The sequence below is a fragment of the Chiroxiphia lanceolata genome, chromosome 2, assembly GCF_009829145.1.
Source record: "Chiroxiphia lanceolata isolate bChiLan1 chromosome 2, bChiLan1.pri, whole genome shotgun sequence".
NCBI lineage: Eukaryota > Metazoa > Chordata > Aves > Passeriformes > Pipridae > Chiroxiphia > Chiroxiphia lanceolata.
In genome coordinates, this window is record NC_045638.1 from 61,421,783 (window position 1) to 61,710,140 (window position 288,358).

Consider the following 288,358-nt stretch of genomic DNA (forward strand, 5'->3'; position numbering starts at 1 on the left):
TTGTGGTTCTAATGTTCTAAAACTGGGACATCTATGGCTTTTCAGGATTTTCTCATTGCTTTTTCTAATTCCTAATAGCCCACAAGAACAGGTACACCACTACATGTTAATGTAGCTAACTTTTGTAGGAGTAACTTTTTCTTGAGCTACTAGGAGCTATGTCATAGAGGTTTCACAGTTGGTGTGCAGATTTTATTGAAAACATTCAGTGCTTCTGCATTACTTTAACACCTCCTCACTCCCCATTAACACTAGATATTATAAGCTCCTGTAGGTTTTTCTAAGTAAACAATCTACAAGAAAATTGAAATAGAGTAATATTTTAGAAATTTATTATAGATACTTTACAGTGGGCTCAGTACAAACATTCAATTTTAAAGACTTTTTCTTTCCTCCCCACTCTTAATAATCTGGTCCCAAACACCACCTCAAAATGACATTTCTAGCTTAGGAAAGCCAAGAGCCACATATTGCTGGAGGCTGAGAAAGTGTCATTGTACGCTTGACCTATTTTATTCCTTTCTATTGGCATCTGTTGTTGGCCATTGTTGGAGACGAACTGATGGGTATTTGGTTTAACCCAGTTTATTGTTATTGTGGTCTCGATTTCTCCAATAATTAATATATATTCTTCAGGGGTACCAGCACATTAGCTTTCTTCAACTTTGTTGCATAAGTTTTTAAACCCTTACCATTCAGGTTAAGCACAGCAGCTATATCACTGTAGTAAATGGTTGCATGTTGCATATTTTCCCTTTTTCTGTTGCTACGAATGCAGTTTTCATTAAATACAGAAATACTCTGCTTATATTTTCTGTTTGGAAAATCAATCTAATCTCAAATATACTCAAATTCCCTTCATGTTTCTGCCACAGAGACTAGCAGTCACTTGTTCCATATGTATATTTCCAGTGAACAACAAAGCTGCTTTGGGGAAAAAAAGAACAACATGAACAGTAGAAGGAAATGGTAAGCGATATTAATTTATATTAGTGGAGAGTATCATTAGCCATCATTGTTAGAGTGTAACCTAAATGAAACACATGCTATAGAGTTAAAAATATTTGTAATTATTATACTGTTTTTACCATCCATCAAAGTTTATGATTTTCTCCAGTCTAAATTACTTGATGATGGGTGCTAATATGAGTGCAGTGAGACCCAAGATACCAAGGCTTGAGAGCACTTCTATATGTCACCTATTGGGAAGGTTTTCATGAAATTCAAATAACCAAATGACAGACTCTGATAAGATTCAGATGAAGAAAGGTTTTGGGTTTTGGGGTTTTTTTTCAGTAGCAGTAGACCCACATGGTCCAGTTCACTGTTCTTGTGCTATAGCAATCTGAAAACTGGAACAAATTTAGAATAAATTAAATGGATTTATAATTGAATAAAAAAATAATTTATCTTCTACTTTCTATGTCACTTGATTAGAGATATCCAAGACATCAAGATACAAACACTCTCAGAAGGAAAAACCACCAAATCAAAAGAGTACACTTTAAAGAAAATGTAGCATAGTCACTATCTCATGGGTCCTTTGCAATCCATGCTACTGGTTTACAATGACACCTTTAGTACTCAGACACACTGATGCAAGAGTGTAACATTGCCATGGATCTGTAGCTACCCAGGTGTAGGCACTCACACAAGGAGAAATCTTAAGACAGCAGTAGAAGCCAGTCATGAAGTGAAATTATTGTCAATAATTTTGACTGTTCCTCTTATAGAAAGGAATATGTTCTTTCTACATTTTCTCAAAATGTTTTTCAGAATGCTGCTTAAGATTCAAAACATTTCCAGTTTCTACACTTTGCACTCAAAAGTCAGATTGAAGAATGCACCTGAATGTTCAAACCTGCCTCTCATGCACACTAAAAGCAGTAGCAGAGTGATTTTTTTCATGGTGTAAGGATGTGATTTATGCCTCTTCTCTTCTTTGCACCAGCACCCATGCTGTGCTGTGCTTTGCTTTCATGCAAACTGTAATCTATGCAAAATTCTCTTTTCCCATATTGGTAACTGATCTACCTGTTTACTTCCAGCTTAGGTGGAAGTTAAATAAACAATAGGAAAACTCCTTGAAAGCAAAAGATCGCACATAGATTTATTTTCCTTCCTAGTAGCCTCATACAGAGTTAAAAGTGTGGTAGCCTGGCAGGAGGACAAGAATTTTTACCCATGCTTAAAGTAATTAGAGCAGGTCAGACATAAACATGAGGTGGCTGTCCTGCAAAATGTTATGCACATTGATAATTACAGAATTGTATATGAATATGTGTCTGAGTTTGATACAAACAAACAAGCACCTTCACTGAAGCCAGTGGGGATCTACTTGTGTGATTAAGTTTCAGCTCTGCAGGTCCAGGGAGAAAGAATTAAGCTGTATCTTTTAGTGATGGGAACTATGAGACAGCTCTGTAATTTTAAAATAACCTTCAAAAGAAAAGTAGGATGTATCACTAGCCAACAGTGAATTTCTTTTTTACTTTCTTTTAAACTCTTTTCTTCTACTTTTTCCCTCATCTCCAAGGCAGCGGGAAAAATCCTTATTTGGTGCACCACAAAAAAGAATGTTTAGTATCTTGAAATAGATGTCCTTTCTTGCTTCTGTACCCACTCAAAAATGGGTAAGCTTGGAAGGGTCATCGTCAGTGGATCATCTGGTCCAATCTCCCTGCTCAAGAAGGGTCGCTCTAGAGCACATTATACAGGATTGTGTCCAGACAGTTCTTAAATATCTCCAGTGAGGTAGACTCCACAACTTTTCTGGGCAATCTATTCCAGTGCATGGTCACCCACATGCCAAAGAAGTTCTTCCTCATGTTTATGTGGAACTTCCTGTGAAAGAGTTTCTGCCTGTTACCTCTTAACCTGTTGGTTAGCACCACCAAGAAGAGCCTGGATCCGTCCTCTTGACACCGTCCTTTCACATACTTAAAAGCATTGATGAGGTCCCATCTCAGTCTTTTCAAGGCTGAACAGGCTCAGCTCCCTCAGGTTATTCACAAGAGAGTTGTTCCTGTCCCCTAATCATCTTCATTGCCCTCCGCTGGACCCAATCCAGGAGCTCCATGTCTCTCTGGCACTGAGGAACCCAGAACTGGACACAGCATTCCAGATGCAGCCTCACTAGAACTGAGTAGAAGGCAGAACAATCTCCCTCAACCTGCTGACAATGCTCTTCCTAAAAGAAGAATTTCCTATTCACATCTAGGAAAATAAATAAATACTTTTTTTAAAAAAATAACTCAAAATACAACATAAAAAAATCAAAATATTCTGGTTATGCTGCAAAAGGGAACTTGACTCCCTCAGGGCAGTGTGTGGTGCTCCCAAAGGTATGATTTTTTTTACTAAGCAATATTTATGTTAAAAACTAAAATAAATCAAAACATTTAAAAATTAACCCTCCTCAGACTTAAGCATTCTGAATGCAAGATTCGAGTCAGTCTTTACATCTGTCTTTTTTTTTGCCTTGCTTGCAGAGTAGCTCAATCTCTACAAGAGAGCTAGAAACTACTTACATGTGCAAAAGTACCCTACACATTGCGAAACATTTCAACACTCTGTGATAAAAAAACTTAAATAACCCTGTCTCATTTTTAAGACAAGTTTTTTGGTGAAAAATACTGCTCTCCTCTGTAAGTGCCAGGGTGATTTTGCTTTCCTTTTGGTTCTCAGTATTTGCTTCCCTCTCTAAAAATATGGTGATGTTAAATTTGCTTTGTGATCAGCTATAAAAGTATGTTATTACTGAATAGAAAGAACGATTCCTGAAATTAGAATTTTAAACTGTGATAATGTTTACTTTAAATTAGAGTCATTCACTCATGCAAAAAAAAAATAGAATCCCAGTTTTATGTCAAATTCTGACATTAGCATTTAATAAAATAATCATTTGCCATAAACAGCTGTAAAACTACATTAGAGGAACGTGGTAATAATTATAAAGTATAATTCTTTGTACTAATCGAAAGATTGGTTTACTATTTGCATAATGTGTATCTCATCATTTAGGGGCCTTGTCCCTGAACATGTAACGCGAGAGTGTGTTTTATATTTAATAATCAGAATTGCAATGAAATCCAACAATTTATCTGGTGTTTCAAATACGAACTCAAGTTGCTTAATGGTCAAATGCAACATTTTAAATTTTGTCTATTCAAATACCACTTGCTGAAAGAGTTAAACTCATATATAACTGGAATTAAAGCTAGAGAGATATTGCTCACAGGCAAAAGAGAAGGCAAAAAAAGAAAGAAAATAACTGAAGGAAACAGAGCACCTATATTGCAAATGCTTAAATGAGAAATCCAAATAAACATACAAAGCATCTGGGTTTAGATCATTTTCAGAGACAATTCTAGGACTTCAATAGTTTTAGGTGTTCACTTTGTTATTCTCTTACTCTTGAAGAGTGTTAACACTTTTTGCACAAAAGGGTTCTTGAGACACCAGGTTTTTTCCTTTACCAGTAAGGATTTGAAAAAAGTAATAATACTAAAATTTGCAGTGTTTTTATAGAGCTGAAGTCACCAACAAGCCTAACTGAAAACAAAGAAACAAAGTACCTCTGAAAACGTAGTCTTACAATCCACAGTTGGAAGCAAATTCTAAGGTATCCAAGTTTCTTAGACATTTCTGAAAGGTTTAGCTCACAATTTGAACACTCGTAATACAATATAAAAGGAAGAGGGTGGTTTTGTTGTTGGTTTGTTGTTTGGTTTTGGTTTTGTGTTTTTGCTCTTTTTGTTTTATAAATCTCCACTTATCAGCTATATTGAAAGCTTTAGAAACAAGGGAGTAAACAAGTAAAGTGCCTGAAGGCAGACTTCAAAGTAGTTCCATTAACTTAATTGGGATATGGCGAAGTTTAGAACTTCCTAAAGTCAAACTATTTCATTAGTATGATACCATGGGTTTATGAACCTAAATTTAGACTTGTACTTATCAAAATCTTGTCTCAGACACTAAGTTTGCATTTTAAGGTATTTCTGTAAGTTGAGAAAACAAAAAATTAAGATGACTAGCCAACATAAGTTTTTCTCATCAAGCATCTAGGTTAAGCAATTTTTTAAGGGTTTACCACAGGAAAAATATTTTCTTTTTTCCTTTAAAAATGGTCAAATATGAAAATTTAGCAAACTGAAGAGTTACCAACAGTCATAGACCCTTTTGTCTTTACATCTTCATGAAACACATTTTACTTAACTTGAAAGGACAATTAGGATGCAGTGATGTTGCAAGCTTGAGATGCAGTCTAATTTCTACCATATGGTGTTTTTGTTTTTATCACCATCTTTGTAACAAAGAGCAGAACTTATTAACTTGTTTGGTTTCATGGTAATTTTGCCTTTTTTTTTTTTTTTTTCTTAAAAGATCTAGGTTAAATCCAATAAATTTCATCCTCCCCCCCCCCTTTTTTTTAGTAGCTTTCACATTTTCAACATTGCGTAAAATACCCATTTGTAATTATGTGTAACCTTTGTAAAGCCTCTGGGTAAAGTCTACTCATTAATCTTTAACCTGACAAGCCTTGGGGATGGTGGAATTGGCACAGATATGTATTAAAGGCTCAGAAACCATAGACTAGAGGTGAAAAAGGCATAATTAAGAGGGAGTATGAAAGGAAATGGAACAAAGCTAAAGGGATAAGATAATATTATGGTGCATGTCAGACAATAAGAAGGACCAGGGAATGCAAATTCCTATATACACAAATAAAAAAATAAAGGAGGCAGCGCATTTTTCAAAACACAACCAATTTAATAGTCTTTCTTAGTGAAGCACAGATAACATTCACTAAATTAGATCTCAAACATTGTAATAATCATACAGCATAAAGACGTGGTTAGTTTTTAATGCACCCCTATTTATCTTTTGTTTGTCTGTTTTAAGACAAGCTGCCTCACAGTAACTGTAAAAGGCACAAGTTAGTATATCTCAGCATCTCTCAGCAGCAAACATCTCCTGGACAAGTGTCAACCTGTAACTAAGGAAAAAATCCTGCCCCTAGCTGTGAGGAACCCCTGGCTGCTACACAGATGCTCTGTGCTGATCCCATCAGGAGTCAGGGCCAGGATTCAAAACACTAGCTCTGATAAGGCTTTATGGCTTCTGCAATACCTCTGTAAGGAGTACTTTGAGGCTATGAAAACTACTCTCCTTGCTGTTCCTAAAGGACAAGATCCTGTCATCTCTCTGATTGTCTGCTGAAATAGGTCTCTAATTTTAAGTTCATTAATTATTCCACTGACCACAGTTAGTCTCTCCATTTGATTAGACACTTGCCTTAGCACCTTTCTCAGTCTGATCTCCTCTGACCAGTCTCTAAAGTAGTGGCATTAAGTGGTAATTTTACCCCAGTTCTCTGCAAAAATCCTCCTCATTCAGTTGTAATATTTAGACTTCGCTCCAGGGGCTGGGTTTCCTTTAAAGAAAATTTCATTTTATGCTTCTGTAATCCTTCAGTGTATTACTGAATAAAAAGAGACTGTCATGCATTCATAAGCTGATAACATTGATGCCTATGGATTTTTTTTGATTTTTAGTGATGATTACTTTACCAACAGGTAAAGTTGTTTTTATTTAGAGGTTACATGAGAACCTCAGTTTTCATCAGAAATAAAATTTAATTTTTAAAAGAACTATTTCTGACCTTCCTGTTTTCATGGAAGTGTGACAACTGTTCAGAAGATGCAGCATGGTGTTCTGTTCCTCTGTCCCTGGGTGGGGAAGAAAAAGTCACTATGATGGTTGTGTAGTGATAGGACAAGAGGGAATGGCTTTAAACTGACAGAGGGTTCAGATTGGACGTTTGGAATAAATTATTTACTGTGAGGGTGGTAAGACACTGGAACAGATTGCCCTGAGAAGTTGTGGATGCCCCACCCCTGAAGTGTTAAGGTCAGGATAAATGGGGCTTTGAGCAACCTGGTCTAGTGCAAAATGTCCCTGCCAATGGCAGGTGGTTGGAACTAGATGATCTCTAAGGTCTATTATAACCCAAACCATTCTATGGTTCTATGATTCAATGATCTCTAGCATACTGGAGTTGCAGTTTTTACAGTTCTTGCTTGAGCAAGGTTATATGTTCAGTGAAGTAGCAGCCTATGAGAAACTAATCCTACATCTGAATATGTATTTAAGTGACTTATGAACATTTCGATGTTAACGTATTACAGGAATTTTATTTTAAATTCCCAGTGAAGATAAAATACTTGAGGGGAATGTGTCCCTGCTGTACCTCTCAATGTGTTTATCTAGCAAATCATGTGAGTAGGGAAAAGTAGAAAAATGTTTAAAAAATTGCTGAGGAAAATAATTGTAATGGTGAGAAGAATAGATCTTAATTTGTCTTTCTCAAGGGCAAATACTAGACTTGCAAACATAATTAAAGCTCCTTTTAAAAATTGCTTCTGAAACATGAACAAACTGACAGAAGTAGACTTTACCAGTTTTGGAAGGGGTGGCAGGATACACAATGTGGAAGTTGTCAACTTCGCACATAGACTACATAGAAAATGTAATAAATCAGACACTCCAGTCTGGCAATGTTAGCAAAAAATTAAGGTTTAATATTTTGAATTCATTTCTTTCTGCTTTACTGCTCTCGAGAGGCATAACTGACTATAGTAAGTTAGCTAAGGGCCAAATACTACCTTTTTGTTAATGGTTGAAATAGTCTCTCTGTTTCTTAAATAAAGGTATAGGCTTTTTTAAGGCCAAGTCTTAATATTTTGAAAATCCAGCTCTGAAATGTTGATTAGTGAGGCACTCTTATTATGACAAAGTGATGTGAAAAAATAGAATTATAGGGAAAAAATGAGATTCTGTACAGTTTTTAAATTTCATTAAGGATGTAAACTTCATATACTGAGAAATATCCAATTCCCTTGGTTTTGAATGAACTCCAAAGTTTGTTGAACGTAGTTAGCTTTAAACAACACAGAGAACCATACCACAGCTTTTTAAAAGTTCGGTGTAAACAGGAATAACACTTCTCCTTTCTTCCCTTAACCCAGCACTTTTCATTCCTTAATGAGATAGAGAACATGTGTAGGTCCTACTTGTAGGATTTGCTTATCTTTCCCAGTCCTTCAGGGCTCCCAAGAGGAACTAAATCAAACCTAATCAAACAAATTCTTACTAAATTTAACAAATAACTAGGAAGCCAGAATAATGAATACAACCAATATGTGAACTCAGGGTATAACTGTAAGACAATTATGGGAAAGAAAAGTAGGTCAGAAAAAATAAGGTGGAAAATGCTGTGTTTTTAATACTGTATTTATTAGCTGTCTGGGTCAGCTACTTTATCTCTTTTTAATCATCTGTGTAAATAAGACTAGCAATGTCATATACTTTCATTCCTGCATTACACTGACAATTTTCATTGCTTAATGAGATCGAATGTTTCTGGTTTCCACATACGTATACTCATTCTCCTCAACCCTTCAGGGCATCCTCCTAACGATGAAAAAAATCGTCAAAGAATAATAAACCGTTTGTAGTGAATTCAGTAAATAAGTAGGATACACATGCAGCACTTTAAATTTTCAGTTATAACTAAATTACACTCAAAACACACAGCATAAATTTTTACTTGACATGCGGTATGTCACAAATCAGTGCACTGGTCATTTCTCCTGGAGTTTGCAGTATTGGCTATTGTTGGACACAGAATATTGGATTTAATAAAGGTTGCTTTATTAACACAGTGATAAATACTGTGTTACTTTAAACATGAGCGGTCTTTTTGTCAATATAAAGAATTGGTTATATTGATAAATGATTATATTGATAAAAGCTTATAGTGAAGACTTTTTAAATGGACAATATGAAGCAAAATACAACAGTACTCGCCTGTGGCTTTTTTCTGGTTTTGTGCAAACCAGTTTACACTTAATTTCCTTATAATTTATTTTCTTGCCCCCCTTAAAATAGTGGTCCCATAGACAGAGCAGCTCCACTGAATCCCAGTCAAAAGAAATAGCAAAAACATAAAATGTCATCATAAAACAAGAATCTTCTCAAGACTCTCTGGTAACATTCCCAGCACAAACTTAATGTCAAGGCAGTGCTTTATTTGTTTGGGCTGGAAGATAAACAGGAGGGTAAATATTAAGACTCAGAAGTAGACTAAAATAACACAGAAACCAGTCAAAAATCCAGGAGCAGCAAGATTACACCATTCAGAGTTCAATATCCCCATGTAGACAGGCATAATCCTTAGGAGAAAAGAGGTTTGAGCAAATTTTCAAAGAACCCAATGTCCGCAATACATGAATATCAGCGTTATGGGGATGCTGATATTATCATGTGAATGTTGATTACCGGGGGTGAAGGGAGTCTATCAGAGTAAACCAAATATCTTACGAATCACCAAAAATGTGAATAATAGAGTCACTGTTTAATTTCTAAACAGTAATTCCCGAAAACTCTCTGTAACATTGTTAAATACATTTTGGACACCTTTGCCAGGAACAACCACTTCCTGCCTTTGTGTTACCCATTGTAACCTCCATACTGGTACATTTTTAGGTGTCTTAAATACTGTCATCAAAGAGTGGCTGGGTAATTTGATATCTGTCTAGAACATCAATGTCTTTTGTCTGTCCTTAATCTACATTTTTAATTTTTCTTTTCAATAATTTCAATAATACCTAAAAAGGGAATGATTTGTCTCTGATGATCCGAATTAAGTTAATGCATATTTCATTATCACATTTTATATGTACCTTTTAAAGTGGTTTTACCCACTCACATGTTTAATGACTGTGACTCCTAGATCTTGACCTAACTTCTTACTCTGGGTTTGCCTCCCTATGCTTGGTTTAGCAAGGTGATGCAGAATTTTGACATCTCCTTGTTAGATTGCTGCCAGTTTCAACTTTACATGGCCACGTGTGATCTACTGTCCTTCCCCGTCACTACTTTCACCCCTCCTCTTTTTCTTCTGTCACTGTCACTTCCATCATCACACTCCTGATCACTAAGCTCCATAAATAACCCATTTATTCCCTTTAAGACTTCTCTGTGGATTTGTACAGGTCCACTACTTCCAAGTCCTCTGTTTTCTTCGTTCACAGCATTTTCACAATGTGGATTCAGCTATTTCTACTTTAGGAATTGAAGAAGGACTAGGAATTAGCCTGACCTAGTCACCTTATTGACTGAGAGAAAAAGACATATGCAGAAATTGATTCACTTCTATCTGAAACATCTATTTTAAATTTAGATGAACTAATCCCAAGTAGCACCTCTTCCTCTGCATATACTTACAGGTACTGTTCAGAGTTAGAAATCACAAATGTCTAGATTTAGAGCTTAGAATTGTTGAAATTATTGCTTGTTAAATTGCTGGTCAGTTTTATCCACTGCTATACAAAGTCAGAGATAGCCTTGCTACAAGTTATGGTAAATATATTTGTGCTGGGTCAACAATACAATTACTGTCGCATTTCAGCACAAAAGTCCCCTTTCTGTAACCATGGGATGATTTTTTTTGCTGTTAGATTTCTTTCTACAATGCATCCTCTGATTTTGACTCCTTGACCATAGATGAGCCAGAATTATGTGTTGCCATGACTGGGGTGACAACATGACTTCAGATAGGTGGAAGACAGAACCACTCAATAATATCTTTCATCCCCTGGGCTTATGATGGACCTTTGACGTCTGGGCAGCCATGATTTGTCAGATCAGACTCTATATAGTTAACATCAGGCAAATTGTTTTGCTATTTAGCACTGATAAATTAGAACAAGTTATAATGCATACTAATATTAATATAATCTATTAAAATTATAGACAGTTCTGGTCAGCTGGATGACCAGGGATGTGGACTGAAAACTGGCTGAACTACCTGGTTCAAAGATCACTGGCACAAAGTCCAGCTGCCAGTTGCCAGCATTGCGTCCCAGAGCTCAATAGCGATTCTGATACTATTTAACATCTTTATTAATGACCTGGATGATGAGATCAAGTATACTTCCAGCAAGTTTGCAGAGGACACAAAACTGGGAAGAGTGGTTGATGGACAAGATGCTTGTACTGCTATTCAGAGGAAGCTACACAGGCTGAAGAAATGGGCAACTGGGAGCCTTACAACTGGGAGTTCTGCAAAAGAGAAGAGGGAAGTCCAGCACCAGGGCAGACAAAACCTGCACCAATATATGCTGTGGGCCCACAGACTGGAGAGCAGTTTTACAGAATAGAGCCTGGGGGTCCTGGTGAAAAACAGGCTGCCCATCAGCCAACAACACCAAAGGGCCAGCATGGAAAGAGCTGCGTTACAAGTACTACCAGCAGACCAAGGGTGATGAGTCTTCCCCTCCACTCAGTGCTGGTGACATACATGTGGAGTGAGTGGTCCAGTTTGGGACTACCCAGTACAAGAGAGATAAGGACATACTGTGGACAATCTAGGGAAGGGCTAGTGAGGTGATTAAGCGGCTGGAGCATCTGCCTGATAAGGAGAGGCTGAAAGTGCTGAGATTGTGCAGCCTGGAGATGAGAAGGCTAAGAGGGATATTGTCAATATGTATAAATACATATTGCAAGGGAATGAAGAAGGTATAGCCATGATTTTCTCAGAAGTACACAGTGACAAGGTAAGAGGCAATTACCATAAATCAAAGCACATCAAATTCCTTCTGGACACAAAGAAAACACTTGTTTTTACTGTGCCAGTGCTCAAGCACTGGCCCATGTTGCCCAGAGAGCTTGTATAGTCTCCATCTTTAGAAATATTGAAAACCCTTTTAGTCATGGTCCTGCGCAACCTGGTCTTTGAATATGCTGGGGGTTAAATTAGATGATCTGCAGCCATCTGTGTCAACCTCAACCATTTTGTCATTCTGCAAAATTGCAACAGGATTTATTAAGTGTAATAAGTATAATGCCTCAGTTGCCATGGAGGAATAGGCCATAAAGTTATCATGTGTTAGTGCTATTTGGAGCTTTAATTTTTGTTGCAATTCAGATAATCACAAGCAGTTCCTGAAGTAGTGGTGTTAGAGCAAGTGTCACAAACAACAGGATGGTTTGTGCAACACTACTTAGAATGCTTTCAGTATTTTAGTTCTTTGATACTTTCGATATTAACATTGTTATTGATGCACATACTCCTTTGAATTGGGGCTCATATCTTGTCTACTGTCACAAGACAAGTGGACATATATAATTTATAGTTTTTATTAATGATGTGGAAATAGATCTCTGAGTTGTGCATGTCTTATTCAGAACATGTTATTGTGGAGAGGTATAGGCCATAGTCTGAACAAAACTCTGTCAACTTAGTTTCTAGTGAAGCAGAATTGCACTTTTTACTGAGTTTGCTTATTATTTATAAGATTAGAATACAAAAGTTGGCATCATAGCATATGCAAGTGCATGGCTGATACTGTTAACAAACACAGCCTAGAAAAGAGAAACCAGAGAGACCTCATAGTGGTCTACAGCTTCCTGTTGAGGATGGAAGCGAGGAAGGAAGAAGCGGCACTGATCTCTTCTTTCGGGTGACCAGTGATAGGACCAGAGGAAATGATGTGAAGCTATGTCAGAGGAAGTTTAGATTAGATATTAGGAAATCAGATTCTTCATCCAGAAGGTGGTTGGACGTTGGAACAGGCTTCAAGGGAAGTGGTCTGTCAGAGTTCAAGAAATATTTGCACAATTCTCTCAGGCACACAGTATGTTTTTTGCAGTTGTCCTGTACCAGGGCCAGGAGTTGGACTCAATGGTTCTTATAGGTTCCTTCCAACTCAGGACATTCTACAATTCTGTGATTCTCAACTATGGCACAGGAGTTTTTTACTGGCATGCTGATTGGTATTTAAATGCCTAGGAACATATCTAAGAATTGGTTCTTGATCATAATCTTGAATTTATTATCCTCCAGCCTATTTTACTTTTAATACAGATATTGCTACAACAATGAAGAAAGAATTGCCCCTTCTGGGCCCTTTCTGGACTAATACACATAGTCTGTTGCAAAATCATTTACATTGCTCATGACAGGCTTGATGTTTATGATTAATCATGACCAGAAAAAATATATGCTTAAGTCCAAGGTCACTTTGAAATCGGATCTATACATATTGCTAGTCTGTGATTTAATGCCTCTGGCCCTATGACCCTCACCTTCCCTCTATATGCTCTCCAACTACTTGCATTGTTTTGCAAATTAAATCCTGACTCCTTAACTGACTCTTTCCCTGTCCTTGGACAATGTCAATTTTTGGTGCTACTGAGTACCACTATTCTGCAAATGAAAAGAAATGAAAATATCAGATGTATATAGCCTACAATGTGCAGCTGAACAGTTCAGATTCTGTCTGAGAGAGGGTTCATGAGCTTTGTCTTTCCTTATGCTCTTTGGGAGTAGTTCATAAATCTTTATTCATGTCTGAAGTGGTTTTACCTATGCAAGAATCGGGTTGTAGCACACAAAGTTATAAGTGATTTAAGAGGATTTGTTGCTAGCCAACAGTTTTATGTTATTTAAATGTGAAATGCAATTAAACTAAAGATGTACCTTTGAATCGTCAGTCCTCATTTTTTCTGATGGTGGGTGATGAGACCAAATGGGATTTCACCTTCTCATCCATCAAATTGACCTCTTTGCTAATTAATGAGAGTGTGAGAATCTATAGAGCTTGTGACTCATAAGGATGTTTCATTTATTGGTGTATATGAAAGCCTTCACAGTACTAAAGCATCGTTCCAGATGAACTTATGTGAATGTTTGGCAGAAAAATTCCTCCTAAATAAACAGGTCACAACAGTAGTATTAAATCACATCTCTCTTTAACACTCCTCTACAGTCTTATACATCATTTTTTTTTCAAAACTTTATGTTGTTGGACCTGGTTGAGCACAGTACAGAGGTCAGATTCATCCTATGTACCTCACATATACCTCACAATTAAGTCAGAAGAGTGTTATCTTATGCTCTATCTTTGGCAACAGGCAGAGGCAGGTACTTCTAGAAGACAACCCAGACCTCAGGTGTACTCAATCACACTCTGGCATAGCCTGTTCTCTTTGTATAATAGAAATCAGGGCTAGGGTGATGATGAAGTGCCTTCTTCAACTTTACATGGATGCCACAAGAGCTTCACAGCTAATAAGCCAGTGGAGCTCATCTGTAGATCCTTTTAAAACCTCAGATTTTGTGTAGTTACACATGTTGAGAACAGATGTGCATTGTCCATCACTTAACAATGTTACTTGCAAGGGGGAGCATGACATGCTGTCCTAATGGAAGTAATGCATCGAAATGTAACAATGTGACAGTAGCTAGCCATGAATGAATGGCTCCTACAGCTGTTTATACCTTCTAACGGTTTTTCCCAATTTCTAGTGCAAAACTGCTTCATCTCAGGAAGTCAATATATATATAAGAAAAAGAAAATACATGGTTCAAATCCTCACTCTTTCCTCTTGTTGATTTGCCTTCTCCATATCTTCTACAGCTAGCTCTATTCTACATTAGCTATATTCACCATCTGTAATCTAGACAGGCAGAATTCTGGCTATCACAGGACTTTCCACTTGGCAAATTTTATTCACTGTTTTCTGTTCTGAAAGGGTTTGGGGTTTTGTTTTATAGTTTGCTTTGATTTTGCTTATTTGTTTTAAACATTGAATCAAATATGTAAGTTGCATTGGTTGGGACATATTTATTTATTTATTTATTTATTTATTTAATTTATTATTTATTAACTGAGAACTGTCTTTACTCCAAAATGCAGGAGGTCTGGGTAGGTATTCAGCAGTGCCCTCATATTTCTACCATCAGTTCTGCTTTCTTTTCCTTTTTAAAAATGACTACAGACTTTGAGTTATGATTTTAAAAATCACTTGATGGGAGAAAATATAAGTGCTCTAGTAGGCAAGAGCAGAGGGAGTTATATATTTTTTTGCTACTATATACTGCAAAAGTTATCAGAGGTCAATATTCATCATACATGTAGGAACAAAGTTTGGATGTGTTTACACTCTTGGGTTCAGGTAAGTGCAAGAACCTTTGTTCATGCTCTGAGTTGCAAAACAAAAAACCCGTGAACTCTGGTCTTCTGGCTGAATTGGTAAATCTTGCCTCTCCAAAGGACTAATTATAACAAGACTATATGGCTTCCGAAGTGGGGCTGAAGTAAGGAAAGTGACACATGGTCATGAGCATCTGACTAAGTCCTTAGGTACCATTGGTTATTGTCATATGCTGAGTTTTTGATACTATACATTACTTCTGTGCATTTGATATGATAGCACAATTTGTTAAATAGATGCAGAGGAGATAAAGAAAGAAAGACAGAAAGAAAGAAAGAAAGAAAAGAAAGAAAAAGAAGGAAAGAAAGAAAGAATTGAAAAGAATATTCACTGATATTTTTGTGAGTTAAAAATAACTCCATGAAAATCTGTCACCTAAACTACTAGAAACCTTTTAGCACGCATCTCTGAAACAGCTGCTGCTGGTTTAAGTAGTAGTCTGGTATTTCATAGAAATTTTTAAGAACAACTACTTTATTTCATTTTCAACTCTTTTAGCAAAAATTACAAATATAGTAAAACAAGATGGTAGTTCCCAAAGAGCCTTTTAACATTGCTAACTTTCTCTGTTTACTATGCAGGCAACCTGCACACTTATACTAAGTTAAATGTCTGTTCTGAAGGTCTAAACTGAGTGATTTGAAAGTCCTCCATTGCCATTGGAAATATGTTTTTCATTAAAATTTGCATCCAAAATAAAAATACCTAAAATCTAAGTTGATTCTAAGTATCCCCATGCTTTATTTTCAGTGCCTTCTTAATCATGCTGACGATACATTACTAAGGCTTATAACTAAATAGCATGAAACAAAACATGGTAAAATGTTGAAAACTCTAAGAAGACAGGTGAAAACCCACTGCAGTATTTCCTTACAAATTCTGTATTGCTTGATTAAAAAAAGGAATAATTTATCATTAGAACTATTTAAATAACAAAATTCTCCCTTTTATGTTCAGCTAAGTTACTAAACTGGAAGGTGCTGTTGGAGACTTAATTGAGTAGCTTATAAAAACTTACACTAAAAGGAAAAGAAAATCACATGTAATTATTCCTAAATATTCCTATTAATTACAATACCCCCATGAGTTTTAAATTCAGAACTGTAAGATTTTTATTGCTTTGCAGTGGTCATGAAGGATTTGAATTTTTTTTAAATTTCCATCTCACAAACCTTTTATAAAGAAGGAAGGAATTCCATAGTACATAAGACTGGAATATGTAGGCCAGTCAAATACAAGCATCTGCCTCAGACAATAATCTTCAGCAATATTTCAGGGGACTTCTAGTCATATCGTATGCTCCCATTTGGCATGAACAACTGAAAACCAGTGACAGGTCATGGCTAAATAACTTGTGTACATGCTTGTCAATATGGTTCATTTCAGAAAATTAATGACATAAGATTGATGCTAAGCGAGAGTCATTAAATCATATAGTCCCAACTGAGACTTCAGTTTTCAACTGTTGATGTGTTTTCACTAAGAACACAAATTTTTCAAAATATCCTTGATGCTGGATGATGAAATAAGTATGTGAGAATGTACCGGCCAAGTTTTTTAAGTTAGTTCTTCGTCCATATATTTTCCATATTAAACAATCTGATTTCAAGGTTGCTGCTAATCCACCAATTTACAACTAATTATCATGTCAAGAAAGTCAACATAAAAATATGTCTGAGGAAGACAGATTATGAAGAAAGACTAAAAAATAACAGAGTGGATACCACTGGCCAGAAACTCATTACTAGAGGATGCAATATCTCTCTACAAGCAACTGAATAGTGTAAACATCTAGGAGGCATAGAATTTGCTTTGAGAGGTACAAGGCACCATAACTGGAAACAACTCCACACCTGGAGTATTGTGTTCAGCTCTGGGCCCCTCAGTTCAGGAAGGATATTGAGGTGCTGGAGCGGGTCCAGAGAAGAGCAACGAGGCTGGTGAACGGACTTGAGCACAGGTCCTATGAGGAGAGGCTGAGGGAGCTGGGGCTGTTTAGTCTGGAGAAGAGAAGGCTTAGAGGCGACCTCATCACTCTCTTCAACTACGTGAAGGGTGGGGATTGGTCTCTTCTCCCAGGCAACCAACAATAGGACAAGGGGACATGGGCTCAAGCTCGGCCAGGGGAGGTTTAGATTAGATGTTAGGAAGAAATTCTTTACAGAGAGGGTTATCAGGCATTGGAACGGCCTATCCAGAGAGGTGGTGGATTCACCATCCCTGGAGGTTTTTAAAAAGAGATTGGACGTGGTCCTTAGTGCCATGATATAGTAATTGGAGTTGGATCAGGGGTTGGACTTGATGATCTTGGAGGTCTTTTCCAACCCAATCTATTCTATGATTCTATGATTCTATGATTCTATGATTCTATGATTCTATGATTCTATGATTCTATGATTCTGTGATTCTAACTGAATGAAAATGAACTAAGAAAAATGCAGAATTTACACCAATAAAACTTCCTGTGAGGTCTATTAGTCCATAGTAATCTCCCTGCGGAAGTATTGGAAGCCCAAAATATGAATAATTTAATACTATACTGGATGAAGCACTTGATAATATACTGTAGGAAACTATCATGTACTGACTTATTAGAGCTTATAGATGGATAAACTACATGCCTAAATTGCATGGAGTTCTCATGGGTTTAAAGGTCAGGTTGCTCTGTGTATAACAGGACTATGGTCTAGAAGACCACACCAACCTTTCACCCTGAAACAAGACTCTCTAGGTCTCAGCATGCATACACCTACTCTTTTCCTTTTCAGTATAGTCCACAGAAGAAGTACTTTATCCTTTTGGGATAAAATTGTTGCTTTATTTTGTTTTATCTTGATGCTTACAATGTTAGATTGTTGAAATTTATTGTGGCGTCAGACTATTCATGTTGTTGACGTGTTATGTCATCAGTTATCTCAACAGTTCTACATCAGCTACAAGCAACTGATTCCCAAGAGTTCAGTAAAATCCGGGAAAAAACAGTATTTAAAAGACTTTTTTTAAAAGCTTCGATAAAGTTCCAAGCTATGCCCTATATTTGCCAAGGTAAAATTAACTGTATTTTTGATATTACCAACTCTATGGTTGTATTGTGAAAATTTCAATTTTGCATGTTTCTATAATGTGAGATTTATTTTTATCATTGTACAAAAAAGACGTAGAATAAGTGTGTTTTCCATTCATGTTTTCTATAGGCAGTACATATTTATAAAGTAATTTGAATAGCTAATGTCTAATAGCAATAATGCATTTGGACATGGTCTAACTTAAACTATAAGAACACTTTTAAAATTCACGCCTAGTCAGGTTTATAGTAGAGCTAAAATCCAATGTATTCAACTTTGAAATACAGAGTTCCAATAAAACCATATTGGAGTGTGAGAGAGTAATAGGATTTTTTGGCCTACCACAGGGTTCTGCATTTTCTAGAGTAACACAACCACTGAGGTTCACATCAAGGATGTGTTCAGTGCCTTCTGCTCCAGCAGTCCCAGGTTGAAAAGATATGATTTTGTGTAGGCTTAGGGAACTGTGACTTCTGTGATGGGGAGGTCAGGCCTTGAAGAGAGCAAACAAAACAAACAAGCTGAAGAACTACAAAAGCATATTTGCAATTCTAGTTTTGAAAGACTTTTGGGAAACAGTTTAATCACAATAAGAATCATGTCTTCCCCATTGTAAAAGAAATAGCTAAATATGGATTGCAGAGGGTACATCTAAAACCCCAGATGCAATTTACTTTTTTAGTGTAGTATTTTCTGTGAGAAGATTGACCTACATCCTCTTCAGTTATCATGGAAAATTCTATCATTTTTGTGTGGGCTGTTTTGTCTGGATGTACTTTGCAAATGGAAGTAACAGATTACAGGAAAAAAGGACAAAGTATTGTTTTCTAGCCTATGGCAAGAAATCTTCAGTTTCTTAGTCATAGACTTGCTCGGGGATATTCAATAGGTCTGCTTGCTATGTTTGCTCTATTTTCCCCATCTGTTAAATAAAGTTTATAATTCATGGAGTTGTGTTGTGGTTTAACCCCAGCGTGCAGCTCAGCCCCACACAGCCACTTGCTCAGTCCCCACCAATGGGATGGGGGAGAGAATCAGAAAGGCAAAAGCATGAAAACTTGTGTGTTGAGATAAAGGCACTTTAATAGGTAAAGCATAGATGCACTCAGAAACAAAGTAAGGAATTCATTCACCACTTTGCATTGGCAGGTAGGTGTTTGTCTGTCTCTAGGAAAGCAGGGCTCCACCTCATGTAACAGTGACTTGAGAAGAGAAATGTAATCACTCCAAATGTTCTCTCCCTTCCTCTTTCTTCCCTGCAGCTCTTATTGCTGAGCATGATGTCATATTGTGTGGAATACACCTATATGGTGCTAATGTTTTCATCCCCTCTCAAATTCTTGTGCACCCCCAGCCTCCTTGCTGTCAGGGAAGGTTGAGAAACTAAAGGTCCCCGATGCGTTGTAAGTACTGTTCAACAATAATTAAAACATCCCTAGGTTAACAACACTCGTGTTGAATTTTCAACTCAAATTCAAAAAATAACATGTTATAGGCTTGTATGAAGAAAATTAACTCTATATATTAATACATTATTGTGTTAAATACAGTAAGAGTTGTGAGGTACACTGACATTACAGTAAGAGTAGGAATAGCAAAGAGAGAAAGCAAATAGCTTTCTCATAGCCTACGAGAATTACAGGAGCTAATCCTTCCAGAAAATATTTTATAAAAATCATGATTCATTTTCTTAACCTTCTTCTTGTCCTACAAATTGGTAATAGTTTTGATTAGATTTTATTACTACTTTCAGTTGAGTTTGCAGCATGTTCAGAATATTCAGTAAACCATGAAAAAATTTCTCCAAGCAGGGTGATTTATTTGTTTTATCAGAGCTTGGCAAAACCTGTAAATTTCAATATACAGTACCTTTCACCAAGTACTTACAAATTTGGGAGCTCTATGATTTTTTCACCCATGTAGTTTAATTTTCCATTTTACAGGAAAACAGAGAACAAAGTTGAATGAGATGAACAAAACTGAAACTGCTTATGTTTTAAAACACTTTCTCTTTCTTACAGAAACATTACTTGGATTTATTTTCGTGGTAGATTGAAAAAGTTTTAGAAACTGAGATAGGCATTTCTTTGCCCTAGTTTCTTAAGTGTTCTCTAATGGATACAGATCTACTTGTAAAACTCCTTCCTCATATAGAAAGAAAAGTCTATTTCTACAAGAAAGAGTTTGCAGGGTCAAGGCTTATAGTTGTAATAGAATATTGAGGCAGAACTAAATAACAAAGAATAAAGTGAAAAACACCAGTAAATTAAAATAAAGCTGGAATACACTCAATTAGCTAAATTACTATTGATATCTGTCATTATAAAGTACCCAGGGCTGTATAATTTTCTTCTAATCCCCTAAATGCACAACTAAGCAAGTGAGAGAACATATATTCCTACAACCCCCAGTGGAGACATTGAGATTATGCATGCTCTCACTAATTTAAAGAGGGACTTTCACACTGGGATACATTTTAAAAAGAGAACATTTAAATAAAAAGCAATTTAGTCTGCCTGTAATTGTGTTCCCCTTGCTGTTATTGCTAATTATTGAAGATATTTGTGCTTGAATGTGTGAACTTCTCCTTTCCTTTTTAAAAAAAATTTTAGCAACTCCTTCTCTCCTTTCACTCAATTCTGCTGAAATCACAGGGTCAGAGTCTTTCTTTCATGTTTTGTTTTATCAGTGTCAGCGTGGTGGGGTGACCCTTTCTGGACATCAGTTGTCCACCTAATCCACTCTATCATTCCCCTCCTCAGCTGTACAGGGAAGAGACAATATAATGAAAGTGTAGTGGGTTGAGATAAGGACAAGGAGACATCATTCACCTGTTATCATCATGGACAAAACAGACTTGACTTGGGGAAAATTAATTTAATTTATTATCAATCAAATCAGAGTAGGGTAATGAAAAATAAAACCAAATATTAAAACAGCTTTTCCCACTCCTCCCTTTTTCCCGGGTACAGGTTCACTTCAAATTGCCTACTTCCTCCCCACAGTGGTGTGGGGAGATGGGGAATGGCCACTGTGTTCATCACAAGTTGTCTCTGCTGGTCCTTCCTCCTCAAAGAGGGGATTCCCCACACTCTTTCTCTGCTTCAGTGTGGATTCCCTCCCATGGCAGATGATCCTCCATGAACTTCTCCAGTGTGAGTCCTTCCCATGGGGTGCTGTCCTTCAGGAACAGGCTGTTCCAGCGTGGATTCCTCACGGGGTCATAAATCCTGCCAGCAAACCTGCTCCATCATGGGCTCCTCTCTCCATGGGGCCACAGATCCTGTCAGGAGCCTGCTCCAGCACAGATTTCCCACGAGGTCACAGCCTCCTTCAGGCATCAACCTGCTCTAGAGTGGGGTCCTTCATGGACTGCATGTGGAACTCTGCTCCACTGTGGGCTTCGAGGGGCTGCAGAGGGACAGCCTATACTTCACTATGGTCTGCACTGTGGGCTCAGTGCAGGCCTCTGAAGCATCTCCTTCCCCTCCCTCCTCACTGACTTTGGGGTCTGCAGGGCTGTTTCTTTCACATATTGTCTCTTCTCTCTCTGGTTGCTCTTACACATTTCCCGCCCCCCCCTCCTTCTTAAGTCTGCTATTCCAGAGGTGCTAACGCTGTTTCTGATGTCCTTGGCCTTGGTCAGGGGCAAGTCTGTCTTGGAGACAGCTGGCATTGGCTCTGTCAGACATGGGGGAAGCTTCTGGTAACTTCTTACAGAATCCATGCCTCTAGTGCCCTCGCTACCAAAACTTGCCACACAAACACAGTACAGTCAGCCCAGAGGCAGCGTCAGCACACTCTTGGAGGGAGTCACACAAATGCTTGACTAAAATCTGAAACCAGTCTAGAGCTAGCCGTATTCAAACTGGAAATAAGATAAAAGTTTGAAAAATGAGGATGATGTGCTCCCAGAAGAAATTCCTCTGAGAATTAATGGATCCTTTCTCTCTCTTTCCTGCCACATAAATGCTGGATACATTTTGGATCTTGATCTATTAACTCAAGCTACATATCAGCCACATACGTACTATTGGACTCAACAGAGAGGTGAAGGGATTATTTTTAATGTATAGGTAACTAATTATCTATTGGTCATTTCTGGCATTAGAATAGGCTAGTATAAACTTTAACCTTACTGTAGCGGAATTGAAAAGTGATGAGAAGTGTATTAAAAATTATTATACTTGGAAACATTCATCCTTACTTCATTTTATAATTTGTGTCTAATAAAAAATACCATCCCTTTTTTCCCTATGGACCAGAATAGCAGAAAGAAAGACTTTGTCATGAATGTAGCCCTGTGATCAGAAGGTAATTTTGTTAACATTCTCACCCAGATCATAGACAAGTTTTTTAGTCATTTTATATAAGGTGAGGGTATGAATTTTGAACATGGTGGACAACTGGTGACTTCCCAGCAGTTCAAGCAAAATTTCCATTCTAGGGATTCATTACATAACTATAAACAAAGAGGTCTTGTCTCAAAGCTTCTGAGCGAATCAAAGTCCTAGCTGTGGGAGAGTGTGGGGTCCTCCGAGTTATTAGGTCAAAATTACCAGGCTATCCCTGTCCCCTGACACATACGGGCCTAGTGATAGAAGACCTTGTAATTCTTTGATGGTGAATTACTCACAGAGTTCCCTTACTACTATTCTGAAATGTGGTACAGATGTTATATTTTTCCAGCCATGTGCAGGTTTTCAAATATGGTTAATAGGATCAGAGAGCCTGGCCATCATCCAAATTAATATATCTGAAGGCTGAATTTCAGAAAGCATATCTGTAATAAAATATCCCAAATATTTCCTAACTGAGTTACCAGATTTAGCAATATGCTAGTGTGCTTTTAAAAACACACTCTGATTTCCTGGCAATTATGTTACCCTCTAATAAATTTCATTGTTCATAACGATATATTATACATACATGCTACACATCTCAATGCTTTCTCAACATATTTTTGCTAATAAAAATAATTTAGTGAATCACCCCATTTAAGTAAAGATATCTCATCTGGCTTTAGTTTTCTACTACATTAGCCTAGATGTGGCCCTGAGATTATTTCTTAATACTGCAACTATTTTATACTTCTTGTTACATGGCTTAATAATTACACGAACAAGGTAAACAAACAAGAATTAGGGAATGTGAATTAAAAAAATTGGGTTTAGTACAAATCAAGAATAAACTATATAATTCCTTGCTATGTTAGGATGTTCAGACTAGATATGTTAGATACAGATACATTTAGATCACAATTTTCTGACACTGAGGATAACTGGCAAGGGACAGCTGGTATTTGCACTAAACTCTTGTAGCCTCCAAGACAGAGTAACTGCATACAAACTATCTATTAGGAATGGTCCTACCTTGTGCTTAACTCCAAAATTATGCCTAGGAAATATTTGAAAGAGCTCTAATTGGTATGAGCCAAAATTCTGCTAGCAACTGTTATAACAGCTTAGCAGATGATCTAGTTCGAGTTTGGGAATATTTCCTGGCTCTGTTTAATTTCATACTACTGACACAGCCTACAGACGCTAAAAACATAAATAGTTAAAAAAATGATTCAACAAGTAGTAAAAATTCAAAGGTATATATAAAGGAGTACATGTTATCTATAAACTCAAGAAGGAATTCTCTTTAAGTCACAAAGAGCTGAAGAATAGAAGAGTATTACTAAATGCTTACTTTAGTCTTGCATTTGTCCCTGGGAATCTTTTCTTGCATATTGTCAAGACCAGAATATTAGGGTACCCTAGGAAAAATAAATCTCTGGAGTTCTGTTCAACAAGTGTAGAGGCAGATGCAAACAGTGGCTGGACTGAAGGTGGTTTCATGAGAGGGGAATTTCTCGATATCAGGGCATATGTTAGGTAAGAGGACAGCACAGAGTTTAACTTTGAAAAAAACAATCTATACTAGACTCTTGGGAAATTCTGCTTGTTGCTGATTTATTGCATGCAACACATAAGATTGTGGAGCCAGGCAGATGTTACCACAAAATGCTGGGAAAATGAATTGTACCTATGTCACAGAAACAGAGCAGGAGACAAGATGTAGTAGGTGGTGTATGAGAGGGAATTAAAGGTTCATGGCAAATCTATGCCTGGAGCTCTAGGAAAGCAATTATAGAGGTGAGCTGATCACTTCCTATTACAGATGAACTACTATACCACATAACCTTGCCACTCTAATACTTTAAGAAGCAGTTGTATGGAAAATACGAGATAACAATATCTGGTGACTAAAGATATATAAAATATGTCTTGTTTTTCAAAATACTGACATTTAACACTGTCGGTCCTTTGAAAATGTAACAACTTTGGAAAGTGCTCACTTGGAAAGTCCCTCTGACTGTATACTCACATGTACGTGTATGTGTGTATATATATATATATATATATATGTATACATGCATGTATATAGATAACGTATCTGTCTCTCTATATATAAAATGTGCAGCCAAAAGCAAAATACTCAATTGATGCAATGTAATATTATGTGATGAAAAAATGGAATATTGTACATTCCTCAGAATTGCAAAGACAGGTCCAGATAGCATTGTTAAACAAAACAGTTAACATCCATACCTTATAGGTAAATGTCACATTTTTTCATGCTAGATATGTATTTTCTTTCAGATAGAGTACTGTTTATTTTCTTACTGTTGTTGTCTTCTCTTCTATGTTTAGCCATTTAGTTTTCCGATGAAAGTATCCTTGTTTTGCAGCCACAACCACATCTGTATTTTTCTGTCAAAAGAAAGTCCACGTAACAAAAACATCTTAGTGAGCAATTGAAACTGCATGAGTCCATGCCACAGGTCTTATTCCCCTTTGCCATTGCTGTACACTCTCAAACTCAGTACAGCTCCACTAACCTAAAATCTGTGCAGTGGTGAGCAGAACTATTCTCTCAAAAAAACCCCCGTGTCACTTTATGATTATTGTAATTTCAAAGGTATCTTTATTAGCTTCCTTGGTAAACAGACAATGTATTCACTGCTGATACAACAGAGAAGAGCAGTAGCACTCAGCAGAAGCAGACTTGGCAAGTGTATATGTTTTGCAAGTTCCACATTTATCTCTTGTGTTATATCCCACATATCCCATTACATCCTATAGGCTCTATACCTCACCGAATTTAAATTTGCTGTTGTATCTCCCTTTTCAACAATGACTGTAAATCATGGCTGTGCTTACCTTTACTTTTTAAACTGACAGGTATGAACAGATAGCTGTTTTGTATGAACAGAACTTTTTAAATGGACAGGTATGAGCAACAGTTGTTGCTCAGGGTGTGGTGGGTGTGACAGGTGTGACTAAACAACCAGAGGAAAAAAAAGCCATTGCTTTTAGACTGACCAATATTAGTCTTCATCCCAATTGCATAATTTTGGATGTTGCAAGACTGTATCTGTAGCCATTTGCTAGAGGGAACACTACACATTTAATAAGTCTGAGACAGCACCATTACAATCAACGGAAATTTGAGATCTGCTGAACACTTGAAACTGTAATTTCCAAATATCTTTCTTTTCTTTAATTGAGATTTGTTCTGCTGACAGACGAATGCACCCTCAGCTGAATTTGAATAGGGCTACTGCAATAATCAGTGATTCTATTTGAATGAAAAAACATGCAGCCTGGCTCTCTGCATGGTTATATCTAAGAATGTTTCTCAGACAGACCTGACTCCTATTTTTCCTAATTAAAAGTGGTAATAACTGTTTTATTGGATCTAAATTACACTTTTATATGACAAACTTAATTTAAAGTGTGACCTATCAACTTAATGACATTTTGAGACTGGGCACAACCATACATAAATTAGGAGAATGTGAGATGCTTTGCAATAAAGAGGTAAAGTGAAGAGGGAAAAAAGTCCCAAAATACAAATGGAGGATAAAAGCACATCAGAACATTGTAGCTAATGAGGTTTGCAGTTTGCAATGGAATCAGAACTAATTCTGCAGAATATTGATTACCAAGCTAATGGCTAAAATAAAAAAATATGGAACTTTGATGTTTCTGATAGGTCTGATTTGATTTCTGTAATATAAATGCTGAAAGTTTTAGAATTGAAACTTCAAATTAAGAATTAAAAGCTTCCCTAAGCTTTTTGATTTCTATCAAGAAAGGTATCTCCATTTTTCACATGCTTTTCATCCTTTTATGCAAGTATAGGAAAGTAGGTAAATACTTGTATATTAAAACTAATTTATACGTGGCTCCCCAATAAACTAACATATTCAAAATTCACCAAATGATTTTACATTTATCTCTCCAGGAAAAGAAGGATCATTTCTTCTTATACATAATAAGACAGTCCCAATATTAGGATGTTTGTACACACCAGTAAATCAGGAAATAGGGAAATTTTACCATAAGAAGAGTATCAATATGAAGTGGGATTTATATTGCTGTTCATAATACAAACAGGAATCTCAGCTACACAGTTGAGGAAAGATTGAAAACAAAATGAAATGTAACAGAGTTTTTTTGTTTATTTTTCCTGGAAAGCTTTGAAGACAAGAAAGTGGAAACTAAATATGCACCTTTTTCTTTATATCTTTCTTGTTGATCTTTGCATGTGTAGATAAAAGGAGACAGAAGGAAAAGAATGAGGTAGTGTGGACGATGTCACACTTTCTTTGGTACACTTTGAGAAGGACAAAACTGGCTTTTGGTAGAAGCAGATATTTATACACACTCTCCCCATATATAGTCTTTGGCAATAGCTGCAATATTTTGGAAACACAGCTTTTATCTTTTTGTGTCTGGAACCAGTTAAAAAGTAGTTACAGATCACTATGGTGACAGACTGAAATAACAGGTCTTTACAGAGAAGTTATTTTATTTCAGTTCACTTAGTTAAATAAGAGGAATCCCTTGCAGACTATTTATAACCTACAGGTTTGCAGTAAGAGTCCAGTGGATTAACCTTTTTTAGTTTATTGTTATGTCCAATTTATAAGCACCTTTTGCTACTCAGACTGCTCTGTTGGAAGGAGGCATCTTACTCCATTCCAGACTTATCAAGGAGGCAAATCATATTTCTCTAAGCATGTATATGCGTATATAGTCCTATTAATTATATGTATGAGTTTGTTTGTATTCTAGCAAGTAATTTTGACCTTTTATTTTTTTTTTTGGTAAGTTCAAAATCCAGACCAATTTCTACAAAATTTGTGACTGGAATTACCATACAAATATGTGTGTGTGTGTGCATATATATGTGTATTTCCTAGGTGTTCAATGGTGCTGATAGGTGCATAGTAGGATTGATTAGATCAATTAATACTAGTTTCCAATAGAAACCGTATTTCCTGTTTACCTTCATTAGGTTTGCCTTGTAGAACCTTACAGTAGTAATTAAATGTCATGTGCTCTTTGTTCCTTCCTTCACCATAGCAGCAATATGAAAATTTCTATCATGATGTAATATAGTAATATAGCTCTGAAGATCCAAGCAAAGTTTTGCTACCATGGCCAGTTGGTTAATGGAAATTTCTTCACACTTGTCCACTTTTAAGTATGACCTTACCATTACCATTCTTCTACAGACTGGGATGGATGCTCTGGTGTTTCTTCTCAGCTGGTTCTAGTTTAAGAGTGCTGAGCCAAGAACAGAAAACATACTGATATTACTCAAGGGACTTTGTATTTGGAAAAACCTTGGTTAAATTTTTTGTGATTCAGGAATTAAAGTCTTGGCATCTCCCCCCCTCCAAAAAAAAAAAAAGACAAAATGTTTATTTTCATTTCTTCATCAAGAAGTTGCTTCAACACATTTGTTGAGAGGTTTTTCTTACTTTCTTACACTTTGTTCATTTTTCCCACAAATCCAAGCTGGCTTGATATCACTCATTCTTTTGTAAATGTAGACCTCAAGGAAAAAAAATGACAGAGAAAAAAACCAAAAACAGGGAAAAAAGCCCTCAACAGCTTAGCAAACTGAGGATTCAGAAGCTTGGTAGTTCATACCTGTCTTGGTAAACAAAAGTACCTCACATTAGTCATGTTGTGTGGCAGTCTTTCATAGAATCATAGAATAATTGAGATTGGAAAAGACCTCTGAAGTTCATCTGGTACAACCCTTCTGCCCTAGCTGGGATACCAAGGTGCTTAGGGCCATGTCCAAATAGCTTTTGAATCTCCAAGTAGGAAGACTCCACAACTCGCTGGGCAACCTGTGCCTCTGCTCAGTCACACCTGGAAGAAAAAATGTTTCCTGATGTTCAGACAGAGCCTTCTGTGTTTCAGTTTGTGCCTGTTGACTCTGATTCTGTCACTGAACACCACTGAAAAGAACCTGGATCCTTCTTTTGTCCCTTCAGGTACTTATGAACAATGAAAAGATCCCTCTGAGCCTTCTCCTATTTAAACTGAACAGTTTCAACTCTCTTAGCCTTTCCTCATAGAAGAGATGCTGCTCTAGTCCCTTCATCAACCTCATGGTCTTTGCACTGAACTGTCTCCAAAAATGCCCATTTCCCTTTTGTATTGAGGAGTCCAAAACTGAACACAGTGCTCCAGGTGTGGTCTTATCAGGGCTGAGGAGAGGGGAAGGATTACCCTCTTCCACCTGCCAGTGCTGCTTTGCCTAGTGCAGCCCAGAATACCAAATGCAGTCAGAATGCCACAACATACTCATTATCCTCCAGTAGTTCTAACATCTGCTTTCCTTATGGTTTTCTTCTTATTCTTGATATCTGATTTCTACCCAAAAAAACTCAGAAAGCTGTTGGACCAGCAGTTACTTCAGTAACCAAAAAAACCTGAGTTAACTGAATTTATTGATTATTAAGGAACAGTATTCACACTGAGATGGGGACATAATTCTGTGAAAGTAGTCATTCTTTCCTACATTTGGGCATGAATAGTGCTGCTGTGAGTGAGAAGTATGGAAAATAGAGGGGTTTAGTTATTTTTTGAGGGTTTTATTGAGTCTTTTACAAGAGAGAAAGTCACTGGGGTCATGAAGGTGAAAGCAACTCATTGTAAAGAGACAGGTAAATAATTCCAATGACATGTTACAAAAGATCCTAGTACCTGTCTAAAATAGACTTATGTAAGGCATTGACAACTGTTCACAAGATCTTGCTTAGGGCAGTATGCATATATAATGCATGGTTGTCACTCATAAAGGGGTCACAACCTTTCCTTGTAGTATTATTTCAGGACTTGGGAGAAGTCACACCTTAGGAGTCATACCTGAAAGATCATCTGGAAAGCGGCCTGTTCCTGTTCTTTTTGCAGGATTTCAGAGAGCTGAATTTTGAAAACATCCATTTTGTCCTGTACGGAAAAAGTAGTATGATAATCATAGTATTACAGCATCATTTAGTTTGGAAAGGACCAACAGAGTTTTTCTACACTCACCCTTGATTCAAAGCAGCCTCAAAGATTCAAAGCAACTAGACTTGGTTGTTCAGGGCCCTTTCTGGTTGAGTTTTTTTTGTGTCCGAGGAAAGTGTTCCTACAACCAGCCTTTCCAGGCAGCTTGTTCCAGTGTTTGATCGCCCTCATAGTGATGTTTATTTCCTACTCATATCCACTCCTTGAGTTTCAAATGATCAAAATGAATAAACTAGTGTGTGTATTTGTATGGTGCATGTGTGTGTACACAAAGGAGTAGTAAACTATAACCAGTGTTTAATTCTTGTTCTATCTACTCTCAGACAACAGCAAAATGATAGTCACTGAAGCAAAACTGGAATGTTTCATACTTACCTTGCATAAGGTAATTGCTTTTATAAAATGACAGATGAAATTTCATAAAAAACTGTTTATACATTAAGATTGGAGATCAATATTCAGGTGATACATTTGACCTTTATTCTGAGTGAGTGCAATTTAAGAGTTTCTTTCACAAACTTGAAAATTACTTTCCTCTGAAGTTTCATTCATTTAAAATTGGTGGAAATGAGGTGAAACTTTGCACAGATCAAAATCAGTGTGACTGTTCATGTTGTCTTCTTTGGTAGTGTCCTTCTTTGTAAATAGATGACAAATACAGATTGACTGCCGCTAAAGATTAAACAACTATATGATGATATTAAAAACGTTTTCAAATATTATCCTCAGACAAGTAAATACCCACTGAAAGATGAATATGGCTTCTAAAGTGCTCTTCAGCCCTGTAAGGTTAAAAAACAAACAAACAAACAACCCCAAACCCCCCCAACCTATATATGATTGTAAGTTATGGCAACATGAGAGAGGAAAAATCTTGTAATTTCACAGTGGCATTTGAAGTACTCTGTGATAAGCATACAGCAAAGTTAAGACTTGCTTCATGTATTGCAGGTTAAACCATTTGATTACTTTATTGTAATAGAGTCAATATAACTGTACATAAGTTCCTGTGTTTGTTGTTTTACCTCAGAAGTCTCTTCCAATACAAAACATTCTAAGATTCTGTGAAACCCCAACCTACCTACATCAATTTATGTAAACCAATATTCTTAAAAATAAGCTTTCACAAGTCCTAAGAAGCCTTTTGCAACATGATGAAATTACCTTGTGTGTATAGTGTCTAAAAAACTTGCTTACAACCTCCACTGAGTCTCTACCTCAGTTAGAAATGCCTGCCAGTCCCTTTTGAGATTCATGAGAGTTTATTAAAGCCTGCTACAAGTTACTTCTAGGCAAATGTCAGTAATGTATAACTATGTTAGGATAACTTATAGCTAGCTTGAAGAAATTTATGGCTTCTGTGTGAGGGGGTGATGTAGAATCTTATTATGTAAATTCGTTAAACCATATTTCACTTGAAAGTTTTTCCTCTTACCATGGCCAGCTGACTGAGCTAGAGACATGGCACACCCCCTCCTTAAACACTTGAACGTGACAATCATATCGAACATTCATAGTTGTTTTAGTGTGCTCTTTAATTTCCACAAAGAAGTGAAGTATTAAATACAAGAATTGCAATGAGTGGAGAAAGAAAACATTTTCATGTGCAAGGCACAGAAAGGAGACCTTTAGCATATCTCATTTTCTTGGTTCTTTTTTACTTTTTTTTTTATTTCACTTGATTATGCTTGCCATAACTCATCTGTAATATTTAATTGATTCCCCCAGTTGACTCTTACTGCTGTGGGCATTCTAATGAATTAAGGATCTCCACTGAACTGTGGCCTTCTTTTTTCCCTCCTCCACCTTTCATCCATTAAGCCTCTTGAGCGTGACTGTATGCCTACTTGGGTTTGCATTTGGATGTGCTTGTTTGTCCTTTGAACTTAAATCAGATTCTTTCATTTCCTTTATCTTAACGTTGTTTATCTCCACCTGAATTTCCCCAAGATCCGGTATTCTGTGGGGCTGGCTCTAGCTTCCAGCTAACTAAAAACCTGCTTGTGTGGCATCCAACAGCATAAACAGTATTTCAGCAGTGTTTATCAGGCAATCTTTTGATATTATTGCATCAATATATCTATAATGATTCAGTGTCATAACCAATGTTATCATCAGGAAGCAAGCATCTAAATAATCCTCTAAGATCCCATAAAGCCTTTCAGTGTATTTAATTCTTCCTATATCTCTAAAATTCAACCTGATTGCTAAACTTCACAGGTTTTCTTTCTTGCTTGCAGACTGCTGTTTCTCTTTCTCATCCCATATATTTGAGAAACCAGCTTTTGATTTAATCTGTGTGTACTCCAGACCTGCAAATTTCCAAATGTTAATGCTGTTACTGCTGGATTATTGTTCTCCTTGACATCTGACATGCTGAATATTTAAACTTGAGGAGTTAAATTCCCAGACATGCCTAGCCTCTGGCCCCCACTTTTGAAAATTACTATGAACCAGAATATGTTTCTTTAATATGGTTGTCGTTTTATAGTCAAGGAAAAGAAACATTCTTTGAGGATTAAGTAATTTGATGTTCTGCTCTAATACCCTTTGTCTACCATAAATTTTCTCTGACAATAAACTTAGTATTTTTGCTTTTACTAAGGCAATAGATGTTATAATTTTTAAGTATATGTACCATGTAAAGTTTGCTTTACTTTTTACAAAAGGAACACACAGCACATACCAGAAAGCATGTTACACTCTTCAGAAGAAAAAAAAGGTTCATGCTGTTTCCTTTCTCCTTTAACACCTAGAGTCATAGGAGAGGCTCAGCTGCTGGAAATGCAAGGGCTTCCTAAAGGTCCTGATCTGGCAACATTTTTTGTGTCAAGTATTATTCTATATTTCAATCTTGCACACCTGTATTCAGGAAGTTTCCAGGATGAAAGTATCTGAGGGGACTTAGCTAGTTAACTTGGACTGGAACTTACATTAGATCAAAGTGACCACCACTACATATATATTAATTTTCTCTTCCTTAGCATCCCTAGGAGAAACCTAAAAAGTATTGTAATACCAACCTGCTGGCTCAGGGTGTTTTTTCTCTTCTAGCGATGATATTAAAATCCTTTCCCCAGGGATTTTTACAACTGTAAGCAAGAAGAAAATTTATCTAATGCTTTTTTCTTCCATTGCTTTAGAATTGTTGAACTGGTAAGCAATGATTCTTTTTTTCTTTTCCTCTGTGTTATTTTTCCCTCTGTTCTTTCTTCTGATAATGTTACAGAAAACTCATGGGAGACAAGAAAAGACCTAAAAGACTTAAATTATTTGACTGGAAAATGTGCTGCCTTTTTATCACTTCAGCATCTCAAGGAAAACACATTTATTTTACTTTTATGGAAGATAGCACAACACTTACTGTATTGGGATACTTTTCAGTTAAGCAAATGTCATTAATTGAAAGAAAATCAAATTTATTTCGCAAGACTAGATAAATTGCTCATTTAGAATTTAGGCATTTATACAGTAGTTGTTTTCTTTCAAATATACCCAACTGCAGAATCCAAGCTCTCTGCACATATTTAGACAACTGAGAACAGATTTTGGCTGTGCGTGGCTTCAGTGGTACCACATATGGTATTTGTGCTTGTGGACAATTTCAGACCTTCTTTATTTCTAGAGACTGGGGTTAACGAAAGAGACATCATGACAACTGTATATTTCCTGAGATTCTTCCTACATGAAAGCACTGTGTCACTGTTTGGTATGAACTAGTTTTTAGGGTATTTTGGTGCAAACTCAGTCCTGATATAACCCAATATCTAGCCTTATGTTTTTTTAATTTTTGAATACTTACTTTGTCCTTCAAATGGCTTCAGAAGCACTAGAACAAAGCAGTCACTCATACATATAGCACATGCATGGAGCATTCTATGCCATTGACAAAAAATTAATCAATCATCTGGCCAAAAAGATCTGTTAAGACAATAGAGTCACCCCAGAGTGTTTTGCTCTACATTAGCAAATTAAGCTTCCCCATTCCTCACCGTCTTTGGGAAAACAGAAAACTCAGGAAATCTTAGACCTAAATCAGAAAATAGGAAGCTATGAAAAGCCTGCTTAAACCAAGCATAGCAATTATGGCAAATTAAAAAATTATAGATTTATTGCATCACGTATCAGACTTAATGTGCACATCCAACAGGACTAAGACATGAGTTTTACCACATATGTGATGCGCCATTCGTCAATGCAGTCATTCCAGGGAAAAAACCCAAACCATCACAGTAACAGAATGGTAATACAATAACACAGAGGCGAGAGAATTGTAATTTTACCAGTCATCAACAATCTTCCAGTTACAGAAGTAAAAACATCAACAGGTTTTGTGTTAAATTTAGGGTTCTCTTGAATAACGAATACAGTTGGCCATATTTTACCTTAGCTTGACAGAAACCTCAAACCTGCCTTTGTAAAGCTGCTAGAGTGTGAGATCTGAAAATGGGCAAGTAATACAATATGTTTTCAGTGTTCAGGATTAAATACCAAAAAGTAAAAAAATTGCTTCAATTATGAAAAAAAATATAATTTAACTTAAATAATTTTTTTAGGTTTTTTTCATAGTATGAGTAAGTGTGCTGGTTTAAAGGTAAACTGGCAGGGGAAATGAATTCAACTCAAAGGAGAGATTGTAAGTCAGAATAACAATTTAATGAAATAATATAATAAATACGATTATACAGACAAACAATTGGTTTTAACCCACAAAATCCAAATGTATAACCCAGCACCTTGGGGCATGAATAGAGTAGTGTTCGTTGGGCCCCTTGAGTCCAAAGGAAAAGGAGAGGGAAAAACCTGTTGGTGAGAGTGCTGTTGCAGTCTGGTCAAGAGTGGTGGTTGCAGTCTGGTTGAGAGTGGTGGTTGCAGTCTGGTTGAAAAGTGGTGGTTGCAGTCTGGTTGAGAGTGTTGTTGCAGTCTGGTTGAGAGTGGTGGTTGCAGTCTGGTTGAAAAGTGGTGGTTGCAGTCCAGTCGACAGTGATGGTTGCAGTCTGGTTGAGAGTGGTGGTCTGCAGTCTTCCTCTGGATCCCACGAGTGGTTAAAAAAGTCCCAAGACTCCAAGACTATATATATCCTCCAGTTCAGGCAGGAATATCCAGTACTTCCCTCAGGGCGGAGAGTTCCCCAATGGGTGTAAGGACAGGGAGCATCCTCCTATCTCACAGGCCTCGTAACACCTAGTTTATAGCCTGAGGAGTCAGACTGCTCTGGGTAGATGGTGTAAATGATCTATTGATAACAGTTTCTGGGAAATGGCATGGAAGGTTATAGAATATACAGTTTTGGGTTACACCCATCCAGTGATGAACTGGTCCCAGCTGTTCTAACTAGGACAGTAAGACATGTTTAAGTCATGTTCATTTACACAGAAATTCATATATAAGCATAAGGGGAAAAAGGCAATGGGATTGAAGAGATTGAATGGCTATTCAGGAAATGAAATATAGGGTTTTAATCCAAAATAGGTGCTTGGCCTGTTGGTCTCACAAGACAGAAGAGTGAGACTATGTGCATGACTTCTCTTCTTCTCTGTCTTCTTCTCCATCTTCATCTTTGCCTCTGCCTCTGTGCTTTTGCCTTCAACCTTCCCTCCCCTCCCCTCCCCTCCCCTCCCCTCCCCTCCCCTCCCCTCCCCTCCCCTCCCCTCCCCTCCCCTCCCCTCCCCTCCCCTCCCTTCCCTTCCGTTTCTTTTTTGCTGAAAACCTCAGAAAGCATTACAATTCACTACCCAATAGATATGTTTTTTATTGTAATATGGGAACATGCCACAGATTTGTCAGACTGCAGACAGTTGGCTCTCTCCATTTACATAAATACATTGGTTAGTTTACAAATCTGGTTAGCTTACAAATCTAACTAGCTATTGGGATTTTCTCTGTGAGGAATTGATGCTGCTATAAAAGAGGAGCCTCAGCCGTAAATATGTAAGATTAGAAATAACATTGCTGTAGCTTACAGAAATCAACAGACTTGGAGTTTTTTCTATAAGACAAGGAATACAGAAAATCCAGGATACTTATACAGAAAGAAAATCCTGTTTTTATATTAAAAAAATTAAATTCTTAACTGTTTAATTAACAACCTATCAAAATATATACCTGAGATTGAACTGAGTATAAGATACCACTTATGTTCTATAAAAATATTTTACTACTAGGAAAATGATTTTTAAAAGAGTAGTCTAAATCAGAACCAAATTACGTGCTAAAGACTTCCAATTCACATTTTCTGATACTAATTTACCAACAGTCCTGGCTTACTGGGGAGGTCCCAGATGGTTGGAAGTTAGTGAATGTCGTGCCCATCCACAAAAAGGATGGAAAGGAGGACCGGGAAACTACAGGCCCTTCAGCCTGACCTCAGTGCCTGGCAAGGTTATGGAGCAGATCATCCTAAATGCAATCACAACACCTACAGGATGGACAAGGGATCAGACCCAGCCAACATGGGTTTAGGAAGGGCAGGTCCTGTCTGACCAACCTGATCTCCTTTTATGATCAGGTGACCTGCCTGGTGGATGAGGGAAAGGCTGTGGATGTGGTCTATCTGGACTTCAGCAAAGCCTTTGACACCATCTCCCACAGCATACTCCTGGAAAAGCAGGCAGCCCATGGCTTGGACAGGGGCACTCTGTGCTGGGTTAGGAACTGGCTGGAGGGCTGGGCCTGGAGAGTGGTGGTGAACGGTGCTGCATCCAGTTGGCAGCCAGTCACTAGTGGTGTCCCCCAGGGATCAGTGTTGGACCCAGTTCTATTTAATATCTTTACTGATGACCTAGATAGGGGAATTGAGTGTACCATTAGCAAATTTTCAGATGACACCAAGCTGGGGGGGAGTGTTGATCTGCTGGAGGGTAGGAGGGCTCTGCAGAGGGACCTGGAGAAGCTGGAGAGATGGTCTGATTCCAACGGGATGAGGTTCAACAAGGCCAAATGCCGAGTCCTCCACTTTGGCCACAACAACCCCCTGCAGCCCTACAGGCTGGGCACAGAGTGGCTGGAGAGCAGCCAGGCAGAAAGGGACCTGGGAGTTTGGATTGACAGGAAGCTGAACATGAGCCAGCAGTGTGCCCAGGTGGCCAACAAGGCCAGTGGCATCCTGGCCTGGATCAGGAATGGTGTGACCAGCAGGACCAGGGAAGTGATTCTTCCCCTATTCTGAGTGCTGGTGAGGCCACACCTCGAGTTCTGGGCCCTTCAGTTCAGGTGGGATATTGAAGTGCTAGAGCAGGTCCAGAGAAGAGCAACAAGGCTGGTGAAGGGACTGGAGCACAAGTCCTATGAGGAGAGGCTGAGGGAGCTGGGGTTGTTCAGCCTGGAGAAGAGGAGACTCAGGGGAGACCTCATCACTCTCTACAACTCCCTGAAAGGAGGTTGGAGTCAGGTGGGCATCAGTCTCTTCTCCCAGGCAACCAGCAGTAGGACAAGAGGGCATGGTCTTCAGATGTGCCAGGGGAGGTTTAGGTTGAATATTAAGAAAAAAATTTTTACTGAGAGAGTAATCAGACATTGGAATGGGCTGCCCAGGGAGGTGGTGGATTCGCTGTCTGTGGAGGTTTTTAAGATGAGACAGGATGTGGAACTTAGTGCCATGGTTTAGTAACCACAGCCGTGTTGAATCAAGGGTTGGACTTGATGATCTCGGAGGTCTTTTCCAAGCTGGTTAATTCTATGGTTCCATGATTCTAATAGCTGAGAAGGACAAAATGTACCCACCTAATATCCATCAAAAATACAGTGGGTTTTATTTAGAATCATAGAATCAAAAAATATTCTCAATTAGAAGGGGTGTACAAGGATCATGAAAGTCCAGCTCCTGGTGCTGTGAAGAATTGCTCTAAGAATGATGATGTATGTGAAAGTACTGTCCAAACACTTCTTGAAATATTGCATGTTGGTACCATGACCGCTTCCTTGGGGAGACCTTCCCAGTGCCCAACAACCCTGTGGGTGAAGAACCCTTTCCTAAATCTCCCCTTACACAGTTTCAGGCCATTCCCTCTGGTCACCAGAGAGAAGAGATCAGTTCCTACCGCTGCACTTCCCCTTGTGAGGAAACTGCAGACAGCAACGGTGTATCATCTCTGTCTATGCTAAACAAGTCAAGTGACCTCAGCCACTCCTCATGGTTTCCTAATCCCATCACCATAGATGACTGGGATTAGAAAAGTGTGAAGGTAGCAATGCCAGAACCCTGCCATGATCACCATGGCATGACTTTTCCAGCCCCAGTGTCCCTGGAACTGTAGGTTCTCTGAACCCTAACCCCAGTCACAATGGCAGCTTGTCAATGAGGATGAGGCCCCATAACTATGGGTGACCCAAATTATAAAAGTGTGGAGGCAGCAAAGGTAGCACTCTGATGTGATACCCCTGGCATAGCTTTTCTGGCCCCTTATCCTTGCAGCTTTAGGTTCTGTGGCTCTCTGAACCCTAACCCAACCATAAAGTGAAACTCGTCACTGTGTCAGAGGATCCCATCACTGTGGGTGGCCCAAAGTAAAAAGGTGTGGAGGCAGCAATGTTGGGGCCCTACCACGATCCCTATGGCTTGCCTTTTCCAGCCAGAGTGTCCCTGGAACTATAGGCTCTGTGGTTCTCTGGACCTTAGCCCTACCCGTAACCCCAATGGCAGCTTGGCGCTGCTCTGCTGGCCCAGAGTAAAAAAGTGTGGAATCAAAAATACTGACACTCTGCCATGAGAGCCTTGCAATGCCTTTTTGAGACCTGATGCCTCAGGAGCTGTAGGTTCAGTTGCTCTCTGAATACTAACCCTAAACCTAAATGTAATGGCAGCTTGGCACTACAACTGAGGTTCCCATCATTATGGGTGGCCAAGATTAGAAAGATGTAGGAGGAGCAATGTTAGGGCTTTGCCATAATCCTCTCGGCATTCCTTTTTGAGCCCCAGTGTCCCTGAAACTGTAAGTTCTGTGGCTCTCTGAACCCTAACCCTAACCTTTAAGCAAACTTGGTGCTGTGGTTGAATCCCTCATCACCATGGGTGGTCCAGATTTGAAAAGTATGGAGGCAGCAATGTTGAAGTCCTGCTATGATCCCCTTGACGTGTGTTTTCAGCCCTAGTGTCCCTGGAGCTCTAGGCTCTTTTACTTTCTCAACTCTAACCTTAACCCTAATCTTGTTGCTGCATCTGAGGTTCCCATGGGTTGCCCAGATTAGAAAGATGTAGCGGTAGCAATGTTGGGGCCCTGCCATGGTCTCCTTGGCATGCCTTTTCAAGTCCCAGTATTCCTGGAGCTGTAGGCTCTGTGACTCTCTTAATCTTTAAGCAACCTTAGTGCTGCAGCTGAGGTATCCATCACCATGGATGGCCAAAATTAGAAAGGTGTGGAGGCAGCAGTGTTGTGGCCCTTCTTGATCCCCCTCTTCCAGACTCAGTGCTCCTGGAGGTCTAGGCTCTGTGGCTCTCTGAACTCTAACTGTAATCCTAATGGCATCTTGGTGCTGAGGCTTAGGTCCCAATCACCACAGGTAACCCAGATTAGAAAGATGTAGGGGCAGCAATGTTGGGACTCTGCTGTGATCCCCTTGGCATGCATTTTCCAGTCCCAGTGTCCCTGGAGGTCTCTGAAACCCAACCCGAACAATAACCCTTAAGCAACCTTAGTGCTGTGGCTGAGGTGCCTATTGTGGAGGACTAGGCATATAAGCACATTTTGTTTTAAACATTGACTGTTGCAACCAGAAAGATGTAATTGAAGAGTGGGTCCTGTGGAAGTGTGGTCACACTGTGCTGAGCCAGCTTCCTGCTTCGCCTTGGGACTTGTGCCTCAGTCGCCACACCTCCTTGACTTACTTCCTGTAGGACTCAAAGGGCTGGCTGTATAAGTGGGAATGAAGTGACATGAAAAATCTAGTTTACATAAGAGGCGTGTACCAGTTAAACTATAAAAGCAAGTGGATCCATGACACTCGTTGTTTTTTCTTCTCTTTATCTTTCTCTTTCTTTGTCTCACTTTCCAAGCTCCTGACCATCCATACAGCAGGACCAACATGGGATCTAAGGATTAGTGGTATTCTTTGTTCCTTCCTCTCTTTTTCTGCCTTTATTGTCTCCTCCATTGCTTCATTTGGTCTGAGTGTGGCTGTCATATTCTACCCCATATTCTCTACTGAAGTTTGTTTTGGGAGTGGGGAGCTTATGGAAGTGTGTTGTGGCTTGTTAGTCAGTACCTTTGAAAATTAGTGTGTTGTGGCTTTGAGAAATTTGCACCTTTGAGAAATTTGTTGTGGGAGTTCAGAGCTTATTGAAGTGTACTGGAAAAATTAAGGGCTCGTTACCCAACACCTTTTTGAGTCTAAATAGTGGGCTGGTTGCTGCAGTTAAGGCGACTATACAATAAAACATAAGAGTTCTCTGACGCGTGGTCTGGTGTCTTTGTTCAGCCTGATGAGAATTTACGTTCCTTACCGATGGGTTGTGACACCCATCACCATGGGTGGTCCAGACTACAAAGGTGTGGAGGCAGCAATGTTGGGCCCTTGCTGTGATCCCTTGTCATGCCTTTTCCAGACCCAGTGTCTGTGTGGTTGTCAGTAGAATTCTTAAGGTACGGTGAAATACTGTCTCTGGAGTGTGCTTGCTGACATGGCAGATGGTCTTTATTACTCCTATATATCTCTTCTGTTAACGACACTGTAATTCTTTAATATCTCCCTATCCTTTAATATCTTCCCTTCCAATTAAACGTTGGTGACACAGTTTTTTATTCTCTAAAGCAGCATAAATTAGCATCAACCATGGACACAATAGAGACTAATTGCAATCTGATGATTGACTTGGAGATACATACTGAAGTTTTAAGATTGGAGAGCTCCTGTGAATGTTATTCTGATATGAAGAACTTTTTGAGTCAAAAAGTTTAGTATATTTTAAAACTTTCCATATAGGCAACTAAAAGAAATACTGTAACATTATTTTAACATATATTTACTACTAAAATTTTAAGCAAATTCATATGTTGGTGGACATGCTGTAGAAGCTTATTATAAACAGTCATGTATGTAAAAACTCTCTTCATATGCTACAGAAGCTAGAATACACTTCATGAACATCCAAGTAGGGCCTGACCCATAGTATATTTCAGTTATTGCAGAAATCTTTAGCCTTCAGGGAGTTTAGGTCATAGTTGTGATGATCATTTTAAGTCACTACACAGAGTCCCATAGTTTCACATCCAAGCATTTCTCATCAGTACAGGCAACATTTCATAGACTCATATAATGGTTTGGGTTAGAAGGAATCTTTACAAGTAGTAAAACAGGGACTTTCAAGCAGGAAGTAGAGACACCTTCAACTTGATTAGGTTGCTCAGAGTCCTGTCCAACTTGACCTTGAAAGTTTCCAGGGATGGGGCATGTAGGACATCTCTGGGCAACCTGGTCAAGTGTTTCCCCACCCTCATTGTAAATATTTCTTCCACGTATCTAGTCTGAATCTACTGTCTTTTTGTTTAAAATTACAACTCCTTGTCCTAACACTGCAGGACATGCTTTGCAGAGGATGAGTTAGAGAGGGCACTGTGATTTGAATTAAATTAACTTAATTAACTCGAATGGTAATGAACTGTAGCCATTTTATTATATTGATAGCTCTTTAGCTGTATTTAAATGTCATATTTTCACAAAGTTCAATCATGTCTTTCTGCTTTCCAGAAAAAAACCCACAGAATTTAAGACTGTTATCCTCCTTTCCTCAAATGAGAAAACTGCAAAGAAGTGAACATTTTTATTGTTGCCTGATGTGGAGTGCTTCTGTTCTTGGCAGCCTTTGAAGTGAGTGTTTAAAATCAGAGTACACTTTCAAAAGACTTAAGCCAAAAAATACTGGATGCAAAGCCAAATCTAGGACTCAATTGCACTATTGTCTCTCTTGTGCCTCATCCATCAGATGATACTATTAGTGCTACCTGAGCATGATGGTGTCTCTGTCTCACAGCATTACTGACATTATAGATCACTGAGAGATGCTGGATACTTGCCCTGTAGTTTGCCCTGCTTTGTGCTTTCGCCTAAGCTTTCAAGTTACCCATTACTGAGGACAGGATACTTGTCTAGAAGGAATTTTTATCTTACTGAGGACATTATATTCTCAGCTGTGCTGCTCAGAGTAAACTGATGTGTAGGAGATGAATTTCTTCACTTTTTACATATTTGCTTAGTCTTTGACCACAAATTTCTTGTGAAAATTAATATTCCTTCCGGACTATCTGGAAAACACACAAATGAATTACAAATACAAAAATAGATGCATAATTCTGTAACTGATAGAATTCAATTAAATAGTTTTGAGCTCTACCAAATAATCAAGCAAGGACAGTTCCCTGCTTTTAAATAAGTTAACATCTGATGTTCTAAATAAGAATGTGCCCTGGATTCATACACTGAAGGGATGATAGCATAACTCTAGCTATAAACCACATAATGTATTTCTGGAAAATAAGGAAAAACAAGGAAAATAACCAACCTGCTAATATATGCAGTATCCTTTAGATGAATCTCTAAACTACTGAGAAAGAAAACAACATCTTTTTTTGCTAACAGAAAAAAAATACTGATTTCAAAGCCTTACATCAGTTTCTATGTATGCTTGTGTATCCATTGTTTATATTCATAAAGGAAAGGTTAGTATTCATGACTTTCCTTTATACTATTCAAGTTTTCTTAGTTCAGTTGCAAGTGACACTTTAAAATAGGTGCATTTTGCTTATAGTTGCTGACAATTTTACTTTTCTTAATTTTTGAGTAAAATACTCATAGTCCTATTCTTCTCAGCAAAGCAGAAAGAATGATCAGTTTCTTTTGATTTTCTGATTTTCTATTGAAATATTAAATATTAAAATTCACCACAGTTAGAATTTGTATGGTAAAAAAATTGCTTTGTCTGGATGGTATATGAGCTAGCTGTGGATTTCACTTATTATAAGTAGCATTTGTAACAAATGACAGGTCTAAGTCTTGGATTTCAAAGTATTTATGCAAAGTGTCAATCATTTACTGTTTAACAGCTGAAATACATAGACGTATAGGCACACCTCTAAGGGATGCCCCAGACCTTTCATAAAACAATTTCTTCTTTCCCTGTCTCATATGGTGGGTCTTAATGATTGGAACTCAAAAAGAGATAAAACCCAACATATTTGAAAGGAAGATCTGAACAGCTATCCTGGTTTTGTTACTACTACTCACCACCTCCTAAATTTAGAGTGCAATTTGACTATTTTCTCCTCTGTCCTTTTTAAATGAATAGAATTTCCTTGATTTTTCTGCAGAGAGTCACCTTAGCCTTTTAAGTTCAAAATAAAGAACATCATTAAAGAACTAACAGAAGCAGCAGCATAAGGAGGGTCATGGCAAGTTACTAATTTAGTAGCACATTACAGAAAATAAACAATGAATAGGAAGGATGAAACAAATTTTACAGGTAGTATTTAAGATAGTATTTAGGAAGTAACTTTTTTTTTTTTTAGCAATATCCATGACTGGTTCAAATAGTCAAATTCTGTTTAAGTGTTGTTTTTTTCTGATGGCACGTCTATTTGAAGTGTGAAATGCATAACAAAGGAACCCTTTTAAAGAATTTTGGAATCATAGAATTGTTTATGTTGGAAAAGACCTCTAAGATCATTGAGTCCAACTATTAATCGAAGGCAGGTCTTTGATATGTTTCATTGCAGAAACTAATAGTTTCCTGAATATCTCTGTCTTTGAAAGAGATTCTTCTGGAAAAAAATATTTCCTCAAGTATTTCATTTGCAAGTAGCACAAAAGGCAAAGAAACATGCTTATTTTCAATTTATCACTCCTTTCAACTGGTATTTATAGTTCATCTTGTGATTAGTGAACCTTCTGAACAGCAAGGTTTGCAAAAGTCTGCTTTTAGTAAAATAATAATTCAGAAGTCTTCACATTACATAAGTTTGTGATGAATTTATACCTCTTTGTACGATATTTTCCCAACAGACCTGCAACTGCTTGACATGAATATATTTTGTTCATCTTTAGCAGGTGAGGTTGACGAGCGAAAACCTGATATAGTAACTGTGGATAGCAGTTTTCTGGAGTGTTTAGAGTTTACCATACTTTGTTTCCACTGAAAACACTTGAACTTACATAACCATGACTTTACTGGAACTGGTATTTTAATATCTAGAAAATACTGGATCAATGAAGACTCTGATCACTTAAGGTTGTGATGCACTTTATAGAAGTTTCCATTGTAGTTTCAGTTGACACGGGAAGGAACAAAAATAGTATTTCAAGGTTACATAGAGGCTCCAGAAGTTTCAAAACAAAAAATATTTCTCCATTAGTTCTGCATGTCTTTAAGTACTTGTATTAAACTCTGCATGATTCACATTTTATGACATTTCTCCATCATGCCTTTATGCCTTTACCCTTGTGAAAGTCTTATTTCTGGCCAAGAATTTAAAATTAACTTTCATATCAAGTGTCCTGAACAGTAGCCAGGATTTAATACTACAAACTGACATTATTGCATACCATTATGTACTATTTTGAACCTACTCGGAGAAAGGCAAATCTCTTCCTCCTTTATGTTTACACTCTTCATTTAGTGCCTTTAAGGAAATTCAGGTCTTCCTAGAATCATTCTAGTACGCTGCTCTTGTTGAACAATGATGTTCACAAGGAATACTATTATGTGAGTATTTCTGCCGAAGTCTGAGACAGCTTCTTGCTGTAAAGTTGCATAGAAAAGGGAAGGTGGAATTTGGCCTACAGACTTTAGCAATTACCAAGCACCCTAACTTAGAAAGCAGATAACTCAATTATGTAAATCAACAAGAGATTGACCCTGCTGTGAATTTTTAATAATACACTAATTGGCTGATAGATAAATCAAATTAGACTTCAGTGGCAAAGCTTCATCTCAGCATGTAGAGAGTTATATCCCTAAATCTGTTGCTAATAGAAGAAATGCATATAATTCTTGAGGCAGTATGAGAACAATTTAGGTTGGATTTTTTCATCTATAAAAAGAGATAATATCGAGATTTAGTCTGTCTTGGCTCTTAAATATTGATCTTCAGAGTGAATCTCAGCTACATTTAAGAATTTTCTATGGTATTCTCCTACAGGGTATACATTGGTTGTGAGATATAGTAAAGACGCTTTTCACGAGATAGTTGTCCAGTGGAAGAAAAATCTGTCTTCACAGAGAAATTCTGTGAAACCATTGGAGAAAATTCTGCCTGAGAATAAGTAACTATTTTAAAATTCCATAAAAATTTCGCTGAAAGTTTCAAAAATTACCTTTTACATTCTCTTTTTACAATTTGTCTTTGGTTAAAACAGACATGTAAAATACTTCTGCTACTGCTATGTCACAATAATGAGATATGCTATTTGTCTAATCATTTTTTTGTAGCTACTACTGATAGAAGCATCGTCTAGAGATCAAAGTGTCTTTTGTTGTGTTCTGAAAAAAACTTCAAACTGCTGCTTGAAACTTTTCAAAAATATCTTTTTGAAGATATTGGCTTTCATATACAGTCTCAAAAGTATCTGGCTCTTTATATGAGACCCTGAAATTTTTAATGTCATAGATATTCCGATTTTCAGCCTGCTAGTTGCTAGTATCAGCAGCTGGCAATTTATGATTGAAATAATATATTATGAAAAAAATACTCTTAAAATCATGAATCAGATGCAAGAATATCTTCAGATATGTTTGTTATCAAAAAGTGTTTAAAGAATAATTTTGGAAATCAATTGTCCTGAAGACCTGCAGGACTTTTTTTTGGGTTTTCAATGTCTTCTCAAATACAAAAATTAGAAATTACTTTTCTTATTATCTTAAAGCTGAAATTTTATGTTACTCCAGGAGGTGGACTTTTAAAAAACTAAAAAAATTGAAATATCATGAGAATAGTACTAAGAATATTAGTGGTAGCTACACTGAAGCTGGGAAAAGTAAGTTACTCAAAGTAAGATTTGATTCGTCTGCTATGTCTATTTAGCACAACTCTACCAGTTAAACATGAAGTACTGTTGAATTCAATGATACTACCTATTAAAAGACAACTCCAAGAGGACATAATGATTAGAGTTTGATATCAAGACACTTGTAAAACTTCAAGTATACAACTGGATAGATACCTCTCTGATTCACTGTATGGAGATATTTATAAGTTTAACAGACTTATCACTCTCTTTTTAAATTTGGACAAAAATTTAAATGATTTCATAAATTTCTCTATTTTTGTTCTGGTTTTGTTTGTTCTTACAAAAAAATATGGTAAGCCCTATTATGATCAATGCCAATTCACCTGTACACTCAATGCTTAAAAGAAACATGTAATTACTATGTGGCAGAAGCATCAGTTGTAAATGTTGAGAAAACCCCATCCCTAGAAGGATTCAAGGTCAGATTGGATGGGACTCTGAGCGGCATGATTGGTAGTGGGTTTCTGTGGCTGGGTTTTGGCAGCAGGGAAGGGGGGCTACAGGGGTGGCTTCTATTAGAAGCTGCCAGAAGCTTCCCTTGTCCTGTGGAGCCAATGCCAGCCGGCTCTAGGATGGGCTTCCTGCCTCTGGCCGAGGACAAGCCTCTGTGATAACATATTTAAGAACAGGCTGTGACGCAGAAAGAATTCTGGCCAGGTAAGAGTGGAGTGAGAACATGAAAATAACAATGTAGACACCCAGGCCAGTGCAGAAGGAGGGGCAGGAGGTGCTCCAGGTGCCGGAGCTGTGGCCCCTGCAGCCCGTGGTGCAGACCATGGTGGAGCAGCTGTGCCCCTGCAGCCCATGGGGGACCATCAAGGTGCAGAGACCCACCTGCAGCCCATGGAGGAGCCCATGCTGGAGCAGGTGGATATTTCAAGGAAGCTGTGAGCCCGTGGGAGGCCCGAGATAGATTAGGGTCCTGCTGGAGACCTGCAGCCTGTGGAGAGGGAAGTCCACACTGGAGCAGGCTTTTCCCAGGTAGGACTTGTGGCCCCTGGGAGGGACCCACACTGGTACAGCTCATCCATGAAGGACTGCACCCCATGGAGAAGTGACCCAGTGGACAGCAGTTTCATGAAGAACTGTTGCCCGAGGGATGGACTTACACTGGAGTGGTCCATCAAGGACTGTCTCCCGTGGGAAGGACCCCACAGGAGCAGGTGAAGGACTCCTCTCCCTAAGCAGCAGCAGAAACAACAACTGACCATAACCCCCATTCCCTGTACCCCTGCACCATTAGAGGAGAGGAGGGAGAACATGGAAGGAAGGAGGGATGGGGGGAGGTGTTTTTAAGATTGTTTTATTTCTCACTCTTTGGCTCTTATCCTGTTAGTAATAAATTTAATATCCCCACTTTGAGTCTGTTTTGCCCATGAAGATAGTCAGTCACTGACCTCTCTCTCAGCTGTTATCTCAACTCATGAATCCTTAGCTGGTTTTTTTTTCCTCTTCTCTGTCCAGTTGCAGAGGGAGAGTGAGAGAGTGGCTTTAGTGGGTATCTGGCATCCAGACAGGGTCAACCCACTACCATGATCTAGTGGGTGACATCTCTCCATGGCAGTGGGGTTAGCACTAGGTGATCTGTCCCCTTTCAGCGAAACCTTTCCTATGATTTCCTTATAGAAAAATTTAAATTACATCTTTCTTTCTTTCTACAGGATTAAAACATTTTGTTTACAACTATTATCCTTAAGTAGTTTTATGATTTAAACAATTAATTAGTTAATTTTATCCCTGTCACACAATCTGATTATGTATGATATAGTGGCTGCAATATTTATCTGTATAGAAATGTAAACATTAACATCTATTCCAAAATTAAATCCACTTGATAATTCCTCTGTTTTCACTGAGCAATCGTGCTCTTAGTCAGAGCCCATGCAAAATAATCAACATGGACTTCTGGTAGTTTCTGCCACCTTTAATAAGAGAAATGGAGCAAGATTCTTTTCTCAGAAACATCAGCAGTAAGGACTTGGCGTCCCTTTCACTCCTCTTTCTTGCACTTGTTGTATGATCTGGCACTTTAGGTAATCTTCAAGTAACGTATGAGTGGTGACTTACAAATTAAACAATTATTTTAACTTGTAAAGTCCTTTGACAAGTATTAAGATGGCACTTATGAATCAGCTGGCAACAATGTCTTACATATGTTTTAAGTGCACAAAATAATAGACCTGAATTATGCTTGACTCCATTGGTTTCTAATGCTTTGGTACAAAATAATCTTTCTCACTTCAGGATCTGAGTGGTAGCTGACAGCATTAGTGAAAGGCTCTCTTAAAGCAACTGTGGATGGGCTCCAGCATGGCACTGTTTTATCCCGTTTCTCTTCTAATTCATACAGTTTGGCATTCTTAGATGATGCTTTTCAGTATAGCTCTGTCTCCATTTCATGTCCACAGAGCACCTCCATCAGTTACATCTAACCAACTACTTTGTTCAATCCTCATTTGAATTTCTTTTTCTTTTCCTTTACATTTTGAAATATTTCATTTAAAAAACCCTAATTAGTTTGGGACCCAGGTTCTTCAGGGGTTTTTTGTTTGTTCGTTTTGCCTTTTGTTATTGCTGTTTTCATTCAAGACTTTTGAAAGATTTTTTTCTTGCAGTAGAACTGAAATATCCTGTGGTTCAGGTTTGTATTGGAAGAAGAATGGCAGCATGCAATGTTCTACATCACTATTCGTTTTGTTTACAGTTTTTGGCATCTTTTCTCCTCAGTTAAACTCCCTCGTAAGCATGTAACTTTACAGCATGACTTTATTGCTGTAAAATACACATTGTTTGCTCCACTGTATTTTTCCCCTCTTGTTTACATAACAATGGTTCATATATTTTTTTATTTATTTAAATAGAAGTTGGATCATTGCTGCTCAAAATCTTACAACAAATTATATTCTTGTTAATAATCATTAGGAAAACTGCTGTGTTTCTCCCATACCTTATTTAATCAGCGACAAGATTATTGCCTGTTGTTCTTCTCTTTGAAATGAATATGTTGAAAGCATTCTCATGAAAGCATGAGCTAGTCGCTGAGGAAAACTTCTCAGATCTCCAAAGGGCCTGCCCTTCAGGACGCTATAAAATTAAAAAACATTTCACTAGACTTCCTCTTGAGATAGGTTTAGTCCTGGGTTCACATTCACAAATTCTTAGGAACTCTGCTAGTACACCTAAATCATGGTGTTCTTTACCAAACTGATCTGACTTTGAAGATGGTCCTATTTTCAGCAGAAGTCTGATGCTTCTGCAGATGCTCTTTGGAGCTACCTTCCAACTCTAAATCATTCTGTGATTCTATGACTGGTGCTCAAACATGTAGGTAACTAGGGTAATGCACAAGGATAACATTTTCAGTATTTCTTCTCTTACATGTGCCTTGGCAGTTTACTCTTGCTGTAAATGAGAATTGGAATTTTCATTATATTAGTTGCATTCGAAGACTGACCTCTAAGATGGAAAGAAGAGGCTTTTAACAAGAAAACAACAGAAATCTCACCAGAAATTACAAGCTGACAACTCAATAATAAAATAAAAAAACTTGATGACCTACTTTTTGCAATTCAAGGTAACGTTTTGCATTCCTTTCAGTCTGAGAGAACACCATCTGATCTCATACATACTCTTGGATTTGTATCTCTTCCTAGCTTATAGGAGTCAGACCAGGGGATCTGTTAAGTTGCAACAAGTTTGAAGTTTCCCTATATGCAATAAGTTGTATTTTGTGATGCTGTACTGACTCCACCAGCTTTTTGTTTCTTTTGGTTTGTTTTTACTGGGGAACACTTGTTTTCTAGTATGCATACTATGTACCAAAAAAAAGGAGGCCAAAGCTGGTAGGGAATATCTGTCCCCTCATAAATCAGAGGAGTAAACCCGAAGATATAAATATATATACGTGTGCATGCACACAGACATACATAAATATATAGACATACCAGCATATATTTATCTAAATACAGGCCACATATATGGCTTGACCTTAAAGGAAACAAACAAATAGTCATCTTAATTATGCTCTTAGCTATGGATTCTTGTCTTATCAGAGTAATGAAATAGAGTAATATATCATAATCTAATAAAATTCTGTGAAACAAGCATAGACTACAGATATTTGAAGTAATTCTGAAAATTCCCTTTATATTATATGCAGTTTCATATATCTGAGCTTGGCATAGTTCTGTAAAATTTTGCAATTCTTAGGTTTTAAAAGTATAACATTCCTGTTGTACAGTAACGAGACCCATGATTTCAGATTGCATTTTTCTGATCCACATCCACATTCATGATGAGTCATGAGGAACGACAAAGAACGTACTCTTCAGTATTCTCTCTGTAACTTGCAGACAGAAAACATGTCTCAAAAAAAATGAACAACAAAATAACCTGAAGCCTCGAAATTACAGAGATACTTAAAAATAGGCACATGAGAATAAAGAGACAGGACTTGGAAAATACTCCTGCATTTGTGTTAGAACATTTGTATTTTTCAGACAGTGCTGACTCACCAAACAACTCATCTGACAAAAAAATAATTTTATATTCTAACCATTACACAACCAAATTATTTCTGGACAGATATATATCAGATAGCCATAATCAGCCCTCACCATTGCCTTCAACAGCATCACCAGCAAGAATGCAGAATGTTCATGGTAGTTATAGCACTTGAAGATACATTGGATGATTCTGAATTAATTAGTCCTGCTTTGCAGTACAGCTGTTGGATGTGCATGGGCAAGATGAGCATTACCAGTCTGTGTATTATTACTGTTCACAAGTATTAATTTTTCAACTTTGCCATATACATACATTATGTGTAATGGTTCTGAAACTCCCTTTTGCAGATCTTAATGATATCGTGCCTCGTGTAAACTGAAATGAAAGAGGAAAGAAAAAGGCAAAACCAATCAGATAAGCTTCTTTCCTGTTCTTCTAAATTCCTCATTTAAATCTCCTTTTTTTTACTGATGCTTACAAAATACCAGCTGCAGAACTGAAATTCCATGCTGCCAAACACAGACCCTGTATTCCTTCAATCTCTCTCTCTATCTCTATACATGATACAGATTATCTGATTGCAGACCATATAAAATTAAAATGACCATTCAATTCTATGCTTAAACCCTATCTGCTTTTAGAGTCTTGATAAACAAGTGAGGATTACGGCAAAAGAAATAGCTACTAATAAAATATATTACATAATGTCAAATTAGCTTTGTGAAGTGCAGAAGAAATTTACAGATATATAAGAATGTGATTTCTTTAACATCATCATATAAAGCAAGGACAGCTAATCTAATACATGTAAATATGCCTTCTCATTTCTTCTCCATGCTCATGAAGGTAAAACCATAGATCCCATCATGGAGTGTATCTTCTCTCCTTAGCTTGGAGATGCCTGCTTCTGATAGCAGAGACTCTTGTTTGTCCTGGCAAGGTATGGAAGGTTCCTTCCTTAAGTTCCTCTCTTAGCTTCTGATGGCCCTCTTCAGTTTTGTCTTCCAGGCTTCTGACGTGTTTGTCCAGCTTGTTTCCACAGATGAGACATGGGCTCATAATGGGGCGGTGACAGTGTCTTCATAAATCCTGAGTTTACTTACCAACGTGCTCACCTTGTCCTCTCCCTCCCTCCATTGCAATGTTGCTAAGTAGTGGCTTTTGGTCAAAATTCTTATTAAACAGCCATTTATTATCTGAACCATTTTCTTGAATGGATTTTTTCATTCACGATACTAGGGATCAGCATGGAAAGCATTGTCTCAGTGAAAAAATTTTGGTCCTATGTTGTTCGTATTACTGAGTTTACTTGCCTCTAGTATAATATGGAAAATGTATCAGATACCAATTTACAAACATGAGAGAAAGCATGAACTTTTGAAACATTTATTTGTGGAGCCAGGCATCTCTGGATTTTGAAGTTTCTGCCAAGGAAACAGAGACCACACAATCGTAAAATCATAGAATATGCTGAGTTGGAAGGATCCCATCAGGATCATCAAGTCCAGCTCTTGGCCCTACATAGGACACCCCAAGAATTCCACCACGTGCCTGAGAGTATTGTCCAAATGCCTCTTGAACTCAGACAGGTTTGGTGTTGTAACCACTTCCCCGGGGAGCCTGCTCCAGTACTTAACCATGCTCTGGGTGAAAAACCTTTTCCTGATATCCAACCTAAACCTCTCCTTGCTCAGCTTCATTCTGTTTCCTTGAATCCTGTCACTGGTCACAAGAGTGAAGAGTTCTGTACCTGCCCCTCCACTTCCTCTAACAAGGAAGTTGTAGACTTCAACGAGGTCTCCCCTTAGTCTCCTCTTCTCCAGGCTGAACAAAACAAATGACGTCAGCAGCTCCTCATACGGCTTCCACTCCAGACTCTTTACCATCCTTGTGTTCCTCCTTTGGATGCTCTCTAATAGTTTAATGTAGTTTTTTATACTGCGGTGCCCAAAACTGCACACAATATTCAAGGTGAGGCCACACCAGTGCAGAGCAGAGCGGGATAATCCCCTCCCTCAACTGGTTGACGATGCTTTGCCTGATGACTCCCCAGGACACCACTGGCCCTCCTGGCTGCCAGGGCACCGCTGACTCATATTCAGCTTGCCATCGACCAGGGCCCCTAAGTCCCTTTCCATGGCACTGCTTACCAGCATCTCATTCCCCAGTCTGTACATACATCCCAGGTTGCCCCATCCCAGGTGCACTTTCTCTTATTAAACTTCATATGGTTGGTGATTTCCCACCTCTTTAATTTGTCAGGGTCTCTCTGCAGGGCCTCTCTGCCCCTGAGGGAGTCAACAGCTCCTCCCAATTCAGTGTGATAAGCAATATTACTTAGTATTCCTTTGAGTCCTGCATCCAGGTTGTTAATTAAGATGTTAAAGAGAACTGGGCTGAGGATGGAGCCCTTGGGAACCCCACTAGTGACTGGATACCAGCCTGATGTTACTCCATTCACAAAAACTCTTTGTGCCCAACCTGTGAGCCAGTTGCTCACCTGTCGCATAACATGGTTATTCAGCTGTATGTTTCCCACACTTAGTGACTGAATATTTATAACTACTGCATAATATACATTATACTTATCAGATGCACATGTTTGTACGTCTATCTGTACTGCCATGACACTGCTAGTCAAGCTAGGCAAGCTAGTCATTTAAATCTCTTCAGAAAGGTAGCGTAAAAATGACTAACCAAAGAGAATAACTAACTATAAGAGGTATATTTGTATTCTTCACTATAATTTCTTTCCAATGCTTTTCTACCTTCTTTTCCAAATGACTTTTTCATATTTTGTTGATCTTTATGGCATGCAGAATATTTTTAAATTGTTTTTAGAAGGCCTTCAGATTTCTTGGCTCCTTTTTCAGTGAATATTTCTCCTTTGTGTTTGCTAAAAACTCCAAATAATTACAAGTTGAAGAGACCAGCATCTGGGCTGCTTAAAATATTTTTACTGGGTCCTTAGATATGACATCTGCCTATGCCTCTTTATTTCAGCATAATCTCCATACACCATCAGCTTTCACTGCTACATACCATAGGGCTTTATTCAACTTATAACTCAGTTCTTGCATTTTCACTTGATAACACTTCTTTTTCTATGCTACCTTTTTCCTCTACAGAAAATTCCAGTTCACAAACCTAGGGCCTGCTTCTTTGTCTTTTGCTCAAATGTCTACTTCTTATTACAAACATAATTGAGAATTCCAATAGAAGACCCTGATTAAGAGACAGGGGAAAAAAAAAAGGAAAAAGAAAAAGGACTTCTGTTGTGCTGAATAGGACTGCACTGAACATGCTAATGATAAAACATATGACCTCCTTGTCCATACTCTCTCAGATAACTCAATGGTGCAATCTCCATAAAAGCAAGATATATTTCTGCAGTAATTTTTGTATAGACTGTGGCTATTAGTAACTGATCCACATGTGGAGAAATTATTAGAAACCTAGTTAACTCAAAGAGGTGTTCTGTATTTTGAAGTGCTTGTAAGATTAAATTAGAGAAACTTTTGGCTATTCCTCCAGCTTGCCTATTTCAAAATGAATAACTTTTTTGGTTATAAAGTAAATGCTGTATTTTTAATTTTTTTTTTGTGTAGTAGTTCAGACAGTTGAATATCAACTTTCTTTTAAAAATATTTATCTCAAGGACTTTTATAGATTCTCAACCTGAATTACTGTACCAGCACAAAGATTTGTCTCAGAAGAAATGACTTGCACTTAGACATTTAAAACGTGTTGCTTTATGGAAAGACTTCACAGAATTTACTCTATATTTCCTCTGAAACTTTCTAGTCACTATTTGTATGCATGTTTGGCATGAGAATTACTCTTCTGGCCTGTGCACGTTTACTGGGAGACAGGAATGGTGAATGTAGAGTACAAAGCTGGACATGCACAGGCTGTAGACTGCAGGCTTGATCTTAGCCAGGGAACACTGAACAAGGATACCAATGGTCATGGCAGCAGCAGGCAAATTACATATAAACCCTCCAGGTTATGGACAGTGAATCTAAAGTAGCACATGGCAAGGGCCAGCTACAAATCCTGCTGTTCAGGACTTGGAACACTGAGTGTGGCATCTGGGCCCTGCAACTGCCAGTTCTACTCTTAGATAGCCTCAAAGGTTGACTTATCTGCAGAAATAGTCAGAGGAAAATTAAGGCCAAAGGATCTGTGTACAGCCCACTCCTTGCCAGCTACATGAGGAGGGAGTGCCAAATACATTTTTGTATTGCCTTAGTGACAATCATATTGATGAAGTCCAAAGATTTAAAAACACATTAGTGTCAGATAAAACCTGGGTTGTATGTATTGGTTTTGTTAAGATAGTATTAGGGATTACATTCTCCAAACACTGTATATTTGAAATGATTTTCAAGGCTACCTTTTCTATCTACCCTCGGTCAACTTTGTGATCAATCATTTCACTGCTTAGAATTGATGTCAAGCAAATCAGGAGAGATACATGTCAAAAGATCAATATAGGACTGAAGATAGAGTCAAAGCAGTTGTGAATATAAGAAGGGAATTCACATAAATTCTCATCCTAGCTCCATATCCTTTTCAAAAGTATATAAATCGTGCTGACATGAAAGATTTAAAAAAAAATACAAACCAGAAAAAATATCCCCACCACAAACCAAACCCAAACCCAAACTACTCCTTTTGCCTAAAACACCCAAGTAAATAACTAAAAGATGGATTCCAGAAACATGTTCCTTGAATTGTGTCATATCACATAGAAACATAGAAACTTCTCTCTACCCAAGTGTTAGTTCATACAACAGAGAGCACATCTGATTCTTTTATATTAGACTGCATGAACAGGATGGCTGACTTTCATCTTTTTGCAGTGTTAGCAATTTGGGGCATTTTCTAGAACACAACTGCAGTGGAAGATGGTAAAAAATCTTGTATTCTCAACTAAAACTTATAGTACTGCTGCCTTTGTACATGCTAATAGAGTAAAAATACATGAGGAAAATAGATCCTTCTGTGGAATGATGGAATGGAGAATCCCAAGCCTACCTCAGACAAAGTCAGACATGGTCACTTGTAATGAGGAAATTAGTCAACAATCAAAGAGTGGATTAGGATTCAAAGTATTTGCATAAATTCTTCTATTTGACCCAGAGAAAAGCTGTTAATATTTTTCTGCCTCTTTCTGAACACACAGTTAGAATTTCCTCCTTCTTGTCATTACACAATAAAAATTATCTTAAGATAAATTATTTCCTTAACATGGACAGGTGTATTGTCCAGAAAATAAAGCCTTGACTTTATTCGTTCTTCTAGCTGTCACTGATATTTAGAGAGATAACTCAGAAATTTATCTGGATCGACACTTCAGATTTTAGTTGAATAAAGTGGCAGTGATCTTAACTCAGGCTTAAGATTTAGGCTAGTCATCTAATCATTGCAGAGATGTGCTGCTCTATTAGAAACCAAAATCTTTTATACAGATGCCCCAGAACAGAATAAAACATTTTGTCACCAGAACAAAATAAAACATTTTGTCAGGGGACTTTTACACTGAATATAAAAGCCTACACTATTGACTTAGTCTATAGGTCTCCCTTTCAGAGAGTCACAAGATTTGAGATTCATTTTGATCATACAATCTCACAATGTACAAGAGCGGTCTGGGGAGTACTGCAATACTTAAAATTTCCAGCTAAAAGTAGTAACAGTGGAAGAAGGCCTTTGCCCAAAAGCGTATCTGAATTCAGACTCCTTTGCTGAGTTTTGCATCTCATATCCTCAGTAGTATTCATTCAATCAATATGAAATATCTGAGCTTTTTTAAGGAAATCATTCATAAAACAGGGCTATTGCCTCTAGCTGTGCATCAGTCTCTCTATATAGTATGTAGTTACCAAGCAGTTTGACCTAAAAATTTCAGTTTGCCAACTGTTGATGAACTATCTAACTTAACATTAAATATTATGTAAAGCTAGTCAACAAAATTATTAGAAATTCTGATGAAAAATGGGCCCTTTTTAAAACATTTCCCTGAATATTTCTGCCAGTTGAAAAAGAATCTAGTCCTCAGCACTTCCTCTCACTATTCTCTTTTTTTTCTCTGATACATTTTATCAATGACCAGCACAACACAAAGGGCTATGGAAGAAGAAGAACATGAAGTATTAATATTTTGTGTTTCATTTAAAAATGCAAAAATTAAACCCAAAAATATTTCTAAATGCTAGTGAACAAAGTTAGAAATTGCTCTGGCAAAGCATATGGCAAATGAGGATGGAAATTCAGTCTAAATAGGGCTTCTGTGCTATTCTGGTAAAAGATCACAACTCATGGCAGAGAAAGACATAAATTTCCTACCAGGGAGACCTCTGGCTCCTGAAGATGTCACTAAAACCCTTCTAGACCCTATGTAAAATCCATGTTACTAATTGGGGTTTACTTTGTCTCACTAACACCTGCCCAAGTTACAAGTTACTGTACTGTCAGATAATAGATTTTGTTCTTGTGATATTCTAAAAATTCTGAAGATCTGAGTAAAATTAGTAGATCTATTATCCAAGTAATTTCCTGCTCAGTATAAACAGCAGTGCTGGTTCCCAGTGATTTTCAGATCACGTCTCTGGGCTTAAAAATCTTTCTGCTTACACCGTTTGGACACCACCACACAATTAATTCAGTATCAACTGCAGCCAAAGGTTTTACCATCTCCTGAAGTATTAAGCGTCAGATGCTACTGCACACAGGAAGCATATAGAATCTGCTTTTCTATTGACCTGAGATACCAGTGTCTGAACTCCTAGCTGCAAAGCTATGGCATCACTGCTCAGCCCTAAATTATGGGTTTGCTAGAAAGTGCTTAAGATTATCATTATAAAACTGCATTTTGTCATGCATCAGCACTGTGAGTCACTTATACTTTGAATCTGACTATGCTTTAAAAGTGATGATGAAGGAAGGAGATACAGTTAGTGGCAGAGGAAATAGAAACACAAGGAAAACCCAAAAAAGCTCAGTATTTTCCAAAGGGACTTTATAGTGAGGAGTAGTCACTTGTTATTAAAAGGAACCCATTTTTGTTATGGAACAATTTTTCCTTAGGTAATGGTGACATCTAGAATGATGATTAGCCCCTTTGAATCCCCTTTCTAAATCCTCACATTCCTGTAATGCCTAGTTTTCACAGATTCCTTTGACAGACCATATCTAAGATGAGGCTTTTGCTATCTTCCTGCACAGCCAAAATATCTCATGTCTCAGCTACTGCAATACCCTTTTTTCTCTGACTTCGACAAATGCAATCTTACTCAGCTGCTGCAAAGATCATTTTCCTGGCGTGTCATTTCGACCATTTCACCTGTCCCTGCACCTTCCTTCACTAGCTACTGCTTTTCTGCCACTTCAAACACAAGCTGCTTGGCTTCACCTTCAAAGTCCTTTCATGATCCTTCCCCACCTCACAAATGATCTTTACATTCAGTAAAGAGTAGTTGACACTTGTTATCGATTGGCAGTCGAAACCAGTCTCTAACAGATTTTTAATTGAGTACCCTCCTGATTTCTCCTACTCTCTTTGAGATTCCCCACATTTCCTCATTTCTCTCTTTTTCAATTCTGTCATTAAAATTTGCCTTAACATCATGTCCAGAGAGAGCTAAGGACAGAGAAGTGTCAGAAGTACAGTCTTTTACTCCCCAGTATCACATTGTTACTGCCTTACTTCTGTCTGTCTCTCTGAAAGCAAGTTCTTTGCAAAAGGGATTTTGTGAGGTTTATGTGTTTTTCATACATTGGCATCCTAGTCAACTACTAAAGTACACAAAATGAGAGAATTTCTTCAAAGCTTTGCTACATTTTTTGCATTTAGAGTGATTTGAGCAATGCTTCTACATTTTCTGGTCTTTCTGATCCTTGAATATTGCTATTTTTAGCTTTGGTTTTCATCTTCCAGACTAAATATCCAACAGATTCATTTGGACCACCCTAAGACTTCAGTTTCATCTCAGTATAACAATGACTGTCAGAGCTGAGCCTATCATCAACATTTACAAGAAAGTCTTGGTACTTCTTAAATGTAGAAGCTTAGGGGTAATGATGGCACCTGAAATAGAGATTTCCTCAGAAGTGATACCATATTCAGTGTAAGTGGCCAGCTCCTTCTGTCTTGCATCATTGCTCAGATAAAAATGAAGTAGTTCAGGCAGTTTATGAGAAGGATGTACTGCCTATAAAATTTATTTCTCTCTTCACATGGTGAGAAAACACTCCAGGGTATACCAGAGAACAAACATAAGGTACATAGCACATTGGATGCAGGCCATTAAATTAGTGCTTTCTAAGCTATCTAATCGGATGCTGCAAGTAGAATTGACTGTTACAAGTATTAGGAATGAACATGTGTTTCACCTTCTTTCTCCTTTGCTCTAACTTGCATTTTTTAATCATAATTTTTAAGCAATTTCTAAGAACAGGTGCTGCCACATTGAAGGGCTGTTTTCTATGAGTATGTGAAGAGCATATGATGATGAACAAAAAAACCCCAAAGTGCTTTGGTTAACGGTCATCCAGAATGTTCAGATCCATAATATTTTAATCATTTTCTTTTAAGGACCATGCTGAGGAAAATCAAATCTTACTTTAGATAATACAAAATAGAAGATTGAAAAGACCACCAAGAACCAAAAAAACCCTCCAAAATTAAACAACACACCTAAACCATCAAAATATCCATTTTTCATGTAGTGGTCTGAAGCCTCTATGTAGACACACATGTACCAACAGCAATTTAATCTTATATCTGATTCGAACTCACATAATAGTTTTAAGTGAATCATTGATAGTGGTATATGAACACTGGTGTGTATTTGTGAGTATTTATATGCACAGACTTCTATCAGTGGTTTGACTATTTTTCTCCACAGAGCTGCTGAGCTAGGAAGGTGAATGTTGACCTTTCAACACACATAAGTGACAATTTTGGGTTGGATATGAGGTTCATTACGATGAGTGGTAGTTTTTCAAATTGCATTAACAGTTTTTGATGCCTCATGAAGCACGTCTTGGTGTTCTGGGCTTCTGATCTTTTGGATAAATGACCACATTTCATATACCTTCAGTGAAAAACAGTAAGACTCAAAAAGGGTGTTGTGTATGCATATTTATATCTATATAAAGTCAGGGTATAGCCTACGAAGAGACTAGCTTCAGAAACTAGGAACCCCTTCTGACACCTTTGATATGTGTAATCTCAGTTCAGTAGTGTCTGGACCATTCATCTGGAGTATATCGATGAAGAAGGAAAAGCAAGCATTACTTATTGCAAACTTTTTAAAGATCAGCTTCATATCACAGTATTCTGACTGTGGGAAGATTCCAAAAATATAAATTTTTATTGAAAAAAATGTTTACTTTGTACTTGAAAGCTCTACTCCTTTCTCTGTACTACATAAAAAAACAATCTTTTTTTTTTTTTTTTTTAAGCAAGTAATTTTTGTTAGCATTTTAGAGTCAAGACAACTGTGAAAAAGTGAGTTTGATTATTTTTGTTCGTGCATCTGTTGTATTCAGTCAACACCATGTCCGGAATCTTTTCTCCTGTTGATGCAGTGCATTCAGAGTACAGACCAACTTTCCCATCTTGAGTAAATTATGGCTGGAAGACATCTTAAGTATAAATTTCTTGAGGCACTTCAAGAGAAGAAAGATGACATTTTCAAGTGAATATATCAGTATTACCTAGAGAAAATTTACAAGGGAAAAAACCCCTAAAAGTCAGAACGGGATGTTCAGTTTCTAGAACTATGCTTAAAACTCATTCAGCTCCAGTTGCAGAAGAACAGTAAAATTATATTTAAACACATAAAATTATAAGTAAATATAAGAGGTAAGATGTAGAATTCCCATCTAAGATTAGGAGTTGAGTACTGAAGTATCATTGAATTGCAGGGAAAATCAAAGACACCTGGAAAGTTCTAAGAAGTGTATGAATTCATTATATATGGAATAAATCATACTTTTTTGTAAATATAAAAAATATCTCATGAGATAGAAACAGAAGGACAAGTAGAAAGATGATGATTTTTTGTCATCCCAGTGAGATAATGTTCTCTAACACATATAGATTATCCTTCAGTTGTACCTATTATCCACTTCTTGTTTGAAGTTATCACAGACACTAGCAAAATAAAGAATGTATCAGTAAGTGAGTGAAATTCACATTATGTATCTAAAGCCTAAGTAAAAGCCTGAGTGAAAAAGGTCATCTTTCTGCTGGATATGCAACTGGAGTTTTGATGAGGTGAAATCCAGTCTGTGTTGCAGCTCAGCCTTCATCTTCTCTATAGTCTAAACTACATACATCGCACAATAGTGCGTGTCGATGTTGGCAGAATTAGTAATGATCGGAGAAGACCACACTGATTTTTGTACTTATATGACTTGCAGAATGTTACTGCACTTTGTTTAATTTGTTACTCACTGATCAAATACAAAGAATTCTGGTTTTACTATGGCATTTGTGTTTTAGTGCATATGTAAGATACTTGTGAAAGAGGTTAGCAAATTTTCACTTGAACTACTCATTTTTTGTTCTTGCTGACTGGCTTCCTGCACTAAACATTTCTGTGTTTGATCCTTGTTGAAGGATCAATCCTTGAGATTGAAACTTCAACATAGAGGCATTGATTCAGACCAAGATGTAGGCAGCTCCATGCACATTTATGCCACAAACATACAAGAATTGGTAGAATTTCAGTTTAAAACATTTAGCGTTAGTCGACTTTTCTGCTCTTAGCTGTAGTAATTATCTGCACATACTTTGACAGAAATTTTTTTCACATTTAGAATATACATAGTTTTCCTGATTTTTTTTTAGGAGAGAAAATTATCTTCATATGGTAATCCAATCATTATATTAGAGATGGGAATGTGAAAATCAAGGAGGATGTTTTGACATTCAGAGAAAGCACTTTGATCTTTTGACCACTTAATTAAGCATAATCAGGTTTTTAAATTTTATTTTGCTTCCCGTGCAATTTGTGAATTTGACTTTACAGCTGGCCAAGGTGGATAGCCTGACACAGCTTGACAATCTGTGTCAGAACAGTAAGCATATATCTGAGTCATTGCATGGCACAAAAATGTGGACTGCTGCAGAGACAGCAACAGTATTTATAAAAATATTACCATAAATGTCCCCTCAAAGACAATATGTACAGGTCACAGGTAATAACTGATACGGAATAACTAAAACCTCATATTGAAGTTTGTACCAGGATCAAAAGTATTATACTTTTTTTTTTCTTAGCAAAACATAGACACAGGTCATGAGAAATATCCTGACTATTCTCTGCTGCACTCATTCCTCTGACATACCAAAGCATATTTTTGGGACTGTCTGATTGGATGCTAAATGTACTGACAAATGTTGACATACTCCTACTCAAGGTGATTTTTCTTCTTTTTCTGTAAACTGCTATATAGAAAGAAAACAATCATTCTGCAGTTATGGTCAGATTGAAAACCATCAATATCTGCAGCACAGAAACCAGACTTTATCAAATGGAGGTATTTAATTTTGAGATTGGTTTTATGTAAGTAAAGACACTGCACACACAAATGTACTGTATAGAAATGGTGTGGTTTTTCTTGGACCAATAGGAAACCCAGAGAACACAATAGTTTTTTGAGGACACAGTTACAAAAAAGGCTGGTTGAAGTGTCTATATGGAAATTCTGGAAATTTTGTTTTTTTCAATCCTTTCTGATTTCCATATATGACTGGAAAAAAAAAAATCTAAAATGAAAACCATTTGACTTGGGAAAATGCCACTGTAGTGTTTTACATGAGCTATAACAGAGGTGTCTCAGTTTCCTTCCCCTTCTCTGTGGAAGACTTCATGGTTGTCAGAAGTCTGACATGGTTCACCATAGCTTTTGTGACTTTGTGATTATTTATATTGACATAAAATGGTAGGAATCAAAACAAGCACTACTTGCACGTAATCTTAGAATGGGCACATCCAAAATTTGTCAAAAAATACCTGCTGGCATTTCTGAATTAGTAAAGCCTTTTGCTGCTTAAAAAGTGTATTTTTTAATTTATTTTCATGGGATCAGCATGCTCAACTAGCTCTAGCTCAATTTTCCTGTAGTCATGCTTATAGACAGTTTAACACTCTGTTTTTAAGGTGTTTAAAAATGTTTTCTTAATGAAAAAGGAAACTAAATTATGTTTAAAGGGAAAAGCATGAACAAAAACATGATCCTGAGTCCAAGATATACCAAGGGATTAGTTCACTATATATTTATATTGCTTTTTTTTTATAGGGAAGAAAAGAATGGGAAGGACGGAATTTGTTTTGAGCACATTGTAGTAATTCTCTCCTCTTTACTAACTAGAGTTCCAATTTAATAGGCAAACACTAGTTTAACATCACCCACTTTCTAAAAATCTGTTAGTTGGTGTTAATTATGCCTTCTATTAGTTATGACCTGAGTCATGAAACAGCTGTTCCACTATTTCATCCACAAACTGGCATGCTCATAATTACTTATGTTGCCTGTTTAGTGTTTTACAATGTCATAACAGTAACTTTGCTCAGTCAATGAAGATGACGAAAAGCCTCGTCTCTTCAAACCATTTTTCAAAAATTTATGTAAGTCAGGCTGTTGTTGTTGTAAGGAAGAAGCTATCTGACCAATGAACACTACTCTTTGTATATTCTTTGAGTGAATTCTTTTGTTTAATATATAATTTACACTTTATAAATAGAAAAGTTTTGAGTATATTCTGATGAATTCTGGAGTATCAAAGCTAATGTGATGAAAAATGCTATCTTATATCCTTTTTGCACTCACTAACTTGAGAAGGAATTGACTTAATTTAAGATGCACACAGAAAACATGGCTGAGTCCTTAGAAGTAATTTGCTAAGATAAAATAAGTTTCAAGTGAAGCACTGGGGAAAAGAACTAACTGCAGAGAAGCCCTACATTTGAAGCTGCTTAGAATGAATACAAGTTACATTGTGTTTCCCAGGCTTGATTATCTAGAGGCAAATATCCCTACTTTAGCATTCTTCCCAAATTCATCTCCAGGGTTAACCATCCATGTTTAATCATTGCTTATAACGAGATTTGTAAACTTCCAAAAATCTCTCTAGAACTCTGTGATTAGCTTTTTTTAACCTGTGCTTCAGGAAATTTCCTTATGCAGAGAACAAGCTTATTGCCAAGATGGTGGAGTGAAAGCAGTGCAAAAGAAACAAAAAGAAGCTATTCAGTTTTCTTCAGTATTTGAATATTTCTGAATACACTGATTTCTGCTGTGCAGGTAGTCAAAGTACACATCCATCTGAGCATTTCTTTCTTTTTCCCTTTGAGTTTTAAAACTGTAGAAAAAATACTTCTGAGTTTTAAATTCATCTGGACCTTGTCAATTTGAAGACCGAGGGTATGTGGAAGGAGCATGTCTGTTCTTTTAAGGGTATCTAGACAAAGAAACCATAAAAAAGGACAGATACAAACCTGATTGACACATGGTAAGGGAGGTTGTGATAAGAACAAACCTGGTCATTCACATGAATTGGTGTGAATGTCTGGAGTTGAGGATGTTTATTTTTCAGGAGGATAGGGAAAGGAAAGGGAGGAAAACAAACAGACATAGGCATAAAACCTGACCAACTAACATTAACAGACAATGGTCAGAACCTATTGTCTCACTGGTGAGTCAAGGTAACTGATGGGCTATAGAGTCCGGGCAAACTGGGACTTGCACAACTGATATGGGTGCAAACCGGAGTGTGTCGGAATCTGTTGGTGGGACAAGTGCTGAGGCTATGTGCAAAGGAGGGAGGGGCCAGGAGGAACACATAGAGGTAGACTAAAAGCAGTCTAAAAGGGGCCAGTTGTGTAAAACAGGGTCAGTCAGTACTCTTGTCTAGCTGTGCCCAGCACCTGATGAATCCAGTTGTCCTGTCTTCTTATGCCTTCTTATTGGACATTTTCTCAATTCTCTCTCTACATAATCTCACTCTCTATGCCATGTATATGCCTGTTGCAAGGATTGCAACTGCCAGCTACTGGTAGAGCCTCATGCATGCGAGTGAAATTTTGTGCTTGCTACTGTAGTCAGACATGGAGGTGTCAGTGAGTGTCTGTATCTTCCCAGAACTGCAAGTGTGCATGCAAGGGGTGTATGCCTGTGTGTGTGCACCTCTGGGATATGGGGTAAACTCCCCTAATTGATGGAACCTGCAAACAGGAAAGTGGCAGCCTGGGCGGGAGAATGTACTGACTGAGGCAGCTGGAGGAGGCAGACACTTTCAGCTTCCACTCAACACTAAGCTGCACATGCATATATATGTATAAAATATTATAGGCACACATGCAGTCTCATGATGTATAAGTAGTTGATTGTTTGAAAGTATGGAGGCACACAAATAATTCTGTGCTTGCTTTCTTAAGAACAGAAATATCACTGTTGATTTGAATGCATTGCCCTGTTCAAGACCCTGAAAACATGCTGTAGCTCAAATGCGACTTACTTAAAGGAAATACTGAGAGAAAGTTAATGAAATTTTGAATCAAATGGGAAACAATTAATTTTATACCCTTTATTAATCATCTGTTGTGAACCAAGAGTGATATAATGCATAACTTTCAAAAGGATGATCATAGAAACAAATTTATAAATTCTTTTGATAAATCAAAATGGGCAATGTAGTAAACACACACACCCATTCTTCTCATTATTCAGAAGTCTGTTCTGACAAAGAAATTAGCTGTATTTTGTCACCTCATTTGTCACACTGAGGGAATAAAAAAAAAAATTGCAATACCTTTCCTTGCCCTAAGCCTATTTCAACTAACTTGAAATTGTCATTAGAATTCTACTTTGGTGTCACTCGCTTTAGCGATCTGTTTCTTATTTGCAGTTTCTAAACTTAATTACTACAGCTATATCTAAGATACAGAATCCTGCCAGAACAAAACTCTTCCCTCGTGCATTTGTTGGGTAGCATCACACTCCCTGTAAACTGGCAGTAAAATGCCAGTTGATAGCAGCTTTTGATGTGTGTTTTCTCAAGTAAAATTATTTCCTTTTCTCGACCTAAAGTTTTAGAATATAAAGGACTCTGTTTTAAGCTGTTTGAGTAGAGTCCTTTGTCAAAATAGTTGCAAAACTCTATTACCAATGTCTCATGCTTTAGCCTGAGTTGTTAGATCTGATGCCAGTTGGATAATGTGACAAGACAGGCAAGGCTACCTTTTCTTTTACTTAGTAAAAGACTTTGGTTTTCCCCTAACTTCCCATGACAATTGTCACTGTGAGCTGCAGCCATGTTCTCCCACTTACATCCTCATCAATGACAAAAAGAATATCCTTGACTTTAAGGAGATCTTACATTCTCCTGCTGAGGCACCCTATTATCCCTCTTCTTGACAAAGTCCTGGGCAAGGCAGTCAGCCCTCCTGTCACAGGAAATGCTGCTCACGTCTAGCTGTGGGCACGGCACTGGAAGCTACATATCACAGCCAAATTTCAAAGTAAGTTGGTGCCTGTTTTGCAGTAGGGATATGCAACCAGAATGCATTCTAGGGGATGTATAGGAGGTGAGGGCTATATTTAATCCTTTCAGGTTGGTATTTATTCTAAGGAAAGTCAAAGAAACCCTCTGCAGGCAGCCGCATTGTCCCAGCAATGCAGGCTCCCCTGTGCTCCAGCAGGTTGTGAAGCCAGCATCAGATACAGTTAAATAACTTATTGTTAGGTTCTTTTTGTTTGTTTGCTCATTTGTTTGTCTGTTTTTCTTGATTTGGGCTGGTTTGATTTCCCGTTTACCCCCCTTAATTAATACACCTGTGTCAGCAGTTGGAGTATCAAGAAAAAGAGGTGTCACTGCACAGTCTGAGCGAAGTGCATGTAAATTGCAGCAGCTCTGTCTTTCTGCATCTTGTGATGCTCCTCAGAGCTCTGGTCTATTTCTCTGCGATCTTCTTGCAAGGTATTTTACCTGTTCCTGCTCCTAATCCATCATCCTTCACACATAGCCTGTGTCTGATTCATTTAAAATGTCACTGGGTAGCACTGTGGCTTGTATAACAATGCAGCTGATGGGAAGTTTATTCCCAGAGCCTTTTCTTCTAGAGTTATGGGCACTTTGCATCTAAATGGTAGTGGTTGACTCCCACCCCTCCATGGTTCTTCCTCCTCTACTTTCCTCCTCATGCCCTGTGGCTCTGGAAGCAACAGATGATGGAGGGCACATGGGAGGGAAGGACCTACATGAGTGACTGCTGCCACCATAGGAGCAGGTGCTTCTCCTTCAGCTAGTCTGCTCCCAGACCTAGGGAGAGACAGGTTCTGACACTGTGAAAGAGGATGGCTGGCCCATTCGGGTAGAGCAAGGAGGAACAAGGAGATGTGGATATAGGGTCACAGGTCTATCAGTTGCAACATGTAGGGAATGACATCAAGGGTGTGAGGCGAGGAGCTGTCACAAATCTGGTTGCTGCCCTGAATGCTGTTTTTGCATCCAAGATGATGGATGCAAATAGATGGATTGTTAAGGGTCAGGCTATGAAAATACTTATAAAAATACAATTGCTGGGGCTGCTTTAATGCAATTCATCCCTCGAAGAACAGCTATCAAGTGCTTTCTGCTTGCAATCTAGCTGCTTCTGCTTCTTAAAGTAATCCAACTCGTTTGATCATTTACTGTTGCCTTTTTGGTCTGTTCTTGTTATCTCCACTGATTATTCTCATTTCTCTACTTCTATAAAGCTTTCCCCAGTCCTAAATTGGATCTTAAGCATATGTTTCTTCTAATTCATCATGTTACTTTTTCTTCTAATCACATCTTTCTATTGCATCTTTCATTTCCTTCTATCTCTCTCATCCTTTTACCTTCCCTTTCTTTTCTTCTGCTACTACTTTCATTTCTCTCACCTGCTTGCTTCTCTCCTGCACAGAAACCTTCCTCTACTTTTCCTGCTGTCATTGAAATTTATTTGTCTTGATGTGGTTGTGCTCTTTCCCAAACTTTTCTCACCTTTCCATTACTATATTTCAGAACTAAATAATCACTGCAATTTCTTCCTGTTCCTTTGCACCTCAGGAATGTCTGCACGCCCTCAAAATCTCATAGCTTGGTGTCTTCTCTTCTTTTTGCAACCCCTCCTTTGCGCAGATCCTGCTCTTCCCCTTTTGTGCTTCTCCTGGGTTGTCCTGTACGTCTTTATTTTCAAACTGTAGTAGCTGAAAACTTGTATGTTCCCCCCCCATATAATTAACTATGTCATATTTTCTGCTTGCCATGCAATTGCAGTTAGAATCAGTATACAGAGCAGAATTACTTAGAATTAGCCCTTTTACAAGCTTCTAACAAAAGTGTCATGTTCTCTGCATTGGATTTATAGAGCCCTGAATCAAATGAGTGCAGGCTTCCTTTTGTTTACAGTTTTTTATCTTCCCAGCAACTAAGATTACGTAAAGCAAGACTGCATCAACTTTGATAATTATATACAGAGGGATATTGATGGGCAAAAATAATGTTTTTCTTATGTTGTTAGAGGTAGACATTTCCCACAGAGTAGAAGGCCCATCTGTTTATCCAGAGCTTTATTTCACTAAGGATTTAGACAGAATAATTTGGGTCTTTTTTAAAAACTTTTTCAGCTGGACCTGCCTTTCTAAAATATTGAGGCATTCTACTACTATAAAATTCTGTAAATTATATGCTCCTGTAAGCAAGGTGGGTTTTTTTAAAGAAGTTGAGGATGAGAAAAGGTATAAAAAGTTATTTTGATATTGTATTTTATTCCTTATGTATTATATAAAACAAAATAAAATTTAAATTATGTGTGTAAACCCTTTAATGTTAATAAAATGATTTGTTAAAACACAGGCACTGCAACATGAGCTTCTCACTATTTTTATGTTTTGTGATATCATGTACCATAGATTTTTGTATGATTTTTGTGTATTTCTAAATATATTGGTGCACACACATACACATGGGTTAGATTTCATTATATGGATGTATGTAAGCATATTTACATGTATGTCTTCTTATACTTTTGGGTCAAATTTCTCTCATGGAGAGGACAAAAAGTCAGTCCTGTGCTCCTTATTTCTCTTCTTTGATACTGGTAGAATTTTGCCTTTCATTTGTTACTATCAAATAATGATATCCATTGATCATCCTAAATGTGAACTCCAAGTTCCATTTCTATGTTTGGGTACTGAAAAAATAACATTTTCTAGAATAAACAGCTTTTCATTTATGGTTACCTCTTTTAATATTTTAAATTGCTAAAGATGAAATATTAATATTTTCAGTTATTCTGTTTTGTTTGTTGGTTTTGGGTTTTTTTTTTTTCAGGTGGCATACATACCTATATGGTCTCATCTAATTCCTGCCCTATATTTTGCAATCTCTGTAACAGTAATAACTCCTGTAACCACGAGTAAGTTGATTTAAGATTCACCATCCCTAGAGTAATTCAAGAAGTTTTTAATAGTGTCTCTGCCAAAGCTCATAAGGTGGACAGTATTTAACTGTTATTTCTGGGGTATTAGTCAAATTCTCATAACAAGGGTTTAGAAAAAAAATAAATTAACTACAAGTTTCACAGAAGTCTTGGAGAAAAAGAAATGGCTTTACAAACTAAAGCTATTCAGTTTTCCATAGTGCAGTTTACAACTGTAGTTTTATCACCTTGTGTATTGGAAATAAATTACTGATAACAGATTTTTCCTCGTTCTATGAGAAAGACATATTGGTATCAAACAAGGGAGTTAACCAAAAGCAGAGTAGAACTAAGGGACTTTTTTTAAAAAACAGAAAACTATGTTATTTATTCATTGGACAAATTCAGCTACGTGTAGGATAACTTTTCTGTCAACTGTTGTTTAAATCAAAAATAATATGTCACCTCTGAAGGTTTGTCTCTTTCTTTTGATTGACTGAAGAGACAGTAAGGCTCCTAAGTGTCCTAAGTTAGGTAAAATAAATCACAAAGTGTGACTATGCACTTAAAGAATAAGATATTCTTCAGTGTTGTGTTCAAGATAAAATTTAGAACCTTACATGCATCATCTACTGGACGTAAAACAGAATAATTTATGGTCTGGATTTTAGAGGTCTCATTGAAAAACACCTACACAAATTCTTAGATGTAATTTCACAGGTCTATTCAAGTGATTGGTACTTCACCAATAAGTGAGTCATGTTCTACCCTAAAGTTATTTAAAACATCTTAAAACTCTACTTCTCACTTTTTCAGTATAATCTATAACTATTCTTTTTTTTGCTGCCCCATGGTGCTCTTTATAACCAAGACCATAATTCAAATTCTTATCAGCTAAATTGATAGCAATCTGAGGAAGGGCTTAGCAATTTTGTCTAAATTCCAAAGCATTGTGCAAAGGATTTGCAGATGCTCTAGGGAAAGCCTCTTATCTTTTGGCACTATTGTCAAACTTCAAATTTGCACGATAAAAATTATAAGTAAAGAAAAAATAAAACCGCCTTTGGTCTCAAAGTAAGAGCAACACTGATGAAGAAACAACAGAGGAAAAAAAATTCACACAAAAAAAGGAAGAGAAAAAATACTAAGGGAAGAGATTGCATGTACAGCAGTGCATAAATCTAAGAAGCTGACAGAATTAATATAGCAAAAAACAAAAGCTATCTCACAGCAGCATCACATGCCACAAAGGAAATAAATAATTAATTGTTTTATTTTGGTGTTTAATGAGGAAACAATTCACTTATGGAACTGTTTCTAACCGGACAACCTCTAACAAAACCTTTCCTTGTCTTTCACCAATTTGGTGTACAAAGATTGACCTGTTCTGCTCTCTGAAACTGATACTGGACAGAAATTATTTTCAATAACGACTGGTACTGGGCCACATTGAAAATTATTTAGGATCAAACCCTGACTAATTAAAGGAAAATGATTTAGAAGTCATCATGATAATCTGTGACTACAAAAAAAGTGGAAACAAGTTGTAAAACAGAAACAATAAAGAAAAATAGGACAAGTAATGGAGACAACAACTAATCTGAGTTGTTAGTGTGCTGTGTCCCTTGTTTCCTTCTTTGTTCTTTTTACCTTTCAAGATTCAGCATACTGAAATGATAAATTACAATTGCAAATAGATTTATATCAGTTACAATTTTTGCATGCTGTAATAAGAGGTTGGGTGGGTATATTTCTTGTTTCCCTTTACTCCCCGCCACCTGCCTGCCCCCAAACTCTTCTATGTGTGGTATCAGAAGTTCATTCAAGGAACAGAAAACAGGTTACTCAAATTTTTTATTTTCTGTTATTTTTCTTTACTCAGTGGTAATATGTAAGGATGAGACCTAAAACACCCAAGTCAAGATTCATGCTTCTCTTCACATGACTACCTAGCACATTAAACATCATCAGAATATGCTTAATCCATGATTAAAACTTTTGGCCTTGGTCATTTTCATTGGCAAATGTATCTGGAGACAGATGCTCATTTTTGCAGGATATCTTAGTGAATACATCGGTCACGTAGGAGCTGATTTGAGTGCCATCTTAGGGGACAGTTGGTCACATTCATGACTTTCACCTGGTGTTTAGCATCTTTCATGAGTAGATAGATAGATTTGGGGCTGTCTCTTTTTTTGATAAATGGTCTAACTACTGGGAAATTATAAATGAAAATTATTTTTGCTGTACTCAGGACAAAACAGAAAACCAAGATCCTCCCACAGAAATATTGTTTCTATTTAAATTTTCATGCTAATTTCAGTAAGACTTGCATTGTGTTGCTGTGCATTGTTAAACAATAACTATATCCTGCTGAACAGACGGCTGCAGTTCAGTAATGCATGAAGGCATTCCTGGGTATTGTATGCTGTTTGAATGATCCACATAGCGTGCTAAGAAAGAGTATTGAAATCCATTTCCATGACAAGCGATAGACGAAAGAATAACCTCTGTAATGCATTTAGAGTTTCTTCCAGATTAAATGTGCTGTATGGAAGTAAACCTTGATTTTGTTGTTTTTATTCAGATCATTAGTGCTTGGTGTAGTACTTAATAATAATTCTGACTGTATAACAAAGGTATTCATGCATGGTTTTACTGAAAAGTAAATTTGATATTTATCAGATTGCTTTATGAGACAGTGAGGAAGGAAAGCTGATGACTTTTTAACAGTGTTTGTGTCTACAAATGTTACATACAGGTGAAGACTACCTGTGACTAAATAATTTAAGTGCTACACATCCCACTTTTAGGACAGGGTGCCACCTTTTCAGTGGCATCTCAAGTAAAACTGTATCAGGTGGCCATGCAATTCAAAATACCAGTGGTACTTCTGAGCCCCGATAATACAGAGCTCATGTAATTTTTCCTCATGGATTTTCCGTTTACACAAATGGTGCAAAAGTTTTACCTCTGGAAGCAATTTTTATTTATTTCTTTACAATACCACCTTCAGGCATTAACAGCAGGGGGGTAAATCCTGTATTTTATGCTGTCAAAACCAATATGCTGTGAGTTATTCACATTGCTTTCTGAAGTGCCAGTCAACGGCTTTGTGTTTGGAGCAGTACAAACCACTAACAGACTCAGAAAAAGCATATTCTGAATTGGTAGCACCAGAGTGGACATTAGTATGGAAAGAAAAGGAAAAAAAAAAAATAGAAAAAAAAGTATCAAAAGAATTTTTTTTTGTTATTGCTGCTGTTGAAAGTTTTCTAACGAAAGGAGTTGAATCAGGAACTTTGTAATAATGTGCCTGGCCACTTAGCTGTAGCAGCAGATCTGGAATGAAGCTTACTCAGCACAAGCTTTGGACCTTTCAGACCTTATGTATCATTTCTCATCTACTGAGCTTCTCATATTTGTACAAAATAAAAACGGGAATAAAAAAATCATTTTTTTTTAACAATTTGAGTCCAAAAAGAATACACATATTTACCCATTAGACCTTTAGAAAAAAGGCAGATAGTCTGACTTTTTGCACCAAAAGTTTTTGTCTTCAGAGCCATCAATTTAGACTGATACTCCTTTGTCCATTTTTTTTAAAAGAGTCCAGCTCAAACCAGCAAAAAAGAAAGTGAAAGAGCAAACAATGAGCCTGTAATGGGAATATCTGCCAAATTCTTGCACTGCAGGCTGGAAGGCTGCTGAAATCTGAAACTGATGTTGTATTCCATGCAGAGAAGCAACTCTTCAGGACTTCTGACAATGCAGAGACCTCAAGACAGCATTTCTAGAACTGTTACAGCAAAGTCTTGTAACCATAATAAATGTGTTCGATTTTTATTTTCCTTTAAGGGCTGAAACACTGCATAGATATTAAAGTGTTTTATTTTTTTAAGTTTCTAGAGTGCTGTATTCTTAGTAAAAAAAAATAAAAATCTCTACTCATAATTTTCTCAGGAAGAAAGTGCTGGAAGCTTTAGCGGAAACCTTGTTTGGCAGTGAGATCAGAAATGATATTTTGATAATGATTTACAAGTGACTGATCAAAAAAGTAATTCTAAACTTTCATCAAATTAGCCATTCTCATCTAGTTCATTTGGTATTCAATAATATTAAAATATATTTTCAACTTAAATATTTATAGTAACAGAAATACATTTTCATATGACATTTAAAGGTGTAAAAGAGACATCTAGTATGAAAACATCCCAAATTCCTGAATGAATTCGAGTTGCTAAGAAAATTCCAAGTTTATTATTTTGTTTCTAGGAGAGAATTCCTATTACAGAAAAATAATCAACTCTTCATAGACAGAATTGTTACTCATAAAATGAAATGCTGAAATTAAGTTATACCATATTCAAGAAAAGTGATAACAGTGTACCCCCATTGCTGTGACTTTCATAAAAATCAGACACACTGGCACCAACTGAATCAATCATTGAAAGACACTTAGCCAGTGCATTTCAAACATGTTGGATACCATGTTACTTAAGCCCATTACTAGAGATCTGTATTATATCCTCATTTATTTTTTGATTATGATTTTTAGCATATTCTCAGGAAGAAAAGAGTAGTTAAAAATAAGTTTTTCTTTTCATGTGAGTACATTATTGCTTTGTCATTAACTTCAAAGGATAAGGATGAATCAGGTTGAAGAAATGGAATTGCAGAAAATGAGATCTCCAGGTTAGAGAGAAATCATTTGAAGTTATCATACTTGAAGGTGCTGGGATAATGATAATAGGAAAGAAGATTTGCTTGGATAAAAATTCTGATATCATCTGTAAATGATGATGCTTTGACATTTGGTACTTTTATAATTGGCCTGGAGAGGCAATGTGAATATCAGAAGCAAATGCACATTGTCTGCAGGTTGAATTGCAGTTCTTATTTTCCTCCAAAATTTTATTTAGCTTGTTTGAATTAAGAATGATTCTTCAGGAAGTTCTCAAAAACAATTTACTGGAGGAAAAAATAAGCATGGACAAACTAAGGGAGGTGGGGAAATAATTTACTATACCCATTTTACAGTTGCATAAATGAAAAACTGAGGCCAACTCTCTTGTGCCTTTTCCTGATGGAGGTGATATTCTTAATTTGAGTAGTACTAGCTTTTTGGTTCAGGAAACCACAAAACATTTGCTAGTTTCAAAAGGAAAATATGTGGGGACTTCCTTGTGCAACGATTAATTCCAGGGTAAATGCAGGTCTGTATGCTGCCTACAGATACAATATTTGTTTCTAAATATCTAAGGAATGCTAAGATCCATATAGTTTCAATAAGGTCATCTTCCAGTGATTCAGTGTCAAGGTGTCCCATTCTTTATTTGAACGTGTAATTGCATTGTTTTTCATAAATTAGAATCCTTGCTTATAATAATTGATTGTGATAATACAGTGAATCGACCCCAGTCACTGTTCTATTTAACCATTTTATTCAAATGTCAGGTATGCAAGGTAAGTCATCTAGTTAAGTGGAAGCTTGATAACCTAATGTAACATCTTTGACATCAGAGATCAGATAAAGTCTTTTATGTGTCATTGGCTCAAAGAATCTGCCTGGGCAGATGGTGTTGGTTTTGTAAGTTAGACTTACATTGCCTGGAGACTTTCAGAGAAATATGGGCATTATTTTCCCACTCCAGTAAAGGAGAAAGGTGTCATTTGACTGACAGCCCCTGAGAATATTTCCCTGTTACTGCATGCTCGACAGATGCCATGAACAGATTGATGTGCAGAGAAAGGAAAGGTACAAGGAAACCGTACATTAAAACTCATTAACTTTAGATAGGAAAATTCTGTTGGGAGCAACTCTAGAGCATTTTTTGATGTACAGTGAATGTTTAACATTCTAAATATATGTGCTATTTAATGTGTTGGGACTGTATTTACATATTTGGTGTAAATATGAATGAAAATGAAAACAGTGACAAGATAAACACAAGAGAAAATGCATCAGTAAGATGAATCATTAGGAATCTCAAGGAAACTAAAAGAGACACACTACTAATTTTAGAACCAACAGAAGCTACAGGTCTGGTATTTGGAGTGGATCACTTGAATTTCCAGTATTAATTCTCTCAGAAGAAAACATTCACTTTTGTTTATAATGTAACACTTGTTTATAAATAATCAGATCTGTGTCTTAACACAGCCAAACTCTTATGCATAGCCTTAATTTTTAGCACTGAAAAAAGAGACATTGAACCTTATTATCTGAGTTATCACAGAAAAGAAGTTTTCTGGTCACCTGGTCCATGTGTGTTGCCTCCTTATTCCATTGAGTCTTTTTTACAGATACAGCAAATTCCTATATTAAGACTTCAGATTAACTTGATTTTTTTTAATTAGATATGAGTACTATAATACAAATAGAGCACTGAATGATGAATATAAAAGCAGTGAATTTTTAATATTAAATTGAAATTGTAATATTGCATATACATAATTTCTTCATTATAATAATTTCTATTCCTGTCCATTGAATGGGCATAGATTTGAGAAGGTATTTTTAAAGGATCTTGTATTTAAAACCACCACAGATTAGAGTATTTAGAAACACCACAGAAGGTAAGGAAGATATATGTGCTTGTGAATAACTTAGGCATCCTTAATTTTGATAGTTCTTCATTTGAGCACTTGACTTTTCAGCCTTAATATTCTTTAAGGTAGATCTCATTGAGAATTTAATTTATGTAATTCCAGTTTTGATATAAACAAACTTGATGGTAATTTTGAAGATGAAAACAGATTTTAAAAACTAAACAGTATAGCTGAAAGAAATGTTTGTAAGAAATTCTGTTCTCAATGCAAATAGGGCAGCGTTTAGTGAGCTGAAAGTGGAAAACACAAATAAACAATGACATGCTCTTAGTATGTGAATATCTACTTATTCTATATCTTCATGTCAAGTTTGAAAAGGCTTCTTTTAGACAGGTTGAACTTAATTTTTTTATTAGAGATGTGTAGGTACTAAATAATTGAAATAGCCATGCATAATTCAAATAATTGCTTCCAGTAGATACCAAGTCTGATAAATATCTGTTGAAAATGCCAATTGAATACTTTTCTCTGATATGAGAATTTCTTTAATTTTGAATTCATGGAATGTTGTGTTAATTTGCATAATGGTATAACTGTAACAGCAGGTTACAGGTGATGACTTGGATTCTGATGCTACCTGATGCAAAATGACCCATCTCTTACTTCAACTTGCAGATAGCAGCTAATGGAATTCAAAATGATAAACATTGTGCAATTCTAAAGATGAAAAGAACCTATCTTGAAAGGTAGTAGCCAATTAGTACTCATTTTTCCTTTTAATAAATGTAAATGCTTGAATGAGATACCATGAAAGTCTGTGCTACAGAAGTTTACCAAGAGCTACTTTCTGTTTTTTAATAAAATCATGTATGGCCATCAAAATAACAGTGTTTGAATAACTTCTTGGAGTGCATTGAGCAGCATTGGCAATATCTGTTACATGTGATTTGTTCTCTCTCTCACACACACACATCCTCTCCCCAGGATGAGTAACTGAACAGGTGGGATAAAAAATGCATTTGGTAAGACATACTTTTCTATCTTAAATGAAGTCAAAATATTTATGAAAGAAAAGGCAAGATCCTTCATTTGAAATAGTATATTATTGGGTTTAAGGAGTCTCCAGATCCCGTGGCAGTTCACAGTTTCAGAATCCCACCCTTCCCTTAGAAATATCATTCTCCAAGGGGTTAAATATTTACCCCTGGGAGAAAATTTTTCTGTGCCTAGGGATTAGAACTGGAGAACAGACTTTCAGCTACACATGACAAATGGCATTAGAGTATCTTGAAAAAAAATTACTCCACATTGTTTATAGTTGAAAAAATGCTTAAAAAGAAACACCTCTATTTTCTGGTGCTTCTGCATCTCTACTACCTAGTGATGGACCTTCTCCAATTTTACAAGTCTACAAGGCTCTTTTTTCCTGCTGACTTGCCTTTGGAACATCATTGGAACACCTCTTGGTGACCTTGCTTTTTAATGTCTCAGACTAAGAAATACTTTTTCCTTCTTCCCAATATACAGGAAAATACTAGCAAAAGTAAGGTTTATTGTTTCTGAAGTCTACGTTTAGTCCTGAATGAGGAGGGTGAGGCAGAAGAGAGAAAGAAGAGGAAGATGAAGAAGGGATTTCTTTCATAACCAATAGCCCTAATAGAAATTGCCTGTGCCATTATTTCAAGATATAGAGAAGAACTGACTAATGGAATAAATAGAGGGCTAGTCAGTGAACAGAAAAGTTTGGGAAATACAAAGATTTGCATTTTCTTGGTGCATTATTGATAAGGACATCTATTTATTCCATATGTAATTATGAGGAAAAAAAAACACCTCACCCCAAAACCTGAAGTTTCACAGGCCATAAAAAATTCTAGCACGGCTTTGCAGATTTAAGTATTCTATATAGAATTGGAATCATTAGCTAAATTTGGACTGCTAAAATGATTGAGGCAAGGTTCCAGTGACTTTTGAAACCTCTTCATCCCTCCATTCTTGAAACTGAAGAAGTAAACATGAAACAGAGATGCTGAACCAATTTTGTCTATACTCTCTTCAGTTTCCACTTTGTTATCCATATTTCTTGCCTAGATTTGTAGACTCTTAAATTTTCTAGGAAATTCTGAGAACTACAGTAGGTTTTGGATGCAGTTTTTCTCAGGAACTCAGAGAAAGTGAATTTGTAGTAAGTGAGTTTCCTACAATATTGCTGGATAAAGTGGGAAGTAGTTGTGTAGCAAATGAAATTTAGGAGGTTCTTAAGGTCCCTCTACAAAGTATTTATTTTTTTAAACACAATTACAGTTGTATTTAATGAGGTAACAGAACTGTAAAGCTGTCAGGAAATGCTGTGGCAACAACATTTCTTGAAGGAACATATTAATTAGTAATGATGTCAAACACTGGAAAGAGTGAGTAGACCTTGCATGCACAGTTTTCTAGTCATAGGAAATTAAAAAGGGGTTTGGAATGTTGCCAGTTGACTGACTGTAGGGAAAAAAAATAAGCAACAGTTGTAGCTACAATATTTGCTGAAACCAACTCACATTAAATAATAATGAAAGCAGCCCTCTAAAAATGCTGGCAGACTATATGAAACAGCTGAGCTGAAGAATCTGCAAAAAGGATAAAAAAAGAAGAAACTGGTACATAGCCAATGTGCTGTCAAAGAATAAAAAGCTCCATTGGAGATTAAATGGTGAGATCAACTTCAGATGAGTATTTATAAAACAAATAGTTTGAAAGGAAGAGACTTAATTCTTGGGTTGTGTAAGTGAAAAAATCTCTACGGATAAAGTGATATCTTCAAAGAAGAACTTATTTCATTAGAGTACTAAAGATTTTTATGTGCTTGCAATTTTTTGATTAGGAAAAAGTGTGGGCAAGGAAGACCATTTTTAACACATTGAAATACAGCATGATGATTGTTTTGTACAAGAATCTTACATGAAATTATTTTTTAAATTTGTGGAAGATTTAAATTTCCTTCTAGCCAAGAGGACCTTGTTATCACTACATTAAAGAACTTAATAACCAATGACACTGGGATCTTGTGTTTGCTTGTGAGAATTAAAAGTAAACTTCAAGAAACAGAATAGCTGACGATTTTTTAACAGACAAACAATGTAAGTGTTAAATAAGTGCTATGTCTTTTTGGTTGTTATCCTATACATACTCTAGCTAATATTAGACTGTCATAGTCATTGGGAGGAAAAAAAGGCTCATTTTCAGAGTTATAAAACAGCCAGATAAATATATTAAACTCACTGGGATTTGACTGATTACAGCACAACATGAGATCATTACTAAGCCTTATGATTACATGCAGAATTACATGCAGAATTACATGCAGAATTACGTGCAGAATACACTTCTATTAAAGAAAATATATCCTCACTGTTAAAATGGAAATTGGGATTTGAAATGGACACCGAAGTGCAAGGCTTTTATCCTCTCAATCCCTGCTCTGCTGTTGTATAGAAATGGAAGTCCTTAAATTTAAAAGTGCTCTGAAAGCAATTGACTGTTCCCCAGAAGCTTTGTGTTCTGTTCTGGAAACATCTCCATTGCGGTATGTTCCTCATTGGCACTTGCACTCTCAGTGGTTATACTAAGCATTCATAGAGAGTTGAGGAATGTTTCTGACCCTGGGAGAGACCTTGCTTCCACTAAGATTTTGCCAATGGTAGTACTTGCATGTCACTGTTTGCAGATAATATTTAAAATTTTTTGATTACAGAGAGTATAAACCAAACGGGGTCACTCAGCTATGAAGATTCTGAGATTACAAGCTCAGGTCTGACATAAACCCATCTACAGACTAGTGCGTATGTGTTTAAACAAATACATACATACGTCAAGCTCCTCTATGATCTGAATTCCTTAGGAAGGACCCAAGGGGAAATAATGCAGACAATCTGAACAGGCAGAGGACACGATATGTTTGAGATACTCTGCATTACATGGCCCAGAACATCAGTTCGAGGCCACAGAACATGACTAATGGGAGGTTCTTAGTATTTCTTGAGCCTCTCTGTCTTCACAGGCAGTCAAAGCCAATATCCTTTAAATGTTTATCTTTTATGAAAAGTTATTCTATACGTCTTCCTTTTCCCACTATAATATGACACATAAAACAAAGAACATGAAAAATATTTCTATGTTCAAATCCGCTGCTAGGCGTCTGAAACTGTCTCTGAAAACCTTAAAATTACTCACAAAGCCTTCTGAAGGTTATGACAGACCTCCTGCTTCTTTGTTCTTCTTGGTGGTGGTAAAAGCTGGATCCATGCCCAGTGCAGGGAACATAGTGTAAATAACACTGCTGCAAATTGCTACTGGATTGTTCAAAACATCAGATGGTGAGAATATGTTATTATCAACAAGCTGTTTACTGGCCAATCAATTACAAACCCTGATGGAGCACCAGGCATTTTATTGTAGGCTAGCCAAAGGGATGGAGAAAACATATGTCAATCTGTTTGTTACTTTAAGGGGCAAATTTTGGTCTTATGCTTCAGCATGCTCTAAAGCCTCCCACAATGGAACCACACTGATATTAGTATAGAAGGGCAGGATCTGTGACAGTGCTGTGGGAATCACTTGGATAATGCAGTTCTCAGATATTTGGGCAACTTTATGTCAACATACATTTGCATAATGAGAGTACAGGTGAGGCATCTGTGAGTAGTCCACCCCTCAAAAGGGTTTTAAATGCATGAATTTGTCAGTCTGTGTGCAATATACAAATAGTCAGGAACTGCTGATTGGTTTTCATATTTGTTAGTTCTTACATGAAGTGAAGTTTTGGGTCTTTTATTCTCCTTCCACTTATGTTTTTTTCCCGGAGTCTATAAAATAAAATAAGTCCATTATCTTCAATCCCAAACTGGAAAACGCTATCCAGAATCAGATGCTTCAAAGAGAAAATTTTTGAGTTTAGAAAGGGAAAAATGTATCTGTTTGCTCACAGTACCTTAATCAATAATAGATAATTGAAAGGATGTTACCTTTGCCTTTTTTTCACCCATGCAAGTGGGACTTTCCTTCTATATTTTTACAGAGAGGGTTTAGTTCTAATGGAGAACAGAATACAGAGCTGAGAACAGAGTCATTATGGTAATGAGAAGAGAAACAGGCAACTTTCTCTGGAAAACTCTGGTTATATTTGTGGCGAGTAGTTATATACATAGACCTTATCCAAAGAACACTTGGACAATGATTAGAGGCAACAGGTCTCACAAATGTGCAGTCATTTGATATGGTTGCTTATACCACAGTATGTCTGTGACTTGCAGGCAGTATTGGCACTGGAGGTTCTCAACTGCTAAAATTAAGTCAGAGGTGATCCGAACTGTTGTTGTTCTCAAAGCTCTGCCTTTGAGAACCTATTAAATATTACATGAGATCTCTTGAGATTAAAATAAAAAGAAAAAAAATTCAAAATATTCATTCTTCAGAAACATACACTGAAAGAAAGTTACATTAAGTGAAGGGCTAAGCAGGTGAAAAGATCTTTCTTTTTATGTCCTCTTAGCTCCAACACCAGTAACATGTTAATGCTGAAAAAAAACATTAGAAGGAATGAATAAAAACAATTGAGAAGTATATGATATTTATATTCCAAAACTATCTGTTTTAAAGTGTTAGAAGAGTTGAATAACTTCTTATTGATTGTTTCTTGGGTATTTTTTACCGCAATCTGTGACAGTGAACAGTAAGTCACTCTGCAAATTGTTCTTGAAAATACGAGCAAAAGAAAGAGAAATCTGTTCTGCAGTGAACTTGTCACCACAACAAGCTGGGGGCCAAGGATTGTCTTTGTTCAAAAGAAAGAAGAGCTACCTCCCGTGGAGATAAGGAGTTCTGGAAGAAAAATTAAAAAAATAAAAGCATACCTGCTTTGCACTGAAATATGTTGATGGATGTATCCTACAATGAAAAATTCAAATCCTTTCTCAAAAAGCTTGCTACTTAATTTTAATTATTTCTTTTTTTTTTTTTTAATTTCATCAAGAAGCATCTAAGATAATGAGATTTTTTTTTCCTAGTCATTCAAAATTGCTTAAAATGAGGCTCCGACTCTCCAGTTGTTTGCAAATCAGCACAGTTCTATTACCTTTAACAGACTAATGCCAGCAAGACCAAAAAGGCCTGAAAGATCTCAGCCAGATCATTTGAGATTGAATGCCTGACACAAAATTATTAGTATGAGTGTGCAGGTTGCCTCTTTCTGAATGGTTACATTTTCACTGGCATTGACACCTTCTTCAGATGAATTGAAACCCATAAAATCATTCAAAGGGGAAGGATGGAAGAGCAGGGAGATGGTGAAGGTTACTGGAGCAGGTTATTAAACAAATGCTAACAGGACTCCGAAACGATGGAAAGAGAAGGAATGGATAGTGGCATGTACTCTGCTGACAGTCCCAGAGCCACACAGGTGTTTAGGAGTGGGAAGAGGAGGATCACATGCAGCTGATGGAAGCTGAGGAAGTCGTATTAGCATTCCCAGCCCATCAGTCACTTCTGAAATATGCACAGAGCAGCCCTGTTGCTTGCGGTAAATGTCTCCGAAGTAGTTGGTGTTCGATTTTTTGTATTCTGTGAGACTTAATATTATACAGAAGATGGACCTGATTAACATCTCTCCTCCTCCCTCTGCTTCAAAAGTTTAAAAAACAATTGATAACTACTAGAGGCCAAGCAAGACTTTAAAGGGGGCTTGTACATTCTAAATTTCCTTTTATCCCTATTATTAGCATGACTCAGATAAAGTTAGAGACATTGTGCAAAAGAGAAGCCAACTTGGCCACAAGCAGGAGATATCTCAGATAAAGCAGTAACTTCTACAATACAAAAGTGTAGGGCAGGTCCAGGAGCAAAACTTTGGCTGATAACATTACACAGCTCTGCTTTCCCTTCTTCAACAGTTAGATGTTAATGCTATTGAGAGGCTTTCAAATTGAAATCAATGGGAGTTTCATTATTCACTCCAATAGGAGTGGGATGAAGTTCTAAATAGTAAATGGAGCAATAAAAATCTAAGAAAACAAGAGGCAATGCTAATGTGTGTTTTGTTTAAGAATTCTCTGTTTCATTGTCTCTGTTTAACAAGAGCAAGCAATTGAAAATGATATGGTTGAGGGGTGTGAAAGCATGTGTGCCTCCTGGGAATGAAAGACTATACACCTTTCTGCTAATGTTGGACGGATACAAAACCAGAGGTAAATAATTTAGCCTGCATGCAGAAAGTGTTGGAACAAGTGCCTTCTAGAGTAAAAATAAAAAGAATAAAAATAAAGGTACCTTAAGTGTTGTGTGTGTTTTACCAGCTTGGGTTTTCTTGGAACCATTAAATACAAATCAAATGAATAATTTAATATTTTACACAGTATGAGCATCTTGCATCACTGAGTTTTTGGAACAGTTTAGCATAGAGAAAATGCAGTGGGTGCTTGCCTTGCTGTTCTGTAATTTTACCTTGTCTTTATTTCAATTATATTTCAAAGCAAATATCTTCCTATTTGTGAGGTTAATGTCATTCTGGTGAGCTAGTGGTTTGGTTGGTTGGTTGGTTTTGTGGGTTTTTGTTTGTTTGTTTTCTGTTTGTTTTTCTGTTTTAGAATTTCAGAAAATGAATTGTAGAGACCAGAGTGAATATTTCTAATGATCTTAAGCTAAATGAATACCTTTTTGCTCCTTATTCTTCCATCCAGATTCATTGGTGCATAGACCCTCTTTTACTTCACTCTGGGACAGTGTATAAAACACTTAACAGTGAAGGTGTGTTTACAGATGCTTTGTCTGGAAATAGCAACCCCAGATCTCTTACTTCTCACATCCCACATGCTTCTTTTCCTCACATTTGCACAATATTTACCTTTACAGTTTAATTTTCCCTTCCTTTTGTCCTTGAGTCTGTGACAGTCAAGAATCTTTTGCAAAGAAAAGCTTAAGATCCATGATCACTTTGTGTTATTTTCATAAATTTCTCTCAGAAGACCCCAGAAAAAAGGTTGTGAAGAGAACTTAATGAAAAATAGTTTCTTTGTGAAGATTTGAAGTCAGTCTGTTCTTGGGTGTAGTTGTTCTAATTCCCGAGTTTTTATTCTGTATTGGAGCAGACAGGGATGTACACCAATTCCCTCTGAATCTTGATTGTTCAGAGAAAAAACCCAAATATTATCAACTGCAAGAGAGCTACAGAATAGTCTGTAGGATCTGAGGTCAGGCTTCAGACCTAGATGGATCAGTGGGAGAGATTTACCTTTCTTAAAGGGGCCATTGACTCATTAGTGTGGATTAGAAATAGGCAAAACCTAAGACATACTAACTTAGAGGACTGATGAATCTGTGATCAGTTCAACCAGCCTCCAGTCTTAATGTAAAGCTCAGACGTTGCAAAACTCCATTGTATTAAATGTTGTATTTCAATTATGTTGCATCAAAAAGTTTTTTGAAGCAGAAATAAAAATTAATTTCTTCAAAAAAATAGGAGATTAGGAGAAAGTTACTTAAATAGAAATGAAACTTTTAGAAATAATGAAAAATGGAATGTTTTGATTTACACAAAGCAGTGTTCTTCTGCAAACTTTTATTTTTACAGAGGTTTCTGAAAGGTGACTCTTTCATCATAATATCAGATTAAAAATTATCTCCATGTCTTTAAAATCTCTGTGGACAGGAATTACTATTTTCATTTCAGTTATGCCATCAATCCTGTAGAAGCTTTTATTTTACACATATATGAGCATGCCTTCCAATGGCAAGTTTAAGTCTATTGACATACTGTTGAGATTATTTGAGACAACAACAAAACACAAAATTCTGCAGTGGATATTACTATTTTAAAGGTCTCTAAACTGTTTCTATCTCAAAGCACATCTGCTTATCTCTGTATTTTTTGACAATAAATCACTATGCTTAACAAAAACCTGTATTTTGGTAATCTCTGTAGTATTTTCTTTCTAGCTGCAAAATGGTTGAATTCTTGCATTAATAAGAGTTTAAGCTGGATCTTACTGGAAAGCTGAAAGAAATACTTTCACTTGGAGAAAATGCTAATAAGAGCAATTAACCTTGCTCTTATTGCTGTTCCAGGATTTCTGAGTACTACTGTTTTAATCATGGAGACTTCTAAGTGAGTAATGACTAACACCAGGAAAAATTTTCCTACACTTTGTTCTTGTCCAATTTGGCATTGAAACTCTCTTCTGTTCAGCAACAGGTTTTTCCAGAGCTTGAGTTTTGGTTCCTGTAAGGGATCAGTGTAAACTCTATTGGCTGTAAGCACTGAGGTAGCATGGTACTGAGTGTTAACCCTCCAGGTCTGAGTAGCAGAGCAATCAGGTTTGCGTTTGCATGTTGTATTAAGTCCATGTTTTTTTTGCCTGGCAAAGGCTCTTACCTCCTTCTGTTGCATCTGCAACTGAACTCACCTTCTCTCACCTGGAAGAAAATAACTTCATGTTATGCAATTCACTTTAGGGCATAATGTTTTACCTTTTAGTTTCCTGAGCAGAGTGTAGGCTCATTGGTTCAGAGGTGCTGTAAACTGTCGTTCATTCGATATCAAAACTTCATGCCAATGGTACACTCAATGGACAGCACTTGGGGTAACTCTCATCACTCCTCTGGAACTTGAGCTTCACTATAGCTTGAATCAATAAACTGGCCAAGTGGTAAGAAATATGGTGGACTTTAAAAGTAATTAATGAGTAGGCAGGGACTTCAGACTGACTTCTGAAATGTCTTGATACAGCCAAAATGAATGCAGGAGTAGAAAGGAATTAAACCAACTACTGTTAATATGTGTTTGGAGAAAGTCATTGGGCGGCAAAGTCCAGTACAAAGACTGAATTTGTGTGTAATTGCACTGGCAAAGATGACAGAGGACAGAGCATGTGGCTGTTGCTTTCCTGAACCTGTTCATACTCTGAGGCCCTGTTGTAGTGGCAGCTGGCAGGAAGACAAGGGGTGGTTGCAGCGGCAGACAGACAACTTAAAACACTCAGGGCAAGATGTGTTTCAACTGTATTTTTTTCACCCAAGAAAGTAGTTTACTTTTCAGCTATCAGTCCAGCTAGTTACAGTGGCAAATGCCACAGCGGTAACATGATGAATTACTTTTGGACTCAAAGTATCTGAAATAATAAAAGCTGTAAATAGTCTGACAGGCAGTGTCCTTCTCCTAATATGAATTATATCTTCTAAACTGAGTTTAGCATTTATTGTTCGGCAGGTCTGCATGGGATGCATGGGATGTTTTGTAAGAATTCAATTAGCTTGTGTTGTGAGTTAACACTATTTGCATGGAAATGAAACATTCTTTCAGAAAGTATTGAATGAAAACAAACTAATTAGTTTTTGAACAGCACCTGACATTCATAGGGCCCAATGGTGCTGTTGGATAAATGTCTGCATGACTGGTGCCCCTTTCTTAGAGCTGGCCAGCATTTTTCTGTTTATGAGTATATGAGACAAACAAGAAAACAAAAATCTCCCCAATCCCACTATAACTCCTTAAAATGTTACTAAGCCAATTTAATAAAAAATAAAATTTTCCATATATCCCTGTCCTTCCGATCTCTGCATCCCTTTTGCTGCCTTCTGTTTCTTTGATACACAAAATGTTGTTTCGTTTTTGCTGTTATGGACTTACATTACTTCTCTTCCTCTATTATTTTGTGTTCTGTTTAAAAAAAGAAGACTCCTACTTTCTAGTATCCCTCTATGGTCCTCCATGCACTATTCTCTGTACTGCAGGAATCACCATGGCAGCAGAGTGGCTGCCAATAAGCTGCTCTCTCCTTTTTCCATACAAGTGACCTCCAAATTGCTGACCAGAGAGAGAAAATAAGTTACGACAAAAAATGGGCTGGCACAGGTTAGTTCCCTGCTGGGGTTCCTGGGAGCAGCACAACTGTCCTTAGCCCTTCCCTTAGGGAAGATAGGCAGGTGCCAACATTCTCTACAATGGATAGCACAGCAGAATAAATAAAACCAAAATATTTTTTCAACCACCATAAACTACTTCAATAAAAAACCAACCAACCAGCCAAAATTTCATCTTCTGGTCAAATTTTGCTCAGGTTCAATCCCACAGTGTTTCTAACAGGTTTGTCCATGCTTTTGTTCCCCCCCTCCCAGGTGTTTGTTCAAAAGCTTTTTGTTCACAAAGCTCCCACAAACACAGATGCATTTAGTCTGAGGGAAATTGTCATGCTGGATTTGGCTACCCTGTAATATTTTTTTACTATCTTTCATCTGTAAATGCTTCTATCTTACAATGAGGAAATAGCTATGAACATGGTAACTAATGAAGTAATTGCAATAACTGTATTAACTTAACTACTGCAGAAGGTTTGTGGCCTTATCTGAACAGGCATCTTTTGCACATGTGAAGTTTATTTTACTTCTTCATGATTCACTGCTTTATAGATGATATCTGAGCATGGAAGAAAAAAGCACTATAAAAAGGCATAGCTGTCGACTGACAGGCCTGACCTAAGGTAGACCTGCAGCTGCCACCTGACTCCACATAATCAAAGATGTGTCCACCTTGGAGGTCTTCCTAGAAGGTTTTGCCATTGCTACAGAAAACTCTTGAACACAATGATGCATGCAATAACTGCAAAGGAAAAGGAAATTTGCTATAAATTTGTGTATTTGAAGGTATCCAGTGATGTGATTTAGATAAAAATTGATTTTTCAGCTCTCAGCTGAGCTATTGAGTCCTCTCACAAGACACTACCCACAGCCAGTTCAGCTACTACTGCTTAGCTGATGGCAGGAAACTGGATGACTTCAGGTACTGTGCTTACACCTAACACATATAGTAATTATCAGCTACCCCGGCTGGAAGAAAATGATCCCTCCATTCATTTGGTAGACTAAGATAAAGCAAGAATCCATTTATTCCTAAAGGATAGGGAACAGTGTTTTTATTTTTTCCACAATACACTGATGTTATAATACTACTTCTGAACTGGTTACCATTTTAACCTACCCTAAGAATGCTGTAAGCATCCCTCCAGTATAAAGAGAACGGCTGTAGTGTGCCTGAATTAAACATCAAGTCTTTGGGGGAAGAGTTAGTCCTTTTTACCATGCTGTTTCTTGCTGCAAACTGTGAGAAATACTCCAAAGCCTGGCCACTGCCAGGATAGTAGGCAGAAACATCTGTGGATGAGTTATTCCAGCAAGTGTGCAGCAGCTCAGCCAGCTGCCAAAAGCTACCCACAAGTTGTTTGACTTTGGGTGGTGTCAGAAGACTGGTTGGGGAAACAGAGCTCATAGCACAATGGAGAAGATTGCTTTCTTGTTATTGTTCTCACTCTCTCTTATTACTGCACTTATTTGATCTCATCTCTCAGTGTTCAAATGGTCTGTTACGTAATTGCCATAATACTTAGCAGCAGCACAATAACACTTGGTCCATTTTCTGAGATGGAAATCCCCTCAGTTCTTAAAAACAATTGAGTCAGTATATTTTACATGAGAGTTATAAGGGATAAATAAGCAGCTGTAAAGCATAGGGTGCCCTTTCATATCTGTCATGTCCATGCAGGGTCTAGGGTATCTGTGTTATTCTGGAAAAGCAGGCAAAGTCTCTGTTGATTCTTTCTCTTGGTGAGCCCTACCATCAAATCCAAGGTCTTCTAGCTCTCTTTCAGAGTTAACTTGTTTTCATAATACTGCTAATAAAAGTGGAATAAAGAATTAGGGGGGCTTGCATTAGGAGGAATTTAAACCTTTTAAATTCATTACTAAATAACTGATTAAATTCATTCACTAAATAACTGATTCATTACTAAATAATGGATACACTCTTGAATCGGCATTTTTTTAATGCTTCATGAATAAAACTTGACTTTTTAAATATTTTTTTTAATTTTAAAGCATTCAACCTGCAAGCTCTTTTACACATATTTGTTTGTAGCCCTGATAAACAACCGAACATTTTACAACTGCTCACAGCTTCTCTCTTTCACTTGAATTTTCTGAAAATAATAAGCAGAAAAGTCTCATTGTCCTGACAAGCTCATTCAGGCATGGGTTTCTGGCTGTAATTTGACATTATTAATTGGTGCATTCTGTTCTCACATGGGAAAGGACTGAAACAGAACTGAGGTACTTTCTGCATCAAGAAATAAGTCAGGTGAAAAAACATATGTCTAATCTATATGTTCTGTTTATTTAGCAAGCTGGTGACTTAGTCCATGTTAATGAAGACCAAAAGGACTGTGAATAATGATCTGTTATTTTTATTTGGGATTTATAAAATCACCAAGACTACATCTAGAAAATAAAGGGAAAATCAGAGGCTCGAATACTTTTGATTTTAAAAAGAATAAGAAATTATAGAGCTTATTTTGACTGCACTTAGAAGACAGTATGTTTCACAGCAGGGATTTTGATGCATTCTGTAGACTTAAATTTCTCCCAAGCTAATGAAAGTTGATGTAGTGTCCTTGCAGGTAGGGTTATTATGTTGCTGTTTAAAATCCCACAGTAGAAAATTCTGGGAGGTTGAGCAGGGACCTGTTAAATGTTTTATATGGTGGTTTAAGGAGTAGAGCTATTGCAAGAATACAAAGGAACCCCTTAACCTGAGCTGAGACCAGTGCAGAACTAATCAGAAGAGATTTTTTAGCAACCTGCATTTGATTTGCACTTTTGTGCCACAGGCATTCATGAAACAAGGCATGTGGAACAGTACTATACAAATCTTTGTAGTGAAATGACTTTTACCTTAACTGGAAGATTTGTGTGATTTCTCATGAACTACTGACATACAACAAACAACAGTTCATGGTAACGTGAGCTGTTGAGACACCAGAAATTTTAAATGCTGCTTCAAAATCATTAGTATCATTCCCAAAAGGCATTTGTGGTGTTTCTGTGTTACTACATACTGTGATCTCTGACATGGTCACATGTAGAAGGAAACATCTTTTATAAGGACGCTTTGTGTTCTGAAGTGCCTTTAGGAACCTTCATGAAGTGTGTCGTAATTATACATGGACATAAACCACAACAGCAATGTCTGAGACCTACTGCATGATTTTGAAGATGGAAGGGATATCTGAAGACAGTTAAACATCTTTCTACTTGCTACAGCCAAAGAAATGGCATCGTACAGCACTACACCTAACTGATCTGTTTCTATAAACTATTATTAGATCAAAATTGAACAATTAGGAAAAAAACCAAACTGAACCACAACAGGTATTTAGAGATGCTGAGTATTCCATTACTAATTTTAGGTTGGAGATCTTTTTTGCTAATAGCATGTCTGCTTTTGAGGAAACATGGAACAGAAGTAGTCTATTTACAGAAATGTCACATTTAGTGCCTCAGAATGAAAACTTGTGCAAGAAACTTACAGAATTTAGTTTACAGATTCAGTATTGATATATTTGGTTGATCATGTACATTTTGATATAAAGTAGCATTTCTGTCTAGGGAATTATTGGTACTAGAAAACCTCTCAGGGGACCTAATCACTGAGCAAAGTTACATTGTAGTACTGAAATGACTTTTTGTAAAGCATTCAAAGATTCAAGGATAGAAAGTTATGTGAAAGAGTTATACATTAGTTTCATTAGTTTACAGTACGAACATGATTCTAACAAAATTTCCTTTGCTTCTGAAGAGTTCAAATGGCTTTTAATTGCCAGAGCAATAGCTTTCTTTCAGACTGAGATGGGCACTCCTGTCTTTTTAAAAAATCTATTTCAGGACTGAAAAAAGATAAGTTAGTTAAAAATGGATGAATACAGAGGACAGTATAAAGGTGAAATGGATAAGAAGTTAATATAAAGTGACAATGTGACTTACGCATAAAATATTTTTTTTCAAACAGCATTTTTTATCAAAATCTAGTGCTACCAAGTATGCTCAGATTATTTCAAGTAAAATAATATTAGGTCATTGAAAAAGGAAACTTGAAAGACTTTCTTTAAATTCTGCCCTTAGAAGTACCTACACAGCTTACAAAGGCAGAATTGTGGAGCTGTTCCATGGCAACACAGCAAAACTTCCCAGTAAGTCAGGAAGAGAAATCAATGTGTCTAAGTTCAGGAATGAGTTACAGCAGTGGTGAAGAGTCTTTTTTCCTTTGTGGTAGAATAAAGATGATATGTTAGCTAGGAGTCCTGTCTGGAGGAGGTTTCATTCAAAGTGAAAACACCACCAAATCATATTTCCCTGCAGGCTTTCTCCCTCAAGTGTTATCCTCACTAGGATCTGTTTGGTAACCCAGTACAGTTTGTGCTAAATGGCACTTTCTAAAATCTTTGTCATGATGTGGGCCTTTGTGAAACTGAACAAACACAGTCTAACAGCACAGCTGGAATTCTTGTCCTTTTACACCCTGAGTTTATTTGTTATGAAAGGTACTACCTGAACATTTCTCACTGGAATCTCTGGATCAATGGTCCCCACATAAGGTTGTCTCTCCTCGGGTAAACACTTCACAAGAGCAGCTGAGGGGAAAGGATGGCAGTAGCTGAGAGCCAGGATCTCCCATTAGCAATCTTGCACAAGGCTCTACCTTGCCCTGTTGCCTCCTTGCACCTTTGCATGAGTGTTCCAGCTACCTCGTTATGAATTGGGGTTGCAATAGTGCTTTGACACATCTGGAAGGCAGGTCTGGGAGGCAACAATCAGGGGTACAGTAAGGGGAAGAAGAGGAGAAAGATAATTTCATACACTACTGGAAGTTTTAACCTAATTTTTTCCCTCTCTCAGAACTGTTCTGACATATCTAGGTGGTGTAATGAGACCTTTGCTTCAGCCAGTCTCTTCAGGGTCATCTATTGTGAGGAAAAAGAAGGTATCAGCCCAAACCAACTAACCTGCCATGTCAGACTTCTTTTCAGGAAAATATCCAAGATTCATTATTTATTAAAAAATGTCATGGCTCTTGACTTGAATAGTATAAATACCAGAAATAATTTTGGATCCTGGCTGCAATGAAATCAGAGGTTTTCATGCCATGACACTGATTGACAATCAAGATTTTACCTCTGATTACTGAAAACACTTAACTTTAATTAATTTTTCTCCACCTATGATACTAATTTTGAATGAGATGTACAACACTGAAGATTTAATGAACTATTTACAAGGGAAAATTAAGTAGTGAAAATTTTAAAGGAAAGATGTTTATCATATGTGAGAAATATAAGAGAAATCTATTACTGGGTTAACTTAGAAAGAACAGAGGGTTACTTGAGCCTAATTAATATCTTGTAATCTCATCAATGTATATAATATATCAAAGGCATGCATCTAGACCCTTTTCAGTGATGTTCAAGATAGAATAAGGACTAATGTACATAAACTAAAGTTCAAGAAGCTTCACCTCAACATGAGGAAAACTTAGTTGTAGACCACTGGAACAGGCTTCCCCAGGGGAGGTCATGGAGTTTCTGTCTGGGAACATTCAAACCCACCTGGATGCATTTTATTTAACCTGTTGTTGGTGACCCTGCCTTGGCAGGGGAGTTGGACTAAATGATCTCCAGAGGCCCCTTTTAACCCTAACAATTCTGTGATTCTGTAAATCCCAAGATATTTTTGAAGATAGAACTATACTGTAGAGATTCCTCTTGGAATGGATACCTACACCTGAGCATGAACATGTCTATCTGTCATACACAGAATCACAGAATCAATTAACTTGGAAAAGACCTCTGAAATCATTGAGTCCAATGATGTACCATGTCTACTAGACTATAGCACTAAGTGCCACATCCACTCTTTCCTTAAACACCTCCATGGATGGCGACTCCACCACCTCCTGGGTAGCCCATTCCAATGCCCAATCACTCTTCCTGTGAAGAACTTCTTCCTAATGTCCAACCTAAACCTCCCCTGGTGCAGCTTAAAGCTGTGTCCTTCTTGTCCTATTGCTATTCGCTTGGGAGAAGAGACTGACCCCCACCCGGCTACAACCTCCTTTCAGGTAGTTGTAGAGTCTCCTCTGAGACTCCTCCAGCCTCTCCTCACAGGACTTGTGCTCTGGGACCCTTCACTAGCCTCATACCCTTCTTTGGATATGCTATAGCACCTCAATGTCCTTCCTATATGAGGGGCCCGAATTGGACACAATACTTGAGGTGTGCCCTCATCAGTGCCAAATAAAGGGGAAGAATCACTTCCCTGGTTCTGCTGGGCACACTATTCCTGACAGAGGCCAAGATGCCATTGGCCTTCCAGGCTACCTGGGCACACTGCTGGCTCATATGCAGCTTCCTGTTAATCAGAACTCCCCGGTACCTTTCTGCATGGCCACTGTCCAGCAGCCTGTAGCACTGCATGTCATTGTTGTGGCCAAAGTGCAGGACTCGGCACTTGGTCTTGTTGAACCTCATCCTGTTGGATTCAGCCCATCTATGCAGCCTGTCCAGGTCTCTCTGCAGAGCCCTCCTGCTTTCCAGCAGATCAACACTCCCCCACAATTTGGTGTCATCTGGAAATTTGATAATAGTAGACTTGATCCCCTCATCCAAATCATCAATAATGATATTAACAGGACTGGGCCCAACACTGATCCCTGGGGGACACAGCTAGTGACTGGCCGCCAACATTTAAGTAGCTAAAACAGAGCTTGGTTTTAAGAAATGAAATAAGACATTGCTTCAGCATGCATTTGTCCCATTAACTTTTGTGGAACTTCAGCACAGGCTTTAAAGTTCAACAAGAGTATGAGACCTATTTTGAATACAGAACCTTAAACCGACGGTTTAAAACTTGGAAGAGGAAGTATGTTTATATTTTACTTGAGCCAATCAGTACTTAATGAATGTCAATTTACTGACAACACCCAGATAGCTAACTTCATGCGGCAATTTACGTTTGTCAGTTTGTATACATGTGTTCTGGGGGGAAAATACAGAGCAAAAGAAAACTGAAAGAACTAAATAGACAAATTGCCCACTTGAGTATTTCAATTTTGCTGATAAGACTTTGAAACTCACAACTTATTTAGATGAATGCTGTTTTGGGGGACTATCAGAGACACATGATGAGATGAATGAGATGGGGACATACGGGTTTACACATTTGTTGATTCTACTTGGTTGGTGACATTTGTTCTCCGAACCTGGATTTGATAGCACAAAAATGTCTTTGAGATAAAAACATGAAATAAGACCCTGTTCTCAGGCCTTCTTCTTTCACACCTCTTTGACAGTGTGAAGACACATGAGAGTCAGTGAAAATAACAGAGAAAATTCGTGCTTGTTAATTACTACTGAGCATATTACTTACTCTCATGAGTAAATTCACTGGAATTGGGGTATAAATCACTGTGCTTGGTTGTAAATGTTTTCAAGACTGAGAACTCTTCTGAGTCTTCAGGGATATTTTGCTGTGTATGTGTGCCAATTACACTTTTACAACTCATCTCTCTAGTGTGCATTTTCCCAGCAGCATCTCCCTTTCCTATTAAGTTATGATGGCCCAGCGGGCCACAGGATGTTCCTATTAAACAAGATGCCAATGGGTTATGCTCAGAATAGTATTTTTTTTAATTAATTTAATTTTAAATTATAACCATTTTGGAGGCAGTAGGGGGTTGTGCAACAAAACATCCATTCTGCAACTCCTTCATAAGAAGTTTATTGGCTCACCTTGCTACTTTAGTAGAAACATCTCTGAAGCAAATACATGTCAATGCAATGCCAGTTCATTCAGTTTTATGTAAAAGCAAAGCTACAGGATTTGGAGAAAGTTGCTAGGAATACCTGACATTATGTCATTAGTTTTTGGTTGCACAGAATGGTAAAAGTTTCCATTTGCTCACATTATTTAAAAACAAAGAAAGAAAGAGAGAAGGCAGCCTCTTCTTTGGAGAAGTGAGAGCTCTAAAATCCACAGTGGGTCTGAGGTCATAAATAAAAGGTTACATTTTGAGAAAAAAATATTGCGTAATTTAGGAAAAGTATGTCTGGGTTTTATAAACATTTTTTCCCCTTTCAGTATGTATTTTTTAGTATAAAAGAGAAAAAACACATGTGAGTATACAAACATTTTGCCATCACTGTGCCTCATCAATGGTATCTTCTACCTGAACTGGACCCAAGGGACTTTCCACTGAATTAATGTATGCTTGTATGATGCTGATTTTTTTTTTCTTTTATCACTTATCTCCTGTTTCGCCTATATCCAGGATATATGCATTTTCCTGTTAGACAGGGCTATAATATTACCTATGGGCATATGCTACTTATGAGTTTATTTCTGTTTCAGATGCATTCAAAACAAGCTCTTCAGACCAAAATTAAACCCTTGCTTCCTTTCTAGAGAGAGGAAAAAAAAAAAAAAGAAAATTCTCACAGCTACATCTGGCACTCAAAAATCTCATCAGAGGACTGGAAAAAATCTATTCATTATTAGAAAAATTGTCCACTGTTAATAGAGTAAGCAATGGGTTCCTGTTCTCATCTCAACTGGGAGTGAAGCTGGCTTGTCTGTTTGAACTGAGGTGACAAAAAGCATTTCTTGATTGAATTCACGTAACATCTGGTTACACAATCAATTCAGAATATCCTTATGCATAATACTAACTTGCTCTGGATTAAATTATTTTTCTGCATCCAGTGCCAGCAGAAGTTACCATCTGTACACTGACAGCCTATCACTGCATATAATGTGAACTTAGGGCATATCTTTATCTCCCTGAGTATCTTTATAGAGGACAGACATCTTTTACTTGTTTTTTAACCATATTTCTCTGTGTTTTGCAGATGAAACAAGATTATATGTGGAGTCAGACATCTCAGGATTTTGCAATTTCTGCCAAGGAAACAGAGGCCATAGAGTCATAGAATATGCTGCGTTGGAAGGGCCCCTTAAGGATGACTGAGTTCAACACTTAGCCCTGCACAGGACCATACCCAAGAGTCACACCATGTGCCTGGGAGTAATGTCCAAACACTTCTTGAACTCTGTCAGGCTTAGTGCTGTTGAGACTTTCCTGGGAAGCCTGTTCCAGTGCTCAACCACCCTCTGCTTGAAGAACCTTTTACTAATATCCAACCTAAAGCTCCCTCAACACAACTTCAGGTCATTCCCTTAGGTTCTGTCACTGATCACCACAGAGAAGAGATCAGTGCCTGCCCCCCTCTTCCCCTCACAAGAAAACTGTAGACTGCAATGAGGTCTCCCCTCATTCTCCTCTTCTCCAGGCTGACCAGACCAAGTGACCTCACCAGCTCCTCACACAGCTTCCCCTCAAGGCCCTTCACCATCTTCGTTGCTCTCCTTTGGATACTTTCTAACAGCTTAATACTTTGTTGTCTAAAGTAATAGAGAAGATCAAGGCCTGAACTGTGAATAAAACCTGTGTTTCTGAGTTTCTGCCTAATGCTGTCTCCACACTCTGATGCTGCCTATAAGGCAATGAAATGTGCATAGACACGCAACCTCATCTTTTCTTTCATATACTTCACTGTGTGACATGAAGGTTGGAACATTCTCAGTCGGGTTCTCTGTTGTGTGTGGTCTAATATCTACCAATGCCTGTACATTTGTGCAGACAGCTGAGTGCTTGATTTGCAAAGGAACAGCAGAACACGTAAATAGCTATTGAGACACAAGGCACTGTCAGTGCCTGTAATACAGGGAAGCATACAGTCAAGGTGACTACACGAATGACATAGATGAACTGTTTTGCAGGTGCACTTTTGCAAAGCCAGGTGAGGGAAAAGTCACAACGCATGAATAATTTTAGCTCATGACTATAACTCTCTGTTGTCAGTTCCAGTTCTGTTTCTCATCAGACAGAGGCACTCAAGACAGTAAACCATTACAGCTCTGCATTCATCTATACCCAAGGGGGCCTTTTTAAAGAGACAAATTGATTTTTGCCACCAGACAATGATTCATGCATACAAAATAGGGGAGTACTTATGAATCCCTATATTCATTTCCCCAGGGTGCTTGGTAAGGTGTGTTGTTTTCCTGATTTGTTTAAGAATACATTTTGAGAAAGAAACAAAACAAAGCAAAACACAACCCCCTCATGTTTTTAACCCCTGCCTCAATAATACAATTTATCTATCAGTGTTCAGATAAATATTTTCACTCCCTATGGAGGGTTTAAATTTTTGGTTTACACTGTATTGATATGGTCAAATTCTTTGCCAAATGCTGTGTATAGAACTTTTAAAACAAATCTTTGCTTGGCTATTTTCAGGAAGAAAAGAAGAAAATCCAAGTAAGAGGGATTGATTCTGTTTTCTTTACAGGGGCCTTTTGAGATGCCTTAAGGTCCAAGGTGTTCACTGGAGCTGTGTAAAATCTGTATCCTTTTAGAGGAGCAACTGGAACCCAGGTGGGACACTAATTTCTATATAACCATGCGGATGAGGAAAGATTTGGACAAAGTAATAGAAATTGAAGGCAGACTTGTTAAACTAAGCGTATCTCTACTTGAAGACCAAAACTGCAATTGCCCTACTTTTCAGATTAAGGAATATTGGATTTTAATAATTTTAACTTTCTCAAAAAATGGTTTTCTTTCTGCAAGAGGCTTTGGTTTTATTTCTTTTATTGTTTGAGATTATTTTTCTATCATTTAATATAAATATGTGACAGTTATATAAGACTGAATGTCAGAGATAATGTGATTGAGAGAGTTTAGCTTTCAAGTTAGGTTTGTAAATTATCAGCAGTACAGAAAAAGCGATTAAAAAAACATCACCTAGAGCAACAGACCTGCAGCACACACTGAAAGTTGCATCTGTTGACAGAAGATGGAGCCAAAAATGGGCTTGTAGGAGAAAGTAGGTGGAGGTTTGTCTCAGTTTGGAGGGGCAGAGACTTCAAATAGATGTCTCCTCCCATGGATTCAATGCCCCTGGTGTGGTGGCTTGAAAAACCTTTTCTCTGAGGCAGTAATGGTTTGCCTCACTGATAATACTGGACCAATCAATAGTCCATGTGTGCCCTACGGAAATTCCATGCCCACAGAAATGGAAGAGAAGGTGGTGAAGATAGTGTAGGTGGGTAGCTATGATCTGAGCCACGAGGAGGCAGGGGGTCAGTGAGCCCCTCTGGGGGCCAAGGGCCAAGGGCCCCCAGACCCCAGCTGAGGCCATAGGAGACCCGGTATAGTGTCAAAGCTGGACCAGGTCCCATAATCAAGAGCTGGAAAAGTTTCCTTACTGTCAGCAGCAGCAGAAGACACTGAAAGCGGCAGCGGAGCAGCCCTGAACAGAGACAGTAATGGCTAAAAGCCAGAAGATAGCCAGTAGCAACAAGATAACATGAAGCCGACTGAAAGACGCAGAGATGTTCCTGCAGGAGGGAGAGCTGGCAACAAAACAGAGGTAAACTCAACAGAGCTGGTTTGGGGTAAGACTGTATTATTTTCCCAAAAACCAGAGACTCTCTGAAGAGGAGGGGTGCACTTTCAAACCCTTAGGGGGTCCTGAAATGCAGCAACAGCTAGAGAGAGGGGAGAAAGGAGCTGAAAACCCGGAGTTGTCCTGAGAGCTGAGCCAGGATGGAATGTGGAGGAGGTGGCCATGCCCTCTGCTGCTGCTGCTGCTTCTATCAAGCTGTGGAGCTGAGACAGAGCCAAAGAGCGTTGGTAGGACTGACTGAAAGCTGCCTTCAATGTTCTAAACCCAAGAGGAGTGAAGATCTACAAGGAAATGCCCCCGAAGGCTCGGGCTCGGGGTTGAAATTTCCACAAAGTAAGAATAAAAATCCCGACTGCCATATGTAAATCTGCTGCCTCAGGAAAATGAAGGACACTAACCAGTGCCACAAAAAAACCTGAAATGAAGGAACTGTGGCCTGAGAAGTGACAGAAAGACTTTTCTCTTTCTTCTTGGACTTTTATTGAAGAGGAGAAATTTAATTTAATGTAAATATGTATGTGGTGTAAATAAACCTTGTAAATATTTTCCCCTTCCCCCAATAATGAATGTTTGTGTTTTGTCTGAAAACTCTCCACATGGGTGAAAAGATATCAAGTCCATACCAATCACTAAACCCTCTCACAGGGGCAAACTGTGGAGGGGTAGCTTGAACTTAAAAATTAGATTCTTGGGAGTTTCAAACCACAACACCTGGTTTCTCCAATACAGAGAGAGAGACCAAATACACCCAGAGGTAAGTGAAAAAATAACTTTTTACCAAGAATGCTATTAACAATACTGATAACACTGGGTTAAAACCAACCGAGATGTTGCAGCTGTCTCTTACGTCAGTGCAGCTGAGTCCATTTTGGCCCATTATGGCTCGTCAACAAGAGATGAAAACCTTCAGCCTGGGTGTGAATGTTCCCAGGAGTTATCACAGCTGAGTTATCTGTGTAAGGAAAAAGAACACTACTCCCATCTCACAGGATTTACCTCTTTCCTTATCTTGTTTAACACCCAGTTTGTAGCCTGAGGAGTCAGAATGTGCACACCTTCAGCCCCTGGCCTGGGATGTGCCACTCTGCACCTTATTAGGAAAGCACACTGCTGACTGAGCCATCAGCACCAATAGTCCCGGTCTTTTACACGACCTCGGTGGTCACTGCAGATGATCAAATGTTTGAGTCATTAGTCACTAGCGGTTTAGTCCTCTTTAAAGAAGGCAAAACACCAAAAAGCCAAAAAGGCATATTTGGAGAAAAGAGAAAAGAAAAGGTGAATACCAGAATTTTTTTGTAGCCCAGGACAAGGTTGGAGAGAATGAAGCTTAGTTTCTGAAGGCTGAAACTGCTTTTGCTTTAGTAGTTCATGCCACAAAGTCTGCAAGCCCTTCTTGTCTTCCTCCTCATTTTTACATCAATAACCATTGAATGTGGATAATACTGATATGCAAAATAATGTATTCTAACTTTTTCATTTCCCTATAGAAGTTCACATTCCAACACAGTGTTACATCTGTGTTTAGCCAGTGACTCTTTAATAAAGATCATAGAATCATAGAATTCTACCTAAATCTCCTCAGCCTCTCATATAAAGACATCATTCCTCCAACACATTCCTCCTACAAGCCCACATGTCTCACCACCTTGGCCTGACTCCCACCTGATATGAATGGTCTACTTCACTCCTTGTGATGGCCATTGCTCATACACTTGGTGGGGTTTACCAACCAGCTAAGCTTACTTGACACGCAGATTTGGTCAGAGCTTTCTCACTACTCAAATCTATTGACTAAACTTCACTTTTTAGTGGGTGCTTGAACTCTGTACCCTGTCTTTACATGTCAGCCACCAACAGATGAATCTTGGCCGAGGTGTTTACAGTGTGAAGTTGACTCTCAAAACTTAATGTCTAAGGTCAGTGAAAGAGACATGCATGGTGATTCATGATATGAAATAGAATTGAATATTTTTGTTTTCCACATTTAAACACATAGCACCACAATGAAAAACACGAATACTATTAACACAACTCCCAATTTATGCCTTGAATAAACACATTATCCTATTCCTATTTGCATGTCTCCAGATTTCTGAGATCATGAATAGATCAAAAAGGTACCAAATTAACTTTATGTATGGCTGAAATGTATATCTTACTAAAAATTATGAATACTGTTACTGTTATAGAAATTTCAATGTACCTTCTTCATATACTGCATAATAGATTTATATGCATCTGTCATATATACATATATAGATCTACATAAGAGTTTGAAAGAGTTCTTATTTAGACTGGGCACAGAGGCAAGGCTTTGGTCCACCTGATATAGTGGGTGGAACATATTGATCACCTGCAGAGAAATTAAACTGCCTAGGGAAGGGCTACTCAGATGGTGCAAAATATCATAGCTCTCTTCTTTGACTGAGCCCTAATGATTGCATCCATTGGTCTTGGATAAAGAGCTAAGTCCAGTTGGGCTGGCCACCAGCTGGCAAACACATTGCACTCCATGTGACACAGGAATCACATTTCAATTGACCTGCTATTTTTCGTTTGCTTAGTGGAAGATGTGTTTCACAACACAGAAGTTTTGCCAGAGAACGAAGTAATAGGAAGTGGGAGATACTATCTAAAATCATGTGTAGTTCTCTGAAATGTAAGACTTTGGTGCCTACAGTTTTCTAAACTTTCTCTACATAACCTGGAATCCAGGCCTTTGTTTTTTTATTTTATCTTTCTTCTGGATGTTTATATCTATACTCTTTCCTAAGTTCCCAACGATCTTAAACATTTTGAAATATTCACGGATCCTAAATCGCAACTAAATGCAAAACATAAAACAACTACAAAAGTCTAAGGCAGCTTATAACACAAAGGCAGGTAAAGTTTATATTTCCTGGTGTAATATTAGCCCTTGAGTTTAAGCAAACATGGGAATACTTCAAAGGATGACTGACTGATAGAAAACACCAAAATGAGAAGGAGAGAAAAGATATAAATCTACAGACACCTATCAGTGACTTATTTAAAAATACAGAGGAGTAAATGGGATGGAGGATACATAGTGAGACGAAACTGGAACAGAGAGGGTGAAAGCAGAGCTGCTGCTGAGACATAGAAAGGATGCAGAGGATAAAAGATACGGAGAGTCAAGAAATAAGGAAATAATTAATAAAGAGGGAAAATATAGAGGCTACCTACTTCATCCTTATTAAAAAGGTGTAGCCGTGATTTGAGCAGGACAAAATAGAAAAAAAAATCAAATCTTCAGTCCAATTTATGCTGCACATTTGAGAGCAGACCATCTTTCTTATGTTTTCAGGGGAAGGATGCATTTTTGATTAGGATTCAGATATGAGGCTTAGTAGTAATAGTAGTCTCAAGAAGGTTCCTTTTTTTTCTCTTCTGTTTTTTTCCTCTCATATCCTGATATTTCTGTGAGAGGTAGGAAGTATGAGAGCTATAAAAAAGGAAATTAGCTATGGGATTGGAAGTAGGTAATGGAAGACTAAACTGTTACAAAAATTATAAAATTTTGTCTTAAAATGCATTTTTTCTCAGTTGAGTTCTTAGTAGGAAATTGTCCATATTAAAGTCATGAATAACACATAGATCAAGAAACATATGAAGAATTTTTGCCCCCATGAGAGTACATCCCAGGTTATCAACCACTTCTTGCCAGCCTGGGTACAGGTGAAAGAGCTTGCTTTGCTGACACATGTACTGTACTAATTCTAAATTTTTACTGTATTTCAACCTGTGGTCTGTCCAAAACCAACCCAGTTTTACTATGGTAGTTCAATGAAACTTGCCCCTAGGATATCTCTCATTTACTTCTTTCTTATCAGAAAAAAACCTCGTACTCTTAACTGCCACTAAATTCCTCCATGGTTATGGTGGTAGCATGACAGCTTCACATCCCCTTTAGGATGATGATTTGGAAAAGCCCTACTTTTTATTGGACCATCCTAGGTAATATGTACTTTTTTTTCCCAAGGAATAATGATTCTGAGGATGTAGATGCTTGTTGTGTGTTGATGCTTGCCAGCAGCTAAGCACTCACTCACTCACTCACTCCCTCACTCCCTCCCTCCCTCCCTTCCTCCCCACCTCCTACAGCAGGATAGGGGAGAGTATCAGAACAACAAACCTGAAAACTTATGTATTGAGATAAGCAGTTTAATAAGTGAAACAAAGCAGATGTTTTGGCACTTCCTGGAAAGCAGGCCTCAGTATGCAGAACAGCTGCTTGGGAAGACAAATGCCATAACTCCAAATGTCTCTCCCCTCCTTATCCTACCCTTGAGCTTTTATTGCTGAGCATGATATAGTGATTATATATGATATAGTTAATTTTGGCTGTGCTGTCTGGACCCTCCCAACCTCTTTTCGACTCCCAGCCCACTTGCTGTGTGGACAGCGTGAGAAACAGATGAAGCCTTGATGTTTCACTGTATGTCACTAGCCAAAACATTGATTACTATCCCTATTTTAGACACATATCCAAAATATAGTATATGGTCTACTATGAAGAAAGTTAACTTTATCCTAGGCAGAACTGTTCTCCTGTAAAATACAACTGGATAAATTCTGCTATAACTTATGAAAATTATTCTTATTCAAATATGTAGGCAATTAATTTGGATTTATTCAGACATAAATAGTGAGAGGAATAACTACTGTCTTTGACTGATTACTTTTAACTAAGACAGTAAAAATGAGAGGAGAATTAGGTAATTCTTTTTAGATAGAAACTTGCTTAAATTAAAGTACAAAGCCAGAAAGCGCTTTAGAGAAACAGGTCTAAACTAATTCCCAATAATTTTCTCATGTAACTGGGGAACATTTCAACTTCTATTTAAGCTTTTAGAAAAGAAAAGGAAACAAAGCAATATAGATTCCTTATTACCGTAGGTTAGCAGTATATTATTTATTCTAATTTTATTTTAATTCTAAATACTCTAATGTTTATTTTATTCTAAATAAACATTTTGCATGTTTATTATAGTTTTTACACTATTTAAGCTGAAGAACTGCACCATCTTCTGCTTGAATAGAGACAGATTACTGAGTTTGAGTACCTCACAAGGAAGCTAAATCTCAGGTTTCTGCTAAGAATACAAGTTTCCAAGTGACACTACCATTGTTATAATTCCTTGCAGTATGTTGGTATTCCTAAATGGTATGAGTTCTACCATTTCAACAAGGTCTACAGCAGTAATCTGATAATAAACCTGTTTTTAACATCAAACATACCAAGAGAGGATAGGGAAAAATGAATCAGGTCTAAGGGGCTGTTTGATCCTTTGAGAAGAATGGCCATAGAAGACGTCTGTGACAATATTCAACATGTGAATAAAATAAGTCGGTAAAATGTAGCGTTTTTACCCTTTGAAAACCTAAGATCTACCTTTTTCCTATGATGAATATTCTAGAAGATATGTGACCAGGATATCTTAATTTTGATGTCTGCACATCTGAAGGCAGTAACTGCACCAGCAAGGTTTTTAGCCTCATCTTCAGTACTACAAGAACAAAGATTCCTTTTATACAAAGTGTTTTCCATATTTATTGACTCATAGTGTTTATTGAGATGTCCTTGGTTTAATGTTAAATGTTTCTAACTATTGTTTATAGTAACGAAATATTACCTAATGGGAAAAAGTTCCATTTCTTGTCCACCAGGATCTTCAGGGCCTTTTCTGCAAAGATACTTCCCAACCAGTCAGCCCCAGCCTTTACTGGAGCATGTGTTTAGTCCTCTCCAAGTACGGGACTTGGCATTCTCCATAGTTAAACTCCAAGAGGTTTCTCTCTGCCCACATCTCTGGCCTGTCAAGGTCGTTTTGAATTAAGTACAACTACCTGATGCATGGTGGATTGGCCCGGCTCACATCCAAGCACTGACACAGCCACTCACTCACTTCCTTCTCATCCCGTGCATCAAGATGAGGGGGAAAATAGAATCATAGAATCACAGGGACCCTAAAGACCATTAAATCCAACTCCCTGCTACTTACGAGCTGCCTGAAATTGAAACTATTTAAGAGCATTGTCCAGACACTCCATGAACTCTGACAGGAAAATAGGAAGAATGAGAGCAAGAAAGTTCATGGGACAGAGAGATAACTTAGCAGTTACTGATACAGGCAGCAGATACCTGACTCAGAGGAATTCGACTTAGTTTATTTCCATATAATATAGATAATTGAGTACCAATAAAGATATTGGGAAACAAAAACAAAAAAGAAACAAGCACACGCTTATGGAAACACCTCTCTACTGCCTTTTCCAGGCTCAACTTTACTCCAGACTCTTCTTTTCCCACTTTGTTATTGATGCAGTTTATACTGAGTCTCTTCAGTGAGACAACTGGCATTATAAGGTGTGGTAGTGGTTTCTCTCTTCTGCTCCTTCCCTCTCACTCTTCCTGTAGTTTGGTGTGGGTCCTTTACAGAATGCATCCTTCCAAAGCTGTAATTGTTCTGTCATGAGATCATCCATATGTCATCGTCCCATTAGGAAAATTTACTTCTCCATGGGTCCTCCACAAGCTGCTGCCCCTGCTGGGCATACCTGCCCTGCAATGGAGCACCTCCCACTCCTTTGAGCTTGGTGCTCCCCCATTGTTTCTCCTCTAATTCCGTTCTCTGTCTCTCTCTCTCTCTCTCTTTCTCTCCCTCTCCCTCTCCCTCTTCCTCTCTCATTTGCTGATGGGCTTAGCTGTGGTGGGTCCCTTGTTGAGGCTGGCTGAAATTGATGGGAACCCCCGTGTCCAGCACAGGGAAGGACACTGGCCTATTCTAAAGAGAACACTGCTGTAGCGTACCAGTACCTTACACTACACTTAGTACCATCACCGACTCTTCCCAATTTTGTATCATCTTCAAGTTGCTGAGGGTACTCTCTGTCCTACCAACAGATCAATAATGAATATGTTACGTATTATTGGCCCTGATATTACCTCCTCTCCGAGTGGGGATATTACTAGTGAATGGTCACTATTGGACTTTGTGCCACTGATATTAACTTTTTGAGTTTATCTGTTCAGATAGTCCGCCCTGCTGTCCATTTATCTAGTCTGTACTTCACTTTGTCAATAAGAAAGTTATGGGAGACAATGCCAAAAGGCTTCTGCAGGTGCATCATAAGGAAAAAAAACCCAACTCTTCTTTTGAATTTAAATTGAAAATAAAGGAAAAAAATCAAAATAAAAGGATTGCACTATCTCTATATTATGTCTCAGACAAGATTAAATAACTTCCCTAAAATCTCTGAGGCCGTCCCTGACAGAGGAAGTCATTAAGCCCATGTACCCTGAACCAGTTCTCACATTACAGAGGAACCTTTTCATTTTGTAATCATTTTTCTATTTATTACCTACTCTACCTTGAAGCTGTCCTCTTCAACTGTTTTTTGAAATTAACCTTAAAGTTTCAATATCTCAATTTTTCACAGTCCTGGAAGAGCCTGAATATCATTCTTGCTTCTCTTTCCCTCTCACACAGAAAGTGAACTGCAGTAGTTGTGAAGTACTGCTGAACTGACAGGTTGGAGCTGCTGCTGACACTGGTAGAAAAAGACTTCCCAGAAGGCTAAAACCTACATTTTTATCAAAGAAAAAAGCAATGAATTATTTGAACTGTTCTGTCTTGAACTACAGGTCTTTGAGATAACATATGAATCACTTAATCCTTCTAAACCCATCTTATTTTAACTTTTATGTAACCATGCAAGTCTGTAACACTTCAGGAACCGTTAGGGTTGGTATTAAGGCTGATGGGCTGAGTGTGAGCTCAAACTCTGAAGATTCGAGGCAAAACCAGAAGCTTAAAGTTCAGGAAAAGTATATACTTAGATTTTTTTGTACTTTTCAATGGACCCAAACCATATATATCCAGGTTATTTGTAACATATATGAATCAACTGGTGAAAAAAAGAAGTAATCAGCCCAGTGAATACTTCTTTTGAAAAGTAGTAAATGTATTGACCGAATGCATCTTAGGGAAAATATTATAGTGGTAGTTGTGCCAGATAAATTTGAAATCAATTGGACTTGACTGCTGTTCTCATGTGACACATTTAGAGAAGCATATTGATCTGTTTTGTGCAAGGTAAGTGCTTACAATTAAGTTTTGATTTTGCTATGTCACCAGCAGTGAAATAAAGGGGTAAGAGATGAGCAGTAACACTCTACTTCAAAGTATCAAAACCTTGCTAAAAGGATAAGAGCCTCTGTTTTATAAATAGAAATAAGAACTTCAGTCATCATTCAAGAAAATCCTATATAAAGATGTTCTTTTTATTGGTGCATATGTTTAAAAAGTGCTGAGTCAACACGATGTAGGTAGTTAAAGATGTGCTGGTCAAGAAGGCATGAAATATACAAAAAACATCACAACCAAATAAACTGTAATCTGATAGTCACAAAATACACTTCTGTCTTCCTAGCCTAAGGACCTGTCTGCACTTAATCAGATTTGCAACCAGTCAGTGACATGGCTTTTCTACAAAGTGCTACAATACAGTTGGCCAAGGCAGGGGCATAGGCCTAGGTTATGTATGAGAAAAAGAGAAAGAAAGACAAAGACAAAGACAAAGAAAAAGAAAAAGAAAAAGAAAAAGAAAAAGAAAAAGAAAAAGAAAAAGAAAAAGAAAAAGAAAAAGAAAAAGAAAAAGAAAAAGAAAAAGAAAAAGAAAAAGAAAAAGAAAAAGAAAAAGAAAAAGAAAAAGAAAAAGAAAAGAAAAAGAAAAAGAAAGAAGAGATGCTGCATGGACAGAACTAGATGCAAAACAAAGAGATGAGCTTAGAGAGCCATTGGTAAGTATAGCAGTGTACTTCTTGCTTGAGGCACATTCTGTTAATTGTCAAATGTTCAATCTCTTCATTACTCCTAAAATAATTTATTTTTCTGTACATTTAGGAAATTTAAAAAAAAAAAAAAAGAAATACAATATTCTCCCAAATCAGATGTTGAATAAAAGTGAGCTGAATGTGCAAAGTAAACTGCATGACAGAGGTTGCTTTTCTATATATCCCAGGCTTTGAAATATATGCTATGGGCTTTATGTTTCATTTTAGTAAGAATAAAATGGAGTCATCAATGAACATCCCCTCAAAAAGACACTTTGGGCGTCTTTTCATTGCATGAAGTGCTTTTAGTTACACCGGCTTTGTAGAGTCTGCATCATTGCATGCAACTCATACTAAATACTGAATCTTACTGTATGAAAAAGCACTGTTTCGCAAACACAGTGTATACCTTTCCCTACACTTCACTAAAACCCATCATTAGGAATCTATGAAGCAGGAGAAGAAAAACTGACAGAAAAGATTCATTTTAAAATACAACTAAACATCATGTTCTTTCACTCAAAACAAAATGAAACAATAATTGCAGCATGAGCTGAACCTGCAGAACATAACCAGCTAACCCTCATTGAATGCTGCTTTCCATTATTACGGAGGGCGGATTTGGCATTTATCCATTCTTTTATCTGAATCAGCACACGGAATTGTCTTCCTCCGAGTCAATTACCAAGTACTTTTATTATAAATGACAGACTGACAAGAACTCTTGCTCTACGAAGGTTTACTTTGAAGACACAATAAGTTTAAGTACAGATCTGATCTCCAAGTACTTTCCTCTTTCATATTTATGTGTGTATTCATGTATTTATGTATGTATGTTAAATTGATTGCCCCAATACATGATAATCCTGTATTGGAATAAATAAGAGAGGAAACCATCACCTTTCTAAAACCTAATGTCAAAATCAAGCAAGCTATGCTAAAGGACTGAATCCTTTTGGCTTCATGGATCAGATTCACACATAGAAGGATCTGCTTCTGCATCATGTATATGCAAATGCTGATGTGCAATCCAACATGGTGTATTTTCCTCTAACAAAATACAACAAAAATGACAGTGTGGTAATGATGGAAGAGATGGCCTGGACCTTAAGGAACTTCAGTTCTTCTTCAATTTGTAACACATGCTGAGTGTTTACAGCAGAACATAACTTCTGATTTGATGTCTAGCAGTGGTATCTGTCAGAGTAAAGTAAAATGGTTACAAACGGCTGGGGAAAAAAGCCAGTGTTCAATTTAGAATAAAACAGAACAAAGCAAAAACCTTGAAGTTTATATTTTTAGGCAAAATGTACTTAGCTTACATCTTGTTCTTAACAGTAATACCACAGCATGGTAAAAGAAGAAAATGTGATACACGCTTCTGTGCTCTGCTGTAGTCCTTCAAAAGCAGTATAACTGCTGCTTAGTTAATAAGCCTACTTGCCAGTGATAAGTGCATTTATGTATTTCATAATAATGATAATAGTTGAAAAAAAACATGTTGCCAAATGAGACAAGCAAAAAGAAATATTACAGTCCAAATTGCACATAACTATTTTTTTCTCTCGGTATAATCAGGAATTGAATACTGTATAGTTATTTTCTTCTCTATTTACTGTAAAATGAGAATAATAACTCTATATGATTCATGGCAGATGCTGGTGACACAAAGTTACATACCTGTGGAGAGCTGGATGTTATAATCCCACTGCGATTAAGAAGATATATATTTGCTGTTCTGCGATAAGGATGGATTGTTTATTTTTCCTATTAGGTCTGTAATTAATCACAGATGTTTGATCTCTGTGATACCAAATGGATTTTGTATCCCTCATTTCTTAAGTAACATGTTGGTTTGTACAATACCCATTGTTTTTATCAAGAGATACCTCTACAGAGCACACTACATTTTTTTTTCTTACATAAACTCTGTTTATTTGGACAGAAAATTGTACTGCTGCGAATAGAAAGCGATAACCAGAGAAACTATGCCTGTGAAAAAAAGTACTTTTGAGTTACCATTCCTGCACTGAATAAATAATTTCCTTTTACATAATGCCTTGATGTACTCTTTTTCAAAGTGCTTTAAATAAGAATTAAAGTCTTAAAGGAATAAAAAAAGTTTAATTTTACTTCTTATTGCAAGAGTTTGATGGAAAAAAGTCATATGTGGGTCAAATTACCTATATCTTAGTTTACTATATCTCAGTTTTGGAGTAGTATATCTCTAGCAGAGCAGTGAACAGAACTCATGTCCAGCTGGGCCTGAAGTCAAGTCATGACTGGCTATCAGAGTCCAATACTCTTTCACCGTGTTCTTTTAGATATCCAACATGTGGAGGATGTTTACTATCAAACTTACTTACTTGAAGATGGTTAATATTACATGGGATTTCTGACCTAGCAGAGTAATATAAAATACATAGAAATCACAATTCAAATGACAAATGTAAGTTACACTTAACAAAATATAGAAATTACAATCACACTACCAATGTAATTTCCATTGTCGGTTTCTACAAATAAAAAATATTTTAGAGTTTTATTGTTCAGTCACATTGATGTATTCTGGACACTCACCTGGCTAACATGGGGATCATCACTGTGATGATGAACTGTTTTCGAAGAGCTGTCAAGACAGCAACTGAGAGCCACTGGCTGTGGTTGTATTGTGACTATTAGCCTAAACCATGCGAAGGAATAGAATTCATCTTTCCATGAATTATGAAGCGGAATAGGAACATCTGAAGCTTGGTAAATCAAAGATCTTGTCTTTAATATATGATATTTATATGTGGTTTAGATCATCTTGGTTAGATTAGCACATGCAAGAACATTAGGAAGCAGGAAGAACTCATTATTCCTTTACTTTTGTGAACCACTTTGCATGATATTTGCATATGTTTGTTGAGTGTATCTAAAAAGCTTGACTGGAATTCGATTTGGATGCTGTGTGTATGCTAGTTCACCTCAAAACTGTGAGATCAGCCTCAGAGAGTTTTGGTTGGGATTTGCTGTTTTTCAAATTACAACAAGGTAGAACATTTATTTCTTAAGGAAAGCTGTAAAAGATAATTCTTTACTGAGACTTTATTCCTTGTCTGTCTGCTGCCTCTCTGAAGGCATTAAATGCAAAACCAGGGTATTAATCAAATTAAACTATGGTACATCAGCGGCACAGTCAAATGAGGCTGTTTACCATCAGAGTTGTTGAGTCCACGTTTACCTTGCATGTATCTCTGCTGTCCCCATCCATAAATTTGAAATATTAGTCTTCAACAGCTCGTTTTCCTCCCACGTCTTGCTTTACATGCAAAAGGAATCTGGGTCTTTCACCCTAAGAGATATGGGCTTGGCAGGGTTGGATCCTGGGAAGCAGAACCCTGGATGATCTGTGGAGCTCAAGAGACTTCAGCAGAGATATAGGGTAAGGTGCTGGACAGGGAAAGAGGCAAGTCACTGACTCCCAAGTCTGGATGTTTGGATTCAGGGATCAACATCCAAACACCAGATGGTCTGAAAGTGAGGAATATGTCCTAAAAGTATTTGTCTCAGTGAATTAATATCACTTATGCTTAATTATAGTTTCAATATCTACTTAAATGACATTTCAGTTTCCTGTGCTAGAAAGGAATGATCACTGATACCGCTACATTTCTGTAAGATATATTTGAACTTGTTTCCAGAACATAAAGATCTTTGGGTTATCACTGCTACATGTATTTTTTACCTTAGTTGGAAATGTGGTAATTATCAGAATCAATTATGGACATAAACCATGGAAACAAGATAGATCAAATGATGCGTACATAGAATTAAATGCTGAATATCTAAGTTATATATTGTGAATAACATCTCATTTCTGGCAACTTATGGGTCAAATTAAGTTTGCAGGCCCACAAAGGAAGAGAGACACCATCCCTTTAGACTCATTCATCTTTCTAATCTGACTTGGTGCAGTGTCAAATGTTTGAAGTGGAACCCCTGAGTTGCTCATCAAGTGAAGACAAGATAATAACTATGGTGCTATAATATTGACATTTTCAAGTATAGAACAAGAACTGGGTAATGTCAGTATTTTTTTTTTCATTATCCACTGATAATGAAAACCCCACAAAATATTTGGCTAGCTGAAATGAGAATTTTGAATAGACTTTCAAACATGAAATTTCAGGAGAAGAGAGGGATTTCACTGATAGCAGAAGAATAAAGAAGATATAACATTAAACTACACTATTCTTAGGAAAATGCTGAGGCTACTGCCAAAAAATACCTTCAGAGTCAGTCACAGTGTTAAGAAACCTGCTACATTTTTCAAAAAGATGTAACTGGTGTTACCGTGGGATTTATGGTGCTGAAAAAAATCTACCGGAGCAGTTAATTAGGGGTGAGATAAGAAAGGGTTTATTTTGCCAAGGCTAAAGATGCTACAAGATGCACGCCCCCTGTGCCCGAGAGGTTACATTTTATAATACCATCCATCCAATCCCAGATGTGTCCACCCTATGGCCTTTACTCTGGACCGCCCCGGGTCCACCCCCTGAAAATGGGTCTGGGGTGCATTTTGGGGCCACCTACTTCATCACCTTCACCATCATCAGAGCACAAAGGGTACATAGTTACCTAATTCTTGACTTCATTTTGTTGTTCAGGTCCTGATATGCTACTCTGCCAACAATCTAGACCTTGCCTTGACAAAAGACTAAACATTCCCACTGGATTCTGGGGTAGGATTGATATAGGGAGCATAGAATGGGGTAAGAGGGTTAAGGAATGTGTAAACTAAGGGTGCTAGAGGGAAAGGGACAAGGGAGGGTTGCTGCTTTTAAAATATACTTATAAAACTTACAAGGCTTACAAGTATTAGAAAAATAAAAAAACATTAGGGGTTTAAGGCATCACTGGTAATACAGTTACCTAGATGATATGAACTATTTCATTCACTATTCAGGAGAAATTTAAAATGTATTTTAAATCTGTAGTTTAGGAAACGTCTATTAAAGGTATAGTGTTAAAACTGGGTCTTCAAAAGAAACATACCAGTGGGATGACTTACAGTTTTCTGAATACTTTATGGAGAACTGGGGTATTTTTGTCATCCTGTTCACTGTCATGTTCTCTTTCCTCATACTTTCTTCATTTCCTTGGCCCTTCAGGAAGGACCAGGAAATTCTTTTCTTTCCTACTGAGTCCAAAGAGATGCCTAATTCTTATGTCACTGCAATTTAGATGCTGGTAGACTTGCTGACAGGTGTCTCAGAAATTCCTTCTGTGAATCATGCTATTGTTGGCATATGGTTGCTTTACAAGACACCTGAGCTGCTGCTGCTGCATGGAAAAGTTAATAAGCATTCAGTCTGAATCAGTGAAGATTCTGAAGTTTTTGATGCTGCAAGGCTCCTTCATACTTGTCCCTGTCCTGGACACTGCTTTGACTAGAGAAGGCAGTCCAGGGTTGTATCATTCTTTTGCCGTGTCCCTCTGACTTATTAAAGAGACTAAAGAAATGTGTCAGATCAACTTCGAGCTGTTAGAAGGCTAGATGCTGAGGTTCGATGAAGAGGGGTGAATCTGTGTAACTTTATGTTTGTGTGGTAGAAAAATGAAATGGTTGGATGGATGAGAAACTCCTTTGAAGTTCTGTGCTGGTTTAAAAGTTAACCAGCAGGGGAAACCAACCCAACTCAAAAGAGAGATTACAAGTCAGAATAAAAATTTAATAAAATAATACAATAAGTACAACCACACGGACAAGCAACAGGCACTAACCCACGAAGCCCAAAAATACAACCCAGCACCCTGGGGCACAAACAAAGCAGTGCTCCCTGGGCCCCCCCTTGAGTCCAAAGAAAAGGGAGAGGGGAAAAACCTGCTGGTGGGAGAGCTGCTGCAGCCCAGCCAACAGTGGTGATTGCAGTCCAGTTGAGGGTGGTGGTCTCAGTCTGGTTGAGAGCGGTGAGTTCAGTCTGGTTGAGAGCGATGAGCTGCAGTCCTCCTCTGGATCCCACGAGTGGTAAAAAGGTTCCGAAACTCCAGGTTTTTATACTCTCCAGTTCAGGCAGGAATGTTCAGTCCTCCCCTCAGAGCGGGGAATTCCATAAAAGGGTGTTTAGTCCTTCCCTCAGAGCGGGGAATTCCATAAAAGGGTATGAGGATGCTCATTCCATAAAAGGGTATGAGGGTGCTCAGGAACATCCCCCCCCCCCACCTCGCAGGCCTCTACTGACAACAGTTTCTGGGAAAATGGCATGGAAGGCTATGGAATACACAGTTTTGGGCTACACCCGTCCAGTGATGAATCGGTCCCAGTTGTTCTAACTAGGACAAGTTCCTAAGTAAAATTGTTCCAAGTATAGCCACTGTAGGGAAAGAGAATCAGAACAGGACTGTAAATTGAATTCTCTGAAGTGCAGAGGTCAATGAAGCTAAGACGATCCCAGGGGAGGCGAGAAACTGGAATACTTTATCGGACTCACAACTTCATATTTAAAGGGTTCAGGGTTTACATATTCAACAGGGGGTTTACATATTCATGGTATTAAAATTGGGGACTTTTGCAAGGATGAGGTAAGGGGAAAACCCAGGTTAACAAACCTTGGGGTCTTACATCATAGGAAAAACCCACTTTATCTTGGGAGATTTTACAGGGGGGATTAGGTAACACATCTTGGGGTCTTAGGAATTACCTCATGGGAAAAACCCTACTTTATCTTGGGGGATTTCATGGGGTGAACAGCTAACACAAAGGGAGAGATAAAACACAAAAGGTTTTCTGCACAGGTTTGATGAGATCAGGGCATGATTTCTCCAGGCTTGGGTAGGACATTCTAAACCCATGACGTCAATGGATCCTTGTTCGGACTCTAGATGGAGGTTTTTCCCCAGTCTCTGTCCGTTCAAGGCTTTGTTTTAACTTAGCAGTTTTTCTTTTTTCTCATGTCCAATTTTTGGAATCCAACACTGAAGTGCACTGTAGAGATTTATTTTTTTTCTCCATGGACCAGAAAACTCAAATTTCCAATTTTGGTGACTAAAATTAGGCTATCTAAACCCCAGTTTCAGACACCAAAATCTCCATTTTCAGAAGCAAGATCTTTTGCAAAATGTTAGACCTGAAATACTAGTTACGCTCAGCATATTCACAAATGAAACTGACTTGTGTACAAATCCCTGGGAGCTATTGGAACCATGAATAAACAGATTTTTCCCATTAAAAATCTATTTTTCCTTTTGGTTTTTTTTTGCACATACCTTCAATGGGTGGCTTTGTTCGTGTATCTACACAAGAACTCACTCACAGACTGAATGCTTGTGTAGAATTTTATAGGTAAAAATACTTCTTCCACAGAGTTATGAATATTTGAAAAGGTATCTCTATCACAGAGATGAACAGCAGTTGCATGGATTGCCCTGATGATCAGCAATCACTGCAATGTAATGAAAATAGTATTTTCCCCCTAAAATGCTGCAAACTATAAATAATTTACCATGTTATAGAATGACTGAAGTATCACAGATGCTTGGAGGTGTTTTCCAGGAATTACTTCAGTTTTACAGAAATTGTGGTGTCATTTCCAAAAGCAACTTTCCCTAAGAGCACAAAGACTACCACTAGTAACACCGATCAAGTAAGATTAGCAGTCGATAAATACTTAGATGCATACACACATGTACCCCTACTTCACTGTGATGTAGAGGTATCCAAAGAAGACCCCAAACTGATCCACTACTAATATCACACTTCTAGCTCTGAACATCAGCTTCTCATTTGTTTTCTTAGAAACGAAGTTGTTACAGAACCAAAGGGCTTATTAAGCAGTCCGTCTTCCTACCCATACAGGAATGTTCTCTGCGGTAGTCTTTGTGACATATTTTCTGGTGTTTAACCTGTGTAGGTTTTGAAATTTCCACATAAATAACATTGCAGCTTTATTTTGGGAGACTGCACAGTTCAGGTCCCCTTTGGAAACAGCTGAGCAAATTCCTTGGACGAAAGGCAGTGGAGCAGCTCACTCACCTTAACCGAAGTGCAACAGTCTTAAGGAAACTTCCCAGTCTGACCATTCATGAGACTCTCTGGCAGTCACACTCCCAGGGCCAGAGTCAGTCACTGCTGGGGCTGAAGACCCTTCACAGGGGGTGGCTCCAGTGAGCTGATGGTGCCTGGCTTGACTCCCCACACACCCCACTCACACAGTCAGACTGGGTTTCCTTGTTGATTCAGCCTCAGGTTTCCCATGGCAGAGTCTCAGATGTCTCGTTCCACAAAGCCATTTATTCATGTCACAATAACACAGAAACAGCCCAAGCTGGTCTCTCTGTGGAGGACCTCCAACCCTGGGCTTTTATAACCTCACAGTCCACCTCTGCACAAGTCTTACTCTTCCTCCCATGTCCTCCGCTCCTACTGTGCCTCTGAGCGCCCGGTCACCTGACTGGAGCCACAGGTCCCCAAGCCCTTTGTTATGAAAGGGCGGGCAGTTCCTGACCTCTTACCTTGGGCTTCCACTACCCAGAGCTCAACATGCAAGTGACACTGCAGCTGCACACCGAGTACTAGCACCATATGTATTCCTCAGTATACTTCAGTTAGTGCTGAAGCTAAAGCAAAATAGAACTAGAAGAGTTTCAGAAGTGGAACTTGGCAGGTTGGTTAAACTGGTAATTGAGCTTAAAGGTGAACCATAAGTGGAAAAAACTCCAACAAACCCCCACAACAACAACAAGTGGTGCTTATTTTTTATGCTAAAAAACCCCTACTGAACCCTCAAACTTTCATCATGCCTTCATTTTCTCTTCTCTCAGGAAATGTAATTACTTCTAACTGCTTCCTTGGGGATAGCAGAAAAAAATCCTTGAAGGATTTATACAGTGCCAGTTGATAACGCTTCATGAAGCTGTAATATGAGTATTGATATTCTGGTCAGTGGAAATATTAAACCTTTATTCTTCAAATGTATTGCTATAGGTAGGCAGTCACACATTATGCTACTGTCTGTGATCCATACTGAGCTTGCTCAGATGAACAAGTGTGATGTAATTCAGGAGGCTTAAAAAATTGTTATGCCCAGCCAAAGGTTACCATCCCTGAGCGGAGACTTTGAGTGCTCTTACTCTGTTTCAATATCAGGTATAACTATTGTTATATTGTAAACTACTTTTGCCCTTAGAAATTACTTCTCTAGATATGATTCAGCTGTAATGATAATGTCTGACATGTTATTTGAGTTACCGTCAAGGCACCGTATAATTTTGGTGTGACTGTTCGCTTTGATATGCAAGTGGATACAATATATAAAAGCCCTGAAAATACTTTGCAGGATTATGTTCTTTTAGCATTGACTCCGCTTAAAATCATCTGAATAATCCCTGTTCACAGACATGGATACTCATACAAAGAATATTTTAAATTGGTATCCCTGAAAGTACTTATGGGTATTTTATACAGTTCTTTTTTTGTAACAATGAAGATTTATTCATATCCATGCACTTAGTTTGAATGTAATGTCAAAAAACTTAAGTATCAAAGAAACTCCTTGCACCAAAATCTTAGCTGTGGGAAGTTTAGTACAACAAATACTTCACAAGTAGTCTTATTAACCCAAGACAGGACAAGCTACAGCTTTCTAATATTCCCTAAAGGGTCCCTAATCTTCCTTGTCTAATACCACTGCTTAAACTGCTGCTTTTCTCCCCTTGTGTTGATGAGAATAGAAGTGCCACTGACTATGTAAGCCATCATCTTCCTGGTTGTAAGAATGACATTTGTGTAAATGGAGGGAAGAAATTTTATTGAGAGGCCAATTCTACTTTGATTAAAATAGCTTACATTTCAAATGAGACACATTAAAAATTGATACAATCTGAAGTAAAGAAACATAATCAAATAAATCAGTCCATCACAGAAAGCACAGTAGAAAAGGAGAATTCGTGAATGTTTCCTATCTAATTTTCTCATCCTTGGTTTTAGATGGGGGTGCTTCATAAGACCCCTCCTCCCCGACCCCCAATACCTGGAAGACTCATGTTAGCTCATGATTAATAGTTTTCAGTGCTGCTGTTGTCACAGACTATTGATTCAGTAAGAGAATCAAAAGTTATGACCTACACATAAATTGTCAGGGTTCAACTACAACTCCCAACTAAGTACCATGGAGCCACTCAGTCACACTCCCTGCCCTGACCAGGGATGGGGATGAGAATAGGAAAAAAAGATTAAGCAAGTAAAACCCATGGTTGAGATAATGGTTTAATAATTTAAATATTATAATAATTACAATAATAATAATAGTATTATTATTAGTAGTAATAGTAGCAGCAGTAATAAAAAGGGAGACAACAAAAAGAGAGAAAGAAAACCTAAGAGAAAAACATAATGCACAATACAATTGCTCATCACCTGTTGCTTGATGCCAAGCCCATACCCAAGCAGTGATCAGCCCCTCCTGGCCAATCCCCCCTATTTTATATACTGCCATGACATCTGTGGTGTGGAATATCCCTTTGTCCTGTTCAGGTCACCTGTCCTGGCTATGCTCCAAGCTTCTAGTGCACCTGTGCTTTGACAGAGAATGGGAAACTAAAAAGTCCTTGACATGGAGTCAGAGCTACTTAGCAAAAAACTAAAATGTCAGTGTGTCATCAACTTTATTCTCATACTAAATCCAAACCACAGCACTGTATCAGCTACTAGAAAGAAAATTAATCCTATACCAGACAAAATCAGGACATAAAAAAGGTCAGTTTTATGCTAATTTTGCTATTGCTCACTGTCATTCTGGAAACTGTTCAGGGTGGAGGCCTTCAGCTGCTAATAGGAGAGAGGAGAGGCAATTTTAATATCTTGTGGGTCACCTCCTTTATGGTGATCTTTACTTGAACTCATAGAGTTTCATGTTCAAAATAAATAGCTTTTTTTTATAGAAGGCTGCACAGCCATGCAGAAATGTCAGCAGTTTTACAGTGGCTTTTCCTATCCATTTCAATTTCATACATTATTTTCTTAGGAAAATAAATATTTGTGGGGATAAACTCTAATGGTGCTATCCTGTTTCTGATGCCAGGGCCATGGGGGCACTGATGGTCTGATTGTACCTGCAAATTTCCTGAAAACTGCCCTGACCCTGACACAGCACAGGACCCCATGTCAGCCTCCCAGGTCTGTCAGTCCTTGAATCAGCAATATCATAGCAGGGCCAGAAAAGTGGGACAGGTCCTGGCTGCCAGGTCCTGCCCTGATGGACAGCACCCAGAGGGGATCTCCATAGTACTTGGCCCCATGGAGATCCTTGCCGATGCTGGATCCTGACAGTTGCTTCTCATCATCACACCTACCCACTCATAAGAAATAACCTTACAGGATATACTATTGTACCAAAAAAGCACCCTGAGGGCCATTTGTTTTCTATAAGGGCAGGTATTTTGTCCTTCTGAGGTCTGAACATTTCAGCTGCCTCACCACTTGAAATGTTGTACCTGTCCCTAAGACACTAGTTTAGGAATATTTCCCTTTGTTTGTGCTACCACCATACCATGTGTTGGTGCTGCCTGGGAGAGCATTAGCTAGCCCAGACCAAAGCTGCACAAAGAAACCTCCTGCCAGCAACAATAGAGTTATACATGCTTTTTTTGGGCATTAATATCAATGTCATAGTCTAGTTCTTGCTACATATTACAATTAATGTTTCTGAAGAAGGCAATTAAAACAAAAGTCAAGCCCACTAGGAACAAATACCTAAGTGTGGCAATGCAACTTTCAACTTCAGAGAAAATCAACTGGTGAGTTCCCTAGTGATGGTGTTCAAAGCAAATGATGAGCTGAAGCTTGTAGCTGTCATCTAAGCGCAGTAAAACTAACAAACAACAGGGTGGAAGAGAAACACATATCTCAGACAAACAACACTAGTCGATTAATGCAATCAGCTCCTGGTCTCCCAGTGTGCTGTATTCAAACATGTCTTTGAATGGGCTGGCAAGTCTTTAACTAAAGGCTTTTCTTCTCTTCTTGTCTTCAGATGGAGCACTACAAAACATTTCCTTTATGTATTATTATTCTTGCTTGGTCTGCTTTGAGAATGCAACACCATAGAATGAACCAAAGAAAAGGTGATTGATGGAAGGAGTCATGTGGACAAAGCTATAGGCAATGTTTCCATGTCTCTGTGTTAGAAGTTCTACGATGTCCCTGTCTGCAAGAAATTTATCATATGTGCTGAAAGGAAAAGAACAGAAAAGTGTTGGATAGAGAAATCTTGCTCTCCAGAGATTTCAAAGAAGTTTTAAAAGATTCTAACCTCTCTGAAGCCAACATTTCTGTTAAAAATAAGTCCTCCTTTCCCTTCTCCCTAAAAAGGACCCTCCTTAAAAGCCACCTGTCCTCTCTTACATGTGATAATCCAAGAAAGCCCATTGATCAAGCAAGCTCCAGACAATTCTGTAGTTGAAATACAGTTAGTGTTTGAGAATTAGAGTGTCTGACCCCTGATATGTCAGCGTTCATTTGTAAGCAAGCATTTTGATGTTTGACTTGCCCATCTCACTTGACATTGTGACTCAGCAGGTGAAAATCAAAGAAAGACTTCAGTTGGGTAGAATATTGCTGTTAAAATATTTTAGAGAGGTTAAAACCCTGTTGTGGGTCTTCATGGTTTAGTTTAGCAGGTTATGGACATTGTTGATCTCCAGCCTGTTCTCAAGAAAGTGAGTCTTTCTGTCTGTCAAAGAAGAAAAAATCTGCAGATTTTATTTTCACTGTAACATATGAAATTATCAAGTAGAAACACAAGGCTATGTGGTATCAATGTGCAATATCTTTATGATTCTTGGCAATTTGTGAATGTTCAAAAGACAAAGTAGGGAATCACAGAATCACAAATATGCTGAGTTGGAAGGGACCCACAAGGATCATTGAATCCAGCTCTTAAGTGGCCCATACAGGGATCAAAACCATAACCTTGGTGTTATTAGCACCATGCTCCAACCAACTAAGCTAATCTCAGGGTAGAAGCATTAGGCATCACATAGACATATTTGAAAATAACTGCAATCTTTGTGGGAGCAAAATGATCTTTCTCTCTTAATGCAAACTCACAAGGTTCAAAGTTGAGATCTAAGAGCCTACCAAAGGTAGGAGTTTGACAAGTAAGATATTCTGCCAATATGCTAGAGACTGGAAATTTAACTAATATGATTATCATCCATACAGTTTTTATGAAATCATGTAGCTGTTTTCAAATAAGCTTCTGATGATATACAATTATGCTGATTAGGAGGATATACTAACTGTTCACCAAAGCTTAATTAAAACTAGAAAGATCAAGAAAGTTAGCCCTGCATTGTTGTAGGTGTTCAGACACTTTTTGCTTGGGTTTTAAATCTCGTCCTTTTCACTTATAATTTAATAGGAAGGAGGAAGGTTGAAGCTTACGTTAATGACAACATGCTTAGTGTGAGGAAATACTTTTTATAGATATGCATGAATGTGACAAGTTACAATTGGAAATGTGGTGAGCCACCCCTGGGTGGAGACTTTCTTATCCTGAGTTTGCTTGACCTGTTAAGTGAACTGGATTATATATTACCACCCTTTATACTGTCTGATGTTTGAAAACTTATTTTCTAAAGCAGACGGCTTATGATACAGTTAATATTTTATGCCACAATTTCATAGCATTCTGCGAGGGAAAACTCAACAGCTAAAGTAATAATAAGTCTTCAGGTACTATCTTCTGGTCTTGCACCTTTGAAACTGAAAAAAAAAAAAAAATTAGCTGGTTCATCTGAACCAAAAAGGGAGACAGGAGAAAGTTTACTTGAGTTGGAAAGAAAGGCAAATACGGTTTATTGCCCCAAGATTGGTTTCAAGAAGTTAGGAAGACCACAAACCATGACCTTAGCTACCATTTGACTACAGAGAGGCACAGATTTTGAAAAACCTGGAAAATTAGTTCTTGCCCTGAGCTGAAGCAAAACCAGTTCACCTCTTTAAGCACTGCAGTGATTCCACAACAATTCTACATTTTCCTACTGTGCTAGTAGTTTAGGGTTATTTGCATTTTGTTATACACACAGCCAGTATAAGAATGTATGATTATTATGACTTTGAAATTTCCACAACTAGGTAAAACTTTGATAGGCTTCCAATGTAAATTGTAAAAGCTACTATAATCATTGTAGAATGATAATTTTTATTAGCCAAGAGCGACTGATTGGATAAAACTTTAAAAAAGGGAACATCCCCTCCCTTCTCATAAATTGCTTTAATATTCCTGTCACAGATGGGCAAATAATTTATTAAGGGATGAAATAACAAATATGTAACAGAGCTTTGAATTCTACAAAGATTCATGGGTCCACTTTTTTATACATTTGATTAATTTCTTAAAATTAGGAAACTATTCTTTTAAAAAGTGTTAATTATGTATGTGCAAATCGCTCTAGCTTTGAATCTAGTCATAATGATAGTTATTTCAGTGTGTCTTTCTACCTCTGATTCTCTCCTGACTTAACATTTATCTTTGACAATGACATTGTAGACTTCAGAATGAAGTTGATAAAAACAGTAAAGTTTGGATCTGTATTTCTTTTTACTCTGAAATCCTCTGCAACATTAACAAAACTAATCTTAGCCCTCAGGAGAGGGACTACAAAAGTAAAATTTCAAATAGTAACTTTAATTTCTTTTTGTTGAACAGATGAGTGGCTGTATAAGTTGCATTCTTCATGGAACAATTCAATTCTTATGTTGTTTCATATCTTTATTGGTTAGATGGTTGATGGAATGGAGTACACCATCATCAGGCTCATGGAACACAAAATTAGTGTGAGTAGTTAATACATTACATGGCAGGGCTGTCACTATGAAGGACTCAGAAGGTGAAGGAATGAACTGACAGAAACCTCTTGAAGGTAAGCAAAGACATACTAATTATTACTTGATATATGACTATTCATGGCCAATTCTAATCTGAGATGCATTTTTTCATTTAGTTTAATTGGAAATTCAATTTATAGATATACAAATCCCACCTATCTCAGACATTTATATAAACAGAGCTGTGTAAGAGGTTGATTGCTTTAATTCCTAAACTTTTAAACTTTTTTTAAAGATCTATAAATGTGATTTTTTTTTAGAAATTATCTATTTTATGGTGTTCATGAGCAACTTTCAGGCAAATGTAGTCACTTCTGTGCCTAAAATGATAACTCAAGAGACTTCTTTGCAATTAGAAGAACACAAACCAACTTTCAGCTAGGATAAATCAACGCTTTTCTATTCTCTATTTATATGAACTGAGTTGCAGTGAATTTTACCCTGTACCTCTTTCAAAGTCAGGAATTTAGATTTTTTTAGGGTGTTCAGAAACCATAAGGTCATATAGTACTACCTTCATAGTGCTTTTATCATTTAAACCTGCTTCAAACCATTCTCTGCTATCTCCCTTCAGTTCTTTAAAACCAAGAACGCCTACTTTCTTAATTTGGGATGCAATTGGCAGGGACAGCTATCCTCAGGAGACTTATAGTATTCTGATTGTTGGCAATAGCTGCCCTGTTAATCTAATTATTTTTTCTTAAAGATAACCATGAGCAATATGCAGCTTGATTTGTAAAGAATAAATCTTACCAGGCTCACTTTATTTGCTTGGTATTGCACAGAATTTTTAAGTTTGCGAGTGAAGAGAAATGGCAGATACACTGTAGTTTGATTTTTGTAAAGCTTTCAAATCTCTTCCAAAATCTTACCCTCCGATTAATTTGTGGAGGCTTGGGTATGAATACTGACACATGGATTGAAAAGGGGATGAAGAACTTTAAGTGGAAACTTTTGATAAGCAGCAAATAATAGGGCACCAAGGTGGATTCTTAGAGACTTTTCAGAAGACCTCCTGGGTCCGCATATCTTCATAAGTTCAGAGGTGGAAATCAACTGCAGACAGTGCAATGTCCAGGTGACATTTCACAAAGACAGGCTGTGAAAGGTAAGGAGATGTGTTGATTTGGCAGTTTGAGGACAGAAGAATGTAAGTTGATAATACAATTGAGTAGCAAAGAAATAAATCAGGCTAAATTAATTTCAAGATGCACGTTCATTTCACAGCTCAAGAAGGTAAGAAGAGTTGGTATGTGCATGGTCTAATATTATTTATATGAAACATTGCCTGGATGCCTGGATATTGCATTAACAGACACATTCATGAGTTGAAGAGCATTCAAATAGAGACAACAACAATTAAGAAAAGGTAACAGGAACTGATTTACAATTAAATATTAACAGAGTTAAATATTTTAATTTTCACCATTATTAACCATAGGAGATTACTAAACTACAGCTGGAATCATAATCCTGAAATAAGAACTTCAAAAGTATAGAATTTCGTAGAAAATTTCTTGTCTGAAGTTTCTATTCCAGAGAAGAAACACAGGATTGAGAACTATTATTTATGGGAGATTGTTATTTCTCTTCCTTTTCTTTTTTTTTTTTTTTTTTTTTTTCCCAAACAAGCTCTTTTTAGTTTATATTTATAAACATAGGACTATGTGGGTGCAAACAAAAAATACTAATATGATGTGAATTAAAGGGAAATAAAAATTGAATTATATGGATTAAAAAATGTAATCTTTGTTAGTTACAGTTGTGAGCACAAATAAATTACTTAGAAATGTAGCAGGTGAAATCTTATTTTTAATTTACATAAACAAACACTTTAGAAGATTGCTTCCACCAGATGTGTGAAGTTTATTCTTCCCTAAGATTAAATAAAATGCAAATACCACCAACTTTCATCACATTCTGTAAACATTAAAATTAAGATAGCTGGAAAAGAAAAAAATAGAATATTTACGTTTTGGAGCACCTTCATTTTCAACCTGAGCCTAGGATGAGTGGTATCACACCATCATGTGCCCTGTTTAAAGGGCTTTTAAATATAAAGAAATATGGTAGCTAACAATTTTAATTGAAATACATTCTCTCTTGAGGATTCAATCACCAGTTGATTTAATGTTACCTATTTAATCATATTATAAACTACTTCAACAAGATGCTTGTGTAATTGCCTTCTTAGCAGAAAAGGATAAAAAGCATACCTTGCAATTTTGACTGCATTAAATAAGATATTGCAATCCTGTGAGCACCAAAAGATTTGTCAGCATTTCCATTATCAACCTCTATGTTCAGGAATTGAAAAGATGTCCATAAAATTATTCTACTGGCTGAAAAATCCCATATAAAGTCTCATCCTGGGAACAAGCTTCCTTTCCTCCTCCTCAGTTAATACTTTTCATTTACAATGCATTATTTTTTGTGGGCCAAATCTAGATTTTCCTGTTCATCTGTATCTCTTATTTATTGCACAGCAGCAACGAGACATAAAATTTTGTCTTTATAGACATCACTCTGTGTGTGTGTGGCTGATACTATTCATGTTTACTTCTAAAGAAGTTTAAAAGTTTAGAGGCATTTAGAAAAAAGTAAAATAATTATGAGTGTAGTTAAATTGAGTATTGCTCAATTAGCTTAGCTTCCTTAACCAGTAAGGACAAAACAAGTTATTCCTATCTGAAAAAGGAAAATTATGGGAGGAAAAAATTTTATATACTTCTTTCTTCGTTAGTTTATTAGTTTTGAATTCTCTTTTGCCTGGTAGTGCATTGTAATGAATGCCTGCTCTTGCTTGCTTCAGGTACGTGAAATGGTTAAGATGATGATCACTGAAACATTTTTTTTTGAGCACAGTGTTTTGTGTTACTGTATTTATTTATTTCATTTCATTTGTAATTTATTTCAGTTATGTTCTTTTTGAGAAATAGGAGGGGGGAGTGTGTATCAGTGAAGTGAGGAGAGAAAAAATGACAGAGAAGGCAGAAATGACTCCTCAGAGACACTGGGGGTAGCCTTCATTGAAGGAGACACCTTACATGCTTTGAGCCATTGCCAGACCTGGAAGGAAGGAAACCGTGGATCTTTGGAAACAGTTTGTCAGGCCCTGGGGAAGGTCTGGTTTTTATTGGCAAAATAAGGTGGAAACCTCTATCTGTTTTGTTTGGCATCAGAAGCAAATCTCCTCGTCAGAGTTTCTTTTTGTCAAATCTCCATTGTTATTTCACAGTAGTGCTCCCCTCTCCTGCCTTATAGAAAAACCTCAGAAAGACCTCAGAAGAACTATTACATTCTTGGAAAAGCATCCATCTGCTGTGGATGTGAGGATCACAAACCTGACCAGATACTGTTGCATTTTCCTTTCCTTACATCCAGCTAATGCATCTGACAAAACTGTAATGTCTTTCCTCCTAAATACTTTTACAAAATGTAGCTGATTGCAGCTTTCTCTTCCAGAATTATGTTGCTTCCTCCTTTACTTCCTCTGAGATCTTCCTGTGTATACATTCTCCAACCTGTAGCTGGCTATGAGCATATCTTAGGAGTCTGCGATGCTAAGTGATCCTTGAAATCAGTTGTATACAAAGGTCTCGAAGAAGAAGGCAGCAAAACTGCTTTTTTATTGCTTGTTTAATTCCCAACAGTCCGTATAGGATGCACACAACTCTTGAATTGTTTCTCATTCTGTAAAGATGCCTTCAATACCTCTAACATCATCTTTGAATTAGTGTGTAAATATTAATTTAGTGTAAAATTTCCTCAGTGGAAAATTACTTCACTGTATTCTCCAAGTTGCTCTAGAAACAAACAGGGGTTGAAGAAGAGTCAGAAAGTGCTTGATTTTGGCATTGGCTTATGATGGACTGCATATTGTAAGTTGATATTTCCACAACCATTTGAACAGTGGAGTGCAGCAACAAAAATGCAGGTCGCCAGAGTTCTGCAGTCCCCACTCCACTGGTTGTCTTTTCACTTTCTTCTTGTTTTAATTCCTTTTTTGTTTTGACTACTTCGTGATTTTTAAACTGGGAAACCTTCTATATGTTCAGACTTCAAAATCAATTTGGTCTGTTCCTGAAATTTTTCAATGCCACTGACTTTTGTAGTTCTCCACTGCACTCTTTTTAATTTCAGTGAAGGCATCTATCTTCTTTTTCTCCCTCTCTCAAGACAAAGCCTCACAAATTAAAACTGTTATCCACTCATCTGGGTGGTGTAGATAGCTGTTATCTTGCTTAAAATATCGCTCTCAATTCCTCTTAATGATAGCAAGAAACTGCCCAGTTCATGAAACAGTGAAATACTACATGTAATCCTCACTCTGACAGTCTGAATACCTACAGCCTACCCATTCATATATGTAAGGTAAGGAGTCTTCTTTTGTTTGATTCAAGTGTTGTTACTTTAACTCTTAACTTCCCTCAGTTTTCTATCTGTAATGGTTTACAGTACAGAAGTTTCCTGTTCTAGGCATCTATCATCACTGCTCAAGCCTTTTTTTCTCCTTGAGATTCGTGGAGATGCAGATGGTAGCAATGTATCTTTTCATCTTGATGACCTTTTTCTCTGTTTCACACAAATTTCTTCTTATTGTCCTGTGCCAACACATACACTCAGTAAGAAGGTTCCTTCCTACAGGCGTCGGGACATCCACTGATTATCCCATGAAAAATCCGATGAATTGTCTTCTGTTCTGAAGTGGTATGAGGCCATGGTAGGAATTTATTTTTTTTACAGCATCTTTCATTTCCATAACAAAGATAGATTAAGATGGCTTAGTCATTTTTCTCTATTTACTTCTGCATGGCAATTATAAATATGAAAATAACTTTGTGAGCAAGAACTTTTTATCTACAGACAGGTCTGATGAGTATATTTCATTACAGTTTGTGGTATTCCCTCGTACTTCATGGTCCACCAGAGGGGAGAATAATGCTTTTCTCAGCATTATTGTCATATTTAATGAGATAATGTCACATAGTATGTGATTAGAAAAAAAGAAAAAAAGAAAGTTTGGCTTGGATCTTAGTCCTAATGCACCATTTATAGAAATGGTTTAATTCTTCTTCCCAATTTCTACCTGCAGATAAGACAGTGCTCAAAGCTGTATGAAACAACATTGATGACACTATTGCTTTAATGAAACAACAACGTCATTACACATTCTTATATGCTAATTCACAACATTTTAAACACAATGCCTTTGACATTTGTTGTATGTCTACTTGAACTCTACCATATTATTAGTGATGTGGCTTCCATTGTTGCAGCTGTGTTGTTTCATTCTCATGTGCTGCTATAAGGACAGAGGACTGTGAGGTAGAGGGGTTTAAAAATGTTTTGTTCATTGAAGTTGTAACATACTATGAGGCAAGAATGTGGATTAGCTGGGGACTTTATTCAGGCTTCCAAAATCCAAAATCAGTGCCCTTCCTCGAAAGATGGAACTGTTGAAATAATTTTTGTGATAAGTTGTGTCATGAAACTACCCTCTGCAGCCTGCAAGCCAATAGAACATATGGCAGGTTGAATTTGAGTCTTGCCAGTGAAAAACCTACATAGAACTTTGAAAATTTACTGTTACATGCCTGACTTCTATTCATAAAAGGAAAGGTTAGAATTAAAGTTAATTCTCTAGTATACATTTATCCGAAAGAATCCCTCAGTAATGTGTATCTTACAAGTTAAAGACTTGTAAGCTCAAAGTCTGCAAGCCAGCTAAGAAAACAATTGCCTACAAACCTCATGTCAGAAAACTGCATTGTAGCCAAAACCACCTGCTGTGAGCATTCCTTACTTGAGACATAAAGCCAGTTCCACAATGAAGAGCCATAAACTCCAAAAATAAACAAAAATGACTGTAGTCTGAAGACGCCTGTGAAAAGTTGAAGTATACTTGCATCACCCTGGAAAAGTCACATCTGGCAGTGGAAAAAATAATTGAAGAAAGTTAGATCAGCTCCCAGTAGCTTTAAGTAACTGCTGCAAGAAATCCATAGTTCAGGATGGCAAAAATGTAAATTCTATAGGGGTGACTAAGCAGTCAGAGGCCATCTACAAACAGCATAAGGACTGTGGCATTCCATTCAGGCTGTGAAGGGTTCAGAAAATCTGTGTTTCTACAAACCAAACCCTTTCTCACTCACCTTTCCCAACACAAAGGATACTCTGCATTTAACCTCACAGATTTCAAGTGTCTTACCACTGGCATCACAGCTGTCAGGTAGTGCACTAATAAAGACAGATTTTAAATACCCAAGCCTTGGGGTACATAGGGCATGGGTGAAGTACTTGTTCTATCAGAGAATTACACAGGACTATCCAAGGCATCAAATTTCTCCCTTTTAGTTCTTTTTTTTTTCTTTTTTTTTTTAACCTCTAGTAGAAATCCTTTTAGTCCTCAGTTAAAAATAAACAAAAAGTAAAATAAATGATCTAATGAAATTTATTGATTCCTTCTTCAGAAGTCAGCATATTAATAATAGTGGAAAAACTGTGTCAGTAACTGCATTCAAGGATGAGCAGAATACAGGGATCAGGAATGTACGTTTCTGCATGTTGAGATAATGAGTCTAATCAGAGACAAAATAATATGTCCCCTGAGCCCTCCATGTGTTCTCCCACAAAGCATGCACTCCAAAAAATTGCCATTTTTTAAGTAATTTCTTTTTAAATTAATGTTTTAAAATATTTCAATTTTGAAATGCTAACTCTCTTCTTGTTTGCCTGCTATTTAGATACTTATTAATAATTATAATTAGTAATTTCCAAATACTGAATTTTCTCTTAGGGTGTCATATCTTTCCTATCCTCCCTTCCTAACCTCTGAAGAAAATAAAGTTAGGCTTACAAAGGCTTCTTTCCTCCCTTAAAAAAAAAACCCAAACAAGCATTTTTGAACAATGTATATTAGAAACCAATTCTCATTCTTTTGAATTCTACAAAAGCTATTTCAGTTATGGCTACTTTAATATCTAATTATACTGCTTGACTATAAAAAAATCAGGATTTACATAAATGTATATTTTTTCTCCTCCATGAAACAGATTACTTTTGTAGAAATTGAGTGCACTATCAGTATTTTTTTCAGGATTCTTTCTAAACTTAATTGGAAAAAGAAAGAAATAGTCCACTAATTTATTTTTAAGGTGGAAAATTAAAATGTGTAAGCTCTTTAGAGCAGGAAGCAGATCTTTGCATTTGTAAAACCTTCTTTATTAGGGCCTTTGGGTATTATAGCAAGATAAACACAAAAAGATAATGCAAGGGATGACAGCATTTTGCTGGAGGCAACTATATATAATTGCCGTGGAAGGGGGGCTTATCAGAAATGTGAATGCATGTATGTGTTATGTATTTTTAAAAAAGGTTTTTGTAGCGCATTTTGCAGTACATTTTCATTAAAAACTAGCAAGTGTGAGAGATAAGTATACAGATTTTACAAACAAAGAAGAAATTAATTGATTTGTTCCGTTCTTACATTTCCTCTTTCTCTTCTCTTGTTGTCTGCTTGAAAAAAATAGTCATAAGTTTGTAAATACAAAGCAAAAAATAAAATGTTGCCTCTATCTAGAACTCTCATCAAAAACTAGCTCACACCAAATATTCTAATGAGAAGCAAGTGAACAATGAATTAAAACATGATAACAAATATGTGATGAACTAAGGACAGCATAAATCAACAATTGCACTCAGACTCTGTGAAAATTATACTGTCCTAGATTCTAGCAGGAGAGGAGACAATTTGCTGCAGTATTTTGTGAACAGAGCTATCCTGTGGGATCAGGCTGCAGAGGACATTTCAGTGGGAGGAAGAGAGCAGTAGGAAGAGCAGCATGATTCATGTTCAGCATCTCAAGTGGAGGATAGAGCACAAGGATTGAATAATGAAACAAAGACGAGATATTCAGCATGCCAGGAAGGTTTCTGTTAGAGAGCTGTTAGAATTATTTAAAAAGGTTAGTCTATGAATAAACATGCTTCATCAAGGTCTCTTACACATGCAAAGGGAGATGCTAATGAATAATAAAAGAGTAATGGGGACTGGTGAAGAAATTAATGTTAATCTTATCCAAAGCAGATACAAATTAATATTGGAGAAACATTTTTGTAATCACTTCTCAAGGCAAAAATTCAATTAATGTGACTGAATCAATATTTCAAATCTCAGTCCCTTGAAAGTATACTTGTCTCTTTTCATATCAGCATGCTCTCCTGTGTGATCAGCCTGTGCTATTCAAGTTAATACTCGGGGAGACTTGTTAATGGTCTATTTTTGAGAAATTTGGTCCAGTTCTTTAAACTACAATGCTGTGTTTCAAACTCGCCTCAGGGTATCTTTCTGTTAGGAGAGCTGAGTTTACATAGGGTAATTACTGTATAGAAAATAGATATTTGAACCAAAGATAATTTTGCTTTAAGCTTCAGGGTTTGCCTCTTTAATTTTCTTTTTCTCCCAAAGATTAGCTAGTTCCCTCCCTTCACGCAGGGTGACATGTCAGTATATATGACATTACACATTGGACTACGTACTGAAACAACATCTTCTAAAACAGCTAAAATGACCCAGGACAGAAAAGATAAAAACAAAACCCAGAATAAAAGAAAACAAAACTCTTCACCAAAAAATAAATATTGACTCATCAGCAGAAACAACTCTATTTACCTCAACTTTATGGTAGCATGGGTCATCTGATAGGCAGCCTCCTTCCTTGCGTATAAACAAGTTTAGACAGCAAAGATGTCTTGCAAAGATCACAGATAACAAGATAACCTTACTTGTTCACTTAAAAAAATAATACAAAATATCACAAAGTTGTTCCTGGTTTCCATTATTTTGTCTTTTATCTCCTCATTAGGGAAGCCTCTAGATAAGGTGTTTGTTTTTTTTCACACAGAAAGTGATCTTTCTTGTATACTATACAGTATAAATGCCTGTCATATTTTGTTTAAGGTGTCAGGGAACTGGAAAAAGTGTATGAAACTAAATGGACTACCAAATAATAGTTTTGCAGCTCTGGTAGATTGTGCTGTTTATGTTGTAATATCTTGATGCCTTCACAGGTTTATACAATCAGAGGTTCTAAAGCCACCATTCTGTGATAGACTGGAATTCTTTGAAGCATGGAGTGGTTGAAAAAGTAGTCTTCTGTTCTTTTGCTTTCGAAACCAAATAGCCACTCACTCAGAATCATCCTATTAAAATAACTGCGTGGGCAATCTCACTTCTGCACTTTTAATACCTAAAGTATCATTCCCATAATGAAAGAAACATGAAATGGTTCCCTAGAGATTCTGGGATTTGTCTCATTATATAAAGCTTTTCCATCACCATTGCAATGCTTCTTCTCATCTTTGCTTCTCATCTGAGTGGAGAAATTTCTGTCAACAGTTTTAGTCTGGCTAAACCCGCATAACACTGAAAGCAGTATATGCAGTAGATAAGATTACTTTTTTTCCATTTATGTAGAAATTTATACACAGTGTCCCTGCTTTAAAAAGGATTACTATATGATGTGGACAGCATTCCACTCTCTCATTAGAAGAGACAGATCACAATTTCATTTCTCTAAATAAGTCTGGATTAGGCAAGGAGATCAGTAATTTCAATGCAGCTGCTTTCACAACGGAAAAGAAATCATCACTTGTGTATTCTTATCAGAACTTGCAGGTAACTTTAGCATTCAGTACTGATCAGAATAACTCCTTGCATTCTGCAACCTACCACGTGCCTCAATTATTTCATATGCAGAAAGGAATAGCAAAATAATGAAGTAAAATGTTAATAAAATAATACTACTGAGGGGAACACTTAAAAAAACCCTCACAACAAACCCACAAAAAACCTTGGGAATTTGGGGACAAAGTTTCTACATATATGTTCTGAATTTCCCTCCTTTTTCCTCCCTTTCAATCACAGTTTTAAACAGCTTGTAGGCCATGAATAATGAAGATTTTTTTTCAGCATATTCCAGGGACTGGTGTTGGAAACAGCTCTGTTTCACGTGGCCAACTGTAGATGAGCCAGGGGGATCCCCAGGCTCAGACAAGCCATGAACTGTGATCTTCCTTGGGAAATGTCCAAAAGCACAGGTACCACCTCTGTCTCCTGTTTGTTCTAGATTTCTATATCTCTGTGAGACTAAATTAAGACAAGCATGAGATGGTGGTTTTGTGGCTATGACACTCTATGATAGCAGGGTTGTGTATTTTCACCGCATAGAAGAAGACAAAGATGAATTGGCAAAATAAATTTCCATAGACCACAGCATAAATTAGGTGACTAACATTAGTTGCTAAATCATGTAACTCAGAAAAGCTTTTGTTTTCTAAGTCCCTGACTTCTGGATTCAGGCTAAAACCCTGGGCAGTTTTCCTTGCCCTAGAGTGAATGGAATATAGTGTGGTTCCTTCCTGTCTCTGGGAAAAGTATTGGTGGCTTGGATTTTCCTGACATCAAAGATGTCTCAAAATGATACAACCAGATTTCTGATGACACTTCCTTCTCGGGGAGAATATCATGCTGTGTCAGTGCAGAGCAATAAAAAATGAACTATACAGGTAAAAGAGGATTAGAAAGAGGAAAAAAAAGCATAATTCAAATATTTTTTTTTCATTTAAAACAGATGCAATCATTGGCCTTTAATTGCTGTTAAATTTAAAGGGAGTTTGGACTTTAACACATCAGAATATAATATAGCCAAAATCTAGTGTGGTATTAAGGTATGCTACTCATAAACCCGTTCTGAATTTGTCGTATTCTTTTTCTTTGCTGAGAATACTGCTATACCTTTCACACCATAGCACTATTCTTCTATCGTAGTTATGTATCATACCATTGCATACTAAATTCCCACTTAGTTACTAAGAACAGTTTGCCCTAAGACATTTCCCTAGCAATTATTGTCAAGTCACAGGAACTGTGAGAACTTGCAGAGTTTTCATAGAAACATAGAGATTAATTCTGTTTGGAACAATGACAAAATCATTTGGAAATGTCTGAAAGAGGATAATATAGAAGTAGCTTATTTGCAATAACATCACATTCTAGAGGCCTCTCTGCTATATTCTGTAACCAGTTTGCTCTGTTAATTTTACAGAAACAAAACTACTGAATATTACTCAGTGAGTCTAGGTCCTGACTGCAGTTAACCATAAGAAATATGCAGCCCTAGAGATGCAAAATTTGCCCAATATTGCAAACTTTTTGATCAGGGGGAAAAAAGAAAGAAATACAAAACACCCCAACCAAACAAAATAAACCAATAAGCCAACAAAAACCCCAAATCCCCAAGTAAATATATAAAAAAAAAAAAGAGAAAAGAAAAATGTCTCTTCACAGAAAATACTCTAATGTCACTTAAAATAAGAGTTAGAGTTATATTGAGCTGATATCTATCACCAAAAAGGGCAATTTCACTGGCTTACTTAGCTACATTAAATGGTGAGAGATATCTGCCTACATTAAGGAAATACAGATCAATCTAAAGCAGAGTTTTTCCAGTTCTTTAAGAATTTGTCTTGATTTATCTGTCTCCATCTGCCTCTCTGAGTTGACTGCACAGTGTTGATAATCCTGAAGAGGAGAGTGAGAGATGACTGGCTTTGCATGTTTTCAGGAACTGCAACCAGTTTTCATCCTGCTTTTCTAGAAGAACTGGACTTTGGCAAGCTATTTAAAATAATTGTCAGGTTCTTTTGACTCTTTTGCAACCACCCCAAGAGAATGCAATTCATAGACTGAAAAACAGTATCTTAGGTCATCATCTTTCCTTATATGGTCAGTGGAAGTACCTTCAATAGTTTGCAAAGGGTGATGTAGTTCATTGGGACGGAGTGCTAGAGACTAATTTTTGAGCCAATGCAGAATCCCCTTGTCATTTGTAGACAAAAATAGATATTATCATCATATGGTTCTGCACAATCCACATATCTGAAGTTGAAGAACTTAATTACACTTATAAGGATACATTAACTGTAGAGGGAATCTGGACAGCTAGTCCAATAAATATTTTTTTGCAAGCATTTGAATTTAGTCTAGAAACCATCAACATGTGATATGTTTTCCTGCAACTTATAAGCAATGTAGTTCGTTCTTAAGTACTGTGATCACTAAATGCAGGTTGCCAGAAGAAACTACTATTTAGCTAACTTAAGCATGTTTCTGATACTGGTTTAATCTTTCAGAACTCTGTGCTTAAAATGTGACTTAGTGTGTTTGCACTTTGAATTAAATGGCTATATTAATCTCTTTGTTTGCAAATTGCAGAAAGACCAAATAAGCTTGGAGAATGTCACAAAATAACAATGGTTAACATTTTTAATATTATTTATGAAAGTTATACAAAGATGACAATTGGGTTTTTCAAATAGAGCAAATTAGATGGCTAAGTCCATTAGATTTAGTGGAAATTAAGAGACTATGGAAAAACCGTACTTGATAGATTGCAATGGTCAATACATAATTGCAATGAAACTCACTAATAGAAATATATATCAAATTGATAATTATGAAGGGAAGTAAATTATTAAAATCAAAACATGAAATCCATATTTTGGTTCAAATTCAAAGATCTTTCTTAGTCCATTACCTTCTCTCCTACCATAGTAATAGCAAAGGTAAGCTTCTTAGATATATTCTCCCAAATCCCAGCAATTACTACTAAATTACTACTGTAATTTTTTGAGCCAGAGAAAGTATCTTAATATTTGATAGCTCTGGATGTTGGGTTTTCTTCCTTCCCTTCCCCTTTTTACCCCAGTCATGGATTTGTCTGCTCTCTTATTGAACTCCTGTGAATTTCTAGCATACAAAATGTCTGGTGCAATACAGTTCCAAAGTTTAATTAGCCATACTATGAAAAAATTCTTTGCTCCAGCCTCCTTTGTTAGTTTTGTTTAAGATTCTTCTGATCTTATATTGGAAGAGACAATGAAAAATTGTTCAAAGTTTATATTCTTCATGATGTGCATGATTTTGCAGACCTTTGTTTTATTTTTCTTCACTCATCCCTTTTCCAGGCTGAAGAATCCCACATTTTGATCATCCTTTTTCTTTTTGTCCATTTTCTAGTTCTGTTATATTCTTTTTTAAGATGGGCAATTCACACAGCACACAGTATTCAAGATGAAAGCACACAATGGATTTATACAGCAGCATAACAATGCTCTTTGTTTTGTTCTGTTTTTCTTTCCTAATAATTGCTACCATTGGAATTTGTTTTTTCTACTGCTACTAAGCATTAAGTTGATATTTCCATAGAAACATATATAATTACCCAAGATGTATTTCCTGACTAGTAATAGCAATCTCTGAGTCCATCATTCTGAATGTAAGGTTAGGATTGTTTTCTCCCATGTGCATCACTTCGCATTTATCTAGACATAATTTATTAGATTATATTACACTGATTAGAAATGGGAAGTGAATGTTCAACGACTGATGAAAAAAAAAATATAGCTTAGTAGAATTATAGTAGGTTGTACAGATATTGAAAGCTGTGTGTGCCAGATGAGGATTTAGTCAATCTGACTAGTGGTTTACATGAAACTCTTAATTTATAAATATGTGTTTGTAAATATTCACTAAATTAGACTGTAATTAGGAGCAATTACAGATTAAGACAAAATAATACCCTACATATTAGTGCAGGGTTATGTTTCTTAACAGATGTTGGTGTATGTAAAACTTCCATAAGTGTTGAAGCATTAGGCTATTGATTGACTTCTTAAGTTAACTCTGCCACTCTTTAAACACAATCGAAAAGGATTTTATATGAAAGGCATAAGCCCATATGAGTCGGGAAGTAGCAACTCAGCCGAAAGGAAGTTCCAGATTCACCACTTGCTGGGCCATTTTAAACTGGATTGGAAATAAGAAGCCAGTAAAAATGTATTATAATTAATCATTTTTCACTGACTCTGGGACAAACTGGATGACCTAATTGACCATTTTCTCTGTCTAATTTATGCCATTCTATGAATCATAAGAAAGGTATATACAAGCTGTCAGATCCTCACTGTATCTCTAAGGCAAGTTGTATTTATTAAGATTCCATGCAAAAATTGGTGGGAAATCTACCATTATAGCAGTAGATCAAGCAAAATTTCTGGTTTTTGCTTTATAGGAGACAAAGTTCACTTTACAATACAGCTATAAATTGAATTTACACAACGCTGCCCATATAAAGTATCTCAAAACACTTTATATTAAAAATGCCTCAAACAAAAACTTAGGAAAGTTCTGAACTTGAAATTGAGATGTGAGTCTTAAAATCGAATTGAAAAGTTCTTTTTTTTTTTTTTTCCCTGAAGACCTGTGCTGACTTTACAGTTCTAATGCCTGATAGAAGTGAATCCCACAATCAAGGAGTATAAAAAGCAAAAGAAAAAAATAACATTGAAAGGATTTAGGCTAAACTAAGGGTCAGTTGGCAACCACTTAGCAGAAAACCTCAGTACAATGCAGAGGAGAATACTGATATCTATAATTGAAAATGGATGAAAAACCAAGGTCACGAATTGCTTTAAAAAGTAATAGGATAGTTTGATGAAGCAGAGAGGGCAAAAAGTAGATGGGAAAGGATCAAGGAAAAAGTTGTCTAGAAATAAGTCAAGCCAGGAGAAGTCAACAGCATCCTTAAGGAGTTTTTGTCTTGAATGGAACAGAATAAGAAAACATTCTGTATTCTTTACATCCCTTCCCCTACCCACTCTTCAAGATGGAACAGTTAAGAGAGAAGGAATCTATTTATTTCTTCTTAAATCATTCTTGCAAATGGAATCAAAAAAGGCAAATGTTTCCTAGTTAAATGACTGTGGCAGTTACCTCAAAGTATGAATATTAGCTAATAGAAGAGGGGACTAAAAGAGGTAGGATTGGGTGAGATAGGTAGATAGATAGATAGATACTGAGAAAGCAGAAGTGTCTGAAGTCTTAAGGAAAGCTTTTTTTTGGACCAGTAAAATAATTTGACTTCTACATCTATAAATCTTGTAAAATTACTGGAGTATTTCTCTCCAGCAGTTCATACTGACAAGGCAACACACCCATGAAAACTGATGTATTTTGACTATGTAAATCACTCAATCTATTAAGAAAGTAATGCAGATAAAAATTCATATGTATCATCATCTCCTATGTGTTTTCATGTCCTGTCTAAATCTTGTGAGCAAACAGAGGTGATAGTGAGTTTAGAAAAACCTGTGTTATTTTTCATAACTTAGCTTGAGCCAGGCAGTTTATTTTTAAGACAAGAATTGACTTTGTGTCAACAGACATCTAGATTTATGTTCTGAATCTGACTTTTTCAGGATGTGGTTTTGCACCTCACTCTATGTGTATACTTTGCTTTGGCCATGAAATAAACTTGCCAATGCATTTTTGAATGAAGCATGAGGAGCATATGCTAGTGGCAATAATCCGAGCACTCCTACTGGTGATTCGAAGTTAAGGAAATCAAGGAAAAAGAAAAAGAGATAATTTTAAAGACAAATATTTCAAAAGTTTTGAAGGTATCTGTAAAATCCTTTCAAGTTGGTGCTGCTTATCATCACTGAAAATCAGATTACTTTTTATGTAATTGTCTAATTAATTAATTGTTTAGTTAATGATTTTGGTTTTCTTACACACTCCAGGTACACAGTGTGATTAAGCAGCTGAAAGTGTAGATATTATGTATACATGCACAAGTAGTTTTCTATGAGAAATCCATCTGGAGAACAGTATAAGCCATACATAATCGACAGGATTGGCAGGAGGTGTTTAGTTTAGCTCATTAGTTTAGGTCTATTGGCTGTAGTGGATTGAGCATGTCAATTATCAGTCTGCTTCTGTCCACTGTCATGAAAGAATTGGGAAGGCAAATGTTCTTTAGTGACAAGTCAGTCTTTACTCTGATTCTTATATATGACCCTAACTTGAACTTCCTTGATCTGTACATCCCCCTCTCTGAAAATGACAGATTTCTATTTCTTTAAATGTTTCCTCTTTGTGGAAGATAAGAAATAGCATTTTACCAGGTAGCATGTAAAAGAAATATTAATCCCATAAAAAAAAAGGATATGAGGGTTTGAGTCTTTCTAGACAGCTGGTTAGTCAAAGAGGCATAAAGCTAGATGTTTGCCTTAGTTCTAGACATGCATGATACTAAAGTTGTGGGCCTCTAGGGATACAGGTTGAGGAAAGGGGGACCCCTGGAAATCCCCAACAAAAATTCCTTTCATATTCATGAGTTTTCTAACAAGCAGTGTTGAGTCACTGAGTTATTTCTGGGAGTGGAAGCAAACCAGCTTCATCAGCACAGTAGCTCTGTGCATTTTTTGCACTGTGTTTTGTGCTCATCCTCATTCCTGTGGAACCACCTTGGGTATCTAACATATCTCTGAGAGCAAATTATATGTACAAATTTTGTTCAACTAAAATTCTTTTTTCTCCGAACAGTACAGTCTCACATACTCTATACGTTGGGAACATTCCCTGTGTCATGCTGACACCTTAGGATATGCCCAGATGTTTTCTGTAAGGGTATTTGCATGTGTCAAAAGTTTGGAAACTGTGGATTGCAGTTAAACAGTATGGATAATCATGTCCCATATTCGGCCTTGAATTCATGAACTATCCAAGCTGGACCTACTGTAATAGACACAGTAACAATGTGCACATGCCTGTAAGGGCACAGTATCACTTTTTAGCGGTCTCTGACTTGGCCACATATGGGCGTTTGGTATATCACCATAAGTGGCCACAGGAGTCTTCAAAACTAAACACCTCCACCTTAAGCTAAACACTACATAGAGAAATTAATATTATCATGATGTGGTCTGGATTCTTGCTATATGAAATATGTATTTCTTAAGAGATTTTAAAAAAACAGGGAGAGAACTGGGGATGAGTTACGTTAGTTATACTGTCTGAGGTAGTGTATAACAAAAAGATGCCCTACAAGCTGAGAATTATAGACAGCTATAATAACATGTAGAGGAGCACATATGTTTGTGCACAGCCACTACACACTTTAGAAGTGCAAATTAAGTAGTCTGTGCCATTGTATAACTGTGAAATGGGAGCTGAGAAGCAGGAGCTGGCCAGTGTTTGTCTTTTTAGATAAGGTACCCTGTACTGGAACCCTGCAGAAACAGAAGTTGTTGATGGATTATTCTGTCACCCCATATACATTCTGAATACATATAACTTCCGTTTATGCCATATAAAATCCATACCAACCCTTTTTATTGTAGTTCTCTGGATAACGTAGAAATACCCTCCATATTCTCTTTAAATGGGGCATTACTTCATAGGATCTTGCAGTGTTGTTCAGGAAAAAAATGCATTAAATATTTAAGCAAACTAAATGGATTTCCTTATCTATCAGTTCAGATATATTGAGCTTATCTAAGATGGTAAAAGGCACAGATCAGAGAATCTAAAAATATTTTAAAGTCATATTCAATGACACTTCCATAATCAAAACAATTGGAATTTTGGAATACATAATAAAAACAATTCAGTGTGGTGCTTTAAAACTCCTAAACCAGATACTTTCCTCCAGTTAAAAAAGGAAAAAGGTATTTTGTTTTAAATAAAAGAATGTAAGAAAATAGCTTTCATTGAAATTGTACCCTAGTATGTAAATAAAGTATATAGTACTGATAACAGGCACAATTCTGTTACAGTATACTCTGAAACTGGCAAAATGTTCAATCATAAGGTCAATATAAGCAAAAGGAAAGCTGGAAAGATAAAAGTTTTCTGCTGAGACTGGTATTTGGCTGGATACTGGGGCTTGGGGAGGCTGTTTTTCTTTACATAAGTGGGAAAAGTAGCTTCGGGTTCAGTGATTTACTAACTCAGATGAAAGCCAGCCCTGTTAACACTTTTTTTTGGTCAGATCTCAAGGCATGACAGCCATTCAGGTCTCAGTGGAGCTATTTCCTGGCACACTGCAGGTGCGTTTTGACTGTATCCCTTTTTTCTGTTGTCCATAAATGATTTGGCACTACAAGTGAAGCACACTGTCACCTCTCCAGCAGAATCGTAGAACCACCAAATCATTGAGGTTGCTAAAGACCTTTAAGAGCATCAAGTACAACCGTAAACTCAGAACTACCAAGTCCACTACTAAACCATATCCCTAAGCACCACACCTGCATATCTTTTAAATATCTTCAGAGATGGTGTTTATGTTCAACTGGCTGTTGACCAACATCCCCAAGTCCTTTACCACCAGGCAGCTTTCCAGTCTCTCTTCCTCAAGCCTGTAGCATTGTTGTGACCCAAGCGCAAGATCTGGCACTTTACCTTGTTGAACCTCGTACCATTGGCCTTGGCCCACTGATCCAACTTGTCCAGATCCTTCTGCAAATCCTTCTGACTCTTCAGTAGATCAACACTCCTGCCTAACTTGGTGTCTTCTGTAAAATTGCTGAAGGTGTGCTAGATACCTTTGTCCAGATCATCAATGAAGATATTAAAGAGAACTGGCACCAATATAGAGCCCTAGGGAACACCACTTGTGACCAGCTGCCAACTGGATTCAACTCCGTTAACCACCAGTCTCTGGGCCCGGCCATCCACACAGTTTTTAAACCAACAAAGAGTGCACCTGTCCAAGCCATGGGCTGCCATCTTCTCCTGGAGAATGTTGTAGAAAATATGTCACTTTAGTGAGGTCTAGGGAGACAGCATCCACAGCCCTTCCCTAATCCACTAAGAGGGTCACCTTGTCGTAGAAGGAAATCAGGTTGGTCAAGCAGGACCTGCCTTTCATAAACCCATGCTGGCTGGGCCTGATCCCCTGGTTGTTCTCTACATTACACATAATGGCACTCAAGATGATGTGCTCCATGACCTTCCCCAGCAACAAGGTCAGGATGATAGCTGTGCAATTCCTTGGATCCTTCTTCCAGTCCTTCTTGTAGATGGAAGTCACATTTGCTAACCTCCAGTCAACTGGGACCTCCATGTCTAACCAGGACTGCTGGTAAATGATGGTGAGTGGCTTGGAGAGCTCTTTCACTGCCTCTCTCAGTAGATGCCTCTCTCTTGGGTAGATCCCAGCTGGCCCTATAGGCTTGTGTGTATAAGTGGAGTAGCAGATCACTGACGATTGGATTATGAGGGCTTCATTATGCTCCCTGTCCCTGTCTTACAGCTCAGAGAGATGTGTACCCCCAGAACAGCCGGTCTAACTATTAAAGACTAAAGCAAAGAAGGCATTAAGTACCTTGGCCTTTTCCTCATCCTTTGACACTGTGTTTCCCCCACATCCAATAAAGAGTGGAGATTCTCCTTAGCCCTCATTTTGTGTCTAATGCATTTATAGAAATATTTTTTATTGTCTTCTATAGTAGTAGCTGATTAAGTTCTAATTTTCTTCCTGCATAACCTCACAACTTCATTGTAGAGTCCTCCTGAGTTGCATACCAAGGCCATAAACTCTCTTTTTTTCCCCTGAGTTCCAGCCAAAGCTCTCTGTTCAGCCATGCCAGTCTTCTTCCCTGCTGGCTTTTAACAAATGGGGATGACCTGCTCCTTTAAGATTTCATTCTTAATGAAGATTATCTTCAATCAACTTGTGGTCAAGCAGGAAATGGCTGAGTTATTACCTTATGACGATAACAATGTAGCCCAAAGCTCTGCATATTTTTAGGACGTGAATATATCAGGAGATGAAATCTCAAAAGGAGGTTAGTAAGTCTACAATTGGAGAACCAGTGTTTGTCTTACTGTAAAGAGTTACTCTATAGAGTTCAAGAAACGCTATTCTGGAACAACAAACTAGCTCCTGAAAGATGCTGCCTAGCCAGAATGCTGTAAGTGACCTACCTCCAGGGTGACAGGGTACATGAGTTATTAGCTGCATGTCTCGGGCAGTGAGTAATGGAAATTTATGTGAGAGTATGACAAATATGCAGTTGGGGAAAAATGAAGCATGCTTGAAAGAATTTTTATCAGCTTTTTAATATTAAAAACCTCAAACCCCTCTTTCACTTCTGTTTTGTAAATGTAAGAAGAGTGCTTACTTTGGACTGACTTTTCTCTTTCTTGATTGTGGGTGCGACATAGTTATGACATCCAGAGAACAATGGTGGAGAAGAAAGTCTGCTGAAAACATTATTTTATGCATGGCCATGAAAATGAAAGGAAACTATGAAAGGTTGAAGAACTTATGATGCTGGGAGACTGGTCAGTAATATAGTAGATTCAAAGGAGGACTGCAAGGTGTGGAATAAAATCTGCCAGAGGGAGGCATAAGTAAACTGTGACTATTCAGCATGAAGAGGAGGTGTGCTAGAGACATGAGAGGCACAGAGAGGACTGGTAGACCATAAACCGTCCCTGTGTCTTCCAACAAAAAAGATAAAAGTTATTAAGTGCAGCTATGAGGATTAAGTTTCAAACAACAACAACAAATGCAAAAAAATCCCAAGAAGTATTTCTTCAGTCAGAGGGGATAAAAAAATATTGTGGGTGCAAGAAATTTACCTGGGTTCAAAGGGCTACTGAACTTGGAAGACAGATCCACAGAGGGTTGCTAGAAAGACGGAGATCAACAACCTAAGGTAGAAGAACATAATAAGGAAATACACATATATTCATCCTTACTTAGGCATACATTTGTGGTCTGCCTGAAGACAGGGGATTGGGCTAGATAAATGCTTGGACTAAGCTAGTGCAATCATTCTTCTGAATATCATTCAGCCTATACACCTCAAGAACCCACTATGAAAACGTACCTTTTCAATCACATTCAACACAAATTATTTCCATGCCTTTATGCTCTCTGTTCCTCCAGTTTCAGAGAGGTAGAATATAGCAGGAGCAGAGCAGGATTAGATACTGAAGCCATCCATCCACCTGTGATATACATCTTTGGGCCCTTTTCTGACCTTTTCTATTTAATTACTTTTCTGTGTTCATTTGGTTTCACAGTAGGAAACTTCCTCTTTTTCTCTCTCTTTTTTTTTTTCTTTTTATTTGGGAGTGGGGAAGGGCTATGGTCTTTTTTTCCTCTGAAAGTTTCATTTCTTGTGAAGAAAATCTTAACTGGTTCTAAGCTTCTTTCCTTAATATGCTCATTATCTTTATTGATTTTCTTTGCTTATGTTTTACTAAATCTTCTTATATCCAGAATCCTTTCCCATTACTTCTGCATCAAACCAGGGAAAATTTCTTAGGGAATAAGTGAAAAGACTCCACAAAGCATCACTGGAGCTATTTAGCAAATAATATTGTTCTATTAGATCTGGATTTCAATTCAATAATATTTGAGAACTTCATGCCCACCCAAATTTTTATTCACCTAGTCCCTCTGTGTTCTGGTGACTGAAATGTGTATGACTATTTTTATACCGAAAGCAAATCTGTGACTGCTCTTTTCTCAGAGAGTCATGAGACCGTTCTTCTCCAATAGACACTCAGAAGTTGTACAGGCTCAGTATCTCTGTGTTGAGCCTCATTTAGTATCTTACAGAAAGACTTCTTTTAAGGAAATTTTATTCCATCTTGGACTTCAGTGTTTCTGGTTAGCTTGCAGCCAGGCAGAGTCTGCTATATCTGACCATAAAAGATTGCAGACAGAAAATTCCAGCTGGAATAGTGAGGTAAGAGATTGCTGTATGGCCCCCAATAAACTTACTGTCCTTAATTTATACAGCCTACTCTGATACATGGAGGATTTGATCAGCTTGAAAGAGTGAGAAGGGAATGAGTCACGATGGAATAAAATACTTTCCCACAAATATGCACCTCTATTTGGATGATTTTTTTAGAGATATTCTCTTCCAAATCTCTTTTAAATATTGATGCAAATGTCTGGGCTTATATTTAGAGAAGAAAAGGGATTTAGATCTAAAAACATATCATCTTGTATTCAGGTCATTTAAGAATATTGGTAATTATTTTTGTGCATATTCTAATTAAATATGTATGTATCACTTTACTTTCAAATAGCACTTCATAGAGATTTAAAAACCCAGATCTGCTCACCCCAGAGTTTACCATCAAACAATATATGAGGAGCAGAGATGACAGAATGTGCAGTGCAAGATGGGGTAAATCCTACTATGAACATAATTAGAACCTCATGCTGCTGTAAATGAAACTTGGCAAGGATGATGGTTTAATTTAAGAACATGTAAGGTATGAGGACGAAAAGCAGATAATGATGGAAAGCTTAAGAGGAGGGATTTGAAAGAAAAAGGGCAAGCATGAACCCTTCTACAAAATATATCTCATATCAAGGCAACTCCTTTGAAATTGCTCAAATCATTAAACCAGGGCTAAGCTTGGCCTGCAAGGACCAAAATAGAGCTGTGACACAGGGCCAAGGTTCTGTGCATAAGTAGATACAGCCAACAGGAAATTCTAGTAGGCACTGGATATGCCAATATTGTCTTCTGAGAGCCTGGAAGCACTGGCTCAGTGGGCTGAGTGGGCTCAGCCCTTGAGCATGCTAGAGAGTTTCTAGACAGAGAAACAGACAGCTAGACAGCTGGATAGCAGGTGGTGGGTGGGAGCAGTGTGCACTATGCTAATTTCTCTTATGCTCACACCTTCTGCATCTGATAGACCTCTCTTAACAAGAACTATGGTTGCCTGGGTGAAAAAGCTAAGTTTGTGAATGTCACTTAGACAAAATACAGTGGTGTCTGTTCTGCTTCTTAATACACACACAGTGTGTATTAAACTGGAACAGCCTTGCTGCCCATCATTGTCAGACTGGGACACTTGTGTCTTGCTGAAAATTTTGTGTTCTTTTGGATTCTCATACTTTTTGATTCAAAAAGATCTTTCTGATGAGATTTAGGTTCTTTTTATGTCCATAGCCCATAAAGAGGCTTCGTAAGTTTCTCTACGGTTTCTAGTCTTCCTCTTGCTCACATAATTGACCCTAAAACAGAGAAAAACATACAGCAGAGATTGTTGAACCATACTACCTTTACAGAGGATTTTAGGAAGTATTTTATTTCTCATCTCTCTTTTGTGAGAGACCTAGGTAGACACAAAAATGTTCAGTCAATTATTGCAAATAAAATAGTTTTCTTAGAGAAAAGTAAAACTTTGTTTTTCCTTTTAGATATGGAGTGCACTGATACATAATTCTGTTTCTTTGAAGTGTACAGCACAATTCTCATAAAGTACAGTTTCTTTAATATTCCATTGCTTTGTATTTATTGACCTGATATAATACAACACAGTATTTATTGTGCTGAATTTTGTTTTGATGTACAGCATGAGCAGCTTCACAATGCAGTTATATGAGCGGGTGATTTCTTACAAACAGTAGATGTGTTCATCAGGTGTTTATGACCCCAGCTTTCTTTATTTGTAGCAGGCATATACCGGTACTTGGAGGCAGTGCACATAGATGAACATGCACACAAATACAGAAAATGTTGGAAATATGCATTTCCATCTCTTGCCTACATTCTCCTCTAGCCTGGAGGTACTTGGAAGGATATCTATCACTAGGGCTAACAGAAAGTGTTCAATGCATCTGAAACTACTCTAATTCTTGGTCAGTCAAAGTTCAGCTCAATTTCATTGCTTTATGAAAGGCAGGTCCTGCTTGACTCACTTGGTCTCATTCTATGACAGGGTGCCCCACTGTCGTGGTTTAAGCCCAGCTGGAAATTAAGCACCACGTAGCCACTTACTCAACTCCCCCTCTCTCCCTGCCCCATGCCAGTAGAATGGGGAGGAGGATTGAAGTAAAATTTGTATGTTGAGATAAGAACAATTTAATAATTGAAAATAAAGTGAAATCCAATAACAATGGTAAATAGTAATAATGATAATAAAAGGATCATCTATTTCAAACCCTCCTGCCAAGAGCAGGGACACCTTCCACCAGACCAGGTTGCTCAAAGCTCCCTCCAACCTTACCTTGAACACTTCCAGAGATGGAGAGTCCACAGCTTCTCTGGGCAACCTATATCCATATCTCACCACCCTCACAATGAAAAACTTCCTCCTAATATCCAATCTAAACCTACTCTCTTTCATTTTGAAACCATTTGCCCTTGTTCTATCACTACATGCCCTTGTAAATTGTCCTCCTCCATCTTTCTTGTAGGTTCCCTTCAGGTACTAGAAGACCACAATTAGGTCTACATAAAGCAAACACAGAAATAGCAGGTCCTTAGTAAATGCTCACAGAATTTTTAAGCAATACATTAAAAAACTTAAGGATTAAAAGAGGAACTGTTGAGCATATGGAAATTTAAATTGAAATGGGAGTTAATTATTCTTGAAAATTATTTACTGTCTAGGAAGTGCTTGAATATTTTAATAATGAACTTTATTAAAAACAATGTATATATAAATATACTCTGAAAGTACTTCAGAAAATGACATAATTAGACAACCCAATGGCAGAATAAGATTATTACAGAAAAATACATTAGAATGAATACTACAAGCTACCCCTACACATTGACGGATCTGTAATGAGTTGCAGTCACTTAGGGAAGAGAGCCGGGTGTCATTGGAGCAGTTAAGTAAAAATGTCCCTCAGTGCTCTATAAGCACCAGAGATACCTGGAAGGCATACAGTTGTTTGAAGGGTAAGATACAGAATAGAACAATACTGATGACACATATTTAAAAAATTCACTATTCATAGCTGCAGTGTTCATTTTGATATGAAACGATATAGTAGAAGAGAAACAGTCCAAAGAAGGGAAATGAGAATTTAGAAAATTTTTATTGGAAGAGAGATCAAAAAGATTAAGTCAATTCAGTTTATAGAAGAGATGAATAAAAGGTGGTAGGCTAGAGTTGTATATAATAATAATAATAGTATAATAATAATAATAGTATAGTGAATGACATCCTATTTGGTCATATGCCTGTCTCCCTTTCACATAACTTAAGAACAGGTTAATACCTAATCAGATTAACACCACTTGAATAATTTTGCTGCAGCTTTTAAAATATTCTTAGTGCATGTTAAACTGTCCATTTCCTGTAGCTACACATTGAAACCTGTGGGTTTCAATATTTTTCCTGACAGGGTTTTTTTGGAATTAAAAGAAAATATTTCTTAATGTTAATTAATTTTTTTATGGCCAATAGATGCCAGCAATGAAAGTTTAAACTTTGCATTTTGCAAATAATAAGTATTGAAAGCTTTTATTTGTAAGAAAAACAAAAGTTAATAGTCATCATAATACTAAATAGATGAAGCAGTGGTGAAGAAAACTGTAAAGCAAATATGAAATTTAATAATGGCCCTCCAACAGCTTGTGCTCAGATTGTTAGGAATTCATTAAACAACGGTTGAGCAGAACAGACAATTAAATTATTCTCATATAAAATATCTATCCATATTATGAATATTGCATATGACAGTAAACATTTCTGAAGGGAAGTAGTCAACAAATTTCATTTCAGAGAATCAGCAAGAGGCTTGATTTCAGCCTCCAGATATATCCTTCTTTGTTTCACAGACAAAATAATAATAATAACAACAATAATTGGGATGCTGATGTATAAACAGAGTTAACATACAGAATCCTAATAACATAATGTATGCTTCTGATAACTGTAGACGAAAGCTTATGCCAGTGACTTGACAGATATTTCAGATACATATTTTATGTACACTTATAAAAAGAGTAAAGGAGGGTCTGGTAAAATGTTCATGGCAGCATAAAAAAAAGCCAATGAGATTAAAAGTCAGCCAAAACAAAGACAAGCACAAGTAGAATTTACAGTGTTGCATATCATGATGTGTAATGAACATCAAACAGTGTGAGAAATCTATCTCATACTAGCACTCAATCTTGTCGTGTTTTGCTAATTTTAAACCTGACTTATAACTGATGAGCACTAATGGAAAAAGAATCTGAGAAAATAAATTTCTACTTTACTCAACACCTAAATGTGTAGACAAATATTTACTAGGAATCAACTAAGCCACTGAAAGTCAGTGATAAATATTAAACAGTTTATCTAAAACACGTTTTAAGAGTATTTTGGATTTCTTTAAGACAAGAAAATGGAATACAAATAACAGTTTATGTAGTTTAAAGCTAAAAGTAAAACCTGTTACATCAGCTGGTGATGATAATTTTATAATCATTAAATTATTGATCTACAGATAAGATCAAGGTGGCCAAAAGTAATATAAATACTGTAATAAATAATATATTCAAAACATATTTGAGATAGTATGTATCTAAATTAATGTTTTCAGAGGAGAAGCTATGTGCAAAATACAAAAATGTCCTGTTGTATCTAGATACAGAAAGCTGATGAACACAGAGACCAGACTGGTAATCTAAACTCTGAAATTAGGCTTTTCAGATTTTAATTCAAAACATAAATAGTGTGACCATCTGATAGCTTGATGGGATATTATTCATAAAAATGTTTTGGTCTCTTAAAATGCTAGAGATTGGATCCAACCTATGGAATATTTTAGTCCATGACATCAGGTTTTTTTCAGAGGAAGCAAGAGAAATAATCAGGACAGTGACTGAAGACCCACAGATAAATAGGGTGCACTCTACTCTGGTGCACACTGCCTCAGTAGCTTTCCTTGATGTCTCTATTTCTCTGCCACTCTTCTATGTCCTAATCACTGCCAGCACTCTGGATATTCAGATGTGTGTAGCCACAGCAAAATGCCTTAGCATGTTTTCCTAGCAGCATTTCCGTATGGCATGACAATTACACTGAAATTCTAAGGAGTGACAGATTGGCAACTTCCAGTTTAGATGTTGAGATCCAGACTAGCTTCAAAACTTGCAAGGCTTTCCCATTTCTTTTATAAAGCTAAAACTCATTATGCTGCCTCTTATTTCAGCATGAATAACGTTATTCTCCCCAGCCTTGACAAATGCCGTATTGCCCCACTTATATTCATTTATAATGATTATTTTACTAGTTTGTCACTTGATCATGCCATGACCCTAACATACCTTTGCCGGTGCCTCCCTGCTTGGCTGAGCTAAACTACTTTCCCACACTGCCCTTATTTCAGTACTATTTTTTGCATTTTTCTACTTTGTGTATTGCTTTTCATTCAATATCAATAAAGGCATTAAGACTTGGTCTATCTTGGTTCTATTCGCTTATTATATTTTCAGAAAAGCACCTTAACATGTGCTTTTGCCTTCAGGTTGCAAGAGTATGGCAGTGTACAATTAAAAGTGCATCAGTAACACCAAAGAGCCTTTTTGGGTTTTTCAGGCTGTGTTTTTAAAAGTTTAACTGTTCTAAAATGTTTTTATCTAGGCTGACTTTGTTTTAAGCAGGATGATGATGTGCTTGTTCTGCTAAATTAGGTAAGTTGGCATATGGTGCAGAAATATGCATGCCAGCTGCGCAAATGTTGTCTGTACTGGTGACACATTCTCATTAAAGAAAAAAACTGCATCTGTGCGCATCAGAGCTAGAATGCACTGAGTAGATGCAAGGCAGGTTGATGTTTTTAACCAGGTTCAAGCAACCAAAAAATACTGCCACCACTGTGTCTGGGTGTAGGCCAAGCAATGGAAATAAGGTACTCTCCTGTCCTTCCTTTGCAGAGTGTCAGAGAGGAGGGAATGGGATTATGTGTTGTGTTCAGGCATGGATTTGCTGAGGGTGGGAAAGGAGAGAGGGTGAGAAAGAATCTTTAGGCTGTGGATTCCTACTGCTTGGTGTGAAGCACATGCTCATCCACTGTGTGAGACAGCTGTCAATGTGTAGCCTACTAGTCTGGTTGGACTTTCATTCTTTTCAGTTACAGCATCAGGTCTTAAATATTGGACTATAGACTCTTTATCTATCAGGAGAGGAAGAGGAGAGGAGAAAAAAAACGACAGTGAAACCCCTTCTTCAGGACAACGAATCAGGAGGCAAGATACACAATTTACAAAAGTCAAAGGATGAAACATCTTAAATCTTACAGCTCCAGGACAAAAAACAGGGCTTCACAACCACAGTCAGTTTGGACTCCTGTAATAGATTTTCATCAGAAGTTGAGGCAGTCTGGATATCAAAGGAAACTATTCTCCCCAGTATAGGAAGGTCTAAAAGTAATCATTAGATCTGCAAGCACTTCCAAAAGTGCTGGAGGGGGCCTTTGGGGAGAAACTCAGGGAAAAATATCTCAAGGTTTTTGACACAAAGGATTTTCTCAAAATACTGTTTAGAGTAATATGTCATTAGTAAAAAAAAAAAAATAGACTAATAGAGCAGTGAAGGTAGTTCCAATAACCAAATCTTGAGCAAAGTTATTAGTGTTTTATCATCAAAATAGAAGGACTAAGTGGAGTTCTCATTTGCATAACGATGTAATAAAAACCATTTATAATGCATAATACTGTAAGATGTGAACAAAAGAATAGTCTGCAAGATGTGCAAAGTATTCTTTTTGCCTTATTTAGAAAAGTTCCAGTTGGACTATATCCAGTTTTGAGCTACTCTTCAAAAAATGTTGTTTTCCCTGGAGTCTTTTGACATGAATATCCAGAAGCCTGGAAATCAGCTGCTGTGCAATGGACTGTGATATTTCAGGTTGTTTAGCTTAGAGATCCAGAAGCTTAAAGCTGACATAGGTAGGACATGCTAGAAAAATTAGTTTCTGTCCAGTTATAAGAAGAGAAGGTAGAAGGAAGGAAGTGATTAGGTGAATGCAGTACTATTACTTCCCAAATACTACAATACTGGAACTAGGATGCTCAGTGGAAGTAATAGGACAGCATTTGAAAACATAGGACAAGGAATATTTTTGCATGAAGGGCAGTGAATTCCTGGAACTTTCTCCTATAGGAGATTTTGGTGGCAGTCAGGATAACCAAGTTCAAGAAAGGATTGAAAAAATGCCCAGATAGCAGATCCATAAAGGGATGCTGAAAGGACTAGGGATTTTTCATCTAGAGATTTTTCATCTAGAATGCCAAGTACAATATTTGTAGGTATAAGAGAAGTACAATGGGGATGGTGCGGAAAATGAGCAGGCTTACGTACTCTCTTTAAATTGTCTTTCTCATTACTATTTTCCGAGAGAGTACTGGACTAGATGTACTATTAGTCTGATTCAATAGAAAATTTATTGCATTTTTAAGATAGATATATATTTTATCCATAGGAGGACCTAAAATTAAGCCTTCCTCTCTCTCTCTCTGACCTGAAAACATAATATTTTCATGATAACGGTACCTTTTAACAATTTGGATTATGGAATGTACAGATACTCTTTCTGGATATATGGGCAAAGTCAATGATATTAATACTTCTATTTCTTTAGACAGTTATATTCTGATGGGTTTTCATTTACTGGGTTAAGGCATATCAAACCAGGGAACCTGCTATTCTTATTTTTTCAATGTTATTTAAGGCTAGGCAAGCCTTGGAGGGCATTAATCTTCTGCTAGTCCAGAGGGAAGAGAACACATTTTCCGGGCTACTGGTGGAATTCATCTATCTCCGCAGAGGAGATTTTTCATTGCCTACTCACTGAACAGCCTAAAAAGGAATGGAGTGGGCTGCAAAGCTATCAATGGAATCTGGAAGTGTGCCTTGCACAGAAATTGCATTTGAGCATCTTATGATCCTTCTACACGAAAACAAACAGAAAATCCTACACTAGAGATTTTGATCAAAAGTAAAGTGGTTTTATACAATGACATATAGGTCTGCAAACTGATCACTCCCTCTTTTTCACTGTCAATACTAGACTACCTATCATAGCTAGCATATGTAAGGAACTTTTCCAACTACTGCAGCCCTTGGGATAAAAAGTCTACAGTGATTTGTCCAACATTTTAATGTTAATAAAAATGCAATGCATTCAACTAATGTAACAGAAAGAAAAAGCACGTACTGCTGTTGCTAATGAGAAAGACTACTGACTTCCTACATAGAGAGCATGGATTTAATCTTTCTGAGTGTAGTTTCTGAAATTGCTCTTGCCATTTTTAATTTTACAGTATGCTATGCCTGTGTTCAGATTCAGGGTGGAACTAATAAAGTTAAGAGACTTCAACTAGTGTGCATACTTTTTTTGGGTGAAAGTAACTCATTATCTGAATTGTATGATGCTATTGATTTATGATGCAGGTGTTATATGATGTTGCATGTCAGTATTGTTGGAGTTGCCATATGTCACAGATATTATAGCAGGAAACTCTTGCTGCTAACTAAGATAGAAGATAGGGGAGGAATTAATTGCAATGTTAAACCCTGTGGCCTAGTCCAAACCAGTGGAGGATAAGCCTTACAAGAAGCAGTGGAAGAGGGGCAGTGATCTGACTGTAAGCTGGTTTTGGTGTCCAGTAATGCCACACAACACACCACCTCTCCTGCCTGGACTGACCACCCTAACAGATGGAGGCCAAAGTCATGGACTAAACAACCTCACCAGACATTTTATGAGTATTATATTTTATGGGCTTTTTATGGACATTTCACAGGGGGGGTCCATAGACTAAGGGGATGTTACCTGTGTATATATATATATATAAAAGGATGGGATATGAGGTGGAGGTTAATAGGGAATCTACTTTATAGTGTGGGACATGAAAATTATGTAAATAATATGGAATAAGTGGTGAATATTGTACTGATTTTGGCTAGGATAGAGTTTAATTTCTTCATAGTAGTTTGTATGGTGCTGTGTTTTGGATCTGTGATGAAAACAGTGTTGATAATACAGAGACGTTTCAGACACGGAGGTCTTCTCTTCCTCTCGCACTCGCACCAGTGAATAGGCTGGGAGTGCACAAGTTGTGAGGGGACACAGCCAAGAGAGCTGACCTAGCTGACCAAAGGGATATTCCAGACCATGTGACATCACACTCAGCAAAAAACCTAGGGGTGACATTGCTCAGGAACTGGCTGGATTTTGGTCTGCTAGTGCTGAGCATCTGGGTTCTTTTATATCATGTGTTTGGTTGCTGTTTCCCTTTATTGTTTTTGTTTTGATTTGTTTCATTTGCTTTGTATTTTTTGTTTAATGTTTTTTGTTTGGTTATTAAACTGTCTTTATTTCAACTCATGACTTCTGTTACTTTTACCCTTCTGATTCTCTTCTCCATCCCACTAGGGGAGAGTGAGTGAGCAGCTGTGTGGTGTTTAGTTACCTATTGAGGTTAAACTGTGTCAACTGAACATACAGAATCCAAGTCACTTAGAGACTTGACTGACCTTAACACTATAGATTATGAAACCTTTACTAATTCAGATTATGTTACTTTTCCACAGAGGTGTCTGTCATTTACATTATAACTCCTTACATTACTAAATCAACCTAGAATACATGTTAATACATGCTACAGAACTCCCAGTGAGGGTGATCAAAGTAACCTTACCATGAGGAAGAATTAACCTCATAGAAGATTTATTGCCACAGAAACAGCAGGTCCCATCAAACTCATAAGACTACATACTTTATTGCCTGTGAAATTTTTTTAAATAAAACCTACAATCTCCCCTGAGACTAAATCTATACATGATTGGTAAGGAAAACCTGTTTCCAGATAAATAATTAGTTGTATGAATTTAAAAGATATAGGTTTTCAATTGTCTTTGTTTTCCTTCCTAAAGATGAAAGTATTCTCAAATATTGATATATTTGCAAATAAAGAAATAGGTGGTGCCATTCCCAGTTGGTAATTCCATGAACACAAAATCATTAATTTCTTTGAAACAGCTCTTCTTGTATATCGCTAGGTGCAGCTACAACTTGGAAATAGGCATGAAAAAGTGCACAGAAGAATATTTGTACTCTCTTGAGGATATTCATCGTGGCTTATCAGAAAGTAGTAGGATAGACAATCGCTTTATTGGAAATATATTTTTTTATACAAAATGTTCATGGTATGAGAATAAAGTCTAAATATTTCAAAGAATTGATATGAAACATTTACAGAAAAGTAAAACTTTCACAAGAAAAGAAAAAATCTTGTGATGTTGAGTTGAAATGAGCAGAGTTTATTTTTCTAGAATCTACACCCCCACAGACAACAATATTATACAGGATTCATCTCTCCTAAATTTAATTTCTACAGTGTAGATGTTTACATTTGAATGTATCATCCACAGCTCTTTTCTTCTTGTCAATGTAAAGTAAAGTACTTTTGGAGGACACTTTTTCCTAAACCAGACTGTTCATACAGAGTCACTCTGTCACCAGATATCAAGCTTTATCAGAATATACCACTTGGGGTGTTAACCATGCAAATGCTTGTCCAGCAGGTAGTGCTCCACTGGGGCAGCCTAACAGACCTCTAGCGCAGCCCATCTTTCGTGCAGTCCATCTGGTGTGTATGACATGTGACAGTATTTTACGTTTCTACTCTGTCTGCATGGCATCCTCCCTTGGGCCTCAAATTCTGGGTTCTGAGATCTGAAGACTGCGCAAGACAAAACATGATGTTAAGAAGATACAAATACAAAGAACCTCAAAGTCTTTGCTGGAAGTGGCTTTCCACTGTGACTATTCTGTAAGATGCCCAGAAGCCCTAAAAAAGCATATTGATTGTTGCACAAGCTGAAAGGTCTCAGAAAGACTCCCAGAAGTCTTTGCTACTAGGAGAGTCCACCACTGCCCTCATTTCAGTAGGATGACAAAAGTAGATTTTGAATACCATACTCACATTTGGACTTTGTAACAGGTGATTAAATGTAGGTATTCTATTTTTAAACTGAATTACATTACAAAATTTAGAGTCACTACTGTGACCGTGGGAGTCTGTGAGAGTCTCCCACAAGTCCTGTATTGTATTCCTTTGTGGACAAGTCATATATGTTCTAGACATTTCAAATGTGGCAGTCAAAGCTGGCAAACTATATCCTACACATTATGTCTAGCCTAGATTTCAACCTATTTTTGATAAGTAGATTACTGTCAAATTGACAGAGGTCAAATAGATCATACTAAGATCCTCTAGAAGTAGCATAAAAAAAGATACCAAATCAGAGCTTTTATTTGTAAAAAATGAATTCTTCTCAACAAAGACAATGAGAGTGAACACATGGTTGCCTAGTGTGAGAGGTAACGATAGAACTACTTGACCCCTTGGTGTTAGACTCGTTTTTAGGAATGTTACGGTGTACAATGTCATAGGTCCTAGCCTATGGTTAACTACCTGGTCTGAGCATGAAAACTATGGGACAGGATCTGCAAAGTGTCAGGACAAAAAATTAAGGGAGAGAGAAAGCTGATAGATAATGCTGTGAGGTTGGGCCATCCATATTTGCGGTTGATGTGTGTTGAGGAATAGCAGGAATCAACACATGGCAGTGTACAGGTGACAATGTAATAATAGCTGAGATTACCTTGTTTCTATTCATAAGCTGATTCAGCAACTGGAGACCAATAGAGTGACTAGCAAGAGTTGATCATCTTTTAATATTCCCAAAAGGCCAGTGCAAAAATCTGAGACTGTGAACTATCATGGCCTGAAGAAAGTCATGCCGCCACTGAGTGCTGCCCTAGTGGACATGCTAGAACTCCAGTGCAAACTGTAGTCAAAGGCAGCTAAATGGTACGGAACAAATGATGTTACTAATGCATTTGGCAGCAGAGTGCCAGCCACAGTGTGCATTCCCTTGGAGGTGTGTCTAGTACACCTGAAACCAACTGAAATCTGGTGTGGAAACACAACTCTACCATTTGCCACGGACCAATCCAGACTACACTGGAATAGGGTGAAGCTCCTGAACACCTGCAATACATTGCTGATATTATTGTGTTGGGCAAGACAGCAGAGGAAGTGTGTGAGAAAGGGAAAAGAGTAATAACTAGAGCTGATTTTGTCATAAAACAAAGGTCAAAACACCTACAAAGGAGATCCAGCTTTTTGAAATAAAATGGAAAGATGTGTCACAATGGATGTGATCAATAAAATAACAGCTACTGTCTCTACCAATTAACAAAAAAGAAACACAAGCTTTCTTAGGTGTTGTGTGTTTTTTGAGAATGCATATTCCAGGTTTCAGACCTCTCTATAGAGTGACTTGGAAGAAGATGAAGTTTTGAATGGGGCCCTGGGCAGCAGCAAGACTGAAAAAATTAGATAGGAGATGGTTCATGCAGTATTACGGGTCAGTCTGGACAGGACAAAATGTGAGAAACCTTCTTTAAACTGCAGGCAGAGACTATGGCCCCACCTGGAGGTTCTGGCAGAAAGCACCTGAAGAGACTCAAGGTTGTGATCTGAGGTTTTAGAACTCAAGGCCCACTACATTCCAAATGAAAAAGAAATATTATCATCATATGAAGAGGTTTGAGACATAGAATCATAGAATCATGGAATCATAGAATCAGCCGGGTTGGAAGGGACCTCTGAGATCATCAAGGCCAACCCTTGATTCACGACCACCTTCGTTACCAGACCATGGCACTAAGTGCCACATCTCGTCTCATCTTAAAAACCTCCAGGGACAGAGAATCCACCACTTCCCTGGACAGCCCATTCCAATGCCTCACTGCACTCTCTATAAAGAATTTCTTCCTAATATTCAACCTAAACCTCCCCTGGCACAACTTAAGATCATACCCTCTTGTCTCACTGATAGCTACCTGGGAGAAGAGACCAACCCCCACCTGACTACAACCTCCTTCCAGGTAGTTGTAGAGAGTGATAAGGTCTCCAGGCTGAACAACCCCAGTTCCCTCAGCCTCTCTTCATAGGACTTGTGCTCCAGTCCCTTCACCAGCCTTGTTGCTCTTCTCTGGACCTGCTCTAGCACTTCAATATCCTTCCTGAACTGAAGGGTCCAGAACTAGACATGGTGTGGCCTCACCAGCACTGAGTACAGGGGAAGAATCACTTCCCTGGTCCTGTTGGCCACACCGTTCCCGATCCAGGCCAGGATGCCATTGGCCTTCTTGGCCCCCTGGGTACACTGCTGGCTCATGTTCAGCTTCCTGTCAATCCAAACTCCCAGGTCCCTTTCTGCCTGGCTGCCCTCCAGACACTCAGTGCTCAGCCTGTAGCACTGCAGGGGGTTGTTGTGGTCAAAATGCAGGACTCAGCACTTGGCCTTGTTGAACCTCATCCCGTTGGAATCAGCCCAACTCTCCAGTCTGCCCAGGACCCTCTGCAGAGCCCTCCTGCTTTCCAGCTGATTGACATTTGCCCTCAACTTAGTGTCATCTGCAAATTTGCTGCTGGTGGACTCAATCCCCTCATCTAAATCACCGATAAAGATATTGAACAGAACTGGGCCCAACACTGATCCCTGAGGGACACCATTAGTAACCGGCTGCCAACTGGACGCAGCACCACTTCCTAGGACACTTCCTAGATGGCTGGTACTGAAGTACAGCTCCACTTGGCACCTTGATCGCCCTTGGTGGGCTGGATGTTCAAGGGGGAAGTACTCCCTGTGCATCATACAGCTGATGTTACCTGCAGTCACACTGATAATGCAATGGGCTCTAATGGGCAGCACTGGAAATGATAATGGACAGGCCAGAAGGAAGAAAATTCAGAGTGCTCCTGAAGGAGGTTCAAACATATAGATAGGAAAAATTGTTGAATATTTCTAAAGATTATCTGAATCTTTACATACAAAATGTACAGAAATTTGCACATACAAACATCTAGGTATATCATACAACTGTATGAACTCTTTACTCCATACACAAAGAAATACTAGATTCAGCAAGAAAATATGCATTGGTTTAGGCTAGCTTTTCTTTTCTATGGATGTAAGATGATGTAAACACTTCAAAAGTTCAGATTAGACATATTTTTAGCATTTGTAGAACAGAAACAGTGTGAAAAATTGAATGTTTGAGGTATTTAATACAAGTACTGCAGATGAAAAGGGGGAAGAATCATAGATTCATTGAATCGTTTGGGTTGGAAGGAATCTTAAAGATAACCTAGTTCCAACAGCCCTGCCATGGGCAGGGACACCTTACACTCAAAGCTGCATCCAGCCTGACCTTTAATATTTCCAGGGATGGGATATCCTCACTTTCTCTGGGCAACTTGTGCCACTGTCTCATCATTTTCCAAATATGTAATCTAAAAATAACCTGGGTTTTTTTTTGGTTGGTTGGTTGTTCTTTTTGTTGTTTTTTTTTAAAGCCATTCCCCCTTGTCCTATCACTACACTCCCCTGTAAAAAGTCCCTCTCCAGCTCTCTTGTAGCCCCCTTTAGGTACTGGAAGGCTGCTGTAAGGCGTCTCCAGAACCTTCTCTTCCCCAGTTTGAACAACCCCAACTCTCTCAGCCTGTCTTCATAAGAGAAGTGCTCCATCCTTCTGGTCATCTTTGTGGCCCACCTCTGGACTCACTTCATCAGGTCCATATCCTTCTTATGTTTGAGGCCCCTGAACAGGATGCAGTAGTCCATTTGGGGCCTCATGATAATTATCTCCTGCTCGACCAGTTGGTCACACTTCTTTTGATGCAGCCCAGGATATAGTTGGCTTTCTGGGCTGCAGGTGCACATTGCTGGCTCACACTGAGCTTCTTGTCAGCCAACACCCTCAAGTCATTCTCCTTAGGGCTGCTGCCAATCCATTTTCCACCCAGCCTTTACTTGTTCTTGAATTCAGTTCTAATTTGAGTTCACCAAGTTCAGTTGTCTCTGCATAAGTCTGTAAATGAGAGATAGGTTTCTAAAATTTCATTAGAGCAAATGGAATGGCTCTAATTCAGTGGCATTGTTATGTGTTCTAGTTAACCTCCAGATACCACTCTGAAATATGGAGAGCTTCTGCAGATCCTGTATCATATCTGTAAACTCTTTGCACATTTTTTGAGTATGCTAAGATATTTCATATGGCACTGTGTGCCTTTGTTTAGGTAACTGAATCTCACTTGGAGAGCTACTAAAAATATTTCAAATCTAGTGCTCATTTCGGTTTGTACTGTAATTTCAGAAGCCCTAGAGTATCAAAGACATCTGCACAGGGCTGACAGATATGGCACAAGACCTACTGGAGATTCATACCCTTCTGAAGTACACATTAGAGGCTAGACAGGGAATGACTGGTGTTTGAAATGGTATAGACATCTGTGTTTAGGCAGTAGAATAAACCCTCTAAATCTAGATGTCTTAATCTCAGATTGAATTTCACCCTAATAGCCTGTGTTTAGAAACTTAATTAAGTAAACTGATTTGCAAAAGTTACTGGGAAATCAACAGCTCTTACAGATGTCAGACTTGTATTCAGGGAAGGGAGAGAAAGATCTGATTTATGAATCAGGAAAAAAAAAGATGCTTATCCAGATTTCTCTCCACCTCTAATAAATAAATAAATAAACAGAAATATCTTGAAATGCAATAATAATTTTTTAAAATTTTAATTATGAGGGAATTCTCAGATTGCATGAATATTCACATTTGTAGATTATTCTGCTTTACACATTTGCATTTCTTAACCTACTTGAATATCTTCAGGTAATCAGATGTAGCAGGCAGGATCGTACACAAGCAAATTTCAAAGTCACAAGTATTTTCACAAACTGATTACCACACAGAGGTATCTCTAACAGAATTGCTTCCATGCTCATCCAAACACGAACAATCATGTGCAATTTTATATGACCTATGCTAGGGAATGAATTTTAAACACGAATACTGATCCATGCAGTAAAAGAATCTATCTAAAAATAATAATCATAACAACAGAAATCAAATTCCATTTAAATATTGCCTGTCTGCTTACAAATATTGCATGCAGAAAACCGGTTATATTGATTTTATGGATTTGTTTCAAAATAGACACTATTCTGTGTTAGTAATACATAGAGTTAAGGACTACTATGCAGTAAATGTAATTCAAACCAATTTTGGTGCACATGAAGAGTCGACTGGCAGAGCGGAGACAGATGAAATCTGTGCTTCCAAAAGCTACATCAGTTGATGCAGAGTAACAGTATGTGTTGCACATCACACAACAACAGTACCTTCCTGCACTGAACAGACTCCTTACACACCTTGTGGGCTTTGGACAGCTTCACTTAGCCCTAGGTGCTGAGGTTGCTTGGTGTGTGGCACTGCCTTTTCCCGTTGTGTAGTGGTTTGACCCTGGCTGGATGCCAGGTACTCACTGCAGCCACCCTCTTCCCCTCTACAACTGGACAGAGGGGGGAAAAAGCCAGTGAAGGATTCATGACTGGAGATAACGGCTGGGAGAGGTAACTTACTTATCACCATCATGGGCAAAACAGACTCAAAGTGGGGATATTAATTGAATTTATTACTAACAGGGTCAGAACAAAAGAGTGAGAAATAAAATAATCTAAAAAACAACCTCTCTCCACACCTCCTTCCTTCTAAGTTCTCCCTCCTCTCTCCCAGCAGTGCAGGGGGATGGGAAATAGGGGTTATGCTCAGTTGTTTTTATTGCCGCCTCAGGGAGAGGAGTCCTTCCCCTGCTCCTGTGGAGTCCCTCCCACGGGAGACGGTCCTTGATGGACCCTGTGAGTCCATCCTTTGGGCAACAGTTCTTCATGAAACTGCTGTCCCATGAATCACTCTTCCATGGGGTGCAGTCCTTCATGGATGAGCTGTACCGGCGTGGGTCCTCCACAGGGACCACAAGTCCTACCCGGGAAAAGCCTGCTCCAGCTTGCTCCTACTCTCCATGGGCTGCAAGGTTGCCAACAAGACCCTGCTTCATCTTGGGCCTCCCATGGGATCACAGCCTCCTTCAGATATCCACCTGCTCCAGCATGGGCTCCTCCAGGGGTTGCAGATGGGTCTCTGCCCCCTGATGGTCCTCCATGGGCTGCAGGGGCACAACTGCACTACCATGGTCTTCACCATGGGCCACAGGGACCTCAGCTCCAGTGCCTGGAGCACCTCCTCTCCCTCCTGCACTGACCTGGGTGACTACCTTGTTGTTCCCATGTTCTCACTCCGCTCTTCCCTGTCTGGAATTTTTTTCCATGCAATACCTTTCTGTTCTTAAATACGTTATCACAGAGGCGTTACTATTGTTCCTGATTGGCTTGGCCCTGGCCAACAGCAGGAAGCCCATCCTGGAGCTGGCTGGCATTGGCTCCACCAGACAGGGGAAGCTTCTTGGCAGCTTCTAACAGAAGCCACCTCTGTAATCCCCCCTCACTACCAAAACCCAGTCCCAGAAACCCACTACACCTTGCTAGGGCTGCGCTGTGACACAAGGTTATGGTCAGCCATGCTGTACCATCTTCCTCTATCATGTTAGCAGTGTTCATCTTGCTGTTGTGTTTTGGTGGTTTTATCATCTAGGTGTGAACTAGGAATAGCTGGCACGTTTCAGGGGTACGGATGGCATATGTGGAGAAGGCTATTTCCGCAGCCAGGTAGAGAAGCCCATGGAGCTTCAGCTCACACATATTTACACAAGGGAAGCAGCTGTTAGGGGTGAGACAAATGGGTGATATGCTTTTGGGGGAGACGTGGTGAAAGGTGCTTAGGGAGACATGGATAGAAGCTGTTGGAGGAGTCTTAATGGGAGAGATTCCTAAGATGCATAGGAGATAGGTTGTTTTTTCTGCCACCTCAGAGAGAGGAGACCTTCCCCTGCTCCTGTGGAGTCCCTCCCACGGGAGATGGTCCTTGATGGACCCTGTGAGTCTATCCTTTGGGCAACAGTTCTTCATGAAACTGCTGTCCCATGAATCACTCTTCCATGGGGTGCAGTCCTTCATGGATGAGCTGTACCGGCGTGGGTAAAAACTCAAGTGATAGGCTTTAGGGGAAAAATGTAGGGAGGATTTTGGGACAGACATAAGGGGAGATACTCCTGGGGGCACACTGGGGAAGAGACTTTTGTCAAGACACACAGAGTAGGTGCTCCGAAAGATGCTCTTGGAGACATGAATGGCTTCAGCGGTAGATGAGAGAAACTGCATGAATATATGACAGACTCCAGGAATACCTGAGAGAGTACCCTAAGGGAGATCCAAAAGGACTGGAAGAGAGGACACCAAAGTAACTTCCAGGGAACCTCACGGCTACTCATCTTAGGTTTGTGCACTGCTAACCTGGGACTGTTGAGCTGAGCCACCCAACCTTTCTCCCAGACTTGCTATCTCCCTATCTACTTAATATGTAGTAATGTAATGATTTGAATATCTGTAAATAAACTGTTTTGATATCAACATCCATTTAATTTCCATGTTAGCAATTTTGTCTCAAACCATGAGAAGGTATCCTAAAATCTTCTTGTGATGATAGTTTAGAACAAAAATACCCTCCTCTTTTTTTCCTCTCCTTGTTTCAAGAATGAACTTTTTTTTCCCCAAAAAGAGGATAATAGAAAAATTCTTGCACGCTTTAAAACTTGTTGCTTTGACAAGCTTATCTCAATGTACTCTTCTACTTCTGCAGACAATTGAGAGATACCCTTTTCTTGACAGCAGTGCTTATCATCTGCATAGGACCTCTTCAACAGAAAACATCACCAAGTCCTCTAGCAAATCACATTACTTACTATGGAAGCAACAATTTGCAGCAAGTCTCAGATACTGGGCTTTCTTCTGTTTGTCCAAAACTGCATGAGTGTTGAAAATGTTTCATTTGGAAACACAAACTCTTATGCCTTCCTTATCAGTTTGCTCTTCATATACTCCAAAACTGGCTTGAACTGTATTCACTGCACAGTCATTAGTCCAACTCTAGTTCTTTATAGCCTATGACTATAAGGAACTATAGGAAGACAGTTGAACAAATTCACGGTGCAAACATCCAAAAAATTGCAATCCTTTTATTCTAGACTGAAATGGTAGTGATAGATCACTATAAACTACACTGGGTTAGCAGAGATAAAAGGTGCAACTAATATTATGAATGCCGAGCTCTCTAACATGTACTAAAACAATATGAAGGAAGAAATTACTAAAATATTATTACTTTTCTTATCAAAGTATTTTGTTTTAATATCACAGAAGAAAGTGACCATTTTATCCTTCTTCACTGTTGTATTCTAATTTACATATTGCAAATGGGTGAATCAATTTTCTGTTTTCTTTACTATTGAACTAAGCTCACTGTCTCAGCTGTACAGTCCAGTAATAACACTGCAAGATTTTAAACTCACATAAGCTGGCATCAATGTTCACCAATAACTATGGAACCTACAATTATTTCCTTTGTTGATTTAGAAAACATGACCTGTCAGTTAGTATTACATATCGGTTTTCCTAACCAAGCTATTTAGATGCTACTAAACTGCAGTTTTTATTTTCTTAATAAGATTTTATTTTTACACACTACGTATTCTAGGACCCAACACTTAACCTTGTTTGATTATACCTCATGGTTACAGGGTTAAAAAGCAAGATTAAAGGGTATTTTGGTTTGTATGTGATCTTTTAAGTAAAAAGCTATCTGAGACAGTCTCAGGTTTTCAGATGACCTTTATAATGTTTTTGTGCCCCTTCACTTCTTGTCATTATTGTTTCTTGTCTTTAACTTTCAGATTGTAAATTGCTTTGATTGCATCATCATAAATCTACTTTCCCCCGCCCCTCACCCATGGTACTTCTGTTGCTTACCTAATAGTTTTTTAACTTATTTTTATTCTTTTTTTCAACATCCCAAACCAATAAGAAAGCTTTTCCCCTCTTTGTATTTATATACTTTTGTTTCTAGGGCTATTTTGGAACATGATTTTTTCACCACAGAAGGACAAGATAAATCTGTTCCATTTTCAACATAATTTGCAAACCTGTTTCAAACATAGCAAATGAGTTCTTTACCTTGTTAGGTTATGTTAGTGGAATTGAATGTGACTTCTATCTTTTAATTTTCCTACTCATGATTTGTCAAGTGTAAGCTAACTATTTTACACAGCAGCGTTTGATTTCTCTATTAATTAAGTTCATTGACGGGAATAAGAAAGTGAAAAAAAGTGGATTTTACGGAGGTTGCTTTTTGGCTCTACAGGCACAGAAAGCTTTGCAAAGCATCCAGATAGTAAGTTCAGCAACAACGTGCCATTTCTATAACTGTATTGTGATATTTCATCTAAAGGATGTTTTTTGAGATACGGTGCCTGAGGCACTAGTTTAATGCTGTATCTATATATTTATGAGCCATCTTATTCTGTGCGATCCTCCTAAATCAAATATATATATTTGCTTATATATATTTATGAAGACCTTCAGATGTCTATCGTGTCCATCCAACTTAAGTAATATAAGGAATAAGTAGCAGTGCTGGGAGCATACATTCACCTGGGTTCCAAGCTGCCATGGTGCCAAATGAAGCAGGATCAATTCTTAAAAAAGAAAGCAGATGGCATTTCAAGTCCCACATTTTGAAGAATACCCTAATGATTAAAACTTTTTCCTCATAAGTAGAAGGACATGATTCTAGATTTGATCCAGACTGTGTCCTGGAATTCACATGTCCTATAAGGGAAGTTTTTGGAGTAGGTATTGTGTTTTCGTATTGAAATGTTATGCAATGACCAGGACACAATTGCATGGTGCCAGTTAGACAGCACAGATCATGGTGACTGCATAAGAGCTAGAAGAAGCTCTTATCATATGTTTGCCTCAACATATGATAAAAATTTCAACTAGCTGATCTTCCCCAGGGTTGTATTTGATTGTTAGGATAAGCTACACTTTTCTCCAGTGGATTTTTTGTAAGGATGGATGATCACCAAGGTAGAATACAGATATTGAATGCGTGGTGAAAGAAAGGAAGAAAAGACATAAAAAAAATAAGTAATCAATACTTTCAAAATAAAGCATGTTGACTGACATAGTTACAAAGAGAGAATTGCCACTATTATGCACAATGCATAAGTCATGCACAGATACAACCTGAAATCATTACAGCTTCTGTCACCAGGTTAATTAAGAGCTTAGACGTATATCTTAATTCTCCACTTGGAGCTTTAATTATAAGACTGCAATGACACTAAAATCAGTCATTGACCACTGTGGTTATTTGATGTCCATTAGGACATGCCTTTGCTCTTGATGAAAGAGCACTGATTGTTCAGTGTATTTCCGTCCATCATTATTTGATTAATGAAGAAATGACAGTTAACTTTTAACTAACACTGTCAGTCTGTCTTAGAGTGGTTTAGATCATGAAAAGCAAAATCAGTTCTTATCAAATATCAGAACACCATAAAATCATATGATATTGATCAAAAAAGGCTCATAGAGATGCTGAACAGAGTCAGCTTAAGAATACTTACCAAGAACATAATATATTTCTAATTAGAGTGACATATAGTTTCATTTAAAAGAACTGAACTGAGGTTTATATATGTAATTAAGTATGGCTTCTGACAAAACTGTTATTACTATTACAAATTTTCTAGCTAATAGCTTCAGGATGAAGTCATTGACAGTTAATGATATCTATGACATATTTTCATAACTTCTGTGATTGCTGCTCTGGAGGAGCTTGTTACCATTATAAATCTTCAAATCAAGTCTCACTTTTCAACTCTGTTTCCCCTTTACAGCTAAATGTGGACACAGCTCAGCAAGATCATTTAGTTTTATAGAGCTGTTTGGAGAGAAGGAGTACTTTTATCCATTGGGGTACGATATACTGTCATGCTGCACCATGTACTGAAGTAAAAATTACATGCAAGTGGAATGAAAGCAGGAATAGGATGGTAAATAGTACTGGGACATCCAGATTCATCCAAAAGGTTGTGTCTCTGAGTATCTGGAACTTAAAACTGTTGTTTATCTCTGTGCACTTCCAATTTTATGAAGACTTCAGGTGTATCTGAAGACCTCTAGAACAGATTAGGACATCACTGTTTGTATGTCCGTTTTCTCATGAGTTACTTAGAAAGAGTTGTCTGAGGCATAAAACTTCTAGCTATTGATGTATTTTCAATGCTACTTTTTCTGTAGATATTTACACTAAGGTAAAAGAAGCAAAGAAAACAATAAATGTACATATTGGAGACAAGGTGTAATCAGTGACAGAAATACATCTAATAATTTATTTACCTGGAAAATGACTGTGTTTCTTTGGCAGTCTTCTTCAAGCAAGGCCACTGAGATAAAGTGCCTGAGGCACTAGTTTCTGGTAATACAGCTGGACAAAGCAGACAGGGCAATCATGATTTATTAACACACAGTTTAGTCATTCTTATTCTCTAAATCTAATAAACAATGGAAAAGTAAATCTGGATCCCTTTCCCCACCCACGACGTGGGGCGGCCCAGTTCTAGTTCCATTTCCATCTGAAGAACCATTCCGACGTCTTGAAGGATGGGAAAGGGAACTCCAGAGGTTTTCTCAGGGTTTTCTTCTGTCCCTGAGGCTGGAGGGGAGAGGTGCCCTCCCCTCCCCCCACGCACGTGGTCCCATGGCAGGCACAGAGACAGCACACCGGGCGTGGAGAGGAGGCAAGAGAGAGTTTATTGTTGGGGATGTTACATTTATAGGGTTTAGGAGGATTCACAGAGTAACCAATTAGAAGACTCAAGGGGCTTACAGGAACACCCAATCACAGGAAGGGGTTAACAAAGGCCAGTGGGAAACACCTCAGGACACCTTCCCAGGACATTCCTGCATGGATAACATTACCGTGGGGGGTGTTGGGAAGAAGAAGCATGTGTTTGCAAAGACCACCAAAAGCCATTTTAAGACACATTTAAACAACAGATTTCCCATATAATGCAGATTTACTGCCACAAGTAAATTGCAACAGAGTACAGTAGCTTATTAAAAACCCTGAAAAACCATAGTACCATAAATTGTCTAATGTTGGTCAGGTAATCTTCACAGAATCACAGAATCATGCAAAGGTTAGGCTGGAAAGGACCTCTGAATATTATCTAGTGTGCACTTTCTCATAACAATAACATATGCTATAGTTTCAATAAATTGCAACAGCATTCAGTAAAACATGTAGCAGACTATATCCTCAAAGCAAACTTAAACCACTTAAGCCCCATTTCTTCGATTTCACCTTCTCCATCCGTAAGTAGATTATTGTTTTTCTTTTAAATACATCTTTTCACCTCCTGATTTTGTCTAGGATGAAGAACTGGACTGTTAAAAGACCACAGAAGCCCAGAAATACTGCAAAACCTTTTCAGATTAATCTGTAAAATTGGGTCTGAGAAGATACAATGGGACTAAGATACAATATATACAGTAGAACTATTTAACTTCCGTTGATTGTTTCTTTCTGATTTTCATTAATAAACATCCGCTAGATCAGGAGATCAAGTGGGAAATTCGTATTGTTTCATCTTTCCCATCAGATTATTATTACTTTGAATTTTGGACTGCTTTAGATGTTGTTTTGCTCTTTTTTTTTTTGGTTATCTACTTTTTGAAAGACGATTATGACTGACTAAACATCTCTGTCTCACACACCTAGCTGACCCAGTAAAACAGCTCCTTCTGATTTCAGCAACAGAGGATCAGAACTATGAAGCCAAAGTTCATTCCATCTTAATTTAATTGCTGAAAAAGATATACTTTAGAAGTGCTAATTCAGGTGTTTAAGAGATCATTGCCAAAGCCCAGACTAGTCCAAATCACCTTTCATTATAGTTAAGGAAGAGAAAAGGTATTTCAAGATGGTAATTCACTTAATCCCAAAACACTTGCCCAACACTGATGAGGAAAAATCACTCTCCCACTTGATCTGATGCTGGGTTGGATGGGGTGAATGCTAGTGCATGGAGACCCTCCAGAGGACAGGTTGAAACTCTGATAGACTTCATCATTCTCTAGGCTTTTTTCCCACTCTTTTTCTGTCTATATTGACTATAGAAGTAACCCCAAACATTTATACTCCTAGCATAGGTGTTTCAGCTAGAATTCAGCTAGAATTCCGTCGTGAAACGGGATTAAATTGGACTAGGTAGCCTTCCATTAGGTGTTCTGGGAATATCCATTTCACACCTTCTTTCAAGGTGTTGTTTACATTCAGTTGTCTAAATCACAGAATCACAGAATTTACTTAGTTGGAAGGGACACACAAGGATCATTGAGTCCAACCCTTATCCCTGCACAGGACCATCCCCAGGAGTCACACCATGTGTCTGAGAGTATCATCCAAGTGCTTCTTGAACTCTATCAGACTTGGTGTTGTGACCACTTCGCTGGAAAACCTATTCTATCAATGTGGTTCCTTTTTCTTTTTTTTTCCTCAATTTTTTTTTTTCACTGTCTGACTTCTGTTCTACCATTTCTGGTGTGGGGGTTATATCAACATCCTTTTTTTCCCACCAAAAACTCAGCATATACTGTGAATATCTCAGCTCATATTATGAACACACTTATATGCTAATAAAACAAACAAACAAAACCAGAAACTAGACAAATAAGGCCAAGTTTTCACAAGTGTCTAGTGATTTAGGTCTAACTTAGGCATTAGAAGCATGACTAACTGTTTCTTAAAGGGTTCTAATTTCCCATGTGGCTTTCTGAAAATTATGTAGGTTTTCTCTATTTCCCAACCCAAACACATTCAGCTATTGATGTCCTACTTCTGGAATTGGTTGCAAGCAGAGTTATACTGACTTTCCCACTTTAATTCTCTCCTCAGTACTCTCTCCTAGACCTGAGTATCTTTTATGTACAGTAATATGCACATACCAAATAGTGTAGGAACTCTAACCTAGTTCATATAAAACTGGCTTGCTTGTTCATTTTGAATGTTTTAGCAGGCTAAGATCATCATAGTCCTTATATTTTCTGTAAGATGCCTCGTGCAATCCCCCTTTTTAAATGTCATAACAGAGAGGGCTGTATTCATTATCTGAAAAGGAATGTAAACTGTTAGTTAGGGTTTGTTTTGCTACTGGTTGAAGAACAATTCCTCACATAGAGCTTAATGCATACATATTAATCTTTCTGTCTTCCCTTTCATTCCATAATTTGTTTCCTCTTGTCTTTGTTTGTTTGTTTGTTTCTGGTTTCTTTGTTTGGTTGGTTTTTTGTTTTCATATACCCATGTATGAAGTACTTCTTTTCTTCTTCACCCAAGGGTACTGTAGTATCCTGAGGTGTCTTTAGATGTCAACTAAGTCTGTTAATACTTTTTGACGTTCCATGACCCCTGAGGAAAAATGTGGAAATGTATTCTGATTTTAGATTAACTAAGACTTCAGTTTATGCAAAACTGACAGACAAATGGAGTGGAAATTATGCATAAGACAAATATAACTAGACACTATTAATGACCTGACACTGCATTTACCATCTCTATGGAAGAGGATGGTTCCAACAGCAGGAGCCTTGATGTATGAAATTTTGCCTTTTTTTCTAGACAGAAGGCAGTGTTGGGATTCAAGAGAATGGTTTTTAAAAAAATATATAAATTTATATAACACAAATCTAATCCTTTCCTGGTGATGACATGATAGACCAGTGGATGAAGGATATTGAGTTGGATATTGACTTACAGAACCTCGGATTACTTTTCTTCTACATTGTATCCTATGTAAATATTTGTACTTTTGAATAAAGACTATAAAATGCTACCATTGAGAAAGGGACAGCTGATTCACAGAGTATGACTCTTTATGGTCATAAAATGGGAAGTATCCAATACTACAGTTCTGGAGGAACATGTCTGTTTGCATTGGCTATGGAGGGAAGTTAAATGACTAGTGCAGAGTAGATGGCAGCTTTCTGAAAACTAACTTAATGTAGGAGATTTCCAACCTTTAAGTCTACCTAGAATGAGGTTTGAGTAAAAGTTCAGTGATGCAAATCCATGCTTAGGCCGTTAAGTCCCTTAGTTGCTTTTGAAAACCTTAGATGTAATCAGATTATTTTCAAAAAGTTAAAAGTGACTCAACTTTCAGCAGAACTTAGCATCTTTTATCTATAACCACAAAGCTTATGATGTGCCTGCAAAGCATAAAATGTGATACCTTTCTAGCTTTTCATATCAGATTCATAGTTTTCATCTCAGACAGGTGGATGTTTAAATATATTTTAAAACCTATTTCATTATATGAGTTTTTATGCTTCGTGGCTCTTCCTTAGCCTTGATCATGAGTTTGTTTGCTAGCCTCTATTCACTTGCAATTTTGTATTTGCCTGCCTCCATTATCTCTTGGCTTGTATAAAGCTTTTTGAACTTTCAGTCACTTTTCCCATTAATAATTGTGATATGACACACATCCGAAAATGAAACTTTGTATATAAACATATCAAAATCTTGAAAAATTACTCAAGATTTGACTAACGGAATATACTGTATAATATCACTAATCTGTCTCTCCCCTTAATGCTAGCTGCAGCTCCACAGGACAACTTCTTCAGCCTGGAAAATTATGTTCTGAAGGAATCAGACATTTCAGTGAGTCTAAATTTAAAATTAGAAGATTATCACTAAAGCCGATCTATTGGAATTACTTATCTGAGCCAAAGTAATTCAGGTGCAGTGAAACACTTCTAATTTTAAATTTAGGAGCACTGAACAGTGAGGGGGATTCTTTGGCACAGCAAAGAACTTAGTTGCTACTGCTCTCTCTCCTTCTCATTCTTTCTGCTTTCCAACTTCATCCTTTCAAAATCCATGTTTCCGAAACCCAAGTGCTGATAGTGTTAGAAAAAATTATGTCCTTATATAATAACGAAAACAAAGATATTAACTATTAAATATTATGCAGCTTTTAAAAAAGATAAAGTATATGTTATTTCTGAAATGCTGTAATGATTTATGTCATGGAACACTGTGATGCAAAGATCACTCTTGGGAAAACAGTATAGGAGGGTGATAAACCCATCAAATGGCTGGAAAAGTGAGTCTTGGAGTTTTCATTAAAGGTGAATGTGAAAAAATTGAAGTAAATGCACTCTGTTGGACTATTCAGGCACAACAAGAGAAATGTATATTGTTTTAATACAGGCAGGTGGAGGAGTTATGCATTTATTCATTTCTCAGATACATTGGAGCCATTAATTGTGTTCTAATAGCGTTTGAGGACTAAATGCTTCACAAGCTCATGAAGACCAATACTCCCAGTAACACTCACATGAAAATATTCCTTATGAGTTATATTGTTATCAAGGGGCATGCATTTAAGAGTTATTTTTAATTTTGTAGTCAAAAACATGAAGATCTTTCATCAATGTATTGTTTACTATTCAAAGATTAAGGGAAGAGAATGTAAGATACAGGCAATCCTAAAGGACAGAAGCTGAATACCAAAAGACGTAGAGAAACACAATTCTACTGACACAATCTGGAAATTCTGATTTTCAACTATGGTAATAATTGAAGATAACCAATCAAAGCTAAGGACATAGTCATTAACATCAGCCAGTGTGTTCTTGTAACATGTGATATGATGTATGTTTGCACCCCACGGAACCCCAGGTCAGACTGGCACTACATTCTCCTCTAGAGTTTATTGAATACAGTTAGATAGTCTCAGTAACAAAACTGACAGTTTAATTAAGAAAAAAGAAAAGGGTTGACAGTGCAAGTAAGGTACTGAAATAGTTACAGAGCCACAGAAAGTACAGATCAGATATGGTGATTTTTCAAACAAAAGTATAGTTTTGTACTTTGAGAAGGCTGTCTACTGTCATACTGGGCAGACTCTGTGTCTCAGTTTGAGGCAATTTGGAGGAATGGAGACCTCGACAGAAGTCTCCTCCTCAGATTCAATACCCCTGGTTTCTCCAACACAGAGAGAGAGAGCAAATACACCCAAATATAAGGGAAAAAATAAGTCTTCATCAAGAAGAATGCTAATAACAGTACTAATAAAATTGGTCAAATCAATCGATGAGGAGAAACTTCCCAAGTCCTGCCCACTGGACCAAATCGAGATGGCAGCCAGCTTCCCCCACCCAGAAAAAACAAAAACCACATGTGGACAGAGGACAGAAACAAGATGGTTACCTTTCCATGTGGTTTGCCTCCCCCACACCCGGAAAACCTGGCAGGAATGGTTGGAGAGCGAGTGCTGGCAGGAAATGGCGTATAGCTGGGATTCAATTCTGGCAGATGCTTCCGTAGCACTGGAGCAAGGCTGATGTGTTGGTACAGGCAGTTGGAGCAGGGCTGTGGACCCCCCAGGTGACTGGAAGGACCCATAAGACACCTGAGACTTGGTTGTCGCAATTTTGACGTTCATTGGTGAAAGTGGTGGTTGCAGTCCTGTCAAAATTGAGGTCGCAGTCCAGCTCCACTGAGATGGTGGTGGTTGAAGCCCCAGGTGGTAAGGAAGGTCCTCTATGGTGAGGGAGGAAAATCTCATCTTGAATGAAGTCCAAGTGTGGTCTTTTATTTGGCTTAGGCTAGGTGGAAATGGCCTTGGTACCACCCTTGGGACAGAGAGTTTTACACTGAATGATGTAATACTGGATCACAGGACACCTCACGAGTCTTTGACACCTTCTAAGATGGTGGTTCAGCTGCCTTTTATGTCAGTGAGTCCATTATGGCCTATCAGCAGAGATGAATATCTCCAGGCAATGTGTGAATTGTCCTGGTGCTTCCCTGGAGGGGAGTTAGGACAGCTGTGTCATTTGCATAAGGACAAAGAAATGCCATCCAGCCTCACGGGGTTTGCCTCTCTCCTCATCTTGTTCAACACCCAGCTTGTGGTTACTTTGCACATCTTCATGTTGCACCTGAGTTGTCTGAATAATCAGCGTTCCAGTCTTTCACACTTGTGGATACACTCTTCTTCTAAAAAACAGTACCGCCCTTATCTCAAGTTCCCATTGCAGTCCAAATTAGCAGGCATATTTGGGTAAAAGAGAAGAGAAAAGGTGGATATCAGAATTTTTTGTGTAACCCAGGACACCCTGGAAAAGTGAATGTCAGGATTTTTTAACTTGTAGAAAATTAATATTAATCAATAGAAATCTTGCCTCTTTGTATAGAAGTAGGTCTGAACCAAACAAAAAAGCCCTCCCACAAAACAAACCCAAAAACATTCTGAGATGTCTTAAATGAATTAATCCTATCAAGCTTTAGGTAGTTAACTGAAACACTTGACTATGGAGCAAACTTGCCTTAAATACACTCTACAGTCAGCAGATTGAAATAGCAGCCTCCAAAGATTTCTTCAGATACAAATCCTTTCTAAAGGATCTTGTTGTCCTTTGAATAACGAGGTAATTTTACCTCTTCTAATACAGATATGACAATTCAATTTCAAAACTAGGCTGGATGCATTTGTGTCTTTCCATTTTTCTGAAAAGAATAGCTTCATTCAAAATTTTCACATACATATGTCTTCAAGTCCTAACCTCAGTGATGGACTTATTGCTTAATACAGTTTCAGACAGCAGGAAACTACATTTCTAAAGGTAAGTTGATAATCCTGATAAATTTACTACAGCTTTGCTGAAGGGACAAAATGTTATAAAGGATGATTGAAAATAATATTCTATGTAGTGGCTGTTATTTTATGCTAGCATTATTGTTGTAGAGGGTATGGCTAACCTCTCTCAACATCCATTCTTTCAGACTTTGTTTCATAATTAATAAATAAAATTAGTAAGCACCTCTCAAGCTGCTTTTTAAAATGAAATATGGCACAGCTTTGTAATGAGGGTTGACATTCCATGTTCCGTTTTAATCCTCTTTAATGAGCACAGGTCCACATAACATATGGGTAAATATATTTGAAGATGCCTTCAATCACAAAAATAGTCAAGACCATCAAGGTATTCAACAGTTAATGTATAATCCACACAGTTTTTCATGAATAAATAGTGAATAGCTGCATTAAGTACATGTAACCTGTCACAAAATGACTTACGTCTTCCTCTGGGTAACTTCTGCTTATATGCTCTGTTCATTCAATTCTATAATACATTTTTAATAATAAATAACAAATTCAATAATAAATTTGGATGTCAGGTACTGAACTTGAAATTTGTCTTTTTCATTCCTCAATGTTAATATCTTTGACATCTAGCCGGTAAAATCAGAGAGGAAACAGATATGGGATGAGAAATATAAGGACTAAAATGCATAGAAAGAAAAAAAAGAATTTTAAAACATATAATTAAATTAAGCAAAAGACTGAAATAAAAATTTTGAATCCTGTAAATTTTCCAAGACTTTTTAATAAAGCAAATAAATAAATAAATGTGGTCTATTAACCAGAATCTCTTTAAAAAACATCTTGGTACCCCAAATAAAGACCTAATAACTAATAGACAAACTCAGCAAATGGAGTAATGAAGTTTTAAAAATTATCAAATGGATTGGAAATTGTCACAGAATCATAGAATGGTCTGGGTTAGAAGGAACCTTAAAAATCATCTAGTTTCAAACCCCCTACCATGGGTAGGGACACCTTCTGCTAGATCAGGTTGCTCAGCACTCCATCCAACCTCTCCTTAAACACTTCCAGGCATGGGGCATCCACATGTATGCCAGCATCTCATCATCCTCACAGTAAAGAATTTTGTCCTAATATCAAATCTACTCTCTTTCAGATTGAAACCATTCACCCTTGTCCTGTCCTGCCCAAGACTTTACAATGCTTTTGAAAATATAAACTCTAACTAAAATATAGTATTGATATGGATCAAAAACAGTTGAAAGGTAGTGCCAGTGCAGATAAATTATAGGGAGAATTAAGTAACTCTGGGACCTCAGTAGCAATACCAGGACAGCATGCAGTAGTACAAAGTTTAAGGTCATGAGTTTAGAAAAAGACTACCATGATAATTGTGGACAAGGAAGGCTTGTTGTTAGAAAGGAACTGGAAAAGCCATCCAGCACAATGGAAATGTTCATAAATACATCTAGGAGTTAAACACAGATGAGAAAGAACCATTGAAACTCAGGTACTACACTGGCACGGTGGCCAACAGACCTATTTAGGTCTTAATTGCCTTTAACCTGGAAATTATCATTCCTGTCTTTCCAACAGATATTATAAGTGAAGAAAGTCTAGCAAATATAAGATAGACCTTGGTACACTAATGCATTTAATAATGTGATTTAGTGGTTTACAGTGTCAGAAATCTTTGGCTATTTACTCAAACAGCCCCTTCTAGTCCCTCTCTGACAGAATCACACTTAAAGTTAGTCCTTGTGTCTTCTTTTGCAAAACCAATCTCCCCTCTCTTTCTAGCTTTGCCCAGGGCCGGTGTACTAAAAGAATTGCCCAGGGCTGGTGTACTGAAACCCTTTGAATTTTAAAGGAAGTGAATTCCTCTCATCTTTTCTTGTTTCACCTTATTCTTGAATAATTTACATCTGTGAGCCTTGAGTCTCTCTTACATCTTACCTTTTCTTTCAAGTGTTGTCATTACAATATTGTCATCTATCGATGCATTGGGCACTCTATGGTTCTCTTCAAACAGAATATGAAAGCTTAACTATAATGAGTCAAAAGGTATGAGGTGGAGCCTTGGTCTGAGGGTTTTCTTTCCCAAAGAAGGCTCTATGAACTTACTTGTGAATGGTCCAAAAATTGATGGACATTAATAACTACAGAAGACTCCAGGACAGTTCACTCTTTTCCTAGGGAAAGGAAAAAAAAATTAACAAACAAACAAACAAACAAACAAACAAACCAAACCAAACAAAAAACCCCCCAAAACCCCCCAGTAAAAACAAACAACCCCCCCCCCCAAAGACAAAACAACAATGAAAAAAACCCACCCATCAAAAAAGGGATATTCGATTTGTTGAGGTAATCAAGTTATTACATGAATTGTTGGCTGATATCCATCAGCTTAAACAGGTATACAGTCAATGTAAATACTCATAATAATCTCTTCTGGCAAAAAAAAAAATCCAACAAAAACCCACCTCATAAATATATGAAAAACTCAAACCCTAAATGCAATTTTCAGTTGATTTCCCTCCTGAAATTCCAGTGCTTCTGTTAATGGTTTATTAACTCTTTCAATTTCATGTCAAAATAGAATGCTAACAATGAAAATCAGCATAATATAGAGGAAAAAAAAAGAAAATATTTCTTTACTAAGAGGGAAAAAGAGAACATGATACACTGCAAAAGACAATAAAATGTGCAGCAAATTTCAGTTCCTCAGCTGATCAGCAACTGCAATAAACTATATATGTTGGTATGTACTTCTATATATGAAGAGAAAAATAGTAAGTCTTCAGACAAGGAACATGAGATTCACTGGAAGGAAAGGGGTCTTATTTTCAGACTCCTTTGAAGCCAATGCTTTGCATTAAATTCAGACTGCCAAATTTAATTTCAGCAGACATTTGGTCTGGCATCAACAAAATTCTCTTTAAAAATATATCTGGCACTCATTACCAAAATGTTTTGCCATTAGTGTCTGAGCTCACAGAGTCATATTCATTACTTCTTATTTTTCTTTGAATCGAAGAATATTTATTGACATATTTCTTAGATAGATCAGCCTAAAAAAAAAGAGAGTAAGATATAATTTACTTCCTCACATCCCTGAATAATTTATGTTGAGGGGACTGGGGGAATATTCTGGAACATGAAACCTGTGTGGTCAAGTCCTCTTACACAGATGTGATAGGTAGCTGATGTTCCCATGTCAAGGATGAGTGGAGTTTTAGTTGCATGGAAAAACAGAGGTAGCACCTCATTCTACTGTCATTTTAAAGGAAAGTTTTACCTATTCATTTTTTCCCAAGGAAAGGATTAAGTGGCATACCTCAGAAGGAGAAAATTCTTGGGAACATTAATCTCACAAAAAAAGAAGCATTTTTCTTTAGTACCGGATTAAAATATTTATAATCTGGAAAAGGTCTGAAACATATCTGTTGTTTTGTCCTTCATGTTTTTATTAATTAACTTAGGTTCCCTGAGTTCATAATACCTTTAATTTCGTGGGTGGGTACTTCTCTAAAATGCACACAGATGCTGCAACTGTCAGTGCTACAAGGCCAAAGTCTTATCTATACATCTATTACACACGTTCATTGAATCCTTACAGTCAGGTGCTCATGTCAGTAGGTGCATCTTGCAGACATATGCACTATTTTATTCATTGAACAGCCACCAACAATGCCTAGTCCCATCTCTTTTGCGATAAACCTGGAGAGTGATATATATTAAGGATATTGTCATAAAATTCTCTTTTCTTTTATCAGACCTACACAGGGAATGAGAAGGATCAAGTCGTTATAGAATTCTAAATGGATTTGGGAGGTCTTGATAGAAATGACATATAAAGAACATATCAAATTGAATCGATAATGACAAATTTTCATAGGATATTAAAGCCTTCTTGTAGTATTCTGCAGAGAAACTATTGTGCCAAATCCTCTAAAGTTCTGCACATTTTATTTGATGAAGAGATAATATGATTAAGTTTTATTGTATATCACAACAGTGATTTTTTACTATATATAACAAAATACTGAATAAAAGGAAAATAATTGTTTTTTATCTTTAGGGGCTTTTTTAAAAACTTTGGACAAATGTTTTGACTTTGGGATTTCTCACAAATTTCATGTGTTTTTGCTGTAGGTGTTGTACACTTGTATATACAATGGACAATAACTTATAATGTTTGTTCAAAAAATTATTTCTTAACTTTCTGAAATAATTTTTTATGTCTGTCAAGTGTGCTTCTATACTTATATCATGGCTACTACCATGTCCCAAGTAATTTTCTATTGAGATTTAGTGGGTTTCAGGTGCTAGTGAAGATGCCAAAGTTGAAACATCATGTGAAGCTTTAGACACATTGTAAAATTTGTCAGGTCATCATGATAGGAAGTCAAAAACATTTACCTATATTGGTAGAGACCCTCTGGAATAAAAAAAAAAAAATTGCTATGCTTATGATGACTACATAGTGGGAAGAAACTATAGACAAATAAAAGTATTTTATAAATAAGAAAGATCTTTATCACAGCTACTAGGCTATTAGAAACATAGAAATTAATTATCTGAGGCACTCTGCATTTGAAAATCACATTTAACTTATTCAGCCACTAGATTGTTGATTTAAATGACTAAGAAATCATAAGAAAAGATGCAGAAAAACTTTCATTTTTAATTGAGAGAAAAATCAGAGCTCAAAACTGATTGAAACTAATGATATGAGAAATTTCTATTTAGGAAGTGGAAATGAAAAAAAACCAAGCAAACAAACAAAAATGTAAATTATATTCTGTTTTATTTAGGAAATTTACCTGCATCTCTCTTGGTTTTGAATTCGGTAACTGTTGAAATGCATTATCTTTATTTGAAATACATGATCTGCAACAGACAAAATAATAGAAACAAAAAAATTAGCCTCGACTTTCACAAATATAGACAGCTCTGTGAAATATAAACATTTCATGATGACTCAGAATGAGGTAAGTTTATGTGCAAGGAATTATGCTCCTCAAACTCCTATTAATAAAACAGATATCTTCATGCCTTCCCAGAAACCATATGCATTGATCCTCTCAAGTGAGAATACAGAGAGCCCCATGCTGAGGGACTCTGCTTTAAAATTCTGATGAAAAATGTTTGGGTGTTGAAGAACAGTTAATCTCTTGTGTTATGATTGCCACATGCTGGTTTCTTATAAATAAGAACGATGCTAGGTTTTAGATGACTTTTCTTTCTTTTTTTCCTGTTTGACAAACACATAATATGCTTTTACCTGGAATAACTGTGTGCTCTTTATGACAGTAATGAAATTGTGAGGCCCAGCTATATCTATGATTTGTTAAATTGGGAACATTACCTTAAATTCACAGTTTAGAATTGGGGCAAAAGCACTCTTATTGAGCAACGGGTATGATAAATATCTGAATATATGACAATTCACCTTAGGTTATGATTCATTATTTTTCAAATAATATTTTAAATAATAACTTTGGTAAAAGAAAATATTGAAAACCATGCATTGTAATACTGTTACAAAACTCTTAAATTCATTGGATACTAGAAGAAGGATACAATCTACCAAAATACAGAAATTTTAAAACATGGAGCACAGTGACTACAGACTTATACCTAAACAATTGTATCCTGGCAAAAATCTTAACAAACTACTGCAGTCCTGAATTAAGCTTACTGTTAACTGTAAAGTTGTGTACAGAAGATGATAATGGGGCATGACATAATAGCCAAAAGCATGGAGAATGAGGTCTTTGTCAATGAAATCTTTTGCATCCTCAGAAACTTGATCATGTTTGAATTTACTGCCCATAAAGAGAGATTTATTGGGATAGCTCGTTCTTTCCATAGCAACCCAAATGTGCAGAATCATAAAGCGATACACAAGGTAATGTTGTTTGAAGACTGATGTCGAAACAATTCAAATTTTTCAGTGTGACAGGACAGGCTTTCATATCTGCTAAATAAGGGTGTAGCAGAACCAAAGCATGTTGGCTATTTGGAAGGCAGCTGGGACCACAGGAAAATATGGTACCACAAGCAAACTGTTAGCAGCAAAGCTGGGAAGACACTGCACTGTTTTGATTTCATTCTCTACATGTTGATAATGTCTTGATACTAAAATCCTATAAAAATTACTTTTGTTATTTTATAGCTACTGTTATTTTATCAGAAATGTGAATCTTTTCTTGAAAAACATATTACAAACCCACCCCCCCAAACAAAAACAAAGAAACAAAGAGGCAAAGAAAGGAAGAAAGAAATAAAATTTCCAGAAGTGTTGAAAAATCCCTGTGTAATTCATATATTGGAATACTCTTTATCTTTTCTTTAGACTCTGAGAATAAACTTCACTAATCATGCTCAGAAAATAGCTACTGGGAATACAATTATGCTTCCCTGTTGGGACTTGCCTGAAGACATGAACAGTTGGAAAGGCTCTCTCTAGGAAACATAAACAGTTGGTGTGTGGTTTGTTTAAAACTGTCTTCATAAAAGTGGTGTCATGAAAGACCTGCTATCTTGGTTTATAAGAGGAAAAATTAAGATAACAATGATAAAGCAGCCTATCTTTATTAGAAGTCAATAACAGTATTTTAATGAAGCAAGCAAATTGTCCAAACAGACAATAATTTTTCTCTTTCTTTAATATGCTTTATGACAGATTTAGGCACTGATGAGATCTCAGAGGCACAGCATAGCCTAAAGACAATCAGATTTGTTATCAGTCTTTATCTAATGAAGGTTTATAGCCCTTTTATACCTGTACAAACTTAAATGATTCTTTACATCTCTTCTTGCATCAAGTCTGCCTAAATGAATGAAGTTGTGACAAGGACTGCTGAGAGTATAAATGTCTGATATTTTGTACGACCGTCCTTATCAAAGTACATGAACCTTCAACTTTTCTTTAGGGTAGCAGCTGGCTTTCTGCTTTCCTTTACTTTCTTTCATGTGAGATGAGCAGGATTTATTCACATCTGTGGAAATCCAGCATACGAATGAGAGATATTTCTTGCTAATGGTTAAATCTGCAGAGGAAAACAGAAAAATCAATCGGAAATGCACATCATGTTTGCTTAGGGAAGGCTGCTGTGTTGCACCCATGACATAGAAAATAAATAGCTCTTTAGCCTGGAGATGTTGATCTTGAAATTTTTGAGCAATTTCTCCCCCAGCATGTATTCATTCCCAATCCCACTCAAGGGCTGGCACCTGTAGCTGTTACTAAGTGGTGCATCTGCCACATGGTGGAAACATAATATTGATTTTTAGGAAAATCAATTCCCAGTTTTACAAGATCAAAACCAGAAGATAGCAAAAGAGAGACCAGACTTTATTTTATAATGATAATCATTATACTGTACAGATTCTTGAAAGAGATGCATGGCTAAGAGACATCATATTGATTTACCAATAATAAACTCTGCCTGTTATGGTTCTAACTGAGCTGTTTGAATCTCTAGATATAACGCTATTGATCACAAGCAGTGAGTATCTTCTTATCTGTAAATAAAGGATTCCATTCTATTTTTCAGGCCTTTCAAATTGTGAAAATGTGGAAAAGCATAAAAAGATGGCAGATGTCACTGCAACCATTTATTTTAAAGAGAAAAATAAAAAGACTGAGTTTTCTTAAAACTATGAAATCTAGAGACAGATCCTTTGGGCAATGTTATTAAAAAGCTAACCTGGTCATTTCTGGTAAATTCCATTCTTTAATACAAAAATATATTGTTACTTTATTATCTTTCTTTAACTAGTGAATGTGGCTCATCTCACTTATTAAATAATGACTTAAAGAATCTTAGAATCACAGAATAGTTAAGGCTGAAGAGACCTGTAGAGATTGTCTAGTCCAGCTCCCCTGCCAAGGCAGGGTCACTTAAAGTGGATTACACAGGAACATATTCAGAGTGGCTTTGAATGTCTTCAGAGAGGGAGACTCCACAATCTCCGTGGGCACCCTGTTCCACTGCTCTGTCATTTAAAATATAGTTTACTGCGTGCATAGTGCATAGAAGAAAAGTTACAGCCAGAGTAGCAAAGCAATCCTCAAGTTGATATTCTGTTTGAGAAACATGTAGTTAACCCTGGGAGAATGATGATATACATCAGAGGATTTTATATGGTCTGTGAAAAATTCCTTTGTGTCAGATCCATCAAGTATTGCTAAATAATTTTGAACAATATCCAGTCTTAATTCGTATTACTCACAGGTTCAACAACCTTTTTGTAAAGACACAGATAAAATGCACAAAGGCAGATCAGCTAACACTTTCCAAAATTGGTTTACTAGTTTACAGCAATTAATCATGGAATCATAGAATCATTTAGTTCAGAAAACAACTTTAATATCATTGAGTCCAACTGTTAACCTGGCACTGCCTGTCACTCACCACTAAATTATAGCAAGTCAATATCTACGTGATCCCAGCGATCCCAGAGGAGGCAAGAAACTGGAATGTTTTATTGGACTTGCAAGTTCATATTTAAAGGGTTTAGGGTTTACGTATTTAACAGGGGGTTTACGTATTCATTGGGGGGTTTGCATATTCATTCTATTAAAACTGGGGGGTTTCACAAGAATGAAGTAATAAGGAAAAACCCAGGCTGACAAATCTTAGGGTCTTAGGAATTCCCTCATGGGAAAAAAACCATTTTATTTTAGGGGATTTTACAGGGGGGAACAGGTATTCAGGTCTACAGAATGCAAGGATTCAGGGAAAACAAAGGGAGAGATAAGATGCATTAGGTCTTCTGCACAGGTCTGATGAGATCAGGGTGCGGACTCTGTGGCTTGGGCAGGGCGTGTGATAACATCATGCAAGGAGTCTCTACATATCCTGCCACAGGGATGAGGTTAGTGAGGAGGAGTTTTCCCAGCTTCTGTAGCCCATGGCTTCCTGCAGAGACCACTCAAATCTCTCTCTGCAGATAGCATATTTTGGAATCCAACAGTAAACCCTGTCCCTAAGTGCCTTATCTACATATCTTTTAGATTACTCCAGGGATAGTGATTCAACCACTTCCCTGGGCAGTCTATACATTTGAATCTTACCTCCCATGTATGATTTGGGGAATGGCTATAGGTTATCGCTAGGTTCAGAAGCCACAAAGCAGATTCAATTTTCACAGTACAGATATTTCTTCTATGAGGATCTTCCTAAAAAGTCAAGAAATATGAAGAAAACTGCTTGACACTGAAGGTGAACTGACAGCAGCTACAGTTCCTTCTCCATGCAGGACTACAGCAGTTCACCTATGTAGCTGTCAGTGGGAAACTGCACAGGTTCTTGTTGCAGCAGGCTTCATCTGAAGCAGAGAAATGAAAGTAGGTTGTAAACATCTCTAGTGATAATTTCTTTCCCATGGTTTTAGACTGCCCAGCACAGGGGGGACTGTGACACCCAGCCGCACCATGAGAATACAATTGGGTCTTGCTGATGTTGTGCATGTGTGTCTTTGAAAAAGTTAAACTTTTGAGCAATTGAGCAAACATTTAAATGTTGCAGAAAGCTTTCAATATATTTGGTGCTCTGTAAGACAGATCTTCTGACAAATCATCATTGCCCTATGGCATCAGCAGAAATCCAACAATTTCATTTGCATTTGTCTCTTGCATAGGACGTGACAGATTCCTGCCTCAAGACTTGTGAAAATGGTTCCTGTAGTCCATATTTCCATGTCATACAGTTAATTTGCTTTCAGGATCAAACTGATCTTTGCTAGGTACAGTTTTACCTTTAGAGGACTTATAACTATGCTAGAGCACAGACTTCATATTTTGGACTCATAGTAAAAAAATTTTTTTGCGCATACAAGTGCCTCTCTAAAGCACCATTCCTACGTAAGCAATTAATGATTCTCAAGAAAGAATGGCTTAGCACAGCTCCGAGTGAACCTGAGAGATGCCTTCTTTTGGCTCAGAGGACAGAGTTTTTCTTCACAGACTATTAACTAAATCCACTTTTGGCATAGTATGCAAGGGAGATGCAATTCCATTAAGTGGTACTCAATTTAGCTGTCAGAAAAGGTACTTTTCTGCAGAATACCTATTAAAGTTGTACCTGCAGAATCAGACCTTTCTTTGATAAGCCATGTAAATAACTGATCTATTAGGTTATTAATTTAAAATGGCTTGACACAGCAGAAAAATAAGCAACATTTAGTAATTACAGCAATCTGAGGGCTTGATCCAACTATAGATGTAAGTAGTTCCAGCTAAAGGACTTGAAAGCTGTGGTTTAGGTGCCTGATTCTTACAGAGATCATATGTACAGTAGTAAAGTAAACACTGTCTGGGAACCTTCCTGAGTGTTGAAAGCTCAGCATCTGTATTGCTAAATCATTACAATTGTCCCCAATGCAATCATTGTCTGTGCCAAATGTTATCCACCCCAAATATTTCTAGGAATAGTTGGTGACATAATGTGGAGGTGGGACCGTTCCTGGTTTGTAGCACAGTCACTATGATCTGGAGAAAATAGGATGGCTACAGATCATCCCTTACCAGCTGGACTCAGGGTCGGTCAGAGAGGTTGTCTCAGGTATGTTTAATGCTAGAGGACAGATGTAGCTGCAGGAACCAGACTCCAGAAACCTGGATATGTTGCCCTAGTACTTGGAGAATGGTATCCAAAATAGAAATGCAGAGATAGCCAAGATGGAAAGCTGAGAGTACAGAGGTCCAAAATGCCTTTCCTCCACAGTTTTGATTTATGACTCTTAAGTGTCAGCAAGTGTTTTGGTACCAAAGCCCAAAACTACTGACAGAATATCTGAACATACTGAACCAAAATTTCTACTTGAACATTTCCAGTTTTTCTTTCAAGGAGTTTAGAAAAGTGTACCCTTTTCTTTTAGAACAAACACCATAGGAGAAATAAGAAGAGTGTTTAGGAAGGAAGTCTATTTTCTACATACTCAACAAAACCCTCTTCTTCCCCATGTCTCTCACCACAGGATCTATGCTGGATCGTGGTAGAAGGAGGGACTGCTGCATGGTGCTGTTGGAGAGTTGAGCACGCAGAACTAAAAAGAAAGATTACAAAAGGATGTGTGATGAAATGATGAATGTAAAATTGATAGTAGGAATGTGGAATAGAGCTTCAGACACCCTTTTTTCTTTTCCCAGTTATTACCAGACAAGAAGATTAAAGTGATCTTACTTAACAAACCTTAAAAAGAAAAAAAAGAAAAGCAAATCTATTAATTAGGTTTTGTTGGGCTGACACAAACATCTTTTTCACTAATCTGTAATGTCTAAGTGCATTCTTAAATTCTTCTGTCCAACTCATGTCCTGTTGCTTGCTTACACTTTGGTTACATACTACTTGGTTTTGTACAGTGCCTAGCACAAAGTTATCCAGAAGCATAAAACAGGGCTATTAAATGCTGGATGGTGATGATAATGCTGATAGTAAAAGTATGATTTGATTAATTATATCAGTCTTTATTTGCATGAAACAGGCTTACATTTCCTTCTGCATTTTAATAATACAGTAATGGTTATTGTAATGAACTCATTAAATCTGAGAGTCAATATTAATGGACTGTGAGAAGGATCTTTATGAACTTCATTGGCAGCCTACAAATAGTGGATTAATATAAACTACAGAATGAGTCAATTGGTTGTACAGTTATGAGTAATCAATTTATATTTCTAAAAGTGCTTTAAGTTAGAAGCAAACATTTTAAAATACTGAGCTGAATTCTTGTTAGATGCAAATCAATAAAGGGAGGTCAATCTAAACCAGATGTAGTTTTGGAAGAGCATTTTAGCAAAGGAAATGTTGTTTGTATTGATAAAAATATTGTCAATACTAAATCACCAGGCAGGCCCCAGAATATGATACTGCATTGATATAATGTGATTTTAACGGATATCTGTATATTTTAATCAGGTATTACTCTGTATTTATATAATAATTTCATGCACTTTTAATTATTCTATTTTCTGTCTGCATGTGTGCAATTTTAGAGAAAAATTTCAATTTAAGTATAATTTTCAAATTTTTTTCCAGGTTACAAGAGCTAAACACTTACTTTTTTATTTTAAATGACAATGGAGTTGATTTTGTTGTGCAATTGCTTGTGTTTAATAGCTGTTGCAAAAAATTATAAGAGCTGTATTAAAATTGGAAAAGCTGACAATGCGGCAGTAATTCAATTATGAAAATCCAAATGAAAAAAGAAGTGTTAATGTTCATGGAAATGTTGTCATTCAAAATAAAGATTTCGTTAAAATGAGGAGTATTATAAGTTGCCATAAAGAAGTTTTAACCCCTTTTTATTATGTCCTTAGCTGGGATGTCTGGGTATTGCAAAGGGAAAGGCCTTCTATAACACAGATGGCCAACAGGGCATTGAATTTCAACTTTCTTAGTGCTGCCAAAGGTTTCTGTTTCCTGGTTTATGCTTTTTTTACTGTTCAGATTTTTGAAAAACTGCTGTGCGCAGACACCCTATAGCAAGGCACCCTCAAGAGTGATGTGATAACCAGATCCTCGTACATGAGGCAGTGAGCCATATAAGTAGGAGTTCACTTTCTCTGTGTTTCCTGAGTTTGCTGGTACCTCGCACCTTTCGTGGACAAGAAACTTGGCATGAGCCAGCAATATGCACTTGCAGCCCACAAATCCAATCACATCCTGAGCTGCATCAAATGCAGCGTGGCCAGCAGTTCCAGGGAGGTGATTCTGCCCATTTACTCTGCTCTCATGAGACCCCACCTGGAGAGCAACATCCTGCTCTGGGGCCTTCAACACAAGAAAGACACGAACCTGTTGAAATGAGTCCAGAGGAGGACCACAAAGATCATCAGAGGACTGGAGCACCTCTCCTACGAAGACAGACTAATGGGGTTGGAGTTGTTCAACCTGGAGAAGAAAAGGCTCTGAGGAGACCTTATGGCAACGTCCAGTACCTAAAGGGGGCTGCACGAGAGCTGGAGAGGGACTTCTGACAAGAGCATGTACTGATAGGACAAGGAGGAATGGTTTTAAAATGAAACAAGGATGATTAAGATTAGCTATTAGGAAGAAATTTTTTTCCTCTGAGAGTGGTAAGACGCTGGCACAGGTTGCCCAGAGATTGTGGATGCCCCATCCCAGGAAATGTTTAAGGCCAGGCTGGACTGGGCTTTGAGCAACTTGATCTAATATGTGGCATCCCTGTCCATGGCAGGGGGTTGGAACTAGATGATCTTTGAGGTCCTTCCAACGCAAACCATTCTATTATTCTATAACACAAGTTCTCCACTTGAAACTTTACCAGCAACTGAGGCCTTGTTGTTGACTTTCACCTTTCTGATGTTTTTCATATTGGATAAGTACTACACTTTTCTCAGACCTTTGCCTTAGACTCATCTTTGTGGCTTCCTGTTATAAACTGTAGGAACTTAACAACTACACCTGAGACTTAAATCCCTCTTTTGGATTTGGCTGAATGTTAACTGGTCAGTTAAAAGATGGAAAGACATCCACAAACACCCCCCTACACACAGACAAATAAGAGAAAATAAATCTTATTGCTTAATTAAGTCAAGAAAAATTACAAAAGCAAATAGTATGCAAAAGGAAGTTCAGACAGCTAATACTTTCTTTTTCATTTTTTCATTACTGTGTGTTGTTATGCAATATATTTTCCTAAAATACTCTGAAAAAAACCAGTTCTTTGTTTTATTTTTCTCAATTTGGAATTTGAAATAGTGTAACTTTTCTCCCCCTTGATCTCCTTGATCTTCGTCCTGGCTTTGACTGGGGTTAAAACATGACATAAGGTCAATAAGTACTACATGTAAGACTTTCTGATCCTTAGTCTGAGTCAGAGGTTCAAAGAGTTTGAATACAGAATTTTCATGTGAGGAAAGAAAGAAAATACTGGAATTATCTTGGGATGTGCTATAATGGGTGAATCATCGTCTCTTTCTTTACCCTTGTCTTACTCAGCAGGTTTCACCTTGTTGAATGTATTTTTAACAGGCAGGTACTAGTTCAAAATGTGCACACACACATCACAGCAGCCACAGCGAGTCCCTACTTGGAGGCAAGAAACAAGCAAACAAACAAAAGTAATGGATACCTCAACCCACTCACACAGCTCTGTCTCTGGAGCATTGCATGTTTTTGTAATTTAGCTCAAATAGAGACTGATAGAGAAGAAAAGGAAACCCCAAATCAACCCACAGTATTTTCTGGCCTCAGGGATAGTCTTTTATCTCGACAGTGTTCTACCCTTTCACTTTTCTCCTGGACATTTGACCAAAATGACCAAGCCTATAAATCCTACTATTAAGTCCTGTTCTTTTCTCATGGGCAGAAGAAATTCTGTTAGTTGACATTTCATGGTTTCTTTCAGTCATTCCAAAATCTGTAAAAATCTACAAAACATCCATAAAAATAAAACCAATAACTTATTTCCTTTTCCAAAAATTTGAGGTCTTTTTGTTTGGTTTTGTTTTGTAGGTTGGGGTTTTTTTTAATTTTATTTGTGAATATTTGGCAAGCACAAAATTTGTGTTTGGAAAGATTATATAGGAACCTTTAATGTCTACCAGCCACTGTGAAAAACTATGTTGATGCCAGCTAGTTAGATTATTTCTTTACTGTGAGCAAAGGGTTTTATTCCTCATATATTAGAGTAGCAAGGGCCCAGTAAATTGGTTCATTCTCCAGAAATAAGCTTCCAGCACGCAAAAGTTGAAGATTCAAGCTAAAGAAATCACAATGTCTTATGGTAGTAGTGATCATGACCAAGAGTAACTTGGTCAATCCAAAAGAAGCCTCTAATTTCTAATTCAATACAAGCTGTGCTAAGCTTATAAAAATAATTTAGTTTTTTTATGTAATATTATGCGTGAAAAGTGGCAAAGCTGGGATCTGTAGGACAATCAATAACAGAACCTCAGGATGGGAGTGATTTCTTCCAGTCATGATACAGCTCTGGGCTGGTTTGTGTATGTTGTAGCTCAGGCTGAAAAGCTGGATTACCAGGGTTTATATACTAAGGTACATTGATTGGAACACGCCCATGTAGGAGTGTTCATGGTTAGTATGAAACATGGTACTGTTAGAGGGTGTTGCATGCCTAGCTCTTAGCATGATATGCCATTAAAATTTTGCTGACATATGCACCCAGTCTACATGACTGTGTGTGATAGACCTATCCTCCACAGCTGTGAAATTTAACATCTAGAACTGCTGATTTCCACTTGCAAATAAGCTTCTGTCTAGTGCAGCCTAATGTGGTGCTACCACTTCCTGTGACCATGTGGTAGCTCCTATTGCTTCACTGTACTATCAACTTTGTTTCTAGTCTTCCTTCAGACCTGGTTTGTGGACTGGTGTGGACGGGGTGAGATACACAAACCCCATGACACTGACAACTGTGATTCAGAATCTCATGAAAGGATAAATAATTTCCTAAAGGACTGCATTACTTAGTCATGGGAGCTCATGAGCCCTGCTTTATGTGCATTCCCAGGGCCTGGAGTGCATCACCCTTCCAGGAGATTAGATGTCTGAGTCAAGGAGTTTAGCTGGTTGAGTCCAAGATCAGCTTTATTGCTGGTAAGAACTGTTGTGGAGAAGCTAAAAACAAGGTCCTACACCACCTTTCCTGTGGTAGCTATTTTTAAGCTCTGGCCGTACCACCAGCCCCCACCTGGGCTACAGCGCAGATGTATTGCAGCTACATCTGCACTTGGGTTTGTGCCTCCTCTGTCTGGAGGTTTTGGGTGGTCATCGGTCTGTTTCTGACCCTGACCATCACCTCTAGTCCTTATCCTGACCAGACTTGCCACTTCTAATGATCAGGCTCCTTCCTGTCTTGTTCCCTCTGGTCTCAGTTCCCTTCCCTGGAGGCCTTTCCTGCTCCCTGAAAGCTAAGATCTGAAGCTGATTGGAGAAAGAACACCAACTGTTTTGATCAGCTGTACAAGAACTTTGCATTCAGCCTGGTTGCAAAGATCTGTGGAAGCCTCCAGCACTACAAGACCATGCTGAGCACCAAACTGGGTGTTCAGTTCTTAACAGCCAATGTGACAACTCTAAACAGGATAAATTATTATGATTGAAATATTTAATGGACATCTTTCACCTGGCTAATCAAGTTGGATATTTCACTGTAGGATGTGTTTTCCTTTTATAGACATAAAATGCCAGCTATTTAAATGTTATATTTCTCTATTTTTCTCTAACAGTGTGGGATTATGTTATTCCCTGCTGTAGGAAAAGCTATTAAAAATCAAAAAACAACATGAATTTTTCTTACCCTAGATTTCTGTCCTTTTCCCGAAATGAATCTTCCTTTTCTGATTTTGTTATTCTTTTTATCTTATCTTTCAAGCTATCTTGATAATACTAAACATAATCCTTAAGTCATATTTACAATTCCTTCTCTCAATGAGTATGGGGCAGTAGACAATGGAGCTTTGGTATCTTAAATGAGCTAAGGAGTTATTCTCAGTTGCTGGTACTATAGTTTGCCTTTAGAATTTTTTCTTTTCTCATCCCAGTCCTCAGAACTTTTGTGCATATATATGAAAGGTTGTTACTGTATTTTGCTGAAAAATTATCAAACCTTTTCAGACATAATTATAGATCGTTACATGACACTGCATTTTCCAGCATGCTTTAGTTAGGATGCACCAAAACCGGAATATGACATTTAATAGCTAAAGAATCTTCCCTCGACATCCTTCACAAGTCTCTTCATCTACTGTCTTCATGTTTCTGTTTTCTTTGCTGGCTATCTTCCCAGAACTCTGGTGTTGAATGTTATTGATGAAATGTTTGGTTCTACTCTATGCAATGATTCTCAGAAAATTAAGCCCCACACAGTGTATACTTTAAGCACGATGATATATTCCTACAAATGAATAATATTGATATACAAAGGACCAAAAATTTTGGTTAGCGAATACTTCAGAAAGACATAATCAAGAAAGAATAGCAAATCATTGAAAAGAGTTTGTGGAATGGACAATGTTTCTGTCTTTTTTCAAGACATTTATTCCACCTAAGAAAAGCTGGTTAGGAAACTCTGAGCTGAGAATGCGCCAGAAAAACCTAAGTTAACACTTGTACAACTCTGTCATTATAAAATTATGTTTTCCTAAGCAGTTCAGCATGAAGAAATGATAGTAGGTGATATTTTTGTTTAGTCAGAAGTGACAGAGCCATTTGATTTCATGAGCAGTAAACAGGACAGTAAAAATAACAGTAACCAACTAGCAGATTCAGCAATAAAACTAGATTAACATAATGGGAAAAGAACACTGGAAGAACGTGTGGGGATTTTGACTTCAGTTTCTCTAGTGTACATAAGGGAGTCAGCTGACATAAGTAAAAAAATAAACATACTTTGAAGCATATGAGAAGAGAATTTTGAGTCAAAGTTTTAATTACTGTGATCAAAAGACTAGAGATTATTTAGAGATTATATTTCAGTTTAAAACTATAACAAGAATATGTTCTTCCCTAGAATTTTGCAATTCCATTCTCTGTTACAGATCCTGTGCTGTTTTCCACACTTTATAAATCTTTATACACTCCAAGACCTTTTTCCTTGTGGGGTGTTTCTCTTTACAAACCTCATAATTTTTTGTGCTCTTTGTTAACTATACTTAACACGTAAATTTGAGAAGGTATTTGCTGCCCCAGACCGGTGGAAAGTACCGCCAGCCCCATACTGTCGCTGTTACCAGACTGTAAATTTTGCTAGCTTTATCACCTAGTCCCCTCTAGGTGATTGCTCATGTCCACTGCTGACACAGCTACCCAGGGGACATAAACATAAGGTGGTGTATTAACATATGACATGATTCAGAGATGAAAGCACTAAGGAAAAAAAAATTATTTCTGAACTTCTCTTTGTCATTTCAGTAAAAAAAGAAGACCATCAAGGCCTATATTTTGTATTACTAAGTCAACCTTAAATTCAGGGTACAAATAATTATGGGAATTCTGTCTAGATTCTGTATCTTTTCTCTGAGTCAGGCAGAATGACAGTAAAGGACAAAAGAAGTGTAGCATACTGCAGAAGGAATGCAAGAAAGGGGTAGAACAGATGGAGCAAGATGAGTTTGGTGGTGCATAATAGGGCTGTCACAGATATTTAAAGAGAGATCAGAGTCTAATTCTGATTTTACCTATTTTTTTCAATAGGTACTGTAGGAGTTTTGACAGTAACACAGGGCTTCTTGTAAAACTCATTTTTCTTACCCTAGAGTAAGATAATAAGAGAATTTGGTCCATTATTTTTGCAAATTTATCATCTTTAACAGGAAACAATTACTAGCAATTGTGAATTTTTCTCATCTCAATGGATGGTATCAGTATATACTGGAAAATTAAAAATGCAAACAAGCTGGAATCTGGTAAGTTTTAAGTCCCACTTTTGCTGCTTATTGTAGAAACAAAAATACAAAAAGAACCCCAAATTCCAGGAAAATCAAAAAGGAAAAGGGGAGAGGGAGTAGAGATCCTTATGGCTCACTATATGATAGCCAGTACACTTGGAAGTCTCGTGCCTTGGACTACCTCACATTCCTTTTAAAAGACAGTGTCTCTCACTAAACATGAAGAACAGAAGAAAAATACTAAGTTCTTCTCCTCATCTTCTTTTGGTTCAACGCCTTAACAAAAAGAAATAAATTTGAATGATAGACATCTCCTTCACACTCGTGAAATGAGGCACTGTTCCCTTGTGTGGAGAGAACAATCCTTCAACGCACAAAATTACCTTGTCATCCTGGAGGTTTATGAGTCTGTCATATGATTTTCTAAACGCACACTGTATTCTTGGGAATAAAACCAAGATTGTTAACCAAAAGAAACCAGTGGATGAGGAAGCTCTGTTGGTGCTGCAAATGTTCAGTTCTGAGAGGAAGCCAGCAATTCCAGATTTCTCTGCTCATCTGTATACCAATGGTTGAATATAAAAGTCTAATGATCAGATGAACAATGTACAGGAAAAGTTAGGACTCTAAAGGCCTTTTAGACCTAAAAGGTTTCATTTGCAACTAAATTTTTCACATATTGTCCGTGCTTTCACAGTGCAGCATCTTTGCTATTCTATTTCACTATTCCTTAAGAAGTTACCCCTCATGGTTATGAGGGTGCATGGTGAACCACCTCCCCACCTCTCTTCCTTGGTTTAATGTTTACATAAAGCACCTGGACTAAAAGGCAGTGGCGGAATATTTCATTGTTACTGGAGCATACAAAAAGAGTAGTCTTCTGGAAATAGCAATGGGTAGAAAGTTGATCATACTGGACAAGGGGGAGAAGACAGTAAGCGTAGAGATGATACAGTGATCTAAATTTAAGCCTCAGCAGTTTTCTGAAAGAGCTCTTTCCCTGAGGAATAATAGTAACTGATAGTAACAGCTGTCTCTGGAGTCTCCCCACTCACAGAGTGACCTGAAATTTCTTAACATGAAGATTAAAAAAAAAAAAAGCTTTTGCTAATATGCTCTGAGGCCACAATAATACTTCGCTAAGGCCACTACACAGTCAAAACAGCAGCTGCTCAACAACAGCTTAAAATGGATCTGAACTAGTGAACTAAGATAACATTTTCAAAAGCATGTATATGACCTAGCTTCTTAGCAAGGTTTTAAAATGTGTCTGAGAAACATGAGGTACTTAAATATGCAGATACCCGGCTATATTTTTCTCCCCTCAGAAATGTCAGTGTACTTAACTTTTATTGATTTCAGAGACATTAATTTCAATGAGAGTGGACTAGCAAGACACTTTCAGAAAATCCTACCAAGCTTCTACATGAAACTTAAAGCCTTTAAATACCTTTGTAAATCTGACCCTTTTGTACTTAGAAATACTTAGAATCACAGTGAAGGGCAGTGGGATTTGGACTCTCAATACCTGTGGCTTAGACAAGTGGGTGCTTTTGGAAATCCTGAGACATAGGAATGAATTTGTTACTTTATACTTGTCTGTGACTTTTTTTTCCTTCAGTCCATTAACATGAACAAATAAAATATACAGGCATGTGGTTTACTGTACAATAGCAGTGAAGCAGGACATACACACTGCTGTAAAATGCTAAGTAAGAAATTAAGGTTGGGATTGATATTCATCCTGGCTAAATCTGAATAGAGAAAAAGACAATAAAAGTGAATGTACTCGAGAAGATATATCTTTTCTCAAAACTGAACTATCAATGAAGACTAAGCTTTTTTTTTTGTTGTTGGATTTTATTGTTGTTGCTTTTTAACAGAATACATTTTTATGAGATATGAAATCCCCAGTAGTGCTGAGAAATGGTTGTTATTCCTCTTGGGTACTAATGAAGTATCACCATGAGATCTTTAATAGAAACAGGGGGAAAAAATGTGCTTTTCCAACTGCAGAAATTCATTGACACAATTAAGGATTGATTTCATGAGTCTCAAACCTCCTAATACACAGACGACTCTTGGGAGGAGCAGGAACTCCAGTCACTCAAGACCATCTTAACAAAGCAACAAGGGATCACAGTCTTCATGGTCCACAAGGATCGAAGAAAACAAGGAGTCTGCTGCCATTCGTCTCTGTATGTATAAGCTTATTTTTACACTTTCCAAGGAGTAGATGGAATCATTTTGTTTCTTCTCCTGACCAGTTCTGAGTCATGATTGAGAATTTCCTGCCATGAAATCTAACGCAAAGGAACATTTGTCTTATACAGAACATACTATTCGTTGTTTTGGTGTCTCTTGTAGAGACTCTTTTCTCATAGCCATTTCTTGCCATTTTGCCATATGAATGGCAAATCAGTTTTGTTACCAACATGAAACTGAAATAGAGATGGCACATATAAACCTCTTAGCTTTATTGGATTGCTAAGGAAAGCTTTTCCTTGTCATATTGAGAATAAATTTCACATTAAATGAAAACTTCTGCAAAAGACAAGTATATTTTTGTCTTGAATTATGTCTAAAACTCCAAAATATGTTTTTCCAATTGAAAACTGTTGTTGCAAATATATAGTTACTACTTTTATTCATCTCTCAACAATCAACCTATCCCCCAAGAAATTAAAGAAAATTGCAATACCTATGTAAAGATTTCATGTTCATCTTAAAATACCTCCTGTAAGTAAACTTAGGTTTACTGTGCAGTGATTACAGTCTTTCTGTATCTTTGGGCTTGTATGACTTCACTGCAGCTACTTTGGCATCCATACTATCAGCTGTAAACCATCACATCTCCACCTGCCATTTTCAGAATACTATAAATGTCTATAAAGCCCATGTTCTCTGGTTCTATAAATGTCATTACAAGAAGAACACCAGGGATTTGCAGCAAAATTTCTAGGGTGGATGTCATGGACTGTGGCAGCAGGACTACCAACAATCCAAGCAATCAATCAATTCCTGTAGTGTAGCGACATCTGTGCCTGAGACCAGACTACGGCTCTGTCATCTTGGCTACTCTCCATCCATATGTAAATTCCCTACAATTTCACTTAAATCTGGATGTCACTATGAGTTGGCCTGCATGTAGTGTGGATAGGCGGTAAGTTTGGATATCATCCAATCCTGTTCTGATCTAATTGACATGAATTTGCATTTGATAAATAGCAAAAATGCACCCTTACTGGACCAGAATTATCTTTTATATGTTGGGTTACATCTTATTCAGCAAGAAATCTACAGGACGTAATGGTACAACTCTGAGGTCATGGATGCTAAACTTGCCCTCTTTTCTGCTATTAATAGCTAGGCTGTGCAATATTTGTGATGAGAAGGGCTTGCTGCTAGAAATTATCAATAGAAAGACTCATGAAAGGAAATGATCACATGGATGAGCGACAACTGAACAAATACACCTCTGAACCATCAGTGAACTCCAACTCCTGGTCTTTAATATCTTCTCTTTCCAATGTCTCAGGGAAGATGATTTTCTTAACAGCAAAATTCCTCAAGGTAGATTTGACACATTTGAGTCTAAATTAAACTACTCAAGGTAGATTTTACACAACTGAGTTTAAATTAAACACTGTTTCAAACAAAATTATGTTTGAAAAAATGTACAGGAGGTATAGAACAAAAAGCCAATGGCATGATAATAAGATAAAGGTTTTTTTTTAATTTGAAAATAATAACCTGAAAACTTAAACTTTAGCATTTATCAAAATAAGTACCAGTCAGTTGTAAATGACAATATATGGAAAATTTTGTTAAACCTACATATATTTAGTTTTGGAGTTTTAATGGCTCTATGTCATGTCCAGCCAACATGTTGTAGCTTCTTTAGCTTCTTTGTTCGCCTTAGTTTTGTATCTGATTTCTGGTTATCTACTCTTTCCTTAGGTTATGTCTCAGTACTTATGATTGATAATATTTTCAAATGTATCTGAAAAGAATTTATAAATTTAAGAATGTAGGTTAGGAATCAGCTGTTTTGATACATATGCACACACCCAGGTGAGGGGAAAAATCATTTGCTTTAGAAAACCTTATAGGTAGTGCAGAAAATGATTATATCTACATCCTTGTAGCCCTGCACATCTCTGTAGGTTCCTGTAGTGATTAAACTCCCTATAGAGTTGGTATCTCCTTTTGTCCTTAACAGTCTATACAAGCTGAGAATCACCTGTCTCCCATCTACAATCCTTTGATATCCAAATTTGGATGGCGAATCATCTATATTTTTCCAAAGTCCACTACAGGATCTAGAAAATTTAAATTTGATTAGGACTACAAATCCTTTCATTTCTAGTGATGCACTGAAGATAATATGTTTCTTGCCTAATGGTGTGATGATACAGCATCATGTCCACACAATATTCATATACTTTATTTTAGAGAAAATGTAAATTTTTCCCTAGGAAAAGGGATTAGAACAAGTTAACTTTCCTTTCTACAGATCTTTCTGTTATTGAACTATAATGCTGAATGTAAATCACTAGATGGAGTGAGTCCTAAGTGGACTAATTACATCCTGCCAGCTCCCTATGTTCTCAATGGAGAGGTAAATAGATAATTTACATAAGCAGAAATTCCTCTTTTCAGGTCCTCAAAAGAACTTAAGCTCTCCACAGACTGTACTCAAAATTTGTGAGTTTACTTGCCTAACTGTCAACAGAGAGGATGGCACAAGTTTCAGACCAGGAGTCATGGAGTAGCTCAAACCCCAAGGTACTGCCTTGGGGTAGTATGCAGATCTGTGTTGTCATGAATACAAGAAATATTTCCGTTGCTCATCAGTAGTTATAATACTAGAGCTATTATGCCAAGTATGTGAAGACAATTTACACTAAAGAAAAGTTTTTAACTATATTTGATTAAGAAGAAAAATTGCTTAATTTTGATAAATGAATTCTGGATACAAATGTAGAAAAAATCTTAGATTTTTTTAAATCTGTCTCAACAATAATGATTTCTTCTAATGTCTTAGACCTTTGCTCTTATGGCTTCATATATTTGGGTTTCTTCAACGACAAGGACCTCTAAGTTACTGTGGTTGAATAAAAACTAGTCAAAATACGTCTATTATTTTTTCTATACTTAACCATCTGTGCTGCTTATTTTCGTTATCTAGCAAGATTTAATGCACTCTTTTTAAAACCCAAAATTCTTCTATATAATTTATTACTTAATTATTGGATTTGTCTTTTGAAGTTATTGCAGTAATTGTTTCTGGAACTAAATAAAATTCAAATTGGGGCAAATAATCCAAGGTCTTACCCTGTAGTGTCAGGATGCCTTACTGCACACAGAAAGAAACTTCCCAGGCGTAAATTACTGCATTTCCCACTCTAACAAATTGTTCACTGAAATAATGTTGCAAATAATGACATATTCAGTCTACTGCATGGCTTTGAGGAAATGATACTATGACATTTATACTGAACCTCACCCAACTTTCCTGGCCATCTTACTTTTAAATGTCTTTAACAATATGTGGAACCACTTGACTCTCTGTCATGGTGCATGTTGTCTCTCCATCATGACCCACCTCTGCCTGAAATTCGCCCTGGCAATGTGAGCTGGAGTTTATCTCATACAGACAACCAATAATGAAGTTACACCACAGCTATATAACTCCACAGGCAGCTAAAGGAAAGAATTGGGCTCATTATTTTTCTTTGGCCTTGTTACTGTAGCAACTGGGGAGTAAGGAGATGGTAATTTACTGCTGGCAGACATAAGCAGCAGCTTTCTGCCACTTACTCCTTCTCTCCTGTCACCCAGAGAGTTGGAACTCTACCGACCAGCCAGCAGCAGTAAAAGTAATAAACTGACACATAGTATTTATTTTTCATATCTACTTGCAAGATACAGAGAAAAATATAGGATACACTTATTCCCTGAAGTCCAAGACACTTTGTGTCTCAGGAAAAAGCCATGACACATAACAGAATAAAGAATAGAGAAACATGCACTTTTGTTCTTGCTTACAATGGTGCTACTTCATTGGAGCTCTGGTCTCTTATTTTTAAGTACAGTTCTTCAACAGAACCCATAATTGTGATATGCAAAATGATAAAAAGAAGTTGGAATAAAATGGTGGAGGACAGCAACAGATAAATAGAACAGAAAGTCAAAGCATAATCTATTGACTCTAAAATTTTCCTGCATGTTATTCATATTTATTGAAATGCTCTCTTTCTATTTCACAGACACAGTAAAGGGAGAGTCATTAATACACATCTCTGTAGAGTTATAAGGAGGCTATAAGAGATGTTCTATTGTTATGCAGATGGCCCTTGGTCTAGGGGGCTTGAATAAAGTACCATTGTGCATCTAATTAACTCTAAAATGACTGTGCCAATTGCTTAGTTATGTTTGAAACCTTCTGTTCTCATATGTTTTGATGAGTTGTTTATTCACAAAAAATACTAGGATGTTTTGTTGGCCTCAAAGCAGCACTCAGAAAGGTACTGAAGTTTGCAGAATTAGCTTACACCCACTTGTCAGGCTAGCAGAATGCATTAACAAACTTCAGGAAGTGTTCCCTTAGACCATCATTGATTGAAGGGTAAAGTCTATGACTGTAGCCTGTAAATATTCCCTGGCAGTAATTCAATAGAGCTGGGACTCACTGTTCTGTAATGAACTGCAACTCTAGCTTCCTGTTAAACTAAGCTAGCACCCAAGTTTGTTACAGAAGTCTTTAGGAAATGAGGCTACCATGATCCTTACTCAAGTCTTTAAGAGATTAGTAGCAAATTAAATGCTGGCACACAAAGTAAATTAGAACATCAAACGATACTGGAATAATACACTTTAAACAGTGTACCAAATTATGTTCAGCTTGCAAAAGGCAAGATATGTAAATTAAGCCCAATGCACCAGGCAACCACTGTGCATATAACTGTGTGAAATGTAATGGGAGGTGCATGTATTTATAGTCGTTTTGAATTTATTTGACTGATTCCTCCGTAGGTAGCCTCCAGGAGTACATTAAGGCAAATGTTGACATATGGTTTAGTCCTGCATTTGCAAACATATACTGTACAACCACATTAAAACAACAACAGTTCACATATGTTTATTTACTGATCAGGCTCTTGGGAGAAAACAGTTTGTTTCTTGGATGTTACTTCACTTAATTTAAAGGATACTCCAATACGTGCATGGATATCTTTGCTTTCTCTAGGGCTTCCACAACTTTTTGTGCTCCCTGCACATGGGAATCTTGTGACTTTTGGAAAGGAGGGGATCTTACGCATAAATTACATGCATGTAGAGAAAGTGAGGAAGAAGGAAGGGGTATCTTCCTTTACTTGCGTGATAAAAGTTTCAAACCACATTCCCTCCCCACGTAACTGTACACAGCAGGTGTGTATATTGAAGTATGTGGAGTATATGAAATGGAAACCAGTGATGACTGGCATTCTCAGCGGTCAGTATTGGGATCAGCACTGTTTAACATCTTTGTTGGTGACACGGACAGTGGGATTGAATGCACACTCAACACTTTGCCAACAACACCAAGCTGTGTGGTGCAGTCAACATGCTGGAGGGAAGGGATGCCATCCAGACAGACTTTGACAGGCTTGAGTGGTGGGCCCATGCAAACCTCATGAAATTCAGCAAGGCCAAGTGAAAGTTCCTGCACAAGGATAAAGGTAATCCCAAGCACAAATACAGGCTGAATAGAGAATGGATTAAGAGCAACCCTGAGGAAAAAGACTTGGTGTTAGTGGTGGACAAGAAGCTCGACAAGACCCAACAATGTGTGCCTGCAGTCCAAAAAGTCAACCATATAGGCTGCATCAAAAGCAGGTTGAGGGAAGTGATTCTGCCCTTTACTCCACTCTTGTGAGTCCTCACCTGGAGTACCCCACCCATCTCTGGGTACCCCAACAGAAGGACATGAACCTGTTGGAATGGGTCCAGAGGAAAGCCATGAAAATGATCAGAGGTATGGAGTACCTCTCCTATGAAGACAGCCTGAGAGAGTTGGAGTTGTTCAGCCTGGACAAGGCTCTGGGGAGACCTTTAGGTAGCCTTCCAGTATCTAATGGGGGCTAAAAGAGAGCTAGAGAGGGACTTTTGTCAAGGGTATGTACTGATAGGACAAGGGGGAATGGCTTTAAACTGAAAGTGGATAGGTTTAGATGAGATATTAGCAAGAATTTTGCTGTGAGGGTGGTGAGATACTGTGTAGAAGTAGTTGTGCTTTTGGAAGAATTTGTAACGGGAAAGCTAGAAATTCTGTTTTCACTTAGGAAGCCTGTAAAGTGCCTTCTGAAGAGGGTTAGAGGGTTTTTTTCCATTCTGCAGTCCAGAGGGGGTTGCAGAGAAAGCTGTGTTATCTCTCTGCTGCACTGGAGAGAGATAACCCTAACAGACATGCATAGAGGCGTTGGGGGCCTTTCCGTGGGGGAGAAACAGAGAGGATAAAGAGGACCTGGAGAGGGTGGGAACTTGCCTTTTCTCCCTGGGGCCTGATGCTTCAATGAGCACTGAGCTATTTGTAAGTTTCTTGCATTTTGACCTTCTAAAAAAACTTCTGAATTCTTTCCACTGCCTTGACATTTCTGGGGATACCTGTATATCTTACTTTACACTTTGGCACAGGTTGTCCAGAGAAGTTGTGGATGCCCCATATCTGGCAGTCTTCAAGGTCAGGTTGGGGCTTTGAACAATCTGATCTAGTGGAAGGTTCCCTGTCCGTGGCAGGGAGTTGGAACTAGATGATCTTTAGGGTCCTTTCTAAACCAGACCATTTTATGATTACATGATTCTGTTGATATTATTTTAAAATGGGCATATTAAAAAGAGCATATCAAAAAGAAGCACACAGTTTTTTCCTACCCCATTCCAGGCAAATGCTTTTACATTTGCACAGCAGACCAGTGTTACCTCTTACATTCTTTTACCTCTGGCTTCATGATGTTCATTCTTGACAAAACAGCATCCTAATTTCAAAAGGAAAAGTTTACAGCTCTGTGATCTTAGATTCATAGAATCATTTAGGATCCCTAAAGCCCACTCTGTAAATCTGTCTTTGCTCATATCTGAACATGTCTCTATGTTTTAGTTTTGAACACTCTGCTGAGTTATCAAGAGAAAAACTTGCCAGCTAGGTTTGTTTCCTTTTTTGTGTGTGTTTTGTTTTTCTTTTTTTTGTTTCATTTTGTTTTTCATTTTTTTGGTTACTTTTTTGTTGTGGGTTTTTTTTTGTTTGTTTGGTTTTGTTTGGTTGGGTTTTTTTTGTTTTTTTTTTGTTTTGTGGTTTTTTTTTGGGGGGGGGGAAGAATTTGGAAAATGTGTCAAACTGAATGGCAAAACTACACTAAAAAACTCTGGAAGGCCATTCTCAGCTTAGAAATGGTAAAAAAAAAATACACATTATGAAAACAAAATAACTTGAAGTACAAAATTTAAACCTTCTTACTTGACAAAGTTTAGCTGCCTTTGAATTAGTATTCAAGTTTACGTATTATGAGCAATATCATTGGATTTTTTTATCAAATTGTCCTCAAACAGTAGGGTAGCTGTTACTATCAAAAAAAAAAGAAGAAAGGAAGGAAAAAAATGCACATCTTAAGCCCCTATTTCTTAGTAAAGTTTTATTACGCTGCATAAAGTGTTTATATGAAAAGGATTAAAAAATGTATTAAAACAGAAATGCATTCTTAATAGCTGTTGCTTTGTGAGTGCTGCCCTGCATTACTACAATTGATTTTCACATCATTTTCATGCTCCTGCAGTATGTCTACCCTATTTGAAATGCACAGATTTGCTGTAAGAATGGAATATTGTCACCATCCATAAGACAGCAGCTAGATTTATGTGAACTGTGAAATCTTTTTAAAAACTTCTCAGTTCTCTTCCCAGGATGATCATTTTCCTCCTGGGTCCAAGATCTCTTTAACTGTTCTAAGGCTCTGTCTTGAGTCTGGAAAAGAAGTTCACTATCATATTGCCAAGCAGTAACTCATCCATCAGTCATGGTATGTTCTGTGAGTACTGATTGCACAATATAATTTTCTCCATGTATTGACGATGCTTTACTTGTCAGAGGCCTTTGAAAGTAGTCAGCTTTCATCAATGGATCTTGACAACATGAAAAGGATGAGTCACCTGAAGGAAGCGTAGGGCATAGCATTTCAAAAGTGGTATCTGAAGATTGATTATTCTTTGTCCTTGACATCCTGCCAAGGGCCAAGTGCACTGAACATTTGGGAAGTAATGGAGCCTACAAATCACTGGTTGCCTACAATCCCAGTCAGGCCACAAGAGGATAGTATGCGCGACTTTAATTTTTATTACGTGTTGTAAGCTTTTGACTGTTCCGTGTTGTCACTGATGTGTCAAGACTGAGCTCTGACAGGGTGTCTGACCTGATTGGGATCAACAGTGATCTGTTAAAACTGAAAAAGGAAAAAAAAAAAAGGCAAAATAAAAACACTATTGAGGGACTTCCTTTAATCGACCACAGTCAGTAGCTGTGCTATATGGAAAAAAATCATGAGGGGCATGATAGTGTGTAGCTGTGCTCCTAGGTGAGATGGGTGGGTATAGGAACATGCTGCCAAAGTGTTTTGTAGTGTATGAGCCATACAGGGTGATGTTTGTTTTGTTCTTAGAGAAGCCTTTGTCCTGTTGCATTTCTGGTTACTCACCACCTAAGTATTTCAGACTAAAAGAGAAAGCACCAAGAGCCTTGGTGATTTAAAACAGTTCCATTGGAACTGTTTCGAAATCTTTTATAGGAAGATCAGTATATTATGTCTTAGGTCTAAACTTCTCTAACATTATTAGTGCTAGTAATCATGTCCTGTTAAGTGAGGATCTGGTAACAAGTAACTGTTTAGGGTTTTTTTCCTCCACTTTAAAAATACCAAACATTTTGTACCGTAAAATCTAGACGAGGTAACAATAATGGTGTTTTTACAGCCATTTGTAACTCTAAACAAAGAAAAAGAGGACCAATGAGGCTATATTGACCCAAATCGTGCTATATATTTTAATTACAGATCTTTAGGTATAGGATACCCACTCAAAAAGGAAAGATAAGACCTCTCAGGATAATGTCACCATATCCTTTGAATGACATCTGAAAACAACACTATTCCCTAGTTATGTGTCGAAGTTCTGCCAAGTCAAAGGAAATATTAGAGTGCAGCTAACATCTGAACTAAATGAGAACATCTAGAAGATTCCTGTACATGGAGAGTAACAGAGCTGCTGAATTTGCAGGATGCAAACCAGCATGAATTAAGAGTTCATTTTCCTCTGAATATTTAAAGTCAAAGTATATATTTTCTGGAACCACCAAAGTGTTCCCAAAGCTATGGTATTTCTTTTCTACAAGATAGCACTGATATAAAATAATTTAAAAGTTTCTATCACTACCATTAACCTGTAGTACCATTTAGAAGGAAACTTTCAGATATTATTTATCTAACTGGGATCTATAAATCTTTGCAACTACTTAAAATTGAACCAGCATTTATCGCTCTCTCGTTGAATACAGACAAATAGCTCATTCTAGTACATAGGAAGAAAAGCAATAGTTCACAGATTAAATAAAACCCTTTAATGTTGCAGATGCTTTTGATCCTGACATAACATAATGCCCTCTGAAACAACAGAAGTGTCATATGAACCAGTATTTATGCTTCTATAGGCTGGAGAAGTTATAAAGTGTTAGATGAAAATATTTCCTAACACTGGCTCTGTCTTTTGACAAAAAAAACTCAAGTGTATTTTACCATTGTGGCATTATAGGCATAGTTTTTCATTGACAAAAATTTCCAGTAGTGACTTTTTAATAGACAAGAATTTCCTGACCTCATCTGGACAAACCTCTCTCCAAATCGTATTTTTGATATGGTGTCATACTCAACATTAAACACACAAGTGAATGAGCTACTAAGCAGTTCTTTGGTTCAGCAAAATCTAAAAAAAAAAATCAAGCACTTGAGATGTTTTCTGTAACATTTTCCCTGCATTTCCTTCAGTTTAATGTTCCTAGTTCTGCCTTTTCGTCTTTTACAATTACATAGCTTCACCTGCTTTGGTAATTGCACTGTTTCTGTGGTTGCACACAGGCACTGTAACATATCTTTGCCATCCATAATTAAGGACAACAGATCAAATTAGAATAAAAAATTGCAAAACAAGAAAAAATTACATTGATAAGAAAAGTCCATGCTATAATTTTTCAATTGATTTGCCATGGCCTACTGGTTTTCTCAAGCAATTAGAAAGTCAAAATGTAGAAAAGTTCCAGGACTAAAACCAAAGTAACATAGCATCAGCATGTGTTTTCCTCCAAATTAGGTAACAACAATAAAATCAAGAACCTGTATAAATAATACAAAAATAATATTAATAAGCAAAAAACCTGACATGTCTGTGAAAAAATACAGAAGTTTCACCTCAGAGAAAGCAGGACAGTGCATAGGAGGATCAGGGGAGACCTTATTACTAATAAAAAACAGGGTGAAGAAGGTATTGAGTATCTAGGGCGTTTTCACAATGTTTGTCACCAGGTCCTCTGTCTACTTCAGCAGGCCACACATTCTTCAGATTTTCTTTTGCTGCTGCTGTACCTCTAGAAGCTCTTCTTGTTGCCATTCAAAGCACTCATCAGATTCATCACTACATGGGCTTTGGCTTTCCTAATTACATTCCTGCAGTCTCAGACAGTGTGTCTATATTCTTTCTTGGTTACCTCTTTCTGTTTCTGTTTCTAGTAAACTTATTTTCTATATTTGTCTTTTTGTTTGGAACTTGTTCATCTGTCAAGTTCTCCTACTACCTTTACATTATTGACAAAACTCCCAGCTCCTCACCTCCTGTCACAACACTGACCTTATTCCATCTTCAGCTTGTGATCAAGTGTAATTCCCAAATCCTTTCCCAGAAAAATGTTATGTTGTCCATCCTGTATAAGCTTTGATTTTGTATTTGCCCTTATTCAGCTTTTTTCCCCTCTTTCTCCCGTTTGTCAAGGTAATTCTGAATTCTCAGATCTTGCCCTTCAGCATCATTCCAGATTCTCTCAGCTTTGGGCTCTCATGCATCAACTAAGTCATTGATTAAATATTGGAGAGAAACTGGGCACAGGATGAAATATCAAATTCCTTCCATTTTGACAGGGAACAACTGATAACTAAAAGAGGACTGTGATTTTCAATGGTTTTACATAACTTAGGGGAATGTGTTCACAAAAATAGACTTATGTGAAACACTGTAAAAACTAAGTCGAAGTTTCACATTTAAATGTAAATATCTAGCAGCAACAAAAGGACGAATTACTGTGAAAACAATAGATTAACTAAGTAAAGGCCTTTTTCAGTTATTGATAGTATTCTAATTAGGATTTAAAATACTTTATACTATTTCCAGTATTTGAAATATTAGATTTACATAAAATTATAGAACTGGGCTTTATTAACAAATTTCAATTTTCTAAATATAAAACCAAACAAATAAAAACCCCCAAACCAAACCCAAAATAAAACCAGCATTTGCTACTAGAAAATCCTAAGTTCTAATTCTGTACAGTATTTTGTAAAAGTCTAGAAAAGAAAATTTTGGTTTTTGTGTTGTAATGGTCTTCAAGTAAAATGCCACAGAATGGGAAATGTAATAGAGTTTCAGGTCAGGTTGTCTCTGTATCCTTCTCCTCATTATACAAAGATAATGACAGAGCAGAATTTAATGGAAAATTAGAGCTTTCCTGTGAAAGGATATGGCTGAAAAGTCAACTTGTACAATGCAATGTAATAGTAGCTTTTTCTTTTCGAACAGTATTTTAATCCAATGTAGTCCTTAGTTTATAACTTGGCAAGATTGAGTTGAAACAACAGATGCAGGAGGTTTAAAGTTAGGATTCATCTCATCCAACTTTAGCCATCTAGAAGTCAGTTGTCTAATCAGAGTGAATTATTTAGGTGCTCTCTGTTATTACTGGAAAGAGAGAAGAATATTTACGCCTTCCTGAAATAAGTAGGATTAATCTAACTGTATTAGTGTTACTTATCTCTCTCAATTGACTAGTGAGGTAATCTTTATACTCTATGTAGGACAGTGCAGTGGACTAAATATTAGCTTATGCGAAGGTAGGGTATATTTTAAGAATAAGAATGAACCATTTGCACTTTACAAAACAAGAATCCGTTAGGAATAATACAGGAAAAAGTCAAAGTTTGAATATGTATTTTTTTAGTAGATGTTGAGGACCAAGAATTAGAATGGGAACGATTTCAGAAGTGGAAAAACACGTACAGCGATTGAACGGACTTTATGATGCAGACTTTACAGTAATCATGTATATATACACTGTATGTTTCCCCAGAATTTGTATCTCCTGGGCATGTCCTGGCTTGTTCACTCCCCTGTTTCTCTGCTAATTGGTCGGAGAAGCTGCAGAGAGGAGACAGCCCCCATTCACCCTTTCCTTCCCCGGTCCCTCCTGCGCTCCTCCCCTTTTTTGCTCATGTCCCTATCCTGGTTTGTGCCCCCGCTTGCCTGTCTCATGCTCCACGCCATGTTCTGGCCCTTTCCCCTCCTGAACTGATAAAAAACTGCGTGCGCGTTGGAATAAAGGATTTTACCTGCACCCTACCTTGTGTCCCGGACCTGTGCTGTGCCACGGCCCCATCCCCCCCTTCGGACCGTAGCAGGCAAAGGCCTACCTTACCTCAAATACATGCACCTTCCGTTACATTAGTTCTTCAGGACTTTTCTTTCTGCATGAATTATGTTGTCTAAAAATAACAATAATCACTTACAAACAGAGCTGTATTTCAAAACAACCCTTATGTAGACCAGGCTTAAGCTAACAGAAAGAAAAAAAATTGCGAAGAAAATGTGTAAGAATAGTTACGCCTAAATTCATATTCCCTTTTTGATCAATACTGATACAGTTTCAGAACTCAGCCATTAGGTAGTATGGCATATAAAATATAATTAGATAATAGTCCTTGCAATATCCTTGAAATCTTCCCTGGCCCTTTCTGGAAAGCTGGAAGGCACCTTGACATTTACTTCAAGTATTTACTTGTGGCACCTTGGAAAGCCTTGAAGAAAAATTATACATAATATGTAGCTCCTGGTAAAAGTGACTGAATTGCAATGCATTGCTGCTGATAATACAGATCTATTTAACCAGCAGTAAATAGATCTGTACTGGTTGGTTAAAAGGAGAAATGGGGAGAGGGGTGGTTGTCTGGGAGGATTGTCTCCCTAAAACAAAGATGCTGAGATGGACAGAATTCAAAAGGTCAGTAAGGAATCAGGGAAAGTAATTGTAAGAGAGAAAACCAACCCAAACTAACAAAGAAATAGCTCTTGCAAGTAAGCTCAGATCTGTCACATATTTACTTAAAAGCAAGAAAAAAAAGATACATATCCGAAAGAAATATTTCTGGCTGGGACTTATGTTATGTTTCTTTTATTAAACTAAAGTTTTGCTTGTGACTCACGTTGAGTAGTAACTGTGCAACCATGGGAATAGAATGAGATATGGATTTCACCAGTGTACTGAATTATACAGCTGTTTCCTAGATAGTATGGTTGAGATCAAAAAATAAGGGATAAAATTCCAGATTGAATCCTAATGATTTTAGTCTCTCCTGACCTTATTCTCTTCCTCTCCTTTCTAGTCCCTCTCTGGTCAAATTCCTAATATACCCTGTTATGATTCTAAATTTTTCTCTTTCTTCCTTAGTTTGTAATCCAGCTTCACCCTTTTCTTCTACTCCTTTTCCTTATTTCTGATGCATGTTTGCTTCCCTCTCTCTCATTCTTTTTCTCTTCCTGTTGCCAGCCCCTTTAAGCCCTAATTTTTTTAATCTCTGTGTTTGACTGTCTCCTTCCAGCGTGCTCTGTTTCTGAATCCTTGGTCTTCTACTCCGGGACCTTGCTTTGGCCACCTACCCCTGCTCTCCTCACCCCTTCTCCCCTTCCTCTGTCTCCACTTGATTTCTTCTCCACTACCACAATATTTCTTTCTTGCTAGACTCTAAAAGAGGAAGCAGTGAAATCACAGAGACAGTTTCTCTGTTCAAAGTTGCTGCATAAGACATGGGGTTGCAGGGGAGACTAACCCATGTGCAGAGGGATCATGTTCTGGTGCTGAGAGGATGCAACATCTGGTTGGGTGCAGCAGCTGACAGAGAGCACAGCCCTAGTGGAGCAGGCAGAATGCTTCCTGTCTGACCTCTGCTGCACAAAGCCAAACTGCATAAGCATCCAAAGCTTATAGCTTTACCATAGAGAAGATGTCTGTGCCCACAGTTAGCAGTGTGTTCCTCAAGCAGCACCATTGCCTTGCCCATTCTAGAAGGCTAAGGCCTCCTCTAGAGCACAGAGGTACATAAAGCTGTAAGGGTATGTAAAGCCAGAGAGCATCTCACTCATTGAATTACTTGTTTAGGGACTCTTCAATATAAAGCAATGTAGTGGGTTGGTTTTGGGATTTTTTAGGCCTTCCTTAGCAAAGGGGTCAGAAATCTAAGGAAGTATTCCATATCATCCCTTTCTGTAACACAACATATAAAAGGCGCAGATAAGAGGCCTTCGCTCTCTTCGCTCTTCTGGTGGCTGAAGACGACAGGTCCCTCTCTCAGACAGTTTTGCTTGTATAGGCCAAAGCCTGCTTGCTTTGACCTGCCCTTATCTCCGTTCTGTTCGGGAGGCATGGGGAGTTAGTTCTGCTGTCTCGTTGAGGGAAGTATTTAATTAGTTTTTTTTGTATTTATTCTCCAGCTCTCTATTGAAGGTGTATATTTAGAAGATATTTGGTTTTAGTTCTTTTATCCCTGCTTCCCCTTCCCTTTTCCCTTTTCCTACCCACCCCCCCCCCCAGGATCTCCCTATCGTATGTACAATATATTCAAATTGTATATCTATAATTGTAAATATATATTTTTAATATAATCTGGTTGATTTCAGTTTCTCTCAGTTTCTATAATTTTTTTTCCTTTCCTCTCTTTGCCCAAAGGGGGAGGGAGGGGAGGGGATTTCACTGAGCGTTTGGAGACTTGGCGGGAAGCCAGTTCAAACTTGCTCAAGGAAATAACACATAACTAGGAAATTCACAATGAAGACAACAACAAAGACTGGACCCTTTCAGATGTCAGTTCATTAAATGCACTGCTCAGAGATAACCCTGAAGAGGGTCAATCTGAACTTGTAACTGATAAGAAGGAAAAAACAAGACTAACATCACTATTATCAGATACTAAAGTGGGTTTGTGATAATTTGTTAAAATAATATATTTTTTCAGGGGAAAGGATAACAGTGGAGAAAGGGAAGGATCAGGATAGATTGGCCAAAAACAAGCACAGGGAAATGGAGAGGAGAGGGATAAGGGGCCCAGCTGCCTATCTTATTAATCCTTTTACTAACAATTTTTTTCAGTGTAAACTCACTCCCTATCCTTTATGCGTGAATGCTGCAAGGTCTACATGCCAGGAATCAGAAAAGGGCTGAACTGAAAGGACTCATAAATCCATGTGGCAGGAACTGTAGAGGCAAGGATACAATGCTTTGTGCATGTGTGTGTATGTGTCATTTGCTAGCACGTTTTAAGCTTGACTAGCTGCCAAGTACAGGGAGACTTGCACCAGGGAAGACTCAGGTTCTGGACCAGTGCCTAGGAAAGAGGCCCAGGGTCCAGGAATGTATAGTATGTAGAGATCATCCTAACACTTGAGGAGTCTATGATTGTGGGTCTATGTGTGAGAGTGCAGCTAACAGAGGCAGCTGGCAGATACTGCAATTAAGCACCTGGATCCTGCTTCTGGACCTTCTGGAGACAAACTCCAAGGTCACTGGGAAGCATCTGGGAACCTTATGAGAAACTTGAGGGATGCCTGCTGCTGTCAGGCAAGGATGAGGTAAGGGGAATTACAAAGGTGTAGGCACAAGGAAGTTCTAGTAGCTTCTATTCAACATGATTGGCATAGAGTACCTGGAGCCTCTGTTGCAGCTGCACCCTTATTAGGGAAGGCCGGTGCATCTTCAGTCAGTGCTCAGGAGGGGCCTGTATAAGAGCTGGGCCCAGAACACAGGTCTCAGAGGCAGCAGTTTGTGCAGAAGAGTGTGCAGAAGGGGCCTCCACTGAAATGCTGCCATTGTAATGGCAGTCAGACATAGTGGTAACGTTTCATGGAACAATTTCTCCAGCAGATGTGGAGCAACTGTCCCTCCCAGGGCAGAGGCTTTGATGCAGACTGAGCCTCAGTGATGAGGTTGAGCCTTTGATGCAGACTGATGCAGCCCTCCAAGTCCCAGGCTGAAGGAACGAAGACAGAAACGATCACCTCTGCCCTGTGAGAGGTGTGCTGTCCTGGAAGATCTATGCTGCCAGGTGGAGGAGTTAGGGGAAGAAGTGAGCAGGCTGAGCAACATTTGCAAAGGTGAAAGGGAGATATACAGAATTGTCTCTGAGACTCAACAGCTTGAAGTGCCCAAGCCCTCATATACAATAGAGAAACAAGAAGTGTCCAACTCCACTGTCGAGGCAAGAAAAACCTCTAAAGAAGGGGAAGGATTGGCACTGATGATTTCAAGAGTAAGACTCCTGCCCTGCTTGACAACTTACATCTGTAAAATAGGTTTACCACTATGGAACGTGATGGGAAGCCAGGTGTACCTACAAGCAAAGAATCTATTTCACTTACCTGTAAATCTTGCAAGATTACCAGGAAGAAATGGTAAGTCACCATAAGAGGTGACTTCCTGTTGCAGGTGACAGAGGCACCCAACTGCCAGCCTCAGCAGTCATCTGGAGAGGTTTGCTGCCTGATGGAGGCCAGGACCAAGAATGTTTTGGAGGGAGATATTTATGTGAGTTTTGGTGCGTGTGTCTGTGTGTGTGGGGGGGGTATGCTGCCAGTGTTGATGCTGGCTGAACCTGCAAACAGGAAGAACAGTAACCACCTGCATGGGAATAGGATGAAGGGAATCCCAGGGTCCCAAAGTGTACCCAGCTGGGCTTTAGCACCCAGGAAAAAGGAATTCAGAAGTCTGCTGCATCTGGCTGGTTCATTAACATCCTTTTTAAAAGATTTTCCCCTTAAATCCCAACCAATATGTGACTTTACAGTAGGAAAAGAAAAAAAAATCTCTAATAATGTTTAAGCTTTGTCAAACCCCCAAAGTGACATAATTCAGGTTAAACAGTTTATATTAAACAAAGTTAAAAGCAGTGAAGAGGAGGGAGTATGAAAGCCTTATTTTTCCTGCTTATAATGTCATTCATTGTATCAGAATGAAAAATGTATTAATTGTCCTTCTGATTCAACAGAGACTATTACGGTCTTTTTTACCTCTTATGGTAACACAGCATTAAGACACAAAGTGAATGATGATTTAAAGATTTCAGACACAGTGGGTTGCCAATGCCCCATCCCCCCTTCGGACCGTGGTATATGCACAGTGAGGATGTGTTTTCTTTCTATCAGCTGACCTGTCATACAGGGTTGAAGCCCCTTGTCTCTCCTCAGGGTGATAGGTAAGAAGTGTGCTCCCTGCAGGCATTGGGACACACAGTGAGGACAGGGGAGCTGAGGAAGGAAAGAGCGGGTGAATGGAGGCTATCTCCTCTCTGCAGCTTCTCCAGCCAATTAGCAGGGAAGCAGGGAAGTGGACAAGCCTGGACATGCCCAGGAGATACAAATTCTGGGGAAACCTACAATGTGTATATACGTAACAACTGTAAAGTCTACATCATAAAGTCCTTTCAATCGCTGTACATATTCTTCCACTTCTGAAATCATTCCCATTCTGATTCTTGGTCCTCGACAGTGGGTCACAGTAAAAAGAGACCTCAGATAACTTCAATAAGCAATTCTCAGTATTTGAGAAGCAAGTGAACCATCTCATGAAGGTTTGGGGTTTTTTTATGAAGTCTGTAACTGTAGATTTACAGAACATGAAATTAGTGCTTTTGCTAAAGTATAGGGAGCTCTAATTATTGTTTTTGATGTTGACAAGGCAAATTATTTCTGAGAGAAAAAAAAGCTGGATTAATTCTATTTCTGGAGGCAATAATGAGTTGATATATGGTGGCTTCTGTCTGGTGTTCATTGTCTTTTTTATCAAGTGGATGACAAGTAGATTGATAATTGGGTCACAGCAAGGAACAGAAAAACAAGCAACATCACCCCATCCAGTTAATCAAACAAGTAGAGAGGGAGAAGAGGCAGAAGAGTGTAAATAAGAGCAAGCTTTATAGGATTATGGCTGTCAGAATTTTAAAACAGTTTTGCACAAAAAGCCTAAGGCTGACTTTCAGGTCAAGGAGCTGACCATGTGTAGTGTGCTATGAAACACATCACTTCCACACAGCTTTTACTACTGGCACCAGTTTTATGTTGAATGAATAACCTCCCTCTCACTATAAACTTTTGAGGATGAACTGCACTGATCAGATTTGCTTCGTTTCTTCCAAACGAGAGGTGTTATCTTCTCATCTTCTCTTCTAGCAAAGAAATACGAGGAAATCTGACCCTCTTTTGGATTCCTTGTTTTGCCTGCCTGCTGGGCCCTACTGTTGACAAGCTTGCTTACATTACATTTTTTTTTGGTTGAAAAAGTAATGTGTTGCTTATATCAGGGCTGTGACTGAAGTCCAGCACATCAGAGAAGCACAGGAGTGCTGTGAAGCAATCATAGATAAAAACAGGACATATTTGTAAACAGGTTGTGTGAGCCTTTTGGTTTTCATTCACCTGTGGAGAGAGGATTAATGCCTTATAAATAAAGCCAAAGGGGAAGATGTTGAACATCCTGTACTTGCTTCCTAAATATATGCATCTAAAAATGAATTTGCATTTTTTGTGTTTAGCTCTATATTATTACATCAAAATCACTTTCTGCTGTAACCTGTAAGGCAAATGAAGGGATATCACCAAAAATGAGGGTAGCCTCTGAAGCAAAATAGATTTTTTCAGCAGTAAGGTCCATGGTGATTTTTCAGCATGTGTATATATATGCCAGGTAAATTTTCTTGGTTGGTTTCAAGTGAAATGGAAAGGCACTGTGCCCCCTTAACCACAACTTCCATTCCCAGTTTGCTCACCTTAGACGCTCAGGAAAACAAGACTGTCTTCTCTGAGAGAGAGATCTCCCTAAACTGTTTTTTCTGCCTGTTAATGCACAGTGTGTAAGGGGCCTACTCCAAAATACCCAGCAAGAAACCTAAAACTCAGTCCTAAGTATATTTCCTGCATGGTTCATGAACTGATGTGATATGATAAATACAGACTGTATTGTTCTGTCATATGGCACAGCTCACAAGAAGTGGGTGTAGGTGAAATATCTGTGAAATTCTATCATTTTTCTGGAATTCATCATATTCAGCTGGACATCCCTTGGTCTGAGATCACAGAGCTTTCCAGAGCCATTTGTGCCTTTCTCTTCCCTGGTACCACACCCATCTCCTCCATGGTAGCATGGGTGGTTTCATTCTCCTCTTCTGTTTCCGTCTCATAACCAGGCGTCATATTTGGTCAGTGAGACTCCCAGTAACAGGCACCACTACAGTACAATTAATTTGTGTTGCTTTAATCACTTATCTCAGAAGGAGATGAACTGCTATAGGAGGTGCTTATCAAAGAAACCTAAGTAACTAACGAAACAGTGAGTTTTCATATGGTTGCAGTTCGGGAAGATGACTCCCACCGCAGGCAAGGTGATTCTGTAGAGTCCTGCCTTGCCTCAGGAGCCATCTGAAAAAAGGAAGTTTCTGGAGAAGAAGGATAAAGAAAACCAAACAAAAGTGTTTTTAAGTAGGCTGGTAAAAGCCAAAACTGTAGCAAGATGAATGCTTTTTGTCATTACTCTGCTACTGCTGCCCTTTTATTTCTTCCTCTCTTCTGTTCCCTTTCTTTCCACACACCTCATGCATGTTTCCTGGGAGACATGGAAGGCAATTCACTGCTGTGTAATCCTTCTTCCAGGGCTATTTTTACTTCTAGTCAGGAGAGAAAAAGAAGATGATTTCACCATAGTGTTTATTTGTAGGGGCTAATGATACTGGCTGAAGCAGCTGCATTTTCCAGTATTTTCCTTATTATGGCTTTGTGAGAGTTTCTGTCTGGTCAGATTAAAAAGTTTTGGTCTTCCTTTGTTCCCATGACCCTCACACAGTTTTCTGATATGTGAAGTTCTTGCTGCTGTCATCTAGTGATAAGGAAGGAACACAAAGCTTTTCCCTAAAATTATGTTTAAAGTATCTCTGTAATAAACTTCACATAATCATTTTAAATCGTAAGGGAAGATTTTTTTGGCTATTCCTTTTAGTATGTATGAAAAATGATTGTAACAGAGGGTTCATCTTCACATAATAAATGATCAGCATGGCTTCTTTATAATGCATATTGCACTGTATTACAGCAAAACCTCTCCTGACATAATGTGTTACGTGAAAAAACTTTTGTGATTTTAGTGTTAGAGATTTAATCGTCAACCTGCAGGACAGCTGAAAAAAGCAACAGACCCCTAAATCAAGTGACCTCAAATGAAGTTCTGTCCAGAAAGGGAAAAAAATTGTCTCAAATGTTAAAATAAAAGAAATGGAATTGATTTTAATTTAAAAGTTGGATTTTTTTTTTAAAATTTATCAAATAAATTTATGGGTTTTTTTCTACTGCGCAGGCTCATAGCTTGTTTGTCATTATCAGCTATATCTGCGTACTGCTGAAATATAAAACAAATACTTCTCCCTAAAATTATTTTCTTGATACAAGTACATTTCCAGTACAATTAAAAATATTAGCAAGTATTAAAAGACACTGACTGCACTCAGATATTCCGTATTAGACCAAACCTAACCATTTACAATGCCCTCTGAGCCAGAAGAAAAAAAATTACTATTAAAAGTAACATGCTTTTGGGTTAATGCTTATGTCATGGTCCTTGAAGGGCAGTAAATGGACCAGTTTTTAAGTTAGAGTTGGAACTGAGGTTGGGTTTGCCTCTCAGGAGGCATGCTTCGTTTCAGCAGGGAATAGGTAAGCAACAACCACTTGGTTACTGGCTACATAAATCTGTAGGGCCAATTTTGCCAGGCTTGTCCTTTTTGATTTCAGTGTGACATAGGAGGAAAGGTATTTTAGTAAATAAATAAAGCAACTCCATCTCTTTGCAACACCACATGTCATAGAACTTGTCAGTGTTGAGTATCATGCTTGGAAATGCACTAGAAGCTTCATAAATGAAAACTTCTCAACATTCACATACACATTTGCTATGATAGACAGTAACGGTAGAGAGGAGGTTGAAATGCCTTTTCCAGTGTCCCTGTCTGCCTGGCAGTAAGTCTGTTATACCATATGAGCCACTGAAAGCAGAAAGCTGAGGGAATACTACATCCAATCTCTGTCAGCAGAAATCAATTAGGAGCTTCAGGACAGGAGTCTGTGTAAACCCAGAAAATTAAAGTGAAAGATGTCGGGATAGTTAAGGCTGTAATTCAGAAAAGGGGAAACAAAAGCAAGTGTTCTGCAGAAATTGCAGAAAATTGTGGTTTTGCAACTTATTTTCATAGGACATCCTCTCTCTCTCTTCAAAATCATGCATACATTTTTGAAATCCTAGTAATTTTCAAATCAGAACATTTCCTAGTCCGGTTCTGTTTGGGGTATTGTGCTGTAAAATGCAACATGCACATTTATTCGGATATTTTTGTCTCTTTGTCTCAGAAATTAAGACAGTCTTAAGATTGTTTGATCCCAATATATACCTATGTACAAGAGAAAGCAAAAGAAACATCTTGATGTCTTAAAGCCACAGGAAATATTCTTTCCTGAAGGAACATCTCCTCTCATTCACACAACTAGAAAAAAATATCTGGTATTTCAGAACTGATTTGTAATCCTATTTTGTTGGTTAGTATCATTGTAATGACTGATGATGTAAAATTAGCAAGATCAATGAAGATATTAGTAGATGTCGAAAGAGACTGTGCATGATGCATCTTCTCTCTCTTTCTGGAGATCCAGGATAAATAGAAAAAACTGACACCTCAAACTCTCTCATAATATGTCTGTTTCCATAGTATTATTATCGAAATATGGAAGTACTAAGATCTAATGGATGCCATTTTTGAATGCAGAGAGTGCAGGCATGTGGACTTGTGAAGACTTCCTCAACAGTCAATGAAGACTGAAAATATCTCAATAGAGTGTTCAGCTGACCTCCTGTATACAGCTACTTCAGGGTGTGATGAATCCCCATATCTCTGCGTGTAACATTTCACTGCCATTTGTGGGAGCTAAGACTAGAAGTTTGACTTTTCCATAGTTGCAGTTAAGTGACATGAATCCCATCCAAAGTGAATACTGTAGTCCTATAGAACTCAAGGAGAATGTTGACATCAGCATATGCCTACTAATTCTCCTACCACGTGCAGAATCAGACCTTGCTTAACGAAACAGCTGCTGTGGTGTGTTTGAGAGTGTTCACAATTAGATGCTTCATAGGAAGACGACAAAGCCTTTTCTTTGGCAAGATGTCTCTAACTACATTTTACAGAAGCTAGTCATAATTTTGGCTGCCTATAGCAGTTTATGCTCATAATAAGATAGTGGTACATTTAACATCAGCTGTTTAAGATTTTATAAATATCACAAATGCCAACCATTCTATAAAAACAAAAACAGAACCAAAATTTAGAAAATTTGGTGACAGGAAGATTTGTAATATTTTAAAAAATAAAATTAGTGCTTTAACCTCTGAATTGTGGTTGTTAGGACCTGTAGTATATTGCTATAGCAATACACTGCAAATGTAATTTCAAAATATGAAAAAATAATGTAGGAAAAAACTTCATGTGAAAAAAAATCCCCAAATTGTAGAATTACAAAATTTAAGAGTGTTCCGAAGAACTTTTTCCAGGATTAAAAAAAATTGTCCGAGTCTTATTTTTCCTATAAAACCTTTAAGTTCTCTTTGGTAATGAAAAAAACCCCTCGATTTGTCAAAATATTTTTTCCCATTGAAAATTAATCACATGACGAAAATATACCAGACAGGTACAGTGCATACTGTTTAGAAAGACTAAGCTAGAATTTTGTGGTTATGTACAGAAATAGCTTGTTAATATCATCTCTGTATGTACATAATCAGAGCTATTAAAACAGTGGATTAAAAAACTACAGGGAATTTATTTCTTTTTTTCCCCTTAGAAATCTAGATGGATGATGGCTTCCCCTGTGAAATCATTTTATCCTGCACTCCAGGATAAGTTCTGTTTTTCTCTGTCACATAACCTAGAAGATGAAGTGATCTGCAACAGAATTTTAACTATAGTATTGATGTATCCATGCAGAGGACGATCTTAATGACAGCAGGGTTCCTTCAAGAACCTGTATGGATCATTTACTTTTACAGGTCTTTCACCTATTAGAAGCTTACAGTCATCATTACAGATGTGCTTGTGAGCAGACATTTTCCCAGTTAACTCATTAACTCCCAAGGAAGTAGTGACTGTTCAATGCAAATGCATTTGGGTTGTCATCCAAACCCAGAGAAGAGGCCCAATGATTTAAATATGGTCAAATTTGTGCTAGCTTTTTAATCTATTTATATAGAGAACAGGTATCCAAGAAGATTTGCTACAGAAACAATTGATTACTTTGAAAGTTATAAGGTTAGAAGCTTATTTCTTACCTGTTTGGAAAGTGGGGTTTTTTTAAAATCTTTTTTAAAAGGCATATCATGTATAGAAAAGATAATTATTGATATTCTGATAAAAAGAATTAGGCAATATGTTGTCACACTTTGTCTTTCACACAGTAACTTCTATGTTACTTAGTGTTTATTGAAGAAATGGTTTCAGTCTGTTTGGCCATACGAGACTGAAGGCCTCTGTATTCATGCTCCAGGTAAGCATCATAAGCTCCAGGTTATTGATTTAGCCAATGGTATAGCTCTATCTATTTATTTCTAAGTCACTGCATATGGGGATGCAGCATATGGGTACAAGGAGAAGAGTGAGAAAAGGCACAGCTTATTCACTTAAAAACAGAATCAAAACTGTGATTTTTAAGAAATTTAGATATCTAATTCTATCTTCCAAACCTCACTGGAGTTGCAAGAACATTTACTGCATGCAAAACAATATATTGGATGTAGTCTTGAATTGTCTCGTGTTACAAAGCCAGGGGCAATAAGTTACAATAGGAAATTCTCAATGTACTAATCTGCAAACAAAATGAACTTATCAAAATAAAGAAATAAATGAAATGGAAGCTTCAACTCTTTTAATCTTTTAATCAAAGGCTTAGTGGCAGAATGTTACAATGAAGACCCCACATTAGCAAGTCTTCATTACTTGAATTTTAAATTAATTAGTGTTACTATGGAGTTTCATAAATTCTTTAAACTAGCCTTGTCAAAATAAATGAGCAAAGTATGTTCTGCGATACTCTACCACCCTCCCCCACTTTTTTTCTGTTCCATTTTCTTCACATTATGCTTGCTTGTGTGTGCTTGTTCACAGAATTGTTGGATCACAGACTGTGTTAATCTAAGCCTTACTAAACTTGGTGTGAGTTTGAGTGGGCACTGAGTGTCCCTATATAAATGAAAATAAGTCACATTCTGTTGTTATAGCTAATTAGCCTGCACGCAGGGCCTGTCTTTGATGGTGTGATTGTACAGCACAACACAATGGGGCATCCATTCTGATTGGATTATCTCTGTTAATGGCATAGTTCTCTTGTGAATGCAACTAAATCTCTGCCATGTGGTCGGGGTATTTTTTATTAATTATCTGCTTTTAGAAAGTTCTAGTCTGTACAAGACATTGGATACATAAAGTATGCACTATAAAATCTGTTAGGGTGCTATTATCAAGAATTATGACAACATTTTAAGATCATTTTATTAGTAGTCAGATGGTGAGAAAAAGAAAAAGAATATTTGAGAGGGAGTTTAATATGTTTGTTTAATACATACACACATGCATGTATATGAATAAATAAATAATATACAGATACATGCATATATATGTGTATTTCTCTTTATGCATACTTATGTTAAAACTTCAGGCCAAACTCTAATCTGCTACTTCAGCAGATGACCTCCTGGCTGTGAGCTCCATCAGAGCTCCATTTTATATAAAACTGACATGTGAGCTCCATTTTGTATAAAACTGACACAGCAGACACCCCAAAAGGAGCAAGGAGGAGATGGAAAAATATTGCCTGACTCAGGCAGTGTAACAGTGAACATCTGATATTAATTTAGAGTAGAGAATTCCTATGACAGCCTTTCTTTTAAGGTAGTGTAGTTCTACTCTTCTCAACATGTGGTTCTGCCCAATAGCCATACTGTTGAAACAGTACAAGATTTTTATCACATGAGGCATAAACGGAAAAGCTCAGCAATGATTATTCCTGCAGAACACTTGGCACCCTTCAATTTCAATGACATTCTCCCATAAGGTAAAGAGAAAACTTAATACTTGAACTTGATCTTCAAGAAGGCAAAATCAGACTTTATTAATAAATATTATAAAGAAAAAAAGGTACTATATATATATAAATAATAATAGTATTAGAAAATATTTTAGTGAAGAAAATTAAATGTTTTGTGTCTATGTACGTCATTTGCATTTCAGAAATGTACAGTATGCCTTTACTGACTTTATTCAATACTGGAATTCCACTGGATAATCATGCACTGAGTGTGAGTACTGGGGAAAGGGCATTATCCTTAAATTATAATGACTCTGTTTCATTTGGTTGGGCAGATTCTATTAGAGTGTGCATGCATGTGTAGGAGAGAAGCTGCTGATGCTTTTCTAAGCTCTTCATTAATCTCAGTTTCAAAGTCTTGGAAAAGACCGGTTGCCTTTTTTTTTCCTTTTTGTAATTAGTGATACAGCAAATACTGCTGGCCAAAACATCACTATTCTTCATAGTCAACATCCTATTGATGTGAAAGGAAATTGTTCCTGCTTCTACAGAGTTAAATGCTGAACCATCTCACTGACACTCTGACACCTTCAAAGTGCATACTCGTAACCTGACTGTGCACTTTAGTAGCAGATTAAATCAGTGCTGTTTCATGCAGGCAGTAGGATGCTGCAGTCATAGTGGTAGACCTAAAAGCAATTTTCTCTGTACCGAAAAATGAATTTGTGGGGAGTCCCTTCATCTGTCCAAAACCTTGGAAAATATAATTGCAGCAATACATTTCATGCTTTTTATTTGTGCAGCACAGTGAAGGGACAGTTGCTTCCCAAAGGCACTGTTTCAATCTGTTTGTTTGGAGACTCAGCTCTGCATTCCTACCTGTCTGAAACTCCCAAACAGTACAAGCAGAAGATTTTTTTCTCATAAAATTTTGTATTCTGCAGAAATTGGTAAGTATACCAGGGAAGACTGGCATGGTGTAATGCCACATTCTGGCTCAGTTGAACCCTTGCAGCAAATAAATAGGAAAAGTCGTACCAGATGTCTGCTTAAAATCCAAGGGCTCTGCTTGTGAATCTTATGTAAGGTTCAGCATCGCTTGTTCTCACAGTTGACTGTGAAGTGGGTCTGGCTCCCAGCCCAGGTGTCTCACATAGTGATTAACCTGAGACTACACGGCGCCATCTGGTACTGTCTCAGGTAGGAAACATGTATAAATGACTGAGTAGTTACAGTTTTCCCTCTATAAGCAGAGTAATATATGAGGGATGGCACCAGAACTGCCTTGAAATATTTCCTGTACAGCTAAAACTTACCCTTGGTACTAAACCTCCTCCCTAAAATCTATCTGGAAGTCTTTGCTTCCTGCTCTCTTTTACATCCTCTTCCTTTCTGTCTCCTCTCTTCTCCCCTTCCATCCTTCCTCCCTCTCACCCTTTCTCCCTTTCTATCCTTCTTTCATTCTTTCTTTCTTTTGCCTTCTCTTGCACTTTTGCTCGGTCTTTCCTAAATGTTTGTCTTGAGTCTGGGGGCTGGATTATCAGCCATAGACCTAAATCTGCCCTGTTTTCTGCTTTTTGGCTGGAGAATTATTTCTGTAGGAGCTTAGACAGAAGCTAATGTAAATAACCAGCTCAGAAAGAGTGATGACTCTCAGGGCTGACACAGTTGCAACACCTTCATTTCTGAACAGAAAATCCTAGACATGGCTCTTCAGAAATGCCTCATGTTCACTCAAGAAAGCAGTGTTAAAGGGGTAAAAAGGTAAAAAAAAGAATCAGAGGCTTCCATCTTTTCCGTATCTCTCTTTCTTCCTTGGGTGCTTGTATGTTTCAGTGGCTTAAGAACAGTAGGGTATTGGAATTTTTTCTGTCCTTCTACATTTTAAAACACGAAAGCTGACCTTCTCACCCTTCTCTGTGTTTCTAATGAATTTCTTCTAAAATTCCCCTTTAAAATCAGAAAGTGTGAAATATGAAGATCATAAAATGTGAAATAGCAAAGATTTGAGATTTCTTAGATTCTAGAGGCCCAGTTTGCTATAATACCTGTTCTGCAGCTGATGTGGTGGTGTGGCAGCTACTCCTCCAGTCAACGGTAGCTGGAGAGTGTCTTATTACAGAGGTGGAGCTGAGTTATCCTCCAGAAGAGCTATCATTACTTTTTTTCAGCCTGTGCCTGTGTATTTCATAAGCATGAAATCTCAAATAAGACCAAACTTACAGGGTTGATAGACCTTGACCCTACAGTTCTAACCTTTCACGAGAACCAAAACCCATGGAAAGAAAAATAAAATACTGAGGATATAGGATACTATAATGGAGAAGTGGCAGAAAGTAATATCTTGAGAATGTCTTGAAGACCACAAAACTGGCTCAGATATAGCCTGGGAACTTGATACTATTAAATATTTATGAATGATTGATTCTTTCTTTTTCTGTAATTTTGCCAAAAGTACCATATTTTTCACAACTATTACTTCATACCCTTTTCTAAAAATTATGAATTTTTTTTAAAAAAACATATTGTTATAAAAACAAACATATTTGTGTAGACTTATTCTACGTGTTGTAAATTAGTAACTTTTGGGTAGGTATGGTTAGGGTTCTGTTCTGCTCCAACAGCCACACTCAACTGATAAGATACTTTGACTTCTGCTCCTAGAGGTTTCTAAACACAGGAGGTAATTTCAGAGGTCTGTTAACAATGAAGGTAGCTAAAGATAGCTAAACAGCTAAACTAGCAAGGAAAGACATCAAGTTTGGTTGTGATGCTGGAATGTAAAAAGGCATCCCTAACAGACAGGGAGGAGCCTCACACTGTAGCAGGATAGATGGAACAGTTCCCAACTTCTTAACCGGAAGTGTATCTGTAATAACACTGCATAGGGTTTGACACTGCAGACAACAAAGCAAGAGTTGTACCTGTCCCTGGATGTTGACATCAAGAAAAAGAGGAAATATTTACCTAGGTGTAAGGGGTTGTCACTGTGTTTAACGAACTGAAATTAAGAACAGTCAGATGTAGGCTGAAAGCAACAAAAACTTCCTCACATTGATATGTCCGATAATACTGAAGAGACTTCCAAAGGGAAGTTGTAAAAGAATAATCAGTGCTAAAACCCAGAATGTAATGATCGATTCTTCATTGGCAGCAACGTGAACTAGGCAGCCCAACAGGGCTTTTCTATCCTTAGCTTCCATTATTCTATGGTAAAATTAGAAGGCAAATAAGCAGAGTTGTTCACGACAGCCTTATCTTTTATTGCCAGTAGGAGAATGCTTACCCAAGCTAATCATGCTGCAATATAACTTCAACATTTTATATGGGATATTATTATAGGAACATATCACTATAACATAGTGCTTTCATTTTGAGCCCATCATGGTGCTGTAACAGTTTTCTAGCAAAACACATTAAATTTAAAGGGTAAAAATGAGTGAGAGGTATAATACTCAATTATCTCTACTGTGGCTTCTGTTTTAGGGGTTTTAACATTAAACCTGGTTTTCCTTACTAGTTCACAATAGCAGCTGGGATTTACTTTGTGTGTGTATCATTTTAGTCTGAGGGTCTCCAGGGCTTTTAGATGCATGCAGCCTTTCCTATACTGTGGTATTTACTTTGCTTACCTGCTTTTCTGTAGTTTTTAATTTCATTGAAATTAATTGCTGTTTAGATCAATGACTTGCAAATGTCAATATAGTGATGGAATGCTGGGGAAGAAAAAAAAATTAGTGAGCTTTCATGAGTTGTAGGGACGCAAAATATGTCATTATTAAAACTGAAGCTAACTCCATTTGAGGTAGTAAAATAGAAACTTTAAAACCTGTGCACACAATACTAGAAATTAGATCCAAATTACACAGAAGGAACAATGCTCCTTAAATTGTTCACTGTGTTCCTAGGAGCACAGTTTATGGAGTCAAAGATACACTGTTTTCTTGACTGCTGCTTATTTTGGGAAATAAATTTGTTTGAAATGCCAGAAATTATTTACGTAAAATGGAACCCCTTGTTAATCAAGGAATTCATCCACCACTCTGAATTCAGATCCAACTAGCAACTAGACATGTGTTTCTGTAGGCATTAAAAATAATTTAGAGTCTAGATATCCCCCTTAAAAAAATATTATAATACCTATATAAAATTGGCCAAAATCCAAGGCTGGCAGATTGAGGGGCAGAGCCCTGTGGTGCTCAAAAATATGATCTCAGAATTGCGGTTGTAACTCTTCTTCCAGATGTACACATGTATACATCCACTTCAGATTTCTCAAGTAAGAAATCACCAAAGAAAAGCCTGTTCATTTCTCTGGCTCTCAGAGGATATGATTTCCGTCTGAGAATGGTTTTAGTCTCCTAGTGTTTCATTAAGAAAGCTTTTGATGAAAGCCCTGTCCTAAAGGCTGTAATAGATATGCCTAGATAAAATTAGGTAAGATCTGATTTTGAATTTTTTCTTCAAATAAATTTCTATCTTCTACAAAATTTCTGTCCCAATGTACATGTCAGTTAGCCTTGTTAATCCAGAAGCAAATGGCTAATCTGAAAGTCAACTGTAACATGATGCTAATAGATCTCAGTTTCATTTATTAATTATTATTAGTTATATTCATTGTTTTTAAATACCAGGTTAAAGAGAGGTCTAGAAGGTGCATCTGTTTCTATGACAGCCTTGTTCATTTAGCAATCACCAGTGGATAATGTGAAGGTGACAGAAGGAGGCTGCATTTACCTGTAAACAAGCTAGGACCTCTTCTATTCTTTAAAGAGTTACTTCAATGGCCAGTCCATCTGACTCCTCTGAGACACTATATGGATACACCATTACTTGAAATAGAAAAAAACTATGATTTTATAAAACCAGCTTGAATTACATAAAAAATATACACAACTTCTATCACTGTTGTTAATATCTAATACTTTTGACTAAAAATTTCAACTGAAAATTTCATAATGATGCCTTACTCTTATAAACATTCTGTTTTCTCCAGCACAGAAGAATCACAGAGTCATAGAATGGCTTGGATTGGAAGGGACCTTAAAGATCACCTAGTTCCAACCCTCCTGCCATGGGCAGGGACACCTTTCATTAGACTAGGTCACTTAGAGCCCCATCCAACCTGGCACTGAACACTTGCAGGGGTGGGGCATCCACAACTTCTCTGGGCAAAGTGTTGCAGTGCGTGACCACCCTCACATTAAAGGATTTTTTCCTAATATCCATTCTAAACCTACTCTCTATCAGTTTGAAGCCGTTCCCCCTTGTCCTGTCACTCCCTGCTCTTGTAAATAGTCTTCATCCATCTTTCTTGTAGGCTCTCTTCAGGTACTAGAAGGCTGAAATTAGGTCATCCCTTATCTTTTCCAGGCTGAACAAACACAGTTCTCTCAGTCTTTCCTCATAGGAGAGGTGCTCCATCCATCTAATCCTCTTGGTGGACCTCCTTTGGACTTATTCTAACTGGTTGACATCCTTCCTGTACTGGGAACACCAGAGCTGGATGCAGTAGTCCAGGTGGGGTCTCTCAAGAGCAGAATAGAAGGGCAGAATCACCTCCCTTGACCTGCTAGCCATGCTGCTTTTGATGTAGCCCAGTATACAATTGGTTTTCTGGGCTACAAGTGCACATTGCCAGCTCATATCCAACCTCTCATCCACCGGCACCCCCAAGTCCTTCTCCTCAGGGCTGTTCTTGATGTGTTCATCCCCCAGCCTGTATTGACACAGGGGCTCCCCTGACCCAGGTGCAGCACCTGGGACTTGGCCTTGTTGAACCTCATGAAGGCCCATAGGCCCACTTCTCGAGCCTGTCCAGGTCCCTCTGGATGGTATTCCGCCCTTAGGTGTGTCAACTCCACCACTCATCTTGGTGTCACCTGCAAATTCGCTGAGGGTGCACTTGAACCTTTCATCTGTGTCATTAATGAAGATATTAAGTAACAGTGTTCCTGACACAGGCCTCTGAGGGACACCATTGTCACTGATGTCCACTGAGACTCTGAGTTGTTGATCACTACCCTCTGGATGTGACCATCCAACCACTTTCTTATCCATCTTACAGTCCACTCAACACATCCATCCCCAATTTAGAGAGAAGGATGTAGTGAGAAACTGTGTCAAAGGCTTCACAGAAGATGCAAAGTTATACTAGGGGTCTGAATTAGATGAGAACTATACAACTGAGGGTTTGTTTTCTTTTTTCATTTATTTCTACTGACATATATCACTCGTAGTTTATTGTGTAACAGTGACAGCTAGTCCTACCTGAAGTCTATCTTTATTTTAACGAGGAGAAGAACTATACTATCAAAAATTATTGAGTTACATCATTCAATTGTGATAATTTGTGGAGATGATAATCAGGAATGACTCAGCATCGGCAAGTTTGGATCACTGTTGTAAGACCTCTTCCCATAGTCCTGCTCTCTAAGAGCACCTGCAGATATCTGAACTTTTGGTGGAACAATGTAGGGGAACAAGTATGTGGGAATAGGCAGAGACATCAAAGCCTGTCTTAATCTCCTTACCCAAATATCTGCCCAGAGAGCTGTTGAGAATATGAAGGAGAGATACTAAAGTGATGAGGAGGAAAAGGTCATTATAGTAGTGTAATGGAACTGGTTACTGATCTTGGACACAAAAAATCTGGGCAGAACTGTAGATCCATTTTATTGACATAATAGCAAGCTTAATAACATTAACATTATTTAGCCCCAAACACAGTTAGAAGTGTAATATTACCAAAGATAAAAGTGTATATGTGTGTATTCGTATAGCTGCGTCTCTCTCCACACACATCTTTGTGATTAGAGTTGAATATGTGTGAATCTAATCATCATGTATAGACACACACAAACCCATTTTCCTTTACATGCAAAAAATAGGCCTGACATCTGCATCAAACAGAAATATATGCACAGCCTTAGCTAGTACATTTGATAAGATGTTAAGTCCAGCTGGATGGGAACAGAAGAGAAGGGCTGTATGGCTGTGATCCATTGCCCTGTATCATCCCTGTAGTGATAGAAGAGCTGTGTATCACAGCTTGTAAGAAAATTTACAATGCACAGTGAGTATTTGAACAAAACATCAGCTAAATCGTTCTTTTCAAATGTTATTACTTACAGAAAGTCACCAGTATGATAAGAATTTAAAATCCTATTAGGCAATTGAGATTTTTTTTCCTGTAATTTGACATGAAAGTCTTTTTGTTAATGACTTTCATATTGTGTTAGCTGTGAAGAGGGAATGAAGAAGTAGGCTCTGGCTGTGAGCCAAGTCTGAGATGCAGTCCTACCACAATAAATTCCAGAGTAAGTGGCAGAAGCATGCCAATGAGCCAAGAACTCCGATGAGCAGACATGGCACAGACAAGCCGATAGGAAAGTGCAGTGTTAACCTCCCATTTACTCTATAACAAAATTGCTTGAAATTTGGGGGCAGAGCACTGTCTCAGAGCTGGATTTTATCCTGTAATCTTGTGTAGATGCAAATGTTTCTTTAACAGGTTGTACAATGTCTGTTCCATGTTATTAGGGATCATTCTTACATAAATCCTCTTCTTTTCCCAATTCATGAGCATAATTCCATCTTTCCATTGTAATTTTCTTCAGGCAGCTTACTGTCCAATATTTCTATTTTCTTTGAAGCCTCACATATTTAGCAGAATCATGTATCTCAACACCTCATCATCCCTCTTTGTGTGTGTGGAAAGAGAATAAAAGTTGTTCATTGTCTAAATAAGGCTTCAAAATGATGTATCTTCTTTTTAAGGAGTAAATGGAAAGATAAAATCAAAAGATTATGATTCTAGTTAGTACACCTATATAGACAAAGACCTAACTCAAAAAGAAAATCCATATCTAATTAAATTGAAAATTGCAGAGGAAATTATACATGTAGAAAAAAAATTATTAATGTGTATATTTACACATCCAATGCCTAATGAAAACATCTGGTCTTGGGTGGGTATTTTCTTGTTAGTTTTTTTTGATATGTGCAGGATTTACAAAGCTCTTCCTCCTGTGACCTACAACAGAAATTCAAAGTTTAAATGATTGCATAATGAACATGTTTATGCAATTCAATTGTTGTGTCACTAAACCTTAACATAAAATTATACTGCTGAAAGTGAAAAGAGCACAGAGGAGACAGTAGTCAGCATTTATCTGGTAATCAAGGTACTGTACTGATAGTGCCATGTATGCATGATATAGGCCAAATACTAAAACGTCATTTCTTCTGCTTTGTCTGCTTCCAAAAATGACACATTTAAAACAGCACTGTATAGTGAAGAAATCAAAGAAATGTCCCTACATATAATAAAATTTTCTAAATCATGTTTTTTAGTGGGATAAAAGGTTATTTCTTAGTTTACTATAAAACAGATTTGGGATGTAAATTTAGCATCTTGTACAAATCAAATTTTAGCACTGTATTTGGGTATTTGCTGTCAATGTCTGAAAGTACTGACCCAGACAAAGCTGACTTGCATCCTCTTCATGGCTGTCCCAGTAACTATCTCAGTGAACTGCAAATTGTTTACAACTGCCTCAGTGCCCTCATCTATAAGATGAGGATAATGGTTCTTATGAAGATATATAACTGAAAAGAACAACTGGAAACCTAATGTAGTAATATGCACCTTGAGTGAAAGATATTAATAGAAATTATAAAGAAGAAAAAGTTATATTTATACTACCAGGAGAAACTGCTAATAGGTTTGGCGTAAATTCTGATTAATCACTGGGCTTTCTGATTTAATATCAGAAAATTTATCTTAAATAATGTTATTTGGCAAGTGATTGATCTAAACTGTTGATTATAATATATCTTGAAGACAGAAATACATTTGTATTTATAAATATGTATAAGCTAGGGGGTAGCAAAAATTAGCAATAAAAGATAATACTAAGTAGAAGTGTTGGGAAGGAAGGAAAATACATTAAAGAGGGAGCTCAGACCTTAAAGTAAAAATTAACTTTTTTTTCAAAGGACTTTAATACATATATTATTATCTGAGATACAGAAATTCAAAGCTTTTAGTAAAAATGTAGATAAATTATTTTTATGCTGCTGAAGTGGCTCATCATTTCAACAACACTTTCAATGTTTTTATGGATTTTCACCTCAAACTGCTCAAGTTCTGTCTTGTAAAAGATATATTCCTTTTATCTACATTATTTTTATCTTTTCACTACGTAGAAAAAACCCCATACCTTATAATCACCTGCAGTACACTGTTTGATGTCATCATTAGACAATTCAAAAAATGTAGACAGGTATGATTACTACAGTATATGAAAGATTGATGATAGTCATTACAACAATTTTTATTTATCTAAAGGAAAATAAGAAAAAAAATTAATAAATTCCTTTAAAAAAGAATGTATTACAATCCTGGAGCAAAATTGGAGGCTCCAGATTTTGTTAGTTGATTTGTTATTGCTGCATAGCAGCTATACCAATTGATTTTACAATCTTTTCTATTTGGAAACCACCTGGCAACTACTCCCTCTATCTCCGTCCTTGAACTCACTGTTTGGTGTTCTGAGTAGCAAATGGCACCACATCTTGAGATGCACTTAGCATTAACTAAAAAAGATAACTGACAGGTAAAGATAATACAGATCTGAGGCTCAAACCTGACAGGCCCACAGATTCAAGTGCAAATTAGGCATCTGGCTCCTCTTGGCATCAGTGCAATATAGATACCTGAATACACTTGAGGACCTGGATTTACCATTTTAGGGTACTACTGTCTTGTTCAGGGATGTGATCCCACATGCCAGTATGTTATAGGAAGCAATAAAGTGGGAGAACAATCACAGTTTTAGTTTTCTTTATAGATTTCGATATTTTCATGTGTCTCTTTTAGACAGTTTTGGCATTGATTGCATGGTATATTTGCCTCCATAAAAATTGTTTTAATAACCCAAAATGCTTTTGATAAAGTATTTAAAATATATCTCCATATCTTTACAATACATTGTAATTCTTCCAGGAGACAGCAAGCATGAATGCTAGGGGAAACTTTCAAACATATTATAAAAGATCTCAGTAATGACAGTTCTTTCAAAATATACTTATTCATTAATATCCTCTGTAGAATTTGTCGAGAGTATTATATTCAGAATCACATTTCCCACCTAAAAAAACCCCAGGCATCATCATACCATGAGAGAGTACAACAAAATGGATATTTCCATAAAAATCAAAACAAACAAATAATCCCTCACAACACACTGATAAAAAAAAAAAAAATCCTCCTTTACTTCCAAAACCTTTATCAAGGGAAGATATTCACTTGGTTACTATCATTTCCTTCTAGAAATATGGATAAAATCTTTTTAGAAATTTTATTCACATTGCTATTCTTCCAAGCAGAATAGGGAGAAAAAAACCCTTCAATTACTTACTATTCACAACATTAGGAAAATTGATATTTATAGCAAATGCATGGGCACAATCTAGATCTGAATATGACATCCTGTCACAGTATACCACTTGCTCAAAAATGCTTTTATTGACAGTTTCACTTGCTTTCTGGATTCATCTTTATAATCTCAGAAAAATCCCCACTAAAAAAAGAACAGTAAAAAACCTTCTGAAAAATTAGTAAAATGCTCTGAGATGATCCAACTGCTTTAAAGTTGAAGATATACTAACATTTATATAATCAGCTTTCTGAGGGGAAAACTTCAAAGCTTCCGAGCTACCTGAAAAACAGCACTGCCCGTAGCAGCAGGGTGAGGAGAAAGGGAGAGGATTGATAGGAAGAAGGACAGATGATAGGTGGGAAAAGGAATTACAGGCTTTTGCTGCCCCTGGCTAAACATAGCAGTATTTACTATTTTTAAAAGAATTAGGAGAAAGAAATTGATGTTGCTCTTTTTATCACTGTCCGTAACTATTTAATAAGAATGATGTGCTCTGATCTGTTTGTGGATCTTGACGAAAAGGGTGCAAGAAAACTTCTTCCACCCCCTGCTCAACTCACAGTCCTCATTTCAGTACAGCTACGGTCCCCTTGCTCTATGCAAATGAAGAGTTTTATCCCACAGAGAGCACTCTTTCCCATCCCTTGAGAAAAAAGGTAAGAATTTGTCTCCCTTCTCTATAGCACCTGCTGCATGTTGGTACCATGACTGTATTGCCTCGGTAGGTGGAGAAGTGAGAGAAAGTATTGCCCACTGGGGAGGAGAGGCACTATCTCCCCAGAGCTCCCTGAGAGGAAGGATGCTCTGCTTTACATCTGGCTGGGGCCTCTGCCTTAGGCATATATTTTCCTTCTGTAAGTGAGCTGAGTTGGTGGTGAGGCAGACTTTGTTTCAGAGATTTACCACTACATACTCAAAGAATAGCAGAGCTTTGAACAACACGTGCACAAAACCGTCTTTTTACACTGCATGTATTTGCAGCTGGTACTTACACAAAGAAACAGGCAGAGAATAACAGGAATAACATTTGGTGACTTGTACACTGGAGTATGTATTCCTTGGGTGGGCAAGGAATTCATAGAGCAGTGCTCATTAACACAGCCTGAGTAATTTTAAAAACGACAGTATACCCTCTTTTTTTCCTTTATACTTATTTTTAACCTAGACATCTTTTGTTTTTTAACTCTCCTGGTAAAACAAGGTCTATGTTTTGGGTGGGCTGAAGATTTCTGAGCCAGTTCCTCAGCTGGCCTCATAAAGCCCATTTACATGAAGTCAGTGGGGCTAAGCCAATTTACACCAGCTGTGAAGCTGTGCCTCCATGCATCTGTATTCGTAGAAATGAACGCCTGGTGCAGTTTTGACTGGTGATTGAATACTGCCAGGTTCTAAAACACTGGGTTCTCATTAATCACAGCAGAGATAATTATTACTTTAGGCTTGATTCAGGCTCTCTTAAATCATTTTCAAATTGTAGTTTGGTCAGATCTAGGCACTTAAAGATGAGTCTGTATAGATAAGTGTAGTCAAATGCATGTATTTTGCCCAGCACACCGGAAACATCCTGCTATGGTGATATGTACCGTGTCCTCTACCCTGTTTGGGCAGCATGGTGGTCTCCCTTACAATAAGGTTGCACAAACCTACAGTATGTCTAGTTTGTGCAAGTCAAGTATACAATAAGGACTGAACAAAGACAAAACTATTTGCATTTGCCCCCAAGTATTTCAGACAAGATTTCAAGAAGCCCATTTACAAACATCAACTGGTCCATGAATACACCTAAAATTCTCACACTGTTGTTGATGAATAAGAAGCACCTATAATATCCTTCAGATTTCTTCTGATTGAGGGCATGCAAAGTCTCCCCAGAGGGCTCCATCAACAGCAGGCTCCTGCCCAATACTTAGGTCCCTCAGGAAATGCTAAGCTCTCCAAGAAGCTCCCTAAGTCCTATTCCTTAGAAAATGCAAAGCATACTCTTGAGCTTGCTGGTTTGGACATTCCCACAGCACACTGCTGATCCTTGATTTTTGAAGCTCTTCTCTGTCTGCTAGGCCTTGCAGCTACTCTTCAAAGGAGGTTACAAACAAGATGAGTTTATTCCCAGCCTATTCTATTTAAACTGGTTTCATGGACAACCAGGAGAGCAAGACATGAAATGTTACACAGAGATTAAGGAACAGAAACTCTGTCTGATTTGATTTTCTTTTGATGTTGTTAATGCAGATATTATTGGAATCATAAGATCAGTTTTGAAGAGCTCATCAAACATGCAACAGTCCATTCAATGAAATTGAACACAACATTCTTGGGTCCAAGAAGACTTGCTCTCTACCTCAGCATCTTCCTTTATTTCTCAGTGACATTGAGAATTTTTACAATATTTGGTTTATAAGCCTCTCCAGTCTGGCATGAAGCCAAGCATGCTATTTTCATGCTCCATAGGCTACCTTGTGTTGATGGTGGCACGTTCAAACTGTGAATATAACAAAATTATTGAAGCACTGGATTAGAAGCTTTGTACTGATCCACATAATGTTCAACAACCATAGCCATTTTCAATGACTAACTAACTTGTGGTGACGTTGTCTAGTAGTTGCATATTAAACTTAAGGGGCGGGGGAAAAATGGGTAAGCACTGGATAAAGAACTCTGAAGTTGCAATTGCTGCTTCTGAGGTAAGGGGTATGCATTTCTCCATTAGTGAGAATATTTGTTACATTCATTCAGTTTAAAAAACAAGGAAGGAGAAAGAGGAATGTAAGCTTTAAAAATTCTGCAGTTTTATTTGACTTCTAATAAGAATACAGAGGAGAAGTGTAAGGATTAATGGAAAAATATAAATGAGAATTAATACCCAAAGCCAGCTTCAAGGCTGCAAGGCTCTACCAGAATTATCAGGCGTGCTTGCAAAAGAAGTATTAGCATATGCATTGCAAAGCAGTGGAAGTGCATTTGATGACAGTTATGAGCCCATAGGAAATGTACAGAAAAAATAGGACTTTGGGGGTAAATTCAATTTTAGTACAGAATACCCTGGTTCTTCCCCTTTCTAATACTGAGTATTTTTTTTATCTAGTGCATTTTGATCATGGTTTACCTGATTCTTCAGTCTGCTTCCAGTGTCTATAAAAAATATGATGGCTGTGGGGTTGATATAGCTTGCATCTGCTGCCAATAGGCTGCTGAAGAATCTGTCCAACTAAGCACAGCCGGGGTGCACTGTGTTCTGACCACTCCTACCCGGTCTCTTACATGCTTCTGAGATGCCTTTAAGGCAGGCAGTGAAAAGGGTTGCTGGGAAAATGATGTGCTGCTGCCATTGTGCCTCATGTGAGGGAGATCACCTAAGGAGGAATGTGTACATTCTTGCTTAAAGCTGTTAAAGGCAGTAGGACTGGAGTCCTGAAGGGATTTGGTCATTGGCATTGCAATACTTAAAGGTAAATGTGAATACATTTCACATGGAAAGTACTTGTGTGAGAACAGTCAGAAAGTTAAACGCAGGTAGACAGCAAAATGTTAATCTATTCCACAGTGAAAAACATAAGAGCAAAAGTTGAAGTGTCTCTTGCAGCTAAACCACCCAAACAATTCCGCAATCTGTTTTGTTGATCATTTGGTCAGTTAGGTACTATCAATCTGTGTATCAATCTTCAAAGCCTAATTCTCTTTGTACGTCTAGACTAGACATTACCTTAGGATATGGGTTGTGAAAAACTGGCAGTAAGGTGGAAGGATTAAATGGGACACTATAATCTCCCTCTCTACAGCTACCTTTATCTCCTTGTATTTCTTCTTTATTTGTATTTTTACCTAGTGTTTGCTTTTGTTCCCTTGTGGTCTTCCCCCTTCCTCTAGCTGCACTTTTCCTTACCCCAGTTGCTCTGCTCTGTATGCACAACTTGGCTGGAAGCAAAACTAATAAGATTTTCAATCTACAAAACCCATATGGCACTTTCTGTGCTTCAGAGACTGTCAGTCCTGTTTGTCTCAGTTCCTGGTCATTCGCAGAGGGAAGGGAGGAATAGGAGGAGCAGAAAGTCTCCTGATAGTCTAGGAGTAGAAAATATTCCCTATCAGCATTGCTGGGTTGTGAAGGTAGATGCAGAATAGGGAGAAAAAGAGAAGCAAGGCTCAGGGCACAGTGCAGGAGTCCAATCTATTAATGATGTAGAAAAGAAAATACAAAATAGTATAAAAGGAAACACACTAAGAATAAAGTATATTTGAAGGAAATAAATAAGGTAAATAAAAATGATGTGAAGAACATCTGGAGAAGCAAGAGCCCATGTGTTGGGAGATGGAAGAGACGCAGAGCTTTATGGCAAGAACAAGAACTTGTCAGTGATGTCAGCTACTTGTATGGGTAGATTGGACATTCATTGGGCTAGAGTCCTGGGGCTGGAGATGTGAATGAGAGGGCAGAAATCTGTTGTGAAAGGAATGAAGACATGGCCAAAAAGAATTAATTGTATATGGAAAATAGCTTATATTGCATAGCTTTGGATCTCCTAGCCAATTTCAAACAACTTTAAAAGATGGGTAAAGGGCTCAGACAATATTATTTTAGAGATTTAGGAAAACAAAAAGTAGACAGAAATTAGAAAAGCCTTATATGCCAGGCTAAAGTGATGCCCAGCGTAGAGTTGCAATGCATGTGACATTGAGAGCTATCCTTTCTTTAATCAGCAGATCTGACCTGTTGAGAAGATGTTCAGGGCCCACATAGGGAAAAGAAATGGCTGCAGTTCTGCTGGAACTACTAAGAAACATTGCTGAAACAGACATTGAACTCTTCTTTCTTATTGTCATCATACAAAAAGTCCAGAAAACTCAGCTAAATACACAACCAAGATGTCTCATTCTTTGTTTCTTGTACCATGTGATTTGTATTTGGTTATTGGCATCAAATTTAAAATTAAGTCCTGTGAAACAGCAAAAGTTGGTATTTACACATTATCATTTTTATCTACAGGAAATTAGGCTGCAGTGGGTTGATTCTGACTGGTTGCCAGCTGCCCAGTAAACCAGTCTCTCACTCCTTCACCAGGACAGGGGGAGAAATTAAGATGAAAACTTGTGAGTCAAGATAAAGGTAGTTTCATGAAATAAAGCAAAGGTCAGATGCGGTAGAAAAGCTTAAAAAAAACCCCAGAAGATTTATTCTTTACATCTTATCAGCAGGAAATGTCCAGTCAGTTCACGGGGAGGAGGGCCTTGGTATAGGTAAAGGTTGCTTTGTAAAACATATACCTTAATAACAATGCCTCATCCCCACACTTTTCACAGCTTTTCTTGTTGAGCATGACATCACATGGTGTGGAATATCCCTTTAGGGTCAGATTGGGTTAACATTCACCCTCCCAACCCCTTGCCCGCCCCAACCTCCTGGCCTTTGACGTTGCATTTGGAGAGAGCGCCTTGATGTTGTGTAGGCACTGGTCATCAACCAACAGATTGGCGTGTCATCAACACCTCTCTAGCTACAAATACAAAGCACAGCACTGTATGGGTTGCTATGAGGAAAGATAATGCCATTCCAGCCAGACTCAATACATAGGCCAAACTCAACAGTGGTCATAAAGCCCTAGAAATTTTAGTCAGAAGGGACCTCTAGAATCTGCTTTTCCAGGCTCCCGCACAAAACAAGGCTAGATGAGGTGAGCTGTGGTTTTACCAAACAGAGTCTTGAAATCTTTCTGGGCAGAAGGGTTCACAGTCACTCTGGACTGCCCAGTCCAGTACTACACCATTTTCCTAGGAATTTTTTTCCTGGCGTTTGATCTGAACCTCCTGAGCCACAGCTTGTGGTCATTACTCTTTTTTGCACATCTGTCTTCAATAAGAATTGTTTGGCAGGTACCCTCATCTCAAAATGTCAATTACCTTAAATGAATTCTGAGTCCATGGTGTTTAACTCCTGCTGCACTCGTGCTTTATAGGTACTGACAGAGGATGACTTCATGATGAGTTATTGTAGTTTCACCTATGTAGTTTCACCTCCTTCTTATTTAGAACAAAGTACTTCTTACTTAATTTTAGCTTTATATAGTCTAGCTGTCAAACTTCAGATGTAGTTTTCCTTGTAATTGATGAAGAGAAAAGCCCACCTATCTTATTTTGCTTACATCTAAAATTAGGTGATGTGTCACTTATTGTTAAGGTCAATTGCAAAATTACAATGTGCTAGTTCGGCTGAATAAAACCAGGTCTTTGTTGTAAATTATTTCAAAACTAATTGAGGCAAAACCGACAGATAGAAAGGTAGACATATAGAATTACCATCTTAATGATTTAGAAAACTGAAGTATATTCACATTATATGTTCTTTCAGTTCAGTATGGAATGTCTTATATCATTTGGCTTACTGAGGGTTAAACTCTGGGCAACTGGGAAACAATAAAATCTTTCTACAAATTAAATACATAAAATATGACTACTGCTTACTTGCTCTATAACTTCCACTGACACAGATGTCCTATATGTAAATAGGAACCATCCCACAGCTTAGGTGCATGTCTCTGTTTTATCTGTTGAAATCTGTACCACAACATTAAAAGCTTTACATTTCTCTGCTTCTTTGGATAATTGATACTAAATCTGTAAATCTGAAAGTTTTCAAAGCAATATAAGTTTTTTGTTAATTCAGTATGCATTTGAAAGTTACAACTAAACCTTCACTTGTTTTCTTCTGTATTAAATTACTCTGTCATATTTCTAACTCATTGTTATTCAAGATGTGATCACTGAGAAATATCTTCATCTCTTCCTGGAAAAAATGTCTACTTAAAATAGACTACATCCTTTACAGATTTTGTCATTATTATTTTGCTCACTTTTAGAGTTACACATAAATATTGATTTTTGCTGTGCTAAAATCTTCAAAGAAGTATTTGATGTTTCCTCAAAAAATATCATAAAATACAAGAGAAATCTCAGAAATTGAGATTTGAGAAGGAATTTCTGTAAAATAAAGTGTACATTTACAAAATGAAATTTTTATAAAATGAAATAGAGTCAAGAATTTCGTTGGAACCAGTAGATTGGAAAACATTCTCAAGGATAAGAAAAAAAGCAAATATGTATGTGGTTCAACAGAGATTTATTGAGTCAATGTGGGAATGTCTTAGGTGAGAGAGGTTCCCTGTTTTAGAACAGTTAATAACTCATTGTTCAGAATGAATGTTGGATATAATACAGAGCAGCATGAATTATTCTAACCCAAATTTCACAACTACATATCATTTTCTTCTGGTTTGATAATTATTTAATTACAGAAAATTGATTAGCTCCCAAAGGAAAGACAGGAATTGTCAGATTCATCTCACCTAGTGTTGGGTGACTATAACGTAGAGTGTCATATTTGAGCTGTGTTGCAGTGCCCAGTCATAGAAGAAAAATGGGTACTAAGAGGTCACAGTTTTATACAATGGATCTACCGCAGATGAGCAGGGAGATTTTTGTTTTATTCTAGCAAAGAAAGACGGCAAATACAAAAATGTTTTGTGAAATAGATGATATGTTTTCCAAGTGAATGCAAACTTTAAAACACCTGTATAAGCCAAAGAGATAAAGTAAGACATGTTGAATGGATACCTAGAATCAAATACATGTAAGAAGATGATGTTTAGTTAGAACATCATTTATCCATTTAAAAGTCTTCTATCACACAATCACCAGCTCCTTTCAGTGGTGTACCCTTTCTTCTGGTTACAGGAAATTTTGGCACTTACCTAGGGATCTTCAATGTTCCACCTGCTAGACTGAACAAAGTTTGATACTTTTCTCTTTTTCCCTCTCTGTTTTGCTCTGTACCATGTTTCTGTTGGCCTAGGCAAGTGGGCCCGTTGGAACAATTTTAGGAATTCTCATCCTCAGTATTGAAAGTGTCGCAGTGCAGATAGAACCAGCAAATGGAAAGGAAATATTTGTTATAATGTGCATGCATATATATTAGATACATGTTTTTAAAAGTAATGAGAAACAAAATTTTACCTTTTAATTAAAAATTCGTTATCTCGGATATTTTTATAAACCTGGAAAAAAAGAATTCCTGAACACACCTAAGCCTTAATTCTTCTTATTATTTCTTTTATTTAGATTGTATGTATAATTTTTTTAAAACACACAGTAAAAGAAAATTCACATAGTCAGTTAAGTCAATATTTGGTTTAGAGTAGTGAAGTCTCCAGATCACCTGCTTTTGAAGAAGAGAAAAATACTCATTTAAAATTATTCTGTATTATTGAACAGACTTACTCTGCAGTGAAGTTATTTTCTTCAAGGACAGATTGAGTTTTAAGCCTCTGTGATTACTTATAGAGCTAGATTTGTGCTGGTTTTTTGCCTGATTGTCATTTGCATTGATGCAGAGTCATTGCTACTTGGGTGTAAAATACTGTCATTCTGAGGTGGTTGATATTTATCCTACTTTGTACATATATACATCACTATATGTAGAGCAAAACACTGCATTATTAGGCCAGTGGTTTTACAGATATAGTTAGAGGAATACTAAGGTTATTTTTCACTGTGTTTTTTTACTGATAAAATACATTTTTCATTTTCTAAAAGAGGTTAAATGTCTTTTTTCACTGTGTGAAAAAAATCCCTAGCCCCTAAGATGCTCAGCAACAGAAACACAAACAGCATTAGGTTACTGTCTTTTAAATTCTTACAAATACAGTTTACAGACATCACACTAAATTATTTTCATATCCCTTAGTAGCATGTCTTTTCTGTGGGTGTTAGGTATTCTCCTAATCAATCATTGCAGTGTGGGAGGGAATAAACCCAAATGAAGGAAGAACATATTCACTTTGATCAGAGCCTTTTTCACATTTTTTTTTAGTTTAGCCTTTAAAGGCTCAGCTTAGTTACCTAAAGATAAAAATCTTTCAGTGTTTGAAATGCCAGAGATCATATGAGGTATCCTCACAATACTGTAAAATAAAATAAAAAATTATAACTTACTGGAAGACCAGCTGAAGGACAGGTGGGACAGCTAGGTCCTCTCAAACGTGCCTGTATACTGATGTTTATGCAGCTCAAGACCATTATAAGAGTTTCAGAAGTGCACAAAAAAAGTAGTAGTATTGGTTGTTATTCTAAGAGAAATACTTCTTTAGAATAATCCTGACTCTCTCAACTAGATCAAAGACTTTGTTCGATACAGATCTGATATCAGTCTGTCATGAAGTAAAAACATTAACCTAAAGCACCTTTGTGTGTTTTGTTTCATAACTGAAGAAGATTTTAAGGATGTTGTTGCCTAAAGAAAACTCAGGGAGAAAAAAACCTCGGAGGCAACCTAATTTTGGAGGTAAGGTAAGAAAAGGATTTAACGGTGCCTCTCAGGCATAGAGGTTACAAGATGCGTGCAGCTCTCCAATTCAGTGTTACAATTTTATAATACTGCCTGTCCAATCCCTGATTTTATCCACCCCCTGACCTTTACCCCGGCCCACCCCTGACCCGCCCCTTGGGAATTGGGTGTGGGGTCGTCCTGAGACCCTTTTCTTCATCACCTCATTCTTCCTCAGGGTACAGAGGGCACACAGTCACATAGTTCTTGACTGTGTCTTGCAGTTTAGGCTAGGGATTAGATGTTCTTAAACAGAAGAGGCCTACCTTGAAGAGAAGTCTAAATATTGTAATGGAATTTAGGGGGGGATTGATATGGGGAACATGGAATGGGGTAAGAGGGTTGAGTATCTGTGTTGCTACTGTGCTAAAGGGTGAGGGAATAAATGCGGTTGTTTTAAAATCTACATTTGCTATATAACTACTCCTAAAACTCATGAAAATGAGAAAAATCAAAAACCTTAAGGCAGCAATGCACACAGTCAGTTACTACAACTAAGTTGACAACCCATTTGGGAGAGGGGTGGCTGGAAACTAGCCATGCAGACATGGATCTGGGGGTGCTGGTATGCAGCAGGCTCAGTGGGATCCAACCCTGTCAGCCAAGAAGGCAAAACACATACTGGAATGCATCAAATACAGCATGACCAGCCAGTGAGAAGAGGTGACTATCCTGTTATATTCAGCATTGGTGAGGCCTCACAATTTAAGAGGGATGTGAATGTCTTCTAATGAGTCTGGAGGAGAGCAACAAAGCTGGTGAAAAGGCTAGAAGGAATGTCCCATGGGGAGAAGCTGAGCACTTTGGGCTTGTCTGATTCGAAGAAAAGGAGACTGAGCAGAGACCTCATTGCTCTCTACAGCTTCCTGAGGAGGGGAAACGGGGATGGAGGTGGTGAGTTCTTCTCCATGGGACCCAGTGATAGGACAGAAAGGAATGGTTCAAAGCTGTATCAGGAGACATTTAGAATTAACATTATGAAGCACTTCTTTACCAAGAAGGTGGATAAACACTGAACACCTCTTAGACAGGTGGTCAATACCTCAAACCAGTCAATGTTCGGGAGGCATTTGGACAATGTCCTTGATAATATGCTTTAACTTTTGGCCAGCTCTGAAGTGATCAGATGGTTGAATTAGGTGGTCATTTTAGGCCCCTCCCAACTGAAATATTCTGTTCTATTCTATTCTATTCTATTCTATTCTATCCCATCAGAAAAAATTAAACTAAGTAATCATGGTAATTTTCTTACATGTATTTCTAAAGTCTGCAGTCAACTGTTTTGTTTGTTTCTTTTTTTTCCACGGGTGGCCCCCTGGAATATTTGCAGTCCAAAAGGACATTTTAGTATCTAAAGAAAATGTAGTTAATGTTATGAATTCTTGTAAGATTTCAAGATTGTAAGATTTGAATTGTCATAAGATTTTGCAGATCAGAGAAAGTTTGACTAAGCATGAAAGCCTCCCAAGATTCTCTAACTACTGATGTTAATTTATGTACCTTGAAAAGACAGAACTATGTTTCACAAAGGGAATTCTGTCTTCAAACAAAATTAGACTACTTGCCTAAGGCTTTGGGCACTGTTCTGCTTTCAAAAAATCAGCAGGCCAGAAAAATACCTTTGATGACGGTGTCACTTCAAACTATATTGACAACATTTTCAGTCATCTTAAGGTTTTCTCATCTGTCTATCATGTTTCTATCATTCTATCATTCTATCCTCTCCTCTCCTTGCCTCACCTTGCCTCGCCTCACCTCCCTTGCCTCCCCTCCCGTGCCCTGCCTCTCCCTCCCTGATGGTGTTTTTTTCAGTTGCAGGTGTCCAAAATAATGTGATAGTTGTGCTGCAGTACATGACACTGAGGATATGTGTTGTATGCCCAGAAGAGGCTCATGGATTTATGTGTATGCATCAAAAGGCATACTTCTACAACCTGTGTGGATGGCTATATAGGACACAGACAAACACAGTGTGGTGCTGTTCATACTGCATGAGGGAAGTAAAGCTTTTCCAAAAGCAAGTCTCTCTCTCTGTTCACTTCAGAGGGTGCTTCTGGTCAAACAAAGGACTTTGGGAGGAGCAGTGGAAATAACCTGAACTGAGACTAAGGGAAAGTCTATCCCAGCTGTTCAAGCAGTTGTTCAAGCAACATTGCTCTCTTCTGCTGTTTCCAATGAGTCTCTACTCCCCAGCTTCCCTAAGCAGTATTCTGACTTTTCTCCAACAGCAGAGCTTTATATAGCTCTTTGATTAAATTAAAGAAAAAACACACCTGCCAGGATAAATAAGCAAAGTCCAAGGAAACAAATCACCCTTTCCCACTGGCTCCTGTGTCCTCCTCTCCTGTGTTCTACTCCAATTTTTACCTGAAAACATTGATTTTGCTAAATTTACTTTTTTGTTTCCCATTGGGAAAATTGAAATTAAATGTTTTGTGCCAGCTCGACATTCATTTGTGCTGGCTAAGCTCCCTTGGAACCTCATGGGAGATGTAGCTTTGTGCACTTTATGCCCACTTCCTCCCTGTGGGCTGAACTTCTGGTCTGTACTGCATCTTCTGTAATGAGAAACCCAACACCTTTCCTCCCAATCTGTGTGTGTCTCTGTATCTCCCTGTCTTGCTCTGTTTCTTTCAGGAGAGATCCCATTTCTCCTTTTCTCCTTAACTTCTTTTTTATATTAGGAAAACTTTTATTTTTTTCCTTTCCACTTCTCCCTAATGTCTCTCAGCTTTGCTGCCATCAAATCCACAAGACCTTTACCTATCATCAAATGTATCCTTTGGATACTTTGTTACGGGCTGATAGTGAAGACTTGTTTTGCTCAATTGATCTCTTTATATGTCAAATATATTTTTTGCATTGCTACAAAAGGTTTTGGTGTATCAAAGAAGGTTTGAAAGAACAGTGGATCACTCTGTGCAGTTATCTAGAGATTCAGAATGTCTGCAGTTGCCTGGGATTAAAATAAAAAAAAAAGTTCTTACCTTTGGGTAATTTGGGATTTGTCTAGATGAGATTTTTTTTTCTTTTGAACTTTTTTATAGAAGCCCTATAGATTGACCACATCTGGGAGTGGATCCTTGGTGGCAGAACTTACACACGTGCACAAACTTAGATAAACCTATTGCTAGATGTGGTGTCAAGAGGATATTTTTTTCCAGATTAGACTGACGGGGATTGCTTTTTCTTTCCTCCTGCCATATATGCATGGCATGGTTTGCTTTCTATTGTCATCTGTGTGATTCTTTTATGAAAAAATTTGTATTCATATCCTGTTATAAAGTAAAAAAAATTGGGAGTGTCCTTGTCCTCTGACTGTGTGTGTCTTTAGTGAAAGTAGTGTACATTTTACATTTTGTGTACTTTCTTTTTAGTCTGTGTAGAAGGCTTAGAAACACCTGGAAAGGAGGTAGAGAGGTAGGGAGGGAGAAAAAAGACTTTTTTGTAATCACATGACTGTTAGTTCTTTAATAGTAACAATGTGTTGACTGTGGCTGGACACCAGATGCCCACCAAAGCTGTTCTATCACTCTGCTCCAAGACTGGATCAGGGGAGAGAAAATGTCATGAAAGGCTCATAAGTCAAGATAAGGACAGGGAGAGATCACTCACCAATTTCAGTCATGGGCAGAACACACTGGACTTGGAGAAATCAGTTTCTTTTATTGCCAATCAAATCATACTAGAGTAATGAGAAAATAAAAACTAAATTTTCGTACACCTTCCTCCCACCCCTCCCTCCATCCTGAACTCAACTTTACTCAAAATTTTCTTTGCCTCCTCCCGCTGAAGTGGTGCAAGTGGACAGGGAATGTGGGCTGTGGTGATCTCATGATGCTCTGCTGCTGCTTCTTTCTTGGGAGAAGGACTCCTCACACTCTTCTAAGGTGCCAGCATGGAGTGGTCCACAGGCTACAGGTGGATATCAGCTTTCCTGTTGTTATGGGTTATAAATCTGAGAGAGGAATTTTCCCTTCCCCTGCTTTCCCTGTAAGAGAAACAGAGTTCGAAGGGGGGAAGGGAGTCGATTAGCCTTACAAAGGAACTGGCCGATCAGTTAATGGGCCTTTAACTGCCGGGGGATGGGGGAATGTGGGAGACTGAGACGGGAGGACAGGAGAGACGGCGGGGTGTTCGGACCGGGACAGGGACGGGGACTGTTTTCTTCGGGCATCTCCGGAGGAGGGTCTGGGAGCCAACTCTCTTCCCTGGTTTTTCCGTCCTGGTGGGACCTGCCTGCCGACGCTACGCTGCCAGTGCCGTATCATTCCCACCGGGGCCGACGAGTCTTTGTTGCTTCTTTTCATCAGAGAGGTCCATGCTAGCTGAAGGGCGGAGAGCCTTGGAAGTACTGTCATCTGGGAACAGTGAGTCCTCTTGAGGGGGGTGAACTTTGTTTTTTCTCCTCTCACCCCTTCCCTCCATTGAGGAGAGGGGGTCCCCCCTCCCTGTTTCCCTCTCGGTTTCTCCTGTGGGCCGGGGCTGCTCCCTCCAGACCCCTCTGCCCACGCGGTGGCTGCCGGAGCCCACAGCGCCCCCTGCCGACCACAACTGGGTACTGCAGGCCCTGCACCTTCCAGCGATCCCACATCGCCCCCTACCGACCACGACCAGGCACTGCAGGCCCTGCACCTTCCAGCGATCCCACAGCGCCCCTGCAGGCCACCACCGGGTGTTGCAGGCCCTACACCTTCCAGCGATCCCACAGCGCCCCTGCAGGCCACCACCGGGTGTTGCAGACCCTGCACCTTCCAGCGACCCAACAACATCCCCGGCAGGCCACAATTAGGACTGTGCTAACGGACAGAGGAGTATCCATTTAGACTTGTTGTTGTTATTGTTGTTTCTTGTTACTGTTTTTGCTAACATACATACATCTTTTAATAAAGGGTTGTTATTTCTTCTGTTTTTCCACATTTTCCTCGAGTAAAGCCCCTTAATTTGACATTACAATTGCAGAGAGAGAGGAGTTTTGGTCTACCTCATAGCTCATCCTCTTTAGCAAACAGTCCAGTCTCACCGTGACTGCGACATTTTTGGCGCCCAACGTGGGGCACGAAAGAGGAAAGGTGGAAAAAGAATAACTACCCTTTGTGTGAGTTACACGCAGTTTGAACCCCTTGTGTGATTGACACGCGTTTTGAACTTGTAGGCACCATGATGTCAGGGGTTGCTGCTGTCCTCTGGTATATAACCATGCCAAGATATCTGTCCCACCTGTCAATGTATTTCAGTTCAGATACTAGGACCCTCATTGCGATAAGTACCTTTGAGTTTGTGCATTGGGTATATGACACGGCAAACTCAGCACCTGTGATTTTCATCCGGAATATGTCCTCGAGGATGCACTACTGCTCTAGCCTAAGCTGTTTCCTCTGGGGTTTTAAGGATAATAGCACCAATTCCTATGGAGACACACAGGAGAATGCATGCGCCCAACCTTTTATTCAGTTCCCTTTTGGGTACAACACAATGGTCTCTGGGAAGTTTAAATCTTTTTTAGATGTCAGAGACATTTCAATTGTTGGGCTTTTCATCCTAGTTTGTGCCATTATAGTATATCTGATATACCAAGCCAAGGCCAAGAATTACCGAGAAGGCATTCAGGAGCCTGTCCCAGGGGCGGAAAACCTCGAGTGGCATGGGTTATGGGAGGACATGGGTAAATTCCTAGAAAGTTGCTCAGCTCCCATAACATGGAAGCTTACCCTTGAACAACTCCTGAACCCTACAAAAATAATGAAAGCCGTGAGGGAGAGAGGTCGTGATGGATCCATGGAAAGGCAGTTGGCAGCTGCATGTGGGGCCTTGGCCATTGCCTACAGGAAGTTGCTCGGTATGGTGCAGCACTTCCAGGGGAAAGGGAAAGATGAGAACAAGATGCCTGGTACCAAGGTGACTCAGGATAAGGCCAAAACTAAGGGGCAGACTAAGCCAACGGAGGTTGCCCCTATCCAAAGGAAGAAATATAAAGCCAAATCAGTTCGCCCAGTTGACGATGATGGAGAGTCAGGGTCTCCACAAACGGCTGCTCCAGAGCCAGAAATCATCACTGAGTCTTTATCGTACAATAACCTCCGGAATTTACGGACAGACGTTGCTCGTCGTCCGAGTGAGCCCGTTCTGGCCTGGATGATCCGAGTTTGGGACTCTACAGGCGATGCTGTAAACCTTGACGGCGGTGAAGCGAGGTTCCTGAGATCTATTGCCCAAGATGTGGGCATTGAGGAGGCATTTGTGAAGGAATCGAAGCCCCTGTCTCTCTGGGCACGGCTTTTGGATGGTGTGAGGGAGAGGTTCATTTACAGAGAGTCCTTGCAGTCAGATCATTATACCAAGAACTGGAAGACCATAGAAGAAGGAATCCTACGTTTGAGAGAACTGGCATTGCTGGAAGTATTGTTTGGAAGGGATGGGCAACCTACCAACGATCCTGACAAGGTCAAGTGTACACCACAGATGTGGTGGAGCTTCACACGTATGGGGCCGTCCACACATAAAGGTTACCTGACATCCTTGCAGGCTGGGGAGAAGCGGGAGCCAGTGATGTCTGTAATAAACAAACTTCGATTGTACGACAGTATGATCGAAGGACCACTACAGGCCCGTATCTCCTCTGTAGAGACAATGATTAATGAACTCAAGGAATTAACTACGGGCTTGAAAGAGAAGATTGAGGGAAACAATTTCCATATGGCCCCAGTGAAAACCAGACGCCCTCCAGCTAGAGAGAGTGGACAGACCTCACGAACTGAGTTGTGGTACTTCCTAACTGACCATGGAGAAGACATGAGACGGTGGGACAGGAAACCTACCCGTGCCCTAGCAGCCCGAGTGCAAGAGCTGAAGGAGAAAGAAAAGGGGAAGTCTGCGAAAGTGAGTGCCGTACCAGTATCCTGCGGGCAGGGATCTGATCCGCTAGAGGGTTCCTCCTGTCGACATTCACAAGAGGGAAACGGTGACTGGCAGGATGAAGACGAGTGTTAGAGGGGCCCTGCCTCTAGCCAGGTAGAGGCACGGGACAACCGTGTCTATTGGACTGTGTGGATCAGATGGCCTGGCACATCAGACCCACAGAAATATCAGGCTTTGGTTGATACTGGCGCTCAGTGTACGTTAATGCCCTCGGGACATGTAGGACCAGAGACTATTTCCATTTCTGGGGTGACTGGAGGATCTCAAGAGTTGACCATGGTGGAAGCTGAGGTGAGCTTGACCGGGAAAGACTGGCAGAAACACCCCATTGTGACTGGTCCAGATGCCCCATGTATCCTGGGCATTGACTATCTCAAGAACGGGTACTTCAAGGACCCCAAGGGACATAGATGGGCTTTTGGAATAGCTGCTGTGGAGACCGAGGCGGCTAAACAGTTGAACTTGTTGCCCGGCCTCTCGGAGAGCCCTTCGGCCGTAGGGTTGCTGAAAGTCGAGGAACAGCAAGTGCCAATCGCCACTACAATAGTGCATCGCCGGCAGTACCGGACGAACCGAGACTCTGTGATCCCCATCCATAAGATGATCCGTGAGCTGGAGCGCCAAGGGGTGATCAGCAAGACCCATTCACCCTTCAACAGTCCCATCTGGCCTGTGCGTAAGTCTAACGGAGAATGGAGACTGACTGTGGACTATCGTGGCCTGAATGAAGTCACCCCGCCGCTGAGCGCCGCTGTTCCAGACATGTTGGAGCTCCAGTATGAGCTGGAGTCCAAGACAGCGAAGTGGTATGCTACTATTGACATTGCAAATGCATTCTTCTCCATTCCCTTAGCAGCAGAGTGTAGACCACAGTTTGCTTTCACCTGGAGGGGCGTGCAGTATACTTGGAACCGACTGCCCCAGGGGTGGAAACACAGTCCCACCATCTGTCACGGACTGATCCAGGCCACATTAGAGAAGGGTGAGGCTCCAGAACACCTGCAATACATTGATGACATCATCACATGGGGGGACACAGCAGAGGAGGTTTCCGAGAAAGGGAAGAGAATCATCCAGATCCTCCTGGGAGCCGGTTTTGCCATAAAGAAGAGTAAAGTTAAGGGGCCTGCCCGAGAGATTCAGTTCCTGGGGGTGAAATGGCAAGATGGGCGTCGTCAGATTCCGACAGAAGTCATTGATAAGATCACAGCAATGGCCCCACCAACCAGCAAGAAGGAAACGCAAGCTTTTCTGGGTGCCATAGGTTTCTGGAGGATGCACATCCCGGAGTACAGTCAAATCGTAAGTCCCCTCTATCTGGTAACTCGGAAAAAGAATGATTTTCAGTGGGGCCCTGAACAGCAACAGGCATTCGAACAGATTAAACAAGAGATTGCACACGCTGTAGCCCTTGGACCAGTCAGGACAGGGACAGATGTAAAAAATGTGCTCTATTCTGCAGCTGGGAATAAAGGTCTCTCCTGGAGCCTCTGGCAAAAGGTACCTGGTGAGACTCGAGGCCGCCCACTTGGGTTCTGGAGTCGAAGCTACAGAGGATCTGAAGCCAACTACACCCCAACAGAGAAGGAGATCCTAGCGGCTTATGAAGGAGTACAAGCTGCCTCCGAGGTGATTGGCACAGAAGAACAGCTGCTCCTGGCACCTCGACTACCAGTGCTGAACTGGATGTTTAAGGGAAAGGCACCCACCACACATCATGCCACTGATGCTACATGGAGTAAGTGGATCGCTCTGCTCACGCAGCGCGCCCGTATTGGAAATCTGAATCGCCCTGGGATCCTAGAAATCATCACAAACTGGCCGGAAGGTGAGAGTTTTGGTCTAGCAGATGAAGAGGAAGAAAAGCAGGTGGTACGGGCTGAGGAAGCCCCAGAATTCGATAAACTACCAAAAGAGGAAATGCGCTACGCCCTCTTTACTGATGGTTCCTGTCGCCTTGTAGGAATGAAACGTAAATGGAAAGCAGCTGTATGGAGCCCCACCTGACAAGTTTCAGAAGCTACTGAGGGAGAAGGAGAATCGAGCCAATTCGCAGAGCTCAAAGCTGTCCAGTTAGCATTGGACATTGCTGAACGGGAGAAGTGGCCAAAGCTTTACATCTACACCGACTCATGGATGGTGGCCAATGCTCTGTGGGGATGGCTGGACAGATGGAAGAAGGCCAATTGGGAACGCAGGGGAAAACCCATCTGGGCCGCTGATACGTGGCAAGACATTGCCACCCGGACAGAGAAGTTGACTGTGAGAGTCCGCCACGTAGACGCCCATGTGCGCAAAGGCCGAGCCAATGAGGAGCACCGCAACAATGAACAGGCAGACCGAGCTGCACAAGTCAAGGTGTCCCAGGTGGACCTGGACTGGCAGCACAAAGGAGAGTTGTTCCTAGCACGGTGGGCCCATGATGCCTCAGGCCATCAGGGCAGAGATGCTACCCATAGATGGGCACGAGACCGAGGGGTGGACTTAACCAAGGACATTATTTCCCAGATTATTCATGACTGTGAGACCTGTGCTGCCATTAAACAGGCTAAGAGACTGAAGCCCCTATGGTATGGTGGACGTTGGAGTAAGTATAGGTATGGAGAGGCCTGGCAAGTTGATTACATCACACTGCCACGAACCCGCCAAGGTAAGTGCTATGTGCTTACCATGGTGGAAGCCACCACTGGATGGCTGGAGACGTATCCGGTGCCTCATGCTACCGCCCAAAATACCATCCTGGGCCTTGAAAAGCAAGTCTTGTGGCGACATGGCACCCCAGAGCGCATCGAATCAGATAACGGAACTCATTTCAAAAACAGCTTAGTTGCCACCTGGGCAGAGGAGCATGGCATCAAGTGGGTGTACCACATCCCATACCATGCAGCAGCCGCAGGGAAAGTTGAACGGCATAATGGACTATTGAAAACCACCCTGAAAGCACTGGGTGGAGGGACAGACAAGCACTGGGATCAGCATCTAGCAGAGGCTACATGGCTGGTTAACACCAGAGGCTCCATCAACCGAGCTGGCCCTGCCCAATCAGAGTCCCTCCACACCGTGGATGGAGACAAGGTCCCAGTGATTCACATAAGGGGCATGTTAGGGAAAAAGGTTTGGATTAACCCTGCCTCGGGCAAACGCAAACCCATTCGTGGGATTGTTTTTGCCCAAGGGCCTGGTTGCACCTGGTGGGTGATGCAGGAAGATGGAGAAACTCGGTGCATACCTCAAGGGGACCTTATTCTTGGATAAACTGGCTGCAACTGTATACTTGTATCCGTATGTGACACTGTATCTGTATCTACCTATTAGTGGATATGTACTTAGTTAGGATGATGCATGTACGTAGGGAGTTCAAAGATTTAATCTGATAACGTGTGAAAGCATGGGAGAGAAAATTAGGGGTGGATAATGTTATGGGTTATAAATCTGAGAGAGGAATTTTCCCTTCCCCTGCTTTCCCTGTAAGAGAAACAGAGTTCGAAGGGGGGAAGGGAGTCGATTAGCCTTACAAAGGAACTGGCCGATCAGTTAATGGGCCTTTAACTGCCGGGGGATGGGGGAATGTGGGAGACTGAGACGGGAGGACAGGAGAGACGGCGGGGTGTTCGGACCGGGACAGGGACGGGGACTGTTTTCTTCGGGCATCTCCGGAGGAGGGTCTGGGAGCCAACTCTCTTCCCTGGTTTTTCCGTCCTGGTGGGACCTGCCTGCCGACGCTACGCTGCCAGTGCCGTATCATTCCCACCGGGGCCGACGAGTCTTTGTTGCTTCTTTTCATCAGAGAGGTCCATGCTAGCTGAAGGGCGGAGAGCCTTGGAAGTACTGTCATCTGGGAACAGTGAGTCCTCTTGAGGGGGGTGAACTTTGTTTTTTCTCCTCTCACCCCTTCCCTCCATTGAGGAGAGGGGGTCCCCCCTCCCTGTTTCCCTCTCGGTTTCTCCTGTGGGCCGGGGCTGCTCCCTCCAGACCCCTCTGCCCACGCGGTGGCTGCCGGAGCCCACAGCGCCCCCTGCCGACCACAACTGGGTACTGCAGGCCCTGCACCTTCCAGCGATCCCACATCGCCCCCTACCGACCACGACCAGGCACTGCAGGCCCTGCACCTTCCAGCGATCCCACAGCGCCCCTGCAGGCCACCACCGGGTGTTGCAGGCCCTACACCTTCCAGCGATCCCACAGCGCCCCTGCAGGCCACCACCGGGTGTTGCAGACCCTGCACCTTCCAGCGACCCAACAACATCCCCGGCAGGCCACAATTAGGACTGTGCTAACGGACAGAGGAGTATCCATTTAGACTTGTTGTTGTTATTGTTGTTTCTTGTTACTGTTTTTGCTAACATACATACATCTTTTAATAAAGGGTTGTTATTTCTTCTGTTTTTCCACATTTTCCTCGAGTAAAGCCCCTTAATTTGACATTACAATTGCAGAGAGAGAGGAGTTTTGGTCTACCTCATAGCTCATCCTCTTTAGCAAACAGTCCAGTCTCACCGTGACTGCGACACCTGTGGACCTCAATGGACTGCAGGCAAACAGACTGCCTCACCATGGTCTTCACTGTGGGTTGCAGGGGAGTCTGCTCAGGCATATGGATCACCTCCCCTCTCTCTTTCTTTACAGACCTCGGTGTCTTCAGGGCTGTTTCTCTCACATATTCTCACTCTTCTCTCCATCTGTTGTGTATCTCCCCAACCTCCCACTCCCTTCTTAACCATGTTACCTGAGAGGTGCTGCCACCATCACTGATGGACTCAGCCTTGGCCAGCAGCAGCTCTACCTTCAGCCAGCTGGCATTGGTTCTGTTGGACACACAGAATCACAAAATCACAGAATATGCCGAGTTGGAAGGGACCCACGAGGATCATAGAGTCCAACTCCTGGTCCCACACAGGACCATCCCCAAGAATCACACCATGTGCCTGAGAGCATTGTCCAAGTGCTTCTTGAAGTCTGTCAGGCTAGGTGCTGTGACTACTTCCCTGGGGAGTCTGTTCCAGTGCCCAACCAACTTCTGCATGAAGAACCTTTTTCTAATATCCAGCCTAAACCTTCTCTGACTCAACTTCAGGCCATTCCCTTGGGTCCTGTCACTGGTGACCACAGAGAAGAGATCAGTGCCTGCCCCTCCTCTTCCCCTCACAAGGAAATTGTAACTCCAATGATGTCTCCACTCGATCTCCTCTTCTCCAGGCTGAGCAGACCAAGTGACAGCCACTCCTCATATGGCTTCCCCTCAAGAACTTTCATCATCTTCATTGCCCTCCTTTGGACACTCTCTAATAGCTTAATATCTTTCTTATAATCCAGTGACCAAAACTGCACACAGTGTTCAAGGTGAGGCTGCCCCAGTGCAGAATAGAGCAGGACAATCCCCTCCCTCGATTGGCTGACGATGCTTTGCCTGATGCCCCCCAGGACACGGTTGGCCCTCCTGGCTACCAGGGCACTGCTGACTCATATTCGACTTGCCATTGACCAGGACTCTCAGGGCCCTTTCTGTGGCACTGATTTCCAGCATCCCATTCCCCAGTCTGTATGAACATCCAGGGTTGCTCTCTGCAGGGCCCCCCTGCCTTTGAGGGAGTCAACAGCTCCTCCCAGTTTTATATCATCTGAAAACTTGCTTAGAATCCCTTCCAGTTCTGCATCCAATTTATGAAGATGTTGAAGAGCACAGGGCCTTAGATGGAGCCCTGCCTCTATCAGTGGAATAGTATGTTAGGAAAGCAGGCTATATGAGGTTATAGCTTTCATCCATGCGCAAGGGGACATCGAGAGAACGGGAAAAGGCAAGGAGAGGGGACCAACAAAGCTCAGAGGATGTTATCATCCAGGAGGAATTAATATATGTCAGACAATACTGAGAACTGTTGATTGAAAACACGTTTTTATCAGCAACAGGCAAAGAGCATTGATTTTTAACTACCACTCAAGACTCAGAGAATACAGACAAAAAAACCACTACAGGTCAGACAAATCAGTACATGCTAGTGATCCATCCACCAATAAAATTACACCTATTCATTCAGATGAAATAATAAAAGAAATAATAATAAAGATTGTGACGTCATGGAAGAGAGGGATGTGGGAAAAAGTAAAGTGATTGTGTTAATGACATACTATGAAAGCACAAGGACAAAGAACAATACTTAAGCAAAGACAGAGAATATACAATTTTCTGACTGAACCTTGTGAAGAAGTCAAAGCTGAGTTTACCAAACAAAAATGCCAGATGTAGTTTGGAAAGGAGTGTTAGGTAAATCTAGGTTAAAAGTCACTCTTTGGATGTTATTCAGTTTAGTGAATACACTTAAATGAAAGTTCTGCTCCCAGGATATTTTTGAGATTAATTGGGTAGATCTAAGAGAGTCAGAAAATTTTCAGAGTTCGTAATGGATGATGTTTTAATTTGGCTTAGAGAATTTAAATTATGCAATAAGAGATTTTGGCAAGATTTTCAAAGAGGAAGAAGTAAACCAAAGACTAAGATTAATCTAACAAATGTTCTATGCATTAGACAGAGAGGGACTAATGCTTCACTGTTTTGTGCCCTCACTGTAACTTTGAGAAATTGCAAGGAGAACTCTGCTTTAACAGCATCCATGGTGCATAGTTCTAAATAAGTATGTCAAATATGAGACAGCAGAAAACTATGCTGAGTGTGAATCACTACCCACAGATCCAGGTGAAACTGAGTTATTCTCTCACTAGAAGCTCTTTGTGATACTCTGATAGTACAAAGGCCATTGCAGGCATTTTAAGGATAAGGTAGGTTTTTGAGTAATAGTAAAAAAGTCCTTCAAATTTCACCTTTTGGAGGGAAAAAAAATCAATCTTTTTCTTTTTGAAATATGTTTTATTTGTGTGGTAAACTGGAATGGAAAAGTCTGGAATTCATCATTAAAATCTATTGAAAACTGTGAATTATAGACAGAAAACTAACAGAATAGTCTTTTCACAATGGGTTACAGAGAAATTATTTAAATAACTGCATGAGATGAGACAGCTTTATCTGTAAAAAACAATTTATTTTAAGTAAAGTATCAGAACAAATCTGATATTGCCATTTCAGCATCAAATGGCTTCTCTCCAGTTATTTACAGTGTAATTGCCATCTCAGTGGCCAATTTCAGTGAAGTTCTGAAATATTTTTCTTTCATGCTCTATCAAAGAATTACAAGAGTTTTAAAAAACTTCAAACACAGCTGCATTTGGGGCAGTAGAGGATAGGAGGAAAGCAACCAGCACCATTGCCCAAGGCCATAGGCCATGGGAGGCTGTGTTGGAAAAAGTTCAGTCATTCCACCCTTGAATCGAAGGAGAGAGAAATCTTTCCTATTGTGTCTTCCCAGTCTCACTAAATCATTACTGTCCACAAATCTCCCTTGGCTCTGGAAAGCTGTGGAGAAATGTGCAATAAAAATATTTGTATATGAAAAGTGTTTAAAAAGGCAGACTTCCTATTTTCTTAGGTTACAAAATATAATTTAAATAAGGACCAAGTTAACTAATTGGTATGTATGCAAAACAATAGTTATCCACAATTCAGTATCATAAATATTTCCAATTAACATTGTAACATGAAGCATATGTTTAAGAACTTAGGTTCAATTCAAGCAGAACACCATTTGGGATTTAACTGATAGGTATTTTGTAAAACTCTACAGCATGTTGAGCAAACAGCAGCAAAAAATGTGTGACCGATTTAATCAGCATGTGCTTTGGGAGTGGCTATAAATATGTTTCTAATGAATACCCAACTACCCTTGTGAAATCAACATTTATATGCTGTTTTTTTCGCTCCCTCCTCCACCTGCCTTCTGAACCTTTTAGTCTGTGGGTATTCACTGGTGAAAACAAAAACAAAGAAACAAAAGCAAAACCTACATGCAAGGGCAAGAGAGGAGTTCTTGCAGTTGAGCAGTCTGATAGAAAGGAAGGCAGGTTACCTCCTCATCGCCTTCAACTGGATTTACATGCACACACACAAGCACACAAACACTTAAACAGATGTGTGTGGAGTAGCACCAAAGCTCCTTTTGCCTCGAGAGTTTTGAAAATCTCTGTTCTAACCTGGGAAGGATGGAACAGGCATTAGGGAAGTGCTTCACAGGCTCTGTTCCTCTAAGAAAAATAGGGTCAGAAGATAGCTGTGGTCCTAGTGGGAATGAGGAAGGGATTTTAGTCACCACTCAATGCTAGATCTTTTCAGAGGAGGACAGCTGTCTGTAGACTGATTTCCCACATTTTTTGCAAAAAATTTGTCCTGGATCTATTACCAAAACACCAACAGCCTTTCATCCACTGTGGTATGTTACTACAGTCTTGTTAATAGAGCAGTATTCCTTTCACTCAGAACAGCAGAGCACCGTTTTGAAGGTCTTCGAGATGCCACAGCAAAAGTTGGTGGTGTTGGAGTGGTTTCTAGCACTTGGAAAACATAGCCTAACAGCTGTGGTGTATCTGCATACCAGAGTAGGTAAAAGAGAGGACTAAGTAGCTATTGAGAAGTGAGACTGTGCTTTTCATATTTACTGACATTAAGTAAAATGTCCTTGCTCGGGAGAAGAATTTAATCAATCAAGAAATGATTTTAAGCACCGTTAAAATCGCTTGTTGTCTCAATTCTATATGTTAATGGAATGATTCATGTGGCTTCAGTACTGCAGGTTGCAATCAGTCTTTCCAGTAACTAAACACAATCCTTTTAACTAGCATCCTGTAAAATCCACATTAAGAGGCTACAAGCCTACTTCATTAATCTTTTCATTAAACTGCTGTTCACCCATGAGACAAGAGGGGTACTAGGCATCTGTGGGCCATTTAATGCAGATTTTACCCTTTAAGTTTATAGAACACATCAAAATAATAGTTTAGCATGCATTGTTGCAAATATGTCTGACAGCATTTCTATCTTCATCTGATCAAAAAAAAAAGCATATAAGCCAATAAAAGTTCTGTTCTGGGGATTGGTTCATATCTAAAATTTTTCTGAAGTATTTGAACCATTTGCTTTTAGGAGATATGGGTTGACAGCTTGTATGACAAGTTTTAACCCAATGGGATTTTAAAAAGATGATAAATTAATCCTGAAAATCCAGTTTTATAACAGAATGCCTTATAGGCTCTTACCTGTATTGCTAGTGAGAGCTGTTAGAATACTAACAGTTTTTTTAAAGCCTTTCAAAATCTTTTCTTTTCAAAATTCAAACTTTGAAATAGTTTAGTTGTAACCAAGTGCCAAAGCTATAGCACTGGAAAGGAGAAAAATTCCTCTATTATATTTTTTGTTAAATTCATTCTATTCATCAAAAACATTCTCAAACCATTTTGTTAAAAAAAAAATCTGCATAAAATAATAGTCCTTTAACTTCTGTTCAGCATTCCAACTAAAGATCTTGGGATTCTTTGCCAACATGAATGAACTTAGGCTCTCAACCAGTATGTGGAACATATAATTGCTCTCATTTACAGCTGGATAAACAGAGTCACATGGTGAAAGTGGCTAAAGTATTGCAGTCCTTCTTCCCCATTCAACTTCCACAGTAATTACTTATTCATTCCCCAGAATTCACATTAAAATTATTTATATTCCCATTAATATAGGAGATTAATTAATCTACTACATTTATCTGGAAGATTTGGTTTCCATTCCATGTTTCAGGAGAGACACAGGAATGCACCATCCATAATAGATACTAGGTAGCATTAAGTGTCTTAACTAAACGGAGATGTCAGCCAACAAAGATTCAAAGATTGAGGTTTGTTCCACCTCTCTTGTGAGCCATCCAAACTAAGAGCTTAACTGCCCTGCACTGTTGGGGACGACGATAACCACCAGCGAGAGGAATGGGAAAGATTCCAAGCATGGAGGAGAGTTTATAACTCATGAAAGGACCTTATTATACTGGAATGGACATCTACAGCCTGAAAAGGCTGTGACCGGACTGGACTGTTACCCTCTGTTATCCCCAATTACCTCCAGTCTGCCCCAGTTTATTGTTATGAAGTTATCAGTATGTTTGTACCCCTAGTTGTTGTTTTAAAATCATATCCACCATATTGTCTTCTTCCTCCCCTTACAGTTTTCCCGCCAGAACTTGTTGTTCTCCCCTGCTTTCCCGCTCCTCTGCCTGTGATTGGTTGCAGTTTGCCGCAGTGCAGAGGTAGCTCCCATTGGTCCTTTCCCCCGGATACCCGAAGTCTCCACCCCTCCTTATTATAATACCCAATCCCAATCCCTTCAGACCTGTCAATCCTTCCCTCCTCCCCTTGCTTGAGCCCAACCCCCTGAACTACCCTATATAAGTCTGTGTTCTCCCTAATAAATTTGGCATTGCTTCCCTCACCCTCAACTCTGTCCTAGTCCTTTTTGCAGTGCCCTATCCCTTTCCCTTCAACCCACGAGCTGTGGCACTGCACTTCTGTAGGTACCAGGGGAAGATGATGATTCAAACCACAAATTAAGATCTCTAGCTACAAAGTGAATGGCTAAAAGGAAAACAGATTCTTTTACCCCCTATTCGTTAGTTTAGGTAGCACCTCAGTGCACCAAAGTGCAATGGTTTTCAGTGTAACACATTTTTTTTGTGGCTAGAATACTAGGATGCTTTTTCTCCCTATAAGTTATGCAAAGAATTTCAAGCTTCTCACAGAAGGCTTTAGAAGCCTTTCCATAGCCCTGGTATTTCTCAGTGGTATAATACCTTTGTTCAGAGAGCAAGTTAAAATCATATACAGATAAGTAGCAATATGAAGGATAGGATGAGATAGGATAGAATAGGATAGGAGAGGATAGGATATATTAGGACAAAAAGGATAGCTCACATTATTTATTCATTGTTTTGTCCTGTTCCTAAAATACATTCAATGTCTATGTGGTAGCTTTTGAACATCACATTTACTTCCTACTCGTACTAGTGATATATACTGGAGGAGTCTACTGCCTAGTCTCCTTTTCAACTCTTTCTTCCTATTACGTAATTTCGAAACAATTCCAAAAACTTTATCTTTAATACTAAATCAAAGTGAATTCACTTACTCAAGCTTTGTTCCCTGTCTCAAAAGACTGGAACCCTCTTAAATAGCTGCAAAGAATTGAACTTGCTTAAATAACTGCAATTGAGCAAAAAAAGGAGAAATCTAATCTCCCTACACATCTCAAATATAGTTAACAGCATAATCCTGGTGCATTTTCACTGTCCAGAAAGGTAGCACAGCTAGATTTATTCCATCTATGCATTGCAGAGCTGTGCCCATGTTAAGTGGGTATTTGATTGTATTCAGCAATCGCTGTTTGATCATCAATGGCTGTGAATCCATTTGTGGCAGCACATAAAATTCTCCCTCACTACCAGCATCACACTGAGCCATTTTGTTCCTTCAGTGCTCCACTGTGTTGACATTCAGGTACACATTGCCATTTACAATGCACTCAGGCATTCAGGGGATCGTATGATGATCTGAATCTCATGACTTACAGTCCCTGTGTCAGTTGCTCCAGTCAACAGGGATTTTTTTTAAGCAGAATGTCAGCCGGTGAGGGATGTCAAAGTCTTTGAAAGACTATGTCACCGTTCTAGCCACATTAAACAATGTTTTCAGGGTTTCTGTGGCTCCTCTGCTGTCACCAGTCAGCGTCTACCTGTCTAGTAGCTTAGAACTTGAGGAAGGGCAAGGTAAGAGCACAAAGAAAGGCATTTCTAAAGCCATCATGCATGGCTTTTCAAAGGGGACAATTTTCCATTTTCAGGTCTTGTTTTACTATTGTATGAGGATTTCTCCTTTCCTTAAACATTACAGGGAAATAAAATATGTTCAGAAATATAAATATGCGCATTGAGTATTCATTTTCAAAACCACCCGGGAAAACAGCTTCAGCAATTTCCCATTAATGCACTTCTAAATATTGAGAAACTTATATTTGTGACTTTTCCACCAGAAATATTATTATTTCACTCAGCACCCCTTCTGCAATTGTAAAATGCCACTCTTGCATCCCCTTTTTTCCAATGATTGTTTCGTGCTGTCCAGAAAATCTTCAAGCTGTTTTAAATTGATTTGCAAATGCAACTGATTGCTTATACTAGCTCTTCATACTCTATTTACAGAGAGGGTGATCAGACGTTGGAATGGGCTGCCCAGGGAAGTAGTGGATTCTCCGTCCCTGGAGATTTTTAAAAAGAGACTGGATGTGGCACTCAGTGCCATGGCCTAGTAACTGCAGCGGTAGTGGATCAAGGGTTGGACTTGATGATCTTGGAGGTCCCTTCCAACCCAGCTGATTCTATGATTCTGTGATTCTATGTTATGCTCAAATTCTGGTTTATGGACAAAGATGAAGCATACCGTATAAATATATATATGAAATTGAAAATTTATTGTCAGCTTAAATGATATTTTAACCCTGAGGTTCAAGAAGCATATTTAATCTTGGTGTAATTTTTCAGAAGAAGAGAGAAGAAATAATAATGCACCCATAATACTTGTATGGAGAAATAAGTCTCAATAATATTAATGATGTAATTAAAATTGTAACAAACTTCTTAATTTCTGGTGTTATGCCTACCCTTCCACTGTTTTTTTAGATCTTATACTACTGACTACTTAAAGTAGTTTCTTAAAACAGCTTTGGAGTGCTAGAGAAGGCAACACCACAGTTGTCAGCTTGTCCTTCTTGTTCTGGCAGGAAAAAGATGTTGGTGGCTTCTTCATTCTAGGATCCACTTGGAGTTATTTTTATATGTTTGCTACCAGTCTTTAACACCTTTACTATGTCTTCATTCATCAGCAGCTCCATGTTATATCTAAATTTATTGTATATGGTGGTCCTTATGCCTTAGTTGCTATTTTTTGTTCTCTTTATTACTCCTAAACCAGTTTTACTCAGATCCACATCTATGTTGCTGTTACTGACCACAGATGAGTTTTTAACAGCCATGAGATGTTTAGAGTTGTGGGTTTGTCGGTGCCAGCCTTTCCTCCATTCCTTGTGTCATGCCAATACACCTCTGCAATAGTCTTCCTTTACTATCCTACCAGCACTGTATTTCTCTACATCACTATCTTAGAGTCAAAAATCTCTCCTTATGAATAGAGCAACTTCTCACTACTGCTATCTATACTACATAAAGATAAGGAAAAGTGAAACAAATTAGCCGTAGACATCTGGGCAGTTAGAGAAAATCCCATCATGATTAACCAAGAGAAACAATGCTACAGGCAGGTCAAGAAAAGCTGAAGCAGAGCAGGTTTGGCAAAGCCATACTTCTGCAAATCATGCAGGCTCAGTGCAAAACATATGACCTGTTACTAGCAGTCACAATGCCATGGTGCAGGGCGTATGAAATGCACGTGACATATATCACAGGGTAGCAAGAGGAAGACAGGCATTATTTTAGGCAGAAAAACTGGAGGGTGCAGCGACATCAAACAGGGTTAATTTTTCACCTGTTTCAGTTCCCCCAGTGTGATGTTGCTGAGGAGACTGATGGGTAATTTGCAGCTGATTCCAGTTAGTGCAAGGATCACAAAATACTAAGTGCAAACATTTTACAATTTTACATGAGCTTAAAATCTTCCTGCAAAACAATATAATGAAATCTTTTGTGAAACAAACCCAGAGGCATTGATGTAAATGATTCTAAAATATTTTTATTTCTTTTCTGAATGAAAAGCAGTGCTTCAAAGTCTGGTACATTCTACCATGGCTGTGATCTGACTAAAGAAGCCTCAGTTGTGGTCATTTTATACAGCATAATGATATCATTATTTCAGAGCAGCAGAGCCCATCTGGTGGCATTTAAACTACGGAGGAGCTGTCTTTTTTAAAACAAAATTAAAAAGGACTTCTTTTTGCATTAATTATGAGAATGATGTCGGCTCATTTGGTCTTTTTTGTTTCTCTCTTTTGCTCTTTCTGTCTTTCTGCCATTGTTTTTCTTTTCCGAGTGCAGCAACAGATACAATAAATAATAAAATAACCTGTGGATTGGAAGATGGCCCTGTGCATCCATGTTTTCTGATGAAAAATTTGTAGCAGTTTTATTTCTGCTTAACATATGAATTCATCCTGATCCCTGATGAGATTCTACACAGCATAAAAACATCCATCTTAAATACGGTGTTTATGGAAATTCCTCATATCTTCTATCTAGTTGTTGTTAGGTTTTATCAGTTGTGACTGAGCTCCCTAAGGATGTAAACATACAACTCAAACTAATTTAGTGCACTAAAAATGAATATTTGTTACTTGAGACCCTCTCCATCTCTGAATAAATCTGTTATTGATAAAGGTGACATGAATTGAGAGTACCTTTTTCTCAACGTTAAGAGAAAGGTGTTATATAATGTTTAAATACTTTTGTCACAGCCTCATTCTGTTTTCTTTTTTTTTCTTTTTTTTTTCTTTTCATGCTAGTTAAAATTGCAAAATATTAGGAAACTGCAAAAGGAATATTTTTCTTAAGGCTAGCAGTAATGAACTGCCGAATCTGAGTCTGAAATGACAAGCACATCAGTCACTGACACAAAACAGCTGCCAGACCTCTTTGTATGCAAGTCATTCAATGAGATATCAAAACGTGGAAAATATAATACTGCTACCAACATTTCTTGTTGAATTAATGCCCAGGTGAGTTCTTCTGAAATGCTGCAGTTGTATCTTAGAAAAAACAAGAAGCAGTAAAGCATCATACTTATTAGGACCTAATTTGCCACAGCAGCAGTCAAGTGCTTCAGCCTCTCCCAGTGGCAATGGGGAGGGAGGATGGGGGATAGGGAAACTTAGATTGAATTCATAGCGCAGTGCACATTTAGAATTCAATATTGACAGCTCTAATTACACACACCTTTCCATCACATGTTCATCAGCTAAGAGGGAAATGCTAGAAGCAACAGTATCAACTTCTCATGGAAATAAATAAATAAGTGCAGAGCCAAGAACTCCAGGGTTACTGACCTTCCCCCTTTCTTTCTGGCAAAGCCCCACATTTTTTTTCCTGTACTTTTTTCTTTTTTTTTTTTATTTTTATTTTTCAGATTGGAATAAATTAATAATAATAATAAAAAAGCTGTCTGGATATTAATCCTTCATTCAAAATATAATCTTAAAATGCTACAGTCAGTGTATTGGATGCGATATACTCTTAGGATATTTGCCTTCCAGCAACTTTTTAAAACAAGGAATCTCAGCAACTCTTCAGGCTTCTTCCAAAGTAGATGAAGGGAAATAAGCAGCCTGAGAAGGCAAGTATTTTAGAATAGGTTGAACCATTTCATGGAAATTATTTCTCTCTATTGGCAAGAGAGAGAATTGGATAGCCAAATGCTGGTCAAGGTGAATCCTGCTTCTTCAGAATATACCATTAAGAACATAAGAAGTCCACTACTCAGCACAAGATCAAAGACCTCCCTGTATGACATTAGACATATGTTCTCTGTGCAACTGTCCGTGTTAGCCATAGTGCAACTGCAGAATTTTGCAGCATTGGAGCAGATGCTACAGTCAGTTAATTTTAAATATGATTTCCACCAGCATAGAAGCTGATTGAAGTAATTCATCAGCATATCCCAAGTCAGGTAAGTGAGACAACTCAGTCAAGTTACAATTCACAGGTTACACATAATGAGGAATGGGGTTTTGTTGTATATGATACTGTTCTCAGTACGAACAGCTTACGCATTGTTCCAACAAGCAGTTTTTTAAGTGATTACATGTAGGCAATTCTAAACTTCACTAGTGTGGGCACAGCTCCCTGCTTTTCTTCTCTGACTTCTGTATATTTAATTTAGTAAAACTTGTTGGATTTTGAACCCTTACAAAGTATGGTTATATCTTTTCTTTGAGCACCATGTCTCCAGGGAGATTAAAGAGGTATTTTGAGCTAGGCTATAAATTAACTACTGCAAAATCTGGTTTGGTTCTAGCATCAGTTTGAGAGTGTGTAATTCACATGAGCTATAGGGTTGCAGCCAGCCCTTATGTAATAAATTGCCTGTGGAGTGTGCCAGGAAGTTCAAAGAAAGAGTCACTGGTGCATCCTATTCCTGATCATATGAGACCACTGGTGGAGAGTTGAAATATGATGGACATATGCCTAGCTTAGGGTGAATTAGGGTAAGTCAGTAAATAATTCTTTGTCTGATTTTCCACTTTGTAACTATTTATTCAAAATTTCTTAAAATACAGAGGCATGGTAAAACTGCCATGTCTGAACTCTCCAGTCTCTCACATTTCAAATAATTTGGCCACATGAATAATAGTGGAACACAAGCATCCTGCATGTGTTCATGAAAACCATGATGCATTTTCCTTGTTCATTTTACAATATTACTTCTCGAATGAATGAGTAAGTTTGAAAGATTTGTTTAGCAACACTCGAAACACAAATGTCTTAAAAGGGAAAATATGAATCAATCCTCATTGACACGCAAATCTGTATTTTATCTACGGATACAGCATGAAATGTATTTGGCATTTTTCCTTTTACAGAAGAAGTAGACTGTAGAACTTTGCAAGCTAGCAGAAGTTTCCACCTTCAAAAATGTCCAAGACTTTGCTATATCTTCAGTAAGAATAATCCTTTTATAGGCATTATGAATATTTTAATATGCATATGATTCAGATCCTCACAGTTAGTTGCAGGATCCTGTTGTTACCACACAGACTGTTGTAAAGATTACTACAGCCTTTGCTGTATCTCCAACTGCAAATTTCTTTTTGTCCTCATTCCAGATATTGCTCATTTCAAAGCACGTTGTCTCAATAGATGCATTAAGATTCTGACATGCCAAAGACTATTCTGTTAAAACACTCTGATACTTGGACAAAGGATGTTATTTTTTATTAAAAAATTGAGCAACATGCATTTAGCAGGGTTCCATATTTCATTTATCTGACAGTCTTTCTGTTACCTTAGAGGTACAAAGTACTTGACAAGGAGTATTCAAACAATTTTCAAGTTAGGTTGCTTGGATTTGCACCTCTGCCTTGGGGTATTTTTTCAGGTTTTTGTTTGTTTGTTTGTTTTAATATGTGTGTGGTTTTTATTTTGTTTTTTGTTTATTTGGGTTTTTGTTTGGGTTATGGGTAGTTATCTGTTTTGTTTGGTTTGGCTTGGTTTTGGTTTCTTTTGACCAATGATGTTCCTGAATGTACATCTGACAGATAAGAAGTTCTCATATTTTCTGGCCATTTACAGATGCTGTGGAAATGCTGCATCCTCTCTAGGAACAGGCTGTTAACAGAATTATTTCCTTAGTCTTCTATATAGGTGAATGTAAGGCTATTCTACAGTTCTACTTGCTTCCAGAAAAAAAAAGAGAAAGTCTTTAATCAGTAAATTTCCCATAGCACTGAAGTACCAGTTAGCCTTTTTTCAAATGAAAGCACTAGATATAATTTTCTTCTTCAAAGGGAATAAGTGCAGCAGGTCTGAAAACCCATCTGACTTCTTCAGTCCATATGTCATATTAAAATTCCCTAAATATTATACAGAAAGCCTAACTGTGTTCCTCATTTCATGTCCATTTGTGGCTAAGAGGAATATGAGTAATTACCAGCCTGGTTTAAGTGAACATGTTGACTGCATGGTATGGAGCTGTTCTCTGGCTGGATGCTTCTGTCTCCAAAGTAAATAGCATGTTCATAATTCAGTATTTCTTTTTAGAAAGTATTGTTTGAAAGGTATGCTTCTGAGTGGATTTTAAAAACTTTTCAAAATGTGCATTTATTAGAATAGAAAATGCAGGACAAAACTGCAAGTCTGTGCAGTACAGTTAAAAAAAGCTTTTTTTTATAATACTTACAGGAGGGTTATTTATATGTCATTTGATTTTTAAAGAAGTTAGTTTAAGTGTGGATAAGTCCCAGATTCAAAGCTACAGCAACTTTATATTTATCCCCAGGTTAGATTTTGTTTCAAATCTTCCTATGGTTTGTATGTGCTCTTATAATTACAGCAGTACTGCCTCTAAAAGCCATTTCTCCTTTTAAATATGCAAAATTTATCAGTGATCAGTAAACATCTGTTACCAGGTATGTTGTAGAATATTGTCTCTAGGAGGATTGCACTTAATCTGTTCCAAAAACTCAAAAGATTAAAGGTATAAATACTTTGGGGAAAACTTAGTTTTCTTGTTTACAAATATTTTCATCATGTAAAATAGTTCCTCAGTAGACAAAATTTTCAAATTTCTACATTGATATATTATTATGTTGATGAATTTCACCTGACAATTCCTCTAATCTTTCAGTAATAGTGGAGTGATGCTTTTACTCTCTGTTCAAGAAATTAGATGAGGTGAGAAAGAGTACTATTGATTCCTGTAGTAGCAGTACCTGATGGAGTGCGCTTTCCTCATCACAGGATGCCCCATCATCATGACAGCACTGCCAAAATTGTTAACATTGTGTTAGACTGTGTGTCTGGGATAAATACACAGACAGGTCTAAAATATATATTTTCAAAAGCTCTCTGGGAAGTAGAAGACCTCAAAAAGAATGGATAAATCAATTCACACTTGTTGATAAGCCCAGGAGTAATTGCTATTTAAATAAATTACTGAAATAGGTTTATAGTTGTTTAACTGTGAACCTGTTCCCTACAATCACAGCATTTCAAGTTTTGAAGTGAACCATATGTTGATAAATGCTCAGATACTTAGACTCTTTGCAGCATAACAAACACGCCAGCTGTATCTACTTGCATTTTGCTCCACTGAGGAACTTAGGTGTCCCAATTCAACTAAGTATTTAATCACAGTCTTCTGTCTTCTTTAAGCATTTTGTTGAATTTGAGTACTGAATTCAAAAGTGAAGTTAGCACTGCCATGTGCGCTCTCCTGAGACCGTAATGAAGTTAAAGGACTGCTGTTGGGCTGCAGATTTCACAAAATTGGACTGTAACACCCCTCCCTCAATGTCTCTGAAAAACCTGCTATTACAAACTATTGTTGTTTAACCCCAACCAATAACTCAGCATCACACTGCCACTCACTCGCTCCCTCCCCAACACTACGATGGGAGAGAAAACTGGAAAAGTGAGAAAATGCATGAGTTAAAATAAAGACAGTTTAATAAATAAAAGAAAACAACAAACACACAAGCCAAGTAAAACAACAAATTCATTCACCACTTCTCATGGGCGGGCAGGTTTTCAGCCATCCCTGGGAAAGCAGGGCTCCATCACATGTTAACAATGACTTGGGAAGACAAATATCATCACTCCAAATATCTCCCCTTTTCTTCTTCCCCCAGCTTTATGCTGAGCCTGATGCCATATGTTATGGTATATTCCTTTGGCCGGTTGGTGTCAGCTGTCCCCTCAGTGTCCCCTTCCAACTCCTTGTAAAACCTCAACTTGCTTGCTGGTCTGTGGGGTGAGAGGCAGAAAAGGCCTTGACTCTGTGCATGCAGTGCTCAACGGGAATGAAAACATCCCTGTGATATCAGCCCTGTTTCCATACCAGCTACTGTGAAGAAAATCAACTTTATCCCAGTCATAACCAGCACACAAACCCTTATAGGTACAGGATGTTCCACTGCCAGATGCCAGACTTATCTCCTTTGCCCAGCACATTTAATCCCTGTATAGAATCCAGTATCAATCCATTTACATGAAAGTGATTACTCCTGAGAATTCCTGTAAATATGTTTTGAGTTCAATTTCTCTGATCTACTAAATGTGTGTGCTTGCTTTTTCATTCTTTCAGGCACTGTGAGGTTACTGCCTTCAACTTCATATATAATTCCCTTACAGTTAAGACTGTCTGTGCATTGGTACACAAATACAACTCATTTATGGTTGTTTTCTTTATTGTCAAATTTAAAATCAAATTTCTTTCAGTTACTCCAACAGCATCCCCTACTTTCCTTGGGGTTAAATATACATGTATATTTTGATGGAATATTCCTATCTTCGCTAATCTCTCTAATGATATGTGAAGGAGATTTCCTAGGTGTGGCAACGATGAACAGAGGTCAATTCACTCCGGATTCACCCACACCATCTTTCTAATGCATACCAGACAGCTAACCTGATCTCTGTGCTGAGAGGTATTAGCTGAATTATATCATAACATTTTGCTGGCTATAGGCCTTTACAGAACTTACCCAGTTTACTTTCCAAGGGAACTAGCTGATTCACCTGTATGCAAAAGTCCAGAAAATAATTTCCAGTGTGGGGGACAAACGGACTATGAGTGGATAAAAAAAGTGGACTGTATACTTTTCGGGGAAGTTGTACTTTTGAGCACTTCAGAACCCCAATTCCATTACTTTTATGTTATTTTTTATCTAAGTTGCTTAGGATGTAAGCTTAGTGTGTTTAGGTTGCATGACTCTGTCTACCCCCTTTGGAAACACCTCGGTATTCCCAGAACACATCCATCAGGAAAGGCTTTACATCAAAGTCAGTTGGAATATAACAGAGTATGTGTATTCCTTTATGAGCTAAGTAATGGCAAGGAAATAATTCGACATTTGAAAAACCCAAATAAAACCTCAATTCCTTTTCATAGGTAATTATATAAGAAAAACAGAGTAAATTTAGTATAAAACAGATTGAGAGCTCCTTCTCTCAGATTGTCCAATAACTCGGGATCAAATTTTAGGGTTTGATCCTCATAAGATAATTTATAGATGTGGGTTTTAAGTGTTCTCAAGTCAAATTTTCATGTCATTTGTCTAGTCAGTAAAGTGAGATATACTAGAGGAAGAAAGAGTATCAGTATGTGTCTTGTTTTTCAAGAGAAAGTGATTTTGTGTCTTAGTTGCCTAATTTAAATATAAGGTATATCAGAGAAGAAGGATGAACAGAGATAAGCAGTTCTGTCTAAGTTAAGACATCAGCTACCAGAAGTTAAGACCTGGACCCTGAGAATTCTGGAGTGTATAACTTAACGTCTACCTGTTCATCATTGAAACTTTTACATATTTCATATATAGATTACAAATTTATTACCCGAAGTTGGATATTACAACCTGTTTCTTTTAGCATTTAGCTAAGCCAACATGTTCACTTAGACTGTTATAGTGGGAATAACTAAATTCAATTCTTCTTTTTGAGGCCGCTGTCTTAATAATTTTGTAGATTTTCTCCTACTCTGTATGCTTCTGTCTCTGTAATACAGCTAGCAAATGCATCTATGGCAGCTACAATTTCAAGGGCTTATTTCTGTTCTGGTGTCTTTGCCACAAGTGTTATTCAAAGAAAACAGTAGGTTGTTGATGTCATGTTCATGTGTGCACAAAGCACACGAATAGTAACAAAAACTTTGTGGTCTGGATTATAAAAGCAAAGATTATTTCTCTGGTTTGTAAAAAAGCAATCACATTTGCACATTTTTGACAGGGGTCTTACGCATGCTAACTAAATTTCATTTTGAAAACATCAACTTAATGTAACAGTCACAGCCAAAAATTGCATCCTTATTCAATTTTAATTGTTTTAAGTTCAGAAATAGATTTGGCTTTTTCATTCACCTTTACTAAAATTCCAACTCTATAGATCTATGCAGATAAAAAAGAGAAAGAATATTTCCTTTGTGTCTGCAAGTAAATATAACAATTTATTACACATACACCTATGTTCATGTGACATTGTCTTATCTGACCTAGTTTCAACCTAATTTGCTTTCTCCTTCATTCTGAAAATGTCATAACCTTCTCTTATTAGCACACCATGAGCCCTTTTCCTCTGGTGCATGTTCTTTTCTTGAGGTCATGACAGGTCATACATTTCCCTCAAAAGATATGGCCATCAAAGCACCAATCATCTAACAGATACATGTTGTAACTATGGAACCATTCAAGTGTGTCGCTGTCATAATCCATTGATGAAGGTCACCAGAACCATAACTTGCCTTGTATTAAGATCAAAGTCCCTGAGTACTCCGTTAGCAGTCATGTAGTTTGGCTTTCATGGTCCACGGTACTACACCTAATAACATTAATTAACTATACTGTCAGAAATTCCCTTTGCATGCTTTTACTTTGAATGTTCAGGTTGAGAAGTACCAATATGTTTTTGTGTTGGCATTTAACAATAAAAGTAGTTTGTCTGAAATAAGCAGTATTTTTCAGCTTCTCACTAAAGGTCATTTTGACCAATTACCTTACAAAAGAAAGGTGAAAAAGAATGAAGTAACACTTATTGTAAATCCTAATTGTGGTTCATCATAAACTAGATTGCATCTGTGAATGTCATTTTGTATCCTTATTTATAAGAATGAGTTTATATGTTGAATCATGCTATTTCTCTATAACATATCCAGGCGCAAATGGGAAAAAAGATAGAAAGTTATAGAAACAAAAAAACATAAAAAGGCTTGTGTTGAAAGTGACATTGAAGAGAATATTGCAGGCATGCTACCCACTAGATCAAGTTGCCCCATCCAATCTGACCTTGAACATTTCCAGGAATGGGGCATCCACAGCTTTTCTGGGCAATCTATTCCAGTGCCTCACTACCCTCTGAACAAAGAATTTCTTTCGATTATCTAACCTAAATCTCTCCTCTTTTAGTTTAAAACTGTTCCTGTTTAAACCTGACTATCAGTCCATGCAAAAAAAAGTCACTCTCCCTCTTTATTATTAGCCCCTTTTAGGTACGGGAAGGCCACAAGAGGGTCTTTCCACAACCTTCTCTTCTCCAGGATGAACAATCCGAAATTTGTCAGCCTGTCCTCATACGAGAGTTGCTCCAGCCCTCTGATTCTCTTTGTGACCCTCCTCTGGACCCACTCCAACAGGCCCACATCCTCCTCATACTGAGGATCCCAGACTTGGATGCAGTATTCCAGGTGTGGTCTTAGGAGGGCAGTGTAGAGATTTAAGTATATATTGAGGCAATTATGTATCAGTAAGGTGATTTTTTTCCTTCTTTCTTTATTTTAATAATTACAGATTTCAAGTTGCAGTCTTCCTGAACTCTATTTAACTAAAAAAGATTTCAACATGAATTTCTGCACAAACTGAACTACTAGTAGAAAATAACCCTTCAAAAAAATGTTGGTTTTGTTGAAAAGTTCTTTACAATGTTCTTGCAATCTATCTAGTTTGATCAGATTTTATGTGAAAAAATCTAGAAAAAAACCCAAATGAAATGGCAAATTTTATGCACAATTAATTGGGTGTTTTAGAGTAGAAATAGCCTTTAGGTAGAAAAAGAAATATTCTAAATCCGTTGAAAAAATAATATCTTGTAAACTTTTCATCCTTTAAAGAATCGATGACAGTTTTTCAAATAGTTTAAAAGATATTCTTGTTACCTTTGTATATTTCACTGAATGTACATTCTGTCTAATAGGGTCTGTCTGCTTTACTGTTTGGAAGTGTTTTTGTTCTCTGCTTGGGCTATTATATTCCTCTTCAGGAGATGAAAGGTAAAACACTGTAACAGGAGAAGTACACCTGTTGGTGCACTGGTGTTGAACAGCTCCCACAGTCCACACCAAAGCTGTTTGCATTTCAAAGCTGAGTGGAAAGAACAAGATAATGACTATAGTAATTTTAATTTCTGCACTTGAGTGTCTGCGTTTGGTCAGTGAAAACTTGTGAGAGTTTGTTGCAGTTCCTAGGTAATTTTCTTGGGTTTTTGTCAGAGGAGAACATGAAAACTGAAGAAAGTCCACAGTGCAAAATTATATGAAAAGTGGAGGAGGGGGAGATAATTTTTAGGTATAACACTGATGTGTAGCCCCCTAGTGGTAAATATGAACAGTCTAATCAGCACAGGTGCTCATCTGGAAATTAAAACTTTTTCTGGAGTTTTTTTTATTACACAAACTTGTGTTTCTTGTAAGTTGTTTAATAGCAAAAAAACAGGGAAAAGTGACTATCTTCAGTATGTCCTAGGAGAACAACTTGCACGGATAAAGTGTTCTAGGTAATAAATATGTCAGTCACATTTAGATTGCAAATGGATCTTGCTCATATTTTGCTATTCTTCCCATTTTCTTACTGAGGTCTGAGTTCTAGATGACTGTGAACTGTATGTTGTGTTTGATTTGGGAATATGTGCATACGCTTCACAATGAGCATAGTCCCTTTCTAAGATTATTTCTATGGCATACAGGGTCTGGGTTTCAATATGTAGTCTTTTACAGTATTATACTCTCATATGGGAGCTTGGCAAAGTTAGTGTCATTTTACTGTATTGTATTCCAACAGAAGAATTCAGAAATTTTGACTCCAATCTGAGGAAATCACAACAATTAGGATGGCTTTTTGACTGATTTTAACTGGTAATTTATGTCTTTAAGCTCTTCCTCAACTGTGAAAATTGTGAATTTGGCTGATGAGAAATTAAAATCTAGCATCAGCTATAATCACTTGAAGCTGAGGTTATAAGAAAAAAAATCAAAACCACATACTCACATTCCCCCACAACATTCCCTAAACAACCTGTGAAAAAAGGTAAAGTTAAATCATAGGATGTTCCAATTTCTGTGAATGCCAGTCACCAATTTTCATGCGGTTTTTTTCCCGTTTTTCTCTGCTACACCCTTCAAAACATTACACTATAATACCATCTTAGAGACATAAGGGAATTTAAGGATTACCTGTTTCTTATATCCTTGTCCCTAAAATGAAAAATGAGAAATAAAACCTGTTTCTGACAAAATGTAGGCTTGATGCCTTGTGTCATTTTTAGATATTATAATATATTAATATTAATGCATTATTGCAATATAAAACATTAAATTAAATAAATCATTTTCCCATATGGAAAGAGAAGAACTGAAAAATATTTGGAATAAAAATGAAGAGTAAGAAAATTCTGGCTTAACTTTTTTTTTTTTTAATGAGGAAACACTATATTAACATAATTTTGAAGAAAAGTTTTATGGAGATCACCCTAATTTTCCAGACGAAGTGTTGTTTCCCTTTTTCATGCTGTACAAATAAGTCAATATTCACTTTTCATTTTAAAAAAAACGTACTTCAGTAAAGTGATATCTACACAACAGACTCTAAGAGCACATACCAGTTGCCAGGTCTCTGTGCCTACCGAGCTTGTCCTGAATCCACAGGTGGATGGTGCATATGCATGTGCATCACCCCTCTGTGCTGTGGTTTCAACACAAAGAAATAATTTGCACAGGGTTATGCTAGAAGTGTGATGTGCAGCAGCCAAGTCTATATCAGTGATTAAAACAGGATTAGAAACCACACCATGTTGTTTAGGACTGTTGGTATCCATGCTACCTAAATCTACTTCCTTTTGTTAGCAGATGTATCTTGGAGAGACATTTAAAAAAACCAAGCAATCCAACAATTCAGTGGCATGAATGAGCAAGGATCTATGTCTCAGGTTCACTCCCTAGTCTGTTTTTATTTAGCAATACATGTGTAAATCCTCTGCTCTGGATGGCCAGTGATCCCGAGACAGGTCGCAGCAGGCTTCAGCAAATACAGCCAAAGCTGAAGATGTGACCATACAGAGGAAGGAATAACACTCGGGTTCAAAGTTCTGAGAGTAAACAACAGAAATATAATTGGTTTCGGCCTCAGTTTGTGCAAAGATAACACACAGTTTCTATATTTTTTATTGCATTCACATCTGGAAGTCCTGGCTTTGAGTTAGCCTGAATGAGAAGCCACTGGCCTGTAGCTTGAGTGCTGTGGGTAGGGGCAGAGTGATGGGCGTGAGGGAAGAAAAGGATATCTGAGATGAGAGCTTGGGCTCTTAAGGCATTCTTATTCTCACTTATCTTTAGGCCCACTTGGATCTGAACTAAGAATAGAACCCTAAATAATCATCTCTGAAGCTGAACCACTTCTGCATCTGCTTAAAATACACTGAAGTTTCAAAAGCTTCACAAAATTCAACTGAAAATGTTCATCTTCTCTGGGTAGCTACATGACTTATTGAGTTAATTTTTTTTGATAGTTTTGATGAGTCTCAATATTGTGTTTGCAAGCCTGATCTATCAAATCTTTATGTCTGACCCAGTTCTTTGTAACTGGGGGTGTGATAGGCAGATGTTTTGGGAAATTGCAGCTTTGCTCAGCTTACAGGTATGTCCCAGTCAGATTTTGTGCAACATCCCAGAGTTTTGCCTAGCTCGTCCCACTTGCTTCTGTGCTTGTGACTGCTTAAAAAATAAAAATGGTAAGGCAAGCTCTCTGAAAAAGGGAGTCAAGGCATCCATTCTTGGGCAAGTAGTGATGTATGACGCAAAGATGGCACCAGCATGCTCCCTGCCATTGCTCCTTCGCCCTGAGCAAAATTAGAGCATCTTGTGAATGGAGGGAAAAGCTGCTTCAAATTATGTGTTAAATCATGCTCTAAATTACATGCATTTGTTATATGTTGCTGGAGGCCTGTTCTGCCTCTTCTTCCAAGATGCTATCTTAGCACAGGTCAGTCAGACCTAAAGCCTGTTTCCGTAAACTGAGCTCACCTCAGTATAACTCCCTGGGTACTGAGTCAGCTAAATAGTTATTTTCCTTACAATGCAAATGCTCTCCTGTGTGTGTGTGTATGGGAAGGGTGTTTTGTGGTTTGGGGAATTTTAGATTTGTTTTGGGGTTTTGGCACCTTTTCTTTGTTTGTTTGTTTTAAAATATAGCTAATAACATTTGCTTATTTTGTGGTTTGAGATCATAGGTATTTTCCTTGCTTGATCCCTTTGATTTTATTTTGAGCAATAGAGCAGTACTTGAGATCTGAACTCTGTATAAATCAATGTAGTTAATTTTATGAGGCATTTAAAAGATGTAGTTACACTGCAATCCCTATGTAATTACAATGTAATCCCTAAACATGTGTGTCAGCTACGGTTTTCAGTACTTCTGTGTAAAACATTTCTGGGCTTAAATTTAGTCATTACTTCCCACAATAAAGTGTTTTGAATTTACAAATGAGGCAAAGCCAGGATTTTTAGATCATAGATTATGCAATGGTAATTACTTTCTTAAGAGTCTCTCCCTTAGCAATCAGTGGGATTTCTCCAGGCTAGGATATCTGTTATCAGCATGACTCATCACTGCAGTGGGTCCTTTTAGCTATTCAGCACTTAGCTCTGGACTGACTAATGAAGTCAATCTTATCTTTGTGCTGTGAAACAAGGACTGTTTGTTTGTAAGCAGTTACAAGTAAAAGGCACAGAAACAACTTACAAGTCAGTATTATAATGAAGAAGAGTTTTTTCTTACCCTAAAGTTCTGAAAGACAATGTACTATTCTTAAATATCTGCAAAGACCACTGGACATTGTTTGAACAATTTTTTTTTCTGAGCTTTCAAATTAAAATGTTTTCTCTGAGAGACAAATATAATCTCCTTTGTAATTTAAAGTGCTGGATGATATGGTTAGGCCCAATAACAGCTGTGATTTCTTTAGGGAGAGTTTAATCAGTTTGTTTTGCAATGGTACCAGGAACTCAATTATGATTGATCACTATTGCTCAAAAACTGGCCAGAAATGAGTCAGTGCAAATCATTTAAACAGTGCCTCAGAGCTTCAGAACCTCAGAAAATGAGAGGCCTCTTGAAGCTGGCAGAAATATCAGCATGCTTCAGGAATGGAAGGCTTTCCAGCAGCTCCATAGATACTACCTTGGTGGTATTTTATTCCCAACATGGCCAGGGGAATTCTGTTATCCCATTACTCAGTGCAGTGGTTGCCAAGATTAAATAAAGGATAAAACAGATCATTTGCTGAAGCCACCTTACTGGTAGGAGTTCAGTGTCAGTGAATTTTCAGGAAATTTTAAAAATATTCTTTTTATGAAAAATAAATTTTCTCTGTTTCTGCTGGTGTATATCAGTTGGTTTTGTTTCCTCTTCATAGATTCAGGTAATCTAAGAGACCTTTATGCTCACTGATGGGTAACTAACATGTATCCTGACCATAAAATTTCATCAGTGATGTTTATGTTAAATCAATATATCATGGCCGATCTAGAGAACACCCTTTAAAACAACATTGAATCCAAGGCATCAAGTCATCAAGCAAATCAATGGGCCACCAAATTCCAAGGTAAGTTATTTTAGTGGCTGTTTGCCTTTGCAACCGGACCTGTCTATCTCATATTGGCCTTTTAAGCCACCAGCACACTTGTAGCAAATGTGGGTAGAGCCCTTCCCAAATCTTCATTCGTGAAGCCCAGCCATGATCTGCCTTTGGATTGGTTACATAGTGACTTCCACTTTCAGTCACTATATCTAGTTGTACTTTTCATCATGCCTTTACTGACAGAAATCTTCTTTGATGTAACTAGCAAGTGACAGGACAAGAGGAAGCAGCCTCAAGTTATGCCAGGGAAGATTTACATTAGATATTAGGAAAAATTTCTTCATTGAAAGGATTTTCAAGCACTGGAACAAGCTGCTCAGGGAAGTGGTTGAGTCACCATCCCTGGAGCTAGTTAAAAGACATGTGCATATGGCACTTGGACACAGGATTTAGCAGTAGATTTGGCATTGCTATGTTAACAGTTGAATTGGATGATCTTAAAGGGTTTTTTACAACCTAAATGATTCTATGATTCCATCCATAACAAGAAAGATCCCTGAAAGATTTTTCCCTGGTTGCTATCATATATTAGTCTCTGTGTCATCATACTTTAACCAGTTTTGTTACCACTATTGTAAAATGGTTTGCTGTGGGCTCCTTCTTTTGAGATGATCCAAAATCATTATACTGTAAAATACCCTAATACGGACATTAATATTTGCCTTATGCCTCTACTTGTGTAGAGGCCTCTACTATGCCTCTACTACACAAGAATCTACTTGTGTCCCAATAGGTGGTCAGCACTCACTACAGTAATGTCCTCATTCTGCTGGCAGTGATCAAATCTGGCTTTTTTTCTTTTTTAGGTAATTTACCTGAATCAAACTCCTTTAATAACTCATTAAAAAATATTTTCTTGACCCTATATATTTTTTCTAAGCCCTAATTTTCACATTCAACTTTTTTATTTATTTATTTTTATAATGTGGACACTAGAAAAATATAATATTCTAGTAATAGCTTTACTAGTGCTGCAGATCAGCTTTCTACTTCTACTCAGTATTTCTTTGCTTATGTATCCAAGGATCACAGCTGCTTTTCCAGATGTCATATTGAAGTAAGAGCTCATCACTGTGAGCTATTTAGTTTCCCAATTACCTGTTTCTCAAGTAATTTGTTTCTATAGTATTATCCTTTATGCTGTATATTTTTGTCTTGAAATAGTAAAATGGGAAAACATGGAGAGAGAAGGAGTGAGAAAAAAAAATCTCTGAAAAGAATAAATACTGAAAAATTTTAAGGACCAGGTTAAAAAAAAAAAAAGGGGGGGAGAGAATCTGAGAATCACTTTCATTTTACAGTCACCATGGCACTGATATACTTAAATAGAAGAATATGAGGCCTGGAGATTAGAGAAATAGGAATAGAATAGGAAAGCTTGTCAGTTGGAAGTTGTTTGATGTGGTGCTGAAGACTATAACTCTTTAGAAAGGAAAATTAAACTGTTATAGGGAGAAGGGTACAAAGTCTGGTAAGAAGTAACCAAAGAAACCATGAGAGAAAACTAAAGACTAACAGGAGAGGAGAGATCTGAAAACCATAAGACAAAAAAATATGAAATCTAGGTGAAAGCCTGGAAGAAAAGCTGAAGAACCTTCAAATTTTGTTATCTGACGTTAGGCAACAGAGTAGTTATATTGCTCAAAAATAGGAACTCCAGGTAAAGAAACCATACAATACAGAATTCTAACAATTTGGTTAAAAAAAGGCACCCCGCCCAGTAGAGGGAGACAATCTTCAGGACACATTCATTGCTGAAAAAGGCAAAAAATAGGAAATACCACAGTGAATTATTCAATACATCTTCACCAATCTCTTCTATAATCGACTATAGAAATTCCAAAATGCCAGTCATTTGGTTCCCAGAAGACACCATGCCTCATATGCTTTTGAGCTCATTCAACTCTGTTATGCAATGTCTAGTCTCTGTAAGAAAGTAACTCTTTATTACCCAAAGGTTAACTTTCTGAAGTCATCTGTGTGTTAAGATTATTTTAATATATGAGCCAGAGCACATTATTTATAACTCCTATTAGCACTGGGAAAAAAAAAAAAAGGTCTTATGTATGCATATTGTGACTTAAAATGCATCCAAAATTAGCTGGACTGAGGGCATGAAAGTACCAGCGTAATTTATAATTTTCATACTGAGATTGAGCTTTTGTGCAGTTCATTCCTGCACCAAGTATTACAGCTTTTTCCCACAACATGGTTAAATGCATCTTTGCAGTCAGAATGAAGTGATTTCTAAGGAGCTTAGCTTTTAAGTGCTGCCTTTTAAGACTTGAGAAGATACTTGGAATTTTGAAGTGACTTAAACAAACATTTCTTAAAGAAGTCATTTTAACGATAGTTGCTGTCTTTCACCTACTGTGTAATCATTCAGCCACTTTCATTCTTGTCACAAGGGATGCAGTATATGTAACATACACACCTAATCATCCACTGGAGATTCATGTTGTCCAAGAGAAGATTTTTCAAGGCTTCACATTCAAAATAGTACCAGAGACCCTCATCTGGACAAATGGATTGAAGCTCCTTTAAATAGCCAATGACACCTGGAGAGCTGAAGATCTGACCAAATCTATGTTGAGGTCAGCTGAGTAGCTCAGCAGTCTATATTAACAGCAATTACTAGACCTCCACTGTCTGCAGTAGACATTTAAATGCTATAGCAGATAGGCAAACATCTGTATTGAGGCACCTAGAGTGTTTAAAATCTGCAGATGAATTTGGACAGCGCCTGACCACTGAACGTAATGCCATTTGAAGTATCCCAGTGTGTCCTACCTGTGCTTTGGCTACCTTTTCACCGAGTGATCCATGGTATCTCTCATAGGCCTTATTTTCCATTTCTGTTCTTTTTAGGGTGAATCTATATTAAAGTCTTAGTTTAGACAGTAATGTGCCTTTGGAATGTGCCTCCTGGTTATGCCCATCTACTGTTTGGGTTTGTATTACGAAACTGTCTTGGAGTACATGAACCTGTTTCCTTTTAGGTTAAGTTTAACCAGAATATGCCCTCAATAAGTGTATTTGAAGCTTTCTAGCCACAAATGTGAATTTTGTCACTAGATCAGGTTATAAAACTCTGAAATGTGTGTTCATCATCCACTGTTTCACTCTACAGACTTATCTCTATAATCTGGGACTGTATCTTGGGCTACATCAGAAGAAGCATGACCAGCAGGTCAAGGGAGATGATTCCCCCACTCTACTCCACCCTCATGGGACCCATCTGAAATACTGAAGTATTCTGCAGTTCCAGCACAAGAAAGACATGAACCTGTTGGAGTGGGTCCAGAGGATGCCCAGTGAAGTGCCTGAAACATTCGTACAGGGATGTAGATGTGACAGAAGACCATCAAGCATATCTGCTGTGAAAGGTAAACATACACAGGTATTCTTCCAAAGAATGCCAAGGCACTGGAAGAATTAAACAAAACGGTTTCTTTCAGATGAAAGGACCACTGCTTTTACAATGCAACATACCCGCCCTTCAGGGGCGAAAACGTGAGTTCCTGAACCCTCAGGGCCCCCTGCATCCTCTCTGTTTCTCCCCCGTATTTCCAAGGCCTCTGTGCGTGTCTGTTAGGGCTCTCTCTCTCCTCTCACATACCAGAGAGAGAGGTTTGCTATGGGGTGGGGGGGCGGGGAGGTGGGGGTGGGAATTGAGAGGCATTGAAACTGCCTTTGAGAAAGAGTTACCATTTAGGCAGAAAGCCTTCATAGTGAAAATTGAGTTTCTAACTTTTCGTTACAAATTCTTCCGCAATTGTATCCATCCCTACAGCTCCTTTCTGTAGGAACAACTAGAGACTGTAGCAGTTACTCTAGGAAATCCAAAGTGGCATTTAGGTCTTTTCTTAGGTGAGAGAGTTTAGACTGCCCCTGATATTACTTTTGGAGTCTATGTATGTTACTCAGACAACTCTGAGCATGGTAGTACCTCTGTATATAACTTTGTGAAAAATTTCACTGAATGCAACTAATATCTATAGAATGGTTTATGAACAGGATCAGGCACTACCTGTTCATGTCTGAGTTTTTCTTTCTCTTGTTTGTTTTTTTTTTTTTTTAGCAATTTTCAATGACTTAATTATCAGTTCCTTCTCTTCAGTTCATCACACTGTGTTGATGGAGACATCCAAGTGATAATGTGCATTTATCTATATTTCCTTCTACTGCTTGTTATTCCTCCATCTATCTCTAACTCACGCATCTCTACTGCAGTAACAAAGACTACAAAATCATTTTCAGCATAAAGAAACCTTCAGCAAATACCCATGTTTCCCATTTTCTGAGAAAAAATTGCTTGCATCACCAAAATTAAAACTTAAAGTGCAATTTTCCCTAACTTATCAAGCGTACATTGTCTTTGTTGGAGATAATTTCTTTTGCCTGCTACTTCCTGCCAGTAGTTTTGATTTACTTTGAAAAACTGAGCAGTGGGTATCTGCTACCAGAGAAAAACAGAAGGAGTTTTCATATTTTCTGTAAGCTTCATATTTTTGAAGAAATAGTGCACTGGTATCCTTGCTGAGAACTGTATTAGCAATTAAAAGCTGAGCATATGCTAGTGCTCATATGATACACATCGCTTACACTACCTGAGTGGTTTTGCACTTCATAGACTCACTGTGTCTTCAAGCATTTAGTTCCTGATTCAGCAAAATAATTATTCATACTAAGTGTAGAGCATATAATTAAGTGTATTGGCTTTACCAAGACTAATGCATAGGCTACTCTTATGTTTTGCCATACATTTGTATGACCTTAAACAATTTAACTAAAACTGCTTGTAAAGCAAATGTGAATATTTCAATGACTTAACAGCACTTTTTCAGTCTAAGAAACAGAAATTCTTTCATTACTGTTGAAAAAAATGTGGTAGTATTCTCATCTTTTTTTTTAACTCACATTAATCTTTTGTTGAAAATTATAGTGGTGGTAGGCGGGCACCTAAGGTGCAGGTTCTCTTTGACTTGACTTTTTTCTACTTCACCTCTCTCAGGACAGCACTTTCATTAAAAGATTATGGAAAAGACTGAGATTTTTTCTTAAACCTGCCACGAAAAAGTCAGATACATAATGCCAATACCTAGCTCTTACTCAGAAATGCAGCTGATTTATGGCTGGGCCCTCACTAGAAGTGATGACTTTAGAAATGCAGCCAAGTCTCATATGACAGACTTTGTGGGTCCACTCAAAAAATGTGAGCAATAATAATTTCCAACCCTAAAGAAGCATTTTGAGGTCAACTATGTTAAAATGGGTTATTCATAGTTGAAGTGTTTAAAAGTCTAAGTACTGTATTTGAGTGCTAATATAAATGTAAGCTTAAATGCTAATGTAAAGTGACTGTAAATGTATAAGAGCAGAAGATAGTGTCTTACCTCCAGTTTATGCTTAAACTGTTCAGGACTGCAGAAGATATAAAGAAACCAAGGTATGAACTCCATGATATTACAGCAGGTTTATGACACTGATTTACAGAGGCAGAATAGCAGATGAAATTAAAATGTCATTCAGTATCTGGAGAAAAAATGTTGGGTTGTTTACTGCTTTTTTTTTTAATACCACTATTTCTCATTGAATGCTTAGTTTAAAACCTAAAAGGATGATTCACCACAGAATACCTTAGTTTTTCTGCTAGTAGAGTTGTAGAGTTCATTGATATCACTAAGGCAAAAGACTTTGATCTTGATTTTTGAAAATGTTACCTGTATACTTCGTGCCAGTGTGAAGTTAAGCACTTCATCAGTTTAAGTAGGTTTGCTGTAGGTGTCTTTTTGGGCCGTATATCTAAGGTAGGGGAAAAGCTACTCAAAGAAGTAGTAATAACTAGATTTGTAAACTGTACTGCTGTAAAATAAGTGAAGTATACTGGTCACTCTGGACCTCTGTTCCATCCTCAAAGAAGGTTGTTGATTGCCCTTGTGCAGTTTTTCCATCTGTAAAGCAAAAGAAATATCCCTATATTGCTGTGTGAAGCTCTTTTCAGAGAAAAGAAAAAAAATATGTAAACTCTAGGCGCTATCAAACACATACATTTGGCAGTTTTCCAGCACACCCAATCTCCTTTACCCTTAGCCACATGATGGTCATGGGTTTAGAAAACTTTTCAAAAAGCAGCTATGTAGTGAGAATTGTACTTTGCTTATTAACATGCAGGCCTCTGTCAAACTTCTCTCATTTGCATTACATAAACTGTTTCTCACAGCTTATTTCCCCTTATTCAAGCAAACAATGACCTCTGTAACAATGAAATATATTAGCAGGAGGAAAGTTATTTTATGACAGAAAGGACCAATTTTTTAACAAGTGTGTGACCAACGTTTTTTCTCCCCTAATTCCTCACAAATAGGTTGTGCTGTTTCTGTTCTCTCAGCAATATTTTCCACTCTTTCAAAAGACGACAAAATTAGGTCTTTGTCAGTGTATTTCAGACTTTTCAGGATATACAGTAACATATGAAACACTGGATTTTATTTAGATGGAATTTGCAACATTTTCATGCTGATTGGAACTTAGAGAAAGAAGTGCATTTGTTTGTGTCTGTCTCAAACCATTTGCATCCGGAATAACAGTTCATGATTAATTTCCAGGAGGAGTATTGCTCTTTTGGTAGCCAGCTAAAAAACTGCAAAATGAGCGTTAAACAAAAAAAAAAAATAAAATCCTTTCTCGTTTGTTTTCATAAACATCTAAGGAATCAGAAATTCTGATTCAAGTCTATTAAAAATATTTTTCTTGAATTTGTGAATTTTATCTTTTATGATTTTATAGAGATGATCTGATTTGATGGCTCACTGGTGAAATTGGTGGATTTCCCTCAATTCCATTCCCGTACAACTTTGCCAAATTCTTGCCAATTCTTTTTGTCAGTAGAAATGAACTTAAGTTCTCTAAGAAAAAATAAACACTTTCCCACAAATGAGGTAGCTGAGCACTCATCCATTGATAAAATACCCTTATTTTGGCATGTTCTGTAAGTATAGGTTCTGTTTTTTAAGTTCTTTCATGAGAAGAAAACTCATACCTGAAAAAACAACATCAAACAAACTCAATCTAAGTAAGGAGTTTCAGTGTAAAGAACTGAAGAGCTTGCGTCTTTCCAGGAAGCTCGGAGCTAAATTATCCCCTCTTAAGTTAATATTTTGATTATAGCAACTACATTTAAATATACACATTGACTCAATTGTATAACTGTTTCTATGGACTCTTAGAGTGTGTGACTGATATTACTGGTTGATGTTTATCATAATGCAGTTGTGCATTATACAGATCCACAAGCACAAATCACCTGTCATTGATGACCTGATTTTTTTTTCTGAAGGATGCTGTGAATAAGGTGAAAATTATTTGTCATAAGCTGTGAGTTTTGATCTAGCTAAGCTTTTCTGAGAGTAAATGGATAAGTGAGTTACTTAGAATATGCCCGTGAATAAATTGTTGGGCAGCAATTTTAAAGCATTCATAGCTTTACTATAAATTTAAAATTAATTTTGGTAAACATATTGAGGTTATGTGAAAATTATTGCATTTTTAGCAGATAATCCTGTTTTCCTGAATAGAGCATCATTTGTTGGAAATTGAAGGAGAAACTGGTATTGCAAATTTCTCCTTGCTTTTGTTGAGCACCATATAGTCTAAAAAATGATAATAATGTAGTATGAAAATTACATGTGAGTAGACCAGATACTTGTTCACTCATATGTAGGAAAACAAGAAAGAAAACTGGAGCAAATACTTGCAAACACCTCAGTAGTTCTCCTCTTGAAATTTTGTTATTGGCAAATTTATAATTTTCCCAAAGTAAGTATCAGTGAAAATCAGCATAAATGGATTCTCATTAAGTGGTCAGATGAAGTTAGGCAGATCTCAACCATTGAGTAGTGTAATAATGTATTGCTATCTAAATCTGAGTAGTGTAATAATGTATTGCTATCTAAATCTAAATTGTCTCTAAATTGGAGATTGACCCTGTTTGGAGCTGGGATTTGGACCGTTTGACTACCAGAGTTCCCTTCTAACTTGAATTATTCTACTGAAAATAAAAAACTCCTTAAAATATAGCACCTTGAAAAGATTGCCTTTTTTTTTTTCTTTTTTTTTCCTGGGCCACTAATAGTTGTTTAGCTATGGTACCTAAATGAAGCTTGGAAAGTGGTAAGACAATTGTTCTTTAATAGAAGCAGGTGGTACAATATATTCTTCAATGCTACATTCATTTAGGAAAATAGGTCTCTTTTAATCTGTGTTCTGTTTTCACTAGTGACAGGTGTGTTTTTAAGATGAGTTGTTGTCACTGTGTGAAATCCTATAAGAAATAAACCCCCATATATCTTGTAAGTTGGATATAGCTGTTTTTCTAGCTTTTATTTAATACCTAGGGTTATTTTACTGAGATAAGCCGTATGTGTTCCAGTCTGGTATTTGCAGGTAGATCTCTGGAAAACTTGTGAAGATTAACATTTTTTCCAATTGGAATGAATTAACTGATGAGACTAACATAAAAGTACCCTAAAAGAGGTTATATCTATTTAGCTGAATCTGTTTCTAAACTACTTCAAGCCATGAGATTTAACTAGTATGAATTTTTAAAATTAAACTGGGGTATCTCCCATTATAGAGGTTCACACAGACATTTTGTGAATATATTAAACTGATATATAATCAACTTAAGCTACACTGAAAAAAATCCTTGATTTCAGTGAAAATTGTTCACTTCCTATAATTCATAAAATAAATGCATAATGAGGGAAAAATTTGGGGAAATTGGGGAAACATAGTGCTTCATGGATCATAAAGGAGTAAAAAGGGATTTAAAAATGTCCTGGTGATTACTCCTAATAGAGCAGGTTTATGTAAAGCCTATGCTAAAATACAATGTAAAAAAAATGCAGCTATAATTTTTTAAGTGTTCTGAAACTATAATAATATTAAAATAATCCTAAGACACCACAATCAACAGAGAGCACTATGTGTTTGCTGTAAATGAACACCATACACATGCAGGCTTCTGTACTTAACTTTAGAAATGAATTATTAGATTCTGTGGTGGTTTGACCCACAGAATGCCCACCAAAGCTGCTCTTTCACTCCTCTTCACAACTGGACAGGGGAGAGAAAATATAACAAAAAGCTCATGAGTCGAAATACAGGCAAGAAGAGATCACTCAACAATTACCCTCACAGGCAAACCAGACTGGACATAGGGAAATTAATGAAATTTATTAACAATCAAAATCAGAGTAGGATAATGAGAAGTAGAACAAATCTTAAAAAACACCTTCCTCCCACACCTTCTTCCTTCCTAGGCTTAACTTCATCCCCAGTTCTCTATTTCCTCCCTCGCAGTGGCACAAGGAGGATGGGGGTTATGATCAGTTCATCACACAGTTTCTGACGTTGCTTCCTCCTCAGGGAGAAGAGTATTTTCCCTGCTCCAGTGTGGAGTACCTCCCGTGGGAAACTGTCTTCCATGAACTTCTCCAGCATGAGTTCTTCCCACAGGTTCTTCACAACCTGCTTCAGCATGGGTCCCTTTTCATAGGGTGCAGTCCTTCAGGAACAGGTGCGTCAATGTGAGCTCCTTTTATCTTCTTAAATATGTTATTTCAGAGGCATCACTGGTTGGCTCGGCCTGGGCCAGAGGTGGGTCTGTCTTGGAGACAGCTGGCATGGGCTCTGTCAGACATGGGGTAAGCTTCTGGCAGCTTCTTGGAGAAGAACCTTCCTCTGTAGCCCCCCCACTACAAAACCTGGCCACACAAACCCAATACAGACTCAGAGAATTCAGATTCGAGGCACGGCTTCAAAAAGAAAAGTAATGACTACAGAGTGCTAAAAAAAATGTGTTCCCTATCCTTTTCTTTTTATTTAATAAATCAAATACTGTTATGAAGAATCAGCAATCCTGAAACACTCTGTGGGTTGAGGAACACAGAACCAAAATCAAATGTTCATCCTATGCAATAGCTGCAGCCATGAAACTATCATTGGACATGGCTGTCTTGTCCTTTCTCTTTAATTTTGAATGAAAACTAACTGCAGCTCCCAGGTGTAGCACAGACCCTAATACAGGCTCCCTGGCTATTTTAAACACAAGAGTGTCATTACTTTAGTCAATAAAGTTAAGACAAACTTGCCAGTCAACTGGCACTTTGGGACAAGCATAGTAGCAAACTTTACTGGAAAGAAGTTTGTTTCAATAAAAATCTTCAGCACCAAAGCCATCTAATAAGGTCACTAATTGAATAAGGAATAATCATTTGATTTGTCCCAGAAAGACACTAACATTACAGACTTACAATTTTGTATAAGTACACTCTCAATATTAGTTTCCTCAAAATATTACTTTCTCCCTTACTACTTTATTACTGTATTCAAGGAAGACAGAATTGTTTACCTCCTTTCTGACATGATCTACAGCTGAGTCATAGGCATGATTACTAAAGGAAATGTTTCATTCCTCATGCTAACTTGAAATTCACAGTAATTAGTTTTAAAATATTTCCTTTTTTCTCATTACCAGTTTCCTGTTTATCCAGCAGTGATCAGCCTCCTCAGGACCATTTATTGGATTACCTTTGTTCCTCTAATCTCTGTGAATTTTCAAACACTTTACAAGTGCATGTGATTAATAAATCATGGGAAGAAGGTAGGGGGTTTTGGTTTTCTTTGACAAAGTTAATAAAAGTAGTGAAATATTCCAGTGATTTCTCTTGATTTTCATTAATATTTCTGCTGTGTTTTAGTGTAAAGTAATCATCCCATTTCGCATTGCCAATCTGCATTTTGAATGAGCCTAAAGATACTTTTGATCAGACTTTAACACACATCCTTCTTATCTGAAAATACTGTTAAAAACATTATTTGGATTATAAGCAAAGCTTTAATTTGTACAGCCCATGGCTGTCTGTGTTATAAATATGCACGTCTCTTCCCCAGCAAGTCTTTTCTAAGCACATTTCATGGCACTTTTCATATGCCCTGGATTTGATTTGTTTTAAGGCATAATATAAATTCTTGCTGTGATAGAGGACAAAAAAAAATCCTTAAAAAAAAAGTCTGGCTTAGTTACAAGGCTGCACTCCTCCTACAGGACCCTAAGTTTTATTAACTATCCAAATAACCTGTTATCATTGTTTATGCACAGAGCTCTCATTTTGTTCTGAGTATTGTATCTACCTTTTTTTGAAATATCTTCAAGTCTATGCATTTGCCCTCAGTTCCTGGTGTGAATTCCTTCAGCACATAATGATAGTGTTTCACATTCTGAGCCATAAGCCCATGCTACCTGCCATGGAATACAAATGTGGACAAGGTGGTATTTTCATTATCCTAGGGTCAGTAGAATTTCAAGAGCTCCAAAATTACCTCTATCAGTGATGCAGGTGTCAACTTAGTTTTAATAAATCTTTGGAAACAGCCATGAGTTACTTCTAGGACATCTTCCCATTTCCGGAAATACATCATTCAGCTGCCAAACCCGCTATCAGTTTGTAGCAAATAGAATTTCATCCTTAAAATGCAAAGTCTCACTTCAGCTTCTGCATGCCATCACTCTGTGATAGCTAAAAGTGTGATTAACCTGAAGTTTAGCTGATATCAAGCCAAATGTATGCTATTCCACTTTAACTGGAACAAGGTTTTGAAAAATTGTATTTTCTGCAGCATATGCATAAGGAATGTTATATTTACCATACTTCTGATGATTCCAGCTCTCAATTGGCATTACATTGTGTAAGGAGATTTTGACAGTTTCTCAGCTTCCATTTATTCATTATTTTGGCTTTTAAAAAGCTGCCCCAAACCATCAGATCAAATAAAAAAGAAAATGCAGCCTCCCATTAAGAAGAGAATTAAAATATAGGAGAACATCTTGTTTGCTGATAGTAAACTAATATTGTATTATGTATTCAGGCAAAAATCTAACTCAAGTTAATGGGACAGCTATGGTATTTTAGTCAGTGCTGACTTCAAATGACAAATTCTTTTTAGACCTAGTAGCTACACTAATTAATCCTGACAACAGCTTGAGTGAAAAAAAAAATATTAGTGTCCTGTTTTTGTAAATGTGAAACTGATATGTGTGGATATTAAGTGGTTTTCCAGAAATGGTAGAGACAATATGAAGTAAGATGAAAGAAAATTCAGGATGGAGAATAACAAAATGGAAAAAAAAGAACGTAGCCCTGAGCGTTACATGTCAACCACCAGAGTATTTTACAAGCCTGATATGTCAAGTTGATGGAAATCAGGAGATATTTCTATTAACTTTAATGAATCCTTTTTATCTGAAGCTTTTTTTTTTTCTTAAAAAGACAGTCTTTTGGTCTCTCTAAAAGTCCTAAAAGTGGGGGCAAACCTTAAGTAGTACTGTTGTCTAAACAAATCAGGTCTAAGTATAAATGAAATGAGTTTCTAATGTTCATTATGGTAAATAAAGAACTGCTTATGTTTGGTTTTCTGCTTTGCAAAGATTTTGGTGACTATTGTCGTATTATAAGCTTCATTTATTTTCCAAACCTTTTTCTTACTTCTGTCAAATAATTAATGACCAAGAAAATGGGATCTCTGGCAGTCATGCAGTCCAACTTTCCTTTATGTGGGAATATCACTTTTAGATTGCATCAACTATAGTTTTGTCCAATGAAAGCTTAAAAAGCCCTTTGGAAGGAAATTCACAGTCTTCTCAAATAATATCTCACGAGAAGTCACATTAAACTCTGTTGAATTTCTTTATTGAAAATCAAAAAAGTTTCAAAAAATACACTATTTTCAATAATTTGTTGCAAAGTCTTTTGTAATTAAAAGGCGGAAAAAATAAAAATTTGTGAACTTTGTTAATTTTTTCAGTGGAACATTGTATAAAATTAGTGCACATGCTTTGACCTTGATTTTTGATATTAAATACTATTACAACTATCAGGGATATCAATAAGCATTAATATTAAAATTAATATATTTTCATATATTATTTATTATGTACTTGCTAATTACTGGGTTTAGGTTTTGGTGATTATTCTACCTCCACATTTACCTTACCACACATAATAATTGTTAGGACTTCTTTTTCCAGGGAAACATCTCAGTTTGTAATGGACAGAAGAGCATGTATTTAAGTTACCAGAGAGGTATTCCATGCTATCTTGTAAAGCTTTGCATATCTTTGTTTTACCTTCTCCATCCTTATCATGCCATTATTCCAGATTGTGCAGTAGTGTGTGTCAGGTTTTATTTGCCTTCTCTCTCTCTCCCTCTGAAGACTGCAATGTGTTAAACACCTCTAAACAATCATTACCATTTTGTTCAAAATATCACTTAAGCCAGCATTCAGCTTCATAAATTAGGCTAAACTGTCTCCAGTATTTCAGTGTTTTCTTATATAAAAGTACACTTTTCTTTGTAACGAAAAGCATTAATAAACTTTTTACTGCATTTCTCTAGCAAAATTTAATTACTTAGCAGCAATACCACTATTTTTATTGCTACTAGACTGTCTAATGTCACAAAGGGCAGACTGCAGACTGCATGTGGTCTATGAAAAATTTTAAGTAGCTTACAAAGCCAGTTCTCAGCAGTGGTCCCTTTTGGCCAGAGCCAGTTGATTGTTATCGTTGTGATAATTAGAGGACCCTTTTCAGCTCAGCTGCAATGCACAGCTGTTCAGGTTCAAAAGCTGCAGGAGCTGCCAATCACTCTGAACCTGGGACTGTCCCTTGTCAGGGAATTTGTCAGCTGGTGAAAGACCCTGCTTCACACTCCACAACATGCTCTTCCGCCCTTCCAGTTCAACCTACAAAGTGGCCAAAGGCTTTTGAAATTATTATTTCAGCATTGTGAAGCTTCTGGAGCCATAGATTAATAAAATTTGGACTCTAGGGACATCAAAGCAAATGTACTGACAATATTAAGGATATGGAGAATTGCAATTATGAGGTATTCAAAGTCTAAACAGCTATGCTGTGAAAAAAAGAAATATAAAAAATATGGAACACTGAAACTAAAGTACATAAACTACTCAGATAATGTTGTGAAGTCAGTTGTGTATGTATGCATTTTATGACATTTGATATTAGTTTATGGTAAAGAATTGCAAAAAAGAAAGTTCCGTATGTTTGAAGTTAATAGTTTGGAGTTCAAACTTAGTGGGGTTTTTTTAAATTACTTTTTAAGGAAACTTACCATTTGTCTCAAGACATAATAAAGTAGTTATAGATATCACCCAGAGAAAGGTAAAGATATCGCCAAAGTTTGTTGAATTCTTCTTCCCTATTTGTTTTAACTGACAGAAGTTATACACGGTGTAATAAATTAGCTGTGCTTTTAATCAGAGCTTGAATGTTTGTGAGTCCCAGACATGAACTACTATAACATATACAGTTTTATAGTTTTGACCTTTACTGTAAAGTACTGGCTATCAAGAACTGCAATAGTAAAATATTAGTATTTTTCTGTTTCATTAACTGGAAAATATAGAAGACCTATCCTGAGAGTAAAATAATGTATCTATAAATTCTAAAAAATAGCAAACAAAGACTTGGAAGACTTACGTATGACTGTCAATATCTCAATTGAAAGACAACGGGTTGTTCAAATCCTGTTAAGGTTGTACTTACTAAAATTTGAGTGTGCCCATCAAGGCAATTACAGATTAATCCCTTCTATTTCTGTGAAGAAAAGATATATCAGATTAGAACATTTCATATGGAAAGAAGCCAAGCAAGAATATAATCTCTGAGACCATTTAAATAGGTAATATCTGTACTATGTTCAAAGGAATTAAATGGTTGTTTAACCAATATAGTCTGCCTGAAATTTCCATCCAACGTCCTTTATGAATTCCCCAAGATGTTGAAGAAACTGTTTCCTCTGGAATCCATATGGAATCGAAGGCAGCATTACCCTTGTGTCCTAGTTAGAACAGCTGGGTCCAGTTCATCACTGGATGGGTGTAACCCAAAACTGTGTATTCTATAGCCTTCCATGCCATTTCCCCTGTTATCAATAGACTATTTGCACCCTCTGCCCAGAGCAGCCTGACTCATCAGGCTATAAACTGGGTGTTAAGAGGCCTGCGAGATAGGAGGGTGTTTTTGTCCTCGCAACCATTGAGGAACCCCCCGCCCAGAGGGAAGTACTGGGCATTCCTGCCTGAACTGGAGGATATATAATCTTGGAGTCTTGGGACTTTTTTAACCACTCGTGGGATCCAAAGGAAGACTGCAGACCACCACTCTCAACCAGACTGCAACCACCACTCTCAACTGGACTGCAACCACTACTTTTCAACCAGACTGCAACCATCACTCTCGACCGGACTGCAATCACCACTCTTGACCAGACTGCAACAGCACTCTCACCAACAGGTTTTCCCCTCTCCTTTTACTTTGGACTCAGG

General features: G+C 37.8%; 1 long non-coding RNA gene across 1 annotated transcript in view; it reads right to left on the bottom strand.

Moving 5' to 3' along the window:
* The window catches only part of LOC116782812, a 23,095-nt gene extending 3,747 nt beyond the window's left edge, over positions 1 to 19,348 (bottom strand). Inside the window, exons 1-2 of the long non-coding RNA XR_004355361.1 lie at positions 19,262 to 19,348; positions 1,312 to 1,352 (exon numbers count right to left, since the gene is read on the bottom strand). This is a non-coding gene — a long non-coding RNA (uncharacterized LOC116782812). The remainder of the gene's footprint in view (positions 1 to 1,311; positions 1,353 to 19,261) is intronic.
* Positions 19,349 to 288,358: the final 269,010 nt, after the last annotated feature.